The 285,030-nt window shown below is 41.5% G+C and overlaps 18 protein-coding genes, 1 long non-coding RNA gene and 1 other non-coding gene across 32 annotated transcripts; 10 read left to right on the forward strand and 10 right to left on the reverse strand.

Annotated features, from left to right (window-relative positions):
• Positions 1–3,034: 3,034 nt before the first annotated feature.
• On the forward strand, positions 3,035–3,885 carry atoh1b (atonal bHLH transcription factor 1b). The gene has a single exon (XM_004541031.3). It carries the CDS (start codon positions 3,100–3,102, stop codon positions 3,883–3,885), a length of 786 nt encoding a protein of 261 aa, XP_004541088.1. The 5' UTR covers positions 3,035–3,099.
• A 283-nt stretch (positions 3,886–4,168) lies between these two features.
• Positions 4,169–10,170, reverse strand: dok3 (docking protein 3). Its single transcript, XM_004541030.6, has 5 exons — positions 9,827–10,170; positions 8,412–8,714; positions 8,027–8,117; positions 6,042–6,229; positions 4,169–5,648 (listed from the first exon to the last, which is right to left on the reverse strand). Exons 1-5 carry the CDS (start codon positions 9,881–9,883, stop codon positions 4,776–4,778), a joined length of 1,512 nt encoding a protein of 503 aa, XP_004541087.3. The 5' UTR covers positions 9,884–10,170; the 3' UTR covers positions 4,169–4,775.
• A 79-nt stretch (positions 10,171–10,249) lies between these two features.
• Positions 10,250–18,733, reverse strand: ddx41 (DEAD (Asp-Glu-Ala-Asp) box polypeptide 41). The gene is made up of 17 exons (XM_004541029.2): positions 18,542–18,733; positions 16,813–16,908; positions 16,443–16,593; positions 16,260–16,334; positions 16,076–16,136; positions 15,851–15,987; positions 15,683–15,755; positions 15,449–15,602; positions 13,883–14,019; positions 13,444–13,606; positions 12,827–12,958; positions 12,644–12,715; positions 12,458–12,554; positions 11,367–11,516; positions 11,198–11,269; positions 10,753–10,863; positions 10,250–10,608 (listed from the first exon to the last, which is right to left on the reverse strand). The coding sequence occupies exons 1-17, from the start codon at positions 18,566–18,568 to the stop codon at positions 10,472–10,474; spliced, it is 1,845 nt and encodes a 614-aa protein (XP_004541086.1). The 5' UTR covers positions 18,569–18,733; the 3' UTR covers positions 10,250–10,471.
• Positions 18,734–20,035: 1,302 nt separating this feature from the next.
• fam193b (family with sequence similarity 193 member B) lies at positions 20,036–32,529 on the reverse strand. 2 transcript variants are annotated; one of them, XM_004541028.3, is made up of 10 exons: positions 32,237–32,529; positions 30,038–30,316; positions 27,757–27,943; positions 25,024–25,242; positions 24,206–24,617; positions 23,925–24,108; positions 23,582–23,809; positions 20,786–21,845; positions 20,622–20,676; positions 20,036–20,486 (listed from the first exon to the last, which is right to left on the reverse strand). In XM_004541028.3, the coding sequence occupies exons 1-10, from the start codon at positions 32,393–32,395 to the stop codon at positions 20,390–20,392; spliced, it is 2,880 nt and encodes a 959-aa protein (XP_004541085.3). In that variant the 5' UTR covers positions 32,396–32,529; the 3' UTR covers positions 20,036–20,389. The 2 variants fall into 2 exon arrangements, with proteins under 2 accessions (XP_004541085.3, XP_004541084.3); XM_004541027.3 differs by having other exon boundaries at positions 20,622–20,697.
• An 84-nt stretch (positions 32,530–32,613) lies between these two features.
• Positions 32,614–36,708, forward strand: mxd3 (MAX dimerization protein 3). Its single transcript, XM_004541026.4, has 6 exons — positions 32,614–33,811; positions 34,498–34,597; positions 34,769–34,798; positions 34,925–35,039; positions 35,550–35,715; positions 35,878–36,708. The coding sequence occupies exons 1-6, from the start codon at positions 33,742–33,744 to the stop codon at positions 35,988–35,990; spliced, it is 594 nt and encodes a 197-aa protein (XP_004541083.1). The 5' UTR covers positions 32,614–33,741; the 3' UTR covers positions 35,991–36,708.
• A 978-nt stretch (positions 36,709–37,686) lies between these two features.
• Positions 37,687–42,742, reverse strand: prelid1a (PRELI domain containing 1a). The gene is made up of 6 exons (XM_004541025.6): positions 42,584–42,742; positions 41,945–42,053; positions 40,237–40,462; positions 40,028–40,141; positions 39,664–39,742; positions 37,687–38,547 (listed from the first exon to the last, which is right to left on the reverse strand). The coding sequence occupies exons 2-6, from the start codon at positions 42,034–42,036 to the stop codon at positions 38,426–38,428; spliced, it is 633 nt and encodes a 210-aa protein (XP_004541082.1). The 5' UTR covers positions 42,037–42,053; positions 42,584–42,742; the 3' UTR covers positions 37,687–38,425.
• A 582-nt stretch (positions 42,743–43,324) lies between these two features.
• npy7r (neuropeptide Y receptor Y7) lies at positions 43,325–48,273 on the reverse strand. The gene is made up of 2 exons (XM_004541024.4): positions 48,174–48,273; positions 43,325–45,539 (listed from the first exon to the last, which is right to left on the reverse strand). Exon 2 carries the CDS (start codon positions 45,503–45,505, stop codon positions 44,390–44,392), a length of 1,116 nt encoding a protein of 371 aa, XP_004541081.2. The 5' UTR covers positions 45,506–45,539; positions 48,174–48,273; the 3' UTR covers positions 43,325–44,389.
• Positions 48,274–51,785: 3,512 nt separating this feature from the next.
• Positions 51,786–57,977, forward strand: trim105 (tripartite motif containing 105). 7 transcript variants are annotated; one of them, XM_023154540.3, is made up of 8 exons: positions 51,786–51,928; positions 52,016–52,166; positions 52,295–52,704; positions 55,409–55,504; positions 55,946–56,179; positions 56,317–56,330; positions 56,466–56,581; positions 56,806–57,977. In XM_023154540.3, the coding sequence occupies exons 3-8, from the start codon at positions 52,414–52,416 to the stop codon at positions 57,363–57,365; spliced, it is 1,311 nt and encodes a 436-aa protein (XP_023010308.3). In that variant the 5' UTR covers positions 51,786–51,928; positions 52,016–52,166; positions 52,295–52,413; the 3' UTR covers positions 57,366–57,977. The 7 variants fall into 7 exon arrangements, with proteins under 7 accessions (XP_023010308.3, XP_076747988.1, XP_004541080.4 ...); XM_076891873.1 differs by having other exon boundaries at positions 52,385–52,704; XM_076891880.1 differs by lacking the exon at positions 52,016–52,166 and adding an exon at positions 52,216–52,259 and having other exon boundaries at positions 51,806–51,928; positions 52,359–52,704.
• A 5,107-nt stretch (positions 57,978–63,084) lies between these two features.
• flt4 (fms related receptor tyrosine kinase 4) lies at positions 63,085–114,835 on the forward strand. The gene is made up of 30 exons (XM_004541022.5): positions 63,085–63,511; positions 81,184–81,280; positions 87,136–87,410; positions 89,098–89,219; positions 89,326–89,497; positions 92,085–92,224; positions 92,303–92,474; positions 94,189–94,306; positions 94,444–94,628; positions 94,894–95,059; positions 97,848–97,983; positions 98,516–98,624; positions 100,645–101,004; positions 101,579–101,725; positions 103,163–103,294; positions 103,792–103,898; positions 106,162–106,297; positions 106,755–106,859; positions 107,068–107,181; positions 107,929–108,017; positions 108,273–108,432; positions 108,528–108,622; positions 111,486–111,608; positions 111,755–111,866; positions 112,080–112,179; positions 112,414–112,519; positions 112,607–112,731; positions 113,013–113,133; positions 113,304–113,389; positions 114,245–114,835. Exons 1-30 carry the CDS (start codon positions 63,454–63,456, stop codon positions 114,462–114,464), a joined length of 4,188 nt encoding a protein of 1,395 aa, XP_004541079.3. The 5' UTR covers positions 63,085–63,453; the 3' UTR covers positions 114,465–114,835.
• An 875-nt stretch (positions 114,836–115,710) lies between these two features.
• On the reverse strand, positions 115,711–136,818 carry ergic1 (endoplasmic reticulum-golgi intermediate compartment 1). The gene is made up of 10 exons (XM_004541021.4): positions 136,651–136,818; positions 130,260–130,321; positions 124,763–124,835; positions 124,217–124,311; positions 121,256–121,380; positions 120,575–120,679; positions 120,412–120,472; positions 119,069–119,169; positions 118,217–118,339; positions 115,711–116,783 (listed from the first exon to the last, which is right to left on the reverse strand). Exons 1-10 carry the CDS (start codon positions 136,668–136,670, stop codon positions 116,676–116,678), a joined length of 873 nt encoding a protein of 290 aa, XP_004541078.1. The 5' UTR covers positions 136,671–136,818; the 3' UTR covers positions 115,711–116,675.
• Positions 136,819–141,412: 4,594 nt separating this feature from the next.
• Positions 141,413–144,719, forward strand: dusp1 (dual specificity phosphatase 1). The gene is made up of 4 exons (XM_004541020.5): positions 141,413–142,099; positions 142,330–142,475; positions 142,595–142,814; positions 143,475–144,719. Exons 1-4 carry the CDS (start codon positions 141,691–141,693, stop codon positions 143,828–143,830), a joined length of 1,131 nt encoding a protein of 376 aa, XP_004541077.1. The 5' UTR covers positions 141,413–141,690; the 3' UTR covers positions 143,831–144,719.
• A 10,343-nt stretch (positions 144,720–155,062) lies between these two features.
• Positions 155,063–182,915, forward strand: neurl1b (neuralized E3 ubiquitin protein ligase 1B). 4 transcript variants are annotated; one of them, XM_076891902.1, is made up of 6 exons: positions 155,063–155,245; positions 175,538–175,782; positions 175,876–176,209; positions 177,865–178,605; positions 181,512–181,637; positions 182,028–182,915. In XM_076891902.1, exons 1-6 carry the CDS (start codon positions 155,149–155,151, stop codon positions 182,273–182,275), a joined length of 1,791 nt encoding a protein of 596 aa, XP_076748017.1. In that variant the 5' UTR covers positions 155,063–155,148; the 3' UTR covers positions 182,276–182,915. The 4 variants fall into 4 exon arrangements, with proteins under 4 accessions (XP_076748017.1, XP_004541075.1, XP_014267543.1 ...); XM_004541018.2 differs by having other exon boundaries at positions 155,068–155,245; positions 175,535–175,782; XM_014412057.2 differs by lacking the exon at positions 155,063–155,245 and adding an exon at positions 171,547–171,812 and having other exon boundaries at positions 175,535–175,782.
• Positions 182,916–190,186: 7,271 nt separating this feature from the next.
• mtnr1c (melatonin receptor 1C) lies at positions 190,187–199,392 on the forward strand. Its single transcript, XM_004541017.4, has 2 exons — positions 190,187–190,872; positions 198,024–199,392. The coding sequence occupies exons 1-2, from the start codon at positions 190,680–190,682 to the stop codon at positions 198,887–198,889; spliced, it is 1,059 nt and encodes a 352-aa protein (XP_004541074.1). The 5' UTR covers positions 190,187–190,679; the 3' UTR covers positions 198,890–199,392.
• Positions 199,393–208,700: 9,308 nt separating this feature from the next.
• Positions 208,701–210,241, forward strand: LOC143421822 (uncharacterized). Its single transcript, XR_013101420.1, has 3 exons — positions 208,701–208,765; positions 208,880–209,048; positions 209,564–210,241. It is a non-coding gene; the product is annotated as an uncharacterized LOC143421822 (long non-coding RNA).
• Positions 210,242–216,966: 6,725 nt separating this feature from the next.
• LOC143421823 (uncharacterized) lies at positions 216,967–220,558 on the forward strand. Its single transcript, XM_076891913.1, has 2 exons — positions 216,967–217,707; positions 219,990–220,558. The coding sequence occupies exons 1-2, from the start codon at positions 217,448–217,450 to the stop codon at positions 220,258–220,260; spliced, it is 531 nt and encodes a 176-aa protein (XP_076748028.1). The 5' UTR covers positions 216,967–217,447; the 3' UTR covers positions 220,261–220,558.
• A 5,958-nt stretch (positions 220,559–226,516) lies between these two features.
• On the forward strand, positions 226,517–228,601 carry vma21 (vacuolar ATPase assembly factor VMA21). Its single transcript, XM_004541016.4, has 3 exons — positions 226,517–226,716; positions 226,959–227,068; positions 227,644–228,601. The coding sequence occupies exons 1-3, from the start codon at positions 226,655–226,657 to the stop codon at positions 227,781–227,783; spliced, it is 312 nt and encodes a 103-aa protein (XP_004541073.1). The 5' UTR covers positions 226,517–226,654; the 3' UTR covers positions 227,784–228,601.
• A 4,986-nt stretch (positions 228,602–233,587) lies between these two features.
• LOC101486160 (gap junction alpha-3 protein) lies at positions 233,588–236,768 on the reverse strand. 2 transcript variants are annotated; one of them, XM_004541014.5, is made up of 2 exons: positions 236,448–236,768; positions 233,588–235,561 (listed from the first exon to the last, which is right to left on the reverse strand). In XM_004541014.5, the coding sequence occupies exon 2, from the start codon at positions 235,535–235,537 to the stop codon at positions 234,452–234,454; it is 1,086 nt and encodes a 361-aa protein (XP_004541071.1). In that variant the 5' UTR covers positions 235,538–235,561; positions 236,448–236,768; the 3' UTR covers positions 233,588–234,451. The 2 variants fall into 2 exon arrangements, with proteins under 2 accessions (XP_004541071.1, XP_004541072.1); XM_004541015.4 differs by lacking the exon at positions 236,448–236,768 and adding an exon at positions 235,697–235,813.
• A 435-nt stretch (positions 236,769–237,203) lies between these two features.
• Positions 237,204–246,990, reverse strand: LOC101485220 (uncharacterized). The gene is made up of 10 exons (XR_013101427.1): positions 246,367–246,990; positions 246,022–246,154; positions 244,785–245,940; positions 244,456–244,586; positions 244,160–244,308; positions 243,769–243,923; positions 242,366–242,451; positions 242,090–242,230; positions 240,954–241,048; positions 237,204–239,828 (listed from the first exon to the last, which is right to left on the reverse strand). It is a non-coding gene; the product is annotated as an uncharacterized LOC101485220 (transcript).
• A 4,512-nt stretch (positions 246,991–251,502) lies between these two features.
• Positions 251,503–254,218, reverse strand: LOC101484632 (tumor necrosis factor ligand superfamily member 13B). Its single transcript, XM_004541008.2, has 6 exons — positions 253,957–254,218; positions 253,742–253,829; positions 253,558–253,614; positions 253,369–253,481; positions 253,149–253,278; positions 251,503–252,085 (listed from the first exon to the last, which is right to left on the reverse strand). The coding sequence occupies exons 1-6, from the start codon at positions 254,203–254,205 to the stop codon at positions 251,970–251,972; spliced, it is 753 nt and encodes a 250-aa protein (XP_004541065.2). The 5' UTR covers positions 254,206–254,218; the 3' UTR covers positions 251,503–251,969.
• Positions 254,219–254,505: 287 nt separating this feature from the next.
• eda (ectodysplasin A) lies at positions 254,506–266,871 on the reverse strand. 2 transcript variants are annotated; one of them, XM_012924291.4, is made up of 8 exons: positions 266,373–266,871; positions 259,664–259,763; positions 257,531–257,569; positions 257,126–257,296; positions 256,770–256,804; positions 256,592–256,643; positions 255,955–256,079; positions 254,506–255,612 (listed from the first exon to the last, which is right to left on the reverse strand). In XM_012924291.4, exons 1-8 carry the CDS (start codon positions 266,697–266,699, stop codon positions 255,349–255,351), a joined length of 1,113 nt encoding a protein of 370 aa, XP_012779745.1. In that variant the 5' UTR covers positions 266,700–266,871; the 3' UTR covers positions 254,506–255,348. The 2 variants fall into 2 exon arrangements, with proteins under 2 accessions (XP_012779745.1, XP_004541064.1); XM_004541007.5 differs by having other exon boundaries at positions 255,949–256,079; positions 266,373–266,870.
• Positions 266,872–285,030: the final 18,159 nt, after the last annotated feature.

The following is a 285,030-nucleotide window of genomic DNA, read 5'->3' on the forward strand; positions in this document are numbered from 1 at the left end:
GGGCACTTGTACCTTCCACTTGCAATCACCTACAAGTGTAACAACTTAGGTGGTTAGTGCTAATTAAACAGCAGCTATGGGAAAGATGTGCTGACTCAAGTGGAATCTGCTGTTGGTTGGCTGGTTGAGTTTAGGTTGTGGATGATTCAAGGATAAGGAGTAATCGCTGGGATATGTACCAGGGCTACATCACCACCTAACTTTGTTTGTTATTCACTGTTTGCAAAGCAATAAGTGTGCGCAGATAGATTCAAATATCGATAGCGTCGATACCTGTTCCGCTATTGATGTTGGATAGCAACATGATCAATGTTTATTTCTGTCCTCTAAGTTCAATATGATGTCTTAAATGTGTTAAATATTTTTCTCGGAAATGATGACAACACCTGAAGCATGCCCTATAAAAAATGTGTGAAATTTTTCTTTATTGTCTTTCATGTCTATTTTAGTTGTAGTTTATAGCACATTTTAAATAGAAAAAGCTGACCAAAGGTGCTTTAAAGACAAACACATTTATGCCTCTTTTTCCCTAGTACCTACTTGGCTTGACTCAACTCAGTTTGTAGAGTTTTCCATTATGTGGTAGCACCTGGTACCAAGTACTTGTTTAGTACCTGCTCAGCCTGGGTTCCGAGAAAAGTGAGTCAATCTAAAAATGTGCCATCAACATACTGCATGCCACCTATTGAGCAGTCAACAGCATCACTTGACAAGTTAAGAGCAACCGCCTCAGAAAAAACAAAACCACCGTTTTTGAAACCCGGCAACGAGGGAAATGGCTACACAAAAAGTGAACACCGTGATCCCCTTATTCTGACAAAAACCATAGCCCAAGCAGCACCATCGCCTCCTCATTCTCCATTGTTGTTTTGTGTTTGTGTCACATAAAAATGACATTGTGGAACTTTCGGTCACATTGCACACTCAGTTGTAATGGAAAACAACCAAACCGAGTCAAGTGGATACTAGTAGAATAGAGATAGGTTTCCAAAAACCCCAGTATTAAAATCCACGAAAAGCTGAAAGGTGTGTTTTATCAAGTATTGTGGAAAGTAAAAATCACGATGAATTAGTGGTCATTAGAATGTGGTCAGATGTGTTTTAAAAATCACGATGGTCATCTGATAACACATGACACTGCTCTCCCCTACATACACTGGCTTTACAGGTTAAAAGTAATGGTGTTGGTATCGGTATGGGTAATACTGGCCCTGTGTTTACTTGATATGGGAACATAGCACTACAAAGCAGCAATAGCCACAATGGCCATGAACTGCATTGTGAAATTGCTGAGGAATTTTTTGCAAAACACTTTTGTGCAATTTGAGGTTCATGTTTTTTGCATTGTGCATTTTCAGCAGGAAACAGTTACAGAGTTGATTTGTTTAGTTTAGTCAGGGTCATTGCATCATTTAGTCACAGTGATGTACAGTGGCCTAACACCACTCAAGAAGAACGCATTCAAGTAAAGATAAAGTAAGGCCCCCCTCCCTTCATTCTCGCCTGTCTCCTACAGAAGGTCGCTGCAAGTTGACCTTAGAAATGTTCCTCACACCTCCTCGGCCTCCACTGCCACTCCCCCCCTCACGCCCCGCACCAGATGGGAAGTGTAGCTGCATTTTTTTAAAGCCTGCACGCAGGGTTGCGGGCTGTTGCGCTGGCACTGGGGCTAAAGGAATGAAATATTCATGTAGCCCCCCCAGCCCTCTTTAAATAGAAGAAAAAAAAAGAATGGACATCCCGGGACGAAGAACGTGCCGATTTATTCAAGTAAGACCAGGCCTCATTAAACTGCTGGCGGCGGGGCAGGTCATGGTGATTTTCTTCACTACTACTCGACCCCGAAAGAGAGAGAGAGAGAGAGAGAGATCGCTGAATGCAAAATTTGTCCCAGTCACTCCTCACTACAACATCTCAGATCTCTCAGCGGACAGGTCCGTCACCGGTGCTGAAGTTGTTTCTCCGCCGTAATTGATGCCCTAATGAATGATTAGCTCTCATGTCAGAGTCAGAGCTCAGTGAGCGCCGTGGGCAGCATATGGGAGACGTGGGTGACACCGTCTCGGAGGTGCGTGGCTTGTGAGCGGTGCCAAGGGACACCAGCTGATAGGCACAGGCCAGGGGCCACGTGACCCTGAGCAAAAATTTGTAGCCTAATTTATCTTCTTCCTTCGAGGCTGGGTCTGAAAGGGGAAAAATCTTAATCTTGTAACGACAACAACGACAAAAAAATAACAGCAATAAATAATAAATGACGGAGTGTTTTTCTTTTCTTTCCAACTTTTCTTAATGGTTCATAAATCGCCTTCAGACAACTTATCAGTTATTGCGCCTCAGCTATAGGTGTGTCTCGATCCTTGTCTCACACCTGTTAGTTTTATTATTCTTCTGCAAATAATGAATGATTGGGCGCCTTTTACTGTTTGTTTGAGAACAAACTTGGACGTTTGTTTTCCACAACCACAGCTCTCAGCGGGTCAGAACCAATCACGAGTCGGTTACTGCGCTCGTGAGAAAGAGGCCGAAATGCATTTTCCATGGAAAGGATGATGATGACTTTATAGAAAAACACATACTTACTATAGAAATATGACTAACACACTTGTGTAATTAAAAAGAAGACAAACTTTTTCCCATACAAGCTCGCGTTTATTAATATAGACACATAATATAGACTATAACTTAATTTATTACATAATCATTCATTCTCTATACATTTTCATTCATGAGTAGGGTGAGCTTCGTTAGGTAGAGCATAGGTCGGCTATTGCACGCTCTTAAATGATTAATACTCGTCTCCTTTTAGGGATAACAAGGTCGTGATTGAGTTACAATGCACAATAGGAGAAAAAGTCGAGCTTTGTCTAATTGTTCTTTGACAGACAGGGTCAGAGGGGATTGTGCGATTGGCTGCTGCCTCCTGAGGCTACAGTGCTGTCAGGGCTGTTTGCGGGCTGGGAGTGACACCAAGGTGACTACAGGGGAGGCTGTATAAATTGTAGGCGCAGCGCAAACCACTCCAGAGACTCTGGCACCGGCTGAAGCGAAAGTGCGACCTTTATATCCTGCCGTGCACGACCACATCAGGACACTGCAGTGATGGCTGCAAAAGCAGAACTTTCGAGCTGGTCGGAGTACCCAGAGGACTTCACTCTGCTGCAGCAGCATCACCAGCAGCAGCACAACCTGGCCCACATCAGCTCCAAAGCCTGGATTTCCTCCACTTCAATCCGTGCGCTCTCAATTAGGGACGCGCACGCGGCTGCAGAGGCAGCGGGCATCTCGCGGGAGAAACTTGTGCCAGTGACCGAATTCACTGACCGCGTTACCACCAAAGGCATGACAGAGACAGACCCTGCTAAGGCGCCAGATGGATGCAAGACGAGCCACTTCGGCCCTCAGAGACACAGGCGCGTGGCGGCCAACGCCAGGGAGAGGAGGAGGATGCACGGGTTGAACAAAGCGTTTGACGAGCTCAGGAGTGTCATCCCCTCCCTGGAAAACGAGAAAAAGTTATCCAAATACGACACCCTCCAGATGGCGCAGATTTACATCACAGAGCTGTCTGAGCTCCTGGCCGGCGTGGTTCACCCAGAGTGCAGGAGTCCTCGTCCAGGCTCTGGAGACAAGACCTCCAGGAGGAGCCTGATTCACTCTCTGCTGCCAGCAGCCGCTGCACAGTCCCCGAAACCTCTGACCGGAGAGCAGCGAGACCCCTCCGCATCTATCGGTCATCTGATTTTACTTGGACCTACATCTGACATGGAATCAAATAAATCAGGCACTTGTTCCAGCAGCAGCGATGGGGAATATTCACATCTCAGTGACGCAGAGGAGGGTCAAAGCGGGAAACAGTGGCAGAAAGTCAGTGCCACTGACTTTTAACTTGTTTGGAGCTCTTTACAAGGCAGAAGATATCAGCTGACCAGCAGAGACGCTCTCAAAGTCCTGTTTTTAATAATAGTTGAGATTCTGCACTACCTGTACAGGTAAAAGTACAGGTAAAACTCAGAAAAACCTGCTTGGATGTGATGGACTCTTGCAGGCCCTTTTTATGCACTTTATACTCTGAACCATTACTAGACACATTTCCAGTTTCATTAGTGACATTTGTCAAATAAAACAAACAAAAACAATAAACAAGTATTTTTCTATTTATGTATAGCGTATTTTATGATGGCTCTTTTGGTACAATAAAGATATACTTAACATAAGAGTGTGCTTTTTAAGTGGTTTTTATATGGATATTGTCAGCAAACACATGCAGTAATTACAGCAAAACACAATGTGGGTTATTGGTTTTTCCACTCTGTTTTACAGATACTGACAGTTGATGTGACAAATCCCTCCTCACTCTGCTTAAGAAACCAAACTGATTCCAGAGAGGATGATAATGAAGATGATGTGTAGCGCATCAAACATAACAAGGCGAGGTCGTTTGTTTTCTCTCCCAGCTTTCCCATTATGAAACGGTGCGGGCAAATGCTCGCCCACCTTCTCAGTTAATGTCACATTAAAGGTATTCGCCTAGCATTCCCGCAGAAGAAAACAAAATAAATCTCTCTTTTTGGCAACAGCATTTGCAGATTAAAAAGTATTCCAGATGCATCTTTCATATAACAAACTGCAAAAACAATCAAACACTTGTGAGCCAGAATGCCTAACTGCATGTTCCCAGTGGAGGGGATTTTATAGAAGTAAAGAAACTAATTGTGTTTTATGACAATTTATCACAGATAAAATTGTCCTGTCTAGTCTGTCTGTTAACTGATAGTCTACTGAGAAAATGTGAGGCTGCTTGCTCCGTAGGGAAGAGGAGGCTGGAACTTTGCCAAGTCCTTAGAAATGATTTCTGCCAGCCTGTGTTTAAAACTGCCAGGCACCTCTGAGGGGGTAACTTGAGCAGAGGAGCTATTGGCCTCCTCAGTCTCATTCAAATCGTCTTCATCGTAGTCTGCTTGTGTATTGTATTCTGGCTGGAAGGAGTTATTCACAGGGAGCGCATGCTGGTTTTGGGGTTTGGCTAAGGAGTAAGCGGATGATAAGGGAGGAGGTGGGGGTACAGGCAATGGTAAGGGGGGATAGGAAGGCTCCTGCTGAAGATTTGTCAGAGAATTGACTTTTTTTATCCCTGAATAAATGCAATCTGAATTATCTGCCTCGGCTTTTCTCATCAAAGGAGGCGTGCCTCTCGGTAAGTTGCAGTAAATGCTGTCCTCAATATTGTTATCCAGATTTAGAGCCTCCAGGGAATAGCACCATTCCTGCTCATCCTCATCCTCAGATTCCTCTGCCACAGCCTCGTTGCTGCCCAAGAGAGGAGGCTTGAGTGATAGCTGTTTTATCTGCTGCACAGGGTCGTCATAAATGGGGTAATCGCCGGTAAACTTGTCCTCTGTGTCGGCTGAAACATCTGGAAAACTGTAGATGGAAGGGTCGACGAAAGAGTGAGCTGTGGCAGGCGGGGGAGCAGGAAACGGGTCAATTAGTGATCTTCTGTTGGCACTGGGAGGCTGCACTGCTGTATTCCTCTCCACTGTGCACTGCTTAGATATAGTCTGAAAGATCTGGGGACCATGCTGGGTCAGAAACATGAACACGCCTTGTCCCGACTTGCAGCGACGGCCTGCTTCGATGCTGAATCCCCCCTGCAATCACAGCCAAAGATCCTCATGTTAGGAAATACATTTGCCATTTTATAAAATATGCAATACTTCAGCTTTGAATTTAATTTTTTTTTTTGCAGCAGCAGAATAAACAAACGAGTAGCAGCATGTTAATTAGTGAGCTTTAGAGATTTTGCTGCCTTTGAACAAAGCCAGAGTAGCTGTTTTCCTCCGTTTCTGGGCTAACAAGCTGCTGGCTGTCGCTTCATATTTAGAGTACAAACAGAGTGGTAGTAATTTTTTTCTTCCAACTCTTGGCACAAAAGTCAATGAGTGTGTTTTACAAAGCTTTTCCCTTTGAGAAATTCTAAATAAACCCACTGGAATACCTGGTTTATCATCAGCATAGGGACTGCACAACATCTAGTGCTTTACCTCAATCTGACCAAATTTGCGTAGGAGCTTGTATGGCCAGTCGAAGATGATGTAACGAGTTCTCATGTCCAGCAGCTCTATTGCCTCCCCTTCTATGGAGACCAGGTACTTCCCAGACAGCTTGCACCTCTTGGACGCCTCTGTGCTCTGGATGGTTACTTGGTACTGGTTTGGAGGAAGCGTCAGCTCTAAAGACAGGAACACATGACATCACACAAGGGTTAGTGTTTCGCAACTACACACAAAGGGTTGGGTTTTTTTTTTCCCCACAAGAGGTCTGAGCAGCACAGGAAATAAATGCACACCAAATACTTTTTAATTTTGAAAAATCTGATTTAAAATTGCTTGCCTTCTACTAATCTCTCTGTGAGGCTGGCTTTTCTGGATTGTTGAGAAGTGTAATCCATTAGGAAATGAAGAGAAATGCATTTGTATAAGTCAGAGCTTGCTGACGCTGATACATTCTGGCTTTCATGTTTGAATAAATTAGCGGCTGTAGCGCCCGCTCCCATATATATAGGGGATTTCTGCTGATGTCTTGAATTTATGATGCTGTGAAATATTTCCATCCATTTTCTTCTCTGCTTATCCTACTGAAATATCTCTTTTTTATTATAATATACTCACAGGTTTAGGCTTATTAATGGGGAATTTACAAGTAATAATAATAAATCAAATTATCGCCCATTATATCCTTTGGTTGTGGAAGCACTTCAGTCACCAAGTTACCTGCTGATGTCAGCTGAGTAATTTTGCTACAGTGTTGGAAACCGGAAGAAACGTCACTGATCAGAGAGTCAGACAGACTGTTAAAGGATTTGTTTGAAGGTGATCTATCGTTAGTGCTTGTAAAATCTGTGGGAAGGCAAAAACACTGGGTAAAGCGGGCTGCCTTTGAAACAGGAAGTTGGTCTTAAGCTGTGGTTTTGCTTACGATGAACCCTTGTGGTGCATTTCTTAACCTGTCTGACGTATATTTGAGGGCTGTACAGTGATGCTGAGCTTGGTGGGGGGGACGCAAACGTATTCATCATTTTTAGAACATAACTGCCCTCGCAGGGGTTGTTTATCTTTTCATTTATATCACTTCCTGCTTAAAAATAAAACAAACAAAAAAAAAAACCCCAACCCTGCAAGTACCTTCCTCAAAACATGCGATAAAGTGGCACAGGTCGTTAAGTTTTGTAAGCTCATTAAAGCCTTTGATAGTTTAATGTGAGCTAGTACACCGCAATAAAACCCTGATAAAGAAACGGCTGGCCATATTTATAACTGGGGAGTAAGTCGAAGTATTTTTGTAATGTAACTTTTCAAATCTATTAGCAGTGTAGCAAAAATGGGCTAAAATGAAACACCAGTAAAATGCAAGCTGATTGCTGGAGGAGGTTGGCGTTGACGAAGGAGTCAAACACCATACTTTTAGCTCTATAGTTATGCTTATTATTGGGGAATTTGGAAGTAATAGCAACAAATGTAATTTTTAGCTATTATATCCTGACTTTGAAACTAGGTTTCTCAAAACATGTGATAAAGTGGCATAGGTGTGTTATTTTAATTAAAATAGACCCTTTCACAACAATAACCTTGAGTTAATATTACTTGTATCAGAAATTCTGGCAACGTGTTCCTGTGTGCAAATAACATTACTATGGACACCTGATTGCTTCTCTGTGCCATGCTCCTGGATGTAAATAGCCACACTGGCTCTTCCAACCTGGGTGTGAATAGTAAATTAGTAAAATAAAGAAAAGTCTAAAATAGTTCCTTGTATATTCGGGGGGGAAATTACACCAACCTTCCCCTTTTTCTTACCTCATCTTCTAAGACTAGTAGTTTTCACGCACTCTCTTATTAACCAGTACACAGAGTTCAACAGGTGTGTGTAGGACGAATAGACAAGCTACAGAAATAAGACCTGCACATTTTTATTTGTTTTCGATTTCTTGTGCCTGATCCCTAATCATGTGTAGACGTGCTTGCGTTACCGCTTTTCCAAGATGCGTAAAGATCATTGTCCGCCATGGTCAAGCCATTATCTTGCTCAAAATCCCCTTTGTCTGATTCTCCAGGATCCTTCTGTAAACAGTGGCATGGTAAACATTACATGGAGTGTACAAGTACCTCTTATCACTGTTTTATGGCTTTAAAGTGGTAAGATGCAAGAAGGTACATAGCTTGTGCAAGCACAAGAATTAGAGAAGTAAAAGGGACAGAAGTTACAGATACTGCATTAACTTCCTTATTATGCTACTTGTCTCTGGATGTGGGCAGAGTCTGTCCTTACTGACCTTTCCCAAAAATTAAAACCTAACCAGTGACATAAAAGGAAAGGTCATATTTGTACTGTTCAGGATTGGAGATGTGTGATACCTGGAAGGCTAGATGACAGAGGGCATTCACCCAGTCCTGGCTTGATGTGGAGGCTAAGATGTAGGTTGACTGTGTGGTGTTTAGGTAGAAGGCTGTGCAGCCAGCCGGGCAAGACTCCTTTGGTGCAAACGTGACACTGAGACAGTCAATTAGACGCACGACTTTTCTTTCTGGTGTTTTCTGCCGGCACATCCTTTTCTGCTCGGTAACACAGCTGCTGTCAGCTAGAGCATAGAACTCCAATCGGCCAACCCCCTGAGAGCTGGGTTTATAAAGCACCATCCACATTTTCCGCCATGTTTTCTGATGAAATGATAAAAAGTGACTATTAATAAGTGGGAGGTAATAAGATATTAAGCAAGAATGGCATCTTTCCTTTGTGGCTACCAAGTGGCTACACACACACACACACACACACACACACACATACATACATACATATACATATATATATACATATATATACACATATATATATACACATATATATACACATATATACACATATATATATACACATATATATATATATATATATATATATATATGTGTATATATATATGTGTATATATACACATATATATATACACACATATATATATATATATATATATATACACATATATATATATATATACACATATATATATATATACATACATATATATGTATATATATATATATATATATATATATATATATATATATATATATATACATATATGTATATATATATATATATATATATATATATATATATATATATATATATATATGTGTGTATCATTATTTACTATCTGTAGGAGATCTTAAGTAGAAATGGTCCTCTGTCCATCACAGGTTACTTTCACAGAACAAATGAGCCGCTGTTCAGTGATGCCAGGATGTTCACAAACCACAGCCTGACATATACAAAACAGCTGTAAGACTTAAATACTATGATACACAGGTATAGTAAGTCTTGGTTATTGATATTTAACGCTGTTTAGTATATAAAAGAACAAATATAAGATCTTTACTACTTTATCCACATATCCACGCATGACTTTTTAAACATTCAACAGATTTAGCTTCACACTCGCCTTTCTCTTACTTAATGTAGCGGAAGGATTATTCATTTTCATGTAGGTTAATGTTCCTGTGACTCTACTGCTGCCAAACTGGGTTAAAGGATGAAATACTCACACTGATCTGAGTGCATGAGCGTTCGGTTATACACTAAAGTTTTAGACTTTCATGAAATACTAAAAATTATTTTGAGATACAGCTATTGGTTATGTCAGCGTTTAACAAATTAAATGGGACTAAACATTTCCATTAGATTTACTACTAGAGTCACTAACGCCTTTTGATCAACTAGCAGGTAAGAAACAAGTCGATATATTCCACATGTGATGAATGCCTATAAAACTTACTTTTCCAAATTTGACAGCTTGAAGGTACAGCATTCCCTCTTTGAAGATGACCTCCATGCTTGTGAGCGCTGACTGTGAAAACCTGTAGTCTCTTACACCAGTCGCTGCTCTGTGGCCAAGATGAAACTGCCAACAAAGTTAAAATTAGGTTCCTTTGGCCACAAGAATAAATGTTTCCTTTACGTCACTAACAGCCTTTATTTTCTTGCATACTTTGGTGTGTGATAAAGTATCTCTCTGATCTGCGTTTTAGCTGTTGCAAAAGAAAGGACATGAGTTGTGTGCTGCTGTTGTCTTGTGTCAACTTCCCTTTGCATTTGTCTATATCTTGTAGCAACTTCCTCACCATACCACACTTAAGCCACACCTGTCACTTTTTCCAGAAGACACAGACAAAAGAAATGTACACAAAAGAAAAACAAGAACAAATATAGTGGTTTTATTTACAGAGCTGCAGAAATCTATGCTACAAAGTGAGAAAACTGACGGAAAGGCGAAGCAATCGGTCATCTCATCTACAATGTTGGGAGGGTTATAATATCCACTTCCTTTCTTCGGTGATGTGACACATTGCTGTACAGTTTCCTCAGAAATGCTTTCAAGTTTTGTTCAGCACTGGAGAATCTTGCCCCTAATGAAAGACTCTTAGAAGTCCATTGAGCTATGAGCCAGGTAGTCTTTCCTTCCAATGTTGGTGACCTGCTTGGTCTGCATGGCCTCCAGCTTGGGACAGTCTGTAATACGATGACCAAGACCACCACAGAATGTACATCCTCTCTCGCCTGAAGAAAGAAAGAAGAATCTGATGTAAGGAAAGGATTGTAAAGAATGCAACTGGCTTCAGTCATATCACACGAGGCAGTCAATATTCAAAAAGAAACCAAAAAACATGATTAAGGAGTAGCTATTGAGGTGGGACAACTCGCCTCCGATGTCCAGCATGGTCTCGTCTCCGGTCTGGAGTACCTGGAGGACTGGAGGAACTTTCTGCTTGGCTTCAACAAGCAGAGCTTTCAGATCCATCAGAACGGATTCATCTATAAACAAACACATAGACTGGTTAAATTTTAACTGTACTTAAACACTGATCCACCTAACTAAATTTATTACAATAAGTTATTTCCCATTAAAAAGCCGGCACCACTTCAGCTATGCCATGCCTGTATGAGTAAATTACCATGTTTAAAACCATACAGTGGTGTTTCAAAGACATCCAGTATCTGTAATTACTGGACAAACCTTAACGACGTTACTTTTTTACTTTGGTCAGCGACATAAATAGAGCATGGCTTACACTGGCTAGCATTCTCAGAGAGGTTACTCTCCCTCCTTAGTAATCAATCTAATTTTATCTTTAGGTTGTGTCCTTACCGCAGCCTTTATTGATGAAAGTTGTGGCAATTCCAGTTTTGCCCGATCGTCCAGTTCTTCCTATTCTATGGACTGAAACGGGAAAATTTTGTCAAATCAGCCTGAGAAATTTTAGAAGAACTAACAAATACGTGATGAAGGTAAAGCCATATGCATATTATTCTCTTACCATAGTTTTCTATCTCTTCTGGCATGTCATAGTTCACTACATGCTGAATAGCTGGGAAATCCAGACCCTTGGAGGCAACATCAGTGGCAACTAACACATCTTTTTTTCCTTCTTTGAATGCTTCAATGGCTTTTGTTCTTTCCTCTTGATCTGGAAAAATACAGAAATTTATCTCAATAAAAACAACATTTTCTAAGAAGCAGAAACAATTCTGCATCACCGGAACCCATGAAGCAGAAACCATGAAGGTGACATTTACAAGAAAGATGGCATCTAGTGGTGATGATGAGCAACTACAAAACAACAAAGATATGGCTTTGCACATACTAAATACATTTACCAGCCACTTGATTAGGTACACCTGGCAGAATTTCAATGCAGTCAGGCATGCAGACATGGCCGAAATTACTTGCTGAATTTCAAACTGAGCATTATGTAAATGACTTTCCGCATGAGATACTTACTGGTACCGAAAGTGCTGACTTACTGGGATTTTCTCACACAACCATCTTTAGGGTTTACAGAGAATGCTGCCATCCTGCCTTATATCAACGATTCAGGCTAATGGTGGTTGCACATAGAGACACAATTTGGGCCCCTTAGTGCCAACTGAACACTATTTAAACACCACAGCCTACCTAAATATTCCTGCTGACCAAGTCTTTCCCTTTAAGACCACAATATATCCACCTTCTACTTGCTGCTTCAAGCAGGATAAACCTCCAGGTTGCAAAGCTCAGATTATCTCAAGCTGGTTTCTTGAACATAACAGTGAGTTCACTGAACTCAAATGGCCCCCACAGTCACCAGATCGCAATCCAACAGAGCACCTTTGAGGTGTGGTAGTACAGGGGAGTCACATCATGGATGTGCAGCCGACATATCCGCAGTAATTGTGTGATGCTATTGCAATCACGTCAATATGGACCAGAGTCTTTGAGGGATGTTTCCAGTAGCTTGTTGAAGTTGCCATAAAGAATTAAGGCAGCTCTGAAGGAAAAAGGTTCCAAGGTTTCATGGTACTAGCAAGGTGCACATAATGAACTGGCACTCTGACAATGATTTAAATGAAATATTTAGACTCTGCATACCTTTTCCACCATGTATGGCCACTGCCTCTACTCCTTTAAGCAGCAGATACTCATGGATGGCATCTACATCCGCCTTTTTCTCAGCAAATATCAGCACCTGTCAGAATGAAAAAGGACTTGTGACGTGTTGCTTTAATTCTTTATAAGAACTTTTTATAAAAGTGTCAAACACGTGAAAGTACGAACTGGAGGAGATGTTTTCTGGAGACACTCTAAGAGGTACACCATCTTAGCCTCTTCTTTGACGTACTCCACTTCCTGCACACACATAAAAATATTTATTTCATTAATATTTTTACATATGCATTTGGAAGGCAAACCATATCTGTGACTGAGACAAACGACTATTTTAGTGAAAGATAAAGTCACCTGGATGACATCCAAGCTGGCAGCTCCTGCTCTGCCCACGTTAATAGTAATGGGTTTGACCAGTGCACTCTTGGCAAAGTTCTGGATTTTCTTGGGCATAGTGGCACTGAAAAGCAGGGTTTGTCTTTGACCCTAGATTAGGAAACAAACAGAAAGCAAATGTTTTCATGAAAAAATTGGCATGAAAATAAAAAATCCAGCATCAACTGGAAGAAATATTTCTTTGCAACTGCTAGTAGAGCTTATATTATGAAGAAATGTATTACCTCTGAAAGTACTATGACTACCTGGAAACTGATGTCTCAAAAGCAGTTAAAGTCAGACTGAATAGAGAACTTTAGTGAGTGCAGTAACAACAAAAAGCCTATTGTACTCTGCCAAGGTGTGGATTTGTGAAACAAGAAAAAAGGAATTTATTGTTATGTTTGAGAGAAGCAGAGGAATCTCAGTTCTCTAGTGTAATAAACATTATGCTGTCTGGCCTTGGTAGGCTGGCTTTGTAAAGCTACTTATCTGGTGAAGGATAGAGCAAGCACAACACAGAAAAATGGATGAGGAAAAACTACTGCAATAGTGCTGTAACATTTAAAAGCTAGAGCCATGAAGGACTGCCTCACCTTGAAGTAAGAGAAGATGGTTCGGATGTCTTCTTCAAAACCCATATCTATCATCCTGTCAGCTTCATCCAAAGCCAAGTAGCGACAGATGTCCAGACCCACCATCTTCTTCTGCAGCAAGTCCATCAATCTTCCAGGTGTAGCAACCATCATATGGACGCCGCTTTAACCAAGACAGAGTTGGAGAGAAAATTAGTCCACAACATCACATGACATTTTGGCTTTTTAAAGTGTAGTAGTGTAGTACTATCAGTGTTTAGGTAGTAATGCTTTTGAGCTTTATGCATGCTGTACGTTAAAGCACTGATTCAGGAACATGTCACTTTTTTTGTTCCTCGCTGAACGTTAGGGCTGAATCGTGCAATTTTCTGCTTGACACTGAAATGGGAATTCTGGTTGAAATCCAGATTTTTTTCACAACACCTTCAGCTGTACTTACTGTTTTACTACCTCCATCTGCTCCTTGACAGACATTCCTCCGATGCAGAGGGCTGTGCGCAGCTGAGGAGCTCCCTCCTCCTCCAGCAGCTTGCAGTAATACTCTATGATGCCATGTGTCTGCCTCGCCAGCTCTCGCTGCAATAACACACCGGGTTATAAAACACACATACAGGATTCAGGAGTCAGAGGGATGAGAAAAACAGAGGTTCTCAAAGCTAATGTCATCTTTTCCAAAGGGCACGAAAAATTCACAGTGCATGAATATTTGAAAAGGCTTTGTTTCCTCTATTTAGATCATAGTATGCTACAACTGCCCATAATTAACAGTATTGGTAATTACCTATATTATTTTTTTATGTTACATTTTATGTTACAGTGGAACCCCGACTTACGAATACCTCATTTAACGAAAAATTCAAGTTACAAAGGCACTTAACGGCAATATTTCTGCCCGTGTTACGGCAAAATGCCTGTGTAACAAAATCCGTTGGCTCTAATTGGCTGAGCCCAGAATACCCACAATGCCTTCCGAATCATGTGACAACCCCCTTGGCTTTCATACTTGCGCTTCGCTGTTCCACTTGAACGATGTATTGTTGTTGCAGTTAGCAATTAGCCTATAGCCCATCGTTCACTCAAAAGGCGCGATGGGTGCTTCGACTTACGAAAATTTTCGACTTACGAAAGACCCTCGGGAACGAATTAATTTCGCAAGTCGGGGTTCCACTGTATCATTTATTAATTTGGCAGTATGCACAAGTTCATTAATCAAAATGATATTTATACAGCTAATATATAATTATTGTTAATGATCAATTTCCAAATTTTAAGTTTTACAAAAAAGCAGAAACATTAGTAAACTACTTGTTTTGTTTTTTTAAATTGAGATGCCAATTGTAGTGTTTTCTTACATTCCTGCACAGAAAAATTAATTTTGTGGTTCAATGTTTTTCTTTGTCCAGTTTCTCAAATTTTTCAAGGATGTATTTTACATCATGCCGAGATATGTCAGGTTTTTCGCTAATAGCTCTTTCGGAATCACCTCATTGGTGCAAAAATATAATTTTTATGAATGTCAAACTGTCATCTTTGGGAGTTATTTGCAGGCACTGTTTTATTTGTATTGAATTACACCTGCCTACGACAGTAAGCACTATCTTCAGCTATAGTTTAGCTAAGGTTTCTTTTTAGTAGCAAGGCCTCTGGAAAGAGACTTTGCTGCTGAAATATACACTTTGAGTATTTGATTTTGAGGAGATAGCACTCCTAGAGTACAAACATGAAAGTGGCCCCACATGAGGCCATTTTCTCTGAGATTTCACCCTGAAGCCCAGAACAGCACAATGAAGGTGAACATTTTTTAATGTCCATTAATCAACATCTTGAACTCTATTTTTAAAAATATATATTATTAGTAGGTAATTTTAGTAAAAGTAATAGTTTTGGTCTAAAAACCATGAATGTGCATCAGTGGTACATTTTAAGAAACGAAGGAATACATCTATCAGATATTTAAATTTATGTGAAATGACCGATATAAATGTGCTGATTATGTTTTTCTTACTGAAGGACAGATGATAAGTCCATACGGTCCCTCTCTCTTAAAGAAAGGCAGTCTTTTCTCTTGCTCCAGCGCGAACATGATGATCGGCAGAGTGAAGACCAAAGTCTTTCCTGATCCAGTGAAGGCGATTCCAATCATGTCTCTACCTGAAAGACTACAGACAAACAGGGTTCCTTTAAATGTACTTAAAAAATAGAATTTACATTACAGCCTTTGTATTCTATTTATACATACACTGTTGGGATTCCTTGTATTTGAATTGGTGTTGGGTGGATGATTCCCTTCTTTTTCAAACCTTTCAGAATTGCTGCAGGAAAAACAAACACAGATTTGTTGTCAGTTGATGATCACTGTGAACCATGAGTCAGTGTTTTTGATGTACTGGGCAGAGTCCGCTGTCACCTGGTGGAAGCTTCATCTCTCTGAAGCTTTTGATAGGAGCTGGAATGCCGTCGCCATCAACCAGGATGTGAAATTTCTTCCTGACGCGCTCATGTCTGGTGTCTGGCATATTCAGGATGTAGCGTGGTGCTTTCCAGCTATACAATATATTTGGGACGAAAGAATATTAAAAAAGAAACTACAAAGAGAAACTGACTACATGGAATTCTGTGATAAGGAGCTTACCTTGTTTTTATAGGATCATCATATATGATACCTTTGGCCATTTCCTTCACAGACATCAGAGCTGACAGAAGAAGAGAGATGAACGTTGCCAAAAGAACTTGTGCAAATTCAGATAGTTTACCACACTTTTCTCATGCCTACCAACATCTAATTCAAGAAGGCTAAACAGAAACCATTAGTTTACCTCTGCCCTCTGCAACACTCTCCAGGATCTTCTCCTCCTCTTTCAGCTGCTTCTCTTTGGCTGACTCCTTCCGAGCTGTAGGTATAAAAATAAAAACAAGTTAAGGTCATAAAAAACTTAAAAACTGAATAGTTAAACACAGAAGTATCAGACCACAGAATGGGTCTACTTTGAACTAGATACCTTCTGCCTTTTCCTTGAGGTGTTGATGCTGGTCGAGGAGACTAATATGGGAGCGTGGACCAAGAGCCTCATCTTCATCCCTCTGTTCCTCCCCACTGTCCTTCTGTTCTTCATCCACCGCTTTCCCTCGCAAGCGCAACATCTTTTGTAGCTATAAGTCAGAAAAGTTATAAATGTATTTAATTTTGATACATGTCACATTTTTAGAAGTTTCATTTATTAGAAAAAAAACTGCAGTCAATGTGGATCAACCAGATCTAGTCAATTTCTCCAATCTACTCAATAAGGTCAATGTTTTCCCACTATGAAAACAAGAGTTGGCAGTTACTACCTGCATAAAACTCAATCAGAACAATGTTCAGTAACTCACCATTTGCTGTTTTCTGATTTTGACTGGAACATATGGAACGTAGTCGTCATCCTCCGATCCTTCTGAGCCAGTCCTTTCATCCTCGTCATGGGATCTCTGTGAAAATATATATACATATGCTAATTTACATGTTATCAGCTACACAGCTGCCTTAGTGTGTCTCTGTTATTCTCTAAGAGATATTGGCTCTCCACAGATACAACCAGGACCTTTGAATAAAACTTCTGCCACACAGAACATTATGGAGCACAAACCTGATGATATAAAAGCAGTCTGATGATGGTAGACTATTGATAGCATCCAAATAACAACCACGCTCTTATTTCATAAAATTATATTTACTGAACATCAATAGACACTCAAATCATATGCTTGCGACTAGTACATGTATGTCAGCGGTGTTGGGTACAAGGCATTATTGTAAGCATATTGTATCACACTACTATACTAACCTACTAACAACTTTTTAAACAACAACAACACATTAATGTGCTTGTGTTTGCGTGTCTCTGTAAGCAGATGAGCAGCAGCATTCTGAGCCACTTGTAAACGTGACGGTGAAACCTGGTCGATAAAAACATAAAGTGCATTACTATAATCAAAGCAAGTGGTCACTAATCCATATTACACTCTCGTTAAGCCACAGAGATAAAAGTCAGGATGTGGGAACAATTTAACATCTTTTTCTTCCCTACAATAGACCGATTTCACTTCCCGTAGGGAGAAGGAAAAAGGTGTAGAAGTCTACAACTTTACAGAAGTGGAAATGTGAACATTGTTTTTATTTTATTTCACAAAAGGACAGGAGCACGATGGTAATCTTGCATCAACTGCATTATACTGCTATCACAACACTTGCAAACATCTGCACAGCTAGCATGCTAACATGAAGCTAGAAGAGAACCCAGAGTGATGTCTTGATGCATGCTAAGTCATCCAGGAATCCCAGAAAGATGATTCAGATGAACAGAATAAACTTTCTGGCAACTCAGAGTTATGTTAAAGTGGAGTGTCAGCTGATCCCAGCTCAGCAGCCAGAACCTGATCGTCAACAGGTAACAAAGGCAGTGATGAGCAGTCATGCTTTGTAGCATCCATTTCTACATGCATCTACAGTAGAAGTCTCTTTCTTATTGTTGAATCATGAAGACTGAACTTAACTGAAGCGAGGCCTACAGTTCAGCCACACCTAGGAAGGTTCTCCACCAAGCTTTCTCCGTTTCACTATAATGCCTCTCACTGCGGCTGGCTCTAGTAACCCTTTTCAGACTGTTGGACGTCAGTGACTTTCTCTACATCATAGCATGATGCATTTCTTGTTTTCTTGCCCCAAAAGCTCGTTACTAATCATAATTATTAAAGAATGAAATCTAATTTTTAAAATATTTTCAAGTTTTATCCTAATTTTACATCCACAGGGCCACATTTATGCTGTCTCTTACTATAACCGCTTGATATCGCATACGTCAACTTTACGTCTTTATAGTAAATGTTTTAGCACTGCATCATGGCTAATGCTAATAGTAGCGATTTAATAAAAACGATTGTACAGAATTAATATGAACCGTCTGTTATTCAACCACTTTAATTTGCTTCTATTAAGGTTGCCAAGTGAGCTCGACTCCAACAGATCGCAAAACGACTCGAAGATTAGGTTAAAGCTAGCTAATGTTACCGTTAGCTAACCCTGGTTAGCGTAGCATCTTTAAAGTATGGCTGTTTAACTTACCTTTTGAGGTCGGTTTTCGGTCTCCATTTTATTTAAGAATAACCTAACGTCCCTTTAAATGCCTTTGCTTCGAAGTTTTTCGGGAAAATACGAAAGCATACAATTTAACAAAAGTATCTAATCCGCATGTTTACACAGTACGCAGAGGAGAGGAAGCCTTGATACCGGACGGAGGGCTGGAAGGGTCAAAACTTAGCGAGCAATTTCCCAATCACGAAGCGCTTCAAGTAAATGCAGTAAAAGAGAAATGTAAAAAGCAAACACCACACTTTTTGTCAAAACTGTATTGTTTTTAATCTTTCCGAACGAAAGATTTTTCACAGTATCAAAAGTGATTTTTTTTCTTAAAAAAAAGAAGAAACAAGCCAACATACACTTGGCTATTACTGGTATAGTATAAATCTACATTCGAAACATTAAGATAATCTTCTCTAATTGAATATAACCTGGAAAGCATCAGAGATATTATATTAAAACAAAATCTCAGCACAGATTCAGGAAAAAAACAAAACATCATTCATTTCAATGAAAGCCATCAGCTAAAACATTGATACTGATGTGAAACTCAAGGCCGGTGTCAAAACCAAAGGTCTCCTTTGTGATATTTGCCATTGTAACATAGATCAAGATTGGGGTCTCACTGGGTTAGCTGAGGTGGAGGGTGCCATCGAGGTCACAGTAAAGGGAAAGTGAGTAATATGGTTGGAAAATGCATCCCAGACAGAGCCCATGACTAGGGCTCAAGTGGGCAAAAATTATTCATTCAGTATGTACAACAAACAAGGTTTTTTGTTCCAGTGGCAGAATGAACATTTCACACTGGTGTACTGTTACTGCTGGGATTCAGAAGGGTAAAAAAGTGTTTGAGAAACCGTGTTCAAGGGTGTCCTTTTAAAGATATACACATACAGAATGTATACTGGATATCACTTATAAGAGATAATTGTTCAAGACTAACATCACAGGAGGACTGACACTGAAGCGACAGACACTGAATTTTGGGACAGTGTTTAGATTTTTCTTTCATGCACGTCATGCATGGGGATGTATCTGCAGGGATACTTAACTGGATTTGTTTTTTGGATGCATTCTGTTGGCCAAATAAAATACATTTCTGTTAAATGTATTAAAACATTTTAGTGTTGCTGGTGTACCAACTGCCAAACATTCATTTCATAATAAAACAGGTTGGCAGAAAAATCATGCATTGTCACTTTTCGGTAATTGATTTTCTTTAAAATGAACATTAAACATTATTCCAATTCAAAACTGTGAGCAACCAGCAGAGGTACTGCGGCTTCTCTGCAAGTAATATAATGTAACTGTCTCCTCTGCTCCAAGAAGAGAAGACTGGTACGAGTGTTTATAAGACACATGGCCTCTAGTGTCTATTTCGACTGGTGGAGTGGATTGGAAAATAGAAATGTAGGACGTAATGGATGAGCACCAAATTCAATCAAGTGGAATTCAGACGTTTAACGACGTTAAAATGTCTCAGATTTGTGATAAAAAACATTTATTTAATGTACGGTTGCTGATTACATACTACATACTTAAGCACATGGATGCAGTTGATTCAACAGACTTTTTTTTTTTTTCCACTTTTGCATCTCTTACTTAGTGAACATTGCAAATAGTAGCAGAGGGTAGAGTTGGCTTTGAGTATGATCCCTGGCTTTGTTAGCCACACGTTTCAGTCTTCTGAATGGAGAGTATGATTTTGAACCAGGGTCCCTTGGCTTAGTATGGAAGAGAAGAAAACTGGGAATGAGAGATGGCCTTGGGCCAAATAGGGCTCTACCGAAAGAGTTTGTGGTGGGAAGTTTTTTTTTCTGGCACTCGTTCAAGTTATTGAGCTGCATTGGAAGAAACCTTTTTGAGGCTAAAGTTGGACCAATTCACTGCGACCTTCTGGCGAGTTTGCTTTGCAGAATCCAGGCAAAACCTACAGGGAACAAAAGACAAACAAGAGAGGGGAAAAGGTCATGTAAATATAACAGCTGAGCTAAAATATATAAACCCCCCCCCCCCCTCCCCCAAAAAACTCCACGTATCTGGACATTTATTGTGATGAGCTTACCGTTTGAAATATTCCACTTCCCGATCGATCTCATCCATTTCTGTTGGATCCACATCTTTAGGGAGAAATACATCATCTACAGTATAAACATAAAGAATTGAACATCAAGATAATTTAAAAAACCAGTAGTGATTAAGCATGCAATTACAGTTACTTTTCCATACCAATTGCACTGTTGGATTTTTCACCCTTGTTCTTGCTCTTCTTATTTTTCCCCTTGGACTGTTGCTGTTGTCCATTCGCTGGAATAGCGGGTTGTGTTTTGCTCTCTGAATCCTGCTCACACCGGCCTCCTCGTGTCTCTGGGTCGCTTTTCCCCCTTTGTGCACTCAAGGGGCCACCGTTTGCTCCATTTGTTGCATATTTGGATGGTCTGCCCTCTTCAGATTTCTTAGGCCCATTTTTCTGGTGGTCTGCGATAAGCTGGGGCTGTTTGTTTCCAGACTTTGAGCCACTAGATGCCGTTTCTTTAGACTCATTGGTTTTCTGTGCCTCGTTACCAGAGCCGGCTTTGGTTGGTTTGTTGGAATTTTGCTCTGACGCAGACTGTTCCTGTCTCTGCTTTTTATTCTTTTTTGACTTTGCACCATTGCTCCCAACAGTTGTGTTCTTAAGATCAGAGGCGTCCTCTTTTGATTTAGCTGTCGCTTGAGCTGGCACCTGTGGTAAATTGTCAGATCCAGTGGAAGTGCATCTTTCTGGTGAGCGAACTCTTATGAGCTTAGAGAGACTAGGGGTACTGTGCAACCGCTGGATGTCCTTTGTAGTTGCACTAACCCCTGATGCAGTGGTGGTGCTGGTGGTGCTATTAGAAGATGAGACAATGTTTGTGTCCTCCCATCCGTTAACCAGGTCCAGGTGGCTTTTAAAGGTTCCCAGCGAAAGAGGAGAGAGGTCAAGGTCTATCTGCTGCAAGTCAGAGGAACCATTCAGATGGGACAGTAAATGGTTTCCCTCCAACGTGGCTGCTTTCTTTGGGAAGTCATTGACATCCAGATTGAGGTCGTACATACTAAACGATGCCCGGATTGAGTCTTTGATGGTGTTTTTAATCTCTTCTAGCCGACTTGTGAGAAAACTATTAACGCGTTCAAGTTCCAGCTGAGGCCAGTCTAGCAACCGACTGGCTTCAGAACCATCAGGGATGGGCTCGTCGATAGGCTCAGATGGATTGGAGTGGGGGTCACTGCCTGCAGCGCCCGTGTTGCCCTGCTGAGCTTTTTCCTACAACAGACATGGTACAGGTAAGAAAGTGAAAACGGTACCCACATAGACACTAGGACTCTGTACTGAACACTTGCATAAAGTTAAAATATATACCCTAAAGGACTTTGTTGATACTGACCAAAATGTATCTAAAGGACTGAGTATTAGAAAATACCCAAGCCTGAAATCAAATATCTGTAATCTGTTATTATATTGTCACTTACAGTTGCAAGAATACTTAATTACTCAGAGGCGGTCTTATCTCACCCAAGTCACAACAACAGAAAAACATATTCTGACAAAACTAACCACACAAAAAGCAGTAGTGTTTATGTCTTCATAGAAGACGCTGAGTAATTCTCAGTTCAGTCTGAAAAAAAGTCAATGGACCTTTGTGCTAATGAGTTCTTGAAAAGATAAGACTCAACGGTTCTAATTAAGGAGGGGAGATTGTAAGCATGGGTTGTACAAGTGCCACTAATGGTAAATAAAGGCATACAAAGTCTGGTTATCAACCACAGTGACCTTTTAACAAGACCTTAACCTCCTAGGACCTGGCGTCCACATATGTGGACATCACATTTTGGGTTATGTAGACCCAAATACTCAATTTTGCTCTACAAGGGCCTGATATCCACTTACGAGAACATTATACTGCCACTGTTCTATCGAAATTTTAAACAAATATCCTCATATGTGGCTCTCATTTTTCTTAGAAACAAAAATCAGGTTAAAAAAATCTGGTAATTCTTTGTTTTTACATTCATCAGGTCCCAATCAGCCCAAATATCAAAGAGAAATTAAAAATGCATGCTGTGGAAGAGTTCGGGCCTTAGGAGGGAAAAGGAAGAATTACAGTAATGTACAATGCTAGAAAAGGCTAAAAACTATATCTAGAGTTTTGCTGGAGTTACTCAATCAACAGTAAGGGCAACAAACAGAGGAAAAGCAGACCATTCTCTGACATTTAGGAGAGGTTAAGCAATACAACAAGACAATGAAACATTGTGCATATTTATATAAACCAACGAATGGTTGAAAAAGAAGACAGTTTTTTGGAAGAAATCAGAGTCCTCAAATGAACCCTGCTGAGATGGTGCATGTTCAATTAATATGTCCCAGAAATAATGAAAGTTTGGTAGCAAGGGACAGTCCAAAATCTACCTCATCATTCCCTGCTCCACAAAACAAGTACATTGTGTGGATTTAGTTTAATCAAACTGATTTTGTCTATTGACTGAGAGAAGGATCAGACCACATTTTATGAATATGCAAAGATCCTGGTCATTTCAAAATTTTTAGCTGCAGTGTCTCATCTAAATTTAAAATATTTTCAATAAATCAAACTGTCTTTGATGCTATCTAAGAGGAAATTTTCCATCATTTGCTTCTCCATCAATTTGCACTTACTTCTTTGCAATGTGCTTTTCATCACTTCTTCCTCCCACATATAATTAATGAGGCCCACCTACCCATGAGATTACACAGGATTAGCATGTAACTAATCCAGAGTAAGTGTTTGCAGATTTCTCCTGCTGTTTGCACTGAAATCTCATCTGAAGTCTATTATTGAGCTGCTAGTGTCTAGTTAACCTTTCCTATTCAATAAGAGGAAATGTTATTGACATGGGTCTAATAGATTCCATGTTAAATATTAAAGTTCGCCAAATAATCTCAGCTTTAGACGTAAATAAACATGACTGAACTATAACTGAAAAACAGAAAACAACACACATTCAATAAAATTACCACACCTTTTTCTTTTGTTTGTGTCGAGCCCTTTTGGCAGCCTTGGCACTGTTGACAGGTTTGGGCTCAGAACTGTTTATAAAGTCTAGCAGCTCGTCCACGTCCCGGTTGTCGATGGCACCAGCCACTGTCAGTTCTGAATCTTGGCGCTGCTCCTCTTTACGCCGTGTCAGTCGTGAGCGAAGCTTCTCTCGGATCTCGGCGTAGTTTCGGCTGGTCGGTGCAGCTGGAGGCTGTGAGCAAATAATATTTCACAATACTGAGCTCTTCTCACAGAGTCACATTTGATGAATGAAAAAGCATACCTCTTTGTTAGTAAAACTTTTAAAGTGGTCGATCAAACCGTACCGCATTGTGTCCAAAGAACTCGCAGTAGCAGCAGTCGCAGTACTTCCCGTCTTTCTGATTTGTGGAAGAAGAGGCGCAGGAGCTCCTCTCAGAGCTGCTGTCTTCATCCTCACCCTCCTCCAGCTCAGACGAAGGGTGGCATAACGTCCCATTAGTCACCTTGTGCCCCTTACATGCTTGATCCCTACAAAAAAGAATGATAAACCCTTAGGATATAATTGTTCTCTGAATAAACACAGCTAAATAAGTGACAAAAAACAAGGCTGATTATTAAAACTCACCTGCATGCCCCAGGTGTTACATGACCTACATTGGAGGTGGCTACTGTTCCCGGATTGTGCCCATTACAGGAGTGGTTACAACCCACGACAGACGTGCCCAGTTTGCTGTGTTGTGCGTTCACAGCGGGAATGTGGGAGTTTTTGCACGGGCTGGGTTTATGGACAGATGTTGGGCTATCTGGGCTCAGAGAATTGATTTTGGCTGCGGGGCCGTGGAGGTTTGGTACCAGAGGGGAGAATGGCGCGTGCGCTGCGACGCCAGTGCCACAGGAGGAGGTCACGTGGCCGTGCTGCCCAGAGTTCGGCTTTGCGGGTAGGAGAGAGGAATGCTGGGAAGACAGGCCGGTGGGACTGTTGGGGGGTACCGATAAGTCTGTATGTTGATGGTGGTCACTGGGGTGGAAGGCTTCACCTGGACAATAACAAACCATGAATATGAATGAGTCACAGGTCACACATACAGAATCATCTCTTTCTAAAGTACATCAGTTAATTTTCAGGTCCACTAATCTTTTGACTGTAAGCTAAAGTATCCTATTAAAGTTCACTTCAAAGATGAGCTCAGAGCAAAATACAACTACAGGCTTGCAAAGTCTGAAAGAACAGTTACTGTGTTTTCTACAGTAATATATAATTAGGTGTTTCTATTAAAGGACAAAAATAAAGAAACAATTAAAATAAAAATATCTTGTTAAACCTAAATCATTCGCCTATTATACACTCTTAACTTTAATGCTGCACATTTTGATTTGAAACTTGAGTTTTCTTCTTTGCTGGCTTTAATAAAAGCTCCTGAACTCATTGAAGAATAAAATTACCTGGTGGCGTTGGTCGACGGCACATGGTCTTGAAGTGCTTGGGAGTGGTCTTACAAAGGTCTGCTGAGGTAGAGAGTGCGTTCCCAGCAGAGGATCCACTGGAATTCTGGGCTGATGGGTGACTGTAGGGACATACTTTGTTCCCTGACGTTTTAGCCGATTTCCCTGGCGCTTCATTAAGTCCTCTTTTCTCATGACAGGTTGAAATTCCTGTTATACCTGCAGACATTTAAAAAAGACCGTTACAAATAAAGGGGAACAGTGCTTTTAACTTTCACCATGGGTAAATATGAATTTACCGCCTATGAGCAGTTTGTGTTTTAAAAAATAACTCTCTTTTCTTTGGAGACATGTTTTGACATTAAAAAGGAAAACAGCTATGTAAAACATTTTCAGTCCCGAAGCATAAATCCCTTTCTGCTAGCTAAAATAACATCAAGACAGCACTAAATTTTAATAATTTATTTAACATGCTTATTTCTGCTGTGCAAAACTGACTGCACCTATTACTGGTAATCACACACACTTGTCAGGAGAAGTTACAAATCCGCGTAACATAATGCCTGCCTAAACATTTTTTGCTATATACAGCGAAATATAATTGGGATGCCAATTAGGATGCGGGTAGTGTATTTCACAGCTAAACACCTCTCCTACAGCTTCATTCTTTCTTAATTAATTTAAGGAAAACATACCAGTCTATTTTAGAAGGAAACAGCCGCCTTCACAAAGGGCATGGATCATTTAACTAGTCTTTCACTTACTCCTCTTTAAATGCCATTTGGTGCCATGAACCATCCAAATATTTAACTAGAAATTCAATCACATTTACGCAGCAGGGAAAGGGTTTTGAAGGGAGCAAAGAAAAGTGAGAAATCAGACAAAAACAAAGTCATCTTAGTTGTTTGTCAGGTCTAAGTAATAAATCACAGCCTAATGATCCATTCCCACTGAATGCATCATTCATCATGTGAAATGGGAACTTTAAAAACAGTTAATGAGACTTCCTGTGAATTGTGCATAACTCGCAGCGTTAGAACTTTAAAATTGAGGATTAATCCAGTTCGGAAGCGAGGCTGACTCTCAAAGTTTGTTAATGTCAATATAACTGAATAAACATTAAAGTCTGTGGCTTGTGTCACGTGCACAAGTCTCTGCACGTGCCTCCTTGGATTTTTATACATGGTTATACATGAGAAACTTGCTGTTCAGCGCTGTTCACTGTTACACTTCACCAAGCTCTTGCGCAATGGGGAATTGTGGAGTTTCTGTCTGTTATTCTGAAGTCTTGCCCTTACTAAGGAATTAAAAATAAATAAATAAATAAACTGAAATGAATGAAATATTTGTTCCTGCTAATCATCATAAACCCAGTTCACAGTATGAAACTCTTTTATTTATCCTGTTGTTTAAACAATTTAGTTAACACACTTGTACTGTGTTTGAAAATTAGTATCATTAAACAGTTTCTTACAATTAAGTAAGATTTATCCAATCAAAAATCGCCATGCACCTTCCTCTCTTGATTTCTTATATTCAGATTTGGGGATTTTTTTGTGTAAAAATATAAATGCAATATTTCCTAACTAAATATTTTGCATTCTTCTCGGGGAACAGAAATGTAAAAACTGTATAAAGCCTGATTAATAACTTGTGTTTCATTCTGTTTATACACTTGAGTTAAAATGCTATACAATGCATATTTCTACTTTGAAATAAAACAGGCAAGGTGCTTGCAAGTGTGTAAGTGCTAATGAAATGAAGTAAAAATGAGCTATGATGGATGTTTGCTTTCCATTAAAAGCAAAATAAAAAATGTTATGGGAGCCAAGCAGCGTGGTCTACCTGTCATGTTTCGCTGATGCGCGATGATGCATTAACCCATGACGACATGTTCCAGGATTAACACTTGAGTTTTGGACTGTGAGGTCTAATAATAAATGCTTCTTTCTGACTAATCAATATGATTAAACTGAACTCGAGTTTTGCCAGCATAACTCTTTCACTTTGGATTTGTGACTGATGCTGATATAACATTACTATAATATTACAACCAAAAGATGTAAGTAATTCCTTAAAAAGAAAACTATATACTTTGCACATAATAGATGAAATCCCTAAGAATGAGCCATTCCTCTGACATGTGGCCTGAATACCTGCACATGTATCGATGAAGTGTGTCTTCCAACTGCTTTTTTTACAAACGTATTTATAACTTTCTATTCATTTACTTTGCTTTAGCTGTTGTTAATCCCACCATCAGTCTTTCCTACTGCTGAGCCATCGAGCTGTATAACCCTGTTTTCATTCCATACATCTTTCCTCTCTCTTGTTGTTACACAAACTAAATAGTACCCATGATTTCCTTCTCAACATTGTATAAATGATGACCTTCACAGGCAACTGTATTTTAAAAACAATTTCACAGTCTTTACATTTTTTAACATTAAAACATTACTGCACGTCCTATAATGCTGACTTTTAATGAGTGTAATCTTTTACATCGTGCATTTAAGTTCTTCTATGATCATTTCGATTAACAGCTGAACAAAGTGACCTAAAATGAACCTCACACACAGTACTGCTAAAACAGCCAAGGAACTAAATCTAACCAAAATTCTGTCCATTTGCCAAAACTGAAGCTTGCAACACAGCCTGAAATTCAGGATGGTGATGTTTTCAGCGTTTATTGTCAGTCGCTGCATGCTTTTCTTTTACTCTGTGACGACAGACCTTGTTGTGAGTGTGAAGAAGTGCTGTGGTTGCAGTGTTCCCCTCCGTTGGTGTGGGCAGAGTTCCAGAGACCCGACAGTTTGTGAGCCGACAGGAAAGAACTCGGGTCCCAGTCCACAGTACTTTGCTCTGGGTAACCGTTCCCACAGCTCTGGGACTTACAGGAGGAAGAGTGTGACAATGGTACCTAAATAAATAAACAAACAAAAAGAAAACACCCCAGTATAAATCATGTGGCTGCAAACAGTGTCTTGCAGTTTGGTAGCAGCTGCAACTAACTTGCAGATAAGCAATGAAAATCATTTTACTTGCGTGTTTTGCTTTAATACTTAAGAAAAAAAAAAAACACATATTAAAGAATGCTTTAAGTCACCATAAGTCACTTTTTTGCAACTCTGCCTGCTGTTCTCATTTTGAAACTTTTAACATTTAACCCACATGTCAGCAAAACGTCATGACCACGACACTCATCAGCAGTCCAGCTGAAGTATTGTGATATATTAAGTTTAAAAAAATGCTTTCCATGTAAATTATTTACAAAAATAACTAACAAAGAAAGCTTATTGGCTGCTTCTGTCTTACATATGCAGCAGAGATTACAGAAAAACCAAAGCAGACAATTACTTTCCTTCATTGCAGGCTTGTTTCTGTCACATTAGGAAAAAAAACACCAGAAGAATCATTGACCTTGGTAGACCTTGTGCTCTCAAAGTGCCTTTCTGATCACAGTTATGGTTAGAGGTTCATATAAACTCATCCTAGACATGAATTACATGGTAATTCTGGGGTTTTTAATGACTTATTTGAACTGTTCTTTTGCCAGGATGTAATTGGGTGCATAAACAATAACTTCGTGCACAGCTTTAATTTATTTTGAAATTTTCTCTAATCCACACATGGTCAAATTATACATACAGTCACTTAAATCTTTTAAGGAGTGAATGCTGAAGCTTCTACAATGTGTTTTAGCTTGACAAGGCCATGGCTTATTAATTTCTCGTTAGTAATCACTAATCACAGTTGACTACAACTTTACCTTTGTCAGAATAAGAAGGATTTGTTCAACAAAACTCAGAACAATGGGAAAGTCCAAAGAACTCAATGAAAATCTAAAGCAGACAATTTTAGATTTACACCTCATGCCCATGATGAGTGTACGTAAAATTCTAATCACAATTTATATATCTAGCAGATATGAACAAAAATTTTTAAATATGAATGGGGGGGGGGGGGGGAAGCACCCTTAGTATCTGTCTCCTGAACTGCAGAGTGCAAAGCTGGGTTTCCAGCAGAGAAGTTGTTAGACCAACTGCTGCTGCAGGGTTAACGGAGCATAATCCACCTGCAAAACTGCATATTGGTTGGCAAAGCTGGAACAGCTGTGTGGTGTAGATGCATGCTTCACACTGCTGCAGGTGCAAGAAAGGATAAAAGTGACTGGTTTAGCCTACATAATGAGGGAATATAAGTGGGTGGATATCAGCTAAATGGTCTCAAGCCATAAAAATTTCTTGTTTTTTTTTTTTTTTTAACTTGTTAAAGGTTGTTTAGTTCTACCTGGAGTTTCAGACTGTTTTATATGTGTACAAAACTGTTAACAGTAACAGCAGGCAAGTTAGGTTAGGTCTGTTTTGTTTTGGAACAGATCAACAGTAAGGATGCCATAAAGGTGACAACCAAACGCAAGTCAGAAAGATCGATTTAACACTTGGTGTCCCATTTGGGAATACTTGGGATTTTGGTCTGTAGAAGACCAAGACTGTGGAACCTTAACTGTCCTGACTGATTAACAAATAATCCAGAGATAAAAGCTTCACGTCATAGTTTCCTAATGGTTTTATTATCTTCACAACTCATTCTGAGGAAAAGATCCTTGTTGTTCCATGTTACTGAAAGCAGAGCTCTCTCAGAACCTCAAAGGTTCATTCAGTAAAACTTAATCTAATAATTATACTTGCTTATTTTGTCAGTTGTAGGTATTTAGATCTTTAGTAACAGGTTTATTTGTGGTATTGGTTTGCCCTCTTGTGGTCATGATGTAATATTTAAATAGTTCCAACCTGTGTGGCTCTTTTGAACAAATAAGTGACCTCTGGCACCTTTTGACAGCCCTAACAGCAAAGGTGAGATTTAGAGAGATTTATTTTGCAGAAACAGTGTTGATGACTAATAATGAGGTAACCTCAGTAGGATAAAGAAACATAGTTTAACTAAACATTAGTAAACAGAGGCTTTGAAAAGTACTCAGACATGTGACCCAGATCAGTCCTGTTTTATTTACCGGTGTTGGCTGCTCCTGTGTGCTCCGCTTCTCCTCCTCTTCTACACTCCTGCAGCAGCTCTGACAGATCCACAGAGGCACCTCTCCCAGCAGGGACTGAGATAGTGAGGGCACAGCATCAGCGAGCTTACGCCCTGGCGCCTCCCGCAATAAAGCTTGGGAGAGCGCAGGCACGGCGTTGGCCAGCTTCGTTCCATGGCCCCCGGGAAGCCCGTTCACAGAACTCGCTCCCCAGTCCTTAAATTCACGATGGCACAGGAGACAGCAGGTGTGCATAGGCTAGGCAGAAAAAGAGAGAAGAAAGCGTTCCATATATAAGATGTGTTGACTGATTGATGCATATAATCGCAACAGATATCACAGACTAAAACATATATTAATTAAGCTCATAATACTGTGCACGCAATACATACCAAAGTGCTAAAAAGCAATGACAAAGATCAAATTATTTCCTCGCTGGACCTTTTGCAAGCATTGTGTGACAGAACCATCATAAGAAAAAACAAAACAAACAAAAAGCAAAAAGTAACACCACAAAAACAAATAAAAATAACAATAACAAATAAATGTAATTTAACCATCATGTTAACTTTAACACATAGTAAAATTATGTAGTAGATTCACTCTCTGCAATGCTCCACGCTTAATCAATCAAGGTTTGTGCCCTAGATCAAAGCCTGAAAAGCAAACTGATTATGCTTGTAATTCATGGTTTAGGGGGAAACGATTCAAAACACATTCACAGTCAGCTCAAAATTAAACTGCATCCTTAACGATCAATGTCAAGAAACTTTGGTGTTTTGGTGATTTTTCTAGATAAATGTTTAAATGTTCAATGAGGGTGGATTACCTATCTTTAACCCTTGTGTATAACATTCACAACCATTCTCTCACCGTTACAGTAGGGGGATATTTCATTCAATACTCTTGCACCCACAGTCCCTAGACTTTGATTTAGATGAGGGAAAAGTTCTCCTTAACAGGAAAAAGCAGGTGAGAAAAAACTAAAGATCAATTGGAATAATATGTCTTTTGCAAAAGGGACAAACATCTAGAATACCAGATTACAAACATATTAGAAATATAAGCCAGAGCTAAGCAACTTTCAAGAGACATCAAAACATGTGCTTATATGACTGTAGAAGTGCTGTGTTGCCAGTTTGAAGGTACAGTTGGCTATATCCTATATAGTGTGGTACCTTAAGAAATCATGAATAGAGCTTCTCCATAACAGTTTACATAAAAATGAACATTCACTGTTATGCTAGGACTTAGTTCGATTATTTTTGGTACAGTACTAAAAAGCTCTATGGAAAAAAGCTGATCGATCCGTTTAGGGGCTTAAGTTTGCGTTATAAAAATGTAATTAACAGGTCCCAGCTGCAGCGGACAGGTTGCAGGTTATAAAGCTCAGGCCAGGTGTAATATCAGCTGGTTGTTAATAAGACAGTTTTCCAGCCTGCAGATGGATAAATTTTATTTATTTATTTTAAGCGGTTACCCTCAACATCAAAGACACTTCTGATTCAGCTAAGCATCATTAGCTCACAAGTTAACTGCTTATACTGAAACTTTTTTACATTAGCTCCTGTTACAGATTGATACTTGATTCTGGTACGACAAAAAACTAATAGGAACTAGTCTGACAGCTCCCCTAATTGATAACCCGTTATGTTTCAAGTTTTTAAGCTAATTAACTGGTTGATTAGCTAGTAGCTGGTTAGCCTCTGCTGGCTGAGTAGGTCCTGTGGAGGGGATCAAGTGCAGGCAGCAAGCACGTTTGCAGCACGCTAGCTGAAGATGATAGCTTGGCTAACGTTAGCTGGGCGGATGAAGTCTTGTAAGCGATGGAAATGGGACGACCCTGCCCGAGGTACAATGTCACCTGTCCGGTATAAGGGACTGGCTGCAATGGTGATCACAGTGCCTAAAAATGCGTCTGGTGGGAACTATTCTACTCGGTAAGTTGAGCTTAATATTTATTTAATTACAATTCACACGACATAAAGGTATACATACATCGCTGCTAAATTACAACTAAAATAGCTTCCCACCAAGAAGCGGGTGCATATAATTGCACCTCTCCATGATTGAGCTGATAGAATAGAAGCACAATGGAGGATGCTTGGATTAGCTGAGTAGTGCTAGCTAGGCTAGCTAGCCTATTTTAAAGGCAGCGTTTGGCTCGCAGCTAGCTACCTGGTTCGCCTTGGTAGTGGGAAGCCTATCCAGCCCAGCATCTCCGCCGCCACCGCCAGCTGCATCGCCGGGAGAGACGGGGCTCTTCGGAGCGGTCTGCTGTCCAGGCACAAGCTCCTTCTGGGCGACCCCTTGCTGCTTGCTTTTCTTCCTTGCCATTACGACCTTGTTTATAGTACGCTTTGACCAAGTTTGCACCAGTTTCGGTGATTTTAAGAGCACACTTTCGTTTCTTCTCGGACCTCAAAATGTTCTCTATCTCCTCCAGTCAAGACAACAGTCAATATGGCGGAGGACTCGCACACTCAGGAGTTCAAAGGTTAAACATACTGCTGGCAAAGAGGCTTCACTCCCGCATGGAGTATGCGGCTGCAAGCATATTCTCGCGGTGAAGCCAGGGGCCGCCATATTTAGTTAGGCAAACGTCTCCTCCCACTTTCCATTGGTATATATAATGTTTATTGAATTTTTTATTATTTATTGTCTTTATTGAGCAAACTTTAATACGTTTGAGTGTTTTCTATCCTTAAACATTTTGTTATCGAAATAAAATGTTTAGACTTGAGCTGTTTTTAGACGTTGAGGGAGACAGTGAAACTGAAATATATGAACTGAAATAAATGTGTAAGAGTTGGTTTGGTAACGGGAGCTACCTCACAAACAATCATCTTGTTGTGAAATGTTATCATTGACAATGTCGATAAACAAAATTAGAAAAATAGTGCCGTGTGAAAGACTTTTTTTTCAATAAACTTTATGGAAGGACAGGGACCAATCAGTGTTAGGTGCTTTCAGTGCTTTCGGAAATATTTTGATGGAGGTATAACACAGATATTGTTTGTTATATATAAAGAGTACAATTATAGCATTATTTCTTGGTTTATCATTTGCATAGCATAGGATTTTACATAAATGCTAACATAACATTAGACATATGGCGCATTCTAGGTTGCAAACAACGATTGTACAGATTCCACCAAAACCCAGAATTCCCTGGATTAAATGAGCAAATTTGCCATAAACGACTTTTAGAAAAACAAACAGACAAAAACACCACTACTTAGCAATGCAAGTTGAACATGAAGGGAAATATGAAAAATAATTTGAACAGAACAAAAAGCGCTGACGCTATCCTGCTGACCATTATTTTTCTGAAGTTCAACTTTGACCCTAATAAAAAGACTTTTCAGAAGAAAAGCATATTGATTTGGATGAATCGATAGATAGTGTGGGGCATGTGGCGTGATAAGTTTAATGATAATATCCGAGTGGTTAGAGAATTTAGTCAAAATATTACGTAGAACGGTATAACCTGGAATGTTTATACACAATTTATTGAACATTTCCGAGTTTGCGTGGGGCTCCTGAACGCACCACCGGTTTAGCGTTGTGTGGATTGAGGACGTAGCTCAGACACTGCTTCATCCACTTCGGGCTCTTGACGCTTGTACCACAGTAGCTTGTTTACCTGCTGCCGTTTCATTTGAGCAAAAAAAACCAAAACAATGGAAGGACAAGTGTGCAACATCCAGGTGCTTCTTCGGGCTGCCGAGTTTCTGGAGAGAAGAGAGCGGGGTAAGTGCTTTATGTCAACTGTCAGCCTAGAGAGGGGAGTTGATTGGTTATTGTTAAAACAACGATGAATCCACAATAAACCGGTGGCAAGTATGCACCTACACATAACGTAGAAACATCATACCGTGCAGCTGTTTAAGATTTAACCTGGATTCTAGGTGCAAGGTTATTTTTGGGCGGTGTTTTGCCATTTGACTCTGACCTACATATCGGTCGCATCTTTGTACTCAAAGGCGCCAATCTGGACCAGTTTGAAAATGAATCCGGGCGCCGCTGAGCGTTCGCTCCGGTGAATGAAAGGGGGGGGGGGGGGGGGGGATGAGGAAAGCCTATAAAGTATAACTTTTATTCATTGCTTACTAGCTGTAGACGCTATCCCGACTCCTTTTTTACGCGTGAGGTTGTAAGGCTGGTTGGATAAAAGCGAACAGATAGTGGATGATGGCGCCAAAAGCAAAACGTCCAGCTGATGACAACGGTAGACTGCGTTCAGCCTCCTTTTCTCCCACCTCCCCTACAGCACGGATAGTATATCACACTTTAATTACGCCGTAATAAAAGTTGATTTGTCCCACCGGCATTCGCACATGTTAATATGAGGGCACCTTTAACGTCGCAGCCAGTGTGCACTGTGATTTTGCCGGCGATTGTTGTGTAACACAGCTGTGATGCGTCTCCCTGCGCAGAGGCAGAACATGGGTATGCTTCCGTCTTGCCTCTCAGTCCAGCTCAGTTCGACAGGAGAAGCAAGCAGAAGAGCAAGAAGATATCTGCTGGTGGCAATAGGTGAATGCATTACATAACAAATAACTGACGACAGGGTGTGGCTCGGTCTGACTTTCAGTTTTGATAAGGCACCCTTTCAACCTTGAATACCTCTCACGCAGTAGCTGCTGAGTAGGAATGCACTGTTGTGAATGTTTGACCAAACTGTCTGTTTGTTTACTTTGTTTGCAGGTCTGTTCATAATGAGCTGGAGAAAAACAGGTAATGGGCTTTTCTTCGTAATGCTACAGTAAAAGTTCATGTGTGTCAGATCAAGAGATTAAAAAAACCCCAAAAAGAGGGAAGTGTGGATTTGCAGCTTGACTTCTTTCTCATTGTGCTTTGCAGACGGGCACAGCTGAGGCACTGCCTGGAGCAGCTGAAGAAGCAGGTCCCACTGTCATCGGACTCGATGAGGAACACCACTCTGAACCTGCTGAGACGAGCCCAGCTTCACATAAAGGTGCGAGATGTCTGAATTTGCATTGAATCTGACTCGAGTTTGGTTTACTTGTCATCCCAGCCATGTTTAAAATGTGGTGCTTTTCTCAGGGACACAATACGTGTTAAAGGGAGACCGCACAAGACAAAACAGAGAACAATGCTGAATCATGAAGTGGGGTAACACTGTGGTGTGGTGGTTAGCACTGCTGCCTCACAGCAAGAATATCCTGTGTTTAAATCCAGCCTCTCTGTGTGCAGTTTGCATGTTCTCCCTCTGTCTGTGTGCTCTCTGCGGGTAGTTCGATTTACTCCCAAAGTCCAAAGACATGCATGTAATTGGTGTTTCTAAAGTTAAGCATTTAAATTAGTCAAGAACATTAAATATTCTGAATATATATGAATATTGTGTGTATAGAAAGTGGCTTGTTTTGTGCATTTTACAGAGCTTTTAGCAATCTCAATTTTTGCTTTTGCCTGTACTGTTTATCCTTTCTTCATTGCTCTGCTCCTGCACCTTTTTCCCGTTCAGAAGCTGCAGGAGCAGGATGAGCGTGCAGAGCAGCTGAAGGATCGTCTGCGCTGGGAGCAGCAAGAGCTGCGGGTTCGGCTGGAGCAGCTGCAGAGGGGCACGGAGAGGATGAGGAACGACAGCCAGGGGTCAACCATGTCCTCCGAGAGGTCGGACTCAGACAGAGGTAAGCCCCTCGGGTTTTTTTTATTTCACGTTCAAATTATTTCAGTCCTATTAGGAGCTGGCTGTCTCCTCAAAGGCAAATTGCAAGTTCAAGCTTAATGTGACGAGCGAAGTTTGCCGTATTTCTGCTGACGGATCGGATCTGTGCTCGGGTTTGTTGCAGAGGACGTTGAGGTTGATGTGGAGAGCATTGTGTTTGTGGACTCTGATGGACTGAGCATTACGCACACCGGCGCGGACCACTGTTACTCCAGCCTGGAAAAGGCCTGGCTATGACGGCAGTACACGAGTGGTAACTGGTTTATTGTCACCGGACGGACAGGAAGAGGAGGAAAAACATTCCAAAAACAAAGGATGGGGGAGAATGGAAGAAGATGTTACTGTACAACTGAACATTTTTTTGGCATTCTCTTGTCAGCACACGTCGGACAAAAAGCTAAAAGCCAACCTTTGGTTATGAAAGAGAGGTGTCCATTTGCACTGAATAGCAGTAAAATTCACTGGGCCGTGTCGTCACCAAACATACTCGTGTGTGTTCTAGCATCAGTCATTAATGCTATTTTCCCCCAAAGCCATGAGGTGTCAAACTTCGTATCATTCATGCAGCTCTAATAATTCATTTTTTTAAGGGCTTTTAAAATTCAGATAAGGGCTTTTATTCTAAACTTTTAACTTATTCTTTACTACAGAATGTCTGTACTGAATTCTGCCTTAAATCAGATCTGGTTTAGTATGCTATTCAGCTTTTACCTAGCACTAAGCTTATATCTCAGTATGCCACGTTTAGCATGCACTTAAACATTAATCTTGCTATGTCGGGGTTTTTTGTGTTTGTGTCCTATTGTATATCTAAGTGCAGTCATATACTTTGCTCCTTTTTATTCTATTGCACATAATTTCCAAATGTTGCACTTGTTTTGTCTCAAAAAGATTTGAAAGCAGCAAACAGAAGCAGGTCATATTTGCACATCGACATCAGGAAAATTCAGTAACATTGCCAAATATGAATTAGTTCACAATTTAAGAACTTAAAACTGTGAGAGGAGCACTTGGGAGCTGCTCACCGAGGCCTAATGGCAGTTTTATTCACTGCTAATGTTTCCTAGAAGTCTTTCCTACCTTCACTTGTGCATTTATCAATTAAATTGTTAATTATACACATAACAAATTCACCAGTCAGGTAGGCAGTTTGTACTTTTAATGATTATGTAGTTAATGCTGTATTACATATTCATTTCTGTGTATTCAATAGGGGTCGACCTATATTTTTTTAGTTTCAAAGACACCGATAACAGATATTTGAAACTTTTAGATAAACCTAACACTTTGCTGAAATGCCTCTGGGCAAGCTATGGCTACATAAACTGTTAATTTGTTTTAGTAAATTGCATCAATGTAAAAAAACAAAAAAAAAAAGGTGCATTGTTCGATTTTTCAGTGTAATTGGGAAAAATCGCCGTGCTTGTAGTCATAGAAACACATAACATCGCAGTGTTTATTGCAACTTCTGCCGCTTCAGCATGGAAACACAGCTTTGCAGCAGGTGCCGGGAGCTGCTCCAAGCTTGCAGCTGCACTACTGTATAACATTGGTGTTGATGGGCTGTTATTTATGAGCCGTGTTCAAACAGAAGACTGCATCAGAGCCGGCGCGGCTCATTTACAGTTTATCTTCAAAGGCCTTGAAACTCTGAACACTGGTCAACCCCTAGTATTTAATAACTTAAGGTGCTTTCTACCCCCTCAATTCACTTTTGTATATGCAAGAGGCCTTATTACTTTATCTGTCTCTCCACCCAGTAATATTATGTAGCATTTTTTTACTGATGTAAGCTTCCTTTTTTTTAATGAATAAATATTTTCTGTATTTATTTGCTGCTGTGTTTGTTATTAGTCATTTTAGAGGTAAAAATCCATTCACCCCTAACTCGAGCAGGGCTGGCGCACAGACATACACTTGACAGACAGCAAAGTGATTAGAAAGACAAAGTCAATTTATTGACAAGCTGATAAAGGACACATTTTTTCATGGGTTGCATCACCAGAGCTTAGATGAATGTACAGTTCAAGGTAGCTTTTGTGCCTTTTTTTTTTTTTTTTAAATGCACAATCACAATTCAAGTTTTCAGAGGTTTCTTCTTGAGCAATGACACCAACTGTACCAAACTCTTCAGTCCAACTTGAGGCAAGGAGATGATCAGCTGCAGTAATGCGATTTAAGTGTTGTAGAGCGAACTAAACCAGCAACTGTATGCAAGATTAAATAAAACCAATCATAAACGAGAATGCCTTAATCACAAATTCGGTGTGACCTTATCTACTGGAGCTTTAAAGACAACGTGACTTGCTTTAGACGAGGCATACTCAAAGGAACGGAGTTTAAAAAAAACAAACAAAAAAACAAGACAATGGGCACGACTGGTGCAAAGGTCGAACAACAGCTTCAATCATTTTATGGCAGCGCCAGTAATAACCAACCATTCCTGTCTAAGACCTGCATCTCTGGTAAATACTGAGGTGATGTGGCGTAGATACGCTCGGCAATATATTTATAGTGCGGCATGTAGAGGGAGGCAGGAACAGGCTGTTTAACCCAGCTCAGGTCTTTTATGGTCCACCCACCATTTCAGTTGGATGCGCCCTCACAGAGGTGTCTAACCATGACTGGGATCGGTGAGTTCTGCTGCAGAATCACTTTATTTGTGTAGCTTGTCACACGTATTGCTTCTTCTGGGCATGCGAGGCGAGGTCTTTGGCTTTCTCTTTAGCAGCCAGCGCCGTCTCTCTCGCCCTCTCTGTAGCCGTCTCCGCTAAAGTTCTCGATGGAGTTTCACCTACACGGGGACAAAACACAGCTCTTCATTGGATTCATCCAGGTTTTCGTGCCTAAGCAGCTAACACTTCCAATTATTACTATAATCAGTTTTCCAGATTCATGAAAAAAGCAACAGTCACCTTATTTTAGAAGAATATGCAGTTCCATGCACGAATTACTGATGTTATTATATTATGCTGCTCAGAAAAAAATGAATAAATAAAAAGGGAGACACTTGATCACCACAGTTTAACACAGAGTCAGTTAAACTTAAGAGATATCCATCTGTCCTATTAGGAAGCATCAACCACTGACTCCATTTAACCTGCTTTGGGATAAATAAAAGCGACAACAGGTAAAGTGGGAGGCAAAGAGAAGGCAACCATCAAAAAGAGAATACTTCTGCAAGACGATGACCACAGACCATTGTTCTCACCTTTCCCCCAACTGATTTTTCTCTAACTTTACATTTTCTTTGTGTCACTAGTCACTACTGATACAATAGCTGCAATCCATTCAGCATATACAGGTAGTTCAGTTCCTCCAGTATTCCAGCCATACATGCCATTGCAAGAAGGGTTGCTGTGTCTCCCAGGGCCATCCACCCCAGTAGCAGCCCCACTATGTGACTCTGTGTGAGGGGGAACATGTGGAGGGCTGCCAGAGCCCTAAAGAATGAGCTCCAGAGGGCTACACGTGTTAACCTCGATGCTTCCATCAGAAACAGACTCCATGAAAATGGCATAAAGTCCCAGTGTCTTTAAGTGGGACCTGTGCCAGCAGAACAATGCTATACAGCCTCCGATAGTGCCAATTCTCTTCAAAGGACGCAAACTGACACGGAGTCCATGTGACAAGCATAAAGGTGTCTGGAGATGCTGGGAAGCACTATGTCGCCTGCCGCTCACAATTCTAGTGTTCTCCAGGAAATGCCACTCCAGCAGCACAGTGTTGGTGTGTGAGCACAAATCCTGCTAAAGGACGTTGGGCTCCAATCCTCATGTGTTACACTGAGGCGATCAAGTGTTCCCTTAATTTTTTTGAGCAGTTTGAACCGATTTGGAAAACCCATATTAGCATCAGCCACAAACTTACAATAGGAATAAAATGGGAATAAGAACCAAGAATAATTTACCTTGCATTTTGGCAAGCACATACTCGAAGCCTTTCATGGTTTTTGTCACACCGGTCTTGAATCTTGCGAGCCCAAATTCCTGGAAGGTGAAAAACAAAGTTATAAAAGATGCATGAGGCATAACAACACATGACTCACATCCTCATATATGGGCTGTCAACAACTACTGTAATTCTCTGTCATAAGTCATTTACTACTTCAGGTCCTGGCCGACAGCTTCAGCTGCTCAGCTGTTGCATCTTAACACTGTATTATGTTTCTAAATACAGAACAAATGCAAGGTGGGCGAGTGTTACTCTCGGTCACCCCCGACTACTTTCCCTCAGCTGTTATGTAGCGCAGCACTCTGCTTTACTCCACTGACCTGAATAGCTCTAGAGAGCCCGTAGACATTGGAGGAGACCCAAGCTTCTCTCTTAATCTCGGTCCAGCTGCCATTCTCAGGGTTAATTCTGTAGTGACACCGCTCTTCTACAGACTGTCAGCGAGAAAAAACAAAAGCAAAATGAGCCAAAGGTGCCACTTTGTGCACTGCTGATGAATGCTGCTTAAGGCACACAAACGCCAATGTACCATTAGGCGAGCGTGGCTGATGTTCCACGTGAGCGTGGTCATGGTCCTTTTCTGAGGGTCCACGATGGAGTCCTCGATGATGTACGCCGAGCTGGCCATGTGCTTTGGAAGGTAGCGCTCCATCCAGCGAGGGGCACGGCTAGTTTTGGTCAAAAGACGCCTGGAAATGAGGCAGTTGGTTGGGGTAACCTCTCGGAAAATTATATCTTCAGTCAAGACATGGTTACTGTGAAAGAAGAAGAAGAAGAAGGACGGATGGATTATGATGACGTGAAACCTGGATTATTTAGGTTTATGATCCTGAAAAATCTCTATTTTTGCTTCAGTTCAATAAGAATTTACCGTTTTTAATCCACACAACAGTTCAAAATCGAAATATATTACATTTAAACATTCTATGAAACAGTGACAAACACAGAAATACTAAACTAGACACTGTATTTTTAGCTTGACAAGAACTATTAAGCTTCAATTAAATGGACAAACTGATGATTCAATTAAAAGCACAACTAACATTTGCTTTCACACTCATTGTGACTTGATTACGGTGATTTTTTTCCCCCTTTATTACCCGAATGGTAGTTCGGCTGGTAAAAATGGCAGAATGATGAAGAAACTGAGCTATTTAGAAACTGCTTGGTCCCCTAAAGTATTATTATTATTATTTTTATCTCCATTAAATTTTTTATGCGAACAATCTTCAGCAGAAAATTGGCAAAATAAAGTCAAAACTATGCGTTTCCTGAAAATGATTTTCCAGGATCTTCCACTTAACCATCTCAGTAGGTGAATGCTAAAATGTAATCTAATCATGTTGTTCTTGTAATGTAAAACTAAAAAGAGATGTAAAAAGAATCTTGTTCACTGAAGTAACAACAACAAAAATGTTCTTAATAATAAAAATAAATAGACTTTAGATAAAAAACAAAAATGAACCAAGTGGAAAAAATGCCGTGGGAATACACAAACCGTCCTATGAATCAGCAGAACAAGCACGAGGAAGTGTTGGTGAATACTCTTACCGAGTCTGGGAGATATACCTGACTGTAAGTCACATGACTTCTCTGAGCGTTGCGTTTGTAAAACATAATGTCTCAAAAGTTGTCTCATAAGAAACTAAAGTGAAACAAAATTCATTGATCATCACACCATGACACAGTCTCATATTTATGCTAAAAAAAATGTTTAAACTGGAGTGTTTACTGAACATTTGGATACATAAAATGTGTTTTTAATTTTATCTTTTTTTTTTTCTATATCGCTATATCGGTTTGTTTATCTTAAACAAAAACATATGAAGGGGAAGTTTAAAAAAAAAAAAATCACACTGATGATGTCGCATTCTCAAAACACTTGGCATTTAAGCGTAAAGATTAGGAAAACTATGATAATGCAGACTATATTCCATCCCTGTGTCTTTGTCTCCTTTTTTCTCCCTTCCCCCAACTAGCATGGCAGAGGAGTCTGGACCTGTTAGTCTCTTCCTGTTAAAATGGAGTTCTTCCACCCCACAGTCATCTAGTGCTTACAGAAAGAGGCGATCAGCTGGGTTTGGGACGTTGACTCTAAAATTGTAGGCTCTTCACATTGCAAGGTGACTTTTTGTTGCCTTATTGGGTGCAGTTTACAGTCCATTAAAAAAATATTACAGGCTATAAGAAAGATGTTTGATACGAATGCGTATCCACACATAAACCCCTCACCTCACCTGTAAGGGTTGGGATATCGTTGCCAGAAAGCAACACAGACTTGGTCCCAGGTGTTTTTTAGCAGACCTGCACAGCAGAAATATTTCACCATTGTTCCCTTGGTTTACCCTGCAAACACACAGAACAAACAGCGTGATAGTTAGCCAGATGTGTTCAGATAATTTTCAGATGCCACATCAGGACGAAGCCGTAAATAGCGGTGTCAATGTGATAAAACAACTCAGCGATGACAACCCTTATGTTCCAAAATAAATCCAAGCCATTGGTATTTTCAGCTACAACAACAGGTGTCAAGTTCAATAAACACCTGAAGGTAAACACTATAGCGTTACCTTTAACACCTTTTTACCTCACAACTCCAGCTGTGTCCAACTGTGTCTCGTCGCGTGACTGACAACAAACAATGTAAGCCTCATTAAGACCGCAGACTGTGACATATTTCAACAACGAGAGGCCTAACGTGAGATAAAACACTGCTATCCTGTTTTATCACGTCCGCACTCTTTAGCTTCCCCTTTAGCATAGCCTAGCATGAGGCAAGCCACATGAATGAATGGCACAGCGTACCCCAGAAAATTCTACTACTGACATTCAATAAGCACATTTTTTAGGGTCAGCTCAGATGAAAAGGCGATTACCTGCACGGCGATACCATTTACAAAATGAGAATTTGCATTTTACGCTCCCATCGGGAAGAATTTCACCGCGGATAAAGTCCGAAAATCATGTCAAACGTAACTGGAGCAAAAAAGGAAGGTCAAACGAGACGCTATATCCGGTTAGGTGGGGCGTGTGCAACGCCTGCTTGGGACACTAGAGGGCAGCAGGTGACCGCGCAAGACACTACAGAAGAGTCTCAAAACTTTCTGTCTGAACTTTATAATGACGTGTGAGGGGGAATTTTAATGTAACCCTGTCAGCTCTCAACAACTGGAACTGGCATCTTTAGGACTCCCTGAACAAATATGCATCCCAGAATCCCAAATAATGTGTTCCTGTTTAAAAAAGAAGTGTCCACACGTCCACCGTAATGGTGTGTGATGCAATGGATACAAGCTGAGTGCTGTTCTGCTGGTTGCACTGATAGCACTCACAGCTCTCATAATAATTTAGAGGACTAAAAAGGGATATAGGTCAAACAAGGGAATAAAACAGCAATGTGGGTGTCAGGATCCAGTAATGCCAGAGCAATAGGCATTTTCTCTGCTGTATAATGAATCACAATGTGTAGGCCATATACAAATGCTTCACTGGAATCACTTGACCCACTTATTTTTTTTCTTTTTTAAAATAAACAAAAAAATATGTGAAAGACTCATAAACGTGTGACTTGTACTAAAAAAGATCTCCTATTCACCTCTTTTAATTTTCACATGGATATTTCATCAGTCGGGCTTACCATACATGTGTGGAGTCCCTGCATGCTGCCAATGTTCAGTACATTTTCAAACTATGTCACAGAAGAATATAACAGCCATTTACTTGACTTACTTATATTTATCCAAACCTGGATCTCTTTATTTGACAAGGACATGCAAAACATAGTTTCTCCCCATAGTCAGATCAGGTCCAGGATTTACATGTGTAATAGGGGCTCATTATGTCTACCAAGAGGTGCTGCGGTTGATTAATATTCCTGTTCATTAAACAGTCAACAAAGGGCACTTTATCAGCACTGCAATAAATGTAGAATCACACATTCTGACTTCTTCCAAAAGCGTTTCTTATTTCTAAGAAATCTGCGAAGCAGCTGGCTGCATTCTGTGCTAAAGACATCAATAATACACTGCTCTCGCTCTCGCTCTACAGAGTCCCATTCCTCTGGAAACAGGGTCCTGCTGCTTCATCCAATCAGGAACAGCTGGTTGCCAGGTGAGGACAATTAACTTCCTGTTTGGACAGTAATATATCGATCGCCTCCTCTGGATTCCTTGAACTAGGGTTGAATGTTACGCTGCCAGAACACTTATAATTAATCCAGAATGTAGCAGTTGGATTAATTAGCTGAAAACCATCCAGATATTTTTTGAGCAGACATCAAGTAGAAAAAACAAAACAGGTGTGAAAAATGAAACTCTCACTGTCACAGTAATAACAGTCTTCCCTTAAGACTGTGTCATAAATTTGGACATGACAAACGAAAGAGAGCTCCTCATTTTACACGAGAACACATTATACACTGTACCTAGTTAAATAACACCTAAGTAAACACCTTAAACACATTTCTTAATAGTTGTTTTTACTAGTGCTGTTAGCAAAGGAAAAAGAACTTCACATGAAGCAATTTGCATGCAAAGCTTTGGGTCTTCTCCAGTGACACAGATACTCAAGATCAAACCATTAAAGTAAAAAAAAAGGCTACTTTTTGAAAGACAAACTCCAACGGAGCAGAGGGGCGCGCATACGTTCATATACTACAGATGCCTTGAAACGTGCAAATCAAGTCACACAGCAGTGGGAGGGTGTCCGCCGTTACGGCCGTTCAGAGTCATCCTCCTCAAGGAGCGAGTCCTGAATGAGCCTTCCAGGTGGAAAGTATCCGGCTTGTCTTCGCACCGGAACACCATGAGGAAGCCATTCCTGTAGTTTTTATTCATCCATCCGTACAGGAGAGGGTTGGTAAAAGTTGAACACATAGCCACAATGTGGAACACGGTGTATATTAGTTTATACTCCTCGAGCCTGAGCACCAGGTCCAGGTCGATGGCCAGCTGAAAGGCATGGAAGGGCAGCCAGCAGATGGCAAACACCACCACCACAAGCGCCAGCATCTTTGTGGTCTTTTTGCGGCGGTTGATGCTGTCATTGCGGCTTGATGGGCTGATGTGATTTCTCAGTTTGACCCAGATGCAGATGTAGGCGTAACTGATGATGGCTAGAGGAATGATATACTGCAGGAGGAGCATTGAGAGGCTGAAGATGAGCCCATCCCTGCTGGTCACTTGGGGCCACTTTTCAGTGCAGACGGGAAAGCGCTGGTTGATCGACGGGATCTCTTCGTAGCGGAACTCTCTGAAGATGGCGAGGGGTGCTGCCAGGACAGCAGACACAGTCCAGGTGAATGCCATGATGAGGAAGCTCGAGTGCCACGTGAGCCGCATTCCGAGGTGGAACACGATGCAGCGATAGCGCTCCAGAGCTATGACAGTCATGGTGAGGATGGATACGTGCACACTCAGAGCCTGGGCAAAGGGCACCATGTGGCACAACACAGCCCCAAATGTCCACTCTTCTAGAAGAGTGTAAACCAGCGTGAAGGGCAAACAGAAGGTGTTCACGAGAAGGTCTGCCAGGGCCAGGTTAGCTATGAAGAAGTTGGTGACTGTTCGCATGTTTCTGTAGCGAACTATCATGTAGATGACGAGAGCATTGCCCAGCAGCCCCAGCAGGATGATAAGCGAGTAAGCTGTGATCAGGCTGATCTGGACTCCAAGGTGCTTGATGATGTCAGTGTGGTATCCAGGCTGGTGCAAGCCCATGCTGTCGTTAAGCAGAAACAAGGGATCGGTTTCTCCAGCCTCGTCTTCTCCCGTGCTGTTGGATATGTCCGGTGGGCTCATTTTGGAAGATGCTAGATCAAGGCTGACTTTACACCTGAGCAGAGAAAATAGAAAATAACTGTTTAAGAGAATATCCCATCAGAGGTTTCTCATCACGCCTGATCAACATTTCTTGAACTCTTACCTCCAGGATGTACATCAATTAAGCCCTCACAGACTTCTCATGCACACTGGCGTTTACACACCACTCTGTATTTAAATATTAGTTATTATTCATCTCTGTCTCTCTTCCAAGGCATGTTTTTTGCCCTGTCTTTCTCCCCTCACCACAAAGCGGTAACGGCTCCCTGAGTCTGGTTCTGCTGAGATATTGTCCTCTTATAAGGGAGTTTTTCCTTCCCACTGTCAAAAAGTGCTTTCTCAGAAGGGGTTGTCTGGCTGCTGGGGTTTTTCTGTATTATTGTAGACTCTTTACCTTACAATGCTAAGAATTTTCTAAATAAAATAAGTCAAATTGAATTGGATACTGGCAGTACAACTATGGGAATCTGAACATTAGAGCTCTTTGATCAAGTGTCGAGGTGTGTTACTCTTCTATCCATTTGTTTCGTGTCTTTTATACGCTGTAATACCTTCTGTCACTCACAGAAGTGAACTGCAGACATTCCTGTCAGTGTATTAGGACAGACAAGTGGCATTATTAGTGATGCATTGTACTTCAAACCATGTTTTTTATTTTCAGGGTGTTTTCCATGCTCTGCACTGCAAGAGAGCTAAAATCCAACTTTCTTAAAAAACATGGCTCCACAGTTATTTCTTTGTTCCCTTTACATCACCTGCAAATACCACTCTGATATTAAAGAGATGTAGTGTTTAACCAAAAGATAATGAAACAATTTAGTAGATATGAGACGCCTCTAATTCGTACGGCCTCATTATTAGAACACTTGTCCACGACTGTGTTGAGGAGGTAGATGTTCTGAAAAAGTAAGAAAATTAAACATGAATTTTAATGAATAGATCGACAGTTAGAATCAACTGAAGAACAGCTTGCTTTGTAGCAGCTTCTTGAAAGCCCTATGCAAAAATAGAACCAGATATCACGAGCTATTTACTGTGGAATATTGTCTGGGCTGTGCAAAAGAAAACACAAAAAAACCCTCTAAGAGACATGAAAACCTGTACTATTAGAAAGAATAAAGAAAACATGATGGAGGAAGCAGTGAGATCAAGAGTGAGCCAGTTCAAAGCTGCATCATTAGAGTTGCAGGCAGGTTGCATGCATAGTCTGAATCTTATAAAGGGAACATTGTGTTTTTGTGCTTAACATTAAACAACCTTTCATAAGTAAAAATATTCTGTAGTTCATCATCTAGTCATTTATGGCAGTTTACCTGTGTACAGCCAAGAGCCGCTGCTGAGTGCAGACAGTGCATGTTGTAATGACATGTATAACTACAGCTGCAGCTTGGCTCTTAAAGGATAAAAGCCAAGTCTCATCCTTATTAGGCAAATGCATGTAAATTGCATTATGTTATGTTAACCACAGTAAGATGCTTTGAGGAAATCCATTTCCTAGGGATTCTCAATCATAAAACCTGGACCTGCCCTTATGGGCCTGATTAAGCTTTGCAATTTTTATTGATTTTTATTTTTATTTTTTTTTTTTTGTGGCCATCACTTAATGCTTAAAGTTTTCTGAGACAAACCAGGTCACCCTTTAGTGAGAGGTCATGTCTTTGGTGACAGACACTCCTTGATTTCTCGGGGGATCCAGCCTATTTCCTGAGAACCACTAGAAAGACTATCTTTCACTGACATCATCGCTTTTTCCACGATTTTACTAAAACAGTAAAACAGTGAAGCCAATGGCATTTGGAAGTATTGTGTTCTCGCCCATAATGTTACGGTTAAACTAAAGGTATTGCATTGCAGATGTGTCGTGTCTCCAAGCTCCTGCACAATTCCCTGATATTTGAAACCATTCATACGTGTCGGTTCCTTGAAATATTAGCGGTGAAGAGAAAACAGAGACTCTTAGGACATCGGACAAAATAATCTATAGTTGACTGATTTGTAAGATGCCTCGAAATCCATATGTAGGGATCACCGAAGATGTGATCATGGTGCTACAACAGGTGTTGCAGTGCCAGTAACCCGAGGAACATGAAAACCCTGCCTTAACCTGCCTGGTACACACCGCTGCACCAGGCAGGTTAAGCCATGCACTTTATAAACCATTATTTACCCTTTTTTGTTCAATGATAGGAACCTTGTGCCACTACACCTGCTCGATCAAACATCCTCAGCACAACCTGATTCAATTCAAGCTAACTCTACATATTACTACCAAATAATAACGAGGCGATTTATTTCTAATTGAGTGTGCATCGGTGCGTAATTTGTGCCAATTTGTTCAACTTACTCAGCAGTGCGCATTCAAACATCTCCAACTGAGCTCTGAGAGATTAGTTAACCGACTTGACAGGTGCAAAACGTCTCTCTCCAACGCAAAGAGTCTCAGGTACGCAGTCTGGACTCTTTTCATCCAGCACGTTTTCTTTTATCCAAATTACGCACATTTCATAGTTCTATCAGCTACAGGTTACGCTGTCACAAAAGAGCAGAGAAATCATGTCTTGCACCTCAAAGGGGGAGTCCATGTATGTCCCACAACTATAGCTTCGCAATATCCATTTTAAGTCTATCCACACATTAATCGACTCACCTGTCCCCCTATATCTCCTTTGTGCAAACGTGTCTTCACCGGAGAGTGTCATGAAACAAGTGGGAAAAAATCTCGAAGCTCCTCCCAGCGTGCAGCGCCTGGTGCGCATCTTGTGGCTCCAGTACTGTTTTGTGTGTTCCTGTCAGGTTTACAGGGTGCAGTGTAAGCCTCCACATCTGTGCCAGCCTGCCAGAGACAGAGACTGGAGATCTGCGCAGGGTTTGCGCTTTGCAAATCACACTTTTTTTTGTAATGTTTTCATTTATTTTATTTACTTTCACCAGGCAAAGAAATCAAATAAAACACCATAAAGCATCCTTTAAAGTGCCAAAGCACACTCAGTCTACGTCACTGGGTTTTCCAAATTCATCTCCATTTGTTATTTCATTTATTTCCTGCCAAGTATTCCGTTTTTCCCCTCCTCGAAGCTTTGCCCTTGTTCATGTGTACAATATTTGATGAACTTTGGAACAAAACATGGCTTTAAAGCAGATAATTTAAATGGCTGTATATTTGATTCTCGGGATCACTGTCTCAACTGATCTAATTTCTTTAATGAAAAACATTTAAAGTGCAGCTTAACGCAATTTTCGTGTTGCTTTGCAGAGAGCCATTGTTAAGCTAACTGTCATATTGAGTTGATTAGCCCGGAAAACAATACAAGACAACAAGGAGCCTCTCGTGGGCTTTTTTCCCCTGTGAGCTCCCACGATACCTAAAATAGATAAAAGTTCATGCTGATGGCACAGAAAGTCACTAAACTGTAGTCCATTTGACCCTGCAGTGTCGTGGGAGATGTCAGTCAATATTTTAGTATTCAGAGTGTGTCATTTACCTGGATTATTTTCTATTGGGAGGGGCGCGGGGGGGGGGGGGGATGGTGACTTTATTGTGCCTGGAGCAATTCCCTCTGTAACAAGATGACAGTAAATAGTCATCTGGGACAAAAATTACTTTTTGTTTTGATTTGGCCAGTTTTTGAGGAACTTCAAAAGCAAAGTGAAACGCAAAAAGCAACAAAGATCACAAGGTCCCTAGAAATAAATGGGATTAAAAGACTTTAAAAATGCCCTGAATTAATTTTTTTTACTGTACTTTCAACCTACATGATTGTTTGAAAGGAATTCACCTGATCAGAATCTTAATAGGATCCTTGAACCTCTTTGGTTTTAGTTTGTGGCAGAATAATTTGATGCACCAATTATCTCAGCACCGGAGATTATACTTGATTGGCTCTTTCTCTTTCTCTCTTCCACTTCTTTTGCTTCCAATTAAAAGAGCCATCCACCAGCCTCCCCATGCCTGGGTCACTCAGCCAGTGTTGAGAGTTTTCTCAGGCTGCTGTGTCATTGATTCACCTGGAAGGGCTCAAATTAATCTTCATAAAAGTGGTTAGTGAGCTATTTGGGACTGAGAATGGTTGAGATTCACTTCTTGTCTCTAGCTCACAAACTGTGGGTGTCCTCGCAACTTGTTTGTCTGTCTTTCTGTGTAATTAACCCAAGCTAAGAAATCCCTTTTGTGCTTTTTTCCCCCTTTTCCTTTTGTTATTTCCTACCGGGGATACACACTTGACAGATGGTAACCGTACAATGCGGATTAGACCATTTAGTCATTTGATTTTAGATATTGATTTTAAAGGATACTTTCCTTTTGAAGCTTGCAGATTGGATTCCTCAGAGAAATATTTGTGTGGGATGTTCCAGTCGTTCCTGCTGGTGAACTTTTCTTTTATAAAGGACTTGGTCACCATGTCCAAGAAGGCAGAAGTGGTCCTGTATCTCCCCTATTAAACTGAAATTTAATAGCCACATTCCTTGCAAGCACGCCTGGAGCTAACATTAATGACACCGAGGTCGTATCCTTGGTAATGTTTCAGAGAGTTTGGAGGTTTTTAGCAACTTGTGACAGACTGTAGATTTTTGCAATAGTGGATATCAAGCAAATTTCATTATAATTCCACAAACCATCCACTCATTTTACACACTGAGTTCAGTTCACTTATCGCAGCAAGTAATGTAAAATCTTTTGTATAACGTCTTTTGTGGCTCCGGAGGAACCTTTCAGAAATCTAAACAAATAGCTATCTACGGAATCTAAGGAGCTTGGAAAGAAAAGCGACCGGACTTCTATAACTTTCTTGAAGACGTTTCACCTCTCATGCAAGAAGCTTTTTCAGTTCTAACACCAACTGATGGAGAGTCCCAGGTGTTTAAGCCCTAGTGGAAGTTGTCTCTTAAGAGGACCCTCTTAAGGCACAACTCCCACTAGGGTGAAACGTGGGCAAAACTGTTATGGGGGCCTGACCTTTACATGAGACTAGAGTCCAATCCTATTTTATTAGATGTTTGCTTTACTACTATTCATGGAGATTTAATAGTCATTTATAAGGGATTTGTTCCATCAGAATTATATCTGATGGAGGATGAATGGACAGATATATCTGTGCAAATGACCTAGAAATAACACACTTTAATCTATTTTTTACAGTAAAAGTAAAAAGATGCAACTTGACTGTCTTTTCGGAATCAATATTAGATCCAGTATTCTTAGTCTTAGTCTTAGTCCTTCCCTGCGTTTGCAACAGACATTGGAGGAAGTGAAAAAGGTAGATTGAAAATAAATATTGGTCGACTGGCAAAGGTGCTGGAGACATTCCTCTGAGATTTTGGTCAATATTGACATGATAGCATCCCAATTGCTGCAGATTTGTCTGGTACACATCCATGACGTAAATCTCTCTTTCCACCCCAACCCAAAGGTGAGCTGTCGGACTGAGATGTGCTGAATGTGGAAGCCATTTGAATACAGAGACCCCATTCAAGAAACCACTTTGAGCTAATTTGAGAGTTTCACTGGAAACGGCTTTCAGAAGATGGGTACACTGTGATCATAAAATGATGGATATGGTTATCAACAACAATCAAGCAGGTGTGGTGTATAAATCATGATCTGGTACTTAAAGGGCCCAATGTTTGCCGAGAAAATATCACCAACAGTACCCTGAACATTTGATACAAGCAAGGATGGAGCCATGCTTTTATGTGGTTTTCCATATTCTAACCATGCTTGCCTAATGTACCAGCAAAATCAAGACTCATCAGAATCTTTCTGATCTTTTATTGCCCATTTCTGGGGCGTCTGTGTGAATTCTAGCCTGAATTTCCTGTTAAGTGGTCATTTGAGTTAATATTACTTTCCTATTAGCTTTATGCAGTGTGGTTATTCTTCTCCGACCTTTAGTATCGACAAAACCCAGAAAACTGCAACTCACTGCATATTTTCAGTTTTTCAGACCATTTTCTGTAAACCCTAGACATGGTTTTGTAGGAAATTCCCAGTCAATCAGCAGATCTGTCTGGCACCAATACCCATTTCTCAATGAAATCCCCTTTCTTCCCCATTCTGATGCTTACTTTGAACTTCAGCAGGTCGCCTTGACCTTGTCTGTATGCCTATAAATGCACTGAATTGCTGCCACGTGATTGGCTGATTAGATATTTGTATTAATGAGCAGTTGAACGTGTGTACCTAATAAAATGACCAGTTAGTGTATATCGAAAATTGCTGACAAAACTCGTTGCCATCTGCTGTTCACCGTCAAACACACTGACCAATCAAACGCGGGCTTGTGGCGCGCGCATGCGCAGAATATAAGACTATTTGTTCCCAAACAGTAGCAGCAGCAGGGAGTAGAGAGCAGAGGGGCGAACTTTGACGTATTCGGTTTTGAATTTCTCCGAACAACAGACCACGTAAGTTCATCAAAGTATTCATTATGTGACGATTATAGTCACTTTATTGAAGTTCCGAAATGTCTTTTGTTTCTTATTGTTTTGTAGAGGCTGCTACACGTAGCTAAACGCTAACTGGCTCCAGGCAGTTAAGAGCAAACACGCTACCTGAGTAAACACTGCCTTCACAATACAAATCACAAGCTAGCTCGCAAGCCCCGTGATATAGCACCTGATTTCTACTGCTGAGCACCATCAAGTAGGTGCTTAGTGCTAGTATTAAGATGTTTGCACTGCTTTGTTATCAGTGATGGACTTCAGACTGTAGCTGCACACTCTGCTGTGTTTGAAGGTGAACTATTTGTTTTTCCTTTCATTTGTTGGCAGCTGACAGAAAAATCGAAGCTATCTCCTTGTAAAGTATTTGCAGAAGTGGATTGTTTGCCTTCAGACGTTTTGCTTTCACTTCCTGTGAAGGGATCTCAAAGAGGACAGCACCCTTCATCATGGCTGCTGCTGCTGCTGATGCTGTTCAGTCCACCAGAGGCAGTCTGAGAGAGGACCTGACATGTGCCATATGCTGTGATCTGTTCCGAGAGCCTGTCATGTTGGCCTGCATGCACCATTTCTGCAAATCTTGCATATCCAGGTACTGGAGAGGAACGCAGGGGCCTGTCACCTGCCCACAATGCCGCAAGGAGTTCAGCTCCAAGCAGTTTCAAACTAACTACCTTGTGGCAGCCATGGTGGAGAAGGTCCGTGCCACTACCTCGGATGCTTACACCAAGAACCTAGAGGTTTGTATTTCAGTCTCACTTCATGTTTAACTGTCGTGCTGGCGGTTTTCCAGACAGTTTCTTTGGGTCAGCAAGAAATAAAGTCTTCTGCGATGTTATACAAATAACCTTGTGCTCTTAAGTAGACCGATCAATAGTAATTGACCAGCAAGTAACATCTGGGTTCAATACAGTTATAATTCATGCTTCAGTCCGCGTCCACGTTTGTTTTATTGTTGTTCTGCCCTCAGCCTACCTTATTTGAATTTCTCAGACCAAAGTTCACTCTTCACTCACCCTTATGATACTTTGTATAACAGGTTATGCAACTTAAGCACAGCAGAGGCATTAATATACACTGACAGAATAATAAAAACACTTGTAAGGTTTTTTGTTTGTTTGTTTTGCTGGTTTTAGCACAGACAAAAAAATCCTTTTCCACTTTTCCTAAGAGAACAGATAAGAAATTGATCTGTCGAGCAAATATAAGGCTCGAGGCCTCAGCTGGTTTCTTTCACTTAACATAAAAAGTACAGGTACTTCTAAGGATTCCCGATTGACAAATTAACTTGTCAACTTGTCCCCTTTTTTTTTTTTTTTTTTTTTTTTTTTTTTTTTTTTTGTTGCTTTTGTTTTTTGGAAACCATACAAAACATAAAAAGCTAAAGTAACAAACCACAGACCACGGCAGCATCAGCCACTGGTTTGTAAAGTCACCTGAATTTTAGAATGTATTTATTTAATTATTTTTTTTAGGCCAAAAGACACCACATGTGAACAAACTACTTGATTACTAAATTATCGGCTGTGTGCCTGTGTCGGCTGCGTAGGTCCATTGCGTGCGCATAGATGCGTGCAAATGGAGCGCAGGCCTCCCTTGAGCTGTTACACCAGCTAACAGCATAATAACCCATAATATTGGTAAGATAACATAAAATAAAATAAAATGGATCATGACCAACAACACAAACATGGTTGAGAACTCCAGCTCAGTGATTCCAATTAGGTAATGCGGCTCACACCCTTTATAATTCTGACTTTACATACCTTAACATGTGTTTCAGGCTATAAACATTTAAGCCAGTTTTTTTCCATAATAATGATCCCATTTCATATTAGTTTGAACTTCAGCTTAATCTAAGCTTTATCACTATTATTAGCCAATGTCAGCTATTTGCTGATTGATGACTATCAGCATTAATAACAGCTGATTTATCTGATTTTTAAATCACAAAATATCAGTATTGGTCTTAAAAACCTATATTGGGTTGGCTCTAATTAAGATGGCACAGTCATGTTTGCAGTAAAAATACCTGTTTTTGTCAGTTCAGTCTGAAGCAGAGCAGTCAAAAAATTTATAATGTAGCTTATATTTAACAAAAAAGGACATTTTGGCTTCAGTGTATGTTGCTACTGTCTTCATCCTTGGCTGTACATTCTTTAGCTTTCCTGGAAGTCTAGTAGTCGGTACCAGTACCAGCATAATTACCTGATTCTTAAAACTCAATTCAATTCAAATTAAAAAAGAAAAACACAGACGTTACCCTAATCCTTTGACTCAGTGTCATTTCAGAATGACACGAAAATGTTACCAATATATTTGGTTACCAGAAGTGTTAGCATGGTTGCTAAGTATCCTGCTAACGTCACAAGCTCAAGCATTTAACTTTAGACACAGTTGATTTCACAACAGCAATGCTGTTGTGAAATATGAATGTAAGCATATGTAGATGTCTATCTTTTAGCCTCTTCTCTGAAGCATTTCCACACTTGGTGTGAAAGTCAAGATAGCATCGTTTGCATATCCATCCATCCATTCGCTTCCGCTTGTCCTTTTCAGGGTCGCGGGGGGCGCTGGAGCCTATCCCAGCTGTCATAGGGCGAAAGGCGGGGTACACCCTGGACAGGTCGCCAGTCTGTCGCAGGGCCAACACATAGGGACAGACAACCATTCACACTCACATTCACTCGCACATTCACACCTAGTGACAATTTAGATTAATCAATCAATTAACCTATCCCCACAAGCTGTGGGGGACGTTTGCATATCATCTTTTAAAAATGTAGTTCCAACCCTTGGTCATCTACCTCAAGTGCTTCCGTACTCGACTCTTACTACTTTTCTTCGCAAGTCGGGCTGGCACTATTACTGCAACTGCACTAGCCGCCATCTTTGGTGTTGTAGTTTGTAGTTATGCATCCCCATGTTGGTACATACTCTGCAAAAAATGAGTAGTATTCCAGATTTTGCTATTGGGGTTTTTTGTGTAAAGTTTTTTTTTCTTCTTCTGATGACATCACTAGTCCAAACTTTAGACAGGTGTATTTTCGCAGCTTTTATGTTACATATGCAAGTGGATTAAGAACATAATAAAACACAATCAAAATGCTTTTCCATAATGTGGGACCTTTTAAAATGTTGTGTTCTTCCTAGGCTGTGTTTTGTGCTGTAGTTGTACTAGATTCCGTTAGATTGTAATGTATTATGATGTTTCCTCCTCAATACATGCAGAATATAAGAAAAACCTCTGAATGTGATGCAGATCAACTCAACAACAGCACAAAAGCAAAGTTCTCAGATGGGCCTGTGTCTTGAATAGCGTTTACTTCTTGTCGTTAATTATTCCCCCCTTTACCGTTATCGAGTTCCTTCATTCTCTGCATAGTCTCTTTTCTTTAGTGTTCCTATCCCCCACGCTGATTAGATTTGCATACCACTTTGCAGAAACAACTGAAGGAGGCTTTGGAGAGCCACCGCCTGAGGAAGCAGGACTTCATCAACAGCATTCACAGAGACAAAGAAAAGATGAATATTATAAAGGTACGCTCATGTGGGAATCCAAAGGAATGGCAACACTTAAGAAATAAGAACAAGCACAGCCGTCTCTAATGGCTGTTTACAGCATGTTAATGTGCATATTTAGTGGTGCAGAACATGACAAACTGTGCAAAAGCAGGAGCGACGGAAACAAAATGACAAAGTAAGGCAGACAGATGTGGGATAAGAGCTTAAATTTTAGCCGCACACACTGGGCTGAGATGATGAAAAGGAAATCGTTTCCTTCTTTATGCAGTACTTGTCAGACACATGGAGCTTTTATGCTAATTGTGACTTCATTCCCATCTGTTTGTATCTCTGGAGATGTGTGTTGTTCCGCAAGCTTTTTAGAGCTTTAAGCAAGCAAGCCACGTGTTCGGTAAACGCGTGGCACGACACGGAGAGTCCCGCTCTTATAACGTTAATCATCCCTCTCCCTCGTAGAGTGTCGCGGCAGATCTCCAGGCGCGTGTCAAAAGTGAGTTCCAAGCTCTCCATCAGATCCTGCACGATGAGGAAGCCTGTACGCTGGAGCAGCTGAGGAGGGAGCAGGAGGAGGAGCTGGTGAAAGTCCAGCACCACCTGGAGGTCACGGAGCAGGCAGCGAAGGAGCTGGAGGACAATATAAAAGCGCTGCAGGAGGCCAGCACTGCCACCCAGGACATCGTACTGACTGAGGTGGGAATTGAAAATGATGTGACCCTATTTATATTATTGTCTGATATTATAAAATCATCTAATTGGGAATTAATTATTTTTCACGAACCCGTTTCAAACAAGCTGTTAACGTGACTTTTTTTTTTCCTTCTCATTAGCTCCCAGCACTGAGGTGAGCGTGCATTTCCGTGTTGTGACCAATTAATTGCTCGTGACAGTTTTTGCGCACATTGTGCTCATGTGACATTTACAGTAATTTACGCTGAGAGCAAATGATCCGAACTCTGTGTTCTTTTTGTTTGCACAGACCATGTGCGCAGGTGGATATCGCCCCGGAGTTTGATATAAATGCTTTCAGTAACAAATACCTGGCTCCCTTACAATACATCACATGGAGGAGGATGTTCAAATCTTTGAAACCAGGTAATTTCCCCCCGATGCTTCATTACACACAAAATGACTGGAGCTGAAAACTGGTTCTGAGTCAATAATGGGAGTAATTAAGGGAAAATGAGTGTAGTGTTATGATAAGCTATTGAGGTGGAAACAGGAGTGGCACCATTATCATGCTGTAAAAGGGTTGTTTTGGAGTTTTGTGCGTTAAAAATCTGTCATTTTATCTCCCAATGAATTGTTTCACCCCATAGGTCCCTCCCTGTTAACGTTTGACGTCGATACAGCACACCCGAGCATTCAAGTCTCGAGAGACAAAACCATAGCGGTCGAATCTAACGTCATGACCCACCACGTGAACCACAACAAGCGCTTCCTTCAGTGCGTCAACATTCTGGCTGCCCAGGGCTTCCAATCGGGTCGACACTACTGGGAGGTAGAAGTGGGCACCAGCCCTAAGTGGGACCTGGGAGTGGCCTTGGAGAATGTCAACAGGCACGCTCGGATCAAGCTGAGCCCGGAAAGCGGCTACTGGACCTTGCGGCTGCGCAACGGGAACGAGTACTCGGTGGGGAAGCAGCCGTGGGAGAGGCTGCGGGTCAGATTTTCCCCGCAGAGGCTCGGGGTTTTCTTGGACTGCGACGAGAGGAGGGTCTCCTTCTACAACGCCGACGACATGAGTCCGCTCTACTCGTTCGCCAACGGGCCGAGGGGCAAGGTGTTCCCCTTCTTTAGCCCGTGCATTACAGACAGCCGCCACAAACCTCAGCCCATAAAGCTCCTCCACTACCCTCCTGCCGCTCTGTCCGGCTGATATCGCTGCAATCAATCAATGCTTTCTCACACAACACGGTTATCAGCCATTATTTGAATGAGCGTGACGTAAACATTCTTTTCACAAATTCTGACTTGATTTTGCCAGATGCTGTTTTCTATCTTAAAAGCTTTAAAATGTTCAGAAAATTGTCTTACTCATCAAAGTAAAAAAAAAATCCACTTTGTAGTAATCATCGTGCCAAGGCTTATGCACCAATTAGCTTAAATGCAGTATTAAAACGCTGTGCTCTAGCTTAGATGCATCAAATTACATTAATGGCATACTCAGTCTTCAACACATAATGTTTAATAGATGTAGATAAATGACTTTTGCTATGATAATTGGAATAATTGCCAGGTTAGACTCTTTAGACTGACTTGTAAAATCACCAAATTCAGTCAGGGTGAGGTTATTATGCACTTTATTACAAGATTTTGTATGTGATTGTGTAGGAAATAGAAAGGACTCAATCTGTTTATTCGTTTCTATTCATTATGTATGTGTCTAATTTTGAAGCCATGTATCATGAGTTTAATTTTCTTAGTAATTTCCTTTCGTCGTGTATAAAGTGCTTACGCAAATAAACCGAATCACTTTTTCTTCCTCAAACACTGCCTTTGATTCTTTTCTACAACGCCACACGCTGTGGAAGTGCAAACCCAACACAACTTGAAACGATCAAGGATGCTATTAAACATCATCAAAGCAAAGTTCGCAACTGCACACTGCAACTGATGTGAATCCAAAGCTATCCTAACAGGAGACACGGTGGAGGGTTGCTGACTCGCCTGCACCGGAATTTTTTATTTTAATTTTTTTTCTTTAAACGCGTGAGCCATCGCTGACACTTCCACAGCGAAAACAGGCGGGCTTTTGGTTATCTTTGCAAACACACGACAGCACCGACGTCCTGTTTCCTCCCGCCAGGTGAAAGGTCAGATAAACAGAGTGACAGTGGGGTTGCCTGTGGGTCTCCTGGACAGGCCTCAGGGGGCTGCTGAAGCAGGATGCTGCTGCCTGCGCCTCCTGATTGGGAAAGTGGCACAATAAACTAGACCGGTGGGGGAACTGTTTTTCTGCACAGCAGCTACACGGAATATGCATTCATCATGCTTTTATCACACACTTTCTTTTATGTATGTGTTCAGATTTAGCAAAATTGCCGTAAATTATGAAGTAAACCTTTTACATTCTTGTTTTTCTCTTCTTTACAGGTCATTCTGTTTGACTCTGTGGAACACATTTGTGCCTTTTGGGTGTGATATACATCTATATACTACAAGATGTTTCTTATTGTAATTAAAACATGTTAAGCAATGTAATGGTAATAGAGCTAAACAGTGGCCAGTCTGTTTAATGGGACGCTCAGCTCTACAGAGCCTTTGGGTATCCTATGTAGCTCAAAGCGACACTATTTAATATTTTATTATTAAAACTTGAGAAATGCAATTATGCAAAAAGTCATTACTTCTAGCTTTCCTCGCCATTTCCTCTTAAATCTGCTTCAGTTTTAGTTTTGTGAAAAAGGAAGTACACCCTCTGGAAATTATTGACCTTTTTAACATATTCAGTTGCAACTGAATAACAGTGGTGGAAAAAGTCAAAACATATTAATATTAATAAGTCCTTTTCATAACAACTTGAACTATCTAACCTCTGCTGTTCTCTTAGCTGTTCAAATCTGTTCATATCGACATGCCAACATCTAAAGAGCTCTCCAAGGTCTTCAGGGAAAAAATTCGATTGTGAATGCCCTCGAGCAGCGAGGGATTCAAAAATAATTTGAAATAAATCATTCCACTGTAAGAAAAATCTTCCACAAGTGGCGTAGCTTTCAAATAGCTGCCAGTTTCTGCGTCAATGACCACTCCAAAAAAGGAAAAAGAACAGGAGAAAAAAAAAGGGAACACCGACATTGATGGGAAGTAAAGCAGAATCTGAAAGTACTGTAACTCTTTCTAGTTGTTTGGTGTCAAAGGGCATTCACGAGAAAGACTACAGAAATTTGACCTTGGATTTACTGTCTAAAAGGAAGATTAAACCAAAGCGACAATTTGATAAAGGGAGACAAAGGGAAAGAAAGATGTGACCTGGACACTCAAATCAAAGATAAGAAGTGCTCAGTCACAGTAACAACAGGGATGTTTGGCGCAGACCAAAGAAGAACTTTATCCCCATCATGGTGGAAACGTTTACGCCTACTTCTTATATTTACTTAAATAGAAGCACTAAAACCACATGATGAAATCAATCTGTTACAAATAAAAGTCTGAATTTAAAATCTCACTTAAGTATTGTTAGTTAATGAGAGCAGACCCCTAAATATAAATAATCTCCCTCAAGCAGGATTATACTGCTGTATTAAAAACTATTTTCTTATAGTTTTCAATGATTAATCTGCTGGTTGTATGTGATATATGGTTGTGATACATGTAGTCAAGTAAAGAGTGGAGAAGTAGAAAGTGGTATAAATACTAAACACTAAAGTCAAATTTCTATTAGAGCACATCTATCAGCTGTTTTCCTTTATTTACCGGATTTAGGTTGGGTGTCACAGGGCAAGAAGCAAAGTATACGCTGGAGAAGGCTACAGAGGTGACACAGAGACTCAGACCACCACACCTACGGCCAATTTTGGACTGTGGGAGGAAGACACATAATAGACACAGGTGGGAGAACATGCAAACTCCACACAGCCATTGCACCACAGTGCCATCTTAAATAAATATACCCAACATTAGCTGCATACCTTCCATGTCTCCTCATAAAGAACGGGAATGATTATGGAGTGGCTAAGTCAAGAGAAAGTGTAGATAGGCCGTGGCAGATTGCTGCCCCTCCCTGAGCCTGGTTCTGCTGGACCGTTCTTCCTGTTGAAAGGCAGTTTTTCCTTCTCACTGTCGCCAAGTTCTTTGTCATAAGGGCTTGTCTGATCGTTGCTTAATATAAGCGCCAAATCACAAGTATTGATAAGATGAAACTAAATTGAATGATTTGGGGAGGTCTATGCATGAGCCTGTGTGATTTGCATCAAGTTGTCTACAAGAAGTTTCAGCAAAGAAGGATAAAAGCTGCAAATAAACAAATCTGAGATTGAGATTCAAACTTAAGTTTGGATCTGCCTTGAGCTGTGAGAGTTGTCTTGTCCCACTGCTATCCTGATTACATAGCAAATAACTTACATGCAAACCGCGCTGCTCCTACAGTCAGGAGGGCACCGTAACTCGGCATGATCTACAAATGCTAAGAATGGTGGCTACCACAATCAAAAGAAACCCAAAGGAACTCTGCTGAACTGTAACAGCTTCTTCAAAGTAGCTTGGCAAAAGTGCAGTGTAGCGTGGAGGCCCATGGGCATGAACTTCGGCGAAAGAGCGAGAGGGTTGCACGCTTGCTCCACATCCTTCCTATGATAGTAGTTGTAGAGCTGTAATCTGTTTCCTGACCTGAGGATGGGCCGGATGGAGTGCTGGCACTTCAAGGACGAGTCCTTGAGCCCTCGGTTGTCTCTCAGGGGTCGGACGAATTATAAACTGAAACCTTTTCATCTGACACAGCAGAGGTAATTGTGCCATCCTGCGTAAAGCCTATTGTTTGCTATCGCTGTTGCCTGAATGGCTTATGTGTGCGGATTTCTTATTGAATTGGCTGTTCAAGTGTTTTTCATTTGTTTATGACATTATCTGTTTTATATTCGTAATGAGATTTAGTAACTCCCTGGACAGCGCTTTGTTAGGCTATCATCACAATTTAGTGTGTTTATTTTTCTGTGAAGCCGAAGGCTCTGCCGGCCTGAAACCGAGGGAACATTTTAATTACAACCATTCAATCACAACATTGTGTTTTAAGGTCAGAGAGGTGGATTGCCGTAAGGGCTCCGGAGTGGAAACGCATGCCCACAATAACAAACAATAATCCTTTGACTCCCTGTTATTCAGCTCTCTCCCTGAGGTCAGGCTCTTCATAGCTGAGGAATCACACCATGTTCATATCAAGGAAAAATATTATTTCTCATATGTCTCATCAACAGCTGCTGCTTAATGTGTGGACTGTTCTAAAGGCACAGCAAGGGAGGAGTCCGGAGACACTTTAATGCTGTAATGGATTTCCAAGTGGCGAAGCAGCACATTATTATATATATCTCACTGGACTTGCGCTGATTATTCTGCACTTTCCATACGATGTTTGTCTGACCACCGCAAAGGTGACCCTGACAGTTCACAGATAAAGCACACACCTACACCCGAAGGCCCATCTCTGTGCGTGCGCATGATTACACAAGCGCACACCCCCTTCTGCCCTCTCTGACTTATGGTACACAGGTTTTCAATTTTCCAAATCCCTCCCTGTACGATAAAACGGGACTGATAGCGGCTCGCTACGGGCATGTTGTGCTCCTAGTACATGACTTTTATTCACACTCTGAGGACTCCCCGAGGAGGATGGATGAGTGGGTGGTGGGGGTTAACAGGATTTGGTCAAGTCTGGAAGAAACTCTGTGCAGTTTAGTCTTGGAGGCATCATTACTTACATCTGACCCGTTGGATGAGTTATTACGGAGACTTAATAGAGAGGCACTCCCTCAGCTTATGTTTGTTTAACGTGAGGAAGAATTTGTGTCCAGAAGCATGCCAGAAGAGATCTTTCCTTTACATCAAATTAACAACCAGCATTTGACCTAAACACATAAAACTGCATTGACAGTTTGGTGTCAGAAGGATTTAAAAACATTTTTGTGTCACGGAGGAGCAGGGAGGACTCGGCGCAGACTGAAGTCTCAGAAAAACAGGTTTATTTACACACTCCAGGTGCACTATATACAGGTGAGGGAGAAGGGGGCCAGGGTTCCCAGGGGTGCAGAGCGGGGTCGGGAAAAGCGTCCAGAGTCTCCAAACCAAAACACGAGAAATCTGCATACAGAGAACAAGGGTTAGCACGGAACTTTTACGGACAGAGCTCAAAACTGGCTGAGGCTAAAGTAGCACTGACGAGCGTTATTCAATAGTCCAGCGGCGAGGTGCTCTCAGTCACTGCCTTAAGTAGCGGGAGCAAACAGGGTGAGGAGCCACAGGTGATTGCCTACAGGTGGTGGAGGCCGGGAGCTCACAATGAGCTCCGCCCAGGCAGCGAGCAGAGAGAGAGGAGAGAGAGAAAAGACAAAACATAACATGTAGCCACACAGGGCCAGCCGAGCAGGCACGGGGACCGTGACATTTTGAAATTTGAGCCTATTTTTGATACATCAAAAATACCATTCCTTCTTACATTCTTATATTTGTCTGCAGGCTGCCTCTGTTGCTTTATCTCGCAGTGGCATTTGTTTCCTTCCTGTGGTGACTGCAGTGCTCCCGTGGTGGCTTTGTAAGAATTTCTGATGTTATTAGGATTACCTGCTAAGCTATTTAGGTGTCAGGACGACTTTAAATGCTTTGGGAAAAATCCATGACAGAAAATCAATGCCAAACGGTTCTGCAGCAACGCAACAAATGGGAAAACCCACAGCTCCAATATTGCAGTGCTCTTATTGCACGTTTTTATTATCCTCCACAGTTATTATCCGCAGTTCTAAAAGTCTTTAATACAGCGGGATGAAACGCAAGACTTTGCAGGAAGGAACTTTGTCATGGATGTTTGGCTGACCCTCCACACCCCACCTCCCTAGCCCGTACACACCACCTCACACGCTCACACCCCTCTCCAGCTTGTTTTATGAACTGGGTGGGTGGATGTGGATGCGCTCCCGTCACGAGCAAAGGAAAGGGAAATCGTTGAAAATCCCATTCAGTGCCTTATGCATCCTTTTAAACTAAACGAGGGGGGAAATTGTGTGTGTGGTGTGTGTGTGCTTTTCCTTTTCCTCAGCACTTCGGCTATGTCCTCTCTGCGCAAAGCAGCCCACAGACAGACAGCGTTCACCTGAGTTTCCCCCCCTTAACCCCACCCAAGGACCTTCATTGAAACCAGCTTCTCCACTAAGAGCCTGTTAAAACCAACCTGTCCTTTTTCTTTTATTCTTCTAAAAAAAAAATTTAAAGAGAGAGAAACTCAGCTCAAGCTTGTGCACTTCTGGACCGGAGATCTGGAGATGAAGACAGACTTTATGCTGTTCTGTCGGACTTGGATTGGACTAGCATACGCCTCAGGTGAGGAGACATCTCATAACGCAATGAGTCACGGTGGAAGTTTTGAGCGCAACTTTATTTAAACGAAAAACAAAGTGAGGTGTTGCACTCTAGGTTTACACCGGCTTTCCTCTGCTGTGAGGTGGATTGAGCTTTTAATTTAAGTTGCTTTAAGTTTTACTCGAGGTTTGAACGAAGCCAGGTGGATGTTAATTGTGCGCATTTGTGCGTAGGGGCTACTTCCCGTGTTATCAGCGTGTTATTAGCTGCAAAGTTTATGCGTAAAAACTTTAACCCACTTTTAATCAGTCCTTTTGACAAACACTAAGAGTGCACATCTTTTGGTAGGGTGTAAGACTCAACAAGTCTACATGCAGATAGGCACTAGGGGGAGGCATGTTGTTGTTCTGTTTGATGAAGATGTAGCTGTTAATCGATGGTGCCTTAATCTCAGGAGATACAAAAACACCAGAGGATTCAGCTGAGCTGACTTTTAGTGACTTTGCATCAGTTGTGTGTGTAGAGCTCACTGGGCTCCCATATGTCGGTGAGGGTCCAGAGCTTTTCTCTGCAATCTTCTGGTTTTTGTTTTTTTTTTGTGGCAAGCAAAAAGCTCTGCCTGCACATGTCTTCCATTGTCACTTGTGTGTCTTAAAGTCAAACAAGTTCAGCCAGGCTGTGTCTAAATAATCTAAAGCACGCTGGTCCTCTATGCACGGTTTAAATTAGATGTATGAGACATCTACGGCCGAGAATGCTCGCAGCTTTCCGTAAATGACTGCATGTGGATGTGGATGAGCTGTGCCGGTTGGGTCACATGAATCCACTGAGAACAAGAACCAAACCCGAGTTTTCATTCCCATCAAAAAAAAAATGTGACCTTTGAATTTTTAAAGCTCTGTATAATGTTTTTCTCATCTTACGAGCCTACTCTGCAGGGTGTTCATCCATACAGAGGCCCTCTGCTTCTCAACTGGTACAGAAAGCATAAAAATGAAACAGAATGTCGAAGAACTAACCTGGAGGCATTTTTCAAGTCTCACAGTGGGAACTTACGGGATTGATTGACACTCTGAAGCGGAGAGGTGGGAGAAAGATGGCAGTTTGAAGCTCAGAATTGCTGCTTTTTGAAATCACTTCAGACTGGAATCAAGTCAAGCGTCATGTTATGCTCAGCTGCTTTATATAGGATCCAGACTTGCTGAGGGCTAAATATGGTCTTGAGGTGTTGGAGATGTGGAGTTAAAGCAAAGTGTTTCTTGTCTTTTTTTCCCACTCGTGAAACAGCATCCAAGACAGAAACATCAGAGATCTTTGTCTGTGTCTGCCTCACTTATAAAATCTCTCATCAAATAAATTCAACAAAACAAAGTCTTGTGTTTAAAGATTATGCACGTCTTTGGCCTGAGGGATTTTCTTAACCCTCCTAACCCCACACTTCCCAGATTTCTTTCTTTCTCAAATGCGTGACATTAAAAAGCCATTTCTGAGTTTGATGTAACTGTAACTAGATCACAGACTTGCCCTTATTATGATCAGAGGGAGAGATTAAAGGTGAGTCCATTGTAGACCCGCCAGCCCAGAAGTCATTGTCATAAGATGGGGAGAGCAGATAATCTACGCAGCAGCTGCATTTAAAAAAGCTCCTGCCCGAGTCATTTTGTCCCATCTTGCTTTCACGCTCTGCCTCTAGTTTGAATTACAGCAGTGCAAAGACATTCATCAAAGAAATTCTGTCTTATTTAAGAAAGACATCACGGGGGAAACTTCTGCTGCTGTTTGACAGCGTTGGAATGAATAGCGAGTCACTGATTCCTTCATTCTCCCCTCATAATTTCCTTCATTTTGTTGCGCCGTAAGTGGCTTTTTAAACCCTTTCCAGTCAAAATGAGCCACATATGAGAAAAAAGAGAGAAAACAAAAAAAGAAAACCTGAGCTCCTGAGCCAAATGATCTTTGGCTTGCTCTCTGTCTTGGGTGCACAGTGTTGATATTGCTTTTAGCAGAGTGTTTTCTGTACGCATACCTCTGCTTGATCAGATCATCCCAGAAATCTGACTCTCAACTTTGGGTATTATTCTAGTTGTACCCTTATAGAGGTTGAGTTGTTTTAGCTAACAATACCCCCTCCTGGTTCTCAGTGCTGATCTCAGGATTCAACCTCAGGACTCTGCGGTCCATGGTGTCCGTTCTTGAATATCTTGTTCTGTCAGCTACAGAGCCTCCTCTGAGAGGAATGCTGCTGCTGCAGTAAAGTCCAAATAAATAAGGAGTCCAGTGGCTCACTCATCGCTGGCATGGAGCAGTGAGGCCCCCTGGGCATTTGGGGCTCTGGTCACTCACTTTCTCATTATGCTAAAGCGCAAATACCCCAAATACAGCTAGAACTGAGAGATAAGCTCTTTCAACACCAGGAATCTGAATCAGAGGCCAAATATGTGTCCAAGTTGGTGTTAGACAGTTGATGGAAACCATCTGTGGTATTTTTGTTTTCAAATATCTGACCCCTGCATGTTTTCAATGCCCAGTTTCTAGTCATGCTAGTTGCATTGCTTTGCAGTATCCAGTGGCCACCATTCTGGTCCCAATGTAAACATCTAAATAACTAAAGAGAACCATTAACTTTTGGAGAGGCGCCACTTTTCTATTCAACTATTTTGTCTCTTTGTTGATATTTTTGAATTTCATTCGTTATCTTCTCTTGGATCAGCTGTCATAGCACAAAATCCCAAGAGCTCTGGTGATACCCCGACATTTCTAATACCACCTTAAGAGTGACGTTAGTGGTTTTGGAGGCAACATCTCACTAACAACCGATCACAACCGATCGGGATGCCATGAGATTTGATAAAAGCTCCGTCTCTGTGAAGATGAGCTTTAGTCACTTCAGCGATCCCCACATGCTTTTCATGTAAAAATATAGTATAGTAATGCTGCTGTGAGATAATACAATGACCAGCCTCACCACCCATTTTGAATGTTATTAGCCACTTTTGAATTTTTCCCTTTTACTCTGTATGTGGTGCACATCTTCATTATTAATTGGACATTTGCACACATGGGGTCGACTATCGGGGGTGGCAAAAATGATTTTCTTAAGGGCCCACATGAAAACCTGGGCCAATAAGCTGAACTCAGTTTAGCTCAGTGTTAATGTTATCTTTTTACAAGTTTATTGGTGTAGCCCTCCACAACAATACCAGTTTCTCATGAAGCCCAGTTGGGAAAATGAATAGCCCACTCCCACGTGGCTCATGAAGTAGTTTGATCGCCTGTCCTCCAATGTGACAGGGGATTAATGGGGGATTTATACCTCTATTTTAAATTTACACCACAGGTGGGTCATAATCGTAGACCCCTCTGAAACCCTACAGCACTACTTATGCCACAACCTGATGTCCAGCTCAATGGAAGAGTAACTGAGGGAACTAAGGGAATCATAATCGCTGCCTTAACATAAGGACTCACGTTTCATCAAATTCCTGAAGGGAGATTGCAGAACGGAAATCAAAAATTGGAACGGACGTGAGGAAAATGACAAGGAAGTGGAAAAAAGTTGAGAGACAAATATGTTTGCCTCCAAAAAAAATAAAATAAAAACAATTTTAAAACCCATCAAAAACCAAAACTAACCACAACAAAGAGCGGGGGCCCGGGAGGAATAAAACATCCCAGTATTTTATTTGTTTCTATTGTGGCTGGCATATAAAACACCGGAACACAATCACAAGGAAACTAACATATCACACACGCACAAGGATGAGTGCTGGCAACAGCATTGGCCATTTACGTAGGTTATGTCGTAGGCTGTCCAAAGATTCACTGCACAAGTCTAAATCAGCCGTGGGAAGGGCCTTGAAGGTGGGGGTGCTGAATTAGGCAGGCAGGCAGGCGACGGGGTACTAGAGTCTAAGGTATAAAATTATATTATATTATATATATTGCAATTATTGCTTAATTATAATATTAAACTGCTCATCAGCAGCTCATAATAAGCCAAAAGTTGCCTTCATCTGGGTGCAGGTTATAAACCTCCAAATTTACACTCAGAAATTAATTTTACTCTTGAGGCACACTCCTGTTCAGAGTCTGAGCATATTTAGCTGGTTATGGGCAAAGCCTCTGAGTAAGTCAGAGTCATGTTAGCAGGGGGTCAAAGTTCACAAAGGTTTAGTGGACAGTTGGAATGTGTTCTGATAACAAGCAGACTAGTTTTTTAACTTGTTTCTTACGTTTTAAAAAACGTCTGTGCTGCTATATCTCTATGGTGCGACTAGCGTGTGTTGCTAACTTTTGGAACTATCGTGAGACTCCATGATCCGCCATTGCTGTAAGAAAGAGAAAGGCCCATTGGACCTTTTTCATCTTTGTGGTACGGACTCTTCCATTCAGTGGCTCTGGTGATGTCTGCCTTTTGCAACAGGGGGCGCCCTAGCATCCGCAGCACCCCTGCTGCCTACAGTCTTGGCTGTGAGTGTGTTTGGGCAAAAGATTGAACCCCAAAATGCCCAAAAGCGTTTATCAGTGTGTATGTTTGAGAGATAAGCATGCTTCATATGTTGTATAAAGCACTACATGAATGTCTGTGAATGTATAAATGTGGCATGGAGATGTTAATAATACTATAAAAACACTTAAATGTCAATCCATTTACGAGATGGGAAAAGACTTTGCCATTCCAACTTCCAAACTGCCAATAGAGTTTTAGTTCAGTTGTTTGCAGGCATAAAAAAAGGTCATTAACATATTAAAATGTATTTAAACAAACAACAAACCCAAATACATACACAAATAGGCCCACACGGACAATCTAAGGAGCAGTCTACAGCATTCAGTCTGCAGTCTGTAGGCAAGGGACGAGATTTTTGGTACCAGAAGCTTTCTCTGGTTTTAAAGTACTTGTCATTTCTACATGTAGCTGTAATCGTCACATGTGCATGCAGAGACCGACAGATGGAACAGGAATATGAATCAGCCATCCGGTGTCCACCGTCTGGACATCCTGATACATTGGAAGCCCAAAAATATTGGCTGTTGCTCCCAGAGTCAGCTAGCTGATGGGTTAACAGATTGCCTTGATAAGAGGGAGGTTGTGACCCACTTCGTAGCTAAATAATTGCTACAAAGCCACAGGTGATGTCAAAACAGTTCAAAAAGAAAATTAATCAGTACTTTCATCATGTTGCACTCAGTTGGTGATGTATAAACTGACAGATAATTGTGTGTTAACAATCAAAAAAGAGAAAAATCAGCCTTTGTCTTGTTGTATGAATGGTTCCATTGACCCACCACAAGAAAATAATGGTTATTCTTGGTTATTCGGCCCTTATTGTAGCACCTTTTCAAAATCAATAGAGTTGTCGTATGAAAAAGAGAAGTTATACAAATGGCCATGAAGGGATTTTTCAGACCATATCTCCATGGTCATTTCAGTGTCCCTGCTGTGCAAATGAAATGTTTCAGTGGGCTCTATTTTCTTTGCACTCTTTAAAAAAAAAAATCTCACCACACTTTGAATAATTACTGTGCAGAGGAGGTTTCACCTATTGATTTTCCTCCTGTCTCTCATGTTCACCCAGGCCTGAGTTTCATGTTGCAGTCCATCACAAGGACAGCATTTTAGCGACGCTTTGATGGCTGAATACTTGAACTGTGAGTCTCTGAGTGTACAGAGCCACCCATGGAGGGTGAAGAGCTTATACAACTGCACGAGTGAGTGCTGTGTCACTGCCGTTGTTAATCGACATTAAAAAGAAAAACAATTGTGAGGAGTCGTGCACAATCTGTCGTGTCAGCTGGGTGTCATTCTACGGGGCGACAGGTTGATGATCAAATGAGAGAATCCAGAATAATCAGGGGGTTTCAGTTCACAGCTACAAATGTGTTGACTTCACAAATTGTCATGACACGCTAATGCAAAAGTAATTGCATGGGATCCAACAGCCATACGAGGCAGTGACGACATTTATTGTAAGTTATGTTGTGAGGCGCAGGAGGAAAATTCTTCCTTTGTGGCATCCGTGGCCTGATACCTCTAAAGGCAGAGACCGGCTCCTCGGACGCAGTGCCTGTATCGCAGTTATATTACAGCACTCCAAAGTGCCTCTGTTGCTTAGAGACAAACATAATTTGGAGCCCTCGTAATTCTAGCTAGAGTCGCCATCGCTATTACTTTCAAACTGCTGCTCAGGCTCGGGCAGCTGTGCGGGTTTAGGGTTGTGACTTGTCCGTGTAGCATATTATTGGTCACTCAGAGTACTTGCTGTGCATTGGAGGTCACTTGAGGTTCATGGGAAAGGGTCTATTGGCAAAGCCTGAGGAAATTGCCAGCTTCCCTCCCTTTAGGCACTCAGCACAATAATTGCTGACCCAGTACTCCCTACTTTGCCCTTCTTTTCTCCGGCATCTTAAGGTGCCGCGGTGATTTAGTTTGCCGGGAGATCTGACACGACAGCAGCAGAGACTTGTTTATGGCCCGAGTCTGCACGAATCAGGTAACGAGCACAGCAATGAAGCTCCTTAACATTTGGCTTCTAAAGAGGCACAGCGTGATTTTTATGAGCATGCAAGCCATCACAGCAGGGCTGGATTGTGCTAATCTTTGGCACTAATGTTGGCATTCTTTCTTTTTGTACAGCTAGTTGTAAAAGGAACATTTTAGATTCTTCCACACAAAATCATCATTGCCAGAAACAGGGGCAGAGCATTTACCAGAATGTACTTGCTTCCCTTCTCAGTGGAGGAAGCAATATCTCAGTTATAATAATGATGACAAGCCAAAAAAAAAAAAAAAAAAAAAAGAGTCACTGCTGCAAAGGAAGAGTTGAGCTGTCCGGTGTGCCTGTGTGGCAGGTACAGGAAGGTTTAGTCAGGGTCAGAGGTTTTAAACATAGGAAGCTGGCCCAGATGGCTTGCCGTGGCATCCTTATGTTTGCAGCCCTCCTCTGGCAGGATGTTGGAAAGGCTTTTTCTCCCCCAGCAGTGGAGAGGACAGGGATGTGGTGGATGTCATCCACCTATGTAGTAACAATGAAATCAAAGCCAGGCTGCCAGTCAGCCAGTCGCCTGGATTTGGCCCGGCCTTGTGTCCAGATGACAGAGGAAGCTGGGAGAGAGAGGGAGAGAGGGAAGCGTGTCAGAGCCCGTGGCTGACTGACTTCACATCCAAAGTGCAGGTCTGCTCCGTGGCCTGCTTGGCCTCCCGTCCTTCGGCAGATATATGGTGCTATTTCAGAGCCCTCTAGCCTTGGACCTCAGCCAGTAACACAGTAACAGTGTAGCTGCATCCTCAAGCTGCTCTTAATTTTAACCCTCGCCACCAAAAAAAGTTGAAACATTTTGTACATTCTTTTCATGTGTGTTTCGCTTTCCTTTTTTTATTACTGTAATTAAATCTAAACTGAATTTCCATTGGAACTTTGCTCATGGATATTTTATATAACCACACAGCGACTCCGCACACGCCTTACCATAATCATTATATCTGTGAAAGACTTTATTTTTAAATTCCCTTGAGTCACTCCTGTGTGCTAAAACTAAGAGTCTGACAAGTTATTTGTTTGCAAATGGTTCCTCTTTTCCTGTTCCTGTCATGTGACTGATCAGAAACAAAACTACAGAGGGGAGAGGAAAACGCTGACGGCAAAATCATCTTTAGTGTCCATGAAAACGGGAAGCGGGAGACGCGTGAATATGATAAAGAAAACAGGAAATTTGCTCGCAGTGAAAAACACCGCTCTGCTTTTCACACGAGCGCCCTGTGTCGCTCCTGAGGAGAGAGAGCGAAAGAGAGAAGGGCTCATCTTCACGCCTACTCGCCTTTAATGCCCACGAATCCCGCTTGCCTTGCATCCGCCTGATTCTCAGAGAAGCTTTACATTTTTAACTGGCTTAAAGTGCCCTATGGCACTGAAGCTTTCTCTCTGTGTGTGATTTATCTAGTCAGCAGGTGTCCTTCACAGACTATAGGAAGCCCACATTCAGTATTGCGTAAATGTGACAAAAACTCCCAATGTGAGCCATGCAGAGAGGTCAGCAAATAAAATGTGAGTGCGCATATCAAGAGGCTTTTAAATGGGTTAAAAATCCAGTGTGTATGAATCACCGTAGGTCCACTAACTTCAGCAGTTCTGCAGTTCATCTTGCAAACGTAGTACATTTGGATGTAATGTTGCCCCTGGAACTTTGATTATCTGGAAATTCTTCTTGTTTTCTGCACGAGAAAGAGAAATCACACTGATGTACTGCTTCTGTTGAGCTCCCAGCCATCAGTAGGGGAAACACAAATGGGAACAAGAGATTTGAAACACACATTTTTTTGATTTATGGATTTCTGCTGTGCGCACAGGTTTCCTCTTAATAAAAGGGAATTTTCCCCCCCGTTGTTGCTATAATCAAAGGAAGCCGTGCAGTAGGCTTCTCTCTGAAATATTGTGAGAGAGCTTGACCTTATTATGTCAAGTGCCCCCTGAAATGACATCTGTTGTGATTTGGCATAATGCAAATAAGATTACATTGAGCTGAATGATATGGGTGAAAATCAGGCTGGAAATGCGAAGGCAGGAAACAATTGGACCTGGCTGGCTCTAGCATGCTGTGCATTCAAGCATGCATATGATTTTGCTGTTCTAATGTAAACCAAGCCTAATAAGCTTTGCTGTGCATCTGCAAGTGTCCCAAATAAATTAAACTTTTCCAGCATTATTAAGATCCTTTTTCTTTGTATTCAAAGCTGGAAATTGCTGCAAAACACTGGGATGCAGACGTTTTATGGCCCGTTAGGCATTCTGAGTCTTTCGAATTAATAAAATGCTGTTTACAGATTTTATTTGACAGGAAACCAGTTGCACTTCTTTCCTCCCTGTCAACCAGTTAGGAGGCTGGCACATCAAAGCGAGGCCCAATGGCACTTGTGGAGTAAACAGACACAGTTGTCCTTGCAAGTGTTTGACTTCTGGCACAGAGCTCACATATATACATCTGGGACTTCCATCTTGTAGAAAATCAGAGGGGCCTGCTTTGGGAAGTCATCCGGCCGGTGTAACCATATCCCTTTATATGGCTGATGTCAAACATGGATGGAACTTTTTTTGCTTTTTTAATATTTTTTTTATGCCTATTATTTCTTCTCTTTTACAAATCTTTTAAACTAATCTAAGAATGGGTTTTCACAAAACAAGAGAGAAATTCTATTTTCTCAAGAGAAATGTTAGGTTTCTTTACAAGGACATGTTGAGTGAGCTGCTTCTCTGTTACAAAGCCATGTCAAATGACTGTCAGTGAGGAGGTTAAATCTTCTGCAAGTCTTGAAGACAGAATTTAATTATTTTTGACAAGCCCTGGTGATCAGAGTGTCAGATACCGAGAAGTCGGTGAGCCGAATCACAAGGTTTCTAAAGTCATCGAGTCGCTGTCACTTCAGCTGCTTCAGACATAAAGGAGGCTCGGAATTAGCCTGTCTCTATGAGAGCATGTAAACACAACACTTAAGTGCCTGAAGTCATTTATAAATCTAATGTTATGTGTTTATATCATGTGTAATCATTAGATAACAGAATCCAGCATGAAATTACTGTGATATTTGTTGGTCGAGGCTAATCTCCCGAAGCTGCTGCTTATCTCTGCACCACCAGCTGGAATGCATGGGAAAGAGGGGAACCAGGCTTGAAATATTTTTCTGGCTCTCTGTCCGTGTTCACATTTGTAAGGTGCTTGTAAATGGGCCAATCACCACTCATTTTGCTGGGGAGGGCCAGGGAGTCATTCCGAATAGGGTTTCGACATACAATCATCTGCGAAAATGATTTATACCAATGATTTGGCACGATCCAACACATTTTCCAGCAAACCTACTAAAGTGTACATCGCTGTTAACCATTCTCTATATGTCTGTATTTAATTTTGTATGCCTGTGTGGGCGGCTGCGGTTTGGGAGGGAGTGCACATTGTTCACTAATTGGAAGGTCAGCGGTTCAATCTCCAGTTTCTGTAGCAGTTAGAAAAAAAGTGTTAACATGTGTGTTATTGTGTTTTACATTTAAAATATACACGCACTGGCCTCTTCATCAGTTACGATGTGTTAGTGCTGGTTGGTCCCGAGTGTTCCCTGAATTCAAGAAGGTGCTGGAAACATTCCTCGGAGATTTTTGAAAGCATCACACAGTCGATGCAGATTTGTCAGCTGCACATCCATGAAGTGAATCTTCTGCTCCAACACATCCCAAAGGTGGTCTGTTGGATTGAGATCTGCTGACTGTGGAGGCCACTCGAGTACACTGAACTAACTGTCAGGGCAGGTTGGATCCACGCTTTCATGTTGTTTATTCCAAATTCTGACCCCAAATCAGACCAGGCAATGTTTTTCAAATCTTCTACTGTCTAATTTTGGTGAGCCTGTGTGAATAGTAGCCTCAGCTGCTTATTTTTAGTTGACAGGAGTGGGCGCATGGTGTGGTCTTCTAGCCCATCTGCTTTAAAGCTGTGCATTCAGAGATGCTCTTCTGCATAATTTGGCTATAATGAGTTCCTGTTGCCATCCTATCAGCTTGAAGCAGTCTGGTTATTCTCCTTTGACCTCTGATATCAACAAAGAATTTTTGCAGAGAAAACTGCCTCTCTCTCTCTGTATTTTCTTTTTTTTCAGACTCCGTAAACCCTTAAGATGGTTGCTGGGAAAATCCCAGTAGGTCAGTAGTTTCTTAAATACTCAGACCAGCCCCACATCTCACTTAAATGGCCTTTCTTCTCCATTCGGATGCTCAGTTTGAAGTTAATCAGGTCCATGTCTGCATGCATAAATGTATTTCGTTGCTGCCAACTGATTGGCTAATTTGATAATTGCATTAACGAGCAGCTGAACTTGTGTACAAGTAGTTGGACTTTATGAAGCTCCAGGTGTTCATCAGCTAATGTGACTTCATGTTAAATTTGGAGATGAGTTAGCTGATCTGTAACTTGAACACCACATTTGCCTGACCTTTTTTTTGTCAGTTACACTGACATTATCAAGCAATGCAATGTGCCCTGTATTAGTTGCTGTATTACAACGCAATGACACAGGACATAAAAGACTGTGTGTCTCACACAAATGATGAGAAATCAGTGGCTGCATTTAATGTCAGCAAATGCATTATACATAAGCCATGACTTAAAAAAGAAGTGGCCAGAAACAATTTAAAACTAATTTAAACTGTCGCCCAGGTGCTAACACCAGTTAAATAAAAGCAAATTAAAGACAAACTAGACATAACTGAGACACTCATTTTTCTTTAGGAAGCTTGAAGCCTTGTGTACTGAAGGATAACTCAGATTACTCACTGTCCACCCACCGACTGTCCTCCAGCTGAAGCTCTTGTTCAGGAACACAGCTCTTGCAATACACGGTGACCATTAACCTTTCTGTTCTTCACAGTTTAAGGCATACCCAGATAAATGAGTGATTGTCATTGCAGTCTGCCATGAAAAGCAGCATGTAAGCTCAAACCAGGAAAAAGTGTTTATTATCATGACAAGACACGTTATCAGCCCCAAACTTTCAGGATCCGATGTGTTCGGTTTACTTTGGCATTCGCCTCGTGTGTTTTTAATTGTATTTGACAGAGTGCAAGCAAACACTAATGGGATTATATATATGTGCTGAAACGCTTTGTGCAGCTGATGGAGTGACAGGTCTCCATATCTGGGGTTTCGCGGTTTGGAAAGAGAGCGTATACATTTTGAAGCACATCCATATGGAAGATATTGACATCTGGCACAAAAATTTGCCATCGCTGTTAAACACGGGGTGAAAGAAACAGCAGCCTCTGCACTAACATGGATGAGAGTCACCTACAGTATATACTCCCTTCCGCCACTCATCAATCAGCAGAGAGGTCAGCGGTGCTTCGACCTGCAGTCATGCGAAACCCAGCACAAAATAAGTTCCGACTCCTTCAGCAGATGCGAGATAGCCACTTAGGATGACGAGTGATACACAAGAAATCCAAATTATTGAGTTGGTGCACGTTATTTTCAGACTGCCGCTTCAGAGGTGCTGAGCTCAGCAAACAGCAAATATATGACATTAATTCTGTCAGTTTGAATGATCTGTGATTTCTGGGAGCTTTTAGCTCAACTCCGTGTGGGTGTGATGCTGCTTTTCCCTTTCCTGTGACACACACACATCTACTGCACGCTGTAGCTTTTGTTTTTAAAAAAAATCCACAGCTGAGGTGTTCACGGTAATGGTAAATGTTTGTGTTGTAGCTTCCCCTCCTTCAACAACCTACACCTCCAACAGCTTGGCATTTTATCTCTCAGGCATGCCAGTCATTAATGACATTTCAAAAGTGATGTAAAATCTGCGTGTGGCTTGCCAGTGTGTGATCTCCCAACAGATTTTTCTCAGGGAAGCATCCATCACCGAGACTCATCTACAAAGGGGATTTAGGACCCAGTTCATCACTCAGTCTGCACGTCTAACAGCTGTCACCATATGTCAGCCTGCGTGCAGGATTCTTACATATTATATATTGTTTGTATGTCAACTGTATCTCTAGAGTCAGAGATCGATATCATTTTAGTCCAACACTATTGTACAGATTGCTGTAATGAAGGTGGTTCAATTTGTGGGGAATAATTAAAAAATGGCAGAAATGAATAAAGTCAGATGTGTGGGTGGCAGAGTGTGCGCTGTTCACTGCCACCTCTTTGATATTATTTCTGTGGCGGATCTGCTTAGTGAATTAATTTGTCATTTGTACTTTCTTTTATTGTTTTTAACAATAGCTCTTTAAAAAAGTTTATGCACCTAAGTGGTGCTTAAAGGGATGTAAACAGTAGACTTCATTGTCCAAGTGTGACATTTTGTGCACCCGGTCATCCATACTGACCTCCTTCTGGACATAACACCACCTCTACCTTTAATTTTTTTAGAACAGCTACTACTCACAGAGGCATGAGAGGCCATGTTCAGAAAAATGCACGTCTATAAAGCATTTTTTTCTAAGTGGTGGTAACAATTTTTGGTATCAGAAATTAGCATTTTTTTTATGCCGCTCTGATTAGCACCAATTCACAACAACAGTCAGCTTAAGGTGGTTTATATTCTAAGGTAAAGACTGAACAATATTAGATAGAAACCCCAACAATCAGATGACCCCCTATGAGTAAGAACTTGGAGACAGTGGGAAGGAAAACCTCACTTTAAACAGGAAGAAACCTCCTGCAGAAACAGGCTAGTTTAGGGGTGGAGCTGGGAGTGAGGGGAAAGCTCTGCCTCCCATTCTACTTTTATAAACTCTAGGAACCACAAGTAAGCCTGACGTCTGAAAGAAAAGTGCTCTGTTAGGAATGGCGATATGGCCCAATTCTTCAAAATTATGTATTTGAGGACAAAAGACAGTGAATGAAAGTTTGTGGCAGGAAAGATAACAAAGAGCTGACAAACATAAAAGTGATCCAAAGTGCTGAAAGGCACAGTTGGCAATTTTCGCAAATTCGTCACAATAAATGATTCATATCTTTGTGCACATTTTACTAGCACACATCATTTAATCTACTGTTGACATAAAATGCTGATGCGAACATTAAGGTGATCAATAAAGAAAATAAAGTTTATTTCTATTCTAAAGCTACCTCATTATTTTTTCAGTCATTTGAATGTAAAAATTCATGAACTTGATGAAATATTGTAGGTCTCCCATTACACTCTGCATCCAGGTCTGTGAATGGAAAGGTGTGGGTGGTCCAGAGCTTTGCTGGAGCTATCTGCCGTCCTTAAAAAATGAGCAAAGAATCTTCGAGATGATCTTTTTCTCCTGGTGCCTGTGGGAAGGAAATCCACGCATCTTAAAATAGAAATTTGGACTTGTCCTGACAGGAATTTCCTTTCTCACTTTCCCCTGGTCTGTAGCCTCATGCTGGCCTCTGTGTGTGCAATTTTCACAGCCCGCTGTTTGGCTTTGCAGCATCTCAAACGGTGATGGGACTGAATCTGGTGGCAAGTTCACATGACAGCAGAGACAATACGTTGGGGGAGTCTCTGCTATTCCTCCGAGGCAAAGTAAAGATCTCGGAAAAAAGGAAGGAAGGAAGATCCTGCTGGGCACCAAACTGGGAATGATTTATGGACTGCCACCGACTCCCACTGCAGCCTTCAGCATGTTTGTTTTTGTTGAGAATGCCAATATTAGCTCTGAATAATTCACTAATGTCAGTTTTAACATCTGTGAGAAGATGTCGGTGACAGTTTTACTGTTAACAGTTATTATCTCCTGCAGCAATAAATCAGGATAAGTTAAAGGGGATTATTTTAGCTCTCTTTTTTTAGTGGAATAATAACATAATACAACTTTCAAATTTATAGGGGAGATGTTTCTTTGCTTTCTTGGCCAAACTACAGATAACTGCTGAGGCTGAGGTAGCCGTTTATCTAAAGTTAGCATAAAGACTGGAACCGGTGGGAAACAGCTAGCTTGGCTCTGAGTAATCTGCCACCTACATGTCAAAAGCAGCTCACTGCAAATATACAAAACATAACCAAAAATAGAAACACTGCAAATAAGACAGGCTATAATAAAAACCTGGACACATCTGGGGCATTGTTTTATTGTAATTTTTGCCTATTTTTACCGTGCTTTGCGACACAGGAAGTTACAGCATACTTCTGCCTGTTAGTCAAGCATCAGATGTTTCAGCTATTATTGCAGATTTCTTCCGTTAGTCCACTTTGTTTCTGAGCTTTATTGTATTTTGTGTATTTGCAGCTCGCTAGGCAGCCTCAGTTTTCGCCTTTGTGATAAGCTCAGTTAACCGCCTGTTGATTGCAGCTACATGTAGATGTGAGACTGGCGTGGATTTTCTTATCTAAGTCACAGCAAGAAAGCAAATCAGCATATTTTTCGAAATCGCTTATGATTTCTTTAAGAAATTATCATTTGAAGTTTTTAAATCTTTGCAGTTTTGAAAGGAAGCTGGGCTTACATTGTAAAAATGAAAAATTTACATATGAATAAATTGGCTCTGTGATGCTCCCTGGGCGGCGGGACATGTAGGAGGAACGAGGCTGGTGTTTAAGATTCGCAGCTGTACAGATCTCTGACTTTTGATTGGCAGCAGGTCATGACTGGCTGCTGTGAAACCATTGCTGGGCACTTCAGCTGCTGTTGCCTAGACCTAGAAGATGTGTGAGTCAGTAATATAAAATGCGCATATGCAGCTCCATTGTACAAATGTTTTGACCCCAGATAGATTTGTGTGCTTATAAAAGAAAGTATACTGATCCAATATATGAAAGGTATTTGTATAGCCTTTCAGCTGCTTGCATAACTCTATTTGTGCATTTGTCCTGCTGAATTTGTAGCTTTGTTCACATCTAACAAAAAATGATCAGTCTCTAGTTTTTACGACTTTTTCATTTTAATGGAAAAAGGCACAATATCAACTAAAAAATTCAGAAAAAAAACCCACATACCTGAAAATTGTAAATTGATTTGCTTATTATTGAGTGAAATAAGCATTTTACCCCCTACAACCCAGCCAAAACTCTGGCTCCCACAGATTGGTTGTGTGCCCATGTGACACGCAGATTAAAACCAGTCAATGAATCAATCAATTACAAATACTCCTGATCGCAACTCATCATGTGGACATGTGTGCTACATGTCCACAGAATCCATTTCTTCCATTCCAACCTCTCCACCACCAAGGGTGAGACCAAAGAACTGTCAAAAGACGTCAGGGACAATCTGTAGACCTGCACAAGGCTGGAATGGGCTACAAGACCATCAGCAGTAAGCTTGGTGAGAAGGTGACAGTGCCTCATGGCATTGAAGATGATCAGGAGAAAAGCTGTGGGTCAGTCCAAAACTATACGGGAGGAACTAGTTAATGATCTGAGGGCAGTTGGGACCACAGTGGCCAAGGACACTACTGGTAACATAATATGCCGTAATGGACTGAAATTTTGCAGGTCTCCCTACTCAAGTCTTGGGTGAGAGAAGCGGCCCAAAATCCCAACCACAAGAAGCATATTACCACTGTGGTTGCCAACAGAAGTTTCTTCACCAAGTACCACTTCATGTTTTGCTTAAAGATCAAATACCAATTTCACTCAATGCCTTGCAAATCACTTTCTAACTTTCAAGTAAGGTGTTTTTCTGGATTTTTAGATGATATTCTGTTTCTCTTCATTAAAATGAAACTACCATAAAAATTGGAGGTAGTTCATTTCTTTGGAAGTGAGGAAACTTACAAATCCAATAGGGGATAATATACGATTCTTGCTGTTCAACAGTCCTGGGTCTTCAGTGTTGTATCGTTTGTTTCATAATGGGACAAAATATTTTGAGATGGTGAAAGATCTGGCCTTCAGGCAGATCAGTTCAGAAACTGGACTCTTTTGCTATAAAGCCAAGTTGTTGTAATAGCTGCAATATGCAGTTAAGTATTGTTTCATGCAAGGCCTTTCTTAAAAAAGACACGATGGATGGGAGCACATGTTGCTCTGAAACTTGTATTACCTTTCAGAATTGATGGTCCCTTTCCAGATGTGTAAGATACATTGGCACTAATGCACCCTCATACCATCATAGATGCCATATCCATGTTTTCCAAAAAGAATTCCACATTTAAATTTTTCTGAACACAGATCAGTTTTCCACAAGCTAATTTCAAATGTCCTCAGTCCATTTTAAATGAGCTTAACCCCTTAGAAAGTGTTTCAGGATTGTGTTCGCATATAGCTTGTCTTTGGATGATGGAGCTTTTACCTGCTTTTATGGATGGCACGGTCAACAGTTTTCACAGATAGTGGTTTCTGGAAGTGTCCTTCAGCCTATGCAATGACTTCCACAACAGAGACATGTCTGTTTTCAAGGCAGTGGCACCTGAGGGTGTGAAGATCTTAGATTTCAATACTGATTTTCAGCCTCGTCTCTTGTGCAGAGGAAATTTTGAGAATAAAAATCATTGCTTTGTTTTTATTTACATTTTACATATGGAGTGCAGGGGTTTTTATATTGTAGTCTACTGTTTATGATGCTTATCCATGCATATTTTCTCAGTTTGTTTTGATGTTTGTGCATCGCTTTGTAACAAAGTGCCTTGAAGCACACTATGTATTTATTTATTCAGTCTGATGTGGGAAAATGGTCATGATTTGTTTTGTAAATGCTCAGAAAGCCTCTCCACTACCGCACAGCCACTCAGTCCCTGCAATAGCACAGTGTGTGTTTTCATCTCTAATGATATCCAGGTGGAGCATAAGTCATGGTGACACTTTTATATATGATCGACTGTAGGTGCAGAGTCTGACTAAGCGCTAATAGCACCCTGAGGGGACTCTACTATGGTAATGACATTCTAGGCCAGCTATATTAACCAAGCACCGATGAGTGAAGTGAATGCATTTGTAATAAATCAAGGGCAAATGGTTTGTGTGGCTGTTTCAGAGGCGGAGGTAAAGAGATCACACCAGCATTGCCTCACGAGCGAGCTGTAATTTCTCTGTCTGGGTGTTTTTCAGCATCAGGGACCAGTTCCTTTAGCCGCAGATTGCCTTACAGCTTGTAAATGTAATAACCACTGTGTCAGATTTCAGATTCCCGATGTGTTTCAGAGATTTGACAGCTTACCAGCAGCTCTGTCAAAAACACTAGGTCTTGACTGACCTGTGTAACATGATTCTAATGCAGTTGGCTTGTTCATTCCCGCAGGTCTGGTGATAGGCTATTCTATGACTCCACCCGTCCTCGACAGCCCCAAAGACGAACTAGTGATTGCAGCCCACACAACACTCACTCTTACATGCAGGTATGTGTGTCTTCTCGTTTTGGACTGACTACATGCACTTGTGCATGACAAACTGTGTGTTTTTTCAGGAAATTACAAAAAATCATCATTGATAGATTAAAAAAAATGTGTTACTTGCAATCAACAAATGAGAAAAATACATTTCGACTCTGCTACAGTTCATTTTTCAGAAAAAGTTACCAGTTTTATTGCATCTTTCGTGAACAAAGGATCTGGACACTCATGCATTGCTAATAGTTTTCATAGCATTTTATACGTCTTACATTTGTGATGCAAACTGTCAGTTTAAATAAGAAAAGTCTGCACTTGTTTTACTCTGCTTTTTCTAAACCATATAAACAATGGGCCATGTCTTATAAGAAAGAGATTTTTTTTGTTCTAAAGCAAAGCCAGATCCGATTTAAACTGAGCCTCTGTCATATATGAATCAACTCATGATAATGATCCTATATCCCTATAAAATCTCAGCTGTGCTGTCTGCTGCCCCAAGCAGTCCCTCCTTTAACCATTTTGTTTTTGTGGTGAACAAAAAAAAAGAAGAAGAAAAGCTGTCTTTGCTAAAGCTGATATTATTTTTGGTCTTTTCCAGATTATTTCTCAGATAAATGTTTTCATCTTTAAAAAAAATAAACCTCCCATAAGGGAAAATTATTCACTGAGGCTGTAAAATACTTAAATTATCATCTGTCATGTTTGTGTCATTTCCAGCCATCACATTTTGGCACCATGTGCACATTTCTGTCATTGCTGTTTAGTGGAGCAAGGTGATGAAAGCATAGCTATCGGTTTTCAGGCAGCAATTATGGTTGCAATCGTAATGCCTCTGGGTTAACATAACTGAATTTATGTGACAAAGCTCAAAGCAAACAAGGATGTACAGATGCTCTGGAAAATTTATAGCACTACAAGTGCAAAATGCACACTCACAGTCACACTGTCATGATACGTTGTGTGGCAGGCAGGAGAAGGACCCAATAGCAAAACTCACAGACACGGGGATGAACTCAAAATCACAGCTTTAATGCTGGAATGGCAGAACATAGGAAATACAAAACTAAACTGGGAAAAGTAAACTAACATACGCGGAGAGACACAGGGAGATCCACACAACATGAGGGAGAACGCGACGCCGAACAGAGGAAGACGCAGACAGAAATACACAGAGGGTTAACGAGGAAAGTGGGAACACACGGGGAACACAGGTGACACAGATAACCATAACGAGACAGGGCGGGGTGAACTGAACATGACATGTAGAGGCAGAGGTTCCGACAGGAGGAGAGAGAGCACGGGGAAAACACCGACATAACGGGCTGGGGAAACATGAAACAACCACAAGGGGAGACGAGGGCTCATCAATACATAGAGGGCACACAGGGGGGAAGAGCCATGAAGGGAAAACACTTAGGGAACAACACAACAGGGCAACTCAGAAAACATGGCCTAAATAAGGAACAAAATACAAAAATGCATGAAAACTAAGAATACTGGGCCCACATGGCCCAGGACCATGACACCACCCCCCCCTAAAGGGCTGGCTCCCGACAGCCCAAACCCGAGAAACCAAAACAAAAACAGAAAACAACCCACCCAGGGCGGGAGGCGGGGGACCAGGACGGAGGGACCAGAACGGGAAACAAAATAAACAGAAAACACGGGAGCACATGACCATAGTCAAAACAAAGTTCAGGGGGCCGACCCAGAGCCCACAGGCACCAGAGTCCACGGGTCACACGGTCGGGGGGCCGACCAGGCGGGTGGCAGAGCTGGTCCGGAGGCCAGCCGCGCGGAAGCCAGCGGCGGCGGCGAAGGAGACGACGGAGCAGTTCAGGGGGCCGGCCGCGCGGAAGGCAGCGGCGGAGGAGACGACGGAGCAGTTCAGGGGGCCGGCCGCGCGGAAGGCAGCGGCGGAGGAGACGACGGAGCAGTTCAGGGGGCCGGCCGCGCGGAAGGCAGCGGCGGAGGAGACGACGGAGCAGTTCAGGGGGCCGGCCGCGCGGAAGGCAGCGGCGGAGGAGACGACGGAGCAGTTCCGGGGGCCGGCCGCGCGGAAGGCAGCGGCGGCGGCGGAGGAGACGACGGAGCAGTTCCGGGGGCCGGCCGCGCGGAAGGCAGCGGCGGCGGCGGAGGAGACGACGGAGCAGTTCCGGGGGCCGGCCGCGCGGAAGGCAGCGGCGGCGGCGGAGGAGACGACGGAGCAGTTCAGGGGGCCGGCCGCGCGGAAGGCAGCGGCGGCTCTCCAGTGTCAGGCGTGCTGGCCATGGCCCGGTGGGCACAGGACCAGACGAAGCACAGGCTGAAGACGCTGAGGCTGGACCAGACGAAGCACAGGCTGAAGACGCTGAGGCTGGACCAGACGAAGCACAGGCTGAAGGCTCTGAGGCTGGACCAGACGAAGCACAGGCTGAAGGCTCTGAGGCTGGACCAGACGAAGCACAGGCTGAAGGCTCTGAGGCTGGACCAGACGAAGCACAGGCTGAAGGCTCTGAGGCTGGACCAGACGAAGCACAGGCTGAAGGCTCTGAGGCTGGACCAGGCGAGGACGAAGGCTCTGAGGCTGCAGCGGACGAAGGCTCTGAGGCTGCAGCGGACGAAGGCTCTGAGGCTGCAGCGGACGAAGGCTCTGAGGCTGCAGCGGACGAAGGCTCTGAGGCTGCAGCGGACGAAGCACAGGCTGGACCAGGCGTAGCAGAAGGTGGCTGGATGGGCTCCTCGGGCCCTCCAGCTGGTGTGGCATGGTGCTGGACGGGCTCCTCGGACCCTCCAGCTGACGTGGCATGAGGCTGGTGCGGTTCTCCCGAACCCCCAGCTGACGAGGAAGGTTGCTGAACGGGCCCCTCGGACCCTCCAGCGGAGACAGGAGGCTGAACGGGCCCCTCGGACCCTCCAGCGGAGACAGGAGGCTGAACGGGCCCCTCGGACCCTCCAGCTGACGTGGCATGAGGCTGGTGCGGTTCTCCCGAACCCCCAGCTGACGAGGAAGGTTGCTGAACGGGCCCCTCGGACCCTCCAGCGGAGACAGGAGGCTGAACGGGCCCCTCGGACCCTCCAGCGGAGACAGGAGGCTGAACGGGCCCCTCGGACCCTCCAGCGGAGACAGGAGGCTGAACGGGCCCCTCGGACCCTCCAGCTGACGAGGTAGAAGGCGGCGTGGGAGCCGCGGAGTCTTGGATGAGCTCATCCGAGCTCCCAGCAGGAGCTGATGCAGAGCCAGAGAGATTAGAGACCCCTGGCTGAATGTTAGGCTGACCAGCGGACCGTACTGCTATCGGGGCCTGCGCTACAGGCGGCACTGGAGCTACTGGGGCCTGCGCTACAGGCGGCACTGGAGCTACTGGGGCCTGCGCTACAGGCGGCACTGGAGCTACTGGGGCCTGCGCTACAGGCGGCACTGGAGCTACTGGGGCCTGCGCTACAGGCGGCACTGGAGCTACTGGGGCCTGAACTGAAACAGGTGGCTCTGGAAACTGAGCTAAAAGTGGCTGTGGGGTAGGTGACACTGGGAGCTGAGCTACTGGAGACCCAGGTGACACTGGTGTACTGGGGTGAAGGCAGCGAGGACGCAGTCTCTCTCTTAAGGGAGGATCGAATGATTTAGCGATAAACCTTGACGGGAAAAGATGTCGATGCTGAGAATACCAGGCAGCGGGGGCTTCCAGGAGGGTAGCTGACTGAACTGAGGGTGGCTGCGAGGGAGCTGACTGAACTGAGGGTGGCTGCGAGGGAGCTGACTGAACTGAGGGTGGCTGCGAGGGAGCTGACTGAACTGAGGGTGGCTGCGAGGGAGCTGACTGAACTGAGGGTGGCTGCGAGGGAGCTGACTGAACTGAGGGTGGCTGCGAGGGAGCTGACTGAACTGAGGGTGGCTGCGAGGGAGCTGACTGAACTGAGGGTGGCTGCGAGGGAGCTAACTGAACTGAGGGTGGCTGCGAGGGAGCTAACTGAGCTGTGAAGGGCTGCAGACCCTGGCGGCTCCGAGGGCCCCCGAGAGCCAGGCGTGTTCCCCGAAAGATGTGCTGACAATCGGGGGTAGGCCACGGCTTTCTCCGGAGCTCCTCCTCTACGTGGGTGCAAGCTGCTTGCTGCTGCTCACAGAGACCGGGCTCCATGATTTCCGGAGTTAATGCGGTGCCACGGCGGCGCCGGCGCCGCCCCCTTCTGGTAGCTGGCGCGATGGGCGCTGATGGCACAAATGCAGGGGGTGATGTAGCGGCGATCTCCCGGTCGTCCGCCCACATCCTTGCCAGAAATGAGGCAGGCGAAGTAAAGTCTAAGTGGATTGGAGACGGCGAGCGGCTGGTAGGCTGTGCAGCAGGTGAGAGGTCCTGCTCCGAGATGAGCCAGGGCTTCCACCGGAGCTCGTCCTCCCGATAAGCCCGCAACACCTGCTGCCGCTCCTCCTCACCGAAGTCAACAGCCTCGGGCATCTCCGTGCAGGCAGGCGGTGGCGAAGATGCGGAAGCTGATGAAGTGTGAGCCAATGGTGTGTCCGTGGTGAGCCTCACCGTTCCGACTCTGACCGCCACTGGCTCATGAGGCGGCGGGGCAACGGCGCGATGGCACGGCTCTGGTGAAGGTGCACGCCCACCGGGCCGCTGCTGCTGCGGACGGAGTCGGAGAGCGGAGACGAGAAGGTCGCTGACGAGGGGGTGCAGCGTCTCCCATAACCAGGGGAACACAGACACGCACACCCCTACCTGGCGGGCGAACTCCTCCCGTTCCTCCTCACTGGAACAGTGCAGCCACTTGTCGCATAGCGACTCCACTGTCCGGACAATCTCCAGTCTTTGTGTCGCTGGGTCCGGCATGGTCGCGTCGTACTGTCGGTCCGCGGAGGGGTTGTGAACTGCTGGGTCCATGTTGTCGTCGCGTTCTTCTGTCATGATACGTTGTGTGGCAGGCAGGAGAAGGACCCAATAGCAAAACTCACAGACACGGGGATGAACTCAAAATCACAGCTTTAATGCTGGAATGGCAGAACATAGGAAATACAAAACTAAACTGGGAAAAGTAAACTAACATACGCGGAGAGACACAGGGAGATCCACACAACATGAGGGAGAACGCGACGCCGAACAGAGGAAGACGCAGACAGAAATACACAGAGGGTTAACGAGGAAAGTGGGAACACACGGGGAACACAGGTGACACAGATAACCATAACGAGACAGGGCGGGGTGAACTGAACATGACATGTAGAGGCAGAGGTTCCGACAGGAGGAGAGAGAGCACGGGGAAAACACCGACATAACGGGCTGGGGAAACATGAAACAACCACAAGGGGAGACGAGGGCTCATCAATACATAGAGGGCACACAGGGGGGAAGAGCCATGAAGGGAAAACACTTAGGGAACAACACAACAGGGCAACTCAGAAAACATGGCCTAAATAAGGAACAAAATACAAAAATGCATGAAAACTAAGAATACTGGGCCCACATGGCCCAGGACCATGACACACACAAACACTGTCGTTTTTTTACTTAACATGTAACAAAAATGTAATAATAATGTCTTTATTTAGCACAGAGTATTTTGACTGATAAGCAGAAAGAAAGTTTTATGCAATCGAATAATTAACATCACTAATAAACAATCTAAGAACAGGTAGATGTCAGCTAATGCATATCTGCATATTGTCTGCTTGGAAATGAAGAGAGACTTTATGACATTGGATACTTTGGTAAAATGGAATCATGTAAAAAAAAGAAAAAACTAAAGGACCTAGGAGTGTACCTTGTGGTACACCACAAGTAATGTGACAATCTGAGTGTTAATTCCAATAATACAACTTTTCATTTTAAGTACTAAGATGAAATCTGTTCCGTGTCCTTTGACTTTTCACATCTCTTCAGGGGATCTAATACTCTGGCCTGGGCCTGGCCTGATCAGACTCTGGTTGGACGAGACCTAACCCAGCGTCACTCCCAGCTGGAGACCACCTCAGCCCCCGGGCAGAGGGTGGCCTTAGTCAGCGAGTGTCCGGGGAAGTTGGAATTGCCGTACTGCAAGAAGCTTGTCCTGAATGGGGCACAGGCCAAAGACACGGGGTACTACCGCTGCTCATATAAGGATGCCAAGGCCATCATTGAAGGCACCACTGCCACCAGCATTTATGTCTTTGTCATGGGTGAGTCACACAAGCCTGCAAATGTGCTAAAATTTCATCCCCTTGCTTGATCTGGTCCGCAGCTCTTTGGCTTGGCTATGTGGAACCTTTAGTCCTTATTTCTGTTTTCTTTGGTAGCCATCCTGTGGAAGCAGATCTCCTGTTTTGAATATTACTCTAATATCAAAGCAGACGCTCTGTTACTAGAAGTGGAAATTGTTGAGTTTGCCTCGGTCACACCCTGGAAGTTGGCAGGATTCAGATATTAGCCATGCAAAGCTTTTGATAAAGACAGGAATGGGAAGCTAATTAAAGCATTAATGCGCTATTTGTTTTTCGTAATATCGAAATGAATAACATATCAAAGAACACCAATGAAATGTGTTTCGCTATCAGTATTTTTTTGCCATATACAAGTTTCAGACTAGCTCATAGTTTGAACTTTAGAACTCAGGACTTGTCCCTAAGGGTTGTCTCTTTACTTTTCCTCGCTCCGTGTGCTGAGGGAGAGGAGGCACATGGAGAGACAGATGATTGTCATGGCGGGGAATCCTGCTGACCAGTCCACTCATGTGAAACGCCTGTTTATCCCCTCAGACAAGGTGCCAAAACAGTTTCCACAGATCTATCCGGGGGGCTGATCATAAGCAGATGGAATTGCAGCCATAAATTAGACCCAGTGTGTTGAAGGATAAAGGGGACACATGTGGATTCAATTAGACGGGCAGATGTCAGCCTTTTACTCCTTCAGGGCTCTAACGCTATGCTCTAAACGCGCATATGAGTGCAGACGTTGATCTGAATACATGAATATACTGTATTTTTACATGTGTAGAATAATGCAAAGCACACAAACACCTGCTCAGCCTGCTCTGCAACCTGTCCTCGCCTCAAGTAGCAGATCTCTTCCTGCAGTCTGATACCTACGGGTGATTTATTGAGAAGACGTTAAAGTGCGAAACGCTGTCTATTATTTCTGTTGCTTGTGTGTGTGTGTTCAGTCCACTGCAGGGCAGAAATATAAGCCTCTTGATATGACTTTTTGTTTGGCCTTGCAGAAGCTTAAAGTGATAGGTTTGAGTTGTGCAGAAAGAACAAGAAGTATGGAAATAACTGAAGGCTTATCATGCAAAACAAGACGTAAGAAGAAAAGCTCGGATGTCATATAACATATTTGCTGCTGCTCAAACATCGCCGGTACTGACAGCAAAGCGGGAGAGATAAAGGTTTTTATAATAACATAATCTCTTGCTGAGGGAATATTAGCTTTTATGGTGATAAGAGCTGCAGTGTAAATTGCCAAAACAATTGCTGCGATGCCTCCCAAAGTCCTGAGCATCGGTAGCTGCAGCAACAAAAAAGGGAAGTATCAAGGTGTTAAGAATGAAACACAGTGGAGAGATATTTTCCATCACCAGAGAGCCTGAGGTGAAATTGTAACACTGTTTAGAGGATGATTAAACCTCTTGGCTGTCTGTCTCTCAGTTGATGTGTAATAGAGGTCCTTACCGCTATTTGCTAGGCGGGGACAGACTGAGCTGTTGGTAATCATGATAAACTACACATGAGGTGTGTCCTTGGGGGTCATTATCAGGATGGGGGAGATCTGGCTGGCCATACATGAAGTTAACTCAGTAATAGCTGCCATTACCCCAGCTGCTATCGGGGTTAACCTCCCTGCTCCCTGTCTCTCTCTGTCTGCATCCAGACCCAGAGCAGCCCTTCCTCAACAGCGGCAGCATGCAGACCATTTTCATCAAGAGCCATTCCACGGATGTAATAGTGCCATGCCTGGTCACAGTGCCTGATCTGAATGTCACCCTGAAAACGGTTTGTGCCCAAAACATATTTCTCACACTCTGTTCCTCCAGTTAAAGTTTTCAGCTGGTGCTTAAATTGATGATTTTAACAGCAGCAATCATTTTTGTGCATTTAGATGTGGTACAATCCCTGGCCACTGGAGAAGGAGAGGCTGAGATGGGACAACAAGCGGGGCTGGTCCATTCCCAAAAACATCATAGACAAGGAACCTCTCCTGATGCTTTCTTGTGCTGCTATGCTGGGAGGCAATTGCTACAGTTCGGACAACTACGTGTTCCACACTACAGGTAAAACAGTATGTTTCCTCCAAAGGTTTCAAAAGTATCCTTAGGTATTTATCATAAAGTCCTACCAAAAGGCAACAGCTGAACTCTTAGCTGAACTTTTAACTTCAAGCATTAAATGACACACCACAGAGCTTTGGGACACAGAGAAGACTGGGTCATTACTGTAACTGAGAACATTAAGCTAGTTAAAAATCTTGGGCAGATCCCTTGAGGTGGATGAGATCCGCTCTGAGTTTCTCATAGGTCTGGATTCGAGCCTGAACGATATAGGACTTCTAAGACTGACACTAATATTTGTTAACATAAAAATCTGATATATCAGCCAATATCTTTTTTTCTTTCAAGTACACGAAACAAGATAATGTGTCCCTGCTAAGATAATATAACAATGCAGGGTAAAAACAATCTTGTTTTTTTGTCACACGAAGTTGTGGATTACTTGTTTAGATCAATCGGTTGTTGTGTTAATGGCACTCTAAACACCTGCATTGCCAACAGGGAAGTCGCAGAGTATGCTGTGGTGGACAGACTATGCAACACTTGTAACATAGCTCAGGGGTGTTTCTCCAGTGTTTTTTTTTTTCCTGTTTTAATTCTCATTGTTGTAAAATAAATGTAAATTATTTGCTCATATAATGTATCTGCAAATAGCTAATATCGACTGATAATATTGGCTGGGCGGTATTGAGCAACTTTCCTGTATGACACAGTTCTGCAACACCAAGTGCAAGTTATTACCTTTGGATTTGCAAACTAGGGTGGTGGTCCAACTTCGGGAGGGATCACACTGCTTATCCTCGCTGGGAACGTTTATCCCAGGGGAGTGCTAGGATTTAGGAAAGATAACACAGTTTACTTCCTGGTTATGGAGCAATGGCCCAGCTCTTTTCTTGCTTTTCCAGTAGAAATATTTGGGAGTTTGCCCAACCAGTCAATTTTTATAGACTTGGAGAAAGCATTCAACCACATCCCTTGGGATGTTCTGTAGGGTGCTTCAAGAGCTTTTCAGTCCCTGTACAATTGACATGGTTGGTTCACATTGCTGGCAGGACATCAGACTTATTCCCGGTGGGTACTGGACTGTGGCATTGCTGCCTTTGTTACCATATCTGTTTCTTGCTGAATTTCTAGGTGCAGCCAAGGGGCAAAAGGTTTCAGGTTCAGTGGTTTCAGGATCATGTCTGTGCTTTTTTGACTTCACTGAGGGATGATTGCAAACTTGCACTGGGGCAGTTTTTCAGCAGTAGGGATAACAATTAGCACCTCCAAGTCCAAGGCCACGGCTCTCAGCTGGAAAAGGGTGGATTGCACATTCTGTGCTGGGAATGATTTTCTGCCTCAGGAGAAGTGCTGTTATCTCATGGTCTTGTTTACAAGTAGGGAAGAGTGGAGCAGGAGACTGACGAAAAGATTGGAGAAGCGTCTGCACTGATGTTGATGGTGTATCAGTATGTTGGTATGCTAAATTAAGAATAAGATGCAAGGAGTAGAAATGAGGAGCTCACGCTATCTCTGCTGTGGCTCAAACTGAAAGATTATTTCTATGTGATCTTGGGAACACCTTGGCGTCCGCTCCCCCTCCCCAGAAGAGCTGGAAAAGGTGACTTGGGGCAAAGGAGGTCTGGGCATCTCTGATTAGACTGCTGCCCCTGCGACCCAAACCCGGATAAAGCAGCAGAAAATTGGATGGATGGGTGAACAGAGTTACAAAAACACTCCCGACCCAGGACAAATATTTGAATTAGATTTGACTCTCTGCTCTTGTTGAAAGAGAAATTAGCTAGAAAATCAAAGGTGGTGCTAGACTGACTGCCCTGTCCCCATAATTTTCCATGGCAGTCGACGAGCCAATTAAGCCTTAATGCTGACAATTTTGAGGCTTTTATTTAATTATGTAATTTCCTCTAAAACAACTCCATTTTTATGTAAGGATGGAGTCATTATGTCACAAGCACTAAAAGAAAAGAAGAAAAGAGAAGCAGATGGAAAAGGAAGGCATAATCACATTTTGAAAAACTAAGCTGAAAAGGCGAGAGACTTTATGTTGAGTTTCCCTCTCATAGCGCGTGAACTCAGGGTGATCCAGATGCTCTACGCTCTGTTGTATGAGCTCATTCACCTCTGTCTTCAGAGGGCAAATGGAAACTCATATTCACCGCTCCCAGCCAAATGTAATAGCCACATCAGTCAGAGGAGAAACTCGGAGAGGCTTCACTCTTCACACTAATGGACTGCATAAACAATCAGTAATCACAGTCTGCCTTTTTTCTTTTACGTGCAAAGTCATTTCCATGCAGAGAGAATGACCTAAACATCAGATACACTGTCCAGTGTGCAAAACGGGATTGATGCTTCACTTCAGTTTTATTCACATATATAAACAAACACACACACACATCTAGATATATATAAAATTGTGTGTGTGTGTGTATGTATATATAAAGTTTTAGAGTAGCCTGGGATGGCTTCTCAGGTCCAAAGGAAAGTCATTTCCTCAGGAAAAACTGCTGACAATGTCACTCTGACCTCTCTCACTGTCTCCCTACCTCTGTCTGGGTCTACCTCGCCCTTTTATTTTCACGGACAGGAAGTCAGGTTTACGATGTCAAGCTGTTTCCTGAGGAGCCAGTACAGCTGTTAGTGGGGGAGGCCCTCACCCTGAACTGCACAGCGATGGTGGAGTTCAACGCAGGGGTGGACATCCAGTGGTCTTACCCAAGCAAACAGGTACTAGCAGTGCATCGCATGTTGTGTTAGTAAGAAGCAAACCTGAATTTACAATCACAGTTTGTTTCTCCTCACCAGGCGAATGACTTGGTGCAAGTTACCACCCTCCGTGAATCTCTGTCTCAAGCCACAACGGCTTCTAGCGCCCTGACCATCCACAGTGTCAATGTCACAGACACCGGCCGATACACCTGCAATGTTACCAGCATGGACGGGACTTACACCCAACAAACTCAGGTCGTAGTTTATGGTAAGACTTTCTATTTTTTTGTCCATACATTAGTCTTCTTAAAGTTTGCATTAATCATCCAAATCTACAGTTATGCTGGCAAACATAGCAAATAATCCAGCTCTATGTGCAGTTATGGTCAGTCTCCACAATAATCCCTGTAATGAAAAACTTGACCAAACATCTGCCTCCATCTCACCCTGTCCTCAGCATCCTCCTCTGTCACGCCAATCAGTTGCATTAGATTGTGTTTGATGCTACCTTCATGACAATTGTAGTTTATAGTTAAGTTATAGTTTTAAGTTATTAATGAAGTCACATATTTAATAGAGGTAAGAATCACCCCACGATACCATATTATGTTGGGATTAAATATTTTGCAGTGCCTCAATAATGCTATGCTTTTTATTAATAAGTGTTATGTCTTCCATCGGATGCCTCTGTGGAATCAAAAGTGAAGTGTTGATATTTACAATTATCATAATACTTTACTCACACTATGATATTATTGTGATTTTTAACTTTTTGCAACATGCCGAGTATTCCAATAACATATATTGCTTTCTGTTATAATATCTGTTTTATCCAATAAGCTGAAGTTATCTCGTTTCATCTGTTATTTTTGCTGCAAATGAGATTGTATAACATGCCAACATCAGCACAAAAAAACTGCCATAAATGTTGCCACTTAGCTGGCAATTACATGCAATCTACTCCTGATAATGCATTGGTTAACTGTGGTAAATCATCTGTTGCTCTCTACACAGACAGAAACATTTACACTTCACACAGAAATTCACATTTAACTATTATATTTGCACTCTGCGACCTCCCAGGTCTGTAGGAGTATAACCAGAACACAGGCAGCTGGCAGCCAGTTGAGTCGAGTTCCCTCGAGTTTGGCTCTAACGCTGCCTCAGGATTTCTGTGCATGAGATGAGCCATCTTGCACTTGCATTTACCAGAGTAGTTGGATTTATTTAATAAAATATCAACATTTTATTTCATAAAATATTAAATCGATATTTGGTATCGATTTGGTGTCGATTTTTTAAAAATCAAAATGAAACATATTACATTCATAAATTTTTCCTGCCACACATGGTCTTTATCACTGTAAAGCTTTATTTTCAAACATTTTGGTTTGTGATATTATGTGTGACGTGAAACAGACCAAAGTAAAAGGAGCATAACTAAACACAGAAAACATGAAAGGCGAACTCTGACATCTAAAGGTGCACCAAAGGTGTCGTATGCTCTCTCTTTGATGTTTTTGAAAAACTTCACTTTCAGATTTTTTCCAGAAGGAAAAGGGCTTTAAGGGCTTGCTCGAGTCTGCCCAGAGATCTGCTTGAGCAGTGTCTAACTCCAAAACCACGACACGTGCAACCCAGCGCACCATCCTTACCTCGTGGACAAGCGCTAGAAAAATACCTTAGAATTTGGAATTGAGCAGTGTTTATGGATTAAAGGGTTTTTTCAGATGAGGCAAAATAATTAATGTATTATTTTTCCTTTTACCAAAAATCAATCGAATATTTACTGCTGAAGGCTTAAAAAGTGACTTAAAGTCAGAACCAGAGGATTTATTCACTGAATCCAAGCTGACTACAGTGGAGACACGTATAACGCTTTTGATTGCCATGTTTTAAGCTGAGAGAAGGCGAGTGTTTCGTACTCTGACCTTAAGATTTTAAAGCCTTTTATGTAAACAACTGAATGCCTCTGATTCCAGAAGGACCATTTATCCACCTCGACTACAGAATTGGACCGATTGTGGAGATAACTGCTGGCCAGAAGTCATACAAATTACAAGTAAATGTCTCTGCCTTACCGGCACCCGAAACGCAATGGTAAGAGGAGTCTCATTAAATGTAATTGGAAATGTCCAAAAGCATAATTAGGCCTCGCAAATCTGAGATTTGTAGCTCAATTAAAGAGCAGGACATCTCAGTAGGAGCACATTTTGTGTATTTGTGTGTGCCACCAGGTATAAAGACGGAAAGCTAATAAACCAGCGCCCAGAATTCAAGATGAAAAGGATGAGGATGCACCCTAAACATGTTTTGGAGATTAAGGATGTTTGTCAGGAGGACTCCGGGCTGTACACGGTGGTCCTGAAAAACAGCGATGCTGGGCTAGAGAGGAAGCTCAACATAACGCTTGTCGTCAACGGTATGTGTGTGTTGCTCTGTGAACCTCCAGTTAAAATCCCTCCAGATATTTTAGGAACAAAGCAGCAGTGTAAAGTTATAGAGATTCCCTGCCTTCCCAAGTGAGGAAAGTCGAATTTTTGTAGATTTAATTTGAAAATCTTACAAAAGAAAGGAGCAAAAGAGTAAAAACGTTGCATGAATCAATTATAAAGAGACCTGTATCTAGCATAAAAAAGTTATGACTTCCTGGAAAAATTGATTTATTAGCTCTCTTCTTCCCCCAGTTCCTCCTCAGATTCATGAAAAAGAGGTGGCAGATCCATCCAGCCCTTACCCCAGCGGCAGCAGCCAAACGCTGACGTGCACCGCCTACGGTGTCCCTATTCCCAACATCAGCTGGCAGTGGAGGGCCTGGGGCCCCTGTGTCCTCAACAGCACCCAAAGCAGAGTGTAAGAATAACCTCAGCCCCAGACTCATTCTTATATAGCACTGGTAGTTTTGCAACTGTGTGTGTGTGTGTGTGTGTGTGTGTGTGTGTGTGTGTGTGTGTGTGTGTGTGTGTGTGTGTGAAGATAAGGTTTCATCAGACAAGACAGGAAAGGCGGGAAGAGCTGTGCATGAAGCGTTATGTGAGACCAAATAACAAGAAGAGGTCAGTGTGAAATTATCCACTGGCTCTGAGTGAACAAGAGAGGGAGGAGATGATAAGAAGAGAGAGAAGGGGGCAGCGGGGCGGGTGGCTGTGGATGAAAAGAGCTAATATATAGAGGAAGGTAGAGGGGAGGTAAGGAAGGAGGAAAGAGGAGACTAAAGGAAAGTGTCTGCTCGATGTCCAGCCAGCTTCCTCCCCCACACAGTAATAATGTGCCTGTCACTCTCCTGTGCTATGGTCCAGCTTTGTGCATAAGCAAAGACACACATACAGACACAACACACATGAAATGCACATAAATCTCTCAGGTGTGATTGAAGCTAACTAGAGTGCTACACAATACAAATACACACATAAAACATGCAATCATACTCACTTGTTTCCTATTTCTTTAGCCCCTGTGTTTTGTGCGCTTCCACTGAATATTGCTCTAATATCCACCTGCCTCTACCGTCTTCCTCCTAGGCTTAATTTTGGAAGATATTGCTGTTCTGACCTTTCCATGTCAACATGCAACATGAGTGCAGCTGCAAGGTTTCGATCCTGGTCTAAGAGGCAGTCTGAAACTCACAGCAGTGGCAGCTTTGGTTTAATTTTGGCTGAAAGTGCTCAGTTTTTATTTTGTTTTAGCCACTGTGGATCTAGTATGCCATTTCATGGACAGTGAATTCTGCCTCTATTTTTTTTTTCAATTTTCTTTGAATATTTTGAAATTCCTTGTCCATTGTGACGGTCCAAAATACAGCAAAGGACTTCCAGCTAAACCTGTCCTTCCTCACAGGCTCCTGTTAAGTGTAGCAGCACAGTGTGTTCCTGATGAAGTGTGCTTGATGAAAGAAAGTAATTTTACAATATCAGGCGTTTGCTTTTGTAATCTCGGTGGTGCTGGTCTTTTTCTTCAGAGCCTGAGAAATTACTTTCAGGAGAGCAATGTCTTGTCTGATGTTATCTCTGTATGTGTGTGCTTGTTTGTTGCATATACAAATCTGCTCATAAAGCACATTGTGGAGCTCTCTCATTCATGTGGCAACAGAAAACAAGTGAACACAAAAAGCAGGCCCTCACACAGTTTTACGATTGTTTTTAGTTAAAAGGAACGGTCTGCTATCGATATCTGAGCTCAGTGACTTGTTAAAAGTGCTGCTAGACTTCTATGCGAAATATGAAGCCTCATCAACGTAGCTTAGCATCAAGACTAGAACTAGGAAAAGCAAATAATCCCCTGGCTCACAAGTAGGTGGTTTTAAGGCGGCACATCACTTCTTAAACAGTATGGATTAGACAAAGGAGGTGTAATATCCTAATTACTGAGCCATAGACGTGCCAATAAGAGGAGTTTGATAAGTAATTTAGGAGTAAGAGAAAAGGCTAAAATTATTCTGCCTATGGTCCAAATGCTGCATGCGATCTCTTTACGGTCAGTAAAAGGATATTGTGTTTTATAAATTAGTAAATTTCTGCCTATCTACAGTCGTTTTGAATTGCACCTCAGCTTTTTGTATACTGCTAGGATAAAGGGAAATAGGTGTACCTATTTATTGAAATAAATATGGTATCTAAGGCAAACACAGAGTTTGTACCTTTATTCTTCAACACAGGCTGAACTCTGTCAGGCAGCTTTCTTGACATTTCTTTAAGTAGTCTTCAGGAAAGGTTCTCCATGCATCTTGAAGGACATTCAAAGCACTTGTTTGGATGTTCCCATATGGAAAAGATATATATAAATCTTATAAAGTTTGTATCTGTCTTGTGTGAAACTTGTATGAAAAGCATACAAGAGTGAAAACAGATATAAGATCCCTTGAAAAATTATATAATGAAACTTGTATGTTTTGGATACTTACTAAAACAATATATGAAAGTAATGAGAAAGTGGCCACTTTCATGAGTAAATCATATAAGTTTTTACTATTTCTTTTCCATATGGGTTGGCTGCCTTTTGTTCTGTTGCCTGTCAAAATAATGTTGAGGTCCGTGCTCTGGGAGGGCTGATAGTGTTCCACAGGTATGCTTTTCATGCTGAAAGATGAAGCTGCTGTCAATCAGACACTCTTCAGACGGCTCAAATGAAAATCTGATGGTATTTGATTTCTGTGTTTATAATCCCCAACACCACTGGCTGAAATGTGTTAAGTACAAGGGCTGGGCAAGCATCCAATGTGCAAAGTACAATACTGTAAATTGGTATTTACAAGTTATCATTTTTTCGTATGCACATTTACCATCAGTAAATTATGTAGAGAGTAAAATAAAACTGACCCCTGTGGCCTTCTGCTAATGCAGAGTAGTGCAGATGGGTGAAAATACTAAATAGAAATTTCATTAGTTTTCCTGTGATGTTCGCACTGCGGATAGTCATAATTGATAGAGTAATTTGTCCATTAACTGCTAGGACACTTAGGACATAATTGCATTGGCTCAGGGCTTCAAGCTGATGTGAAATGCTATACAGTCTGCGGGAAAAGACTTCTCATAAAACATCAGGATATCGTTCAACGTGCTCCTTAATTCTCACCCACTGCCCACTCTGTGCTGCACATGTCAATGAGGCGAGGTGTCATGAATGTGTTTCTGCTTCCCTCCAGGGCCCGACAAGACCGGAAGAGCCGGAGTGACAGGATTGCAGAATGTCAGAACTGGCAGGACATTAACTCGGAGAATGCGATGAATGAAATTGAGCCGATCGAGTCGTCTCTCGAAGTTGTGGATGGACGAGAGAAGGTTCGTCAGGCCTCATTGCGATTGTTACTGGTTTTCTGTGGACAGACATGCTCTGCTTATAAATTGATTCTCTGGGGTAAAGGATTACAGAATATAATTACGGCCTAACCCATAAGAAGGCCTTTCTGTAAGTGGACCTATCTGTGACCTGTGATGTTTTTATGTAAGTGTCCCAAATTCTAAGCTCCATAACAAAATTTGTCAATCAAGAGCCATTTCCACAGTAGAAATATTTAGAACAGTCTTCCTCTGCAGACTTCCTGCAAGTTCTAGTTATAAACACATCCAGGCACACATGTACGCGTACCCACGCCTGCACATTTATAAACCACAGCCGTAAGAGGAAATTATACATACACACGCTCACGCTGCAAACGCCCTATTTTTTTCACTCACACCTGAGCGAGTTTGTGTGTCGTTGGTCTGTCAGCAGAAAACCTGATTTTTACACGACAGCAGATTGCACTTTCTTTTAAAATGTGCGTCTCCACGACATGAATTAAAGTCTCGTCCTCCTTTCCTCGCCTCGCAGAGAGTGAGCAGACTTCTGATTCGCAATGCCAGCGTGTCCGTCATGTACAAGTGTTCTGCTAAAAACAAAGTGGGCAAAGATGAGCGGCTTATCTACTTCTATGTAACCAGTGAGTATGTGTGGTTAGATATCTCTCAAACACAATGCGAAACAGGAGCACTCACAGAGCGCAACTCCCCCCAAAGGCCAAGGGCTATACTAAAACTTTGATATTCTTTGCTCATGTTAGCATTGGTAAGGTCATAATCGAGTGTGCTATATTATATTATATTTTGTGTCATTGTGAAGTCATATTATGTTGTATTGAAAAAAATACGGTTTTGAAGAGCTTAAACAAAGAATGATGACTATGTTGCTTCAAAGTTTGGAGAGGATTGAATGGAAACTAAAGCTTTTTTCCTTATTTTTGTGACCCTGACCTTTGACCTTGAAGTATTACATACTAAAATTGTGTATTTTATTATCTTTAGTATATGATTGGAGCATTTTTGGCTTCTATAAGCTATAAAAACTCGAGCTTTAAGACATATTCATCCAGTGTGTGATTCTGCAAAACTTTATAGCGTCATTGTGACATCATAGGGTGTCATATTGAAAAGACAAAAAGTGTGTTGCACAGATCTATCATATGATATATTACTTGACATGGTTTCTTTAAATGTTTTTCAAGATAAACTTTGACCTTGAGCACTAACAATGAAGGTCAAGGTCAAATGCTTAGCCAACCCAAGCGCTCATGTCCCCCGAGGCCTAGTATATTGTTCTGAAGCTTGAAGACGATCCATAAAGAAGACAAACAAACAAACTGCCTTTCCTCAGCTGGGAGAAAAAAATAGGAGCTTGGTTGGTTTTAAAGCCAAAGGTTGATCAATGATGATCCAAGTTTTGCTGCACTCTATTACAATAAAGCTGAGCAGAGTTTGTGGTGGAAAATTAGATTTGAAAAATTAATTACCTCGAAAAATAAAAAAGGTGGAAAGATTTTCAAATTGATTTCCCGGGCACAAGAGCCAACGGGTCATTCTGTTCTGTCACAGGACTCAGTCAGCTCTGATCCTCTGCAGGAATAACAAAGCTACTCAATGTATGATAAGCCTACACAGAATGCGCGCTGCAGTATGTAGTATGATCTGTGCTCAAATGTTCCAGTAATCCAATAAAAAACAAAAAGCATGTCTGATTTCAATTTGGCACATCAAGGTTGCTGCGCCGCTTCCAGCACCCCAGCTAAGCTTGGATTGCGCTCTGGAAGTCACGGTCTGACCACTTGCAGGTGCCCGTTTGCAGCGTGTGCTGGATCACATCCAGCGAGTCAAAATGACAACACTTCAACTCGAATTCCCCTTTGAGAACATGAGACGCAGGGGAGCAAATGGGGGTGGATGGTGAGCTGCAGTTTTGTTTGTGGGGACAAAAGAGCTCCATGATGGCACATGCCACAGTAGAACTTTCTGTCCAATTCTGGCCCAACTCTGGAGGAGGAGTATAGGGTACACTCCCCACAAAAAAGCCAGGGGGAAGGGTTTCTGGCTGCACACATGACTTAATGTGCCTTCTTTTGACTTGGGCACTGCTCACTTTAAAAGTGATGATCTTCCATGTGAAAGTTGGTTTGGTTTGACGCAGCAGGCTATGTTCGGGCTGAAATCGCTGGCATCCGTGCACCGCTGGCCAGAACAGGACATCAGGGCGCAACCAAAAAAAAAAAAAGTAGAGCTCCTTTGTGATAGCAGCCCAACTCAAAACACTCAAAGCAACTTGTGGGGTTGTTATTTTAGAACTATTAGAAGTCTGTGCCCAACACCCTGTTGCCTCTTTACGCTTCCATGCCAAAGAAATAGTCCTTGTGAAAATAACTCACACTGAGGTTGCCCTGCCATTAAGGGCCTAGTGGCAGTGTAACAAGGCCTAATGTTGCTGCAGAATTTCTTAATCCTGTGAGCAAGCACAAACAAAACTTCTCTTTCATTTTTGCTGGGATCCTCATAACAAGGCCGTCCTACATGCATTTGTTGGTTTATATTTTATATAAATGGCATTTTTTGAGGAGTATTTATTGATGTGTAATTCAAAGCCTTTCTGTGTAAGGGTAACATACCAGCCTGCCTGTTCTTCTCTCATCTTTAAAGCCATCCCCGAGGGCTTCAATGTAGATGTCCAGCAGTCTGAGTATCCCCTGGAGCAGGAGAAAGTGTCTCTCCTTTGCAGTGCTGATAATTACACCTATGAGCAGCTCCACTGGTACCGTCTTGACCCTCGGGCCCTGCAGGACGAGGAGGGTAAGCCCCAGGAGCTGGACTGCAAGAGCGTGCACCTATATGCTGAGGCTCTCCGTGGTGGGCTCTCCTTCCAGGAGCCCTCCAACAGCTGGGTCTTGGACTTCACTATTAACTCCATCCAGCTGCAGGATGAAGGGCATTACGTATGTGAGGCTCAGAGCAGACGCAGTGGGGAGAAACAGTGCCTTTTCAGATACATCTCTGTCAAAGGTGAGCAATAAGGGGGAATTAAAGCTCCAGACACAGAGATGCAAACACACACACCGCTGAATGCAGAAAGCAGAGTCACTCTAACTCCAGCGCACTAGGCTGCACCACTAATTATAGAGAAAAACTCAACCCTTGGCAGTGGCAACACACATGGGTCGCAGCGGAACTGGCGCTGAGATGCTAGAGGCTTAAAAATACCCACACTCAAAAGATCCCACGCAGCTCGATACCCACATCCACACATAATGGAGAAAATACTTGATGCCTGCACAGCATCAATATGTAGGGACATGAAAACAGAGCTGAGATGCAGCAGGGCTGAAAAGCACAAACAAATTCCTGCCTCGCTCGTGCTGTTTGCTGTGTAAGCTTGCGTCAGTGCCTGGAGGACATATGTACGCTTTAATGGGATCTTCTTCCTTTTGCCCTGATTTTCAAACCCACAAGAGTGCATCTTGTACATTTGCCCTCTTTGAGTTGATATAGTGTCGATATAGTGAAATAATTTTGATTTCACCTTCTCCATTGCTGATCTGTCTCTGGCTTTTGCTCTCCCTTCTCTCTCCCATCGCAGCCCTGGAGGCACCACGCTATAAGCGCAGCCTCACCAACCAAACAGTGAATGTGACCGAGTCTCTCACGATGGAGTGCGACGTGGAGGGCAGACCTCTGCCCCGATTCTTCTGGTTCAAAGACAACCAGCCTCTCCACCAAATGTCAGGTGCATGAATAAATCACAGCAGCTCATACACGTGTTTGTAGGACGGGGCTTTCGCATTCACACACGCACGCCGACAAGAAGTCAGAAAGCCTGCCCCTGTGAGGCTTTATTTGATGGGACTCGTATTATCCACTTTACATCCCAGTAGGCTTTGTTAATGTTTACACAGATACATCGACTCAGTGTGATCAAATGTCAGTCCAGCTATTCAGGTAAACTTCTTGTATGTTTAATGTTGTGCTTTATTTTCTGTCTTTTCTGCCTCTGAATGATTGATAGGCGCAAAAATAGCTGAAATCTATAGCTATAATACTGTAGTGGAGTTTTCCAAGTGGAAACATAAGTAGCTCTTTTTGTGAGTGACAGCCTCGGATTGTTTTTTCTCAGTGTGTGCGATTGCTTTTGACATTACCCTCATGTTTTTGCAAGCCTGGTCAACAACATGCTAATAACGTTGCCGTCACACATTCTCTCCAGCAAGCCTGCACTCTTGGAACAATATTTTTCCTCATGTAAATTGTGCCTCGGTGTAGGATTTCTTCTACACTTTCTTCCTGGTCAGCACAGTCAGTGCAAACACGATGCACTGCAGGTTGCTGTGTGTGCACAACAAAGTGTTTTTCAGTGGTATTCAGTCATTTTTGGCACAACCGGCTGCAACTTTATCACGGCCCCCTTGTCGAGTCTGTGACATTGCCATTTCTCAAGATTACACCGTTGTCTTCTTGGAAAAATTCACCTCCTGCGAGTGTTCAGATTTAGGAGATTAGTCAAATGCAGATCAAGCATTCCACTGTCATGGATAAATGGTCTTTGGGATTAGATTGCAGTGTTTTTGCTAAACATTGGACCACTTCAGAATGTTTTTGTCCTAGCTATCAATCCAGAAACCAAATAAAAAGGAAAGGTCTGGTTCTAGGATACCATTGCTTTCCTTTACAAGCGCACATCAATCCCACACACTCACACTGTGGAACAAGTGGGTCAAATAGAACTTGTATCAGGAGTTCCTGTCATGATGTTTTTGCTGTAGAGCTCCTCACACATCCACACACACCCACACACATAAAACCCTCTCAGGCCGACACAGCTCATTAGCTTTTTAGTCTCTTCTTAATATCTGAAGGTGATGAGCCTGTAGGGTGGGTCAATGCAAGTCTGAATAACAGCTGATGCCCTGGGATCACTCAGAGGGGACTGTTTGGGGTGCGCGGCGGGATGATGGAATAATAAATGAATGCTACAAATGGAGGTCCAGAGGTGTGACAAGAATTCAAAAAGGCGCTGTGGAAAATGGTGCTGAATTCACAATGCGAAAGGGTGAAAAAGTGGCACTAAAGTCACAGCACACAGCACAGGCTTCGAATATGGGTTTGACTGCGTGTCACTAACAAGTCCCCCCCATCTCCACCCCATCCCCCGGTGCCTCCTTCGCAGGGATCCAGCTGCAGGATTCAAACCGCACGCTGAGTATCCAGCGGGTCAGAGAGGAGGACGCCGGTCTTTACACCTGCACCGCCTGCAACCAGCGCGGTTGTGTCAACTCCTCAGCCGCCGTCAGCGTCATCGGTGAGACAGCCGCACGCACACACAGTCACAGAGACACCTGAATCTATTCACCATACGCTCTCCCGGCTCTCTCCGTGTGCTTTTTCGAGTGCACTCAGGCCTGAAATTGCAGTTGTCCTTGAGCTCACATCTTCACCTCTCACACTCTCACCGTAACTCTAGTTTTTGTGCTTTTGTTATGTGCGGCTCTCAAATCATAGTCATCAGCCAGTGAAACACTGTGTTTTCTCATTCAGCTGGTGAATGAGTTTGCTGGAAGAGGTTTTATGGCCAATGGCTGAAAGTCAGCCCAGCACATTTATTTAACTCTAACGATTTTATTTAAGGAGTTTACTAGAAAGCTGTGGGGCAAATACTTTGTAATTTAGTGCCCCCTATAGTTGGTAAAAGACCAGTCCATGTGACAGGGCTGAGTAATTTTCAGCAGTGTGTGTGTGTGTGTTTTTAAACCCTTTGCATCTAACACTGACTTTCTTCCTTTCTTTCTTTCCGATAAGGATCAAGTGACCGGGCCAACGTGGAGATTGTAATTCTCATCGGGACTGGAGTCATCGCCGTTTTCTTCTGGGCCTTGCTCATTCTCATCTTCTGCAATGTGAAGCGGGTCAGAGGGCGCCACTTATCACTGTGTCTGAGTTTGTGTCTGTGTGTGTTTCGAGAGGAGCCGACAGGCTGTGACGGAGGCACTTTGACCCCTGACTCCTGTTTTGTCTATCTTTGAGCACAATCTGTTTGTTAGAGATAAGTCTGTCATTTACATCCAGAGACAGTTAGTGATATTTTCTTGGAGCGCATAGAGCGAATCATTTGCTGCTGTTAGCAACAGCAGCAAACGTGGTCATAATGAGAATCCATTTGCTCTTTATTTGCACACTTGGTAGGGTGAGTCTCTCTTTTAATTAGAGATGGCTTTCCTTTTTTTTCTCTCCGTCTTGCTTGCAGCGTCTCAATGTTTGTCTCTCCACCTTTCGTCTGTCTCTAGCTCTGCTCCTCTATGCTCCATTTTTCTCAAATACCTTTCTAATGATGTGTATTATGGTCAGACATCTCCAATTTAGTCTTGTCTGTCCAGAGCACATTGTTCCAAATGCAACCTTTCAAACCTAAACCTAACTTTTCAAACCTAAGCTGTGCTGCCATGTTGGTTTTATAGAGAGATGAGGGTTTTCTACTTAACTGTAACATTTAATCTCCTCACTGACGCCTATAGAGTCTTTGGTGTAGCTCTTGGGTTTTTTTGCAGCCTCTCAGAGTATTGCACGATCTAACACTGGGGTGGATGTGCTAAGGTGCCCAATCCTGGGAAGACTGTCATTATGTTAACACACACCTGAATTCTCCAGACCAACAAACTTCTGCTTTTACAAGGTGCTCACTGATGTGCCGATGCACTTAACTTGCTGATAATCAGTTACTCGAGTACATTTGATTTCAGCTGTGGTTCAGGTGGTAGACTGGGTCCTCAATCAATAGGTAGGTGGGTGGATTGATTGATCATCCAGTCTGTCGAAGTATCCTTGGGCAAAGTACTGAATCTCACACTCAAATGCATACATTTGAGTGTGAGTGTGTGTTTTAATGTTAGATAAAATTGCTTAGGCATGAAATTTAGTGCTTTATGAATGTGTATGACTGGGTGAAGGCATTATAGAAGTACCAGTCCATTTTACCATTAGCAGCACTTGTCTACCTCTTAATTCATGTGGAAGCAAAAAGGATGCACTTAGTTGTTTACTCTTTGCTTCTGCATTAGTGGTTCGATTTTTGTTAAATAAATAATGACGCAGTGTCACCTGTCAGGTGTAAATGTTCATCTCAGATTGTATTTGCCTAATGTTATGACCTGCTAAAGACCAAATTATTTTTTTATGATGTCCTGTTATATAAAACCTTAAAATTGAAGAAGGCTGTACTTTGTACAGGACATATTTGACATATTTTATTTGGATCCGCACTTTTAATAGTAACAATTGAACAGAATACTTTAAGGTCTTCATCTTAGCTAGTTAGATTGCATTGGAACTTAACTGCAACCGTAGCATCACACTAACACTAACAAATGCCAGGTCATGACAGGAGGCTATAAAACATATGTAAACACAACATGAACATACCACATGTAACTACAGTAATAGGCAGTAAACAAAGGTGTTGCTCTCACTCCTGAATAGAAAAGAAGCTCAGTTAATGACACCAGCAACACCCGTGTTTACCTTCTGTTTCAAGTCAACATGGCTGCTGTTGCATGTTGGGCTTTGAAGGCTGCCAAACAAACAAACAAAAAAAAAAAACAGGTGTCCTTTAACTAAATACACATCCAGAGACAAACACAGAGCACAAAAGCATTTACTTTTTAAAAGTGTGCTTTTAATGCTTTGTACACAGCACCGCAAATGCACACGGCCTGTGCTTAAGCCACCAGACAAACATTCACTCCCTAAAAGTGCATTACTAATGTCACTTTGCATGCTAAGTAGCTACTAAGCTTATCAGCTGCAGCATTTAGTTAGTGATGAGGTCATGAAGACTCCTGCTAACAATGCCTCATCCTTCGGTGGCTTTCAGTGGCTGCTGTCAGTCAAGCGCAGATGGGGCACTTTATTTAATATTTCAATACAAATCATTTTCTTTGCTTTCAGCAATAAAAGAAAAACACTAAATGTGCTTTAAAAGAGCATGCTGACATATTTCTAACTCTAATAAGAGCATGACTAAAGGTAATTTCACTCGTTTGCAGTATACCATCGACCTTTCCTTCTTTCTGTCCTCGTGTTATTTACGTTTCACATTTGCGCTGCGTGTCCAAGCGCTTCCTTTCCAAGATTCCCTGTTATTCAGCCCACCTCTCGTCTCACCTTGAACTTCAGGTTAACCCAGCAGACATAAAGACAGGTTATCTGTCAATCATTATGGACCCGGGGGAGGTGCCACTGGATGAGCAGTGCGAATACCTGCCCTACGACTCATCGCAGTGGGAGATCTCCAGAGACAGACTCCGGCTAGGTGGGTAACAAGGAACAGTGAGAAAAAAGGGATGGTTGCTAAAGTAGCATAGGAGCCTGAGGTATGTGTGAGGACATGAGCAGGAGTGGATGAGAGGCAAATAGATGGGTGAAACTGAATTACTTTTGCATTTCCACAATCCATAATGGCATGATTCTGGATTGCTGCCAACTGGATAGAGCGCTGCCAGCAATAGTGCTAATGTTAAATATGTGCTCATTCCCAGAACAGCTTTTTAAAAATGCCCAGAAGAAAAGCATCTGTTCCACGACAGCAACTTATGGGAGCATGTTGTCTAATGTCCCGTTGCTCCTCCTTGTCTCCATGGATGCCATCTGCAATTTTTTTCCCATTGCAGATGGAACTGTTTATGTATTCCAGTGAGGCTAAAATCAAGCACGCATCAATCAATAAGCATGAATATCTTGTTGATTTTCTGCTCTTTCTCTTGACACAGGAAAAGTTTTAGGGCACGGTGCCTTTGGAAAAGTAATTGAAGCATCAATCTACGGCATTAGCAAGAGCAAAGGTTTGGACACGGTGGCTGTCAAGATGCTGAAGGGTGAGATTTGGCTTTGTGTGTTTATGTTCTTGGAAGGTTACCCAAAGTGAAGCAAATGCTAAACAGATTTGATGCAGTCAGAGTAATCAAAGTTAGGAGAAATTGCAGTGCAGTGCAGCCCACGCAGTTCATGTTTGTACAAGATATGCACACGTCAAAATACACAATGTGATGTGTTTTATTTGGAACATTTCACTTTGTATTGCAGACGGAGCCACGGCCAGTGAACACAAAGCCTTGATGTCAGAGTTAAAGATACTGATTCACATTGGCAACCATCTGAATGTAGTAAACCTCCTGGGAGCCTGCACCAAACCAAATGGTGAGGCCAAAGAATTACATGGATTATGTTTGCAAAATCCTATTTTTAGAATGTAATAAGTGGTATTAGTAATATTAGTACAAGTGTTTAGAAACCACATTGATTGAACTTCAAAGTAGCAGACCATATAGAGTGACAGTTCCAAATCTGCTTTGGCATTAACATCAGCACAAATACTGTGTACCAATAGCTTCGTAGCTTGGGTTTCCATGGCCGAAGAGCACCTGTAGGTGTAATCTGGAGGTGGCCCAGTACTCGTGTCCATATAGTGTATTAAATACATTTGCACACAGTCACCTAACAAGATAAATGAAGGTGGGATTGTTTTGGTAATGTTGTCACTGTTTCAGCCTTTGATCATCTATTTTCCTCTGTCAGTATTTTTGGGAAAGCTTCATGTTCCGGCTCTGCTCTTTTGTCCTGTTCAGTGTAAAAGTCCTTACATCATTTTGTCCACCCCCCTTTCCCTTATAGCCTGTAACCAAATGAGAGGTAAAACAGATGCCTTCATTCTTTTCCCTTTCACCCATGCATGATTTTGACCTATAGAGAATATTTTTGAGTCACGGACATCTGAAAGTGTTTATCCTAAACAAAAAGCAGCCAGGCAGCTAATCTCAGGCGGGAAATGGTCCAGCTCAAGCTGCAGCGTCTCTATTTCAGATACGGTGCGAGAAAAGACAAAAAAAGAGCTTGTAGACGAGCAGTGAACATGTGCTGAAACATTTGAAACATCTCTGTTACCAGGCCCGCTGATGGTGATTGTGGAATACTGCAAGTATGGGAATCTCTCCAACTTCCTACGAGCCAAGAGAGAGTTCTTCCTCCCTTACAGGGTAACACAGCGCTGCAGAACTCAAGCAATTTATTCAAGCACTTTCACATTTGTTCTCTGATGGCAGCTCAAAGCTCAGAAAGACTATCTGTAATCATGTTTTCATTTTAACCTTTTAGTCTGTCTCATTTTTCTACCTCTGCTTTGTCCCCTTTATGTAGTTTCTGTTCACAAACTCAGTTATCTGCCATGTTCTGTAAGTCTTAAGCCCGATATTGATTTTTGAGATGATTCATTGAAACGCTTCCCCACTTAGGATCGCTCTCCAAAAACCCAGAGCCAGGTGAGGCGGATGATTGAAGCGGGTCAGATTGCCCAGAGGACTCGTCAACCGCCCTCTCCATCCTCCTCCCCGCTCACCGCTTCTCAGAGTCCATCATCCAATACGTCCAGTCAGACTCCCGCTGTAGAGAAAAGTGAGTCATTTTATGTGATTGAACTCCTCATCCCGCACCGCGCTGTTTTCTTTTCTCGCCGTGACTGCCCTCATCCTCTCCTTCTCTCTCTCCAGTGGAGGACTTGTGGAAAACTCCTCTGACGATAGAAGATTTGATTTGCTACAGTTTCCAGGTGGCTCGTGGGATGGAGTTCCTGGCTTCCAGAAAGGTTAATTCTCAGCATTACAGTGTGGACAATTAATGATTAAGCTGTGATGAATTGTCACCGGAGGTTAGCTTCAGAGGCAGCGGCTTGTAGTTTGGGGCATTTATGAGGGGTCCACAGTGGCTCAGGTGGTAGAGCAGGGTCAACCGCTAATGCTTGGCATCTCCGATCCCTTGGCTCAGAGTGTCATGTTCTGCCATGCTTCCTGTGACAGCTCCACTGGCATAGAGTATGCATCTGAATGGGTAATTGAGCGGTTAAGTGTTTTGTGCACTAAGGTGGAAGGACACTATGTGAGTGCATTTCATTTACCATCAACTTTTCAGTCCTTTGTGCCTAACAATGATCCCCAGTTTAAAACTAGCAGAAGAATATGGATGTTTTTGCATTGATGCCACAGTGCAATACACAAATTAAATTAGAAAGATTTTTAATGAAGAAAAAAAAAAAAGGTTTAACATTGGCATTTTGAATTGATTGCAGTTACGATATTAGTGGTTTTCTCAGTCCAACATACAACAACTCAGACCAACTGTGATGAAAGCACAAATTACCATTTCAGAGTCAATAACAGAAAGAAATTTATTAATTAAAAAGAAAAAAGTTGTCTTTAACAGCTGATATAATCTGGAAATCAAACTTAAGAAAAGAAACAGAAATAACACTGATTCTTTTCCTGAGGTTTAAAATATGATGCCGAGGACACAAAATATGAAGACGTTAGGGGATGGTGTAACTGCCTGCTGAATCACTAATTACTCTTAAGGTTTTAACATCAACTAAAGAACAGGTTAAGGAATTGACAGAGGCATTGCTTACCAGAATTGGCAAGGGTTTATGTTACAAATATAGCCCCAGTGATAGCATAACAAAGGAAACTGGACCCAGAATGGAACCTTGAGATACGCCACAAAAGAAGAGTGTAGTTACCATTGCTGATGGAAAAAGACTTGAACCTGGGAAGTACTACCATAAATACCAATACATTGTATACAAGAACAATAAAGTCACCAGCATCAACACAGCATCAATACATTAAATGTCATTTAAAGGTACCATTATCCGTTGTTTTCTTTTGAGTTTAAAATATTGAAACCATTAAAAAATACAGACAATGCAACCGGCATCAGAATAAAATGTAATCCTGTTCATCCTTACCTCAAACCTCGTCGATGAACTGAACTCATCGAAGCAGATTGGATACAACCCTCCCATCTCCAGACAGCGCACAACGCTATAAGCTAACAGTATGCCAGCTAATGTTAGGCTGTTCAAAAAATTGTCCTAAATATCACACGTTCCATCCGACAAACACTTTGATTAAATTCTCACATCGTACAAGAGTTTACTCGCTAAGCGTCACTGTTCAGCAATGTTAGTTACACCAATGTAAATCTCGACAGCTGGACTAAAGCCTAGACTCGCTACAGATTACTTGTCCTACAGTGGCCACCGTAGCTAGGCTTGTGCATTTCATTTAGCTTCAATCTACTGACATCTAGTGGTGAGACTTTATACACCGTAACTAAGATTTGTTCTCTTTATGAGAGCAATTACTGGTGCGTGTTTAAAGTAGACAATCGTTGTGTACTAACTGCATAGACAACATGAAAAAGAAACTAAATCCCAGCTTAGAAATAGCACAGTTTGTAGAGGTGCTTGACGTGTTATGGTATTTTATATATTCTGTTACCCTGTATGATCACTATTTTATTATTACCGGTATTGTTATATTATTATAGTGCCTTTTATGTTCAAATTTATTTTAGATACTCGAAATACATGTGAGCAGGTTAAAAACAGTAGTGTATTATGATTAATGAAGCGATCATTCAATCTGTTCTGCAGCAACTGCATTTGTTGCTCTGGTAATGTGGAGAAAATACACAGTAGTATAAACTGGGACTACTCAATTTAAATATTAAGCACAATTCCTAAGTACTTGTCATTTCTTATAGCGACTCTGCCACCTGACCTTGACACTGGAAGTGCATCAGGAGTGTTATCACAAAGTATCTAGGCCTCCTGAGTTATACTGTCTAACGAGCAAAATCTTTTGACTTAAGAGATAAGAGGTGAGCTTTTCTCAGAGCAGTTTTTATTGAAGTCCAAGAGATAGGACTAAACTGATTTAAAATTATATGACTTTTTAAAAATTCATGAATATTAAAAAAACATGAAATCAACTTAGAATGGAAGTTTTGTCTGCACATAAAATGACATTAAAAGCATTCAGGTACAAGTAAAGCAATAAAATTAAGATTGTGTTTTAATTTTGAGGAATACTCCTCGCAAACAGCAGAGATGTTTCAAAGCACTTCGATGCAAACTGAATTCTCACATTTTCCAGGCGTTAGAGAGGTGTGTTATTGGATTGTTTCAGTTTGACGGTGAGCTGATTTGATCCCCATGAACTCAAAACACTGTCAAAATAAGCTTTTAAAAATTGTGTTTTACCAAAACACTGATACGCATTGCTATGGTTCATTGCACTGTAACTGGATAAACGATTAAATCGGAAAAAAGGGAGCAGCTGCAACTTGTAATGAATGTGATACTGAGACTTACAACAGCAGACTGGCTGGCTTTATTTGACTCCCCCAAACCACTCAAAGCTGTGTTTGCTTGCCAGGTTTGTGAAGGGTGCTGGAAGAGATACAGTTCAGCCCCAGTTACAAACTGGCACACGCAGACACAAACACACTCCCTGGTTTTAAAAAATGGTCAATGGTACACTCTCCCAAATAACACTTACGCAGAGGAAACAAGGCGGACACCGCGCATGCAACCACTTAAAAATCACGCACATGCTCAAACACCTGTCTGCGGAGTTATGATGTATGCGTGGTCCTGTGTGTATCCACAGTGTATCCACAGAGACCTGGCCGCCCGTAACATCCTCCTGTCAGAGAACAACATTGTGAAGATCTGTGATTTTGGGCTGGCCCGAGACATTTACAAAGACCCCGACTACGTCAGGAAAGGCAACGTATGTCACCACTTTAGCTTCCCGGGAAAGAATACACTTTTTAATTGTTATTATTTCTTTTTATCCACCCACATAAAGATTACTTTTAATGGCGAGTCTCAGCTGTGTTTTATCTGCCTGTCATATCTGTTTTAATGTTCTCTCAGGCTCGCCTCCCTTTGAAGTGGATGGCCCCAGAGAGCATCTTTGACAAAGTGTACACCAGCCAGAGTGACGTGTGGTCCTTTGGAGTTCTCCTTTGGGAAATCTTTTCACTCGGTAAGAAGTCGGAATCATAACACATGCACACGCATCTTTTATGTCATCTGTGCAGAACTCAGTCTCTTGTGATTGAAAATATTTATAAATGTCAGCCGGTGCCAAAAGCAATGAACTTTTACTAGCAGAACGAATCAGCATCCCTATTATACAAGTACTCAGTCATTTGTCTTCCTGTTCCTAATGTGGTGGTTGATGTTGGTCTTTTCTTAGGTGCATCTCCGTATCCGGGGGTACAGATTGACGAAGAGTTTTGCAAGCGATTGAAAGAGGGCGTCAGGATGAGAGCACCGGAGACTGCCTCTCCTGAAATGTAAGCATTTAGTTTCTCTCTTTCTTTCCGCATCTTCGAGAAAAAAAATGCTTCTGCTTTCAGGAAGAAAATATTGCTCTTAATGTCTTTAACTGGGTAAACCAGTTAGAAGAATGACTTCCGTTTTAATGTCATTAAGTTGATTTGCACATCTAGGGAACAATGTAGGATGGCATTTGTAGATGCATTTGAGGCTGTTATGCTTGTTAAGACTGCGCTGCCCTCTGCTGGTAGATATGGCATCATGCTGGCCTGCTGGCAGGGCGAGCCAAAAGAGAGGCCCACCTTCCCCGCCTTGGTCCAGATCCTGGGAGACCTGCTGCAGGACAACAGTCTACCTGTAAGTTCTGCTGGAGAGATAATGTCTCCAACTTTCTTCTGTAGTTTTTCTTTCTTGGGGTCTGGATCTTGTTCTTATTTCCTTCAGGATGGGAAGGACTACATCCCCCTGAACCACTCACAGAACTCTGAAGATGATGGTTTCTCTCAAGCCTCTTCGCGCCCGCCATCTGAGGAAGAACTGAGACTCGCTTGCAACACTATGCCCACAAGGTACAAGAGAGCAATCCCCTTTTATCCACCAGACCCCATAAAACGATATGAATGATACAGCAGATTGTTATTGTTGGATTTATCAAACTGTCACTTTTTGTCATGAACATAATGCATCATAAATACAACATATAATGATTCCAATAGCTGTGTAAAGATTCCAATTAATGTCCAAAAAATGCTGGTAAACTGAAATTTGTGTTTCAATTATTAAAAATAGAAATGCAATATGCAGCTCAAGTTTGTTTGCGATCATTGCCTTTTCTCTGTCTTTCGGTCAGGTATTATAATTGTGTGCCCTTTGCTGGCTGTGTGTTCGTGGGGCCGTCCAAAATATGCCAGCCCAGAGTGAAGACCTTTGAAGAGTTGCCTCTTGAGATGCATCCACAGAAACCTCCTCAAGTAAGCTTCTTATCCTCTTATCAGCTATTGGAAAATGTGAACTGACTGGTGACATTTTCTGAAAGCTTTTTCAGACTTAGACATTATCACCTATGTTTATTACTAAAAATGGTCGTTCTTGGTCGAGACAGATGTAGCACCTGCGTCAACCTGTGTCTTTTTTCCTCTAGGACAACCAGACGGACAGCGGGATGGTTCTGGCCTCCGAAGAATTTGAGAGAATTGAGCACAACCACGGGGGTGTTGTCTTGAAAAGGTTAAATGATATGAAAGCAAAAATCTGAATATCTGTGAAAACTGGAATCGAAGCACTAGACGTACGCAGCCAGCTGTTTAGTCACACCATCTGACATTTGGACCGCTACACACTAATTTCTCACCATGAAACAGCACAATGACTGTCGAGTTAAAGAAAAACTTTAGAAATGAATGCCTTTATGCTCCACATGTTTCAGAGTCAATACGAGAAAACATTTGCTTTCTTTTGCTCGGAAACTGCAGAATAGTCACCCGCTGCTTTATGTGGAACGAAACTAGATTTGCAAAGGAAGTAAGCATCAGTGCAGTCTCGATCTATGCATGGGTAAGTGGGAGTAAACAACTGTCTGAGTCATTCAAACCTGGGTATTAGCAACATTTTGAGAGTTGCAATGTTGTAAAAAGCCAACATAAACTAAAAGTGAAAAAAGCATGTTTTTATGGAGAACTTACTCCTACAGTAAAGTGTAGGAGGAGCCTATGTGAGCAGATGCTCTGATCAAAAAGGAGTCAAAAATAAATAAACTATCCCATTCTTTAGAGGATATATTACATAATATATAATATAGTACGTATATTAAATCAGTGTGTCAGTATCTTTGGTGCCTCTGAAAGTCTTTTGCTTAATAATGTCTTCAAGCAGCTGGGCTCCATCATTTTGCACAAATATTTCGTAAGTGTACATGCTGGGGATTGGTGTATTCGGGACTGTCTTGCAATAATAAGCTCATGGTAATAAACAGGGGAGTTCAACAATGATTATCTAGGTTATAGAGAATTGTATCAATCAAAATTCACAGAAAGTTGTTTAGCCTGAGTTGGGAGTCTGTAATTTTTTTCCTTCTTTCCTCAGTCGTATAAACAGTAGCAGCAGCACGGAGCCTCTGACAGCCTCCCACAGTTCCCCAGATCAAAGCCATGCCACAGGCAGCTCCAGGCTCCGGCCCAACTTCTTCAGCCAGCTGTCAGGTCAGACCTTCTACAACAACGAGTACGGACACCTGTCCGAGGAGGGCTTCTGTGACTTCTACTCCTCACCGAACACCACCTCCCCGGCCTCTTCGAATGTGTAATTTTACCAAAGATGCATAAAAAAGGGGTTTAACACAGACAGCTGAGGTTGAGGATGGTTTGCAGTAACATCTCAGTATTGACATGTAACTAGTCTTTTTTTTATATATTGAAGATCAGGTTTTAGATTCTCATGATTACTTTCATCTCGAAATCCTTCTTCTCTCAGACTGTTGCCTCAACAAATGGACTGAGCTACATGTGCCTGAAGTTCCTCTAACCAGCCACTGCGTGGCAGCATTATGACAAAAACAAACCACAAGTATTTTCTAGTCACACACATATATATATTTTTATCTTTTATATGCAGAGAATTCTTTCTTTATTTGTGCAAATTATGACTCATACAAGAGGAAATAAAGAATTTTATCTCCTTCTGCTTGTTTTTTCCCCAATGATGAATATGAATTTAGAGTTGGATCTGTCGTAAAAGCTGTACTTCAGTGGAGTAAAGTGTCAATTTGTGTTTTGGCCCACAATGAGAAAGAGCCACAAGATCTGTGATTTAGTCAGTGAAGTAAACAGATATTTGTGGCATCTGTGTCATTCAGTGGAGGTGGACACACTTAGACTCACAACATTGCTAATAAGTGATGGAAGTAAACAGAGGGATGGAGGGGGAATAAAAGGAGTGACTCACGGTAAGCACCTTTATCAGAGCTGGACGCTTGCACGATGATAGCTGTAACAGCTTAACGCCCTCTTACAAGCTCACATCACAAATGACAGCCTGCAGGGTGTTGTCCCAGGCTGCCAGCTGAGGGAAATGAGAACCGGCTTGGTGCAAAGTCCACTTTGTGACATTTACAGCTAGGAGAGTGAGCGTATACAAAGTCAGAGACACAAAGGTGCCACTTTCAGCTTCTAAGAATAATCGTTACCATGTTGTTCAGGTAAAAAGTCATAATATGGCCTTCATAATTTGACTTTTTATTACAAATACATTTCTTGCAGTTTAAAGAAGCTAAAAGAAATAAAAAGACACCTAAAATTTTTAAAGCCAAAACTCGTTCACAGATCACTTTCTGAGGTTTTTTTGGAAACACGAATCATACCAGAGTAACCTTTATCGTAACCTCTGAGGACAGCGCAGGGATTACAGTAATTTGAGCGTTAAAGAGAAAAGGATGGTACTCAGAGTAGAAAAACAGGTTTTAAGGTGCTTTTAACTCAGCGATGATCACTGACATAACAGGGAGTGTTGTAATGACAACAGAATAAAAGGAAGCAGAGGCCCTGATGAACAGGTTTGTCCCTTTTAAAAACAAACCTTTATTGAAACCACACCAAAATTCTTTTTTGAAAAAAAATCATGTACCATGTAAATAAACAAACAAACAAAAAAGAATAGAAAAACAAACAAACACAGACATTCACTATATTTTTGCCATCACTGAGACTGAGTAGAAATAAAGTGGAAACTAGAGACTGTAAAGTAAACAATGATAAATGCTGCACCGATACTGAAACAAGCAGGAGAAACTGAAAAGCTTTCAGTGGCACAAAGAGAGCTGGTGATGATCCTGTACGGTTTAACAGTAAGCCAAAAGGCACACAGGTGGAATACTGGAGATAAAAACGACAGACCACGCTACATGACACAAAATGCTATTTGTACACACTACGCTTTAGATTTCATCCCGTCCTCTGCACGTTTTATGAACCCTGACAATACTTCCTTCACACGAGGACCAAAAATCTAAATTGGTCTCCTAATTTACAACACATCTGGCTGAGATGATCCTGTTTTGATGCCATTTACTCCCTGAATTATATCATTTCCTATACCCATGATTAAAAAAATGTTCCTTTGATTTAATATATGTGGATGTCTATTATTATTCTTTCGTGTCATTCTAAATATATCAGCTGCAACGTTTAAAGAAAAAAAAAAAAAATACAGAATGAATCCCTGGCACACTCAGTAACAAAAGATATCATCTCCTCTCCTTTCCCCTCCTGACACTGAAGATGGAGGAAGCCGACATGTGATAGTCAGCATTCTCACGTCACTGGAGCAGAAGGAGCCCGAGAGGATCTTTAATAAAACAGACGCATCCCTGCAGCCTGGTAGTTAAATCAAGTGCCCGAGACTCTTATATGGACAAGGTGATACAATCTCCTGAAGGAGGTCGTTTCGGACTGGATTTAGCTAACAGGCTAGCAACTTTGCACTTATAAATAAGATGTGAGGAGAGGGTTGGAAACAGTCATCATGACATTTTGCCAATCTGTATCTTCTTCCAGGCCTCAGAAGCAGTGAAAATACAGGAGTCGATGATCCCCGCGACTGTGAACGTCCCTCCGACGATGGCACAAATCTACAAAAAAAAGAAAGAAAATGAAAAAACGATCCTGTCAGGCTTCATATTTCAGAGCTTTGATGTCTTCTTCTTAAGTCTCAATATCAGCTGGGCCTAATCCTATTTATCAAAACAATGCTCTGCGCCAACGCCACGGAATTTATAGGAATCCAACAAAAAGCCCTGCTGTAGGCTGACTCACAATCTTGAGCCGTGACTCATGATCACATTAAAAACACAGTCATCACCTACCCATGCCTTAAGTCATGATAAACCTAAACAACACACAAGACGAATAATGGTGTAGCTCATCAGGCAGGCTGCCAACTCAAGCCTGACCGCATTATCAGTCAACAGGAAACTTTCTGATGAGGTGCTACAGGCTACGCCAAAATTCCACCGATGACAAAGGGAGTTGAGGAAGACAAAGGGAGTTCAGTGAGTTAGGAAATGGTCATTAAGTTTCATACCAACACCACGAAAGCTTCATTCAGAAGATGGTTAGACTTTGGTTAGCACAAAAACTAGAAAAAGGAGGGAACGGCTAGCCAGGCTTTGATCAGAGATCAACCCAGCAGCATTATTCTTAACCATGTTAGCAAACATTTGAACGGCTTATTTTCTATCTGTTACTGGGCAGTGAAGATGTTCAATCACAAAGCTGAGATATTTAGCTAAAATGCACGAATTTGTCTCCTCATTTCCCTTCCTTAAGAACGGCTTCTTGACCGCTACCCTTACACTGAGATCAAATTTTAATTCAACTTTAGCGAACAGCAGATGAATCAACTGAAGGGCCAGATGCATCTCTCAGGTCAATTTCTTCAGAACATGCCTGACACGTCTTCTGCTGTCATCTATTTCTACAGTTTTCTCATTTTTTTTTAAGTCTCCAGCTCTTTGGGAATCACTTTGTTGTTGCGCAAATCCTATTTTATGCCACACGGCATAAAAACTGTTATCTTTGACATTTTTCATAGACTTAACTAAAGAAACTGGAATAAAGGTGCTTTTGTGATAAAAACAAAGTGCCTAAAGATACGATTTAAAATATGTTATTTGCCGAGTTGTCTGTTATGTGTAAACACAACACTAGTTCATTCACTGAGTCAGGTGCCTTTTCTATCCTTGAATGATTCATAGGTGGCATAACAAACAAACAGAAAAGGTCACGTACACGACTGAAAATGAGTGAAAAAGCAGCCAAAGTCCAGAGAAAAACTGTGAAAGACTTTCAGAAAAGCTGGAAAATTATTACTTAAGCCCTTTAAAAACAATTCAAGAATATCTGGCTCATTGAAAGCAAAATATAATGAAATAAGGTGTGGTTCAAGACTTTTGCACAGGATAGTAAAAAGTTGATCTTTGGACTTGAACTTGAAAGACCTGCAATTCAAATAAAAGCGGCTTTTGTAAACAGCTTTGGGGCCGCGGGCTTTGTGTTTACTCACTGTTGTGATGAAGCGGTAGAGGGGCTGTCTCCGCTCCGTGTACTTCACTGTGATCGGACTGAGATCGTACCTGAACCAGATCGCTGGGATAATTCTTCCTGTGTGGCTGTAAGCAACATATTCCTGTGTGTGGGGGGAAAAAAAAAAAAAGATTACAAGTGAGGAACTTAATCCCATTACGTTTATAAAATAAATCGGCACATATTCTCATCTACAGCGGTGGCAGTGGTGTTTGTGAGTCACTACAGAATCAGTTTCGGAATAAGTCACTCCACAGTCATAAATGATTCAATAAAAATGAATCTCAGCTGAATATTATTCCAATGAAGCAATCTCGAGGAGGCTACAATGTAAATTGAATTATTGTTACGAGCTGACAACGTTATCAGGCGGTATATATAAATCCATTTCTCCAAAATCAGTGCTGCAGTAACTGCCCGACACAATAATGTTGACCACATTAAACACATTTAACACAACGCAGAAGAATGTCGCAGTCCAAGCTCGGATGCGGGCCTCAGCTGGACCACTATTTACGCTTTGGAAATTAGGTTTTGGAAATATTTTGCTCAGGCCCTTATTGTCCCTTCTTCACAGCTGACCTGCAGTGTTATTATTCCACACTCCACTCCCAGCTGTCTTCCTACACAGTTCCAGGAAGTGTTTTTTCTTTTTTTCCTTTATGGTTTGTTGACATCTTGAGAGTTTTTCCAGTCACTAGGATTGAGCTTTCACTTTCAGATGAGTGCAATGTTAACACGAGCTATACGTGCTCCGGCCGTATGCCAACATGGACGCGCTGCCTCTATGATGAGAAAAGGTCATCAGCTAATGAGTGCAGGGATGCGGTACCTTATTGGCTACTGTGTACTGATAAGAGAACCTCTGTCTGCCTGAGAGGTCTTCATACACTGTTGGTACAATCTTCAATATGTAGTCATGTGAAGCAAGAGCTGCAAGAGACATAACATTAATTAAATAAGACAAACAAAGCATCTTCAGTATTCAAGATGAATGCTGTCTTTGTAAAACAAGTTCCCATGTAGTTCTGTCCAGTGAGTGTCTTGTGACATTACATCATCCTAAGCTACATTGCCAAAGGTATTCACTCACCTACCAACCATTGAATTCAGGTGTTCCAATCACTCCCACAGTCATAGTTGTATAAAATCAATCACCTTTAATGTTCTACAAACATATTTTAAAAATCGGTCGCTCAGTGAATTCAAGTGTGGTACCTTGATAGGATGTTGCCTTTGCAATAGGTCCAATCGTGAAACTCCCTCACTACTAAATAGTCCAGAGTCAGCTGTTAGTGGTATTATAACAAAGCGGAAGTCATAAGCAATCAACCATGAAGCACCTTGTAAGGTCGCCAACTTTCTGCAGAGTCAATCGCTGCAAACCCCCAAACTTCATGTGGACTTCAGATTAGCTCAACAGCAGTGTGTAGGGAGCTTCATAGAATGGGTTTGCATGGCAAAGAAACCACATGAAAGTCTTACATCACCAAGCTCAATGCAAAGCATTGGATGCAGTAATGTAAAGCACGTCACCACTGGACTCTAGAGCAGTGAAGACTTGTTTTCTGGAGTGACGACTCTGGCAATCTGATGGACGAGTCTGGGTTTTTGTGCCAGGAGAACAGTACTTGTCTGACAGCACCATGCCAAGCGTAAAGTCTAATGAAGAGGGGATTATGGCTCGGGGTTGTTTTTCAGTAGTTGGGCTCAGCCCCTTAAGTTCTATTAAGAACTAAGGGCCCCTTCCTGTTCCAATAAGACTGCGTATCAGTGTGCAAAACAAGGTCCATAAAGAAATGGATGAGCAAGTTTGATGTGTGAAGAACTTGACTGGCCTGCACAGAGTCCTGAACTCAATCTAACAGAACAGGATGAATTAAGAGCGGAGACTGTGAGCCAGGCCTTCTTGTCCAACATCCGTGTCTGACCTCACAAATGTGCTTCTGGTCAAAAACTCCCATAAACACACTTCTAAACTTCGTGGAAACTTCCCAGAAGATTTAAAGCTGTAAACGGTGGGGCAGCATATAAAACCCGACGGATTAAGAATATGATGACACTCAGCTTCATGTGTGTGTGAAGGCAGACAAGGGAATACTTCTGGCAATATGGTGTACGTAAGCACTGTCATAAGTTGGTCATAATTATTACATTTGCTGTCTAGATACATACGATTAGATGACATCTTGTCTGCCCCTCCTAAAGCATTAAAGGCTCCTTGGACTTTCTGTACCTGTGTGACAATGAAGAGAGAAAAGATCTGTGTTAATATGGCAGTTATTCTTCTCCACTTTCTCCATCTAAAAAAAAAAAATAAATAAAAAATGTGTCCCACCTGGAGCTTTTCTCCAAAGGCAAGCTTGTGGATGGTGTGGGTCATGTCAGGGCTTTGAGGCTGTGCTGTGGCACTATGTGTCGACACGTGGAAGTTTCCCGGTACCTGAACACAAATAAACACATTGAGGTGGGTTTGTGCCTAACACCACAAGCACCTGCAAGACATTTAGTTAGCTAATGAGGGAGCCTGAATGCATTTGGTTGGAAACTAAATGTTCCTTGCCTCCCAACCGCGCGTGTTTTACATATTTCCAACTACTCCCCCAAGCATGAGTGTCAATTGTTCAACTGCAGGGTTAATCACTGTAAATGCAGTGGAAAGACTGACGCACAAGATGCAGACGTGAGACAAACACAGCTTCATGGAGCCTAGATTATACGGATAGGTGTAACTAAATCCAAGAGCAGCCTCAATTTAGCGTAACTCAATTTAGACCCAAGAGGTTGGTGGGGGCAATCTCCATTTTTAACTCGAGTCCAACTCAAATATACAAACTGACATTCAATCCAAGCTTGCTTGTCAGTAAAATACAAATATCAGCCCGACCCAGTCCATCACAGTGTAACTACTGGGCACAGAAAAGCAGAGTTTTGCAATTTCCTGAAGGGAAGCAGTAGTATAAGTGATTCACACAGCATGTATGGATTAGGCTTCTCGCACTCTCAGGTGAGATCTTACTTTGTTGATGCTGAACTCTCCCTCAAAGCGACAACCATCACCCTGGTTGAGGGGAATCTTCATGGAGTTCTCTATGTGACCGACCTCGTGGCGTCCCATCTCATCTTGGATGTCCAAACCCACCACTGAAAGCAAAGAAACAAACTCAGACGAGTGCGAGGACGATCGGCCAATAAATCGTTTCGTTAAACAACAGAAAGGAATCAACAAAAAGAAAACAAACAAACAAACAAAACAAAAAAAAACAAACATTGACAGTTTTTCTGAGACTTGTTTTAGTGATTACTTTAATCTCTAAGATATCCGGAAAACAATGATGAACTCAAGTGATTTTTTTAACTCTATAACAAATATTTGCCTATTTTATTGATGAGTTTCAGCAAAAATCAGCAATCTGGGAGCATCACCACCTTCTGGTTAAATATGAGCAGCTGTTTGTTGTTGCTGTTTTATTTATTTTATTTTGAAAAACCAAACAAGCACTTTTTATTCAAAAAGAAAAAGAGAATATCTGATTATCACTGCACAAAGTGACCCACAGAGTAAACACACAATCAGACCATTTACGATACCCAATCACCCCCGTCTCCCCGTGTCGGTGTTTTTCCATCTAGACTTCACCCCTTTCTTTTAGGCGGCGGTGGCACACATTGGCAGTGGCCTATTTTCAGAGCCTGCCTGCATTTTATGTCACCCACGAGTGCACAGAGAGAGAGAGAGGGATGTCTGCTTGATCTGTGCTAAAAACCTCCACATGCCGTCTGTCTGACCTTTGACATTCAAGACGGGATTCTCCCCCCTCTCCATCTCTATCCAGATCTCAAAATACAGTGCATAAATATAAGTGACGTGTGTGTGTGTGTGTGTGTGTGCGCACCAGTGAGAGATGGTTGTTTCTCCTTTTTAAGACATTTCGGACTGGAAGCAGGTTGAAAGAAAGTGGAGGTTAGTATAAGGTTATTTACACGCGGATGTGCTTTTCCATGAAGTCACAAATCAAGGCGGGGCAACCGGTAAAGGTCACCGAAGAGAGATGATGTTTAACTCTGGAGCAGCAGAGCAGATAAACGCTAAAACCAGGGGATGGAAATGTCAGGTTTTCCATGATGAAAGAGCCTCTTCCTTGAAGTAAATTTGCAGCGGATGACAAGCTCTTTGGAAAATTGACTTGTGTAGAATATTAACTCGTGAGGAGAGGAACATTTCTGCTCATTACGTGCAGCTGCACCGTGTGGTCAAACCGACGTGTTTGAGCTGGTATTTAAATGGGACCCAAACTTGAGGGGGGAAGGGAAAGGGCTTCAATTTTGCAATTAAACAAAACGACCTATACATACAATCATCAAGAGCTTTCATTAGTAACGGCAGGGGGACGGCCTTTGTTTAGGCATGCCATGAGTGAGTGAGCTCGTCTGAACACATGGCCAGCAGCTGTGTGTCTGCGTGCCAAAGCCTCTATCGCACAAATCTGGACTTAATTTTCACACAAGCAAGTTATAAGCTTTTCCATTTTTGGATATCGCCCGAGCTGAATCGATGTGTGAGTTTTCTGCGCTGTCCCGAGACCTGCCGGTGTATTTGTGCAAGCGATTTGTCATTTGGCATAGTTTTAGAGGAGGGGCTGGGGGAAGGCACGAGGAGCACAAAAGTGACCTAGTACCCTTCAATCGCACGTTACACAGACATCTGAGCGCAGGGTACGAGCCAGTAGAGGCGACTTAATGTGAAACACAGATCACATCTGTGTGGCAGCACGAGATTCAACAGGAGATACAGAGGATGCTCTCGTCTTATCTATGAGCATGCCAGACCAAAACTGCCAATGCAGTATTGTGAAATGTTCTAAAGCATGCCTCATTTCTTTACATTTTGCTAGGAAAATGGAAAATAGATGCAGCAGGTTACTAAAACATATATGGAAATACAGTATTATATGGCAAAAACAGTTCTAATGAGGTGGGAAGTCAATATTTAGTAAGGCCCCCATTCATTCACACAGCCTGAACTCTCTTAGACAGATCGTCTAATAGTTCTCTTTTTTGGATGTTTCTACCTTTTGTTCTGTTCTCTGTCAAAATGATCCCACGCTGCTTCAAAAATGCTGAAGTCCAGGCTCTGTGGTGGGCAATCCTTGACTGAAGCTGTTTCATTGTGTTTTTTTCTTTCCACCTACACCTTTACTGCACCGACAGTGTGTTTGGGATCACTGACATGCTGAAATATAAAGCTGTTGCCAAACAACACTTTGCAGATGATACTGTATAGTAAATCAAAATCTTATGAGACTTTTCTGCATTTATAATTCCATCAATTTTCACAATATCCTCAAAATAATTCAAATTTGGATTCATCACTCTATAAGACTCGTTGCCATTGATTTTCAGTCCAATTCTTGTGCAATTTGGTATACCTCAGGCTTTTCTCCCTCTTTATCATCATTAATAATGGCTTCTTGAGAGCACACCCTTTCACCGAGCCCGTTGAAGTTTCAGTGAAGAGTAAATGGATCAACTGAAGGTCCAGACGCATGCTGTGTCAGGTCTTTGATGCTGATTAACCGCTATTTTTAAAGCTAAAAATTTAAGTTTCTGTTATGCCTGGACACAAAATAGCTGATTTGTCCCTTGAATTGTTAAATTGTGCCTTTTCTATACTTGAATGATTCATAGGTCAGCGCTAAGTGGTTTTAAAAAAAAAAAATCATATGAACTAATAAAGAACTGAGGGCTTGCTCAAGACATTTGCACATCACTGTAGTTTTGAGAGTCTGTTTCTTTATCTAAGGGATAGTTTATCCTTTGCTAATATGACAGGTTAAATGACAGGGCACACAGTAAGCATGAGTCAGATAAAGGGGAAAACAAACTGTTAAAAGAGGCCTTACAAAGTGTGGAAGAAAAAATACAGAAACAGAAGATGTAATGCAAAGAAATAGATATTTGTATATATGTATATACTCACAATCACAGTGTAAGTTTGGCAAACTGATGTTTAAACTCACTTCTATCTTCCCACCACTGTCTTTATCGGGATCATCCACATACAGTTCATTTACACTGCAATGGATGGAGAAAAGAAAAAAAAAGGTTAGAAATGGTTAGAACAGAAAATCAACTTTTAATTTAAAGAAATGTGGTATTTTCATTAGAAAAAGACACTTTTCTCCCTCGACGTCATGCTATTGTGCGCCACTTTAATAGTAGGGGACTCATCTTCTGCCAAATTGCAAGGAGAGAGCATTTGTGTATCTCTGCCGGTGTAATTTCCTTTCCGTCACACCCTTACCAAGTCATTGCTTATTACACATTGCCAAGAGGCTGACGCATGCACAAAGCCAATTTCCTGTCACAAATTTGACTCCATTCATTGGTTACAACACTGGCTGGGCAGAATACATCATAATGAGGGCATTGACATTCATAATTAAGTCCCTGTTTGTGCCTGCGTGGTAACCAGGGAACTGTGCGTTTCAGCCGGAGGATATTACAGACGAGCGGCAGTACCTACATTTCAGTGGCTATGAATCCCGTCAGCTCAGACAGGAAGAGGAAGAGTATGAAGACACAGCAGAGGATGGAAACTGTGGGCAAAGAGGAAGAAAGTCAGAATGAAGACACTGTTCAAACCTAGGTCACTGGTGATGTCTCATATATCACTTCTTTCACATAGAAGTTACACAAGCTTTACACAGAATGATGCAAGTCAAATGATCTGGACTGACTGGGTCTTAAGGAACGGCTGACGTAAGCTATTGGTATTAATGAAATCACAGCAGCTAAAAAAAATAAATCCCTAAATAGCAGTTTTACTGACAGTGTTAGCCCTCCCATTATGTTGTTTTTTCTTTCTTTTAAAGAACCTCCTACAGTAATTACACATTAAATACCAGCACAGCAGGCGGCCATTACAGCATTTCTTCTTTGAGAGAGGTGATCTCATGCTACGCCTTAGTAAGCCCTACAAACAACATTTTAGGCTTCCTTAAACTCACACACTGACAGTCACCCAGACCAAAAATGGCTTCCACAAAAGAGGCCGAGCAGACACCAAAGTAGGAAAAATTAACTGTTCAGTGTCTTTGTGCCGACATAAAGCCTAAGCTTAAAAACACACTAAAGGAGAAGCAGCCAGGTCGTCCGCTTCCCTCCATGTGCCAAACTAATCAGCCGAAGAGTCAAATAAAAGAGTGGCCATGTGTTTACTAAGATAAATGTGGAAGGAACTGATCTGTGTCTGTGGTCTATCTGGTATGGTGAGAGCCTTGGTTAGAAAGCTCTCGCTCAGCAGGTGAGGCATGTTTACGTGGCAACCGTCTCCTAGGTTCGCACAGTCACGTGACCTTGTGGTTTAGCAGGGCGTCACAGGCGGACCTGCGGCTAGAGGAAGCTTTACATAAGGTAATATTTAACCAACAAACAAGGGAGTGTCACTGTGACACATAGATTATGAATTCAGGTTCATTAAAAAACTTGTACAGTAAGTTTTCCCTGCCTTCAAAGGATGCAATATAGGACGATGATTACTAAAGATGAGTGATTTTTAATAGTCTCACAATGGAAATACTGACACCCCGAAATGATTTACAAAGACATGACATGACTGTCTTCTATTTACGCTCCAGCTTATCCGGACAGCTCGGACATTCTTTGGACTGTGACACAAAGGAATCGGCTACAATAACACCATGAATCAGTCACTGACATTTGAAACTAGCCCTATTTATGCAATCAGATGTGGCTTTTTGTTACATCTTTGTTCCTTCTAAGGCTCATTTTCCCCACATAGCACAGGTAAATTTGATTTTTTATTTTATTTTTTTCCACATCAGCCCGGGCAAAAAAACCCACACAAATACTAAGAGAGAAAAATCTGACAAACAAGAGACTATTACATTAAATCCAAACCATGAGTAGTTCCAGAAACCACAGTGGCCAAACAGAGCTTTTGTTTAGGGTAAACTGAGCCCTGCAGAATGTGCCCTGGGGCAACAAAAGCAGATGAGGGTCAAATATTTGGCCTTTTGTGAAAAGGCAGGCTCTGATTCTTTTTTGCCACCGTGGCCTGAATGTTATTCGGCCTGCTGTGGATGAAGCATTAACAGGTTTCTAATATCCCAATCTAACCAGTGGCGTCATCCCTAGACAGCGGATGGAGACAGGAAGGGAGTTAACTGAGTGCAGGAAAAACTTATATCCATTTCCTCTTGGGTGGAAACGTTAGTGTATAACTTTAGTAACTTCTTTCTGCTGTCCATACAGAAAATTATTTTTCTCTGCCTTAAAAGGGTCCAATACTGAAATAACACTTTTAGTTTATCCACTGTGTCATGAGTTTTCCTACTATGTGTCTTTGTCAGCTGACTAATGAATACGACTGCTGCCAAAAATGTGTCATCAGAGCTCTTGTCTTCTATCAAGCAGTGAATAATCAATATAGCCCCTGATTACACAATGACTTATTGATGACAAGTAGGAAAACTCATGACCTGACAGGAAAAAGCAGTCAGATTTCCACTGAGGACTCCTGAGGTGCCAGTGACTATGAGACAGCATGATTATTAGCATTTTTGTCATACCAGATGTGCTAAAACAGGTACTGCTCCAAGCTGTTTGCTTTTTACATAAGAGCATACCTCTGTGCTGACAAAAGGGAAGTACTTGAATCACAATTACTTGTCATCGTTTTCCTAAACATCTGCCTCCCAGAGCAGGGACTGGCATCTGATTCTATTTACTTTTTATGTTCAAGCTGAAGAAGAAGGTTACAGACTGTGAAGCCCTGCTAGGACTCAAATGTCATTTTGAGTTAAGAATGAGGCGGTTTAAAGACATCAGAGTAATCAAAATAAAGTACTGCGCAACAGTCTCGAGTCACCGTTAATTTCTTTGTATTTTAACTCCAAGGAGCCAGACTTTATTGTAAGAGAACAATAGTTCCTCAGGCTTTCTGAAGGTCTTTCTATGCTTTTCACTGGACATTGGCTGCACATTTGTCACATATTTTCAGTCTACTTCTCGCACCCGACCATTTGGAGAGAGGTACAACAGTGAGTGTCTCGTTAGAATTACTGCACCCACTTTCCATGCAAAATATAAAGCAATGTGTGGTGGATTCAGAGCTTTGTACAGTGCTCTATGTTAAAAAAAAAATACAAAGTCCATTATGCCTCCAAAAACAAACTTTGGATTAAAGTGTGTGTGTGTTTTGACTAGCTGGTGTATTGTATGCCAGAGCTAGAATGTAATTAGCATAATGATGGGCTAGCTATAGATGAAAGTTTTTTTTATTTTTATTTCTGGTTGATTCAGTCTGGTTGATTAATGACAAGCAAATGTTCCTGTTAATATACTTCAATTAACTATTGCTAAAAAAGTGAATCACTAAACAGGTGAACAAGCCAAGAGGATAAATGATGCTAGGTTAGCCCTGCTTACAAAGCTTAGCTTAAAAAAATAGTTTTTAGCAGCTCTGATATTCAATAATTAGTATGTTTCTACTTTTTTTTTAATGTAAAGTTGAGCAAGTTCTTTTTATTATAGTGAACAAAAATAGTATGTTGTAGTTCTACTTTGTTGCATACCTTTATTTCATTTGAGATGTCTATAATTGTGAGTCAACTATAATCAAAAAGTGCTGTGTTCATTTTGCAACACCCATTCTGAACTACTAAAATATTAATACTAAAGTTACTAAAAGCTACACTGAAATTAAACACTGACATTTACACTAAAGTGAACTGATTGACTCTACTATGGAAATAAGCTGAGGCCTTTAGACTACGTCCACACTAGCCCGGATAGATTTAAAAATGGCGTTTTCTACTGAAAACACTCCGCGTCCACACTAGCGTTTTCAGTCATTTTCACAGAGTTGTGCGTCCACTTTGAAACGGCCGAAAATGCTTACGTTCCAGTCCTGCGCATGCGTGAAGCGCCAGATGATTCGGCCTGCCTCATTTCTGTCAGCCGTTTATTTACTTTCCGGCTCTTTGAAACGTCGCAGCAAAAGGTTGAGGAAAATTTTTTAAATGGACTGACAATGAGGTGAAGTTGTTGCTGCGAGTAACACAGAAGTACAAAGTAGCAAGAGCGAGTGAGAATTAAATAATTTGAAGAAAAGCTAATAGTTTTGCAATCTTCATTAGTTTTTATTTTTATTTAGTTTTGACTTCAGATTTTCAATTTTATATCAGTTTTAATTAGTTTTTACCATTTCTTTGCTAGTTTAGTTTTTATTTTTATCTTCTGCTTATCCTTGGGTATGTTGCTATTCCAGCTACCATACCCTGCACACTGGAAAGGTCGCCAGTCTGTCACAGGGCTAACACGCAGTGACAGACAACTCGCATTCCCACCTATAGGGAACCTATGGGTTATTAAAAAATAAATAAAATTAGGGCAGATGAACAACCATTGATACCAGGCAACTATAAAAGATTTATCTTGGCCCCAATGAGACTATTAACTCTTGCAGCACTGGGTCTTCGTAATTTTGGTTCAAGTGATTTGCTAAACTTTTGGAAGGCAACTGACTCACACAGTTGTGTAGATATCCCAGGCTCAATAAACATATTCACCAACGCTTCCTCTCGCTTGTGATGTTCCTGCGAATTGACCAACTAGCAGCCATTGGGTCGCTGTTGGAAGCACTGCATTAATGTTTTTTGTGGAGTTCACTTGGGATGCATCACGCTGCCTTGCCTGGGGCAAGCTTCTGTTTCTGGGGATGAGGATTGGGCGTGCTCCTTTACCTTCTCAAGGTAAGCCTGGTTAGCCTTCTTGTGTGAGCTTTTCAAGTGCACTTTAAGGTTTGTGGGATTTTTTTTTTCCCTTTAGAAATGCACCACATAATTTGTCTCATTCCATTACAAGACACTTGCTTTTATCTAAAACACAATCATATTCAAAGTAATCTGAAATTGGACTGTAGCGATTTCTCCCGACTTTTGCTGACACGATTCTGCGTGGGACGGAGCAGCAACACAGACGACTCGACTAACGTACTTGCCACCTGCTGGCATAATGAGACACAGCAAGAAAAAAAACCTGGAAACTACACTTCATTTTCACCCTAGACTATTGTATGACACACACACATCAATGAAAACTAAACACATTTTTGCTATAAATTCAGTTAATTTTAGTTAGTTTTGTGAACACTCATTACAGTTTTAGTTCGTTTTCCTTTTTTTGCAAAGTCTTGTTTTAATTTTTATTTCCGTTAACGAAAATATTTTTTCACTTCTAGTTTTTGTTATTTCGTTAGTTTTTGTTAACGATAATAACCTTGGTACAAACTGATATTAATCTTTAATAGGGCTGTGAAAATTGAGAGCAAACAAAACAACCGCTGTATAATGCCCTCTGCTATCTTTGTTTAGTTGGTCACATGACTGCATCACATGACTAAAATGCATCATCATTTTTAGAAAGTCTACGTTTTCACTGTCCACACTGCGACGCAAACGCACAGTCTTCAAATGTATTCATTTTCAAAAAGCCGTCTCAGTGTGGATGGGAGGCTAAAACGGAGAGAAAACGAAAACGCATTAGTGTAGACGTAGCCTTAATCAGCACAAAGATAGCCCATACACACAAATCTAAGCACCTATGGCACAAACATTAACACATGCCATCTTACTTGTTCAAAATATGGTTTATCGCCTTTACACTTTGGTTTGTGTTAATTCTCACTCTAAGTCCTGCAGAGGCAGATTTTGCTACCAGCAGCCAGAGCAGTCAGAACGAGTGTTTTGGCTGATGTCAAACTACTGCAAGCAGCTGTACAGTCACGAAGGATGACCTTTTCAGTTAACTTTCACTGGAAAAAGTGATTACGTCTCACATCTTATTTTGCCACATTTTGCATCTTCCATTTATAGAAGCAAGATTCAGGAATTCCTTTCACATATGTGGAACAAAATCCCCCCCAAAAAAATTACAAAAAAATGAAAACCTTAAAGTAGATGCGCATAACTTTGGCCTGTGAGTGAAGGACTACTCACTGAAAGCTCCTGTGTATGTTGGCTGGGTGAGATCCTTTGGCACTTTCCTGTAGATATCAAATCTGAGGAGAGACAAAAAGAAATATATAGCAAATGTAAATATTATGTGCTGAAAAACGTTGCACATTCTGTACCGATCATGCCTTGCGATATTACAGAAGCGCGGTGGAATGTTAGCTTTGGACGTCCGCCATTATATATAACAGATCCAGACGGCCAACCGCAACACATACAAACACACACACACGCACTTTTACAGGGTTACAACCTCTTCCTTTGAATGTCTGCTCTGTAATTATGAACTGACCCCAACAAAGGTCTAACACTCCACACATACACAAAGCCAACAAAAACACACACAGAAACATAAACACAAGTTCACCGACAACTTTAAATCATATGGTTTCATCTTCTTGGCAGTAAGTGGATATAAGAACTGCTGATTTACTCTCGGTAAAATCCTCAGTTTAACATTTTTGGATATTTCTAAAAATACCTTTCTTAAACTGCTCGTAAATCAGCGTTTAAGAGATGGGAAGATCATTTCCACCTGACACAATCGACTCTGCTTGTGAAATACTGTTCTTGCCAATTTTGGGAGCTAGAAAAAGGAAGGAGAAAAAATCTGCTACTCAACACCAAAACTATTTCGGTTCAGGACTTCTTGCGCTTGTCCTTTTTGGGCAGTGAAAAATCTTTTGGCTGACTGTGCAAACTCCTCCCACACCCCGATCTCCCCACTCAACTCTCCTTAGCAGTCTCCTACCAAAACAATCACATCTGTCTACATTTCTTCCACTTAGAGCGTCCAGAAAAATAATCACAGCTAATGCAATGCAGGGCCGGGAGGAAGTATGAGGGTGGGCTTCCTGTAATCCACCTCTGTTTCTTCTCTCGATGTTGCATAACCTCCTGCTTTAACGCCTTTGTTTTAATGTGAAGCACTCCTAGATCCCAAAACTCTCATTCAGCATTCCTCTATGTGTATATCATCACAGTATACATCCATACTAATGTAGATAGATAATGTGCACTGCCTTTCCTCACATAAAACAACCTGACAGGTGGAGCAAAATGATATACATCCCCACCATGTGAAGGCCTTGTAAGTCAAGTTCTAGTCTTTTCCACGTCTTTGGAGTTTATTCAAGTATTACTTACGCATTCTGCGGTGTAGATGGTATGAGTAGACTAAGGCTGAAGGCAGATTGTGGTCATAGTGGTATTATTTGGAACAGAGATGTTCGAGATATGTATTCAGCCACTGATAAGAACGTAAAACAACTGAGCTCATTTTATGAATATGCGAGTTGTGCAGTTTGTCAAGTTCAGCATTATGGCAGGAAAGGATCATTTTACATAAAGGAAGTTCATCTGGAATATATTTGGATTATTCTTGGTTATACAAATACAGGTTTTTTTTTTCAGCTTAATTAGAGAAACAGTTCTGCTACATGCACATGTATTTTAGAAAATTGACCTTTTTCTGTGCATTTTTGCCTTCTGTACACATGTAAACTGAGCTTTTAAAATACTCCTTGTTGTCTTTCAGTGTCAAATGTGTGAGCCTTTACCATCTTTTTTTTTTTTTTTTTTTAAAGTCAGGCTTCTGATTGGCTAGCATTTCCATACAACTAGTGTTTTATCACTACTTGTGTGCTCCTGACAATGCATGACATTAGTTCTTGTATTTTCATAAGGCCTGAGATAGTTTCCATAGCATTGCTTACGTGGACAGGATTTTTTTTTTTTTAAACAAAAGCTATAAATTCCCCTTATAAAAACTACATGTGTATCTGTGGATCTATACATATACATAGATACACACATAGAGACAGACAGACATATACACACACACACACACACACACACATATCTTTGTTTTTAACAGTTGAAGGTGTTGGAAAAAAAAAAGAAAAAAGAACAATATGACATCACTATCACTGACTCCACATACAATATTGGCTCAAGTATTTCGAATTACACATCATCTGATTTTAAAAGGTGACCCATGTAACCACACTATTCACTAGTTAAAAGCAATGAGCTGCATGCAGACACGCTTCCTCGCTCACATACGTCATTTTGCTTTGACATTAAAGTAAAAACATACTGTGATCATGTCATCCTACTGGAATAACACCGCTGTTTCACAAACAGTGTCCCGCACTTCAAACCAGGGGTAGGTAAATAAAGGTCTGATTTAAGATTATACCACAAAAGGACAATAATAGACAAGGCCACAACACACAACTTTCACTTGACAGTAACCAAAATGAGTTGTGTTTACTGCCTCACAGCTAAACTATTTCCTTTTTTTTTTTTTAAAGAGACTTATTGTAACATTTTTAAACAGTCCTACAATGTGTTCACTCTGAGGTGACAAAGGTTAATGAATTCATTAGTAAAATTAATATGTTCATTACACTAAACAACAGTTTAGGAGAAATGTCAGACACTAGTAAAGCTTCAACAAGTATTAAACAGTTAGCATAAATGTTAACCTGGTTGTCACACATGTTAACTTAAGCAGTTTAATGATTTGTAATTAGCTACACTAGCCGTCTGTTATCATCATCGTAGTGGCTAGCAGAAGTAATTACTGCCGGCTGACTGGATGGAATATTGAGTAGTGACAGAGCAGGTTGTGGACACATGGAAACAGGTGGGTCGCCTGCTGCGCAGAGCAGCGGGGGAACCGTAGCTGAACTGAGTAGAGAGTCCAGAGTGTGGAGAACTAATCCGAGAACATAAAGAGTGGAATCCAGAGCAGAGCAGAGCTGCAGGCTTTTCGACTTTTAAAGTAACTGGTTAAAAAGTTTCTTATTTCCTTGATCGCAGCTTCAAAATGTAGTCAGTAACTTTATTATAATAAAGTACAATTTATAAAGTTAAACCTTTTAAAGTCAGCAATTTAAAAAAATATTTAAAAGATCCAGGAGTTATTTAAATTAAAGAAAATATACTTTAAAGAAAAACATGACTATACACCTACTGAAGTGTAAAAAAAAAAAAAAAAAAAAAAGACTGACATAAACTTTCACTATATGTATTTTTAACCTGTGCGACACTGTGGTTTTATCAAACTATCTCTACTCAGAACACTTCATGAATATTTATGATGAGGTTCAAGGGTTCACATCTCAGTGTACCACTTACATTCGTAATTTCCTGAATTACAGTCAACACATCTCCTTCCGTCACATCTCACTGCTCAGATGTTATGTGATTAGGGAGGACATGATGTACCAGCATCTAGCTGTTAACACCATGACACGAAAACACAAGCCTACTTTTCAAGGGTCTTAAATAAATAAGCCGAATCTCGGCAATGACTCACGGTGAGTCAGTAGTTTGTTCCATGTATAGCCGAGTAAACCCACATTACAGACGATCAAGGTTCTTCTTTTCACACCTTACACCACAGAATATAAGCAATACTTCTCTCTTTACGTAGGTAACCCAACTTCTGTTACGATAAAGTCATTACTGCAATTATTGAAAAAACAGGGAGAATCCATATTAAGCCTCTAAAGTGACCATGTAATAAACACAGCAGATCATCGGGTTGGCTAACACAAAATGTCCTTGTGCCAATAAATGACATAATCTAAAGGACATTAAACTTGGGCATAAAAGCCTTTCGGTGATTCACTCGTTCCTTCAGTGACGCTGTTCGGTCATCCTGAATGAGATGATCCTCATTGTTGGAAGTTGGCATTTGTGGAAGAACTTTATTACTGTTGAAATGTCAATCTACAGCAGCTGAGAAAGATACGCATTTCTAGAAAAGACCAAACCTAGAAATTTACTACCACATATTAGAAGGGGAACACAAGACCGTATATGTGTACACCATCCTGCTGCTGGGAAAAAAAAAAAAAAAAAAAAAAACCTAGAACACCAACTGTACATTAATCCAGAGCTTAAAATAGTCCCTAACAAATACACAAGTAACTCTTTGAGGAAAGCTGTGTGTCTTTTTTTTTAAAGAAATGAAAATGTGTACATGCAATTAGGTTTTAAATTTTAAATTAGCACCTTATTATTTTTGCTCATCAGATTTATGAACATAAAGGCAGAAAAACACCAGCTTCGCACTTTAGCTTATTTGTTGTGCGCTTTGAAATAAATAACATGCACATTCTGGGAATACATCCTACTTTTGTGGATGGTGCAATCTATGGTAGCCAAAAAGTGTTACACACCCTCACGCTGGTGACTAACCCTGCAGTATTTTTGAAAGGACAACACCTCGAAACAGTTACTCAAGCCTTTTCTAGCTGTTGCAATGCGGGTTTTGTATGATCGAGGCATCAAGCAAAGCATCCAACGATGAGAATCTGACCTCTTGTGACACACAGTTCATCCAGAGTGTTTTTTCTTCTGTAGTAAAATCATTCTGTCAGCACAACACAGCTGTAATCTTTGGAAAAAGATGACAGACACTGATTTCCAGTTTGACCGTGCTGTTGATCATTTTCATCAATCTGTCCGATTTTTCTGCGTTAACATTCAGCACAGCTATACAGCTATCTGAAAACTGTGATTACTTCACATTAAATAGAGCTGGAGGATTATCTGAAACATTGTCACATATGAGCCTTGTTGGTTCCTATTGACCTATCAGCAAATGACATCACATTTACTAATGGAAGCTGTGGCTCAGGACCTGGGATGGGCAATTGATTTTTCCTAGGGTCCATGTGAGAAACTGTAACTGTTGCGCTAGTAAGCCAAACTCAATTCTGCTCAATATGAACTTTCTCTCTTTATAAACTGCTACCAGTAAGAATTAATGTTACAATTAGGCCCTAAATGTGACTCCCTGGTAAGATTAACTGCACAAGCTCTGCACAAGAGACAGAGCGGGTCATCTGCTATTCGGAAGGTCATGGTAAAGTTGCGAAAACGTCCTTGGGCAAGGGAGTGAACCCCATACTCCTCCAGATGGTATAGAACAAAGCACTGTGTGAATGGGTGACTAAAGCTTGTAGTAAGGGACGATCGTGGCTCAAGAGACTGGTGGTGGTCAGAGTGTCTGGGAGCCTCGCCTCTGTCAGTGCGCCCCAGGGCAGCTGTGGCTACAATGTAGCTTGCCATCACCAGTGTGTGAATGGGTGGATGACTGAATGTAGTGTAAAGCGCTTTGGGGTCCATAGGGACTAAGTAAAGCTATGTACAAATACAGGCCATTTACCATTTACAATAAAAGGCACTTTGAGTGCTCGGTTAGAACCAGTCCATACTCAAATATTGTGCTACATTAATTGTGTGTGTCAAAGATAGTGTTTTGAGAATTTTTTTTAAATTTAGATGGTAAGAAACCAACAGACAAACAACTAAAAGGCACTTGAATAAGCCCAAAATGTAACAATGCAATCCACAGGCAGGAAACATAAATATTATTAACAAGTACAAGCACTTTACAACTTAATTTGCTGTCAAAATAAAATGCATAGAAGATATTTTGTTTATGACTTTGCTAAATGTTTTTCTTCAATATAGCAGCTGCGTTGTTAAAATACTGTTAGGAAATGACTTTTGTTGGGTCTGGTGAGCAACAGGATAACTGCAAAAGTAATACATTACTTATTCAGAGCCTCTGAAGAGATACGTTTTGTATGTGTTTAATTAGTTTCCAGAACACGCTGCAGTTGAGTTTATCAGATACCATTTTAGACTCTGTATAAATGTGTGAAGTTTCATCTCTGTGAACTTAACAGTTGTGACTGTGGATATGGCAGATTTCCATTCAAAATCTAAAGGCTGGCTCAAAATGTGTTCTTACTAAATTTGTCTTGGCACTGGCAAACAGGATGAAGTGAGCATTATGCAAATGGGCAATGCAAACATCCTGTTTTTTATTCTAACTGGCCGTACTCTATTGATAGGTTTAACAGCCCTGTAGAGAAAGTGTGGCAAACAAGTTTAAGTTGCAGATTAATAGCTTGAATGGCTCTGCAATGGCTGTGTTCCGGTTTCACTGTTTATTGGTGGCTAATGACTGAATGTTTTGATGTTTGTGTACTGAACGTGCTACACAGTTTCTTTTGTAAACCAAACCAACCGTGCTGATTGTAATCGGGCTCACGTCTGGCAAAGCTGGTCGAGGACATTTGCACATGCGCAAAAAAACGAACCCACACAAAAACCCGAGCATCACTGCGGCGACTTAACGAAAAACCCGTGCATAAAAAAAATGTTTCTTTTTAAAAAAAAAAACTGAGCTCGCTCATGTCAAACGCAACACATCATTGTGATAACTTTGGCTGCCTCAGTAGCATGTGATGCTGAGCCAACTGTTAATTCATCTAGAGCTCACAGACAGCAGACCACCACTTTCCACTTCATATCCCGCCACAAAGAACCGGAAGCCCCCCGTACTCACCTCCTAACATCGAAAGTCATGATGTTTGCACGTTGGACAGGGGCGTTAAAAAGAAGAAAACTACAAACAACAGGAGACCATACTATCTTCAACGCTACCGGTTGTTCATGGGTACCGGGCTGACGTCAGCTTAGGACGCTTTGCAGAAGCTGATTGGCTAAGATGTACTTCCTGTTCACTATGATTCTTCTTCCTCCGAGTGATGCAGCCGTATTATAATGGGCCGAAACATGAATGGGAAAACGTTTTTTAAATTAAGAAATAATTAAAAATTAACATTAAGATTAACAAAAGATGAACTTGTGCAATACGATCACATTTTTAAAAATAATTTTATTGACTGAAAACTATAGTGTTTTTTTATTTATTTAGTAACGTGAATTTTAAGAGGAAAAGGAATTATGAATTTTATGACAAAAATGGGCAATACAAACTGCTCAAAACTCAAATTTAATCCAGTATTATCCATGTGTTATGCTCTTACTCTTATTTTTTGCTTTCTTTTTTAATATGTGCAGCAAGAGAACAAAAATATTTTAAAAATGTTAAAAAAAAAAGTATGTACTACTCCAAGTCTCATTCACCTACACATTTTAAAAGTAAATATTTAGCTGACATTCACATACACCCTCACTGCAGTGATGGATGAATTGTGGGTAACTCAGGGTTCAGCATCTTGCCCAATAAAACTTTAGTTCATTCTTTGATTTTCCCAGTTGGTCTGCACTGATACTTGTGTAGCACTTTTCTGCTCATTTTCTTACAACATGCCTCAATATACAAATTCATACAAGCATTATGTCATCATGAGAACATAGCAAGCCAGGAATTAACCCACCAACCTTCTGATTAGTGGCCAACCAGCTCTACCACCTTTGCCAAATTGCCATAGAGGAAAAGGTTCTCTTCCCCTTTTTTTAAAATAATGCTAACAACTCCTTCTTACCAAGAAATGAAAATTTATAAACATAAAACTCTGCCACCTCAGTGGCTGTATCTAAGGAGGACTCTATCAGAAGGTTGGTGGATGAATCCCTACATTCTCAAAGTATCCTTATGAAAGAATCCTTGGGCAAGATCCACAACACCAAGACGCCCCCAATGCATTTGTGTGTGTGTGTGTGTGTGTGTGTGTGTGTGTGTGTGTGTGTGTGTGTGTGTGTGTGTGTGTGTGTGTGTGTGTGAATGCTGAAACAACAGCTGTATGAATGTGATTTGGTGAGTGAGACTAGGAAGTGCTTGTAGTGCTAAACTTGAGTAGAAAAGTGTTTTAAAAGTACCAGTCCATAAATTATGAATAGAAAACTATTATACAATTGTACATATGACAGGTAAAGGTAGTTTTGAGTAACTTTTTAGGAGTCCAAACAATAGATTGTTTTAAAGAAAGGTGTTATTTAATAAAAGAACATGGGTTTTTATCATTACTGTTATTCATGTTGTTCTTACTTCTAAAAGTAAGTAAGACACTTTGCCCTTCTCCCCCCCCCCCTCCCGCCATGGCGAGTAACTACGCACATTTGATCTGGCAGTTTTACATCAGATGCTCTTCTTGACGCAATCCAGAGAGGGTTTTATGTCTTTAGCTGGAATCAAATCAACAACCTTTACGCTTGCCAAGCAGCATGTGTTAACTACTACTTTGCTCGAGGCGTCTATGTGATATAAATCATATTGCCATTCTAATAAAACTAATAGAGGTATTACTGTGCTAACATCTAATCTCCCACGTTGACTCCAAGTACATCAGCTGTGCCTTTTGGCAAGTAAACAAAAGCCTGCACATTATCTGACCAACACAGATTACCCTTCACGTGCAAAAATGAAAAAAAGGTCACCATGAAAGAAAATCAGCTGATGTGTAGTAAAAATAGATTTTTCAAGCAAAACAGCCCTCGGCTAAGCTTTTCCAAGTCTGACAAATGAATGGAGAATATGTGAGTTTTTACAGTAACATTACTTATGAGTTTGGTTCACATCCATTGCGATCATGTACAAATTTCTAGGGGACTAAAATAACACCACAAAACTGAAACTGAGACCTATACGTCAGGCTGGTATGGTTGAGAAATGCATCTGCTGCTCTCCTACCAAAAATCCATCAAATCTATCAGTTAACGTTTTTTCCACTGTAGGTATTTTCGTTTTCTTTCCTTAACACACACACATATACTCTCATATCAAGAAACAGAATATTTTTGGCTCAAAGAAAAGTGGTCTGTTGTTGAGACACTAGAAGACAGGATAGGCCCTGTGTTTTCCCAGTGATGTCTCAGTGCAGCCCGTAGTGACAATGACAGTAATCAGGCACAGATGTCAGCAAGTGACAGAGCGGTCTGACCACAGGAAATGCCACTTTGTCATCCTCTGTTTCACTTCCCTTTCTGCATGGGAACGCTGGTTGGTTACAGGCTGTTATTATGGGAATGAAAACAAAGCAATGGTTTCAACTACTTACAGTGCTCACTTTTAATATTCAGTTTCACACATACATCAAGCCGTGCTCACAGCAAAGTCCAGCTTTCTGGTCATGATGACCGCAGAGAAATTAGGCATATTCACACCAGTCCTAAACCCATCATCTCCTGGTTTCTGTTTCAATCTCAGCTACTTGTTCAAAGGTCCCCTGAGTCATGGGCTCTTATTCATCCCCTAACTGAATATCTTTACTTTGTACCCAAGTGACAACCACACCCACGCTTCATTTCCTGATCTAGCATGGCTGCAACACAAAAGGCAAAAAAAGAAAAACATTCACATCCTGACATACATAAAAAAAACACCTGACTTTGTAGTATTTCCCACTGTATCCTTTGGGTCTCGTTTTGCAGTGATCACGCATAATACAGCCACTCATGCAGCTTCAAAAGGAGAAAACTATACCAGCTTCACTGTTGCAGATGGTGAAATATGATACTTGGCTTTTGCCAGTAAAACTTGAATTAATATCCGAGAATATTTTGTAAGCCAGTATCACACCAGATATAAGTGATGGTGTGTTTTGTTTTTTGGGGGTTTTTTGGTTTTTGTTTTTTTTTTTTGGGGGGGGGGGGGGGGGCACCTCTTACTTCAAGAAAGTACAAAACTGATTCACAGGGTTGCTTTTGTTTTGTTCTGGCTGTCTGTCTTAACCTCTTAGTCAGGTGTCCCGTTTCTGCCTTAACTATGACGCCTGTTGCTTCATAAGTGGAAGGAAGGCGGATTTGCTGCAAGGACAAAATGTTTGGGTACAGACTGTTTTTGGAGACTGTTTGACCCTACGTCCTTGTGTTGTGTGTAACATTCCTGCTTTGTTGCAAGCTCCTCACAGGCTCACACTCGTGTGAGATGTGACTCATCTCACATGAGTGTGAGGTTAAACCGGCTGGAGAGTTTTTCTGCACTCAACCGTGACTGGTTACCTTCCTCTGCCTCCTTCCGTTCTTAGATAACAAATTCATTTTTTCACCCCTCCTTGCTTGAAGTCAAAGAGACGCTCAGGAACAGGACAGGTGTGAACTCACCAAGCCTGAAAGTCCACACTCAGTCAGGTTAAAGTCATAATGACATCATGACCTATTTGATAAAACAGTGTGACAATTAAAGAAAAAATGTAAATATGTTAGGTGACCTAATTTTTTAAATAAGCGACTGTTATGGTATCCTAAAGTCCAGTGTTGTAATATCACACGTTCACCTCTGCTTGGTAAATGTTTGTTTCACAACCAAACAACCGTGACGTGTGTCTGCTGTTCAGTTTCAAGACAGTAGGGCTAGTCAACAGACACACGGTCTCTAACAACAGTGATCTTCCAGCTTCCTTATTATGAAAGAGAAGTGTTGTCCGTACTGAGTCAGCAAACCACAACAACAAATGAAAAGGGTTTCCCAGAGCTTTTTGTTTGTTTTGTTTTTTTAAAAACATACTCTCATTTTGACTTAAACAGTTCATCATGTCACCCATCTTTTCCAGTTAGATCACGGATGAAACAAAAGTAGCTGGTCAAGAGATCTCCATCTGCTGTTGCCTTCCTGGCAATCCACTGTTTTGTTTCTAAGCATGTGGAAATTTACTGGACTTCAGATTTCTATATAGTGATTAACTTTTATGGTTAGCCGTTGCTCTCGGGGCATTGAACACTATGTACCGCTGACTAATAAAAACAATGTGTAAACTTTTATGGCACCCGTGGCAGATATCTATTTATTATCTTGTTATTTGTCAACTCTCAGATGAAGAGGCGAATTTAAAATCTAATTAAGCACTAACATCATGGAAAGGTTTGGCAAATTCCTCTTTTTCCTGACATGCAGATCTTCAAATTAGGACTTTACATGAACCAGAATTAAACAATTATAAACCTTTAAGACACTGGCAGCGTGCACTGAAATAAACAATCATAAAGCACCTATTATAAATTACTGCATAGGACAAATAGATGTGTAAACACTTAGAAGGCTGTAAATTGGTGTTGATTGTACTTTTAATTTGGTGAATTAGCAGCCTAATGTATTAAAGTAGAATAGCTTTATAACAGTTTAACGTTGACACACTGAAGAAAGAAAACACATTAGCCGCTAATGATTAAAGTTGGTCAACATCGCGTGCCCGCGTACGTGCAGGACGCATGTACAGAAATGTCCTGCTTGTGCGCGAGCCTTCTTTTGCTCTCGTGCACGCGGTACGGTCGGCGATGACGTTCGCAGAATTGGCAGACATCCAAGAGGGCGGTCCCCTTGACGTCATTGAGCTCTCATTCACAACCACGGGTTTATAAAAGCGGGCTGAAAGGCACTCGCAAGCAGACGCGCTCACTATAACATTTAATTTTTTTTTTTAAACTTAAGAAGACAAATAAAAGTCTGGGGCTGCCGAATAGGCTACTCTAAAGAAGAAGAAAGGACCAGTTTTAAGATCGTCTTAAAACTTTTTCATGTTTTTGATTTTTTCTTTTTAAACAAGCTAACCGGAACAAAGGACTCCGCGCTTCAAATAACACTTGGACGAACAACGTTTGTCAAGTCGGCTCAAACCTAAGTTTTGTCTTCCGTCGTAACTTTATGTTTTTGGATTTAACATTTCTCCCCCGCCGTACTACTATGGTCATAATGGAGGTTCCCACTATCGACTGCGCTTCCCTCCGTGGTTTGCTGGAGGGTGAAGTCCTGGGCTGCCTAGTGCTGGACTGTCGCTCTTTTCTATCCTTCAACTCCTCTCACATTTCGGGCTCCACCAACGTGCGCTTCAGCACCATAGTGCGCAGGAGGGCCAGGGGCGGTCTGGGACTTGAACACATCGTCCCCAACGAGGATATCAGGAACCGGCTCCTTTCCGGGGAGTACCAGTCCGTGGTACTGCTCGACGATCGCAGTTTGGACTTAAGCCAAGTGAAGAAAGACGGCACAATGATGCTTGCTGCTACAGCCCTGTGTCGTCACGCCTGCGGTGCCAGTGTTTTTATTCTGAAAGGTAAGAAAACTCCGAGTTTTAAGTAGTTTAAAGAGTTGTTTTACTGTTTCCTGACAACGAGGTCAATAAATGACGATTACACCTGTCACCATAACAGCTGGTGCTTGGAGTAAACGATGTTCCAAAATAGCACCATGAGCAGCTGTCACCTTTTTGGAGAGCTGTATTTAAAAACGTCTTTGTTGAGATGTGTGATCTAACCTTGGTGGTTTCTTTTCTGTCCTTTTTAGGCGGATTTGAAACATTTTCTACAGAGTATCCAGAAATGTGTACCAAACCCTCCCCTCCACAGGGACTTAGTTTGCCTCTAAGCTCCAACCATCCTGACAGTGCTGGTACCAACAGTAGCCCTTGCAATACACCGCTATATGACCAGGTTGGTATTTTATTGTAGTCAAAGATTAAAAAGCAAAAATAATCCCGGTTTCTGTCACTTTCTGTCTGTTGGACTTTTATATTTATGACTGATTTTTTGTTTTTGTTGTGGTTGTCTAGGGCGGTCCAGTGGAGATCTTGCCTTTCCTTTACCTTGGTAGTGCTTACCATGCCTCTAGAAAAGACATGCTGGACATGCTTGGCATCACCGCTCTAATCAATGTGTCTGCCAACTGCCCCAACCACTTTGAGGACTCCTTCCTCTACAAGAGCATCCCTGTCGAGGACAACCACAAAGCTGATATCAGCTCCTTTTTCAATGAGGCGATCGAATTTATCGGTGAGTACATCATCACGTTTACTCTCTTCGCACGCCCTTTCTGCTAAATCAAAGCACCTAGCATAGTTGTTGATGAGGAGAAACACAAACACCAAACCCCTTCCCCCAGATTTAAAAAAAAAAAAGTTCCCTCCAAAATCGACCAGCTGGCTCGGCACAGGCTCCCTGCTCAGGCACAATGCGGTTACATCATTGCCACCTCCCAGCCATAGAAAATAGGATGCCCCCCCTCCTTTTTTTTTTTTTTTTTTGATCAATTGCGAAGCAGCAGCTCCAAGCTAGTTTGTGGTGGGTAGACTGGCTGCTTGAATAGCTCCCTCCACACTGCTCTTTGTTCTGGCCAAACAAAAGGCAGTTTCTCCTCACTCAATGTCAGTTTTCCTCCCAGATCAATACAGCCAGCAGGGGTTTATCCCCCTTCTTTTGTGCATTCAGTCTGCCTCCTTTGGTAGCGGCCCCCACTGGCTCGCACCCTGCTCCGCCATTTATTGTGTTCCTGTGTCGTAATGAGCACTGGCAAATTTTAATAGAATATCAAAGTGTTGCAAAGACTTTGGTGCTTGTGGTTTCCTGTCACAGCCAGGAGTTCAGCCCTGATACAACCTCGCAGGTGTTTACACTCCACTAACTTTTCTTTCCCTTTCTCTTTCTCATCTTCAGACTCTGTGAGAAACAAAGGAGGCCGGGTGTTTGTTCACTGTCAAGCCGGCATCTCCCGCTCCGCCACCATTTGCCTCGCCTACCTCATGCGGACCAACCGCGTGAAGCTGGACGAGGCCTTTGAGTTTGTCAAGCAGCGCCGCAGCATCATCTCCCCAAACTTCAGCTTCATGGGTCAGCTCCTGCAGTTCGAGTCCCAGGTCCTGGCCTCGTCGACGTGCTCGTCAGAGGCTGGCAGTCCAGCTATCGGCGGCAGCAGCACAGTATTCAACTTCCCCGTCTCCATCCCCGTGCACACTTCTGCCGGTCAGCTCTCATTCCTCCACAGTCCCATCACCACGTCTCCCAGCTGCTGAAGAAAGGGTTTGTCAGCAGACACTTTGTTTGGACTTGAACGGCAACTCGAGCGTGACTTCACAAAACTGCGCTTCTGATTATTATCCATTTATGGTGATGCTGGTATCGCCTTACAGAATGGGCACCTATTGTTTTCAGGGTCAGATCATTTGGCTATGTGATCTGCTGGTCAAATCTCTGTAGCCTGGCTTTTCATCATTTCAAAGGGATGTTTGAGAACCACCATTTGAGTATTGATGTTTAAACTGAGAAATGTGAAAATTAACCACACTTTTTAACCTGAATTACTTGGGGAAACAACTGACAGGATAGTTGTGTTTAGTCTTATATGGGAAATCCTTTTTTTTTCTCCTCCATGAGGCAACTGCTTCTGATAATCATAATCATTAAGAGACAGAGGGCTGTAACAGTTGTCTCAGGAATGTTCATTTACCCTCTCATATGTTCATTTGCTTTCTATACTGGTCAAAGAAAGCAATATTGATCTACTCCCCAACATGGCATGGAAGTCTCTCCTTCCTTTGAACAATGAATGTATCCCCTTCTTTCTAGGAGTAGATGTGCCAGAAATCTTCATAGTTAGATTTAGAGTTGAACAGGGGGCCGTTTCAAATGCAAATACTTGCCTCACGAGACATCATGAAGCCATGGCGATCCTGACATTTTGGGGAAGCTGACCGTGAAATACCTCATGTATGTGTACTGTGTGCTGCAGCACGAAGATGGACGGAGCCCCGTAAGACTACTAAAATGGGGCCACATAGTCCTCTTTGACTGCATTATGACGTATTTATTAACTAAAGTAATATATCTCTATCTATTTTTGGAAATGTTTGTTTTAATGTTGTTTTTATACAAATGAATAAATCTCATTTGACTTTTTTTAAACATGGTTGCAGTGTTGCATTTTCTCCCCCCCCCCCCCCCCCCCCCCCCCCCCCCACACCACCATTTAACACTCATCTCTTCCATAATGTGAATCATAACAATAATCAAAGATTTCCAGGTCACTAACGCAGGGAATATCAATTCAACAGAAAAATACACACTCCCCGGCCTCTATGTTATGTACACCTGAACTGCCTAATGCAAATATCTCATCAGCTAAACACATGGCAGCAACTCAGTTGGTAGTAAACAACATGAAGACATGGATCCATCCTGCCTTGGTGGTTTCGGGGTGTTGCAGAGATTTTCTCGGCCCACTTTGGGCTCCCAGCCTACCTAAGTACTGACCATCCCCATCCCATAATGATCACAGTGCACTCATCTTTGGCCCTCTGACAAAACCTTTTCATCATATTATTTAAAATCCCTATTTTTTTAGTTATTTATGGTTATAAATGGCCTGTATTTGTATAGCGCTTTTCTAGTCCCTAAGGACCCCAAAGCGCTTTACACAACCTGTCATCCACCCATTCACACACACACATTCACACACTGGTGATGGCAAGCTACAATGTAGCCACAGCCACCCTGGGGCGCACTGACAGAGGCGAGGCTGCCGGACACTGGCGCCACCGGGCCCTCTGACCACCACCAGTAGGCAACGGGTTATGACTATCTATACAGGGAGCCATCCACACATCTTCTGATGGCTTCTACAGCCATGTAAACAAGTTCAACTCATGACACAGAGTTTACTGCACTCAAATGCCCTCCACATTCACAGAGTCCAATAAAGCACCTTTGGAATGATGGTGGAACAAGAGATTTGTATCATAGATACAAACTGTGTGATGCTATCATGCCTGTATGGAGCAAAATCTCAGAGGAATGCTTCCTGCACTTTGATAAATCTATGCCAAGAAAAATGAAGGCAGTTCTGAAGACAAAAAGGATGTCAAACCCACTACTAGCAGTGTGTACCTCATAAAGTATCCAATGACTCTATAACTCATTTATAAACATGTTTGCTTATGTATGAAAGAGCCAGTTTCCCATTCTAGAAAATCAAACTCTACACGTGTGTTTGTGTGTTATCGTTTTCATTTATTTCTCTCAAATCATTTAGTCCATTAAAATTTCAACAAATCAAGAGTTAAATATCTTTGCGTTAATAAACCTAACCTAAAATAAAAAGTGTCATTATAAAGTGACTTTTTTAGCTGTACATAAGTTTGTTTTTCATAGTGTGAAACTACTTTATTTTGGATGAAAAGAACAGTAGAAGAGGAACATTTATATTCCACCTAAACAAAGCTGATGGGAAGTGGTCAACTGCCGTGTTCAAATTATTTTTCTACCACCCTTCCCTGTTTTGTTCCATATGATGGAATCCTCTATCTTATATCTGCATAAGGATTCGACCAAAATAAGAAGCATGATGTCATGGCGTCAGCCATTGTTCAGGCCACGCTCCCCGTCTATGAACCCCTCTGAGGCCGGGGCAACAGCAGGAGGCTCAAAGAATCAGCTAAGGAGCACCTCCCTCTGCTGCCACAATAGGAGCAGCTGCAAGGCGTTTGGGAAAAGTGTGACAACTAAAGAGCATTCAGGGCTCAGTCAAGCACAGCCCTTGTATCCCCTGCCTCAAACTCAAATGAGGAGGTGGGGACTAAGATAGCCATGAAAGGGAAAGGAATATGTTTGGTTTGCAAATTAGCCAAAACATTGGCTGTAACCCACGGCTGGGGTGTGAGAAAAAGGAGACAAACTTCCTGTGGAGGTGATGATGGTGATGGTGATGATGACGATAACGACGAGCCCCCTGAAGCCTTCGATACAAACTCACTGTCTGTATTCATTGAAGCCCAGGTTTCGGGGGAGTGTGCACTGATGTCTTATCTAACAGCAATGCAAATGTAGTCTCTGACAACAACCATTACCAGTGACGTGATGGCTCTGCGATCAAAGGCTCATTCATTACCACACCACCACCATCAGGAAAGCGTTGGGGTTTTTTTTGAGAGGGGGGAGACATATGTGAGCCCCCTGCCCTCTCCCCCCATTCCCACAATCACCTCCACACCACACACACACACGCACATCTCCTCCAACAAGCCCCCCACCCCCCGCTTTTGCATCGTTAGAGTTGCCGTTGTAATGTGGGAGGAAGGCAGGAGCGTGTATTTTTGCATGTGTGTGAGTCGTTGTGTGTGATCTGATGCAGATCTCTGGAGAGTGGGGGAAGCAAGGCCCCAGTCAACTGCAAGGTCAGGGACATTAAAGCGCTGTGACTTTTGAGTGTGGGTGAGAGCGATGATTCAAATGTGAGAGCGAGACAATTTAAAAGAGCTTTCAAAACGACACAATTCGTATAAGAATAGAAAGCGCCACCTTGACTATCGTCTTCATTGTCTTTTCACACCCTCTGGTTTTAGCTCGGCATCAGTCGGACAGAACCGGCCATAACGTCATTTGCCATTTCCACTAACTTGCCAGTTGACTCTCCCATTTAGCAGCTGGGCTCTGACTCACCTTCAAAGTCGTTTTAATGATCACAATCCCAAGAAAAAAAGAGAAAAAAGTAGTTATGTAATTTGTCAGACACAGCTGCCATGTTCAAGAAGACACAGAATCCCAGCCCTCCCTATTACATCAGTCAGAGCAGATTACATCAGTGAGACTTGACTGTTGCTTCCACACCACTTGAGAGCGTATGAGTGTATTCATACCTTTAATAAATGACAGTGAAGTCTTTGCAGAAAGCCTATCCGAGTGAGTAACCTATTGGTTAATGTCTTATCATACAAACCTTTAAATTCAGTCAAGTATCGTCTTGATGCATGCTCAATCATGCAGGTAAGTAAATCTCCAAAAGTTGATTCTGTTCATCTGGACGTAACGTTTTGTGGGAGAAACGTTTCGTCACTTATCCAAGTGACTTCTTCAGTCTCCGCTGACTGCAGGTTTCCCCAAATCTTATAAACAGTACATTTGCATAATGACTGAAACCAGCCCACTGAAGAAACAATGGGCTGGGAGGTCAGTTCTGCAATCACAGCATTGTAAAATGGTGACAGATGTACCCTTAGGCCCCCTCCTCGATTCAGAGACGGTCTTTCCCTTTTCATGTAAATGGCCTCCTTGACTCTTCGCTCAAACCAGCGTTCCTCCCTGTCCAGGATGTGTACATCCTCATCCTTGAAAGAGTGTCCACTGGCCTGTAGGTGTAAATAGACTGCAGAGTCCTGGCCTGACGAGGTGGCTTTTCTGTGATGTGCCATCCACTTCGCCCAGGGTTGTTTGGTTTCCCCGATGTATAAATCCTGGCAATCCTCCTGGCACTTAACGGCGTACACAATCTTACTCTGTTTGTGTCGGGGGACCCGATCCTTGGGGTGGACCAATTTTTGGCGCAGCATGTTTTGGGGTTTAAAAGCCACAGAGACCCGGTGTTTAGAAAAAATGCGTCTCAACTGCTCCGATACTCCTGACACATACGGGATCACTACAGGTTTCCTTCTCTTTTGGATCGGCTGGAGCTTTCTTTAGGTGCCTTCCCAGCTTTGACAAAAGTCCAACTGGGCCTTCTTGATGTGCTGCTGTAAGACTGGGGAAACCTGCAGTGAGCTGAGACTGAAGAAGTCACTTGGATGAGTGATGAAACGTTTCTCCCACAAAACGCTACGTCCAGATGAACAGAATCAACTTTTAGAGATTCAGTCAAGTAGTACCCTCTACCCTCACAGCATCATTTGCTGGTTTGCTGGGCTGCTTCTATAGAAGCCAACCGAAGAAATTAAAGTTTATTTTGGTGACATACAGGTTAACTGTCATGTTAATGTCACTGGGAAATGTTGTTCATTGATAGCTGGTACTGGAGAATGAGAAGGTTTACCATTTGCTCTACATAAGGTTTTGCTTGACCACAAAGCACACATTTGTCTTGTAATTTCAAGAATAATCCATAAGGTAACTAAATAACTCAGACGTCCCAATCACCGATCTTGTGTTGAAGACATATAAAAGAAAATTAAGGTTCTTGATATTAGCTTCTCTTCATTTGCTACCCATTAAATCTGAATATATACCAAATTTGTGCTGAATATATTAAACCATTTTAGAGACCTCATAGTACCATATCTCCCACATAGAGCACATTGTTCTCAGACTTATTTAAGACTTATTTTGTGGTTCTTAGGATATTTAAAAGTAGAATACGAGGCAGAGCCTTCAACCCTCAGGACCCCTTTCTTTGGAACCAGCTAGTTTGGATTCAGCAGACAGACACTCTCTACTTCTAAGATCAGGCTTACAACTTCCCTTTCTGATAACGCTTATAGTTAGGGCTGGGTCAGGTGATCCTGAACCCTGCCTTAGTTACACTGCAATAGCCCTAAACTGCTAGGGGCTTTCCGCCAAGCGTTTCTTCTTCACTCACCTTTTTTCACTCTCTGCGTTTATACACCACTCTGCATTGAGTCATTAGCTATTATTAAACCGTGGCTCTCTTCCACAGTGTGTCTTTTGTCCTTTCTTCCTCCCCTCACCCCCCACCAGTCACAGCAGATTTCAGAGAGCTTTTTCCTGTTAAAGGGAAGTTTTCCCTTCCCACTCTCACCAAATGTTTTCTCATATGGGGTTGTCTGATTGTTGGTGTTTTCTCTGTATTATTGTTCGGCCTTTCCCTTACAATATAAAACGCCTTGAGGTGACTGTTGTTGTGATTTGAGATTTGTTGTGTCATTAATAATACTGAACTGAACTGGATTGAATATTGCTGTGACGTGCTTTGTTGAAGAGAAGGTGACCACAGAGGAAGCCCAAGAGCAAAAGGAGGAACAGAGAAATGCTGGAACATTAGGGGGACTTTGAGATATCCATTAGAGCACTTCTCTTTGGAGTCCACCAGCTACCCTGCTGTTTTTTAGTGCTTTGTAAAGAACATTGTAACTTGTGTTAAAAGGAAGTAAATACATGTATTAAGACCAATCAAACTGCTATGACAAAAATAATATTATTCATCTAATCACCATTTTTCATGTTTGGGGACACAGACATGCCACAGAGTGAAGATACTGGAAACCACAACCTTACCCACATCTTTAGAAGTGACTTTTAGTGTGTCAGGAGTCTGTAACGTGAGTAATTACAGAGTAATTACACTTCTCACTCTTCATCACACCTTTAAACTGGGTTTTGCAAGTGTGTCTTTGTAACAGCCGGCACGCTCACAAAATCCCAAGTGAGAAGATTTACTCCACACATTGATGTCACTGCATAGTATGCACCTGCAGTAAATCAGTAAGAGGATTGCGACTATGACGGGGCGGCCTCTGAAACATCCTGTGTCTGAGGCATTGTAATGCCTTGCTCTAATCTTTACGTCAGCGCCCACAGGCCCCATCTGCTGGGTCAAATCTTTTACCGAGACACTGTCGAGGAAAGGCCGCATAAAAGAGGCCAATGTGCCAAACTGAAAAAAAAAAGAAACTGCTTCAATAGCCACTTAATGGACAGAAAGACCCAGCAAGAGGGATATTTATGTTGTAAAAGCTGCTATGCTTTTTTAAACTTCCAGCATCCGTGACATTCCACATCATAGAGGTCAGACAAGCGGCTGTTGCGTGACAGGAGAGGAGATAAGGTCAGATTCCTGGCATGATAACCAAACACTAACTCAAAGAATTTAAGGACATTATGTATAGCTGCACTGAAGCCAGCAGGACTCCCCTTCCTTTAACTGCCCCTCCTAGAATGTCAGATAAGAGAAGTAAAAGATGTATGCGGGATTTTTTATTATAATAAAACAATTATATGGAATAAACGAGGGTCAAAACATTGCCTCATTTTAAAGTCCCCCATCCAGAAAAATAAATAAAGAAAACCAAATCTGCATATCTGCCAACTTTTAAGCACTTATTAGCACAAAAACTCATCAAACGCAGGCAGGAGGAAGGCACCCATCATTCCACCCTCATTCACCCCACAGGCACTGAACAGAGGCTGTATTTTTCCACTCACTGAAGCGTCGTCAGGTCTGTGTTCACAAGCAGAAATGAGATCCTGTGTTGGTTATTCAAGGAATGCTCGGCATCCTGTCTTCTACGCTGACTGCACTCTGGGTGGATGATGTCACACCCAAAGAACATGTAGGTGTAGATAAGGATCTCAGAGGTGCACGCAGATGTGTTTGCCTGTTAAAAGTATGCCCATATTTCAGATGAGACTTAAGAGAATTTTGAGGCCGGTTGAGTCTTTGCCCATTTGCGAACAATGAGAAATCTGATGAAAACAAGTCTTTGCTTAAAAACGTGTGCAAGTATTGGAAAGATAAATAAAGCTTTGAGCATTTGGGCAGAATATGGTACTCACTGAATCTAAACCGTGGCCCTCTCATGCATACAAAAGCTGTAGAAGGTCCCACGTGACTGAACTATGAAAACTTAACTGATGATGCAGTTTGCTGGAGGAATAAGAAACTGATTTTCAGTTCCAAGTCAAGTGACAATACTTCATGTGAGGTCATACAGAGTGCTGTAAATGGGTCAAAATGTGTTCAGTTTTGTCCTAATAGTTGATCTTAGTCTTTTAATGAGCAACCTAAAAGTTCAGACACAACAAGAAGCATCCCAACTTTAAAGGCAACCTGTGTGTGACGGTATTGTGTAGGAGCAGTACAGCAATTCCTATAAATCCAAATATCAGCTTTCTTCCTATACATTATTTGCAGTTACAGTTATGCTTTCCAGTCATTGTTAAGCTTTTTTTTCCCAATCACGTGTTCCCACATCACACGAGCATGTTTGAAAGTGGTTGCAGATGGACACATGATCTTTGCGTTGTATTAACATGTCCTCTTATTCACTGATGACCTGTTAAAAGCTGTCTTTTGTCATCGGTGGGATCGTCTGTTCAACGACGTTCGTGAATTTGTGTATTCAGGAATTAGTCTGTGATAGTTGACTAAAGGAAGTGAACAAAAAGTATGTTAAAACACAAGTCCAGAGAAGATGCAGAGGGGCTTGTCACACAAATGAAATGAAAGGATACTCAAAAGGAGTTCTGATTCTCACTGAGTGTGTGCTCATTGGGTGTGAGCGCCATCTTGAGGAAAACACTGCGTGTTTCACCACTAAGACACGCAACCTGTAACTGGACTAAACAGAACGTAGGAGCGTACGAGTTTTTGCCTTCAGCATAAAAGTCATATTTTCATTTTGACTTAATCATCCCACATGATCTGAAAGGTTGAGGTTTCCAAGGGACCACAGAGGTTTTAAAATGATCAGTGTGGGTGTAGAAAATCAATAACCCACTGTCTAACACAGATGTGGCATTCATGAGTCTAACCTGGGGATTCACACTAACATGACATCATTGTCATTATGCAATTTTTTTAATTTTTACTTTCATTATTCAAATTGAAGTTAAAATTCGGAAAATACCCCTGAGCCCCACAGACAGAAAGTGTAAAGCTGGATAAAGCAAGAGACAGACTGAACTGCTATAGGTCCAACTCAAGACATTTCCGTTCAAACTGTAGACTTTTGAGCAGTTAATGAGTAACTGTGCTGTAAGGCTGCTGATGAAGGGCAATGTGACCACTTCAGTAATCTGTATTGGGTAGAGTTAATGATCAACTAGAAATGAAACATTGATATCTTAAGGTTAAAATAGGAAAGGGTAACAACACAGAAGATTAAACAGAAGCCTAATATGCTACTATTCCAATGTTTGGAATAGTAACATTTTTTAAATAAAAAACACACCAAATTGATTAGGAATTTTGAAAACATGGATTATTTATAATTGGTATCATTTACACATGTATATACTTTTAGTAGGAATCACTCCTGTGTCCTAATGGCAAGTTTAGCAAGTTATATGTTTGTTATAAGTATTACTATAGGCAATCCAATACAAAAATCTACCAAAATATAAAGATATAACAGAGTGATGTATAATACTTTATAACGGGAAATAGAACGGAGAAATCTTTGTTTAACTACAATAGAAAAAAATATCAGAGAGTCTGGTGGAAAACTGATTAATAGGAAAAATATATCAGAATCTTTAGTTTGAGAAATGATATTTGCCACATGAGATGTGGAACAGCTGGCACATTCATAAGCCCTTGGAAGTCTAACTCAAGTGATAACCCTACCTTAATGATAGATTTTGTCCCGTCTTCCTGCCCTCACTACCAACCAGATACGGCAGATGGCTGCCCCTCCACGAGCCTGGTTCTGCGGGAGATTTCTTCCTGTTAAAGGAAAGTTTTTCTTCACCACTCTCACACTTTAGGGGATTGTCTGATTGTTGGGGTTTTCTCTGTATTATTGTAGGAACGTTACCTTACAATACAAAGCGCCTTGAGGCTACTGCAGTTGTGATGGGGCATTATAAATAACACTGAATTGGACTGAACTGAACTGAATTGAAAGGCAGAAAGGCAAAGCTAAGTTTTTGATGTTTTTCAGTAACATCAGGAGTGTAATGTTACATTGTGAGCAGCATACAGCCCACTTTAATCTTGAGTGGGCCAAACCAGCAAAAATCCTCTTTCTGTCAGTGTAAAGTTGTTTAATTACACATTTATTCCTCTTTATTATATAAAAAATTAGTTTTAATAGTACTTTTCAGTTTTTCTACAGGATAGATAAATACTGCTATAGCAAATAAGTAAACTGTTGTTTATCTATTGGGTACTTTGGTGTAGTATGAATGACAAGATCGTTCTCAATAGGAAAAGCTGTAAAACCCATGGAAATACAGTTAAAGGTAAAACATCTGTGCACTCATTCACGTTTTCCAAAGCTGTCTATGCTGGGTCTATTCTGGCCCCCGGGCCTTGTGTTTTACCACCCTGACTTAAAGTCATCATTTTCTGTTTTGCTAACAGTTTAACAAAAATAATTAAAAATAATTTTTAACTCTAATAAAATACTATATATTATAAAAACAAAATCAATATAAAACCAACAAAAAAATGGAAACAGTTAAGATAGGAATAAGGAAGTTTGGACCAAATAGAGCCCCACTTATTTAGACCCACAACTTCACACAGATGACCTCACCCAGATGTCAGTGAACTTCCCCTAATAGAAAGAAAAGAAAAACACACTGGCAAAACAATAACAGGATGCAGAATGATACACAACAGAAGGCAGTCAGTCCATTTCGCGGCACAGTGTCATACCATGTGTCTGTCGCTTGATAGGACCCAGTTTATTTCCATAGCAGGACACCAGCCCAAAGCACAACTTCAAACTATGTAAGGACTCTTTGGAGAAGAAGTAGGTCAGCTGGTGTTCTTCAAAGTGAGAGGTCAGCAGTGACATTACTGGAGCTCAGCAGCTTGTTCGTATGATATATAAACAAAGTTTGATGGAAAAAATAATGTATTGACTATCGGCTCACTGATTTATTGATGAAAAAAGTAAATTGTAAATTGACTTGTCCTTATATAGCACTTTTTACTTGAGCACTTAAAGCCTTTTATAAAACATGCCTCCTTCACTCAGTTAGTCAGTTTCTTGCCCAAGGATACTTTGGCATGCAGACTGCAGCAGCCAGGAATAAAACCACCAACCTTCCAGTTAGTGGAAAGCCCCCCCCCCCCCCCCCAAAAAAAAATGTAATACAGGAAAAACAGTTTGCTTAGCTAACAGAAACCCTTGAGCTTTCAGCTTTCATACATGGCTTTCAGGTTTGACGATAAATGCTGCTGGGGTTCTTGTAGCCTTTACCTACTTACTAGGCCTTCTTTACCTTGGCAGGAGTTACAGACAACATTGACAATTAAGCTCAAATTTTAGCATTTACTCCTCATTTCTTCTGCTTTTACATATTTAAAAATCCCTCACCATGGCAGCTGTGTTTAACAAAGTATTAAACAAACTTGAAGTCCAGTATCATAGCAAAACCAGAGAACACTTCTAACATGTTATAAATCCACTGAATCTAGTTTTCCATTATTTGCCCTTTGGCAGAGCTGCTTTTGAAAACAAATAATTTTCCCTCCAAACATTAACACTGTCTCGCGCCCACCTTTCAAGGTCGGGGTTACTGCGCACGCCCACTTCCCTCTTTTAGAAACTGCCGTTTGGGCTGCAAAAGAAAAAAAAAAAACAGAAGAAGAAAAAAAAGCCTCCCTACCACGTGTGTATAGCTAACGGTCCGCGCGCGCATACTCACACACCTTCCGCACGTGCTAACGTCCTTCCCTTCCCGGCTGGGATTTTATTGGACCAAATAAAGAGACAGCTAAAGCCACGTGGCTGTGTTTACTCCCTTCAAATTTCTGGCGGGATGGTTTTAGCAATAAAAGAAGCAGACTTTCACTATCCCGCCAGTCTGCAGAGACTGTACACGACAAGAGAAGCTCTGTAGTGATAAATGTGAAGTGTTGTTTTCTGGGGGAGACAACATGGGAAATAACCACTCTTCAAACTTGAGCATTCCCTCTGGCTTGTTTGGTTTGCCCCTCTCCAGCAGAGAAAAGAAGCTGAGCTGCAGCACAGAGGGTAAGCCTTACACTTTATTTCTCTGTGTGTATCATTTCAATCTGTTAAATCTTAGTTAAAAAAACAAAACAAAAACAAAAAACATCTGTGGCTGCTCCCTTAGCCATGAGTAGGGGCGTTTTCAGGATTTTTGGAATGGGGTGTCACAGGGGAGATCAAGAGCACAGCAGAGGTACTGCAAAGGAATTTGATGTAGAAACTGGCTTAAAAAGACATGACTTACAGACTCATCTATGGCTCTGGTTCTTGTTACAGAACCAGGACAAAGTGGTTATTATGTGACAATGTGATGATTATTATTAGTACTGCCAAAGTGTGGGCCAGTGCCCCCTGGTGGGTTGTGAGGGTACTGCAGGTGGGCAACAGTAGTAACAAAAATTCAGTTTGAAGTTACTGACAAGTTTGTACAGTTGCATATTTATATACATTTATTTATATAAAAAAGTAAATTTAAACCCATAATAGGAGGAAGTAAGGTTGTGATAGTACTCTGACCTAAATTTACTGAACCATAATGAAGTTTGTGTCCCAGTGTAAGGTGGGTCACACGTTGGCCTTATCTGTTTGTGTATGACTGGATAGCATTAAAAATTTGCATTCAAAAACCTGTTGTTTTATATGTATATTCAACAAAAATTTCAAGGAAATGTATCACTTTCTCTTGAATTTTGATTAGAGTTTTTAGGTGGGCCTAAAAACTAGTACTCCTTATGTTGAATGACTTTTCATAATCTTATTCATGATATAACTGGATCGTTATTATTGCTGTTATTATATAATTGTTGTAGCTTTAGCTATAATAATACAATTACTTTACAAAATAATAGGCAACTAAAATGTTAAACTAAACAATATTGAGTACAATGAGTAAAAACTGCATCTGAAATATAATGGAGTAAAAGCAGAAAGCAGAATAACATGGAACTACTTAGTTAAAGTAGAAGAATATTCAACCTGAATAAATGCACTCAGTTACATCCCTACTAGCCCTATCCATGTGCTCATCTAATGGTGTTTAATTGTAAGATATAATAGCAGTACTTTAGATATAAGTAGTGCTTTAGTTCATATATCATATCTTTAGTGGGGGGCATCAATTATGGGTTAGGTGGCACTGGTCCTCCCCACGCCTCTCTTTTGGACATGCCTCTGTTCACCAGCATGTTTTGATTTGGCAGGTCTTTAGACCACATGACCTTCCTGACACAACCATTTGTGTCTCCTACTGGGATCGTACTAGGAATGTTTCATGTGTTAGGTGAATGTATAAGCCACCGTACAATGGAGCCTTAATGAATGCAGGGTTATTCATAGCACCACACGCAATTGTCCCACAATAATATGAATTCCAGTCATGTTTTCTGGCTCTTTTTCATATACTTTTAACATTAAACTTTGTACTTTCACATAAAACAAAAAAACAACACATTTTGTAGCTGAAACCCTTCTCCAGTGTCATCACGTTTTCCCCACACCCTAATCAAACTAAACTTCTGTATTTGCTTTTTCAGACAGACAGGAAATGCCTGTTGCTCATATTGTTGCTATATTGAGGTCCATGTGGGCTGAGAGAGGTTAAAAGAGGCCACTTCATAGCTTCCCCAACACCCCCGAGGGGCTGATGAGAAACACACAAAAAAGCTTGTGAGAACAGACAAGGAAGTGACTGGTGGAGAACTAATGTAATCTCGAAGCAAGGAAAATATACAAACTGACTGTGTTTTCAAATTTTTGGTCCCACTATTGTTTCTTTCTTTTTCCTGTATTTATTTATGCCTCTATACATCTACACAGTTTTTTTATTTATTTTATTTTCAATAGACATTGGCATCTTTTTTCTCTTTAATCACGTACATATAAACATTCTGTACTTGCTATGATCGCAGAGGAATGCGTTTTAGAAATGCGCATATGCGCCGCTAGGTGGTGCCATTGTATCATATTGATATCGCTCTATGGAGGGACCCTATTAGAGGGATCAGCACTTCAGGATTGAACTGGCAAGTCGAAGTATGACTTCATTGGACTTTTGTGGACAAGCTGAACTACATCTTTCATCGGAGTCTTTCCCTGGATTAAGTCGCAGCACTGGACAGAAACACTTGTTTCTATTTAAGCATCCATTGTTCATTCTGTGAAGCAGCTGCATGCTTATTCTGCAATGAAGTGCAAGTAGATCCTTATGTCTTTTTGCTTCAGGCAACAAATGTGACTGTCTAGTGACCGCTCATTGGGTTTTTCCTATATTTAAAAGCTTCACAGAACAAGAGGGTTTCTCTTTATAGGACTAATGGTACTTTTAAAGCATATAAAATCAGCAGAAGACCTGATAGCATCTGCCAGGCTGGTGTTTCAAATTACAATGAGGCGGAGGAGAGAAGTGGTTGTAGAAAAAAAAGAGCAGAATTTGATTTGTTGTCTTCAGATCTCATGCATGTTTAGGTTGCATGCTGTATGTGTTACAGATTGCCTGCATTTTATATGAATATCAAAATAAGAATGTCCTTTGTGTGAACTTGTTCATTTCCCTCATTCATAACAAAGCTCTTGGGTGGCAAAGAGGGATTCAGTTAAACATTAAGCAGCGCTGACTTTATTTATGACCACTCGGCTGTGCGTGCGCCTGTGACAGAGAGAGGCAAAAGAAGAAAGAATATGAAAGACATTATCATTTCGGCAGTAATATTCGGTGCATATATATCACCTATTAATCATCTTCATTGATGGGAAGTCACGCTGTAAGCAGTCGCCATACATTTTTAATACTGATTTCAATTTTATAAATAGGTCCAGTCAGTTGGTTAAAGCTAATCCGTTTGCGGCTGTTCAGAGCAGTTCCCGGCTCTCATGCTGTGTGGTCTGTTTTCTGTTAAAACACTGGCAACAAACCCCAGATCTCCCTCATCGCAGCCTCAGCTTCCTCCTCCAAAGGTCAAATTCAATTATCTTTCCACTTTATTTTGCTCCTTGTCTTGTCTCTTCACTTCCAAACAGGGGAGAAGGTTTGACTACCTTCTGAACCGTGTGCTGGGATGGCTCCATAAATCTTGGGGTGAAAGCCTAATTTCAAGTACTGCGTTAAAGGGCCTACACTGTAGAAGGGGTTTGCATTTATACTTGCACGCTTATGAGTCAAGGTGTTGGCAAAACGTAAAAAATGATTGAGTCTAAACTTGGATTGTGAGAGCTGCAGAAAGGAGAAAAACATCATAGATCTGCTTTTTTTGCAAAGCGCTACACAACAATGCACCAACATGGATGCATACCTCGTCGAGGCGGAGTCCAAGCAGACTTAAAAAAAAGTATAATAAGGATTGCTTGTCCTTGATGTCCACAGCTGTCTGCCCACCAGCACGCTATAATTCTGCCTTTCACCCTGAAGTATGCATTTGTTGTTGGTGCATTGTGGTGTAATGTCTCATGGATGAGTCTTGGCAGTCACAAAAACATCAACAGGACTTGAGCCTCACTTTCACACTGTGATGATGGACTCTATGTCTCTCTATGACCTAAGTGTAACACTGCATAATACGTGGAAGTGCCTGAAAATGCTATCATACAGACAAAAGGATTTTGTTGTGCAACTTGTAGGCTAGCCTTGGAAAAGGGCTGGTACTGTGGATCTCTGTCTTATCAATAAAACATAGAGAAAAGCAGAAGAAGCTGCACTCTAATTGATAACAGACACACAGTAATTATGTCTCTTGTTGTTGCTAATCCCCTGGGATATTAGATATACTTTAGGAAAGGAAGTTCTCATATTTACAAGCTCCAAAAATAGCCCTGTCATCCAGCACTCTCAGTATATCAGTGTCCTGTCTGAAGCAGGGGCCCTGCAGAAGTTTCCCACACGTGTCACATGAACGATGTCATGACGAGAGAGCGAGGGAGAGAAAAAGAGGGTCATGGAGTAGGAAAGGAAAGAGGGGTTGCTTTAAGGAGAGATAAGAAAAATAACAAGTCCAAAAAAGCCCACCAAATGATGCTAGAAGGGGAGGGGGGTTACGATAAAGGGTGTGGCTGGTGATTGACCCATTGGCTGCAGAGAGAGAACAGGAAAAGGGGAACAGATGGGCGGAAGCACTCAGCAGTGTAGAAGTGTTATAGGGGAACAGAGCGTCTGTGAAATTGACTCGGTTTTCCTGCTTCAAATAAAAGTTTACGCATTGGGGTTTTCTGGCACCCACAACTTCGTCTTTCCTCTCCTGGATAAAATAAGAACAAATTCCAGAGCTGCAGTCTTTACCTGTTACTGGGCCCTGTTGTTTACCTGAAAATTTTAACTGCATACTGTACATTGTAACATCTCACAAGGTCCTCGACATGATATCCTCTTACAGAGTTCCCGCTGGTGCGTGCCTTTCCACGGCAGTTGTCTTTGATGTCCGACATGCAGTTTGTCTTTGGAGTTGGGCTTGCGGATAGCAGCTTGTGTCCAGTTCAGCACATTCCAGCTTTGCTAGATTTTTATGACAGTTGAATTAACAGCTACATTTGAATGTCAGATGCTGGCCACCTTTATATGATTTAGAGAAAAGAAAATCGAAAATATTTTGTACAGGGGAAAAAAAATCAACATGTTAGTCATGAAATCTACAAAAACACAAGATATGAGTAGCTAAATTGTATATATCAAGATTTCATCAGTTTCTCCAAATATTTTTGTTCAAAACCATGAGTTTACTTTGAATAAATCAAAGCGGTCCTTTGCTTTCACTCTGAAGTTTAGAAAGTTCATCATTCATCTGTCTTATTTTGCGATTAGAAACAAACAAAAAAGTAATTCTCACAAAAAAAAATAATCATTCTTGCACTTCTATGTGAGAAAGGTGTTTATTTTGGCATTGAAGTCTGATTGGGTCAACCAAAACAAGATGATCTGAATCGCAGGAAAACTTTGGCTGCCTATTTGTCTTAGCGTCATGTTTGAACTACAGTCACAGTTTTGCAAATCTGTCGAGGAGCAATGTTTCACCACATACATCGTTTATTTTTCTTCTGCTTTGTCTGGAGAGACAGTGATAAGATGCAGATACCCGGCTAGCCAGTATAATTTTCTGTCTTCATATTTCCTGAAAAATTCTCTCTGTTTGTAGAGTATCAAATATATAGTTGTAAGAGAAACCTCTGTATAAACACCTGAATCACATAACAAGAGGGGTGCCATGATTTTTGTGTCATTTGCTGACTGATTTGATCATTTTTTATGGACTCACCATCACTGATCTGTTATGCTGTGCATCTCACTCGTTGATCTTGAAGTTATATCTCAAGCAGCAGGAAAGAAAACAGCCTAAATGTGCTCAGTGAAGTGCATCCGTCCCAAACAGCATGGTCGCTAGCAGAAGAGTCAGTACGCACACCTTAGCTTCAAGCTGCACCATGGGAACTAGGGATGGATGAAAGCTGTTTCCCTGGAGACCTGGACAATACGGGACCTGCTCTGTAATTAGCTACACCCACCCGAGTCAGCAGCGAGGCAGGGAGCATGCCTCAGCTCAAGATGTTTCTCTGACTACATGTTGCTGCTTTGTTTTAAAATAGTGGGGGGGAAAAAAACATGCAACGAGGCAATAGGGTAAAAGACAAGGACATAGCAGCAGGAAAGGAAGCAAAATGGGCAGCTAAGATTACAGGTAAAATATATAAAAATGTACTAAAATTGTTACTTTTATTGAAAGCAGAATGATGTGATTCTCCGTTGGACTTTAAACAAAGACTTGTCATGGACTGTATATAGACGTTAAACACAGCAACTGCAATGTGACCAAATGGTTGCAATGTCGTAGTTTGAAGACTTTATCATGAGTCATTTGAAGACTGTCAATATTTTGTTGTTATAGAGCCAAATGTGACCATATTTGGACAGGAATGTGGACTTCTAAGTTATTTGCTCTTTAATGCTAGCAAAAGTATTAGCCTGATAGCATTAGCCTCACATAGACAAAGAGATGTGCTAGATAAGTAACATACAAGTAAAATGAAAATAAAATTGGACTCTCTGTTCATCTTATCAGATGATTCCTTTAAATCATGCTTTGGTCTTGTAACTGTAAGCATGTTTATTTATACTTTATGGAGATTGACTCAGTTTTGGAGTAAGCCTCAAGTGGCAATTTCAGGAACTGCAATTTTTGGCACTGGTTTCCAGTTTTCCTCACCAGAGGTCTCTGCTTGATGCTGCCATCCGCTAAACATTTTAATGATATTAAATTTGCTAATTAAACTTTACCGTTAAAGTAAAGATGTGCTAGTTGGCATGATATGTGTTATAAGACAAACTCGAGCCTCTTCATTTAAGGGTCAGTGAGCAGAGCTGCGGGCCTTCAAACTGGCCTAGATACCAAAAAGAACAGCACGTTATTACTGAACCTCTGGTGCTGCTAGTGGCTTGAATTTCTTTTATGACAGTTGACACAAGTGACTCATGCACCCAGAACTAGGGAAGGAGAGGCCTGACTTATGTGCCCCCTGGAGTTTCATTTATATGTCCTTCATGGTGCACAGTCCAGTGGAGAACAAAAACTGCTTTGTGTTAGAGCCTCTGTTTTAGTTTGCTCAGATGTTTTTGATCGGGGGATAATTTTTTTTGGGAAGTGGTTAGAATACACAAACTGTGGTGAAATCACAAAAATAATAGGCATCTATCATCAGCCATAAGGTGAACCCAGAGGGAGTTTTACTATTTTGATAACATTTAAAGCTCAGGCGCCGATAAATTAGGCATTGACCGGAGCAACAAAGTAGCTTCTACGACTTTTGACATGTGCAGAACACTGTATTTTTTCTGCCTTGTATGGGAAATTTTCAGCAGAACAGTCCTGCGTATCACTCCTAACCCCCAAGAGAGGGCCAGAGAAGGGGCAATTAGTAGAAAAACAGGAAAGCTAGAGTTACAGGGAGGTTACCCTACATGCAGCTTATGTCTGTCATACTGTCTCTGGCTACAAACTGCAGAGCAATGGAAAGAGATGAGTGCTGAATGGAAATATGCATTTATGTAATGCAGTAGCTGTCTGCTCCTCCATATGCCCCTCTCCTTTTGGACTGTGAGACAAATCAGGTGGACCTTAATGGTCAAAGAAACGCAATTCCAGTAAGCTGAGATGCAGTGCCAAATGTCAATAAAAAAAGAATGCAGTGATTTCCAAGGGAAAAAAAACATAAGCCCACTTTTAAAATTCACAATAAAACACTTATAAAATGTTTAAACTTAGAACAGTTACTATTTTAAGAAAACAACAAGGTCATTTTCTATTCATGGCAGCAATATGTCTCAAACAAGTTGGGAGAGGGCCATGTTTACAACTGTATAGGATCTCCTCTTCTTTTAATAACTGTCTGTCATCTGGGAAGTGAGGAGATCAGCTGCTCGACTTTTGTGAGAGGAATGTTGTCCCATTCTTGTCTAACATAGGATTCTAGCTGCTCGCTGCTCCTGGGTCTTGTTGGTCGTATTTTTTGTTTCATGATGGGTCAAATGTTTTCAGCTGGTGAAAGGTCTGGACTGTTGGCAGGCCACTTCAGTACCCGGACTCTTCTACTACAAAGCCATGCTGTTGGAATAGGGGCAGTGTGAGGTTTGGCATTGTCTTGCTGAAATATGTAAGGACTTCCCTGAAAAAGATGGAAGCATATGTTGCTCTATGACTTGTACTTGTGCCTTTCAGCATTGATGGTGCCTTTCCAGATGTGCCAGCTGCCAATTCCATAGGCACTGATTTCCCTTTATAGCAGAGATACAGGCGTTTGAACTGAGCACTGATAACAACAATTTCAAATTCGAGTCTTCTAACCACGGATCGGTTTTCCAGTTTGCCTCAGTCCATTTTAACTTCGTTTACGTACGGCTTCGTATGTATTTCTTTGCATTGCCTGGAAAACTGGGTTCACAGGCAGTGACTTCCATGACGGAGTGCTTTCATCGCTTTTTTCAATGCAGTGCCATCTGAGGTCCCGAAGATCACGGGCACCCAGTACCGATTTTCAGTCTTGTCCATTCCGCACAGAGATTTCTCCAGATTTTCTGAATCTTTTGAAGATATTTGACAATACACGATGAAATATTCTTTGCAATTTTATGTTCTGGGACATTATTCTGAAACTGTTGGACATTTTGTTCTTTGCAAATTGGTGAACATCTGCACATCTGCCTCACTAACACTCTTTTTTAATACCTAATTGTGTCACTGACCTGTTGCCAATTAACCTAATTAGTTGTAAAAATGTTCTCCAGCTGTTTGTTTTTAGTACCACTTACTTTTACAGCCTTTCGTTGCCTTGTCCCAAGTTTTCTGAGACGTGTTGCTGGCATCAGATTCTACCAGACATGAAATTTTTCTTATTTTTCTTAAAACGAAATAGCATAGCAGTTTATTAATCCCACCGGGGGTAAATTGTTTTGTTGCAGGCATAAAAATGTAAACACAAAAGATAGAAAATGCAGACTCATAAGTCCAACTAAGGCACTCAAAGCATAGTTTTAGATTAGATATTCCAAAGTTAAAGAATACAATGTACAACAGTATAAACAAGATAATGTAAGTGAAAATAGTCCAGCCACAGTTTGGACGTAGCTTCTGGTGAATGTCCTCCTGTGGCTGTCCAGCGTGAGATGTTCCAGTATCGACAGTAACCTCTACCAGAGAGTCAGACTTCACAGCCACAACGTTACTGGCCTTGCAGATCAGTTTATTGAGTCTGTTGATATGCACTACTGTCAATCTGCTGCCCCAGCGCACCAAAGCACATAGGATGGCACTGGACACCACAAGAAATCCTGAGCAGATGGCAAAGGACCTCAGTCGTCTCAGAAAGTAGAGGCAGCTTTGGCCTTTCTTGTAGAGACTCCATGGATGGATATAGGGGTCACTGGTGCTCTGGTCGACCTCATGTCCACAACCTTAGCCCCTTCATCTTTTTATCAGTTTTAACATTTGATATCTTTTCTATTTTCTGTTATGAATAAATTGAGAGTTTATGAGGTTTGCAGATCATTGCATTCTGTTTTTATTTGCGTCTTACCCAGTATCCCACCATTTTCAGGATTGGGTTTGACGGCTGCTGGCTGTTGTTCCTGTGTCTTTTGTTTTGTTTTTGACTTCATAGAAACTTTTTTTCTCGAACTGAGAGCTTAGCCAGGTTTGTTGCTGAACCTGGGCTTAGATCTCATGTACACTGTGACCGACATGGTAATAATAGCAAAAGTATTTTGTGTCATAACCTCAGGGTCTGCCCTCGGTCATCGAGCCCTTTGTGGTCAAGGTTACTGGGGGAGCGGTTTGCAAACAAATGAAAGGAAATATCCAGCTCTAACTGTAACACACAAGCCTGTATGTCTCCTATAAAGTCCACATTATTCTGTCATGTCATTTAAAGCTTACCAGCACACTTCAATGCTTCACAAACTGAACGCTCCACTTTTCAGGAACATTAACTTTAATAAAATGCTGCTCCGGCTTTAGCGAGACATTATATTACGTGATGAACACATGAAAGGGAAACTACATAAAGGCATGGATTAAAATGGCAAAATGGTTGTAGCTGAAAAGTCCCTAAACTTGGCTGCTCAGCAGTTTAGTTCCCCTCAAACCACTTGAGTTTCTCTAATGAGATTGTGAATTCTTTTCCGCTGAATAGTTGAGAGTGAATCAATTTAGAGGTTCGAATTTGGGACCCGGAAGGCAAATTCTGACAAGCCTTAAATTGCTTGGGAGGTAGTTTGCTTTTGAACGGTGTCATAAACTCTAATGATGTTAAGAGGCTTAATTGGAATTTTCTTAAATATAGCTTTGTTGTTTAATACAGACCACAAGAATTCACTGCCTCACTTTTGTAGCCCTCACAGGATTAATGTGAATATGGCACGGGACTTTACACAACTGCGGTGCAGCAGTGGAAGGCTGCGGGTTGACAACATCTACCCGGCCTTTCAAAATATGATCCCTTAAAAATATATTTACACTGCGGTGAGACCGGGTTGGTTATAAACGCACATATTTACACAGACCTCTGTTTATTGGGGCATTATTTACTTTTAATCTTCACGAGATCCCCTTTTATTTTTCACCGTTCTTCAATGATGATTAAAAATATATGGCTTTAGCTCGTAAATTTTAGTGCTCGACAAAAACATCTCTTTCTGGAGCATGCCTGACAGACTGTGTGGAGTGAGCCTGTGGCTGTTTGTGTGGAGTCATGTTAAAGATGACAAAGACCTTGACCCGGGCATCAATAAGCCTTCCTATTCCTCTTTAGACTGGAGACCAGTCTGAGATCCGATGAGCCCTCTGACAACTGTAGTTTTCCACTACATCAAATAAGCTACAGTCTAGTAGATTAAAAGATGAATGCATAAGGAACACATTAAGATTATATGTCTACGCAACACAGTGTGTGTGCTTTTGAAGACTTCTCCAACTTATACCATAATGGAAATTTTTTGTAAGGGTATGAATTTCGCATTAGGCAATACCTTAATTCGACCACCGTCTTGAGCCACACCTGAATCTGAAGACAGTGTGCGAGAGGCTAGAAGACGTTCTCGGCCAAGAGTATTTCCTGCATCTCCTCTGGTGGTGCATCCGCTCCTCATCCCAGAGAACATCGAGACAATAGAACAGATGGAGGAAGAAGACTGTCTGTGCATCTGGTTAAATGCATTGAAAGGACATTTTTAGCAAGCCTCCCACTGACAGTGAGGCCTGAAACAACATGGAGGAGCCATGACACAGCTTCATGTTTCACTACCAGAAATTACAATTTAGTAAGATGTAGCAAATTTTTGTGCATCTAAAATGCTGAATAACATCAGATTTTGTTTTTCTCTCAGTGCCGCCTTGCTTCTGCTTCCATTGTCAGAGTAGCAGAGGTCATTTAAAGCTAGGGCCTGACATGTTACATAATGTCATGATTTAGACTCCCTCAATGGAAATTGAATCAGGAAATCCCCCCCATACCACAGTTACTATGTCCTTTACCATTATTAACATTACTGTGTCATCCACTCTTCGCTTCCAGCTGTGGATTTCAGCCATGTGTAGCCCACCTTTCAAGATTTGCATTCCTTTAACTGTCATCTTTCACCCTTTTCTTCATATATATGTATAATTAGGTTTTAGTTTTTTTAAATTATGTATAGATAACATCATTTTTAAAAAGCTCAGATTGTCAAACGACTGCATTACACTGCATCATCTTCTCAATTTACACCACTCGTCAGTGATTCACTACCAGTGGTGTTTTTAATTTACTGAAATGTGAAATTGCAAAAGTGAAACCAAGCATTTTGTCTTCTTGAAACTACCACAGCATTCAGTCCTATGATCTGAGGATTTTGCAAATTAAAACAGTCTGTGAGGGCACCAAGCACATGGCAAGAACTCCTCCTAAAATGGCTCCAATTAAAGGCAAATGCTGCACAGTTGCTTTGATTTATAAAACAAAACAAAAAACTGTATCTTTCTTTTTTTTTAAACGTTGAGTGTTTCATCATCTACGTGAGAGGCTTTTTACTGACACAATGGCCTTGGCAATAGTTGAACTCTTACTGCGTTTTTTGAAAAGCAGGTGCTTGACTCCAGTGGCCCGTTAAGAGTCGACCTAATGAAAAGACAGGAGGACACATTGGAAACAGATGTGAATGCACCGTAGTAGAAAACAGTGCACAAAAACAAAAAAGGTGACCAGAAAAACATTGTTGTATGAATGCGGCTTATTGTGCTGGCCCATGTGTGTTTGATGGAGATGGTTGTGTTCACATTGAAGGTGGGTATGACTCACTTCATCCATTAGATCAGTGGCTGGGGTTTGGACAGCAGCCCTCCCCCTGATACTGAGACCACCACACACAAACCTTCCCAAACAGCCATCTGCTCAGCATTTCTACACATGCCTTTGAATCTTTAAAGAGATTTAAAATACTGCAAACGTAACACTTTGCTGTCCAAGGACCAGTCACTGCGCTGCTCTGCATGGCAGCAGTCGCGCTGCCGCGGGCCAAGTTTCCTTGGGCAAACGAGGCATGTCTGCCCTCCTCCTCTGGAAACAACTTGATTCGCTGTAGGAGCCATTGATATCACTGCATTACACATGCTTAATATCCCAAAGGGGGACCGTATGCATTATTATGTATTTTAGAGCACACCGTTGCTCTAAAGATGCAGCTTTTCCTCTGGACTGTATGTCGCTTCAGCTGGCTTTGCTGGTGTTTTCCGCTCTGGATTAATCCACGTTCGCACCTCGCACTCACTAATCACACCAAAATCTCAAAAGCTTGCCAGTGTACATGGCTCCTTAGTGCCACAGGAAAGTGTAAATTGAAAGTCAGAGCTTAAAATAAATTTGATGTGAAACAGCACATCACCTCCCCCCAGTTAAAGCACTTCTGTTTGATGGGCCAAATTGTGGTTTATGCCAGGTGTGCGTGATTAAGGTTAGACAGTGGTCTTTGAGTTAATAGGGAAATGAACAACAGTCTTACGTGTTAATATCTGATGTTCGGTTAATGCCACCTCAGTTCCTTCTTTGCCCCATGTTATAATTATTACACCCCTTAGAGGACTTTGTCACTTATAGTTAAACCAAACCATTTCCAAATGCAATAGTGCTGTTTTGTCAAATTCTAACACTGTTACCAAGGAGAATGTGATTTATGCCCCTTTTGGGACCACAGTTTTTTCACTACATTGATTTGGTTTAGATTATTTTTTTTAGCTCTTTAACAAAAATATGTTGCTTCATTGATTTTAGAAGCCACATCTTTTTTTTTTTAGAATTAGGAGAAGGTCATAGTTTAGTTAGAGTGTAACTGGTACACTAAAAACTACACTGTGGGAATACACAGTGTGTTTACTCGTATGCAAAATCAAGTAATATGTATATCGCTAAATACAAATACACCACTCGGGCATAAAATTATGACATCCCGCCTGATATGGTCCTGGTCTCACTTTTGATTTACCGCCCTGACCCATTGAGACATGAACTCCACTAGACTCCTGAAGGTGTGCTGGGGTATCTGTCACCAACATGTTAGCAATAGATCCTGCAAGTCCTGCAACTTGCGAGGTTGGGCCTCCGTTGATTGGACTTGTTTGTCATCCTAGAGAGATGAAGGATTGGATTGAGATCTGGGGAATTTGGAGAACAATTCAGCACCTCAAACTCATCCCTGTGCTTTTCGAACCTTTGCTGAACCATTTCTGCTGAAAGAGGCCACAGCCATCCATGAAAGGGTGTACATGGTCTGAAACAATGATTAGGTACATAGTATATAAGTGTAGCAGCACGAGGTGGGAATAAAGTAAATACTCTTCACAGTTTAAAAGACAACGCCACCCTGGGAATTTCACCCAGAAGAATACTGGAAGTAATACTGATCACCAAGAAGGCACTTAGGTTTGTTATACTCAGCACAGAGACGAGGTTCGATGATAAAAACAGTTTGACAATTTATTAATAAGCAGCATGCATATGGCCGCTGTCCACGCTGACTTCCACTTTAAAAGGCTGGCAGCAGCAGGAAAAGAAACCTCGCGACAGGAACAGACAGTAAAAGCAAAGCAGCAGCACTTCAGTTAGCTTAGCGTTCTGTAAAACTAAGGCCCACACTTCCTGCAAAGCATAGTAAGTATTTACTATAAAAGAACAATAAAAGGCAGAGATCGTAACAAAACTGAGTAAACAGCGTCACGAATCATGAGCAGAGTGGCTCATAGGAGGCTTCTACAGCTACGACCTAAAAACAATACCTGTTTACCACCAAGTAAGGTAATGTACGCACTACAATGACAAAACACCTTCCAGCCGCGATGGAGGCTTCAGAAGGGTAACCCGCAAATGATCTCTGCAACACCAAGGGAAGTCAGGTGACCAAAAAGGAGATCACAGGTAAGCGATCCAGGAACGCTCAAATGGCCGCTATTTATAGTAGCGCCCCCCTAATGCGTCAGGCCGAAAGTGGGTTGAACCGAGAAATAACATTCATCCTGCCACATGACATAAGTAACATCCACATGGATGGCAGGACCCAAGGCATCACACTGCCTCTGCTGGCTTGTCTTCTTCCCATAATGCATCCTGGTGCCAGGTGTTCCCCAGGTAAGTACAAACACCCATCCATCCACATGATGTAAAAGAAACAGTCATCCATCAGACCAGGCCACCTTCGATTGCTCCACGGTCCAATTATGATGCTCACATGCATCATAATTGGATGGAGATCAGCATGGGAACCCTGACTGGTCTGCAGCTAACTAATTTACATCCTTATATTATGCCTCATTGGTGTATATGACATTGAGAAGGGGCATGTGACAAGTTAAAACAGTGACCTGATGGCTCTGTTATACTCTGGGAAGCAGTTTGCTGATATGCTTTGGGTCCATTTCTCAGTTATTCAGTGGCTAATTATCCAGTGCCAGTGGTCTCTTTGAGGATGACAATGCTTCCATTAAAAGGACACGAGGAGTCGCTGCATGACTTAATGAGCATTAAAGTTATGTAAATTATCTCTTATGGCCTTCAAAATTACCAGATGTCAACCCAAAATTGGACACCTGTGGCAGATTTTAGACTGATGTGTCAGATGACGTTCTCATCCAAACACCAAATGAGGAAATATCTTTTGCAAGAGCGGTGTTTAATCCCTCCAGTTGAGAGTCGGTGCCAAGGCTCATTGAAGTTATCCTGGCAGGATGTGGTGGCTCAGCACCTACTAAGACACTTTGTTGTTTTTTCCCTGTAATTTATCATCCATTTGTATTAGGGCCCTGTGTGGAAAGATTGATGATGTAATTTTTTAGGAAGGCAGTTTCTAGAAAGTGTATTTCCCCAAGTATCGCACAGTGGATATTTGTGCAGATGCCCCACTGTTTCTGCAATGATTGTGCAAAAAACGATCCTAAAAAGTACAGTTCTTTTTCTTTGGAGCAAAGTGAGCCTAGTAATCATGATGGTTTCATTAACACCCTGTAGTCTGCACTCACACAGTACATCAAGCATCAGGGGGAAGTAGCAGCACTTGTTCCTGCAGCTCTGTTGTGTTTACAGTTAAACTTGATTGCAGAACTCATTGCAGCCTCATATTCACTTCCTTTGTTAATCCCTTTGCAGTAGCAACTCTTTTTTTGGAGGCAAGGGTGAGGGCAGGGGGAATTTCACTTCTGCTTCGCTTCACCCCCTACACCATTCACCAAGGCGCTTATAAGGAGCCACCATATCCTGCTAAAACAAACAGCATTGAGGAGCAAGAAACAAACGCTTTTGTCTTTGAGTTATATTTAGTTACAGTCTGCCTTCACCCAAACACCATCTCACACAAGGCTTGCTTGCCCTCAGATTGAGTTAGATCAAATATGACCATGTTGTCATCTACCAGAAACCAGCGGCACTTCTCCCCCCCATCCCTTTGCAAATTGGCGGGTTGACTGTGCTGACAGTCAACCCGCACACACGAACCACCTAATTCTGCCATGCTTTCCAATTAGTCACTGCCATGATGGTGACGTCTAGGACGTATCATTTGCGAGCATAAATATTCATGCATTTCCATTTCTTCAAGAACAGATTCTGTTCATGATATTTGTCACACTGCTGCTGCTGCTGCTGCTGCTGCACCTCGGGCTTCTGTAATGCTCATGCTTTCCTAGCTCCCCCTTCACTGATGTTCTGATTCCTACAAGCCCTGCAGGCCATGGCTCCTCAGAGAGCAGTGCGGTCCAGAAGACAGGAAACAGCTTGAGAGAAGCACAGCAGTCAAGGCTGTGGGAGGACAGAGGATAGGGTGGGGAAAAAGGGGATTTCCTCATACAATGCTTGGACTTTTATCAAAAGTGTGGAATCCTTATCTGCCGTGCACTCTATGAGTGAGTGATAAAATCTGGGTCGCTCCCCTTGCCATTGGTGTGTATATTGCTTTAGGGTTCTGTGATTTACAGTTTTGCTATCTATCAATCTATCTGTTAACTTTATGTAGATTAATTCACCCCCACCCCCTGCCACTACTACCGCCACATCCGTTAAACAGCCATGATGGAGTCATTTTATTGTTGCCAAACTTTCCAGCATGCAGTTATTATATGCAAATATCTCAACAGACTCTCCTTTTGCATCTCTATCAAACATACTGTTTGTCTTAAAGGCTACACGCCCACGGGGCTTCATTATAGCGGTGATTAAATCACGATTAATTATTAAGAGGCTCTGAGATGTTTTTGAAGAGGTGGGGGTGGGGGGGGGGGGGGTGTCTATGCTCGCTGTGTCTTTAAAGTCGTGCAGAGGGGAGCCCGTACTAAAGAAAGGAGGGGGCTGCTGTGCGCCAGTTGGAGGTATCTGCCTGTCGCAGCGCTTGCTGTTGACATTAAGAAGAGCGTGTCGGTGGTCCAGCGGGGAGGTACAGAGCGATCGGAAGGCACTGATACTAAAGACTGAAGCAGGTCCAGGCAAATATTCAGCAGACCCGTGATACATGGATGGACAGAGAAGCACTGCAATCGGGATTAAGTTGTCAGCCGGCGCGAGAAATTTCTGGATATAATGGGAAATTCAACACCTAAACCTTTGATAGGTGAGGCTCATTACTGATTTATCATTAACGAGGCTGGTAATGTTTACACAAGATAGGGTGTCTGTGCGGAACGGTTTGATACCCAGTGATACACATGGCTTGTCCTACTTGTGTTCGCTCTGCGTACAGACGCGCTTCCCATCACGGGGGCGCAGAGCGTGATTCCCAGGGAGCGAGTCCAAGCGAGCGCTCCAGCAGCAGCAGCAGTCGCGTTTCTCCTCATAATCACTTTGAAAGCATCATTTACGAGGTTTATACAAAGGGATGTGGCCTCAAAATTTTGAGAGCATTAGCATCGAAAATAGTCAGAAAAGTGACTATTTAAGCTAATGCTGGGGATCTGATGCTTGGGCATTAATAAACTGTAGCTACATAAATAATATGGCAGTTATTTAGCTCATAAATAACTACAGAACATACAGTGAGGAAGTGGGTAACCTGCCCTCAGTTATATTTCTGTTTGCAAATTAGTTGAACATACAACACTTACATTAAATTGATTTAAATTTTAAGCATTTTATTTATTTATTTTCATTTTTTTAGTGTCATCATTGCTATGATAAACAAGGATTTAGCTTTTTCCCCCCCTTTTTACTTCCCGCTTCCTTTTTTTCTCTTTATGTGTGGCACTAACAGCAAATATCTGGCTGTTTATTTGCCTTAGATTCTGGTATGATTACAGACTAAAATCACCAAGGGCACGCACTACAAGGACACATCAAGAAGCAAAACAAGAAAAATCACCACAAACAGTAACTGAACAAATATGAAACTAGGCCACATTCTTAATATATGCAACTATATTTGCTGCTGATCGCTTCCAGTATCTCCGAGTATCAGAGGTGTTTTATGTAAAGTACAGTCTCAAGTGATTGCCAGTGATTTGCATGTGGGTTGATTGTCAGCCCCTAGTTTTTGAATAAAGCTGCTGTAATGAGCTCTCAGAATGCCTCCTTCTGAGCCACTTTATGGTGACACCTAGAGCACATTACTTGATAATCAGTTCCACATATCACTTTGATTTAATGTCTGTCACCCTCTCACGCCCCCAACAGACCCACTCACTGGCTAAACGATGTGGTTGCTGCCAGAGCAGCTGAAGTGGGGTTTGGCCTGAGAATGTTTAGTCATAGAAAAACAGGAGCATCCTGGATCCTATTAATGTTTTAATCAAATATCTGCATTTATGCAATCCATATCACAGAGTATATCTTCTCATCGCACAGAGTTATTTGGTTGGCTTTAGAGGTGATTACCAGGAAATTCCCTTAAAATCCATATTGTCTTGCTCACTGAATCATTTACAATGTGATGAACACATACGTCTGAGACATATGAGTGACTAAAGAGCCTGATTATCTCGTGGCCAAAGATAACTCTGATGAATGCACATAATCAAATTTACTATCAAAAAGCTCTCTTTGGCACAGCAGTTTGTCTTGTGAAGTCTTATGATTGCATTTATTTGCGCTTTTTTCTATTCATCAAGAGCAAGACAACGTTCCCATGCCCCAACTCTTCTCCAAAGCCAACTGATTCATGTACGGTAGCAGATACTGAATATGCTGTATGCAAGGAATTTGTCTGACGGCAATAACCTCCACCACCACATTAGCTGAACTAAAAAAAAAAAACAATTTCTGATCAGCTGCCTGGACTTTGTTCACTGTAAAATGGCTCCAGCTCAGATTAGATTGCACAGATTTTTGATTTTGAATCTTAATTTAAGCTTCTTTCCAGAAAGCTGCAGATGACTTAGAAATGAGTGACAGATTGAAGGAATAACCAGTGGACAGAATCAGTCAGAACAGGAAAGTGGATGGCATTTTTTAATGCGCTGGTCCAAAAGGTCCTATAGCTGTTCTCTTGGGTTTATTTCTGGCAGCTATGAAGGCCATAGAATACCTCGCAGTGACCCATTGTGCCTGTCTTCTAGAGGGACTGATGACCATTTTTAAAATATATTCCCCCACATGGTGTCGTGATTAGGACAGTGGACTGCGTTATTTAACATCCTGGTCCAAAAGGTCTTACAGCTGCTCAGTTGGGTTGAAATCTGGCGGCTATGAAGGCCATAGAATACCATGCACTGAGCCAATGACTCAAACACTGATCCAATGGCTCAAAACTATGACCTCATTCTCACACTAGCAAAGTAGTTTTGGTGTGGATTGTTTCAGATGGTAGGAATGAACAACTAGAGTGAATGCTCAGCAGAGGATTCGCTTGTTAAAAGATGTTTCAAAGATGACTCTGCCAAATGGTGGCAGGTTTACTAAATGGCATACGGACATTTTGAAAGATCACTGGGTACTTATTTTTCAGAAATAAGTACCCAGTGATCTCTGTGGCGCCAATGTAATGTGTATTCATGAGAGAAACCAGCTAGGGCTAACACAGACCTTGCTGTGAGCTGTCCCTTGCTGCATGACCTGTTGTGCTATGCCTTTCATCTAATAATGGCAAACAAGTGTCTATATCAGGCTTGGTCCTTTAACTGCAGACTCCCACTATGTCACTCTGTCAGCAAGGCAGATGAGCTGAAGGCCTATAGGCTAAGCCCCAACATAGTCTGGCCAACTCCATTTGACCAAAGTATATTTTACTCTTTCAAAAGCTAAATTCCTAGAGTGGAAAGGGAAGGGGCACCAGCACATCATTTGAGATGTTACAGATGTTCTTGCTGCTGCTTCATAGTTTAGAATATAATCAGTGATAATGTCTAATTTAGGAAATGTACTGTGGAACATTTCACTGAGTTATTGTCTTTTTCGCTGTGAATTTTAAACAAATGTAATCACTCTGCGGCCCCGGTGGAGTGTAGAAACCCAGCATCCCTTTGAAAATTGAATCTGAGCCAATCTATACCTTAAACAATAGTCTAAAGCTTTAATGCCATTTAATAGTTAACCCAAGCCCCCCCACCCCAGCTCTCTCTTGAGATACTTTATGGTTTGTCCTGTTTGATTCCTGAACATTGTTAATTTGTTTTGCTCATAAAGAAATTCCTTTCCCCAGAAGGGCATTGACTCCTATGAAGATGAGATCAAAGATTAAGCTTTTTTTATTTGGGTATTTCTATACTGACTAGGCACTGTGTGATTCATCCACCACTTCTGAAGATAACTGTGGAAGAATCAAATGCGTTATTCAGGGATTTTAGGCCACAGATGTGTGTACCTCATAAATAGGAGGAGATGTTAAAATGATTATTATTATTCTCTCTCTCTCTCTCTCTCTCTCTCTCTCTCTCTCTCTCTCTCTCTCTACATACATACAGATATATATATATATATATATATATATATATATATATATATATATATATATATATATATATATATATATATATATATATATATATATAGATATGTGTGTGTGTGTTTATGTTACTTTTAGCCAAGCCCACTACTTTTTATGTTTCCCGGTGTTGCGTGGACATGGTTTTGACTAAATTTACAGTATTTCATTTTGAGATATAAATACCCCTTACGGATGTGGTGAGATGACTGATTTGGGACAGTTTGCCTTTTTATACTGTAAATATGGACTACATGCTAAAAGAAACTCCTTGTTGGGAAGAGCAGAGTTTTAAAAAACTTATTATGGGGAATAAAGTATGCAACTTTGGGCTTACCTCTGACCTCTAAACCAGCTATATACATATAATTAGCAGGCTCTTTATTGCCTTTTTTCTCTATTGTACCTCTTTTCTCTACTAGTAGATACAACTCTGCAACCCCGCCCGGTGGCTACTCGGCAGTACTACACCCTGCCTAACAATGGGGCAGCTGTTGAGAGAAGAACGTCTGCTCCCCCAGTCAGTATCAACATGGAGTCACCTCGCTTTCACCCACATGCTAAAGGCAAGAACATCAGGCTGGATGGGCAGCTTCGGCGTGCCACCCGTAAGAACAGTTTCTGCAACGGCATCACTTTCAGCCATCGGCCTGTGCACCTTTATGAAAAGGTTTGTTTACTTTCCTTAATTAGTTTTGAGACTTTTTAAGGAGGTATTCATTTAAAGAATCAAAGTAAAAGGTTATTTCACTGTGTCATTCAGGTGCGTCTTCGCTTGACTGGTGTGCACACTGGATGGAGTGGAGCTTTACGTTTTGGTTTTACTAGCTTGGATCCCAGTGAATTAGCTGCTGCTGATATCCCCAAGTATGCTTGCCCAGACCTGGTGACTCGGCCCGGTTACTGGGCCAAGGCTCTGCCCGAGAGACTGGCCCTGAAGGACAACATTTTGGCTTTCTGGGCTGATCGCCATGGAAGAGTTTTCTATAGCATCAACGAAGGCGAGCCCATCCTCTTTCACTGTGGACTCAGCATCGGCTGTCCACTGTGGGCCATCATAGATATCTACGGCATCACTCAGGAGGTCACACTGCTTGGTAAGCATCTTCTTATGTTGTTGTATTCTCACCCTAATCAAATGCTTATGTTTTCTGTTGGGACTGCAGCTGAGTGAGGCGAGCCGCGAACTTTTTGGAAAAGGATGAAAATAACTTTACTCAGCTTCATCAGTCAGCTAGAACGCTTTAACTGCAGTGACATATTTTTATGGTTTTAACACATTCACAGCAAATTCAAGCAGCTTCTTGGGAGTTCTACAAAGCCCTGCAGCACCACAGGATGAGTTTGTAGGAGTAGTCAGTTTGTAGTGAGTAGTCGGTTCAGCCTGAGCACTTCAAACCACTCTTCTTCTCCTCCTTTCAAACTTTCTTACTATCAGTTTCCTGCACTTTATTACATTCTCCCTTGACTCTGCCATCATTCCCATCACCCTTTCCCCTGCGCTTCCCTCTCATATGTACTGGGTGTGTTTATCTTCAGTCTGACAGGAGCTCTGGCCTTGTTTGGTCAAGTCGGCAGATCCCAGGAGCTTTGGTAAGGGGCCAGTGTGCTCAACTGTTCCTGCATCACTAGAAATAGTAATAAAGGAATGCATCATAAGTCAAAGGAGGACTACTAGCGGCAGACTTGTTTATATCAGTCTCTAAAACAGACAATTTCAGCTGTGCTGTGGATTCTCTGCATGGACTGCGGCCGTTTAGAGAGCACACAATGGCAAAGAAAGGAAATGAAATAGGGAGGCAAATAAAATATTGAATGACACACGAGCTCAGGACCAACAGAGCTTATTTGTTCTGAGAGGGAAGGTTTATTTAACAGCACAACAAACATCATAACAAGAGCGGCGTATGAAGGGCTCTAAGCACAGATGCTTAGTCTAGCTCTCTTTGGAGTGTCCGTCAAGAGGATTTATCAGAAAGGATGTCAGCAAACTGTTGTTGCTTACTGTGTGAAAGTCATGTTTGATTTCTTATTTCAAAGCTGCTTGCTGTCAGCAACGGTAAGAATAAGCATTAAATACCAACACGGATAGACAGAAGTGCTTTTGCAGAAATGTCATAGATGCCAACATGTCTTTTTTTCTGTCTTTTTTTAACACAATGCTCAAGGCGAGAATTGCTTTGCACTGCTAAAAAATACAGGAAATCCTCAAAAACCTTAATGTACTACTTTTCATAGTTGTTTATTAATGAGCAATGTGTCTGAAACAGGTCCATTTATTTGTTATTATTTTTTGTTTGTTCTCTTTATAGCTAAAAAATACCAATTATAGCATGATTTCGAAATCTTAAATCTAATTATTTTCTGTTGTTTTATTTTGAAGCATTTATTGCTTGAAAGAAAACAACTGAAAAAGTCAAACTTGTATTAAGGGCCTTGTTACCATTGTTTTCCTATTAGAATTCCCACAGTATGTGATAATCAGATCAATTATTGGGTGCTTACCTCACCAAAAAAAAAAAAAAAAACAACAACTAAAAAAGCACATTGCAAAGACATCAAAGAGTCTGCAGCAACACAAATAGGATCCCAGGGCTTACTGCTTTCATGTCATAGTTTTACTATGAAAAGGCATTCCTAGAACAAAGAGAAAAGGAACACCAAGAAAGGAAGTGACCTGAGCTTATCTGGGAAGAATCATGTAATTCTATGTCCAAGTCACGTACTTGCTTTTCCATATTTTCCACCACAGACAGCACGTTTGCTGAGAGTGTGGGATCCAGCTGCCTGAGTGCGGCCCGTCTGAGTGCCTATCTCCCCCAGAGTAGCCACGACTCAGCCAATTACAGCAACAATCAGTTGGAAAACAACCAGGCGGCTGCTGCCAAGATGGCCAACCTCCAGCTCAATAACTACACTCAGCTCATCCCCTGCTGCTCCTCCACCTCTTCCTCCTCCACATCATCCTCATCTGCTTCCACTGGATTCATTGTCCCAAGGGTGGTCCGGGGTCTCTCTTCTCCTCTGGACAATGATTTGCACTTTCACCTCATCCGTGGCTCTGATGTAATACTCTCTGCAGACCGTTCAGCTGCTTGCATTCATTTTCTGGACAGCAGTCGGACTCTGGTGTTCACTGACAGGCCCTTTCACGTGGGTGAGACTTTGTACGTGGAGGTTGGCCACCTGGGCCTGCCATACTTTGGGGCGTTGTCATTTGGTTTAACATCCTGCGACCCAGCTAATCTACATGCTGGGGACCTTCCAGCAGACCCTGAAGTTCTTCTGGACCGCAAAGAGTATTGGGTGGTGCACCGGGTCTTCCCGATGCCTTGCTCTGGAGACGTGCTCAGCTTCAGTCTGCTGCCCAGTGGAGAGGTGCACCACGGGGTGAACGGAGTGGGACGTGGCAGGCTGATCTGTGTGGACTCCTCTCAGGTCCTGTGGGCCTTTTTCACCCTGCATGGGGCTGTTAACAGACTCAGGATACTTGGTACGTGTATTTAAAGCAGCACACAATCAATATCAAGAATCAAACCCCGATATTTATTATTCCTTTTTCACTGTAATTCCCAATGTCCTTGAATTTTATTAAGGTAATTAGTCCAATTAGATCAGAAGGAAAACCAGAAAGAAAAACAAAAAGTACTAAATAAAAAAGTTACAGGTCTTAGGTAATATCACTGCATTACATAAAACAGATTGCAGTGTTTCGTAATGTGCCTCAATTGATGTCACTTGAGTCAGTGTCATTCAAGGCTAAGGACTACTAGCATGCAGATGAAATAAATATCTAAGGGTAAGGAGTTTGAAAGAAGTTGCCAGACCTCTGTAGCTTACTCCTCATCTCTTTGAGGCTGCCAGTTTCAGACTACATTACCATAGACTGTAGGGACTTGCCCACCACAACTTTACCAGTTTGTTTGCCAGCATGCATTTGCAGCCCTGACTTTAGCAGTACCCAGGGTTAGACGAAATACATTATTTTAAGTTAGAAGTTATCAGCTAATATTAGCAAGCTTGGTGAGCAAGGTATACGTCTATGGTATCCATATGTCTATGGATCTTAACAACAGTCACCTTAAGGCACTATTGTAAGGTAAAGACCCTACAATATTAGAGGCAGAATTCTAATAATCAGTCGGCTGTTGGCAACAGTGGGAAGGAAAAAACTCTCTTTTGACAGGAAGAACCAAGCTTAGGCAGTGGCAGCTATCTGCCATGCCTCGTTGGGGTTGAGTTGAAAAAAAAAAAGACAGCATAGGGAGACAGGACTAAAAACACACTTTGGAGAGAGAAGACAAGATTTAATGACATACAGCACTGGTGTATAAACACATGGGAAGTGGAGGAGAATAGCTCCAACATCCTGAGCTTATAGCAGCATAACTAAGGGATGATTCAGAGTCACCTGATTCAGCCCAAACTCAAAGCTTTATTATAAACGAAAGCTTTAAGCCTAATCTTAAAACTGACTGTTGCCTGAGTCCAAATTAGGAGCTGGTACCACAGGACAGGGGCCTGATAGCTGAAAATACTTTTAGAAGCTCTAGGAACCATAAATAAGCCTTCCCTCTGAGAATGAACTGGTCTATTAGGGTATCATGAGGTCTTCAACATATGATGAGGCCTGATTTTTAAAAGTTTTGTATGTAAGGGGATGAGTTTTAACTTCAGTTCTCAGTTTAGCAAGCGAAGAGAAACCAATATTGGAGAAATATGATCTCTCTTATAATGAAATATAACAATTCAGCCTTGAAGTAATGAGTGCAAGAATTAGGTTTTTCAGCATCACTCTAAGAGACGGTGTTTCTAATTTTAGAGATATTGTGCATTTGAATGAAAGCAGTCATTTTATTTGTTTAATGCGCACGCAGAAGGACAAAGATGGACTTAATTTTGTCTGAATCTAGGAGAAGAAAATTACATGACATCCAGCCCTTTACGTATTTAAAATGCACCTGTTGATTAACTAATTTCTTTGATTCGTCATCTGACGTCACACATAAATAAAACCAGGTATCGTCCATTAAGCAAAGAAAATATATACCATATATTCTAATAATATTGCCTCAAGGAAGCACTCATAACATAAAAAGTAGTGGTCCCAGCACACAACCCTGTGGAACTCCATAATTACCTTTGAAGTCTTGTTCACATGCACAAATAACTCCACAGCTGGGCATATTGTCAGTGAGGAATTTGCATTAAAACTGTGTCACAAAACATCAACAGCAACTCCAAAAAATGGTTAAGGCCTCCATTTACAAGTGCAGTGTAGCAGATAGCCACCTGCTAAGCTTGTCAGTTTTATATTAGCTGCTACTAGCAAAAGACACATCTATTGTAATCAAAGACAAGAAGACTCTTTGGTACACTCTAGCTTTGAATTACTTTACCTAAGAATTTTTGGTCTGATTCTTTTATAAACTTGTTTACATTGTGTTTAAAAAAACTGCATTAAAGAGAAGGCACAAAAATAACTGAGATATCATGTGATCAAAATTCCTCTTGTTCAGTCATGACTGAGAAGTTGCCTGTTGTTTTCCCACTCAGTAAATAGGTTACGCCTTTAGCCTGGGCATGTGTCATTTCCCGTGTTTTGTTTTTTTGTAAGCGTATTCATTTGGCCTGAGTGGATTTCCAGCTAATCCCCCAACAGCATGCCCTTACTTGTTTCACTGACTCTCAATGTTTAAAGTTTAAAAAGGAAACAACTTTTAAAGTCACATGTCTCTTGAAACAAGCAGACTAATGAACAAATCCATGCAGAGAGGGAAGTGAATCTAAGTCTATAGTTCCTGCCCTATAATCTCCAAACAAAATGAGTGTGGGAGAGTAAAAAAAAACAAACTATGTGATACCTTCTTCTGTGCACAGTGATACTGTCTGTGGCATGCAGTTCTGTATATGTGGAGACAAGCTTATGTAATGTACAGAACAAGAGTGACATCAATCTTCATATTCATCTCTTTGACACAAAACAAATGAGCATATTTCCGTAAAATGTTTTGCTTTAGTACTAAAATAATGAAAGTCTATTCTACCCCCTACAATTCATTTTTTCCCAGGCTGAAGGAATTTGAAGGCATTTGAATAGTTTACGTCTATGTGAGCTTGTTCAGCCTTGAGCTGTGACCTCTCTTTCCTAGTCTCATTTTTAACGGTTTCTGATCCCCCGATTTTCTCCTAAAAGAAAAAGTAAAATCAGTCCACAAAGGACACGTGCATATCTAATCTGACTGGTTAGACATGGTCAGAATAAATCCCAAATCTCTAGTGTTACTGTCAAACATTTCAAGGGCACATTGCCCCAGAACATACCAGCTACACAGCTCACCTTTAAAAGCCACTACATTATATGGAGTTTGTTCATGTGTATTTATATTTGCGACACAGGAACATTGCAGTCCAGTCCTCCTTCTACATCCCCCACCACTTCACAGAGCAGCAGCCCAGATGACAGTGACTCAGACCTGGCATTCAGTGTCAACAGATCCTCCTCTGCCTCTGAATCCTCTCTGGGTAAGTTGCCAAATGTTGACAACATACCCAAGGCTACAATGTATATAGAAACCCTCTCAAGATCACTGTAATAAGGGTTTGTGTGGGTTCTTGTATTATGTATGACCAACAATCAGTTGATTAAGCCCCAGTAAACTCTGCTGCTGTATTAAGCATTGATAATTTAGCAAATATTTTGGTCTCAGATTAAGACTGGCTCATAAATTAAAAAGGCATGTAAAAGTAGACATAAAACTAACTCATTCACAAATGAATAAAAGTAGTAGTAGTGCTGATCTGAACCTGGAATTTTCTTCCTATAACAACATGACCTAAAGGTATCTGTCTGCATGCACCCATGTCTGCTCTTTTTTAAAATACCCACATATGTTTTCTTGCTTTTTTCTCCAGTGACGGCTCCCAGCTCGCCTCTCAGTCCTCCCACCTCTCCGGCTCTCACTGCCTCAGAACTGCCCTCTGCAGGAAAAAACGGAGAATGCACCGTTTGCTTTGACCAAGAGGTCGACACAGTTATCTACACCTGCGGACATATGTGCCTGTGCAACGACTGCGGGCTCAAGTTGAAAAGACAGATTAATGCCTGCTGTCCGATATGCCGGAGGCCTATCAAAGATGTTATCAAAACATATCGGCCGTGATGGCTCAAAAGTTCAAACAGGTGAGGTGACTTCCGCTGTGGGATACCACCTGTTGCTCCTTCTCAGGCTTTGCTGTACACGTGTACATGGATCTTGATCTCAACTGGAGATTAGCCACACTAGGACATAACTGTGCCTATCAGATTTTATATCTTGAGACAGACTGAACTGTGTTGAGGCTCATTTTTAATACACAGTATCCATACATGAGCACCTGGGTTCTGGCTATGAAAGAAGAGATGAAACCCGTGCTCCCGTTTTGTATTTCCCATGTGATGTCACATCTATTCGTTGAGCAGAAAAAGCCTCTCCTGAATTTCTCGTTTGTCATCGTCATCGTCCTAGAATTATGTGTGCTTTAGCAGAATATGCGGACCATCGTCTATGACTTCTAGTGCCTTAGATTTTTGTCACATAATGTGTCCAAGTAATTATACTAACAATCCTAGCCATATTTCCAATGTACAGTACTAAAAGTTTGTGGTGGGAAAGGGCACAGAATTTATGCAATAAAAGTTGTAGTAGTAGGTAGAAAGAAGGTTCTAGTATATATGAGTGTGTTGGATTTGAATGTTTGAAAAGTGTAATAGAAAGGACCCGGCTTTGCACAACGTGAGATTAATAAAATGATTTAAGTGTGTTTAAGTGTGTCGCCTTTCTTATTAACACTTATACAGAACTTTAAAAAGCACCCATCATCTGATGAGGTTGTGTAATCAGAGTTCAGTTTGTAGAAATGTAGTTTTGTATAGCATTACATTATACTTTTTATTGTTTAATATTGCAGAAACGTTTATAGTATATAGAAATTTTTATGATTTTACAAATTGTTGTACAAAAGGTCTTGAGACACCCCTAATTTCTTTATATTTTGCTAGGAAAATGGGAAGTAGGTGCAGTCATTTATTGCTATAAATCTATTGATTTAAACATGCATGGCAACACAGTACAGAAGGCAAAAACAGAGCTTGTACAGTTCTAACAGGCTTGAAAGTTATTATTTGGTGTGACAACCTTTATTCTTTAACCCAGTCTAAACTCTTAGACAAGCTTTCTTGTAATTTCTCTGAGTAGTCTTCATTCCATCAGACCTGTTGCCACCGATATCAGTCCAGTTCTTGTAAACTTGGCATACCTCACCCCTTTCTCCCTGTTTCTCTTCCTTGTGAATGGTTTCTTGACAGCCACCCTTCCACTGTGACCATTTCTGATGAGGCTTCAGTGAACAGTAGATGGATTACTTGGATGGGTCAACTGGATCTCGCAGGTCCAGCAAATCCAGGCCTTTGCTGGATTTTGCTGTTTTCTTAAAGTCATGACTTTCAGATACTGTTCATCTGCGTAGTTTTTATGTCCGTCACTTCTACTTGTACAGTTTCCTCCAAGTTTTTTTTAATGACATACTGGACACAATGCAGAGATTTGGGAAACACCTTGTTGGTGTAAAAGTACAGTTTTATGTCTGTCAAACTGTCTTTGGCAGTTTTTGTACCTTCAACTAAACAAATTGGAACAAACTGTGTTTTTTGCGACAGACTGTTAACAACAAAGTGCCTGTAAAGCTATCTATCTATCTATCCTGTCCCATCTAGGGTACACCCTGAACAGATCGCTAGGGCCAACCATTCACACTTATAAACAATTTAGAATTAACCTAACCGCGCTCACCGCATGTCTTGGTAGGAAGCCAGAACCCACGTAAACGCAAAAGCATGCACACTCCACACAGAAAGGCCCAGGCCAGATGGTAGATATGAACCCAGGACATTCTTGCTACGAAGCAATAGTGCTAACCACTGCTCTACCGTGCTGCCAAAGGCCAAATTATATTATTTAAAATTGGTTCTTTGAGTGACACAACACTGGTTCATCCATTGAGTTTATTGCATCTTTTTTCATGACTGATCCACAGGTCAGTGTGTGGTGCCTTAAGAAACCAAACCAAACATTCCTCTGAAATGGTCAGGTAGAAGGACTGGACAGAAAACGAGCGAAAAAGGAACCAAAGAAAAACTTTGAAAAACTTCAGAAAGCCTGGAGAACAGCACATGTGTAATGCTGTGGTTATACTGTGGACATGACATCAGTGAGATGCTAATTACTCTCCAGCTCTGTCATGGGTATATAAATATGAACCTTGTTGGTAAGTGGTTAGCCAGAAGCTCATAGTTTAAAAATCACAAGTTTATGGGTTTATGGTTGTGGGTTTGTTTTGGAGTGGCTGAAAATCAAATGCTGTAAGTTGGGCCAAATGTTCATGATTTTCTCAGAAGTTGCCAGAGAATGTAGTTACAGTCAAGCAGCTCACATCAAATAAAAGCTAATGTTGCTGCAACTATATGTTAACCAGTGATCAAACCAGACAGAGAAGCTATGGTTAGGGTATATTCAAAGTATAAAGGCATTTTAGAATACACAAAATATCTACATTTATAGATAGATAGATAATATGAAACAAGATATATGGAAATAACAATAACTTTAAATATATTTATATATTAGATTCCTCAAAGTAGCCACCCTTTGCTTTGTTGACAGTGGTGGAAACCCTCGGCCTTCTCTCAATGAGCTTCATTATGTAGTCACCTGAAATGGTTTTCACTTCACAGGTGTGCCTTGTCAGGGTTCATTTGTGGAATTTCTTGCCTCCTTAATGGGGTTGGGACCATCAGCTGTGTTGTGCAGAAGTCAGGTTGGTACACAGCTCACAGCCCTATTTGACAATTGTAGGATTTATTTTATGGCATGAACCAAACAGCTAAGTAAAGAGAAACGACAGTCCATCATTACTTTAAGAAGTGAAGGTTGGTCAGCCTGGAAAATTGCTAAAACTTTGACTGTGTCCACAAGTGCAGTTGAAAAAACCATCAAGAACTATGCTGAAATGTGCTCACATGAGGACGGCCCAGGAAAGGAAGACCAAGACACTCTTTTGTTTTGTTTTTGTAGCCATTTCTCCTGTTGCTGGGTTTTAAAAAGTGGGGGTTTTAATTTTTGTGAACAAGACCTTCTCATGACTCATCGAGTGATGCCACTGATCAGCCAATCGGTGGCATGCAGTCTGATGATGTCACACTTTAGTACCTGCCCATATCACTTAGAACCGAGCAGCGGTGAGCAGGTACTAAAAAACTTTCTTGGTACTAGTAGGGTGACTAACGGTCCTCTTTTTTTTTTTGCACTTCTTGACTTGTAAAAGCCTATATGACATTTTTTATTTCACCATTCATTAACCGCACAGAGAAGATGTCGTTTAAATGTGTTTAACTGTTTGTTTAAAGAAAACTTTAAGTTCTTCATGACTGGGCCAAGTGTCCTCTTTTTTTGGAAATCAAATTTGGTCACCCTAAGTTCTAGGTACTATAACCTAAAGGAAAACCCTAAAAACTGTGGTGAATGGTGCCAAGTCGACCTGAGTCGGTACTAATGGAAAAGAGGCTAAGGAGTCACCTCTGCTGCTAAGGATTAATTCATCACCAACCTCAGAAATCGCAAGTTAACAGCACCTCAGATTAGAGCCCAGATAAATGTCACACAGAGTTCCAGTAGCAGACACATCTATTTGGCCTTTATGGTCAAATAGCTACTAAGAAACCACTACTAAGGAAAAGCAACAAGCAGAAGAGATTTGTTTGGGCCAAGAAACACAAAGAATGGATATTAAACCAGTGGAAATCTGAGCTTTGGTCTGATGAACCCAGATTTGAGATCTTTGGTTCCTCCTGGCGTATCTTTGTGTGACGCAGAAAAGGTGAACGGATGGTCTCTACATGCATGGTTCCCACAGTGAAGCGTGGAGGAGGAGGTGTAAGGGTGTGGGGGTGCTTTGCTGGCGACACTGTTGGGGATTTATTCAAAATTGAAGGCACAGTGAACCAGCATGGCTACCACATCATGCTGCAGCGACATGCCATCCCATCTCATATACTTGGACCATCATTTATTTTTCATCAGGACAATGACCCCCCAACGTGTGTGTGTGTGTGTGTGTGTGTGTGTGTGTGTGTGTGTGTGTGTGTGTGTGTGTGTGTGTGTGTGTGTGTGTGTGTGGAGAGAAAGAGAGACTGTAAAGAGGTATTTGTCTTTTTAAAGCCTGGCCTCTCTTAATGGTAGTGGGAGCCTTTTATTCCAGGCTGAATTTTGGCTTCCTCCTCTATAATGAATGACACTGTAGAATATTAAAATATGTGATGACTTTTACAGTCAAGCAAAACAGACTACCAAAAACTTGCTTTGATCAGACCTGCTGCAGAGCCTGAAGCGTTTTTGGGGATGAAAACAAGTCTGACTCCTGAAAGTCCACAGTGTCAGCTTCTCTGACTTTTATTTGGGGAGTTGATGCCAATATTATTTTGTGTGTCACATTGGCTCCATGGTGCATATTATAGTCACATTCCCTCTCTTTACCCCCCGCAGACCTGACATTTTTATTACATTTTACCTGACCCTACAGCCACTCTCTTATTCTTCCACTTTCAGCTGCTTTTTTAGGGGTCATCATAGATCATCTGCCTTAATCTCATCCTATTTCCAGCATCCTCCTCTGACTCATCAACACTCCGGATGTCTTCCTTCTCTACATACAGGAGTCTTCTCTTTGGCCTTCATGTCCTCCTGGCTGGAAGCTCCATATTTAATGTCAATATTATGTCTCTCAAACTTTGCCTCCAACTGCCCTAGACCTGACCTGTCCCTATGATGTACTCATTTCTAATCTTGTCCATTAGAGGAGGGCGGATTGATAGTATCAATACCAAAGCTGGTACTGGCATGATAGACTTGATAGTTTCTTTCTATCCTCTAGGTTTGGTATCCAAAGTCCTTTAGAGACAGGTACATTTCCAGGTCTCAAAAAAAGTCCAAAAAAAAGACAGTTTAAAAATACACAAAAAGCAGAACGGTGTGTTTTGTTGTGTTAGCTAATTATTGTGGAAAGTAACATTACAGTTATTTAGTGGTCATTAAAATGTGTTCAGAATTGATGAATCGTCATTAATTTGCAAATAAAAAATGATTATTCATCTCTTAAGTCATGACACATGCTGTCCCCTACATGAGCTGCCTTTATAAGTCAAAAGAATCTGTAGTGTTATGAGCAATACTGGCCCTGTATTTACTTGCTATCTGATTGATATCATAATTTGCAGTATGGCACAGCACTAATAACCCCTTCCAATAAAAACCTTAACATCATCAACTCTGCCACCTCCAGCTCCTCTTTTTCATCACAGCAGGTCTCAGTAAAGTCTTGTAAACCTTCCCTATCGCTCTTGCTGTTCCAGATCACCCCTGACACTTGTTTCCACCTACTCCACCCTGCCTACACTCTCTTCTTCACCTCTCTTGTGCACTGTCTCTAAGTGCAGCAAATATTTAAGTGACCACTGGAGAACATGTTTTTCTTTCTTTCACTTTTAGGGCAATTTTTTCTGCAGTCACACAGATATAGTTCAGGCTTATAACTCAGAGTCTCCATACTGAGACATCATTGTTAATTTCAGCAGCATCATATTGGGAGCTTCTCACGTCAGTGCAAGTGAGACACAAAGCCTCTATGTTTAGGAATTTGAAATACTTTCAGCTATGAATCCTAGATTTATTCACATCTATGGATATAAAGCATTATTAAAATGTTGTCATAAAAGTGGGTAGTATAAATCCCTCCACTGAGTCTGCATTTTTGGTCTGTTTCTTTTAAGTAAATGCTTCACAGTTGGCTTAAAAGCATCACCATTCATACCCGCAACATTCACGCTGATGCAAACTGTCAGTTCAGAAGTACTTTCAGTCTGCCGCTGCATCAAGCTGACACATTCAGTTCAGTGCAAAACTAGCCAGTACAGGCATTGCACAGAAGGTTGATGGTTCAGTAGTGGATATTGGATATACGCTCCAGTTGGACTGAGAAAGAGGCCTCGGCCTTACTGAGATTGCAATGTTTCCAAGTGCACCTTGGGTCCAATCTTGTCCCCATCCACCCCAAGTGGAAACTCCTTTTGTGTTACTGACTCAGATGCTGAACACCTCATCTGCTTGTCGCTTCAGGAATTTCACTTGTAGGAAAGGGTTTAAAAAAGACTGACAATCTGTTCAACCCTTACTGACTGACATTCCTCAGGTGTGGAGATGCTGTGATTTTATATCTGCGTAGATCTCTCTCGCCTTCTCGCTGAGAGTGTGTGGGTGTTTGTGTGTCTGATGCTGAAGCAGGTGGGGCGCTGTGATTGTTCCATTTTGAAGAGCTAGCTGCCTGTGGATTGAAGAAATGTAGGACAGCAGCCTTTTTAACTCAAGCTGACTTCCACCGCAGCCCCTTTCCTCATCCCTGCCACTCCCACCATTAAGCCAGCAGTTAGTTGAGTTCACTGTCATGAGAGATTTTGTGTCACGAGCAGGGAAACTATGCAAAATGTGGATTTGATTGGTAGTCGAGACTTTAGCTTTGTGTAGCAGTACACTGTAAATACGGAGCATCTCATAGTGGTTTAGCAGAGGTGAGAAGTTTTTTTTGGTTGAGGAACTTGGCTTATAAAGTTTTTTTGTTTGTTTGTTGTCCTTTTACTGTTCAGTAGGTTTGTAGCTGCTGAGTGAACTTTTGTGCTGTTTTGGGCATTGCTCATAAATCCATCACTTTGAACTCTGATTCGCATCTGGCAGCAGATTGGGGACATGTGCGGCGAGTCACACAGCATTTTATATGAGCTATACGGTTTTCCCCAGGCCAGTCACGTAGCAATGACATATCTGAGGTCTTTTTTTCGATATGGTTTTGAGAAGGAAGCGACACACCTTGAATAAGAATGAGCTGAGGAGAGTGAGGGGAGCTCCACAGCCAAAAGCTACTGATTAGTTTAATTATAATCTTGAGGTGGGACAGACTGTTCTGTGATAAAAACATTTGGTGCTGCAGGTCTCTGTGTGTGCATGAACTAAATGCCTCTGCTACTGGTTTTGTAGAGGACCAATAGCGGTGACAGAATTTGTAAGGGGGCTTCCAGTGCTTAGTTAGGCAGTAAAATGCATCAGCGTAAACAATAACACAGGTTTAAAAGCAAAATAATACAATGCAAATATGAAAAACATGACATCATGTATATTTCCTTAGCTGGAAAAAACAAGAAGAGTTGCCATTGTGTGGTCAGCGTATGGTCAGGACAGAGCTCAGCCTCAGCTGCTCAAACCTCCACTCTGCACCCTCTGGCATCCTGTGATCACCTCATGCGTACAGACACACTGATCGCAAACTGCACCCGTTCTCTCCACATCTAAAGGGACACAAATTCAAGTGCACTGCAGGGGAAATGTGACCAAATGTGAGACTTTGTATACATTATATATATTCATTCCACTTTTATGATACTCTTCAGAACATTCTATAGAGCTCTTAGACTATAACATAGGTAGGCTACGTCAATGCACAAATGGATGTCACAAATCGATTTGGGCAACTAAGGGCTGCATGCATATACATATATATATATATATATATATATATATATATATATATATATATATATATAATGAAATCATTAGCTTCTGTTTCTCTGTATGCATCTGACTGTAAGAATGTCTTCTGGACACATGAAGGCGCCATTTCCATGCACATGGATGTTCTCTCGATCCTCTGGATGCTCTCAAAATAAAGGCTCTTACAAATCATGTGTCACATTGGCTCCACGATGAATATGCTAGTCACAGTTCCTCGTGTTTTCAGATTAGAAAATAAGCAGCACTTCCCTGGCCACGATTCTCCACAGCCCGCGTCTCCATTTGGATCACACGAGTTGTTATTCAGCAAGAATGGCACACCACAGCGGTTAAGGAGGCAGAGTATATTTATAGATTTTGAAACAGACCCCAGTCTTTATTCTGGCAGCTTTTTTATTTTTATTTTTTTTAAGTGGTGAGCTTCAGTATTTAAGTTGAACGCAGGTTGTGTTGCTCACAGTGCTCTCAGAGCCATCAGACTCCGGTGTTGCTCTGTGCGCGCACGCTTTTGCATCCTCGGATTTCCATTACGCACAGGACAGCGCTCACATGCCTCCTGGAAGAGCTACCCTGTCAGATTGGAGCGGCGCGCAGCAGGAGCCTGTGTGACTGACCGCACTCAGAGCCGCCGTGAAACTCGAGCTTTCCCAACCTTTCTCACCTCATACTTCCCCTAGGATGGGCAAAGCGTGTGACTATTCTAAAGATCATGTCAGGACTCGCGTCCTCTGAGCCTCCTAGTATTCCACAGTCAGAGGAGTGTGGTTTCATGCGCAAATAAGTTCAAGACTCCCTCCCGTGAAGTCATTTTGCCTTTTTGGTTTGTGCTTCTTCTTCTTCTTCTTAATTTCAAATTTTCATCTGAACACTTGTAAGCCCACCATGGCAGCTGCATCCTGAGGAGGTGGTGGAGGAGATGGATGTAGAGGAGAAGGATGTGAACGGTTCGAGCTGTTTGCGGAATGAGAGCGACTGCGGGCTGAGCGCTACCTCGGCTGGAGTGTCCACTGCGCTGGCCAGCGTGCTGATCTTCACCATCGTGGTAGACATCCTGGGAAACGTCCTCGTCATCCTGTCCGTGTACAGGAACAAAAAGCTACGGAACCCAGGTGAGACGCACAGAGGATTGCAGGAAGTTATTCCTTATATTGATGCTAACTATTCAAAATAAAAGAACCCGTGTGAATTCTTTACCAGCTGAATTTATCAAGCAAGGCAAAACAACTTCTCTCTCAGTGAGCTTTCTTTCCTGCCTTCACTCATAACTAAAATTATGTAATGCACTGTGTGGCCTGTGACACCCCCTCCCTCTTGTATGACAATCAAACTGCTATCTGAAGTGGACCTCCAGCCTCACTGTGACAGAGTTTCCACAGCCTTGCATGCCTGCCTGCCTGCCTTCATATCTCTTCATAAATAATGGCACACACTCTCCCCTCCATTTGGCTGTAACCTTGCTGGTTTCTCCATCCCTGATAAATCACATCCCTCCTTATATCAGGTGTCGATGAGCAGCCAAGGTGAGAGACGCCGTTGTATGGTTTCTTTGTTGCTTTGCACACAGTTCATGCCACACACAACCCTCCTCCTCATCCTTTGTGGGCTACATTTGAAATGTTCAGACAGCAGAGAGAAGGTAAAGCTAACATTTATCATGGCTACCTTTGTGTCCCTTCTCCTCATTGGCAATAGTAGCATTATCTTTCAGCTGTCCCTTTTATCTTGTAGCCTGCAGTTTCTAATGGCCACTGAGAAGCCACTGTCATTTCCAGTGACTGGTGCTGTTTGTCTCCTACTATCTGTTTTCATAAATGAGTTGCATTTTATGTTTTGCGCACCAATATTCTTCAAGGTGCCTTTTCATCTAAGCACTGGAGGAGCAGGGTTTAGTTCCCCCGTCATTAATCAGCCAGAATAAGAAACTTTTCAAAAAAACTAGTACATCCTTCTTCTTGGAAAGGAAAAGATGATATGCAGAGATATTCTCATGATTTGCTCCCACTTTTTTCTTGGATGACAAATAATAGTCTCTTGTTAGTAAATGTTGGCAGTCATTACTAGTTTGTCGTGTCTCTCTGTAAATAAACTTGTAAAAGCTGTATAGTAGCCAATATTGTGTGGCATAGAAACACATGAGCAGTAATCGACCCACCTCCTCAGCCACAGGACAGACTGAGCAGTAAAGATCCTGAAACCCTACAGAGTTTATGGCATGAGAGGCAGCTGTGCAACAGATGCGTGGACAAAGGAGCCTATTTTGCTTTGATTGACCGGATCTCGTGATTTTTTTTCCCTACTAAAAATTAAAAAAAAGTGCAGAATAGAACATCGAGATGTCCTGCAGAGGCTGACTACATATCAGAGAGCAACGCACGCGGTGCATCTGATACTCTGCTGTTTTTGAACTTAAAGGTCTGGAGGAGAAAGCAGCGTGCACCCAGGCAATTATACCCAGCAGCTCCGCGGCTCAAAGTAAAGCGAAGGACGCCCTCTGAGCCCGAGCGAAAAAACACAGTAAACCTTGCGATCACAACAAAATGCTAATGGAGCATGCTAATGAGGCAGCGGGATTAGGTCAGTGTTGGGGATAACAAGGCTTTAATTACAATTTCAAATACATTACATAACATACCCGTTTTACAGCAGCCCAAAGCCATTTTGGCAAGAAGTTGAGGATCCCAGAGAATAATTTGATTATCTGCTTGGCAAAGACAAATAAATAAATAATGGCACAGTCCACTGATCTCAAACAACAGGCCAGGACTAAATGGCCTGTTCAAGAGTCCACCTTGGGCTGGTGGACCATGCGCACTGCACTGATTACAGACCTCGCGCCGGTGTTCCCCTGCTCTAATTGGGCTTGCTGACATATCTAGTCACACGCGAGTCCTCCCCACAGTTGTGCTGCTCGGTTTGTTCGCATGTATGAATAGAAACCTGAAACTCCAGTGGAAGCTCAGAGCCCATCCTGCTATCGCTTTGCTTTTTTTTTTTCCACGTGTGTCCTTAAGTGACTGAAATTGTTGCTGCCGTTAGCCTATCAACAATCTCCTCTCTGTTCTTAACAAGCTATTTATAGGTTTGGCTCGCTTTGTATGAATGTTTAATTGTACAGTTTCCAAAAGGGAAGCATGGATACAGCTAAAGAACAGCTGTAGCTTTATACACGGGCCCCTTCTTGTTTGCTTGTTTGCGCAGGGCCTGCATATACGATTTCATGCAGCGTCACTCTTTAGGCCTCGCAAGGAGTCTAAGTTTAAGGTTTACATACATATATAAAAGCACGCACTCAGATATAGATGTGTCAGGCGGGGTGCTGAAAACATCCTATCTCTCCATTACACATTATTCAGACAGCTGGTTCGCTTCCTCACACAGCAGCAGCAGGACCTTTCCGCTCTGTTTCATTTCAACACACTCGCTTTGCACGCTTCCTCGATATACCCCCCCCCCCCCCCCCCCCCCACCCACACACACACACACACACTCTCCACCATTTAACCCCTCAACACACACCCAAAAACAAAAAACAAACAGTCATGTACATGGAAGCACGAGGTTCACATTCTAAGTGCTGAAACATCTTGGGGGCGAGATCTGGTACCTTATGTTTCATTTGTATCAGGTTTCCAGGGGGTCTTTCAAAGTGCGCAAATGTAACAGGGCGTATCCACCAGATCCTCAAAGTGTACAGCATGGCACTTATAGGACTGCCAATGGGGTGTTAACACTACGCTTCTCCACTGGGGGTTAACCATACTAAAAATACACTCACAAAATGCTTTCGGGAGAGAGAAAGAGTAGTGCGGCACAGACAGAAAGAGAGAGAGCGAGAGCGAGAGAGAAAGAGGGTTGGAAAAAGAAAAGGATGAGAGGGAAGTAGATGATGGAAGAGATCCCACGCTGCGCATGCGCGTGTAGTTTGCGCCCTGCCGTGCCGTGCGAACTCTAGGTCGTGTGTGTGTGTGTGGGGGGGGGGGGGGGGGGGGGGGGGTGTAGTGAGAGTTGAAGATGGACTTGAGTTGCATTGCACCCTCCTCAGCTGCTCCACAGTCATGAATAAAACCTAGACACTTCAGCGTCCACAGGAGTAGGGGTGGGTGGGTTTAATTGAGTCAGTGGACTTGAGTGACTCAAACCAGAACCCAATTCAAATTGACAGCACAGATCCACGGAGAATATCACTTAGCACGCTCCATTAAACATGCCCCCCGAGCAGATGATATTAAGTTTTCCAGCATGGTCGTGGGGCATTGTTAGATTATTTTAATCATCTTGCTAAGCCACACCTGGAAATGTAATCTCATATTTGCAGCTCATCCATCTCGGACAGGAAGAGGCTTCTTTAAAATGACCACTTTTCACCCTACCTTGAAATCCTGTTGCACTGGACGATGTTTGTGTACCAGTGATCCTCTTTTATGCCCTTTTCAACTCCAGGCTGCTGCGTTTTTTCCTATCTCAGACATACGGCCTGTGATTGGTAGATGGGCTCTGGCGATGATGATGATGATGATGATGATGATGATGGTTTTGACCAGGCTCATAGCGGGCTGTATCACCAAAAGGCAGCTCATGTCAGTTTAATGTTAAGTTTCATTCTGGGGCCTCTCTGGACAGAAAAGCCTCACGAAAACGAGGTCACGAAGTCGCCACTACTAATTCATCAGCGCCCGTGTCCTTGCCAAAAGGTTATTCTTGCTTATTTATGATTACGACTTACTAAGTTGAATGCAATTATATTCGGGGTATGCTCTGGCAGTAATAAGCCTTGCGTTGCTGACGTTCAGATGGATTCAGGCACTGCCAAACCCTTCTGCATGTCTTGGTGAATTCCTCAGAAGGTGTATAAATATAGTCGGGTGAATTAAAGCTTAGTAAATCAAGTTTCCAGTATGAGCAGTGAGAGTGATGGGGTACAGATGGTGGATTTGAAATAGGAACACGCACCCCAGAGATTCACATGCGTAGCAGTGAGATTGAAAACCAAATCGACCGGCAGCCCTTTTTTGTTTTGTCTTGGGGTTTGTTTGCTTGCGTTTGCCCGCATCTTCATAATGTAACTCTGTATTGCTCCAGCTTCACCCCCCCCCCCCCCCCCCCCAGACACATACACACACTCTCTTTTTTTTAAATATATATATATATATATATTGTTTTATTTCCCACGTTGTTTTACTACTCTGAACCGCCAGGTTGGAACGAAGCGATGACAAATATCCAGTTTCTCTCTGACACTGTGCCCTGTGATGCGCTGTTTCAATTTATGTTTCATTCACCAGAAAAATATGACAGAGTCTCACACTGGGGAAATTCACTGGGCGGTTGCGCGGCTTTCTCGGGACAGAAGTCTCAGTTAATCTGATGCAACATTTCGCTTGTTTCACAAGTTTTTTGTGCGCGCATAGTGCAAAATCAGATCACTGCAGAGCGGTGTAGGACAAGTCGAAGGCTGCGTGTCAGCTGTCCCTAATGGCCTGTAACCAATCAGCATTCAGGTTAAGGTCTATTCAACACTTGGTAATTATAGCTCCCAAAGACGTCGACTCCGTTCTCGTATCCGTGTGTGAACACCTCTGTTTGACAGAGCGGTCTTGAGTGCTGTGAGTTTGGGTGTCATGAGCATCATCGCCGGCCAAGTCGGTTAATTAAACCGAGGTAGAGAGGTAATGGTTCGTCCAGGGTTTGAATAATTGATGCCAACAAAACAGAGACAGTCATCTGGCCGCTCCACAGCGATCCTCTCAGCGGTGTTTTAGCACTTACCTCATCCTCCTGATGATGAGCGAGTAAGAGGGTTCAGCCAGAGTGAGCTGGCCGGACCGTGCCCCGTCCAGCCGGCGCACACACACACACACACACACACACACACGGAGGAGCCATGTCAACGAGGAATCAAACCTCTGCACAATGACAAGAGCACAGAGCGAGCACTGGGAGCATCACAAATGCAATCTGACAGATTTGCCCACTGAGCTGACTCAAGGATGAAGAACAAATGCGTTTTATTTTTGTCCCAGCAGGCTTGAGCGACGGCTGGTGCCGTTTTAGTGACTTGGAAAATTGACTTGTCTGTAAAAACTCCAGATCGGCGGGAAATGGTGAAATCAACCATCTGATTTTCTTCTTCATGAAACTTTAAATATTCTGTGCCCCTGTTTGTTTTGTCTGCTTCGTTAGCACACCGTTTGAATAAAGTTCCAGGAGTGAAATGAAATTAGACCGGTTGCTAAACAACATAACGCAGCCATGTTGGCGTGCAGAGATTACAACAGGACCTGAATGCGGATTGATGGCTACATATGTTTCAAATCCACTTCCAGCGCTGTTGTTTCAGCTGTTGCCTGAGCAAGCAAGAGCTTTGCTCCTTTTACATTCTGGCTTCATAAGTTGTCACTCAGCATTTTAACATACACTAAAGCGCTTAATCTCTAAAAAAGATGGACCAACTCGATCTATTGGCTGCAAAACAACAGCTTTATGTTGTCCTTAACATATTGCACATTTACTCTAACCTCACACAAGGTTAATCCCTATTTTGCAAAACCAACACAATTGCGTTATGGCGCCAGCGTATCTTGTTCTTATCTGTCTTCTTATCTGACTTTACAATTTGATTTATTGTTTTATTCTTCCCCACCCAGAACAGCTGCACTGTAACAACATCACATGTCATTTTCTATAACTCATGTCATCTGAGGAGATCCAGTGTCACACCAGAATCAGCTCTGACCTCGGGAGGATGGGGGCTTGTTTGGATGTAATCGGACCCCGAAACCACCCGCGTCCTTGTTGATATGTACTTTAACTGCGTTCTAAGTATGTGACTGCATTTTCCCAGGAGCGAGGAAGCATTATTATACTGCGAAGAGCATATTATTGGGATGGACCTGCCCATAGGGAGATAACCTTTTGCTCACACTAGCTAAATTGACTAAATCTGGGCTTAATCAAAGTACAGGACAAAATAGGTTGAGCTGATGATGGGGCTCCATGAAAAGTCAGTTATAATTTGTCTTTGCAAGGGACATGAGTATCCAGAGAATTCACCGAATATTTGTTAAAATAAAAACTATATATACTAGGGAATGTCTTGCTAGTACAGCTTTGGACCCTATTTTGTCTTAAGAATTGTTTTAATGCTTTGTGGCATAGATTCAACAAGGTTCTGGAACATTTTAGTTTTAGAGATTTTAGTTCATATTGACATGATAGCGCCACAGATTCAGGATAGAAATCCCCTGTTCCACAAAGGTGCTTTGCTGGATTGAGCTCTAGTGACCAGTTGAGATGACTTGAGCTTTGTGACATGGAACGTTGTGGCTGGGAGCAGCCTTTGGAAGATGGCACACTGTGCTCATAACGAGAAAGACATGGCTAGCAACGATAATCAGGTAGGCTGTGGTATTTTGATGATTTTCAGTTGGCACTAAAGGGCACTAAGTGTGTCAAGAAATAATTCCCCACACCACTACACCAACACCATCAAAATCATTAAAATTGCCTTTCTTTTCCATTCTGATGCTTGAACGTCAGCAGCTTTCTTGACCATGTCTAAATGTGTAGATGTAGTTGCTGCCATTGACCATATATTTATATTTATGAGCATATGAACAGGTGTGCCTAATATAATGACCAATAAGTGCCAATTAGGAAATATTGCAGTGTGACAAATTTCACAGCAATCAGCTTCCTAGTAGTTAAAATATTTTTCCAGCTGGACCCATTTAGACCGCTCGTCTACACCTAGCAGCATTAGCATACACAGAGAATTCAGTATGGGCCTGGATCCAGATTGGGGCAATAAAAAATAATGTAGTATGAAAAGGATGTAGAGATTCTTGCTCCCAGCTCATGAAATACTAACATCAGGATCATGTTTTCATGCATGAAGGGTTATACCCCTTAAGCATTAACTCCCAGTGCACCTGGATACCTCTCTAGCTAGGTTTCCTAACATGGGGAATGTGCAAAAACCAGATGCATGTATCGCTGCTTTTATGCACTTTTATTTGACTTTGGTTGTGAATTTGACCTTTTCTATCACTCTTTGTTTGGCTAAAATGCTAAAACTACATGGTTAGATTAAGGAGAAAAACCCTGTTTACTGATGAAACACATTATTAATCAAGGGAAAGTCACAGTCAAGCCTCCACTGTCCCAATAAGCAAAGTTACAAACATGATCCTGCATATTTTACCTTCTCTTTTGGTCACATTTTGTCAGTTTTCATAACCTCCTTTTTTTTCTTTTTCTTTAGGCAATATCTTTGTGGTGAGTTTGTCTGTGGCAGACCTGGTGGTGGCGCTGTACCCCTATCCACTGGTCCTGACAGCCATCTTTCACAATGACTGGACTATGGGTGACCTGCACTGCCAGGTCAGCGGCTTCATCATGGGCCTCAGTGTTATCGGCTCCATTTTCAACATCACGGCTATCGCCATCAATCGCTACTGCTACATCTGCCACAGTCTCCACTACGATCGTCTGTATAGCCTGAGGAACACGCTCTGCTACCTGGGTCTTACTTGGCTACTCACCGCCATTGCCACTATTCCCAACTTCTTCGTTGGCTCACTGCAGTACGACCCTCGCATCTACTCCTGCACCTTTGCTCAGACCGTTAGCTCATACTATACTATCTCCGTGGTGATTATTCATTTTCTGATCCCTCTGCTGGTGGTGTCCTACTGCTACATGAGGATATGGGTGCTCGTCATTCAGGTGAAACACCGAGTTAAACCGGAGCAAAGGACCAAACTGAAACCTAGTGATGTGAGGAACTTCCTGACTATGTTTATGGTGTTTGTCTTGTTTGCCGTGTGCTGGGCCCCCCTGAACCTCATAGGCCTGGCTGTAGCCATAAATCCTCCGAAGGTTGCACCCAACATACCCGAGTGGCTTTTTGTCACAAGCTACTTTATGGCGTACTTCAACAGCTGCCTCAATGCCATCATATATGGACTGCTCAACCAAAATTTCCGCAAAGAGTACAAGACCATTCTCCTCGCTCTTTGCGTTCCTCGTTTGCTCCTCACGGAAACTTCAAGATGTGCCACAGAGGGACTGAAGAGCAAGCCTTCACCAGCTATAACAAACAATAATGTGGCGGAGATAGATGTATGAACTTTTACCGGGAACGTGGGTGTGTCCTGTGATTCACAGAGTGCCTTTTCAGGATCTGTTTCTTTTTCATGTTGTAAAGATGCATTTGTGTTTGGTGAGGACACTGCTGCCATCATATTCCTTCCAGCTTGCTGGACACTTTGCACTCCTGTTGAGAACAAACATCGATTGTATAATTATAAGTATTTTGTGTTCAATAGTGAGTTTCAAGACAGATTAACAAACTGGGAGGAAAAAGTGCAGAAAGAACAAATTACTGGGAACATTCAGATTGTATATAGTGGCCAGCTGTGAAAATTATTTTCTTAAATTCTCAAAATCTTTCACGAACACTTAAGGTCCGATACTCTTTGGGTGAGGGACCTACTTTTAAAGCCAAGTCCCAGCATGTGTATATCACGTGTACGAGAATGACTCACTGCCTATTTGCACAGAACAATTACGAGTATGTCAGCACCATGGTGATAATGAAATAAATGTATTTTCTATGGCCACAGTGTCTTTGGGGTCTTAAATACAGTAATAATTATAGAAAAGCCTCAAGGTTTTATTTTCATTCAATAGAATCCTTAATCTAATTTTAGGTTTAAACAGAAGCTGTTTTATGGATCAATTACCAAAGACTTAATGCTCTTATTTGGATGGTAGTGACTCAAGAGTATTAAAACTGGGGCAGGTGCCAATTCCAAAACACATTTCAGTTTCAGTCTAACTCAAACCTCGTATTTCTTCTTCAGCCTGAGTGAGCATCTCAGCCTCAGTTTCACTGGCTTATTAATTCACCGTGATGCTGTTTCACCCTTGGGTTCATCTTCTGAGCAATGACGCGGTGGAACAAATTTCTTCCGGTTATAATTGAAGAAATGAGGGGGGAAAGCAAGTATATCACAATGGGTTTTTATTTGTTAATGCAACAAAGCATGTCTTGTTGTTTGAAAAACATTCTCTCATAGCTTTTTGGCAGATCTTTGTCAAACACGACTGTTTATTAACTATTTCTAACCATTGCATTCATATGCCTATCAGACTAGGACATTTAAAGCTCTGGGCATCGCCCTTTAGACCCTAAATGATTTAAAGATTGGGGAGACTGTGCAATGAGGAAGAACAAATGGTAAACAAAGCTAGGCTTCTTCTTTATAAAACGCCTGGGGGACCTGATAAGCATCAGGAAAGAGGAGATGTAGTTCGTGATAGTGCAAGGGTGCCTGAGCACATGTCACCCCAGCCAAGATGAGCTCTGACAGCCTCCCAGCACAACTTCCACCCAGCAAACAAACTCTGAGCAGTTCACCTCACAGGGAGGCTCCGAGATGTCAATGTGACACATTTTTGATATGATGCACTGTTACTGGAATATTAAAGAAATTACACATGTGTAGCTCGGTATTTGTAAATATCACCGGCATGTTTCACATTTATCTACAGGTCGACTGTCCAGCTTTTGCATTCTGCTGTGCTTTGAGGCAGCTAACCTTGAATAGTTTTCCTGATGTCTGACTAATTTAAATCGTCAGTGGAGGATTACAGATGCAGAAATAGGAATCTGAATTCACGAGGGATGTTGGCTCAGCACTCAAGCTGTCTTACAGAGCCAGGCGGCGTCAACTCGTTCAATTCTGCTTCTAACAAATCAGTGTGTGTGATGTGGAAGAAAAGAAGCAGGCCACATGGCAGCGCAAGGTCGGCCACAGATGAGTGACTAAAGGGGCTTGAGGGGAAATGACAGCATTCACTACGGAACCAAAGAGTCACAGACGGATGGCTTGGTCACCCTTCTTCCCTCTGCTTTCACCTTCTACTTTTCATTCTCTGCTTTTTCTGCTCCTTTGAACCTGTGCTGTTTATTTTCTCTTCTTGTCCCCTAAGGCGTCTTATAATAGTGTCACATTTTGTTTGAAACAAAAGGTTAATAAAGAGAGAGAGCTTAAAGAAGAAAGGTTGATCACTGCGTCACACTGGTTAGCCAATTATGCATCACATCACTGTTAAAGAGCAAGGCAAATACCCAAGATTTTTTTGTTTAAATCAATTTGCAGATTTTGCTCACTGTGACATAAACAAAGTGCATCACCAGGCAATCTCTGTCCATCAAAATGAGACACAGTTACAGGAGTGTGAAAAAGTCTTGAGTCATTTGTTTTCATTTTATGAGAAACATGTGAAACAGGTACATGGAAATACAGTACATAAGACAAAAGTAGCGTTTATACAATTTAACAAACTTGAAAGTCAGTACTGGTATGACCACCTTTATTCTTCAACACCGCCTGAACTCTCTTAGGCAATCTCTCTTGTAATTTCTTGAAATAGTCTCCAGGAATAGTTCTCCAGGCTTCTTGAAGGACATTCAAAGCTCTTCTTTGGGTGTTGGCTGACCTTTGTTCTGTTCTCTGTCAGGATGATCCTACACTGCTTCATTAATGTTGAGGTCCAGGCTCTGGGGAGGCCAATCCATGGCCTCTTGTCACTGATTTTCAGTCCAGTTCTTGTGTAATTTGGCATGCCTCAGCCTTTTCTCCCTGCCCCTCTTATTGAAGACTGGCATCTGGACAGACGCCTTTCCCTTGAGACCATTTCTGATGAGGCTTCAGCGAACAGTAGGTGGATCAGCTGAAGGGTCCTTTGCAGGATTTTTCGTATTTGTGAAAGACATGACTTTCAGATACTGCTCATCTGCTGGATGTAGGTTTTTTTTTCCTGACACTTCTTTCATCCTCCACTTGTCCAGTTTCCTCAAATCTTTTAAGCACACACTTCACACATGCTGAGATATGCCACAGTTTTTGGCTAATAGCTCTTTGGGAATCACCTTGTTGGTGCAAAAACATTGTTTTGTTACTGTCAAGCTGGGTTATCTTTGAGACTTTTCATAGATTCAAGTAAAGAAATTGGGACAAATGATGCATTCTTCCAAAAGGCTGCTAGTAACAAAGATACAAAATGTAATTTATTATACAAAATGAATTTTGCTCTTCTCTAAGTTGTCTGTTGCGTGCGGACACAACACTGGTACACAACCACGGTGGATTTCCAATCTATCAAGATTTGATTTCCAGAGACTCAAAACTAATTTGACAAACTAACATAATTTAAAATCTAAGGATGTTTTTTGATACTTGGATACTTGAAAAAAGTCTTTTCCAGTCAATGACTGTCTGGAGTCTGCCAGACCTTTATGGAGCTGCCGTCAGTTGCGGCTGTTTGTGAGTCACTATGACGTCATTTTTGTTTTCAATAACTGAAAGCATGCTCTGTTGGGTTGAGATCAGGTGACTGGCTGGCCTATTAAAAAACTTTCCCATTTCTTTGCCTTAAGAAACCCTTGGGTTACTTTTGCAGTATGCTTTGGGTCATTATCAATTTTCACTGTGAAGTGCTGTCTGATTTGATTTGGAGCATTTGGCTGAATCTGAGCAGAGAGTACAGCTCTGTACACTTCACAATTCATCCTGATGCTTCTATCAGCAATCACAGCATCGATAAACACCAGTGGCCCACTTCCACAGGAAGCCATACATGTCCATGCCATAAAACTGACTCCGGCATGATTGGCAGATAAGTATGAGCTGTTTCTTTTTCCCCATACTTTTCTCTTCTTACCATTTCCTAGAGTGTGTTCTTCACTTGGCTAGATGCAGTGAAGTTGTTTTTCTTAACCAGAGAAACAATTCTAGTATCATGCACTAGTTGTTTTGACATCCCTCTGGACTTGGCATTGATAGCATTGAGAGCTCCAGGAACAGCTACTAAAGGTAAGTTCACCACTTGGAATCTCCTCCAGATCTTTTATCTACTCAATTTATTCTGGAATAATGAGGTAACAAGCTTTGGCCAGCCAGGAAAATGCTTGTCAGTCAGTTGTCCAGTTACTTTTGAGTCTTTGAGGACTAAACATGAAAATGGGTGTAACTCCTAACCATTTAGGCAAAGCTTTTGTTAAACGCCTTGAAATAAAGCTAAAAGTTTGCACTCCCATTGCACATTTACCTCACTTTATGATTATATATGCATAATTATGCCAAGCTTCCCCTGCTTTACCAATTCTTTCTCAGCCCACTCTACTGTTCCCCTTTAAGTTTTATTGTTACATGTAGCGACACAGCACTCATCCACAGTGCTGAGGAAAGTACTTAAACTATAATGCAGGTCTCAAACAGAGAGAGTCCTATTGCAGCAGATCACAAGAGAAAAAAAGTCAGTGGACATTAAAACCTCAGTGCCTGGTGTGCACTGGCCAGCAAGATGATAGTTGTAAAAAAACCTAAAAAAGAAACCTGTCTTTATAAGCCAAGCATCAACGCACACTAACACTCTTTCAGTAAGTTTTTATTACACTTACAGCAATGTCACAATTGATTGTCAAGTCGAGTTATATTCATTTTACCTGTCTCTTTTCTCCTACAGTCCACGTGTCTGCATCTGTTTTATTGTGACACATACTGAGTGGAGCAGAGAGTACACTGGGTACATCCACAAATATGACGCAAAATGCTGCTGACACTCTGGAAACATGTTTGCTTGCTGATTAGCTCTTATCAGTCAAAAAGACATTAGCCAAAACATTTAAGCTATAGATCCTATTTACCTGTTGTCCTTCTTTTATGGGTAATCTTTCCCCATCGCTATAGCTTCTTCTTTACATGAGGAGCGATGCTGCAGGTACTGCTCTAACATAACCCAGCTTAGCAGTTTTCTAAACAAAGAAAGAAAAACCTAACGGTTTCCATAAGCAACCAAACCTGTGGTTTCCTTTTAACCAAACAATGCGATCTGTTTACAGGTGTGCAAGCATGCATGGAAATTATTTTGAAAAAATCACTCATCTAGTGAGTTACATCTATTCTAATTTGGTTTCGTTTTAACCCTCTGAGGTCCACATGCCAATCCGCTGCAATTGTTACACCCTTTTGCACTCGCCCAACAGTAAAATAACAAATGTTTCACAGGTTAGAGTTAAATGGCATATATATATATATTTCTCCTCTGTAATATTCTTGAGATTTATAATTAAGCAATTTGTATACATTACTGCTTTTTCTTACATTTGTAAACTTTGTAATATATTGTATTATTTAATTAGTTTAGTCTGTTACCGTTACTGTTTTGGAGCAACTGTAACCCACATAATTTCCTTAGGGATTATGAAAGTATTCTGGTTCTGATTCTGATGATTAATCCTAATCCTACTCCGCACTGTGGGGGACCTACACCAACCGTTGTCAGCAAATGGGGCTTTGCAATATCAAACTAAAATGAATACCTCAATCCTAAATATCTAGTGGCATGTTCTTTAATATGTACACACACAGAATGTGATTCTGAATATTTTTGCTTTTGTATAGATTATTTTATAGTTTAACAGTACCACCGTCACACAAAATATACATATATCAATGTCTATGCATATATCAATATGCATAGACATTGATATATTGTCATATGCTGTGGGAGTGTCTGGTTGGGCATGGTCCAGGTTCCTGTCATCCGTCCTTTGGGGTGGAGTTGGCCAGCTCATCACCTGTTTTCAATCTCCGGGGCTCCACCTAGAGGGTTTTTAAGCCAGCACTGCCTGCCACTCCTCGCCAGTTCGTCCTGCTACCATCTGTGATTCATCACCCGTCGCACTCACCAGTAGTGCTGGTTCCGTCTCCATCCTGTTTTTCCGTCTGCTCGGAACCCAAGGACCACATACACAACTTCTTCTCAGCCTGCCCTTCAGTCCATACTCTCCACCTCCTTGGAATCTGGACCGGACTCTCCCCACTCTCGATCCTCTCTGGAATGCTCCCATGGCAGCCTTTTCCCCCGCTTAATAACCAGGGTCTCCAAGTAAGCCCAAGACTATCCACTGGCACTCCATACCTCTGTCCCTTACTCGTTTGTCACTCAGTAACACCTTTCTCCTGTGTTTACAGAAAGTTCCCGTTCGAGTTCTCCCTGTGCTCTACGCCTGTTTCCCCGCCCACGGATTTCCCTTAGTTTCTGCGAATGGTTTCTGTTAAACCCAGTTCTGTTCACGTTTTTGTTCCTTCTAATAAATTATACATAGTTCGAGCAATTGAGTCTGCTTTTGAGTCCACCGCATCCTTGTTTGTGACATATATAGTTTGAAGCCTACGCTTTCAACACGCTTGTCTTAAATCAGTGATGTGATTTGGATGCACTGGTGTGTTCGTTGAATCCAGAGGGTTAAAGCACCATTTAAATATTATTTCTAAATCATACTATAATGACTATAATATGTATATATATAGCTGCACATATGAAATGCACAGCTTTAAACAGTTCTCAAAATCTAATTTAGCAGTAATTTAGCGATGTAGGCTTATGATTTACAGCTAAATCAAGTTATAAATAACAGAAAGGATGTCTACAATGGTCAAGGTAAATCGCTGTACAACGGCTGATGGACTGTTACTGTTACATTTTACACTTTACACTTTACAAGTTAAAAATCCTACATTTTGAATGGTTCCAAATTATTAGCAATTACATGTTTTCTTTAGAATTCTCAACTGTAACGAATCTGATGCAAATCTGGCAAAAACTGCATGCAGGTCGAGCTTCCGCTAATAATAAAAATAATGGTATGACTTTATAATAATGTAACACTATTAAGAATTAGTGAGGTAGCGAGTGCTTAAATAATCCTTTATATATCATTAATCCTCCTTAGTAAGTCATTTATAAATACATATGGATTTATTCATCTATATACACCATGTACAGCTATCAATTCTGTATGTCACTGCTGGTAATAATCATATCATATCAATCACTTACACAGTCTCTTTGATATTTGATTTACTACTTTAATATGTCTAACCATCTTAGATCATTTTAAAATAGAGCGTCTTTGTAAAATAATAATTGTGCTTAAACTAAGTGGACTGATTGAAAAGACTGTGTCATAACTCATGTTACTCAGCAGAAACGTCCGTAATAGAATCCAGAATCTGGGATGAATGGCTGAAGTGATCCCCCCACTGTGCCTGTCACTTTGTGATTTAATATGAAGGGCAAAAGCTTGAAGACATTTTTCTTTCTGTTATGTTCAAGGACAGCATGGTCTACCCACCCCGCTTTATGCTACACGATCCATCATAACTCATGACTCTATTTTGTCAATTTCACATACGTATGTGATTCTGTCCCGCATGAGTCACGTGGGCTTTCTGAGCAGCGCTCAGTCTCAGCTCGATATCAGCGGTCTGGTAAGCTTAGAGCTAAGTTACAGCGTAAAATATTGAGATAACATGTAAATAACTTGTTTTTTTTGGGTTTTTTGCCGGTTTTCTTGCCTTGTTTTTAGCGGATCTCTCAGAGCTCTGTGCAACTGCACCAAGTGGAGCAAGGCATAAACTCAAATTCATCTGCTGACATGAAACAGCTGTTCATTTACTTACCTATTTTCTTCCCTCTTCAGTTTAACGTGCACATGAGAAGTGTTAAAGAAACAAATCGTTTGTGGGCGATTATTTCTACGGCAGCAGAACTCTGTCGCAAACACGGCTGACACAAAATGGATGAGCAATGAGGCATTATATGGCACAGCTCTTGCGTGACAGGATGGTTTTTTGGCCCGCTGGATGAAGCCGCACGTAACGTCGCTCTCTGCACAGAGGAATTTCTACAGGGCTTGCGCATCATTGCCTTTTACAGCGGGGGAGTCTCACTGTGGGCCTGCTGCTACAATGGCAATTCTCCTAATGCATTTGTCCATCGGGTTTAGCGCTGCCTGCCTTATCATGCATATGATGTGTTCCTACATATCCCGATGGGCTGTGGGTCACAGTAGTATCAGGAGGTTTTAGGTGTCGTACATCCAAAGAGGCCAACGAGAGCAAGAAATGGGGAAGATGACAATGATTTGATGTGACTTTATTTGTATCATACACTGTAAAAAAGGGCAGTGAAATTGACATAAAAACCATGTAAAACCCCTACAGAAATGTATAGTAAACCCCAAAACACAACTTTCCTGTTTCGATCACAGTGAATTATTGTAAACCTTTAAACAGAATGTTCCTGTTATATTTACAACATGAATGTGTGATTATAATCAAATTTATTGGTTAAAACTACAAATACTGTGAATAAAAACAGTGAAACACCGTAATACTCATAACCAAACAATCATGTTAATTTGACATGCAAATACTGTAAAAATCACAGTTTTAGTCAGTTTTTCTTAAAAACACATGACGTATATGTAAGTCACTTTACAACTGCATGGATGTACTGGGCCTACTTTTAACATGATTCATGAAATGATGCAAAGTCATGGATTGGACTAATAAAAATGTTTTCACAGAAGATGTCATTGTGAACCTGAGAGGTTGCCTCTCCATTTATAGGCTATATAAAAATATACAATTAAAATTGTTTACATCATGTTTTTTTCTTAAATCATTTGCAGCCTATTGTAGGGTAACCAATAAGAAATTATTATTTAACGACTAAGTAATGCTTCTGTCATAATGCTTGTATTCTTTATGTTTCTTTTAATTGCAATGTGATACTTAGACTAGAATACTTTTTTGGGTTAGGTCAGCAATGTCTCATTATTAAAGGCTAAACAAACTTACAGTGCCTCCCATAGGATCTCTATGGTGCCTCATCTCCACAGAGCTGTAAGCTACTTCAGGCCACTCACAGTTGCACTGAGCGCGCCTAATTTTGAATGTGCATCTGAAGCTCGTCTCTGATTGGATAATGACGTGAGGGCGGGAGGAGAAGAGCGCCTAGTTCACGACTATAGCTAACGAGCCAGCACGAGAGAGAAGACGGGAGAAGAAAACATCGAACTTTCAGCAACTACGTTGTTAGGACAAATTACAAACATACGATTTCAAGTGTTTTTTGAGGATCTGTGTTTGTTCGTCAGAAAGTCTGCACGGTAAGTTCAATATCTTGGCGACGTTTTTTCGAGATAAAAGCACCAGTTGATATTTAGACCAAGGCTCATAACCTAGCGCTAGCATGCTAGTTCAGCTGAAAAGCACAGGCAAACTTTAGAAATACTAAAAATGATCATCTGCGTCTTTTGTAAAAAGGTATTGGTCACATTAAGAGGCTATGTACTACATTGCAGAGTGCATAAGAATGAGCCTTGTTGTATTTTTAAATGTGTTGGCGCCAATTGCAGCCAAACATTCACCACGTACTCTGCTTTCAAGGGGCATTTTTATCGTGTGCACAATGCACCTGCACTTCAAGCTACTCCTAAAGCTCTTGTTGCAGATTTAAAATGTGCAGTTTCATTATGTGCCCGCCATTTTCAAACAGTGAAAGAGCTAGTGTCTCACTTAAATGATCATATTGCAGGGGGCAGGTCTGTGTCATGTCCAGTAAGTGGTTGTAAGCATATGTTTACAAAAAAGTCATCATTTACTTCTCACATGTGTAGGAAGCATAAAGCTTGTTCCCCAGATGGTATTGATGACATGTACAAGGAATCTCGTCCTCAGCCCCCAAATGACAGTACAGAATATTCAGAAAACACACATGAAACTATGGCATCTGCTAGTTCAGCCAGTGATATGCCAGAGAAGGATAGTCATTCTTATCTCAGAAACATGTGTCTCTTTTACCTTAAACAGCTACTCAGCTACTTTGAAGAGAAGGAGGAGTCCATGCTTCTCTGTGCTGAAGATCAGTGCGCCCCAGGGTGGCTGTGGCTACAATGTAGCTTACCATCACCAGTGTGTGAATGTGTGCGTGAATGGGTGGATGACTGGATATGTAAAGCGCTTTGGGGTCCTTAGGGACTAGAAAAGCGCTATATAAATACAGGCCATTTACCATTTACATGTCTGGCAGATGAGGTACAACTGGAGCAAGTGCCTCTGACACCCACTATTATCATGTGTGGTAAGTCTGTTTCATAGCTCTCTCTCTCTCTTTTTTTTTTTAAGTGCATTTTTTATAGAATGTCATGTGACTGCCGTGTTTATTGATATAACCTGTTAAATAATTTCTTCACAGGACAGTCCTGCTATTCCTCAAGAAGATACATGCTGAGTGTTGATCGGCACCTCGTCAGCACAAACATATCCTCCTTCATTTCTGCACTGTGCCTCATGTTCGGGAGCTACTACAATTTCAACATCCATTATCCATCTGAGCTGGCTTCCACTTTAGAGTTTCTTCAGAGGTGAACAAATATGGCTTTGTTATTTCTCATAACTGAGACTCTGGGATCTGGAGTCTGGCTTTGATGTGGTTCGAGTCCAGGTCTGGCTCTGAGTCTCGGTCGGCTTTGGAGCCGGTTTCAGTTGTTTTTTCTGTTTTTTGTTGTTGTTTTTTTTGTTTGTTTGTTTGGTTTTTTTAAATACATTAACAGTCTGAATCTGGGTCCAAGCCTGGCCGAGACTCAGGGCTAGACCAAGCGTCAACTGACGTCTGACTACCTATAACCTTTGCTTTGGATTTTAACAATGCTAAAGTGTGACATATCACTGCAGAAGACACTCGTGAAGGGTGCCAATACTTTTGACCATGCATTGTTCACTTCCCCACAGCATTTTGGTTATACTTTGTCTTGAACGTGGTCATGGCCATGACTGTATATATATGTATATACTTAATTTTTACTTACTTTGTATGTGTATTTTAACTGATCAATTATAAAAATGCTTAATAAACTTTTATATGATTGTTATTCTACAGGTGTTTCTTCTCCATAAACCCAGAAAAAGGAACCAAAGTAGAGAACAAAAACTCAAAGCGTCGTCTCAGTGTGAACCCTCGAGTCCTCACCCTGATTTAGGATCTCGCTGACCACGAGTGGCGCTAAGCCTAAATCTTGACTCTCTGTGGACTGTTAGTTTTACTTTGTTAATTTTGTTCCACAATGTGTACTGGAACCTTTTACTGGTCGAATGCATGAAGCCAATTCATGAAGATGTTCTTTCTTTGTAGGAATGTTCTTTATTTACATAAGAAAAGAAAAAAAACAACATGCTGCTACTGCAGTGTTTCTAGACCACATGTGTAGGTTTGTTTCACCACGTGGTTTTGCTGATGTTTTCTGACCAGGGCCATGGTTGTGGTGACAGCAGGGTGCGTGTTGCGTTGCACGGTGATTATGATCATTTTTGGCACAATATGTGTTTTTTGTTTTAAAGTCTTAACAGGTTATTTAACTTTTTCTGGTGGAGGGTCTAACAAATGCTTGTTTCATGAACATGGTTCTTGCTTTGCAGGAATGTTCCACAGCTTTTATAGCCTATATTTTGATTGAATTGTGTAGTTGCTGTGTGCCTTGCATATTGTGTTAGTTGGAAAAATGGATCCATTTGCTGTCATTTTGCTAATGTGGCTGCAAAATAAATTTCCCAAAAGTGATATTTTCCTCTCTTGTGTTTTCTCATGTGTATTTTTGCATGTTTGGGTGTAGGCGTAGCAGTAAGAAATTTGCTGGGTTATGGTTAAAATTTTACATTAAAACATATAATATTCAGCATAGATTTTATGTATAATTTACAGAGCAGCTCCATTTAATATGCACAGTTTCACCGTAGTTCTACCATTTTAAATTAGTTCTTTGTACGATATTTCCCTGTTAATTTTGCAGTTTATGGATCCACAAAAAGCATTTATTACTTGTAAAAGATACAGGAAATAGTGTATTTATATATCACATCTATGTGTGAAATTAACTTCTTTTTCCTGTAGATTTAACAGTTTTAATCTGAGATTCATTCACTGTAAATCAATTTACAAGTTGCATCTGTAAAGCGTTTTTACAGGAAGTCCCTGGTAACCCCAGCTGCCAGGGTTTTCCTGTAAAAACAGCACGTTTTTTTTTACAGTGTAGTCTACACTGGGGATTGGACTTAACTTAATTTAATTCAGTTATTTCTGGTTGAGAAAATGTTCCCATGCTCACTATTGACAGCAGGTCTATTGGACCATTGTGCCGAAAATATATGTAGCTCGTCATACTTAATATTTAATTAAATTACCAAAATTTAATACATTTTTAAAGTAGAAGATTACAACTTGATTGACATTTATGTCAATCATAAATGTCGTGTTTGGGAAGTACCCTACATGGTAAAAACTACTGAGCCACACCTTTTAATGACTGAATTCAATGACAGTAGTATATTGCTTTTTTGGGATTGACCTTAGTTCCGGTGAAAGGAAATCTTAATCCTTTGAGCTCTGTGGGAACAGTTTGGGAAAGGCCCTTTTCTTTCCAATCATGTGGTGACCAGATCCTAATAAAGTAAATGTGGTACAAACACAGCTTTTGACCAGGACAAAATCTTGGAACTTTTCCAACCGTAATACAAAAAGGATAAAAGGAATGTTCTTATGGGCTTATGCAGTCTTTATATACTCCTTTATTTTCTGTTATTTAAGAGCTATTTTCTAGTTCAGTATTGATGCATCTATAGACTGGAATACCTTTTTCAACTACATCTGACAGCAGTGTTGGTCAAGTTACTTGAAAAAAGTAATCAGTAACTAATTACTGATTACTTCCCCAAAAAAGTAATCCCGTTACTTTACTGATTACTTATTTTCAAAAGTAATTAATTACTTAGTTACTTAGTTACTTTTTAAAAACACAATTTACAACCTGAATAGGTGATAAACCGATAGATCTTTCAGCCCAATTCTACTTTTTCTGTATAATCCATCATACAAAATGTAATCAAATGGAAAAGTCTCTCTTTTTAAAACTTGTTTTATTAGTTTTAATCTTTTAACTTTATGCATCAAGCAAAAATATAATTATATGCAACATTCTCTGACTTGAAGAAATTTGCTTAACATTTAAACTTATTTTCTGCACATTCCAGCACATACAATTTATTTTTGTGTGTTTCACTCAGTCTTTCAAATAAATGCAAGTAAAACACAGAAAATAAATAACATCAAAGACTAGCGGTCCTGTTGCTCTATTTTCACCTGTAAAGCAGGAGTAGCGTAGGCGGAGGTTTGCCCTGGTGCAGGTGTGCCGCGGCGGTCAGTTGAAGAATCCGCGAGTTTCTCAGCGCACTCGGTGCTTGCTTGGAAGTTTAGGGTTTTTTTTCGCTGTAAAAAGAAGTTTTCTTCCCACGCACAACGGACACTAATGTTTTTGTCACTTTTTATGGAATTAAACTCAAAATAAGGTCAGTACTTCCACGCTTTAAACACTCTCTCCTGCATTCATATATGATCCACTGTTGATCTGCACACAGCTTTTGTCACGAACGTCGCACTTGCTTACGTCACTGTCATGAGACATTCTGGCAAAAAAATCACGGTTTTAGTAACGCAGTAACGCAGCGTTCCTACGGGAAAGTAACGGTAATCTAATTCCCGTTTTTGCAATAGTAATCCCTTACTTGACTCGTTACCTGAAAAAAGTAATCAGATTACAGTAACGCCCATCTCTGTCTGACAGTTTTACCAACTTTTAGCCAGTTATAACACTGACATACTGTTGACTCCCATGCAAAATTAAAACAAAAAAAGAGAATAGAGAAATAAAAACTGATTTCTCAGGGTTTTTTTGGCCACTTCACTTTTTTTTGGTAATTTTCATCATAATCAAAGCTTGTGACTTTTTGGTACCTTGTAGCTTTTGCTGATGGGAATTACGGTGTGTTCACACCGAACGCGATGGACGCGAATAGAGCGTCAGGTTTACATGTAAAGTCAATGGAAAGGCGCGATGACGCGCGATTGCGGGTCCCGCGAAAATTCGGAAGCAGATTTGCGTCGCGAAAACGCCAAAACGCGTGAAACGCGCGTCAGTGTAGCGCGTCTGGCGCGTTTGACTCGCGAATAAAACCACGCGCGTGAGTTTTTGTGTTGCATTTTGTGCATACGCGCGTTTCGCGTCTACCGCTCGAGTTGGAAAAATCTGAACTCCAGCGTCAAATCGCGCCGCGACAACCAATCAGGAGCCTGGTGACGTGGCTGTTACCTAGGTCAAAGGGGCAGATCCAGCCAAAGCCTTTCATACTTCAATGGAGGGGAAGGCTAATCAATGCGGTAGCAAACAACTCGGAGCTGTACAACACCAGCTGCTTTCAGTACCGAGACAGGAATAAAAAGGACCGAGCTTGGAGGAAGATATGTGAAGAGATCGGGCAACCTGGTAAGTTCATTCATTTCTCTTTTGAAAGTTTTCACTGACCCGGGGAAGCCGCACAAAAGCTAGCAAGCCACCGCTATTTTCCCACTGACGTACAAATACCGTTCTGCTTTTATGCATGTTGTCATTTAGGAATATATTTTATTGTTTATTAATAAACAGCACACAGTGGTCCCGCTGTTCATCCGTCACTGCTTTGCTTTTTCGCTGATTTTTTATTGCACAGTACAGCATTGCATTCTGCAGCCTGATTGACAAATCTCCTGCGCTTGCCAAATTTATCACGTTTGGTTTTGATAACCATCGCGTCCAATAGAAAAAACAGCACAAAAACACCCATAACTATGAGCCTCATTCGGAAATAGACACCTGCACCGTGAGGGAAAAAGGCGCACGAAAGTGGCGGGCAGATGAAGACAAACCGCGGCATAATAATACTTTTACGTTTTGCAATCTACAAAGGTTTGCACTTTGAGAATCAATTGTGAGAACTGTGACCAGGGGATAGTTATTCTGAGAACCCCTGCAATAAATGAGGGACCACTGTCTACTCTACGATTATTATATCCAACCTGTTAACATTTAATACTGTATTGATAGAACCAACTGATTCTGCAGCAGAGCATCCCCAGTCCCTGAGCTCCTGCTGCTGCACCCACAGATATGTACAGCAAGCACTGATACCTTTTTAGTCGGTGGGATTCCCTTGTGATCACCTTTACTAAATATCTACAACCAATCTGATTATATCCTGTTATTGTTTTTTGTTTTTTTTTCAATATTGAAATTAAAATCTAGTAGCAGCCTTCTCATTTCTTTGTGTTTTGTGCTGTTTTACAGGCCCACAGAGGAGGACGGCTCCGAGGCAGATGAGGGACGGGTCCCAGGACGGTCCATCGGCGGTGGAGCTGGCCATCCTGGAGTCCCTGAAGAGGCCACACCAGTCTCCAATGGAGCATTTCCTCCTCAGCCTTGTTCCTGCTCTGGAGAGCAGCTGGTCCTTTTTATTCCTGTCTCTCTGTAAATTCTTATATTTTATATATTTATGTTTAATGTTTTTCTGTTTGAGACTTTTAATATTATTTCAAATAAATGTTTATAATGACTAATGTCTCAGTTCTACTACACAGCAAATGTTGGCACACAACTTGACACATGTAGAATTTATTTCATATTATACTAATGACAAAATATACTGATACAGTGGGATGCAGAAGTTTGGGCAACCTTGTTAATAGACATTATTTTCCTGTATAAATCGTTGGTTGTTACAATAAAAAATGTCAGTTAAATATCATACAGGAGACACACACACAGTGATATTTGAGAAGTGAAAAGAAGTTTACTGGATTTACAGAAAGTGTGCAATAATTGTTTAAACAAAATCAAGCAGGTGCATAAATTTGGGCACCACAAAAAAGAAATGAAATAAATATTTAGTGTATATCAATGTGTGTGTCTCCTATATGATATATGGGGTGCCTTTGTCTGGACGTGCTTCCCATCCAGAGCTGCACAGCACAGAGGGAAGTTCCAGCGCTCCTGGAAATCCCTCTGTGATGGACCGCCAGTCTCCAGGTGAAGGCACAGCCATGAAGTCGTCCACTAGACAGTCCCAGATGGACGTCGCTGCCTGGGGGGTTATCTGGCTCACCGTGGACACACCGACTCTGAAACTGAACGCGATGGTCCTGAAGGAGTCCCCGGTGACAAGGAACCTGGACAAAATTGTTCAAAATCAGTATTATGTGTACTGCAGTTACAAAATACATTATTCAAATTCCAAAATACTTTTGTGATGTCAGATATAAATCACAAAACTTAAATCTTACATAAAACATTTTGTAATTATAAGGATAATTACAAAATGTATATTAGATAATATCTAAAACAGTTGTGTTTTGTTTTAACTTTAACATATCATAATTTGATTGGTAGCAACTTTCACAACTACAGTGAGCCAATCACTCATAATTCCTAAACATGTCAATCAGGTAGGAATGAAGTGAGACATTAATAGAAATAAAGAGTTGTGTGTTGACATGTAGCCCTTTCCTTGCTTAAATTAGAGATGGCACGATACCACTTTTTTATGTCCGATACCGATACCGATATCATAAATTTGGATATCTGCCGATACCGATATGAATCCGATATAGTGTTTTTTAATCAACAAAACTGTTTTTTTTAAATATCTTGCTGCATTTTGTATAAGTTCATACTCAAGTTTAAAACAACAACTACACTAAAGCTATTCTGTTATACCTGTATGCAAAAAAAAATATTTCATAGTTCAGCAATACTGATCAATCTAATAAACTTAAACCTACACCATCCTCCCTATTCTGGTATTTTAAAGAGTACTTAGCATAAATATTAAGCAGCCTAACTAATAGGGTTCCAACTCCCAGCAACAACAAAAATAAATAAATAAAAAATAGGGAACCACCCCTCACGCTCCACCTCATGATGCTTAATCGACGTAACCAACCTTAATTTGATGCAGTGTGAAAAAAAATGCACAGAAATCAATTATTTTTCAAGAAATATTAAATAGATTCAACATCTTTCTTCAACAAAATTGCAGACTGCACAGATGGTACCTTCCCAAAGGAAAAAGTACTATAGCTTACTAGGGTATATATATTAGACTTAATAGTTACTATATACAGTAATGGACTTCTATTTATTTTGCATCAAATTAAAACTTTGGGTGTCAGATAATTATTTATTAAAAGCTAGACATTTTAAATGAGAATAAGAAAGAAAAGTATGTCTTTGTGCCCCCTTTTCCCTGTTAATGCTCTATCGGCCCCCCTGGCTAAACTTTGCTAGATCCGCCCCTGCACAGTTACCAGCGTCAGCTACAAAAGATCCTCGAGTAGAAAGTAATATTAAATACATTCTAACAACAGCTGATCAAGCTTAAACGTGCTGCTGTTGTTCAGCCGCTGGTTTCCTCTTTCTGGTGCAAAGTGGGCCAAAAGCAAACTAGAGACAGGGACTCGGACAGAAAAGCCGATCAGCTGATCGTTAAGCAGTTTCATGATTGAAGCAGCAGCAGGAGAGGCAGTCGCTCCATATATCGTTTGTTAAGCTTAATGCAGGAATGCTTTACAAACATTCAGAGATGGACTTACACACTTGCTTTACTTCTCTCGGGATAACTTTGTCGGAGATGAAATGCCGGGTTGCTAGCGAAGCTCCAAATGCTATCCAGACCACCGACAGGTCCCGCATGCCACAGCCGCTCTATCACGTGATGCATACTGCTCCGACGTGCTAACGTTCTGAGGTGAGTTACGGCGTGTTGCAAGTTTTGTGAGGTGCTTTTGTGATATTTAATGGATCGGATTACATTTTTTATTTTTCTCCGATATCCGATCCAGTAATTTAGGTCAGTATCGGACCGATACCGATACGTAATATCGGATCGGTCCATCTCTAGCTTAAATCATTAATATTTTTGAAAAATTAATCTGTGATAAGACAGCTTATCAAGATAGAACCATGTAACTAGAGATGAACCAAACTGTTCACAGTTTTATCTAACTCTGTTTTAATAAAGGCTGTGACCCCTGCTATAGAGTCTGACAGCTGCAGGGATTATATACAAATATTCAACTATCCCAGAATTAAACCAGGTCTAAATAAAAAGGAGTGAGTATCACTACAAAGGTTAACTCAGTGGTCCTAATGCTACAGTTTGATATCAGCAAACACCGAGCGCATACATTGATGTGACACCACAGCCATGCTATCATGCAAACACTGATAACAGCATAAATCGAATTAAATCAGGACTTGATGAAACCTTCTGAGTATCACTAGAAATATTATAAAGAGTCGTCTCTGTACCACAGTTTGCTTTCAGTAAACACCGACAGCATTCACTGTTAGCATGGCACATCCATGTTAGCAGTGTATAACTGGATGGATTAGCATATTAGCACAGATATCAATAAAGGACTACCGTATTAAATAGTTTTACTAACCTCAGGCAGACGGACAGGCGCTCTGCAGGTGGGATTGAGCGTCTGTAGTTGGTGTCTAGGCGGGCGATGCTGGGACCGACGAGGGAAAGCAGGTCCTCAAACTGGCCGACGGTGATAGCGCTGGAATCGGCCGTCATCCAGGCGCAGCTCCTGGAGCAAGTGGTGAAACTCACCAAACTGCTCATGCCTCTGGAGGACCTGATGGACCCAGGTACGGCGAGGACGTCTTTTACGCTGCTGCTCTGCTCTCCACAGTACATAGAGAAGGGAGTCTCCCGCTGCTGCTCTGCTCTCCACAGTACATAGAGAAGGGAGTCTCCCGCTGCTGCTCTGCTCTCCACAGTACATAGAGAAGGGAGACTCCCGCTGCTGCTTTGCTCTCCACAGTACATAGAGAAGGGAGACTCCCGCTGCTGCTCTGCTCTCCACAGTACATAGAGAAGGGAGTCTCCCTTCTCTATGTACTGTGGAGAGCAGAGCAGCAGCGTAAAAGACGTCCTCGCCGTACCTGGGTCCATCAGGTCCTCCAGAGGCATGAGCAGTTTGGTGAGTTTCACCACTTGCTCCAGGAGCTGCGCCTGGATGACGGCCGATTCCAGCGCTATCACCGTCGGCCAGTTTGAGGACCTGCTTTCCCTCGTCGGTCCCAGCATCGCCCGCCTAGACACCAACTACAGACGCTCAATCCCACCTGCAGAGCGCCTGTCCGTCTGCCTGAGGTTAGTAAAACTATTTAATACGGTAGTCCTTTATTGATATCTGTGCTAATATGCTAATCCATCCAGTTATACACTGCTAACATGGATGTGCCATGCTAACAGTGAATGCTGTCGGTGTTTACTGAAAGCAAACTGTGGTACAGAGACGACTCTTTATAATATTTCTAGTGATACTCAGAAGGTTTCATCAAGTCCCGATTTAATTCGATTTATGCTGTTATCAGTGTTTGCATGATAGCATGGCTGTGGTGTCACATCAATGTATGCGCTCGGTGTTTGCTGATATCAAACTGTAGCATTAGGACCACTGAGTTAACCTTTGTAGTGATACTCACTCCTTTTTATTTAGACCTGGTTTAATTCTGGGATAGTTGAATATTTGTATATAATCCCTGCAGCTGTCAGACTCTATAGCAGGGGTCACAGCCTTTATTAAAACAGTTAGATAAAACTGTGAACAGTTTGGTTCATCTCTAGTTACATGGTTCTATCTTGATAAGCTGTCTTATCACAGATTAATTTTTCAAAAATATTAATGATTTAAGCTAGAGATGGACCGATCCGATATTACGTATCGGTATCGGTCCGATACTGACCTAAATTACTGGATCGGATATCGGAGAAAAATAAAAAATGTAATCCGATCCATTAAATATCACAAAAGCACCTCACAAAACTTGCAACAGCCGTAACTCACCTCAGAACGTTAGCACATCGGAGCAGTATGCATCACGTGATAGAGCGGCTGTGGCATGCGGGACCTGTCGGTGGTCTGGATAGCATTTGGAGCTTCGCTAGCAACCCGGCATTTCATCTCCGACAAAGTTATCCCGAGAGAAGTAAAGCAAGTGTGTAAGTCCATCTCTGAATGTTTGTAAAGCATTCCTGCATTAAGCTTAACAAACGATATATGGAGCGACTGCCTCTCCTGCTGCTGCTTCAATCATGAAACTGCTTAACGATCAGCTGATCGGCTTTTCTGTCCGAGTCCCTGTCTCTAGTTTGCTTTTGGCCCACTTTGCACCAGAAAGAGGAAACCAGCGGCTGAACAACAGCAGCACGTTTAAGCTTGATCAGCTGTTGTTAGAATGTATTTAATATTACTTTCTACTCGAGGATCTTTTGTAGCTGACGCTGGTAACTGTGCAGGGGCGGATCTAGCAAAGTTTAGCCAGGGGGGCCGATAGAGCATTAACAGGGAAAAGGGGGCACAAAGACATACTTTTCTTTCTTCTTTCTTATTCTCATTTAAAATGTCTAGCTTTTAATAAATAATTATCTGACACCCAAAGTTTTAATTTGATGCAAAATAAATAGAAGTCCATTACTGTATATAGTAACTATTAAGTCTAATATATATACCCTAGTAAGCTATAGTACTTTTTCCTTTGGGAAGGTACCATCTGTGCAGTCTGCAATTTTGTTGAAGAAAGATGTTGAATCTATTTAATATTTCTTGAAAAATAATTGATTTCTGTGCATTTTTTTTTCACACTGCATCAAATTAAGGTTGATTACGTCGATTAAGCATCATGAGGTGGAGCGTGAGGGGTGGTTCCCTATTTTTTATTTATTTATTTTTGTTGTTGCTGGGAGTTGGAACCCTATTAGTTAGGCTGCTTAATATTTATGCTAAGTACTCTTTAAAATACCAGAATAGGGAGGATGGTGTAGGTTTAAGTTTATTAGATTGATCAGTATTGCTGAACTATGAAATATTTTTTTTTGCATACAGGTATAACAGAATAGCTTTAGTGTAGTTGTTGTTTTAAACTTGAGTATGAACTTATACAAAATGCAGCAAGATATTTAAAAAAAACAGTTTTGTTGATTAAAAAACACTATATCGGATTCATATCGGTATCGGCAGATATCCAAATTTATGATATCGGTATCGGTATCGGACATAAAAAAGTGGTATCGTGCCATCTCTAATTTAAGCAAGGAAAGGGCTACATGTCAACACACAACTCTTTATTTCTATTAATGTCTCACTTCATTCCTACCTGATTGACATGTTTAGGAATTATGAGTGATTGGCTCACTGTAGTTGTGAAAGTTGCTACCAATCAAATTATGATATGTTAAAGTTAAAACAAAACACAACTGTTTTAGATATTATCTAATATACATTTTGTAATTATCCTTATAATTACAAAATGTTTTATGTAAGATTTAAGTTTTGTGATTTATATCTGACATCACAAAAGTATTTTGGAATTTGAATAATGTATTTTGTAACTGCAGTACACATAATACTGATTTTGAACAATTTTGTCCAGGTTCCTTGTCACCGGGGACTCCTTCAGGACCATCGCGTTCAGTTTCAGAGTCGGTGTGTCCACGGTGAGCCAGATAACCCCCCAGGCAGCGACGTCCATCTGGGACTGTCTAGTGGACGACTTCATGGCTGTGCCTTCACCTGGAGACTGGCGGTCCATCACAGAGGGATTCCAGGAGCGCTGGAACTTTCCTCTGTGCTGTGCAGCTCTGGATGGGAAGGACATCCAGACAAAGGCACCCCATATATCATATAGGAGACACACACATTGATATACACTAAATATTCATTTCATTTCTTTTTTGTGGTGCCCAAATTGATGCACCTGCTTGATTTTGTTTAAACAATTATTGCACACTTTCTGTAAATCCAGTAAACTTCTTTTCACTTCTCAAATATCACTGTGTGTGTGTCTCCTGTATGATATTTAACTGACATTTTTTATTGTAACAACCAACGATTTATACAGGAAAATAATGTCTATTAACAAGGTTGCCCAAACTTCTGCATCCCACTGTATCAGTATATTTTGTCATTAGTATAATATGAAATAAATTCTACATGTGTCAAGTTGTGTGCCAACATTTGCTGTGTAGTAGAACTGAGACATTAGTCATTATAAACATTTATTTGAAATAATATTAAAAGTCTCAAACAGAAAAACATTAAACATAAATATATAAAATATAAGAATTTACAGAGAGACAGGAATAAAAAGGACCAGCTGCTCTCCAGAGCAGGAACAAGGCTGAGGAGGAAATGCTCCATTGGAGACTGGTGTGGCCTCTTCAGGGACTCCAGGATGGCCAGCTCCACCGCCGATGGACCGTCCTGGGACCCGTCCCTCATCTGCCTCGGAGCCGTCCTCCTCTGTGGGCCTGTAAAACAGCACAAAACACAAAGAAATGAGAAGGCTGCTACTAGATTTTAATTTCAACATTGAAAAAAAACAATAACAGGATATAATCAGATTGGTTGTAGATATTTAGTAAAGGTGATCACAAGGGAATCCCACCGACTAAAAAGGTATCAGTGCTTGCTGTACATATCTGTGGGTGCAGCAGCAGGAGCTCAGGGACTGGGGATGCTCTGCTGCAGAATCAGTTGGTTCTATCAATACAGTATTAAATGTTAACAGGTTGGATATAATAATCGTAGAGTAGACAGTGGTCCCTCATTTATTGCAGGGGTTCTCAGAATAACTAGCCCCTGGTCACAGTTCTCACAATTGATTCTCAAAGTGCAAACCTTTGTAGATTGCAAAACGTAAAAGTATTATTATGCCGCGGTTTGTCTTCATCTGCCCGCCACTTTCGTGCGCCTTTTTCCCTCACGGTGCAGGTGTGTATTTCCGAATGAGGCTCATAGTTATGGGTGTTTTTGTGCTGTTTTTTCTATTGGACGCGATGGTTATCAAAACCAAACGTGATAAATTTGGCAAGCGCAGGAGATTTGTCAATCAGGCTGCAGAATGCAATGCTGTACTGTGCAATAAAAAATCAGCGAAAAAGCAAAGCAGTGACGGATGAACAGCGGGACCACTGTGTGCTGTTTATTAATAAACAATAAAATATATTCCTAAATGACAACATGCATAAAAGCAGAACGGTATTTGTACGTCAGTGGGAAAATAGCGGTGGCTTGCTAGCTTTTGTGCTGCTTCCCCGGGTCAGTGAAAACTTTCAAAAGAGAAATGAATGAACTTACCAGGTTGCCCGATCTCTTCACATATCTTCCTCCAAGCTCGGTCCTTTTTATTCCTGTCTCGGTACTGAAAGCAGCTGGTGTTGTACAGCTCTGAGTTGTTTGCTACCGCATTGATTAGCCTTCCCCTCCATTGAAGTATGAAAGGCTTTGGCTGGATCTGCCCCTTTGACCTAGGTAACAGCCACGTCACCAGGCTCCTGATTGGTTGTCGCGGCGCGATTTGACGCTGGAGTTCAGATTTTTCCAACTCGAGCGGTAGACGCGAAACGCGCGTATGCACAAAATGCAACACAAAAACTCACGCGCGTGGTTTTATTCGCGAGTCAAACGCGCCAGACGCGCTACACTGACGCGCGTTTCACGCGTTTTGGCGTTTTCGCGACGCAAATCTGCTTCCGAATTTTCGCGGGACCCGCAATCGCGCGTCATCGCGCCTTTCCATTGACTTTACATGTAAACCTGACGCTCTATTCGCGTCCATCGCGTTCGGTGTGAACCTTCATCTGAGCCATCCCTTCAGATGCACTGGGTAAAAACTGAGACTTTAGACATCATTTAGACATCATCTGCAGACTCCATGTTTATGCATATGGTTGAGGGATTGGACACCATAAAAGGTCCTGCAGGTGTAATGTGTAGGTGACCCAATACTTTTGTCCATATAGAGCAGATCTATATAGAGCTGAGTCTGGGTGAAACTGTTCTAAAAGTCTTTGTTTACATTTTCCTTTGTTTTAAAAGAGCCTGATCATTTCCTTTAAAGGTTATCTGTTTGTTTTTTAAGTGGTTCCAAGCCAGAAAAAAGAAGCTACTATATTTAATAAAACACACTGTCATTTATTTTTTATGTAAAATATTCAGTTATAAAGTAACCAGGATTCCACTGTTTGGCACATCATGTGAAATAATAAGTGAAATAAATTCCTAGTGCTTGCTGACATGACTGTGTTCCAACAACAATCCTAAACCACATCAGGAGCTGCACAAACAGGAAAGCTGTTTCATTCTTACTTGTTGTTAAGGAGACTGAGTAGCTTGGTCTAAACAACAGGTGTGGAATTTACGGGACCTCATGTTTGGCATTGACTGTCGGTGAGATGTGAACTCCAAATAGCCTGGGGAGTCCAGACACAGGGGTCCATGAGAAATACTTCCAGAAGGTCGGAGGTCAAAATTCATTTGAAGGGCAACCTTCAAATGAACTTCCAATTAAAGACGCCTACAGACCAAATCTACAGGCTCGCATTCCACTGAGAACACGAGTTTTGTCAGACTTCTATTTTAGAGCTGGTTGTTTTATTAAAATTCGTAATCCCACCATGACGGGGTGAACATGTGCGTCTAGTGACTGTACTGACTCCGTCTTGTGTGGTTTATGGTCTATTCCCAAAGCTCACTGCAATAAACCATCTAATTAATTTCCAGTTTTTCATGTGCTTCCAGGGAAAATATAAGTCCAACATGTTTAGATGAAGGAATTTTGATGTGGATTATTGTTTATCAGAAGAGGTCACTGTTTATTTTATAGTTGGTCCTAACTGTAATGATTAGCATGTGATGTCCTGCCATTCCATCAATACGGGATGTATCATCTCAGCTTCTCAGAATGTGTCATAATAAAAAGCACGAAAGTATAAAATTACAATGGAAAGAATAGAGAAAAAAAACTAAGGGCTTTTATTCTATTCTTTTTTAATCAGTTGCCTCATAACCCTTCAGATTTATCTTCTACCCCTTTGGAGTGGGCTCAGACTGTGGGTAAAAAATCCATCCATCCATCCACCACTCAGGGTCATCACAGCTGGACTTTATCCCAGCCATGATAGAGCAGACATGTCGCCAGTTTTTCACATTTAAAATAATTAATGAAAAACTGTAAATTAAAAAATAATAGAATAAATATTTGAATGACATGTGATTAAAATAATAATGGATTGCATTTATATAACGCTTTTCGAGGCCCTCAAAGTGCTTTACAATTCCACTATTCATTCACTCTCACACACTGGTGGAGGCAGCTACAGTTGTAGCCACAGCTGCCCTGGGGCAGACTGACAGAAGCGAGGCTGCCATATCGCACCATCTGCCCCTCTGGCCATCACCAGTAGGCGGTAGGTGAAGTGTCTTGCCCAAGGACACAATGACCGAGACTGATACTGAATTTTTAATGCAATCATTCAATTTTTTATACAGTGCAAATTTGCAACAGCAACTGCTTTAAACAGGCACTTTTCTATCATAAGATAAATATCATAAAATATTACAGAGCAAACAGACACTTAGCAACAGTGGGAAGGAAGAACTCCCTTTTAACAGGAATCTCTGGGAAAACCAAGCTCAGGGACGGGCAGCCTTCTACCTCAAATGGTTGAAGGGAAGTAGAAGAGGAACCAAGAAAATACAGAGAGACAAGGACGAAACACACATTATGGAAGTGAAAAGTGAAGAAATTTAAACGTAAAAAAAGCACTCTTAAAAGATTGCAGAAAATGTGAAGTCTCTTGAAAATAAGCAACAGACTGAATCCATTTTGCTGAAAAAGGAAGAAAGGAAGAAAAGAAAAGCAGAATCTTTAGCAAGAGTTTATTATTTGTGAGGTGAAATTACATTTCAGGCTGAATGACATGAAAAACTGAATGAAAAAATATTAAGTGGCTGATTTGTAGTAGTTTTTTAGGTGAAGATAAAAACCGGATGTATGGTTAGACACACAATAAAGGCACAGGAGGTGAATGAACTACACTGACAGGTTTATTGCACGGTTCAACATTGGGGATGATGGCTGTTGATTGACAGCTTTTAAAATGAGAACGAAACCGAGCCACCTGATCCATGTGAGTCATCGCTACAATCACCAGAATCATAATTAAGCTCATCATATAAGATACTGAAGGAATAAGCAAGCGATGTATAAACTACACAGGACATTAACAGAGAGACAGCAGGAGATCATCATCCCACACAGGTGAGCAGTAATATTCATGCCACACAGGGAAAAGGGCCACACCTCAGTGCCATCTCATCAAACTGCTAATTCCTCCGCCCTCCTTCCTCCACATTTAAAGGTCAAGGCTTACCCGTTCACCTCACGAGAAATACACTTGGTTTCACAAGTTTACACACAAGAACGCACGATCGATTCAGAAACCGCTCTCCTGTGCTTCCTCTCTGTCTCCCAAAGGGCAAAATCTAACAAAACAAAAGAGGCAGAAAACAGTTTTTAAAATTGCTCATGTTGGTTCATCTGCAAGAAGATTTGAAATTAATATGAATCACCATGACAATCGGCTGCATCTTCACACTCACTGACGTCTTTAGCGAGTTTTTTTTTTCTTTTCTTTTTCCTCCCCTCGGATAACTACTTGAGAGTGAAATTGCCACTGAAAGCGAAACGATTATTTAGAACATGGGTCCCTAGATTCTTCTTAGAGCTTCTCTTTCGTCTCTTTTGAGTCTTTTCAAACTGAATGTGTTTTTCGGGAGCCTGCTGAGCGTGAAACTGGTAACAACAAAAGCCAACTGGAGCAGAAAGTGCCACTCCCTGAGACTCAGAGAGGAACGCTTTGACCAGAAACGTAGGTAATGCACCAATACTAAATCCACACAAATTGCTCATAATGGACTAAATGGCTTTCTGTTACATCAGCAATTAAACAGGAGATAACAGTGTAGCAGTGTTATTCAGGAGTGTGTGTACAAACACATGCCGACCATGTGAACTGTGCATGCACAGCCACTGAGGACACTGAGGCTATGTTATGTCATGTTATTTTTTTCCATTTAAGAATGAAGTAATGATAGTTGACGTATTAAAATCCACCCACTTTTATTTTCAGAGAATATCTTTGGGAATGGAAGGGCAGTGAAGTGCTGTTTATATGACTGTATTTATCTAGCTCCCTGCTAGGAAAACATTTATTTTTTAAAACTAATCCAATTGCAATAACCATTTTAATTAGCAATTTTAAGATTTCACATAACAGCTTGCAGAACCACTTTTATTGGCAATAACTTGAATGAATCATTTTCTGTACGACTATATAAGTCTCTCACATTATTGTGGAGGAATTTTGGCCCACTCTTCTATACATATGCACAGCTCTCTAAAGATGCTTCCACAGCATTATAGTTGGGTCTGGACTTTGAGTGGGCAACACCTTGATTCTTTTCAAGCCATGCAGCAATAGATTCGATGCTGTGTTTTGGCTCATTGTTCTGCTGTATATTACAATTTTGACCAAGTTTTAGAAAGTGTACTTTATTGGTCCCCGTGGGGAAAATCCCTCTCTGCATTTAACCCATTCACTCAGTGAAGCAGTGGGCAGCCATTGGGCGCCCGGGGAGCAGTGTGTAGGGACGGTACCTTGCTCAGGGGTACCTCAGGGTAGCTGTTCAGAGGAATCGAACCCCCGACCTTCCGATCATGGGGCCACCACTCTACCTACTGAGCTATCCCTGCCCTCACATAGCTGTCCTCACATTAAACTGTAGAATACTTTGGTATACAGAGGAGTTCATGACTGGTGCCCAGGTCCTGTGGATGCAAAACAAGCTCAAATCATCACCTTCCACCACCACCAATAGTTCTGGGAAAAACAAGTCATACTTGTACTGTCATGAACTTGAATCTTTTAAGGATTTCCCAAACAGAAAGTGGTGAATAGTCTACTTTTACCAACATCTGGGCTGCAAATTACCCTCATGATTCTACAGCAGTCAACAGTCCGATGCTTTATGTTGCTGAAAGATAAAGCCAGCCTTTATATCCTCAGATTACTCGGGCAAATACATTCTGTCATCGCGAGACTATCTGGCGTCTAATCTCATCATGTGACCAGTCTCGTGACCATCCCGGAAGAAGCGATTTTAGCGCTGTCAACACAACGCTTTACAGAGAATAAACGCGAGAATATTCGCGCACAAGTTTCGTCGTTGTGTCGCTTCATTTACAGTACAGCAATGGACGGATCTATGAAAGCATCTCTGGACGCTTCCGCCCCACCGCCGCAGTATTTCAGAGGGTGAGAAAATAGTATAACGAACTAGCTAAGCTAACGGCTAGCTTGTATACCTAGTGACCTGAAAACCCGAGCTCTGCGGTGCCGTTCATTGCCATAGAGACATATCTTTTATGTGGCACAATCCGGGAACATAGATGTAATTTTCACCAGGGTACACATCCACATCCGTAGTCAGCGTGTCAGAGCCCCCGTCGCTGTGTGGTTTGATCCCGGCTGACTCATGAACTTGTGCTCCTTTGCAGAAATGAAAGCTCCCTGGTTTCAGCCCTCAAGACTCTGCTGTTCTTCACCATCCTCATGGTCACGGTGCCCATTGGACTCTATTTCGCATCAAAGGCGTACATCTTTGAAGGTGAAGTGTGTCCGGATGATTGTGGACTTACCTCCACTCTGTTCCTGCTTTCACATTTTCTTGGGGTTTTTACTTTATTTTGTAAACGTAGCACATCATCCAGATTTTAAAATCTATTGATCAGTGGTCATCTGCTGACAGGTTAATAGAGCAGTCAGTTTATCTTTAAGCTCTAATAGTAAGAGTCTTTTAGCATAGTATTTGTCATTCCATACCAACATTTCCATTTTAGATGATATAATAAAGCTAATCCAGATGAGAATGTGCATTTATTCTGGATCTAGGGATTTATCGGAACTCTTTCCCCCATAATTATCACATTTGACGACCTCCTCAGTACCCACAATGACAAATATACTGGTTTATATCACCCACAATAATCGAATACAACCAGAGATGCTGTAGGTTTATATGGAAAGACATAACAAGCCACTGCAGCTTTTATTTTTCTGGGTTTCATTCTGTGCCAGAGAAAGTTGTGTTTAGCACCTCAATATAAACCTGACTTGTGACACTTTAAACTCCGTGATGCAGCTGCTGGTCGTCGCCATTAACGCTCTGCTTCTGTTTCGTAGGTTCGATGAAGATGTCAAGCTCTGACAGTTATTTCTACGCAGCCATTGTTGCGGTGCTCGCTGTGCATGTGGTTCTGGCTTTGTTTGTTTATGTGGCCTGGAACGAAGGCGCGCCTAAAGGCAAGGGCAAACATGATTAAGGCATATCCTTATCAGCTTAGAAGACCAGAGGAGACAGACCGACCGACGTGGGGAGGGATCCAAGCCCACCCCCCTCCCCTCACACCCCCTCCCAGGTCATGGGCATTGTAAGACCATCTACAATGAGCTGCATTAGAGCTCCGAGGTTAAAGCCTGAAACTACTCTGTGTTCCCCGGCAATGGCGGGGGGGAGTGGAGCTTGCTGAGTGTGCTTGCTCACCAGCCTCAGCGGGCCCGCCTTCTTGACTTTCTTTTTTTCTCTGAAAATATTACTTTTGTCAACAGAGGACAGCCGTGGTTTTTAAGAGGCTTTGTCATAAGCTGCCATTTGGCTAAGTGCTCTAAGTCCCTTCTCAGCAAAGAGTTTGTCTTGTAGGAAAGCATCTTGGGTTTTGACTGATGTGTGCAGGTGTGCACGCACACACACTTTGCCTCATGTTTAATGCATATGAAAGATTTGCTTCCAAAATGCTTCAATTAGCTCGAAGTCATGTTATTTTAATCACATTTCAGTTGTTGTACATTTGAGGATGTCTCTCAGCATCATTATAAACCCATAATGTGCTTAAATCTCACGCAAACCATATCATTCGAGTCATCTGTTAACCCTTTTAAATCGTGTTTAAATTTGGTTTTCTTTCAGTTGATGTGCGTTTGTGTGCCGTAGCGTGGCGACATTATGAAACTTTGGTGTTGCAGTGAGTTCCTAATTCACACTGTATTTAAATTTGTGTGTTTTGTGTCGATGATGTAGCCAGTGACGTTGGTCGTCATGCAGATGTGAGTGCCGACTTGTTCAAATAAACTGGAAAGTGTACATTTTTGTTGTTTCTAGTGGTATTTTCTAAAAATACAAAGATGAAAGGAAACGATTTGTGCTTGGTTAAAGAATTAAACTGATTCTCTACAAAATCATCTTTTATTTTTAATAAAGTGCAGAGTTTTGTTTTCAGGTTTCTAGTGTGCGTCCTGTTTTTTTACATGGTCTAATACCAGAACAACAAACTGACTACTATAAATGTGATATTAAAAAACACATTTAAAGTATTATCTTTTGCAATCCTCTGATTAAATCTTGGATGAACTGTTTGTTTTTTGTTGTATTTTTATGAATAAGGCCTGCATGTGATGAGTGAGCCTTATCACACAAGAGGTCATGACTTCCCCTACTATTTGTTGCCATAACTAACCAAAAAATGTGCGCACAGAGATCAAACATCCTCGTAAACAAACTTATTTTTAATAGTCCACCCCAGAAGCACATTTACACATTGTCACAACAGTTCCAATCCTAACATTCAGTGTGGAAAACTGTCAAAACTGATTATTTAATTCATAAAAATATCTTAATGAAATAAAGAAAACATTTGCAAACCTCATTAACATGACCCAGATTTTTCCCAGGCCTGATAAAGACTGTAGTGAAAACCATTAGAATTTGGTTGCCAAAATAAAACAAGCTTTGTCTCACATGTCTGGGAAGATACCTTATTGACCTCTGCAGGGAGTCTGAATTGTCACATGGTGGCAGTAAATGGTCAGCCAGTTCCCACAGACAGCGCGGTAAAAGAAGCAGGGATAAGACCCGGCAGCTGCCTGGCCGTAACAACGTTTTCTGCCTCGGAAACCATGTCAGCAGCTGATTTCTCTTCGTTTTTTCCCTTCACACTATGAGAGCCTCTTCTCACCAGCACCGCTTTATGTGTGTGTAGCTCCCACACTGTACTCCAGAGTCGGAGCTGTGCAGCCTGCCTGCAGTGAGTTTAACAGGCTGGTGTTGGTGATGAGGTGACAGGCCTGCGAGCAATCAGACTGATTCAGTCAGCAAACATCAGATGTCTCCCCCCCTTCCTTTGGCTGATATTTCATACGCTTACCCTTGCAACAACAGAAAGATGGGGCAAGGGCAGGCTTTGCTTTTGGCTCTTTGTCATTTAGCACACATTAGCAGGTTGAATGCATAGTGTCAGTGACATGAAAAGCAGGCCAGAGAGAGCTGAGCGTCTACCTAAATGAAGGGTTACAAGCGATACACGTCAGCACTCCTTGATGATTTTCTTTTGTATACTCTGTCCTGTAACAGAGTTCAGATAACTCATGTATAGCACAAATGTTCTTGGTGCACTTTACATCAGCTCATACTGCATGTAGTAGAACATACACTCACCAGCCTTCATTAAGCACGCCTGTTCAGCTGCTCATTAACACAAATGTTAGCCAAGCATAGGTTCAAACCGAGCATCAGGATGGGGAAAGAAAGCGATTTAGCTCATTTGACCCTTGCACAGTTGTGGGCATCAGATGGGCTGATCTGAATATTTTCCACACAACCATCTCTAGGGTTTACGGACAACAGTCTGAAAAAGAGAAAATGCCCAGTGAGCGGCAGCTCTGTTGTGGCCGGAGGTCAGAGGAGAATGGCCCCACTGTAGAGCGCCTTTGTGATGTGGTGGAGCGGGAGATTCACATCATGGACGCAGCTTGTCTGATGCTGTTGTGTCAATATGGACCACAATCTCTGAGGGCTGTTTCCAGCACCTTGTTGAATCTCTGTCACAAAGAATTAAGGCAGCTCTGAAGGCAAAAAGGGGAGTTCAGCCCAATACCAGGAACATGTACCTAATGAAGTGGCTGCTGAGTGTATCAGATGCCTCCCTCACTTAGATTTCCCTGCCCAGCAGATGGCGTGCCCAACAGATGCAAAGCTCAAACAAGCAGCTGTGTTGGTGTTTAAGTGAAAGTAAAGAAAGAGGGCAGTAGAGTACCACGCTACAGCTGGTGGAAAATAAAGTCCACCACACTGAAACCTCGGGGAGCAAACAGAGTAAGACAGGAGAATAACTCATCTGGACACTTGAGATCATATCCACCATTAAACACAACGAAGGAGGCACTTTATTGTGTTAGTCTGCGTTGTTATTTCCCATGAAATTCAGCTCAGGCGCTTTTGAGAAGACAGCAGGATATGTTTCAACACTTTAGAAGGTTTTATTTCACAGTTTCATCTGTGTAGGTGTTTAAAACTTAGAATTCAAGACAATTTAATTCTCAGTACATAGAGCTACATGTTAGGTTTACCAGAAACAACTGATATGTCACATAGATTTCTACATCTATCATACTTTCAAATCACTGACTAAAGTTTCATCATCAGGCGCTTTTAGATTAGGTGCTAATGACCAGACGCTCATCAAGGAGTGAAAAACCTATCCTGTTTATGCTCTGGTGTCCTCTCTGATGTGACACGTGTTGTGACATCAGGGTAAGATCCAAAGACCTGCCTAAAGTCCTTCAGAACGAGTTTCTATTATTTATCATTATCATTATTATTTTAGATACCTTTAAGGTCAGAAAGAAACCACAAAGATCTTCAAATAAAATATTGCATAGTAAGGAAAATAACAACAATTGATTTTTCCACTAAATACACCCCAAGAAGACTCCATGAAGCCATAAAATTCATGTAGGTAACTCTTGCAAGCTGTAGTGTCATAGTGCATGTAGCTACAATCAGAAATAGATGACCAGAATATGAAGTCTTTCAGGAAAACTCAAACAGAGCCACTTTTACAGCTAACATAGAGGTATAATAACTATTATGCTCTCTAACTGTAACAGTATCCTTGACAAAGGCCAAAGTTGTCTTTGCAGTAGCGGAACTGCAAACCAGCTGTGAAAAATGGCGGTGAAAATGTGATTCAGGGTGGCTTTGCTAACTCAGGGACAGGACATAGAGCATTTACTGATTCACCTGTGTACATTCTGCATCACATTAAAGAGTGCTTGAATATAATGCAAAGCCATTTGTCCATGAGCCAAATCTTAACAGGAAGTGCACCTTTAAAAAGGATGATAATGCTAAGTGCACAAGGAAATCTATCAATGGATGTCTCTGAAACCTGGAACTGAGTCAAAAACAAGATCCTGCTGTAGTGTTTGGGGGATTTGAAAATGGCTAAACCTTCAAGTGAAATAAGTCAGTCAGTCAGTTGTCCATCCATCCATCCATCCATCCATCTCTAATTCAGGGAAAGGAGTTGAGCTGGAGCCTATCCCAGCTGTCATATATAGCAATTCTTTCAATTTACAATCACAGAACACCTCTGTATACTTTTAGTCATTAATTTTTTTTTGTTATATTAAACAGAGATCATGTGAAGCAAAGAAAGTATTAATAACACACATATAATGACAGACATGAGGCATCAGTAGCATAATATTTTTGGTCCATCACCCCAATTAAAATAACAATATTTTTTGTCGTCCTTGGTGGTCATGCTACATTTATCAAAACCTCCCGGGACATTAGAAAAAACGCAGTTTTGTCCAAGAAATGTGTTTCATGGATGCTTTTATTTTTGTGAAGCAGGAAACAGATAAAAGCGCCACTCTTAGGTTATTTATGCTTTATGTAACAGACGGAACTTTTTATGGCTGTAGATAATTTATCAGAATGTGCTGAATATGTCCAAAAATGTGCTACGCTGGACATCTTCTATCACAGTCCAACAATCTGATGGTGAAAGTGAAGCCCTGCAGAAGGATTTCATTTCAAAGCGCACTCATTTCTCTTCATCTGTCATCTTTTTTCTTCTCTCTCAAATATGGTCACATTTTTATTTCAATATCGCCTCCATTTTTTATCTTCATTTCCAAAGATGGGTGGAATGTTTTTTAAAGACTGACTTATTGATTGATGAAGCTGACTCTTTAGTCTGTTGCGCTATTATGTGTTTTCACAAGTAACACACGAGGGATGTAAAGCATATTGTGCTTGGCACCACAACAGACGCAAGAATAGTCTAGTACGTCCAGTTTTTGCTCATTGCAGATAGAAACTGAGAAACTGTAGCCCTCTGATTGATATATATATATATATATATGATATAATGGCAGGTTATGTAGAGGAGAATAATATGTCATGACTCCATCATGAATCATCATTAATTTGCAAATTCGGAACATATTTTAATGATTTAATTTCCACAAAAGTTATTTGACACAACAAATCACACCTTTCAACTTTTATTTTATTTTGAAAAGATTTTTAATTTTTTTCTATGGACACCTAAAATGTAAATGTGCCCTTTGGGTTGACTTTTGTTTAAACGTGGTGTAGGCTATAAATGAAACAGACGTGACAGTCAAGACAAAAAAGGTTCAGATATTTTTTATAGCGCATGTTTGAGGTATAAAAAAAGATAATTATTCAACACACTTTAGTGGGCTACATACTGAACTTTGAGGATAGAAACACAGTAAAGATCCTATCATGCTCGTATTGATCTCATACCGATATCAGTATTGGTATCAGTACTATCGATATTTAGATGAATCTAGAAAACACTACAATGACACCCGGATGGATAAGCTAAGAAAATGGATGGATGAACCCCTTGAGGCATCAAGCATAGAGTCACAAGGGTGCTTCCTCATGATGTACATGCTATGAGTTTCAAGGTTTCCATGCCAGCGATGTGTGCCTTCTTGGCACAGATGAGTATAAGATATGCATGCGAGGGACACGCAGACAGCAAAGACTTTCCACGTGTTTATTCTCGCTTCAACATGTCTGTTTTAAACACGTTAAAATGATGAGTCAAACATCACGTGGCATGTCCTCATTTCAGAGACCCCGTGTTCGTTAACAGTGTGATCGTTTTCAAAAGAGAAGCCTTCAGAGCTGCGCTGCATTTCAGCTTCTGTGTGGGCCAATATTACAGCTGGTTTTCATGTATTATCACCAGGGTTATGACATATGAATAGTTGCAGTGTGATAAAGACTCAAAATCACAAATTGAAGTGCAAATTTAAGACAATTTATTTCAAGCAGATTTGCAAACAAGGTTGTCATCAAGTGCTTCAAAGCAAACAAACGCCACAAATCCAGACATGAACAAGAATAAACCAATCGACATGCTTTTCATTACCTACTTTCTGGCTGCCTCAATAAAAAAAAAAAGAAGGAAAGAGACAGTAAAAATGTGGGAACTCCTGAGACCCGTGCAATATCTGTTTTTGAGGCGCACTGTGGAATTAGTAACAGCAGTTCAAGCCTCCAATAAATTGTCAGGTATTGCACAACTCTTTACTTCAAGTCTAAGCAAGTGAACTATGCTAGATGATGACCTCAAAACATTTAAAGGGAGTTAAATTTAACTTTTCTCCCTATCTGATTTCCACGAATGAGGTCAGGTCAGTGCTGTGCAAGTTCCAGCCCTGAATTCTAGATGTTTCACACATTGAGAAAAATAAAGACGAGCTCACTGTAAACCTGAGCAGACCCTCTCTGAATGGTGGAAAGATTCATACCAGTCAACACAACTTAGAAAACACAGATACAAATACTAGTCTGTTGCCGCAGCGACAGACTAGTATCTAACATTTAATGCTACAGTCTGAAGTGAGATCCAACTTTGTTTCTCCACATATAAAGAAGCAGAATTTCTTTTATTGTGAAAGTTTATCAGAAATGTTGTTGCTGTTTTTTTGTGGTTCCATTTCAGGCTTCTCTCTGTGCCCTGTAAATACTACTCCCCTCTAAGCTGGAATGAGTCAAAGCAGTGCCATCTTGAAGAGGGGAGTCAGTTTGGCATGTATGAACACTTCCAAGCAACATATGATCCCCTTGCACATTTTAAGACCCCTCAGAGAAACATAAACCTCCTCATATCTTCAGATCGTCTATTCTAGTCTTGCTGTTGCTGTGTTTGGCACTGTGGCCAGGCCTGGCCTGCGTAGGTGACCCAGGGGCAGATCCTGCTCCCTTCTTTCCTTTCAGGTCACATTCCTCTGGCTTGCTGGTGCTGCTCCTCTCCACCGCCAAGTTGTCCTTGTTCTGTTTGTAGGCTGCCTTGCTGTGGTAGGGGTGGAAGGACGAGTCTGTGGCCGCGGTGTAGCACGGCACTGGTGGGTAAGCTGGCTGGACTTGGCGGTGCTCGTGGAAGTAGTCATCGTAACTTGGGGCAAATGGCACTGCAGTCTCGCCAGGCTCCTTGGAGATACTCCCATTGGACTGGTTGCGCCTCCTGAAGGTGATGCCCTGGCTGCACTTGGTGAAACCCAGATGGTAGATCTCTATGAGGTTGAGGAACAGAGACACAGAGGCCACTCCAAGCATAAAGATGATGAAGATGGTTTTCTCTGTGGGGCGGGATATGTAGCAGTTAACCACATTGGGGCAGGGGGGTCTGTCACATGTGTACATGGGTTTGAGCTCAAAGCCGTACAAAAAGTACTGGGCCACGATGAAGCCCACCTCAAACAGCGTCTTGAAGATCACATTGAAGACATATGTCCGCAAAAGCTCCCCCTGCAGGCGGACTCGTCCCTTATTGTCTCTTATCAGAGCCTTCTTGTGCTTCACATCCACAATGACAGTCTGTTTGTCTGATTGATGACTGTGCTCCTTTTCTCTCTCCTTTTCTTTCTCCTTCTGCTTTTCCTCCATCCGGACTAGATGGAGAATGTGCCCCAGGTATATCAGAGTCGGTGTGGATACAAAGATTATCTGCAGCACCCAGAACCGGACGTGAGATATGGGGAAAGTGATGTCATAGCATACGTTCTCGCAACCGGGCTGCTTGGTGTCGCAGGTGAAGCCCGACTGCTCGTCGCCCCACACCTTCTCTGTCGCAGCACTCAGGATCAGGATGCGGAAGATGAACAGGACAGTGAGCCACACCTTCCCCACGACGGTGGAGTGCTCCTGGGCTTTTTCCAGGAGCTTTCCCAGCAGGTTCCAATCCCCCATGGCTGTGAGAGGTCAGATCTAGGACTACAGAGGATTTGAAAATAGAAAAAGTTATTTCATCTATAGACTGTTGTACACAGCAACAGAGATTAAATGACTACAGTAAAACTAATCCTGAGCGTACGCCTCATCCTTCCTGACGACTAAAAATTCTCTTACCAAGTTCAGCAGAGATCAGAACAACCAAGTCTTTTGGGAGCCAAGCTGCTAACTGAGCGTCCAACTGGGCGGCCGCCACTGAGCAGGTAGTGGTCTTATCCGCGTGGGTGCAAACAGGATTATATTTACTTTGGGAGGGTATATATTTGGCAAGTGTGGACAGGAGGAAAGCAGGTTTCAGACATGATTCTGCGGCTCCTGGCCTTCATGACCCACGCCATGGCAACACGAGCCACACGAAGTGAAATCAAACACTGGGCAGATGTGGTGGGAGTGTGAATTAGAAACAGTTGAGTAATGTTAGAGCTGTCAGCTCCTGTGACACATTAGGTTTTAAATAGATTCTGCTTCTGATGAATGGTCTATACAGTAGTAAGAGTGGAAGTAGAAGGTATGCTGCTCTGGAGGATGAATTCAAGTGTTGAAATGTGGCAGGTGGGCTGACGCTGAGGGAGCCAGCACCAGCTATCGCAGATTGGACAGCAATTTAAATATGGGACCCGCACTCCACGGTGTGAGATCCCACATTACAATGAAGAATAATGCCATCATTCGAGGAAAAAGAAGTGAAACAACTTCAACTTCTGTTCTCACATAAGACAGCTGTTAACCTGCACTTACAGCATTTGGCCACAGCATGAACCATTAATAAGTTAACTTTAGGTTTAGGACTATAATTTAAACTCCTGAAGAAACAAATATTTCAGTCTATAAAGCATAAAGTTAAAAAAAAAAATCACAGAAAACTTACATTTACTGGAGAAAGTCACCGTGTCAGCTCATACATCCTCTGTGGCAAAGCTTCCCACGTCTGGCAGGGTCCATGAGGCCTCACTGCTTTACCGACTGGCCTCAGTGCAACACTAATCTTAGGACCCCCAACAATGCCCTTGAATGGACAGGAAAAGCAGACTCTTGCGAGCCACAAACTTAGTTCCACGCCGACAAGCTCAGTGACTCAGTCTTCTGTCTTCAAATACAACTCTCGCAGAAATCAGAATCCAGGCCCAGGGGTCTTTAGCCGGCCACAGCACACATATGCACACACACTCAACCAAAGAACCAACCAACAAACCTGCTCTCCCTTGACCCTCCCTCCCCCCTCGGTTAAATTTGGCACGGTGTGCACTGTCCAGTGTAAACTATTAAACAAACCCCTGCTCGCATGCTACGGCGAGTGACAGGGCAGCTGGCCAATGATCTTGTCTGCTAAGTCTGTCTGGCCACAAGTGTTCCCGAGATCTAAATATATCACAAGGGTCTCTTTTCCTATCATGGGGGTGGAGATGGGATGGTGGTGGTGCAGGAATGATTTGGAGATGAACAACTACTGGCATCCTGAAGTTCCAAATCACAGTGACAGGAAAGGGGTAAATGTATTTATTTATTAAAAAAGCTGAGTTTCAATGAGTTAAAATCCTAGCTACTAAACACAACAACTCACTTCAGACATATTTCATTATTTCATCAGGTACTCAAAGAAACAACACACTGCATGTTTGCTAAATAATCTCATATTATCTGCCAGTTTATTTCTTCATAATCCACAATGTACACTGTTTCAACCCATTGTATAGTTTATCTGGATTGATTACCTGGATGTAAAATGCTACAGGTGCATTTAGAAAGGGTTTTTTGTATGTTACACGCACACATGGCAAACGATTTGTATAAACAGCTACTTTACATTTTATTTACATTTACAGGACAAGTGAGATGTTCACTAATATATCGTCATGGTTAATACTAGGGTCTGTTAAACAGTACGTCAGCTGCAAACATTTATTTAAGCCCACTGGAAGAAAATTTTACAAAGATGAAAAGTAAGGAAAGGTATTCTAACTCAAGGATATATCTGCAGTAATGAGACTGGACAAGTTCTAAGCTGAGGTACCTCTGCAGACAAGCGGAAAAGACTAACACCGACATTTTTAACTTTTTGGGGATTATGAGCTGAAAATTGATGAAGGTTTACCGACAAGTCAAAGTGAACACACACATGTAGAAGCCACAATATTAAAACCGCTGATGGTTGAACATCCTTACAAAACAGTGTTCTCTGTGGAAACTTCTTTCCATGCGTGAGAGTGCTACCATCTGAACACAACAGATCAAGGTAGTAACCTGGCCTCCAAACTCTCCAGACACACAACTTCAAAAAGTCAAAGTTTCATGCTTCAGTGCATTTGAGCTCTTTTGATGGCATGATATTAGGCAGCTGGTTTCAACACTGTGGCTTACAGGCACCGGTGATGACATGGCAATCATGTTTGGACAGTATTACATTGTTTTGTTTTGAATTGAAAATTAATTTTCTAGCACCAACTGTAGCAACAAGCGGTCTACATTAAGTTCAGAAAAAATCAGTGACCATCAAATAAAATCTAACCACCATACTGTTAACAGCTGTTCAAGTCATTTTACCCATTTATATGTGCTTTCCTATACATCCACTAGCTTCTAATGGTTTCATTTTTTGAATTTCTCATCCAGCATTTCAACTCCTTCAATAACCTCTGATTTTTAAAGGACCAAAGTGATGTTTCAGAGCATTTCGGTTGACTTTTACCATTACGTGTTTTCGTTTGTTTAGTTTGGAATCGTGGCGTCCACAATTTTCTTAAATTTCAGTATCGAATGATCTGCTATGGTGTGGACTTATGTACAGATTACAAACCCTTTTCCAAACAGCAATCTTTACAGACTTTTTGCACCAATTATAACTGGTATGTTTTAAATTGCTCATATTCAACAACAATTCTGTACACCTGTTTTATTCTTCTAAGAATACTGAGCTGCAACAACAATACGGCTGTTACAAAAACAAGGCATCACACTAATAGTCAGCCTAAGCTTGTCAACAACTTGACAAACTGCTATTTATACTAAAAAAATAATATAATGGAAGCCTTCAGAAGCATTGTGGAATCCAGAAAAAAGAAAAACAAAGAAAAAAAACCCTAAAGATCTAATCAAGGTAAGCTTGGTTTTACTGTAACAACAGCCACCTTGGATTTGAGTTAAAATGTTCTTAAGCACCAGTTTGGTCTTTAAACCTTCACTACAGACTCTAGTTTAGGCGAGAACGGCAGCCAATATTTGTGAGTAAAAATGAACAGATAAAAACAAGTATCTAAGATCCACTGACTGAATTATGTATAAATAAATAGCCAAAAAGCTGAAATTGACCTAATACACAGTATATATGTGACTTTAATGCATGAGATACTACGTGGTCAGGTGAGGTTACTGCTTATTAGTTCAAGAGAGTCTCAGAAAGCAGAACACCTCTCACCCCTCTCGGCTGGGCTCTTTTTGGTCACAGTGAACTTAGACTTGAGAGAATGATCTGCTATCAGCTGATTGATTTCATTTTGCTTGTAAGTGGACAATCTTTGGCTTATCCATGGTAACTTTGACTCGTCTTCAGAGCTGCGGAAGGACCGTTTGCAGGCCCTGCCTATGAGGTACACCACCTCTGCCAGGTTGAGCAGCACACACACCGCAGACACTGCCAGCATGAACACAGTGAATATGGTCTTTTCTGTCGGTCTGGAGACAAAGCAGTCCACCGTATTGGGGCAAGGGAATGAGTCACATTTCACCAAACGCACCATCTTAAAGTCAGGATAGATCAAGTAAAAGATGTAGAGAAAAGCCACTTCGAAAATTATTCTAAAGATGATACTGATCATGTATGTCCACCACAGAGCGCCCGTGATCTGAAACTTCTGGTTCTTGATGTGTTCCAGCTCTTTGGGACTACTGCGGCCTGCCCTCTTCAGGATCTTCTTGTCGATGTGCCTTCGGTGGGCTACGTGCATGGCCACTAAGAGTGCAGGGGTGGAGACCAGGATGAGCTGGAGTGCCCACAGACGGATGTGTGAAATTGGGAAGAACTGGTCGTAGCAGACGCTATTGCAGCCGGGCTGCTGGGTGTTGCAGGTGAAGCCGGACTTTTCATCGCCCCAGACGCTCTCCGCAGCAACCACCAGGACCAGGATGCGGAAGATGAAGATGACAGACAGCCAGACGCGTCCGATGCCAGTAGAGTGCCTGTTTACACCGCTGATCACGGCATAAAAGGACCCCCAGTTCATTTTCGACTCCAGGTCTGGGGAAAAGGGGATTAATATAAGTTTTTACAGGTGTAGGCAGTTACATGTGTGGGATGCTTTGCATCTAAAAATCACCCAAAATTCTAATTACTAAGAAAATTTACTCCCTTTTTTATTACTGGCATGAAGTCACAATGGCTTGCCAGTTAAATAAGGTCTTTAGACTATAACTGCACACAAAACTTAGCATTTCAGAAAAAATCGAACCGGTGTAACATGAGTAGTTAGAGGTTTACCAGGCTCAGCCGGCGGTGCAAGCGGCGTAAGCAGCACCGGGTCCAAAGATGACCATCTTGAAGTATGACCTGAGCATCAAGCCGGATTTGGCAGTCAGGAACAACAGACAAGAATTGCCAAGTAGCCTGCCGGCTGTATAAAAACAGGGGCGATGGCCTGCCATCATGCACCGTCAGAAGACGCAACAGGTTGAAACCAATTGCAAAACATTTGCAGAACCACGTGATATGCTCATCCTGTATTAATACTCTACTCCCAGGCTGGCTTACAGCCCAACTGCAGACAGACTGACAGACTGCCAGCAAATTTCTCCAAGGGAGCAGCAAGACATGCATCTCATTGAGGCTTTCCTTTTTTTTTTTTCCCCTTGAGAGATCTCTATTGTTTGAGAATAGCTATGTTCTTTAAGGTTTTCCTTTAACAGATCTTAAAATTATGTGACTTTTAAAGCATATTCAGTAAAACATTGCTACCATAAAGGGAATGATGATGAGACCGTAAGCATGCCAAGTATTTGCCAAGTCAAGTCACTGGGGCATGTCAGTCATCACTCACCCCAAATCCAACCTCTCACTGAATGTTAGTATAAAACAATTAGAAAGGAGATAACATGAATTTTTACCTTCAGCTGCTGGTGGTACACAAAAATGTGTACAAAATGGGAAGAAATAAATTCAAATTTGTGTTTTTTAGCGAGCCAAAAGGCTGGATTGAGAACACCATGCGTTTGGAAAATGCTAATCATTCCTCCGCCACTAGCCACTGCCCTGCACCGTAGCGGTCATATGCTCTTATATAAACTATTTACATACAATGGCACCCTTTATGGGGCTGCAACAAGACTCTTTCAGAATTCAGATCAAACGCCTCGATTTCCGCCTACCCCGGGGCAAAAGAAAGAATCTGTGTGGACACAAAAGGCCTCAGCCTGCCACATTATTTATTGTGCTTGGCAGGGCAGGGAAGTGAAGGACGCTGTTGACCCGAGTCACTGCTGCTGCGACATTAACAGGTTTACGAATTCACACAGATTATATATGAACTAGGGAACTACTGCATAGTCTAATGGAGTGGCTAATTTGAATGCTACAGCACTTTAAAAGATTGATTTGATTAAATTGTCATTTGCACTTTAAAAATAAAATACAGCTTTAATTTTTGATGTTACCTAGACTTTTTAATTCCAACAATACTAGCACAAGAATATATTAACCCAGTCACACAGGTTAGTCCAGTTAGGTCCAATATAACATGTTACCAAATGGTTCATATTAAAAGTTATTATTTACATAGCACCGTCAACAGGTTAGTTGTGGTCACACCCCCTTCCACGTAACAGTAGAAACCATGATTTACGGCAACACAACGTGGTCGTTTGTCATGTACAATCAGATGACACACAGTGGCTCACTGTGCCATGGGTTTTCCTGCATCACTCGCAGGCCGTAGTGGGAGGGTTTGGGTGGCCTGCTAATAATCTGAATGAACTGCACCTCATTTACATTCTCTCTACACAAGGAAGAGACACAAATGTGCAATTGTAGCAAACACATCTTTATTTCAAAGGCAAATCTGCACAAATAATGATAGGTTTGCCATTGCATAAGAACAATATTATTAAGTCAGCAAAGCTTTTCTGTGATCAAAGAAAAATTATACATTTAAAAAACAAAACCAAAAAAGACCTGTTGTACCATGCAGATAAGGTAATAATATAGATATGAATACAACTTAATAGAAAGCGGGTAATCAGACTGAGCAGGCACTGTCTAGTGGCTAAAAATAATCAGGACTTGAAATACAGTTCTGTTCTTAAACACAGCAAAATGGAACAGGTTAACCAATATCTTTAAATTATACAGTCAAAATAAAACAAGCAAAACTAGTTTTGTATGCTTTCCCTGTACATAAAGAATAAAAGCTCGAGATACAAAAGAAAAACATGACTTAATGTGTACTAGTCCAGTTAATCCTTTATAAATCTACTTTTAATTTCTTTCTTTCTCTCACACACACACACACACACACACACACACACACACACACACACACACACACACACACACACACACACACACACACACACACACACACCTGAACTACTTCCTTTGAGTGTAGCATGATATGAGATACTTCTCCCAGTCAGAGTCCTGTTTCTGGGCTTTAAGCTGAACACTGTCTACAAAACAAAACGGAAAATTGTGAATATCAACATAGAGCGGTGACAATGAGGAATAAACACATCGCATTGAAGTATATTAGTGTAGTGTGGACTCTTAGAGAAAATGCATTTTTAAAATATAATGTAACTTACTTCTTTTGATGAGACTGGTCTTCTTAAGTTTGCTGTGGATGGCGTGTCCATTCTGGGCCAGTCTCAAAGACAATGAAGCACCCCTCCTGAAATGATGTGTTAAGTGTGTTCATTACTTATTGGTCCTTTTTGAATGTAGAGTAGATGATTGTATTTTGCCTATTTGTGGCACAAACAGAAACAGTGCTGTGCAAAAGTCTTTCTGAAAGCCTGGACTACAAAGTGTTTCTTTGAACCTTGCTGCTTTTTTGCTCATTTTAAGAGGAACATTTGTTAAGCCACCCAACACTGTGGCCTTTAAATGATTTGAGCATTAAGAAAAGAAAAAAGAAAAAGTAAACTACAGCCTGTTGCCTGTTTATGTTTTCCCATTTCTTTTGCTGAATCTATGAAAAATGCCAAAGATAACAGTTTAACAGGCATAATAATATTTTTGCATCAACAAGGTGATTCCTAAAGAGCTATGAACTTAACACTTAGCATATTTCAGCATGGAGTGCAGTGTGTCCTCAAAAGACTTTGGGCAAACTGGACAAGAAGAGTACAAAAGAAGTAGCAGGCAAAATCTGTGGCGACAAGGTCTTATGAGGATGAAACTTCTGGTGCCGTCATGGTTTGAGGTTCCATTTCTAGCCAAGCCAACTTATATTAAAAATAAATAAATAAATAAATAAATAAACAAAGCTTAACAGAGGAAACGGAAAAATGAGTTTCAGCCAGAGGTACTGGGGATCTTGTCATGACTGATGAGTACTGTTAAGATTTTGATCCACCACCATGCAATGCCATCTGCAAGGCATCCAACTGAAGATGGCCAATCAGCATGACAATAATCCCAATGTCACTGCTAATACAGTAAAAGGATACCTGGATAGAAAACCGCAGTCAGTAATGAACTGGCTGCCTCAAAGCAGATTACTGAAGCAGTGTGGGATCATCTCAACAGAACAAAAGGACAGCAAACTTCCCAAGAAGAGTGCTGAATGACCTTCAAGAAGCCCGGAGAACTATTCCTGAAGACCATTTAAAGAAGTGACAAGGAAGCTGCCTAAGAGTTCACGCTGCATTCAAAATGATAAGTGGTCATTCCAAATATTGATTTTGAAATTTGTAAGAATTGTGCAAACTCTGTTTTTGCCTTATTTCCTGCATTTCCAGGTATGTTTGCATATGTTTCAACAAACTGCTGCACTTGTTTTCCTAGCAAAATACATGAAAGGAAAGGAAAAAGAAATGGGTTGTGGCTCAAGACTTTTTCACATTACTATACAGTCACCATGCTACTTCTTAATTTAACAATTTACATTGTTTAATGGTGATGTAATAATTTTTTTACTGTTAAAATTCTGTCCACTGAAACTTTTTACGCCACAATTAATTGACTGTGTTTTATGTTTCGATACCTCATGGCTCCGAGCTTTCCCTTCTCCATGAACAGCTCGACTGTAACTTTGCCTTCCTGTGGGTACAGCCTAGCATAGAGGGTCCTGTTGTGTACAGTCGCTTTGAACCAGCCGACTGCCTCCTCAGACCAATCTCTCCCATTCAGAGGCATCACCTAAGGGGTAGGAAATACACACAAAATACCATGAACTGAGATAATTCATTTCCTTTTCTCACCAAGTAACAGATAACGCTGTGACTAATAGTGGACAAATGCAAATAATTAAGCCCACACTCTCACAGCACAGCTTTTTAACATTTCCATGTATGCAAACTCTGGCAGGGACAGTCCGTATGACTCTCTCTGAATATTTTTACATGTCCATGCAGGTGTACTGTAAATCCACTTACATTAGTCAGTGAAACCTGCACAGCCTGAAGTGGTATAGTAGCCATTTCAGGGGTCAGCTCCTTTATATTTGACAGTGACAGACAGGCAGTGTCACCATAGTCCAACCTTTTCACTTCCACCTTGATGGATGTCTCTGTCCCAGCACCATCTTACATCCAAAAGACAGAGAGCATACAAAGCAAGACTAAAAATCCAGTGTGATATTCCCAAGTGGCTACCAGGAAAACAAAGTGACACTGCTACCATCTAGAGGCATACATCTGCAAAAACATTTCAACACAAGGACAGAACCCACCTCTGCTCACACCACATATCTTTATCACCTGGCTCCTGCACCATTGTTCTCGCTCGGCGACCCAACCCATTACTACGGTTCCAATATCTGGAATGCAGTTCTGCTCAGCATTTGAACTACTGGCTTTCCAGCTGTGCCAAATGAAAATAATAATGATGATGACCAGAAACATGTGGGTTATTAAAAAAGAAAAAAAAAATCTACAAAGAAAACGGTTATGAATAAAAGGCATAAATGGCTCTTTAAGTTCTGAAAATGTCATCAGTGAATCAGCGGGAAAATCTGAGAAAAAGCAGACTTAAGTTTAGCCTCAGCAATGAATGACTTACTCTGTGGCAAAGGCCTGTAGCTTCTCATGGGAGTCTGCCTGCTGGATGTAGAAGTTGCTCGGACTCACAATGTGAGACACCACAACCTCAGTCTCTTCAAATCTTCGGATTTGGAAATCGGGAATCTTTAAACTGTTGGTTGTTGCCATTTTCGCACCATCAGAACTGTTATCACATTCAGGCTCTGCGCACTTGGGACTTTTGGGTTTCCAGTGGATATTCACACCCACGATCTCTGGCTGAGTAGTTATATTTTGGCAGTCTTCACTTCCCAAGGGACCAGGATCAGAGACCCTCTCCACTACCTCTGCGAAGATGTCTCCAATATCCCAGAGTTCAGTTTGTGTTGCAATCACGCAACTATAGATGAGAGAGCCACTTGACTCGGCTTTTTTCACTCTGAAGACTGGGGCTCGGGTTTCAAACTTTGCATTCAAAGTTTTTGGAGCAAGAACTTCTACCAGATCAGTGACAACGTGACTGAACTGGTCTTTTTGTGGTGTAATGGTAGGTGACACAGGGTGCTGTAAATCTGAACTGTATGCACGTTTAGCCCACTCCATGGCCGTGACCTCCAGTGAACCCATGTTTTTAACTTTTGCTCTGAGGAAGTGCAGCAGCTGGGAGGATGTTTGTTTTTGGTGTTGCACCTTGACATCATCTTCACATCCCCAGTGTAATAGTGGTGTGGTGTTCATGGGTTTTGGGTTACTGAGCTCGGGGAAAACAGCTTTTAAGGGAGGTAAAAGTATTTGAGGCCTCTCTGCACTTCTGTCACGGCTCTCATCAGTGACAGGTGGAAAAATCCCAGCATCCACTTGGCTCTTCTCCTCAAAATCAACCTGCTTTTCTTCAACCTTAAAATCACAACTTGAAGTCAAAACAGTGCTGGTGAGGCTTGAAGAAGGCCTGCATATCATGTTGTCCTGATAGCCTGCCGCAGGCTTCGAGGTGAGGAAGCGTTGTAGCTGCTGAAGAGACACCGTGGCTCCCAGTACCTGGATTGCTTTTGCTATTGAGCTCGCCATCAGCGAGTTCTTTAACATGGGCCCAAACTTAAAAACATCTGTAATCTGAATCTCTTTGATGCCAAGCTGCTGTATCTGATTTCCGCTGACTCCATTTTTAACCTTAGGAAGAAGACAAACCTGCGGGTCTGACAGGGAAAGCAGGCAGCAGAGGTTTATTAATACAGTTACTTATCCATCTGTAGCTATACGATTAATTTATAACTTACCAGCTGTGAGGTCCTTTAATGAAGCTGAAAGCTTTGCGACTGTTTGACATTTCACATCTAAAGCTTTTGAGAGATCGCTGAACAAGTTCCTGGGACAAGATGAATTCAGGTAACCTTGGACATCTTTATAGGCCTGGTTGTAAAAAAGGGGGAAATTTGTGTGGTTTATTTAAAAATACACATACATTGTGTTTATTAGTTCAGAGGAAACCAATTTTGGCAGTCAGCTGATATTTCACGTTTTTGTAATGACGAACACACTGTACCTTTTTCCATTGGTCTTAGCAATATCAGCTAATGTAAGTAAATGCATTAATTAGTCGCTCGCTTGCCAGCTAGCTTTACCTTGATGGTGAAGTTGCGAAGGTCTTGTTCAAGTTTATTCCGGGCATTTTCCAGCAAGAACAGCTGGTAAGTTAACTGCACTTTCTGGGAAATCATGGAGGGCGCCGACTGGAGGGTGACAGCCAGCTGGTGAGGAGCCATGGCGTGCGTGACCCCTGCCAGTATGACTGGTGGCTAGTTAGCGGCTAGTTAGCTAGCCAATTAGCGTTATTATTCCTGACTTTGACGGTCCTTTTCTTTTCATAGATTTTCTTGGGGGTTCCGCAAATTACCATAGTGGAACGATTCCTTTTAGTCTACTTTTTGACCTCGGTTTCTTCTTTAAAAACCCGGTTGTCATAAAAATGTATCCCACTCCTTTTTCCACCAATGCCAGGCCGCCATCTTGAGAAGAGGCCCCAGCCAGTAGAGGTGGGCGGAATGGATCGAAAAATAAACCTCACTAACCTGCACTATGAAGAAAGTCCAAACCTTTTTGTGTGGTTTAGAGACAGAAAAACTTGCATTCCAGGTCTCCAAAGACTCCGTTTCAAAAGACCTGAAAAGCTGAAAGTGGTGTTTTGTTGCGTTAACTGATTATTGTGGAAAGTAATCATTGATATAGTAGTGATTAAAACGATAATTCATGGCATACTACTCTCCCCCAATTAGCTACCCGAATAACAAATAGTAACCAATCCTGGCCCTGCATTTACTTGGTATTGGATCGATACCAAGATTTGTAGTATGGAACAGCATTACTGTGAATGAGGGAAATGTGAATGTTGATTTTTTTTTTTTTTTTGCTAAATGTGCCTGTCTTTTTTTTTTTATCAGACAGCATTTGACAGTCTAGAGCAAGGATGTCAAGCTCATTTGACATAGTGGGCTGCATAGAGCCCACTTTGATCCATAAGAAGTTTAACCATCCATTGAATTTCTCAGATATCTTCATATAACAAAAAAGAAGTACATTTTAAGCAGAATGTCTCAGTTTTTCTACACGATAAAGAAATGCTGCTGTATTAAATGGAAGAAATCTGTCCATATTGTAAGTACTGGATGTAACAGACTATGACTTTCTAACTGTGGACCCTCTTTAAAAAGATAGAAGTTTCAGTTGTAGATATTGCATTTAACTGTTTATCTATTATTTAGTTACTTTGGTGTGTTATGAATGGTTACGAAGGAGGTCCTTATCAGTAGAAAAAGCTGTCAACCTTATAGAAAATACAGTTAAAAGTCCCAAATTTATGCCCTTTTTCTCAATTTTTTTCCAAGTCTGTCTAGTTGGACAGAATGGAGTCTTTGGCGGTCTGATTCTGGCCCAGGGGCCATGTGTTTGGCACCCCTGGTGTAGAGGTAGAAACAGAAAGTCGTGCAACTTTGCATGCAAGCTGTTGCTAATGTCTAAATGCCAGTAACTATCAACACCAAGAAGAAGAATGAATACAATTTACTTGTTGCATTCCTATGGTTTGACACCTAATGCTATCCACACAGTGTTCTTTTCTTCAAGTGCTCTTTGCTTGAACTTGTCAAGCTGCTACTTGATCTAGAAGCTGAAACGTGTGGGTGGGGCAATACAGACATTTTACTAAAGTTAATATTGCTCAAGAGTTAGATTGATAGGCAGTTTTGCTGTACCCGTGATAATGCTGACATCACATATACTGGTTCCAGTTGCAAAACGGCACTTTGCATCAGTTTCAAGAAGAGGGATTTGCCAATAGGAAGACAGCAAGAAAGATTGCTCAATGGCATATCTTTTTTTTCTTTTGGTGTACATCCAGAGGTACTTGCTTACAAATTCAAATATCTTTTCATGCCATTGCCAGTGGATCAGAATTGTAGGATGCAAGTCAAAGTTTAATGTTGTGTTGCTTAGTTTCACAATCTTAATGGATGACCTTCTCTGATCATGACCTTACAGTTAGGATTCTATGACTTGGTGGCATTTCAACTATAATTGTTCACCTTCCCACCTCATTGATTTATTTTGTAGATACTGAAATGCGGGGAATGGTATTCTTAAATAAAGAACTGCACGATATCGTGGTTATTCAGTGCGACATGTTTATTATGTAAACCATACACCGTTGCAACATCTGACCACAGTCTCCAGGGTCAGAGCCACACATTATATATTACAGAACAGGCTGGTATAATGACATTTCTTGTATAAAGACAAAATAAGCCATTCTTATTTAAAAATATATACAAATCAATATGTTTAAACAAAAGCTCTCTTACAAGGGTCTATATGGCAATTGTGTTGAATTATTCAGGAGTCCAGTCGTGACTCTTGGAATGTTCTGCAAGGCTTCATAGACGTCATAAAAATGTAATCCATTGGCTAAAGCTTTTAGTTTCAAAACAAACATTCACGATGAAGAATGGATACGAACTCTTGTGATTCTTGATTTGACGTGCACTGTAACCAAACCACTTGGGAATCAGTAATGCCAATTTCCAGTTTAAGATTTTAGCTTCAGAGGTCACGAAAAGTTTGCAGGTATGTCCTGTAAGACTGTAATGTGCAATAACCACAATCTTCACTTTTCCACCAAGTTTATGGTATGCTTACTTTACATAGCCCATGTGCATGTCTAAAATTATCTAAAAAAAAAAAAAACTGTAAAAGACTGATTTGAGACTTCACACCATAACAGATCTCTGTGTGCAGCACAGCTTCCTGCTGAACATGATGAAAACTGCTAACAAAACAATTGCAAATAAGACAATTATCATCATTTGTCCAAAATGAACTTCCTGTGCCTTTGTGCGCAATGAACAGTACAATGAAGGGTTCATCAGATATTCTGTCACCGTAAGGTTTCTAACTCTCGTAAAGCATTCTGCCTCACTGATATCGGGCACTGTAATCTCCGTCTCATTTAAGACCATCAACCATCTGTTGTCACAGCAGTTGAAAGGATTCCCGCTTATATGCATGACGGTAAGGTTTGTGGATAAAGCACGAATCAACGAAGGGTTTAAAGTTATAAAAACATTATGTCTTATGTCAATTTCTCTCAGGGGAGAACAACTTAAACTTCTGGGAATTGTATCCAGCAGGTTGTTCGATACGTTCAGGTGGGTTAATGCCGGCATGCACGGTAGAGACAACAGACGAGAGCTGGTTAAGTTGATCTCACTGATAATTAAGGACTGAAGAGTTGTTTGCACACCTTCTAGCGCCCCCTCTTGCATGACCAGTGATGGATTTTTTGCAAGGCTGAGGGAAACCAAAGAAGTCCCCTGAAATGTGTTAGGCTGAAGCATTTTTATGCCATTTCCTTTAAGATTGAGGTGTTTTAGAGTCCCTAAGTAGGCGAATTCAACACAAAGGTCATCAAGATTTGTTTGCTGTGTTGAGTTAATGCTTCCTAAGTGATCAGCAGAAGTGCAAGGTTGGACTGAGTTGTCTTGCAGATTTAGTCTTTCTATTTGTGCGAGTGCACTGAGAAAAGGTGGGGAAATATATACCAGCCTGTTGCTTTGCAGGTCAAGGTGCTTTAGGGAGCGGAAGAAAAGCTGGCGAAGGGGTCCTGAGTCAGAGTCATTTCTCACATCCCAGATGATGCTTTGTAGACAGTTATAGCTGAGATTCAGAGTTTCTAAAGACAGCAATAGGCTTAAAGTCTCGATTGGGAAAGACCTGAAATGGTTGTAGCTCAGGTCAATATAAATCAGTGGCATGGGCCTCCAGTTTGAGTGTAGGTTGTTTTTTATTGCAATTTTTTCACCTACAATCTCACTATAAAGAGAATTTGTCTCTGACACCAAAGCAGCCTCTGAATAGGAACCGATCATGTTATTCTGTAAATAAAGATACCGCAAACGGTTCGTTTTCGGAACGATTGGAAAATAAAGAAGTTTGTTGTGGCTGAGATCAAGAACTTCAAGCCTGTACAGCCTGCTGTCCTCATGTGTGACAAAAAACTCTACAGAGTTTCTGCTCAGATTTAGAAATTTCACTTGACGCAATTTAAAATCACAAATGTGCGCAAGATTGTTTTTAGCCAAGTTTAACACCTCTAATTGGATCAGTGATTCGAACGTCCCTTCTTCGATCTCAGATATCAGATTGTCGTCAATAGCAATGGCCCTCAGGCTTTTACTCTCTGTGAATAATTTGTGTGAAAGTCTTGTTAAAGCATTACCGGTCATCTTGAGCTGATCGAGGGCGGATTTGTTTCTAAGGTAGTGCTCGGCTGCAAAGTCACTCAGGCCGTTCATTGATATGTCCAAATCCTTCAGCCCGCTGAGGGATTGGAGGGCTTTGCTGTTATTGCCAAGGTTGTTGTTTAGTTCGTTTCTGGACAAATTCAGCTGCTCAAGTCGAACCAGGTTTTCAAACAGCCCCTCGGAGATGAGATCCAGCTGGTTGTTGCTCAAGTCCAGCTGCTCCAAGCAAGGCAGCTCAAGCTTGTGCAGCTGTCTGATGAAGTTATTGGACAGGTCCAGTCTTCTGATCCTTATATCCAAATCCACAGGGATAGAAGAGAGATTCCGATTGTTCCAGGACTGCTCCTTGAAATTAAAGGAACACAGTGTGAGCCTCAGAGATGGGGCACTTTTAAAAAATATCAAAACCAGCAATTCTGTAGGCTTAAGAAATAAATAAATAGTGCAAATTTAAAAACATTTAGCATTTATATTGATCATGTTGAACCTACCCTCGAAGCATAATACGTCAGTCCTGTTACGCAAAGGTCATGGCTGAGTGACCAGAGTAGTAGGAAGTTGGAGAACATATGTCTGACCATTCTCCCTCTGCTGCTGCTGCTAAACTGTACCACTGCTGTTGTCAGAGCTCGTATGCACTCACACACACACACACACCAACACCCTCTTATAGCCATGCTTCATCAAAAAAAAGGGAGAGAGAAAACAGCTGTGGCCACCAGATAGGGAAGGTGGATACTATATTTAGACAATAAAGACATGACCACGTAGACCGCCTCTTTCTGTCAAGCTTAGGTCACATGTAAGCAAAAACCTTATAATTTGTAAAAAAACAAAACAAAAAAAAAGGTTTGTAGACAAACATATTGTGTTTTTAGTGCTAAGTGAAGCCACTTTTAGAGATAAATGCATTTAGAATTTGCTAGCACTTTAAATACAAGTTGAGAAATAATTTGCACCGACACATTATCCCATTTATAACAACTTTAATTAGATGATGATACATTATTTATTGTGGTATTCAAGAAACTTCCTGGGAGATAAATTTATACATTTGTTTGTTCCTGACAAAGTCTCTGGAAACGGAAAGCGTTTTAAAATAGACAAGAGGAACAAATAAGCAGACAGCGCGTAGGTGGAACAGGAGGGAAGCCCCCAGCAAGGTATAAAGGAACACGCCTAAAATAGACTGATGAAAGGAGGTGCTGGCACATGAGTACAAACTTTTGGGAGTCAGCCCAGGACATGCACCCAAATTCTACATTTTAAAGCTAATATATATTTGAAAAAAATGTATTTGCCTGGCAGGAAAAATAGTTTTCCTGCTGCTGCCACTCTGCTTTATATCTGCACAGCCCTCACGCTGCTCAGTGTCAGTTTCCCACTTCCAGCAACAGTCAGCTGCATCCTTATCATCCTCCTACTGTCTTGTCTCAGTTCAGCTGTATGACACCAAAGAAGGTTGAGTCTTCATCTGTAGATATCAGGGCTGTGGGCCTGTCTGGGATCACCAGTTCTAGCTCGTCATCCTGAAGCAACTGCACTGTGCCTGCAACAGAGGACAAACGCTGTCAGAAAGTGTAAATGTATTTAAACGTACAGTACATGTTTGCTATACACAAAAGCCTTTTTACTATTGGTGCTACTTTTGGATTGTTTTTTCTGCTAATGGACTTGTATGTTGTCGGATATCCTGGATATTATGGCCATCTCGTGGTTTTTATGAGGGGTGGCCCCCCCACTAGGAAGTTGGCTTGATGGGTTTGTTTCAGATGAGGGGCACTGCCCAGGGCAGAAAAATGGAGCCAGTGCAGAAATACCAAAAACTGCAGTTTGTCTAATGGATGCTTGAGGCTGGCACCAAAACCAGGTCAAATACTCTATAGTACAGTATAGTACTACAGTTAAAAGGCCTGTGCAGCATTAACAAGCATGTTTATAGCCTGGCACAAAAGAAAGATTTGGGAATTTATCGATAAGCTAGTGCATGGTAGCTGAATTTTCTTTTTTAAATGGAGGCTGGTGATATTTAAAACTCAGGGTGTGCCCAGCTTGACAGGTGTCCCAACACAGGAAGTTACAGTTGACTGCACTTGCGGTGTTAGGGCCTTTTGGAGCGTTTATAAACTGAATTATATGAAAAAGTATAATTTGCTGACTTGTTTGAATTACTACAGTTCCTGAGATTCATTAGCCTCTTATTTACCACCAGTAAGTAGATACCCTTTGCAGAAAGCTAAGCAAGCTCCAGTTATGGTTATGTCTGGTTCCAAAAGTGCAAAATAGCAGCTCTCAAAATGCTTCAAACTATTGGCCGACACAGGCTTAAAACCTGGAATAAACTGTGTAGCTGCACAAAGGCCCCGATATAAGATGAACAGGGATTATTTTGAACTGTAAATTATTGCAAAGCTACTTTAGTATAGTGTCTAAGAATAAAAATGTGGAACTAGAAATCAGCACGAGAGATCCACTTTCAAGGAACAGTGTAACATTTTCAAAAATATGCCTATTTGACCTCGATAAGTAGAGGAAGGAACAGCGCTGTGTATTACAGAGAGCGCCTGTATCCAAAAGCAAAAAAACCTCCACAGCAGCAGTCTCTCACTGACCTGCAGTGTAGCATGTGTTGGCAGGATATCTATCGGGCATCGCTTGCAGGCAGCGCAACAGCTCGGCTTCAGCTGAGGCCCTACTTCGAACGACATGACCCATAACTATGCTTGGGCTTTCAAACAAAACCTGCAAATTAAGCAGAACATTACCTAACTGGTTGGAACAAATCATATGCATGATCAATTTAGTTCTGCTCGAGTTAGAGTGACACAATACTTGTCCAAACACCAAGTAATAACCGTCTTCTTGGACAACAATTCTGTTTTCCTTTTGTGAAATTGCAGTTCCTCGCTGTGCAGAAACAATCCAAGAGATCACAGTTATATTTCCTGTGAGAAAAAGGCAAGATACGCTTCATCAAAATAATGGCAGACGGTACAGCCAACGACTTGGATTTAGTTTTACCTCTTATGTCTGGCCGTTTGTTAGTGTCAGCCCTTAACTGCAGAAATGCTGTTGAAGCTGGCAAGAGAAGGAAATAAACACTTGACTTTCATTTTTTTATTAACTTAGCATATACTGTTTGTGCTGTCATTACCAGATTAGACTGGAACTAACAAGATATTTTCAGTTCTCAGCTCTGACCCACCTCTAGAACTGCCTGGGTCCCTTTTGACTCTCCTAGAAGATATCTTCAGAGAACTGTGAGCTTCCTGGAAGACTCTTGACTTAATGTCCTATGAGAAAAACAAAGCCTTGCGATAAAATTTATTATTGCAGCGCTATCTGAACAACTCACTAATGGTATAAATCTCAGTAGTACAATGTCCAAGATGACTCCATCCTGTATAATCAGTGACATACCTCGCTTGTTTTAAGCATCTTGGCCAATTTCCCATCGACTCCCTCAGAACATGGTTGATTTAATTGTAGAATTATGTCTCCTTGGAGTTTGCGAAAATCATTTTCTAAAACCCTGGCTCTGTGCACCAGGAAAAGACTGAGACAAAACATGAACGCTGTGAGTGATAATAACGCATTATAGAGCATTTTGAGACTAACAAGCTGTCCCCCCCCAGTCCCCAAGTTACTCAAACGAGTGAAGTCACACATCAGTACACTCCGGAAACCTAAACGTTCAGTTTCAAAATTAGTTTTTAAAATGAGGAACTATCTTTGCCCTGCCTCTCAAGATGGAACTCATTTGGACTGCATGAAAATTACAGCCAAACTGAGATGTATTGTGAAACTCGCAGTTGAAGTAAAAAGCCACATTTTAATAAAGACAAAGGCCTCGCTCGCAGAGCATCATTTGTTCTTGTCAGTACTCGTGCCAGCTCAGTCCGATATGAAAGAGAAGTTGTAACCTTTTAAATTAATACCACTGGCTGCACAAACACAAGAGACGAATGGTTTAGACAGAAAATGAAACATTTTAATCCATCAATCAACTCCATTTACAAAAGTATATCCCATTTTATATACAGTATGTACAGACATGTATTAACAACTATCATTTCTCTACATGGATTCATTCATAAGGTAACTAAACAATAGCACTGTAACAAAACATATCACTGATATTCTGCAGGGATGTTGTAGTGCAAATGCGCGCAAAATATATAGTGCTGTTGCTCTGTGAACACCTTATAACTCCAGTTTTAGTGGATTTTCTTTACTTTGCATAGATACTTTTATACTTGTGTTGAACATTTGCATCATCTTTCATTTTCTTAAAAATGTTAATATATTCAAATGAATTAAAAAAGGCCAACAAAGCCCCAGAACAAAACATTTCAAATAGCTATTTTAGCTATTTTTAGCGTTTTTTGTTTTTTTGGAGATACAAGATTATCATTCAACAGCACTTAGTATACATCAACACAGTGTCCTTCCTCACTTTAAAGAGAGATCCCGTCTTTGCCGGTACAAAATGGCGACTACAAATAGAAACTTCTCTCTGATGAGAACATTTGGTTCATCGATCTCTGCGCAGAATTAAAGTAAAGGGCAGCAGAAGTTGTCTTATTTGGTTCATTTGAATACAGACATCTGTGAAAGTGAACAAAAGTCACTAAAGGGGCGTCCTAAATTTTTACCAGCCCTCTAAACAGAGGCAAAACATAGGCTTTTAAATTACTGTGTCAATCCCACGTCAGGCAGGATGAACAGGCAGTGTGATTCTGGGCTAACGTGACTGCTGCTTTTTGGTTACGCATCGGGGGGGGTTGGGGGTGGGTGCTGGTGACTGTGCAGTTATCCGTTCTGTCCAGCAGATGGAGCCTCTCCAAGTCTGACACTTCCCAGGAAAGTGGTGTGGTTGGTCATATTGATGAGTGTGTACTCATGAGCTATGCGTATATAGATCTTTTGGCCAGCGCGGAGTGGGCTCACACCAGCCGTGTAGCAGGTGTTGAATTTGCGCTGGCCCGTCTCAATGCTGCAAGTACAGCGGAGGAATGGGCTGGAGTCCACCATCACATCATAGCTGGCAATGTCAGTGAAGTTGAGGTAGTACACCTGGTAAATGGGGCGGGGAGGGGGCGGAGGAGGGGGGCGTACAAATCACAAGACTTTAAAGTGTGTACGACTCCACATGATAATTTCAGGGGTTAGTTAAAGCTGAAACAGCTGCAATATTAAAGAAGCCAGCATGAATATGAGTTATGAAGCTTCACATTTAGCCACAGGGAAAGGGCAAAAGAAATACATCTTACATTAAAAAGGTAACATGTATATGCTTAAACAAAGCAGACAGGTCAACTCTGTCATTCTTGAGCTTAGCTTTAGAACGACTGCCAGCTCTTTTGACTATCAACTGTAAATTTAAAGAGTTACGTCAAGGACCGTACTCACTTCTACCTGACTATATATGAAGTAGACACCGTCCAACAGCACCTCTAGCTGCCCAGTGCGAGAGTGCATTTTAAACACGCGGTGATGGATGGACACCATCTTCCAATTCTTAAGGATGCCTTGAGACAGATCTAAACATGTCACAACAAACACACAAAGAGGGTCAACATAAACAGCTTTCAGCAGAGCTTAACTGCAACCAGAGCTCAGCATTGACACACAGTATAAACCTGCTAATGATGCTTACCTGTGATGTGATGAAGGATAATCAGAATCAGTTAGCATGCAACATGAGTATGAGTTACCATTCCAGATTGTAAAACGGCTATAGGATAACTTTAGGATGTCTATAATCCTACACAGTGCTATGGGTAAAAACTGGCAGTAACATTTACCCTGGATAGAAAATCCTTGGTGAGCACAGAAATACTTAAAAATGACCAAATCTGGCATGCTGGATCTCAAGTATAAACATTCACTGCATGTCAACAATCTACTGTGTTTATATTTTTTCTCTTGTAATTCTGAGGTTTAGCAGGCACGTCTATTAGCACACATCCAGAACTCTGTGTTTAACCAATGGCAGGGATTATGCATGCTTTTTTGTTCTTTGTGACTAAATGAGCGTAGACTGAGCACCCACCTTCTCTGACTTGGATCGTAGTTTCCTGCCCCTGCAAGTGAACCACTGCTGGCTGGAAGACAAAAGATCTCTGGTGACTAATCCAAATTCACGTAAAACAGGAGAACAGCTGTTTCACCAGAAGCTGCGACTGGGAGAAAATTGTATGCAAAATTTTAAAACGGTGACATACTCTTACCTGGAATTCCTTTGTTTTGCCCTTGTCAGGAACCCCTGCAAGAGCAAGAGGGAGACGTGTTCAAATTCTGGCCTCTGCACTGCCGAGGTGAGAGGATGATTAAAAGAAAACAAACTCTGGCATAGTTTAAAGATAGATCATTTCTGCTCCACACAATGTTTGACATCCTGCACCAGAAACTCTCACAGTGCGAGCAATGAGTGAATCAATTTTGACAACTTGAGCCCCATTCTGCTGTGGGAAAGTGTCTGGATACAGGAAATAACTGTAATCTAAGAAAAGGATCTCTCTGCTCGTTTTCAAGCTCTCTGGCTCGAGTATTGCTTATTGAGGAGGATTCGATGCAAGTTATATACCTGCTGGACCTTGAGCGCCTGGTGGTCCTTGTGGCCCAGGAGGTCCTGGAGGCCCTGCAGGTCCCACAACATTGCTTCCTGGAATACCTGGGATTCCAGGGATACCCGGTGGCCCCTGTGGACCTGGGGGACCAGGAGGGCCAGGTGGTCCTGGCACAGGCCTTTTTTTCACTGTGGAGAAAGATGGAATAAACGGTTAGCACTCAAGTTAGTGATTTGTGGTGATTTATAATTAAAACTAATTTGCCGGCAAGTATTACATTTACATAGATACTGAAAGCTTGTCGCCCACTTTGAGTTAAGGCGGTTTTTGGATGACTTCAAGTGCATTTGTAGAAACGTGCAGCAGATAACAGTCAAATGAATGACCATAATAACAGAAACGTATGCCGGATTTTGTCATACCTCTTTTTTTCTCTTTCCTTTTTTCCTTTCCAGTTGATTCTGAAAGAAACCGAAGCAGCGTGATTAAGCTTCAAATGCCCTCTTCAACAATTATCATCTCAAATGACACATCGAGCATCCAGATCATTCCATGTAGGTATCCTAAATAGGCTGAAATAACAGATTGAGATGGTGTGCACTGAACACTAGAGTGGAGGTATGTCAGTCTGTGGTATCTTGTAGTGTAGTAATTTGTAAGTGTGGTTTCACCTCCTCTGTATGAACAAGTGCCTTAAGCATTCACAGGCAGTGGAACTGGAGAAGATCATTAGAGAGATACTTTATCCTGCCAAAATCCTTTTCTTTGAATTAAGCCCAGATGGAGAATGCAGATGAAAGTGTGTGTGTTTGCATGTGTGTTTGTGTGTGTGCGTGTCTCCTCCTTTACAACCATGTGTATGGATGTGCATGCACGGATGTTGGTGAGGCATCTATGTCAGTGCTTGAAAGCACTCTGTGTTTGCATCTGCAAGAGGGTGTGTGCGCGCGCACGTATATGTGCCGCGCACAGCTGAAGAATCCTTTTCAAAAAGCTGTCTCGGTTGCTCTTGTGTTTACCATGTCATTATAACTACAAAGGCCATTTAACCTTAAACCCTCACAGTTTGAGTCCCCCCTCAAACATATGGCCAGTGTTTCTCCTCTGGCTAAATGACTGGATGCATCCGCATAGATTTCTCTTAACGAGCAGCCCTATCTGGAATCTGGTGCCCGTTAGGAGTGCCGAGGACGCACACACGTGCGCACATGTGCAAACACAGGACACACACACACACACACACACACACACACACACACACACACACACACACACACACACACACACACACACACACACACCTAAGGCTGAGATTACAAAAGCCTTTGTCTGTGCGCTAAGAGCAGAGGAGAGACCTGGGAATGATTAGTGTTTAGAGGCTCGGGACTTTACTGATTTATGTATAAAGTCTCGAAGGTGAGTTTTTTTCTTCTAATTTAAACACAATCACTAAACTTGCCCCCAAGTATTCAGTGTCACGAGACAGACATTGGAATGCCTTGTGATCGTGCTGCACTTGTTGCACTCAGACGTGAAACTTCAAAGGCTTCCCTCCCTTTTCTTTCTCCTTTTTTTTTTTATTTGCATAGTGCAGATTCTAAACAAAAAGAAAAAAAAACAAACTACAAAAGCAAATTCAGACATACCGGCCACATGGTTTACCACGGAGCTATTGATTAGCATAAATCAATTCAGCAGAATTAATGAAAGCTATGCTCACGCATGGTTGCCGGGTTCTCGAAAATGACTCACAAAGTCAGTATACTTTTTGTCATCTGCTGCGATATTAATGTCACTGATAACACAGCTGGACTCCAAAGTACATAACTGCTTTGCTGACAGCTTCAAACAATAAGAAAAATAAAAAATAATTACTTTAAATTAAAAAAAAAAAAAATTGGTGGACGTAATGTTATTTTTAGTGGAGGGGCAGGGGATTGGGGGGGACCCGGGCTTCGTTGTCTGTTTCAAATTGGTGCAGCCCTCCCAAACTCCTTGTTGTCCTTGTTTGCCATCCAAGTAATAATCAATCCCATTCCATTGAATCTCTCGCTCTATAAACACGGCAACATTATGCGGTGGCGCTGCTTTGTTAAGTAAGCACAAATCAATAAAACATCAATTCCACACACACACACACACACACACACACACACACAAAGAAAGAAAGTGAGAAACCATCAGCAAACAGTTTGCAAAATTTAAGACCTCTAAGCCTACCATAAGCCAGTTAATTACACTTAATTGAGTCCTGTTCAAGCAAATGCGTGTTACAGAAAACATTGCTCAACAGTTGACTCGCTAGTTGCCAAGTACATATCCAGAAAACAAACTGATGTAGGTGCAACCAGAGAGCTAAAGTTAGTTTCTTTTTTTAATGATTAATGGAAAATAGATGATGTGCTTGAAAAACCCCCCAACAAAAACAAAAAACAAAACAGAAGACCAACTTAGGAGGCAAAAAACAGTCTTGTGTATCAAGGCGTAAAGATCAAAGAGACAATAGTATTAAAGGATGTCAAATGCTCATAACACACGCAAAAAAAGGGCTGCACCTGTTTCTGGCTCCTTGCCGGGGCTTCTTTTCGCTCGCTGAGTTATGCCCCTGTTATCCTCTGTGCCGTGGAAGTCAGCTTTTCTGTACAGTAACTTCTCCTGGTGGGACACAAAGGAAAATATCATTAAAGACGGAAAATTACGCATGGAAAAAGGTGCCACATCTTTTGAGCACGCTGCGCCTATTGTTACCAGCTGCTGCCACCTTAGATGAATTCGGTGAACCCAACACAAAAGGGCTGAATGCTACAAAGTTTTTGAGAGCGAAACTCTTGCTACAAGTGGCCTTTTCTATTCTTGGGGGGTATAATGTTTGCACAGACACAACTTGGGGCAGTTGAAAAGATGCGAGACTGTCAGCCAGCACATTCACATGCGGCCAAGTCATTGTCTGTCCCATTTGGGCTGTAACGCATCCTGTAACCCAAGTCACTTTTGTCTGAGTTTCTGACGTTTGAGACAGTCACCTGGACACGACTGCTTCTAAAATTCACCTTTTTATACAAAAGGAGGACATGAACTGCGGTTAATCTGAGAGCAATACCCATTCATATGGCACCTGGTCCCAGCCCCATTCAGTGTTGGCATGAATAAGCTACAAAATAAATTGTCAAAGGAAAAGGATCTGATGTAGCTGGTCTGGTCTGAGCTCATCCCTAAAAACAGGGGAAGTTGCACTACAGCGGCGGATTGTTCCCATGGGCAAGTGAGCGGCGGGACAAACCGCACGTTTGTTCATCTGGGACTGGTTCTGGTCGACCTACATTCACATGAACTCGGTAGGACGCACTGACCCGACTGTAAGACATTCGAGACGTGTCTGGTGCTGACAAGGCAATGTTTCGTGCTAAGGATTTAGAGTTTAAAATATGGATTGCTCCAAGTCGCTTTCTGTTTGAACAGCCAGTTTGTGATCACATCTTTGGAGGATTCCCAGAAAACAAAAAACAACAACAAAAACCCCCCCAAAAAAAAAAAAACTCAAAAACTGGCACTGAAAACACAAACGAGACCACCCAAAGCCAACTCTTTTCATCAGGCCTCGCAGTAAACGAGACAGCTTTTTGGTCACACTTTGGGGTGTCAGCATAAATAAAAGGTAATAGCCCGAGACATTAAGGCCCTCCATTGCTGACAACCAGACAGCTTGTAGAGAGCTGGACATCTGCTCGGTGTTTGGATAACTGACATCTACCAAAGCAGTGACGCATGCGGCACCTTAGCACGGATCAAAAGATAATAAATAACCACGTATCGGCTCGCCTTACTGCTTAGAAACAAAGCAGACAAGCTTACCGACAGACACTTTGGCCTTCCTTGGGGGGCCTACCCCAGTAGTGCCCAGGATGATATATTCCCTGTTTCCATCTGTGACACTCGAGTAAACATCGTTATTAAGTCGCGATGACAAGTAAGCTCCTTCTCCTGAAAGCAGCGTGAACTCCCAGGGTCTTTTTGTGGGCCTTTACAAGGCGGAGCCGCTGCAAAACACGAAAAGAAGTTATGGTTCGAATTTCTTCTATACCTCGTCTCAGATGTGGGAACCCTCCTTTTTTCCCCTCCTCTGGATGGGGGATGAGATGTATCATGTCAAACACCCGACACCGACTGTGTTAGGCAAGTTCGACGCAGTTAGCGTCTACATCCCTGACCAGCTGCCAGCTGTGTCTGACCTTACGAGCACGGGAATTCCAGCTTGATGGAGGACTGTGTGTTGGAACAGATTATCGGCGCGCAGACCTCCAGATGTTCCTGCGAGCGGCAACGTTTGCTGTTCATTTGGTGCGCAGGTGCCTCCACATCTCCTCTCCAGCTGTTGGCATACCGGGGGGGGCTAGCTTTTACCTCTCAAAGGATTTGTGGTGTATATTCAGCCATATGGCGTTACACTTTCTTCTGTTCTGACAGCCAAACACGATTCAACAGCCAATTTCTGGCCCGAGATTAAGCCCCTGCAGAACGACAGAAGACAAACAAGCAGTCTACGGGGCTACTACCAAACTGGTGCGCATCGTACTTTAGATGAAGGCAACAAAGTGATTTTTTTTTCTTCTTCTCCTTCCATTATATGACTATGAGAAATGGTTTTTCGCCCTTTTTTGCTTCATTTCACTTCATTACAACATTTACAGCCTTCGTACCCTTCAAAGGCACGCAGAGTTACAGTAAATCAGGATGACAATGTGTTGGTATGTATGCCAAGTGCCAACTATTGAGTAAACCATTCTTTTTCAGCGCATGGGGAGAAAAAAATGCTATTAATTAGAGGGCTTTCAAATCTTCAAAGAGTGGGGGTTGCTGTTGCGCGCAGATTCCCTGTTGCTTCGTGAGGATATGACTAAAATTCAATCACCCCAGGGATGTGTAATTTTGGGATAACAAGACTCCTTTTTTTGGCTTATTAACACTTACTATTACAAACTGCATATATTCTTACCAGTTAGCCTCAAAAGGTCCTTGACATTTGCAGCATTTCAAGTGTAATGCAAGAAATAAAATGCTGCAGGTCTCCAGTAGCATTTTTTACTCACAGTTTTCCACAAATACAGACTTTCTGGCTGCAGCGTTGTCTGTAAATCTTGCAAAGTCAATAACAGTTAGTGGCCGCTAAGTTGTAGTTGAAAATTTGATGTTGCAAAGCTTGAGACGGTGAAACTGAGGGCTGTTTGGGTGTGGTTGCGATTTACATGCCCATCACTGGCTGAATGGGCATTACCAAGTTCAGTGGCATGCATACTCCTGAGAGCTGATTACACCTAATATTCCTGTGATGTGCACTCCTGGGTCCGACAGCGACTTTGCGTTTTCTTCTTAAATATCACTTAAAGAAAAGGATCCTCCCCATAGCCCGTATCAGAGCCCGCTCTTTGAAAGGCCATGTGTTTTTAACCATAACTTGGGTAATTTAATAACGCTATGCATAGATTGTCATCTGAAAATCTGTGGAGCTCAACCTAAGGGAAATGTAGCCTGTCAGCAGCCAATCACTTTTCAAATTGTTGCAACACTCGCTGGCAAACCTACTCCTTGTTGAGTGCTGAGAAGGCCTTGAGAATTTATTATTATGGTGGATGTTTGCAACTCTGGACTCAATCTTTACTGGGCGTCTACGCCATCTGTCTGTCAAGACGATTCAAGCTTATACGGAGCAAACGCTCGCAGCCTCGCCATTTCTGATGTTTCTGCTCTCACGACTTGTGCTTTTATGTCTGCGCTGATTGATCCCTGATATGTCGACCTGCTCTCAGCGCATGTACGATACTGCTGTTTTAACCAATTATGCAGCGGTCACAATTAAAGTAGATGTGGGTGACAGCCCACCCGGGCGCCCCAGAGCTTGTACGCTGCTGAGGACTTTGCGTCCCATCAAACTGACTTTTTTAATAGCCGTTAACTAGACTCCAGATGTTTTAGCATCTGTTCTTTGGGGGGACTTTAAAGGCATACATCAGAGAGGAAAATTATTTCATATAATAGCTATAAGAAAAGTGTTAGGCTCAAGAGTAAAACGCTCTCTGAGCTTACATTTTGAAATGTTTCTGTGGACGTTTATTACATTTCACTCGCTGCTGTAAGGTGAACGAGGGTCAGGCTGACTGAGGGAGACACTTGCTCTCGCTCGCCTTACATCACATTTGTGGCACAGATTTTAGCGCCCCCCCCACACACACACCTGGGAAGGGGATTTTTTACTGTTGGGAACTATGCGGGGTCTGCTGGACAGCTGGGATTTACTGCCTTGCTCACGGGCATACCCACTGCGACTGGTGAGGTGACGACTGTTTGTTCACTTTGTGGGCCCAGATCATAAATGAACAGATCATCGACTCATTAAGAAGCAGCTAGAAAGATCTGAAAAAAGTGAGAGCTTTTAAATTAGTGCTCAAAATTTAACTGTTTCCAAAGAAACTAAATGAATTTCTGTTACCAAACATTTCATATTTCCACTTGTGGTTTGACTGCATAGTTTAGATCTCTTAAGACCTATAAACAGTGCCAGCTTTGTCTGCAAAACAATATTGTTTCCAATACTGTGCTTACATCTGAGAAAATGAAGATTATAAAATGTTTTTTTTTGTAAAACATCCAAGGAGACACAAATGGTCCCACACAGAGTCTGAACTCAGTTTGATAGCTTTTGGTTATTTTCTTTTTTCGCCTCGCATCACCTCACGGGCCTTTCCTCCCCTGTTCAGGGAGAGATTCTGGAAACCGATTACACACTTGTAGTATCACGGCTTGTACAGCCAAGATTCTTATCTGGAAGTTTTAGCCACGATCCTGACCTTCAGATCAGGTGTGCATCTGCAAAAAGAAACTGCAAAGAGAAGGCCAAGCCTCAGTAATAACTCTACTTGTGTTTTCTTTCAGTGGAAAAAATGACAAGTGTTGGCAAGATTAAACATTCAAGAAAAAAAAAACTAACTTAAGAGTAGAAGGAAAAAGAAAAGAATAAATATATTTCTATCATTTAAAACTAGTTTAGTGCTAAGACAGCTGATTTTCACTTCAAACAACTTTATTCTTCCTTGATATCATGACTTCAACTAACCAAAAAAAATTTAAAAAATAAAATCATCTTTTCATTAATTCATTGTGGCAAAATTTGCTCCTGACACAACAACTGCAGTGGAACCTATCAGAAAGACTCTCTGTCGCTATCCCACAGGTGTGTAGCTGACATCAACATTAAGGCTGACTTCAAAGACAGGTGTGGTTATGCTCATATGTATGAAGTATTACGTACTAACGCCGCAACCACTCTGTACCTGGGCGTCACGGTTGGTGTGATGCCAATGCGTTGGCGCTCTCTAGTTTTGTTTGACACTGACCAGCCCTGCTGAATGGCCGGATGTTAAGGTTGCTTTTACATGCCGACAGACCACACCGCTTGGGTTTTTCAAGACACAATTCGACCACAAAACAGGTCCATCTGAACGGAGGCTGCAGCACTGCACTTACGTGACAACAGAGCCTCGCTGTATCATATATGCTGTTGGAAAGCTGGCCTGTGTTGGTATGGACCTGACGTTACTGTACTTTGCTTTAGCTTTCTCAAGGCATCTCATGTTTTTGGTTATACTTGTCTGTATATACCTGGCCATCACGTGAAATTTCCCCAATGCTCCTGAAGTGCCTTTGATGAAGAGCTGTGTGAAAAATCCAATAAACAATTTTAACCCCCCCCCCCAAAAAAAAGAAGAAGAAGAAAGATCCTTCAAAGGAAATGCCAGAAAAGCTAACAAGTGTGGCTGCTGCGTCTAAATGCCACATGCTCCTGTTTCTCCAACTATGTAAACTGTGGGATGTGTAATCAGAGTTGTTTAATGCAGACATCTGGCAAGGACAGCATCACAGCACTGTTAAATATTTACAGCTGGGCCACAGTCTTTCACCTCATGAAGCGTCACCATCTGGGCCAAATACCAGGCCCATCTCACTCGGCTTTAACTGGAGGAAACCACTACTATCTAAAATAAGCTTAGCAAAGAGGACACACAGAGGACTAAATTAATAGGCTGAGCTCATGAAAGGAAAATGTTAACGGAGCAAATCCAAATATGAGCAATGGATCTCATTAATCTTTCCTACTGAGGAATAAATGCGCCCATCCTGGATAACTTGAATTCCTCTGGGTGGTTATCCAGCTGACAGCTCTGCACAACTAAATGTCCAGCCAATGCCCCCCCCACACACAGAATATAATTTTCTCTGTTAAAAGGTTACACAACTGCTGACATATGAGCTAATTGAGCAAGCAATGCAAAGTTGAGAGGTGCACTCGGGCCTTTTGTGCTGATGAAATTAGGGAGGTAGTGTGTGTGTGTGTGTGTGGTGGTGTTGTGGTGGTCTTAGTGGTTAGTGGGTTGTTGCCAAAAGCCACAGACAACACAAATGACCGTTCAGTCAGCCCTGCTGCCAAGGAAGAAAACACACAAGAAGTGGGGCTGGCTTTGCTCCAAGTACCAAGTACCCTCATCTAAAGTCCTGATGAATTTACATCAGCCCTTGGGCTTTGCACCTGCTGGTGATCCAGTTAATTTTCTGTCCACCTGCTCCAGCACATAGCCTGACCTGCCTCTGCGATTCCAGCTGGGCAGGTTGCCTAAGTTCTGAGTACTGGACTTCTGTCTGCTCTGGGACCGAGTCAAATTGGGTTAAAATGTGGTTTTACTTAATAAATAATTCGCCCATTATATTAATCAATGAGTTTACTGAAAGTTATTTTCCCCCCACAAAAAATAAATAAATGAAAGAACGGATTTTCTTTACTCAACAAAGGCAAAAATCGGAACCACAACTGCCCTAATTCTTGTTCAACTTATGCCCACCCTGGATGTGTTTACCTGAACCAGAGACACTGGCTAGGTGACAAGATTTAAAGCCTACACCTTTTAGCGCGTCTCAGTCCAGAAAGGCGGAATGACGCACACGGGGGCGCAAATCCATCCTTTCAAAAACAAAAACCCCAAAAAACATACTTGTCTGGAAACTGAGCTGATAAAACGCCGTGACAGGCTACTGTAAAAGAAGTTGCCCAGAAACATGCCGTAACAGCGCAGACACAAAACCTGACACCGTGATACCGGGAACAGGAGGACCGAGCGGAGGTGAATGAACACGAACAGCCTCCGCGTGAGGAATGACAACAATGTCGCCTTAAAGAAGCTCCGGTGTCTCTTCATTAAGTCTTTGTTTTTTTTTTACCTCACGACTCTCTCCTCCGCGGCTGCTGCCTGAGTCCAGTCGGACTGGGTGGCTGAGCGAGAGCACCTCCGCCGGGTCAGCCAGGTCACTCCCCGCCAGTGTCATCACTGAGTCCCGCTTCTGGTGAATAATTTCCCTTTTGACCTGGGACCGAAGGTCCAAATAGCAGACGAGGGTGACAGCGTGAAGGGTCAGCGACAGCAGGAATAATCCCAGGAACACAACGCTGCTGCTCCGACTCCTGCACTTCTTGCTGCACGTGCACGGAGCCGCTATGGGCATCACTTTGTCCGGGAAATCCTCCGCGGATGAACCATCGCGTGCCATTATCGGACGGAGGGGCGAGTCATATGCTCCTTATCTCGGCATAATCGGCTCGTCTGTCTCGCGCGGGCCGCGGCTATTCATTTACATGGAGACTCATAGGTGCAGCTGCAGCAGGTCGGTGCAAACTTCTCGGAGTATCTGTAGTAACAATGGAAACCCGCCCACCTCTCCTGTGATTGGTCCGGCGCAATTAGCAGCCCAGAGGTTGGGGGGGGTGGATGCAGTAGGTGCAGTGGTTGAGCGACACCCGATGGAGAGAAGGAGCTACTGCAACGCCTCTGAGACAAAGATGTGAGAATTTCTTCCCCCGCTCTTTTCTTATGTTTGTTGTTCAGTGTTGTGTGATTATTTCATGGACTTCTTTCAGTGATTTATTATATCTTACCCGAGTGTGAATAGGAAAAGGGGGGTTGTCACCGGTGTAATGTATAATGTTTATATGTGTGCTTTTTTAAAAATGTGTTTTAGGGGTTTGGACATGCAATTTTTCACTGGCCTGCTTTGTTTGGCACTTGGTTTTGTTATGTGGGTGGCACATGAAGTGGTGGTCCTGTGTGAAGAACTGATTCAGAAAATACTGCCCGGTATTGTTATTGAAAGAGAACAAGCGGTTGATGGTTACACTGCAATCATCAAAGAGTGGAAAAGTAGTACAAATTATGTTCTTAAACATTCTACAAATTATCTGATTATAGGTTAGTGCATCTGAACTCTGTCAGGCTCAACATTATGATAGTGGGCCTGGAAGGGAGTCGGTGTCACGGTGAGGTCAGCGTCACTTTGTGTACAACACCATCAAATAATCTAAACATGTGTCATTCGGCTGGATCCAGGGAACGGTTTGACATTTGTGTTACAAAAATGCCCGCTGAGAACAATGCTTTAACTAGGCTGAATGTGGGCTTTGTGGTTTGCACATTTTCAAAATCCAAACTCGACACTTTGATCTCCAAGAACCAGAGGTAGCCTGTGAATCTGGCCGTCTTCGGGCCCCAGGATGATGAAACCTAAGCAGGGCAGAGACTCGGAGGGCTGATAGATCACCTCGTTAGATTAGTTTTCCGGGCAACTGCTGCCAAACATCTGTCTTTATTTCACTGGGGCAAACCCTGACATTTGTGTGCACTTGACCTATATGGAGGTAAACATTTTCAGGCTGGGAGACTCATACTAGGTCTCACTCGATATTACAGGCTAAATAATGATGAAAAGTGGCTTTTGGAATTTCAATGAATGGTATTTCATCACTGTGTACTCTCTCTATATATATTACTGTGAAGTTTACCACTGTACAAATATAAGAATCTGTTATTGTATTTCTTTTGGTTCAGCCAATTCCCACTGCCACTATATCATCACGTTTTCCCCCCCATGCACAATTAGTTTCCTTTCACCAGCTCATCTAGAGGAGAAAAAAAAGTGATTCTAGTCAGCTGCCACTGAAGGGCAGCATTGCCAAGCCATAAATCAATAACGCTGCATTCCAGTGCCCTCATAAAGTTGAACTAAAAAAAACAAAACAAGAAACAAACAAACAAAAAAAAACCCAGCGCCATGCAAGTTGCATATTAACATGTAAATACATCTTGCATAGCCTCATATAGCATCTCTGAGATTGTGTCCTCAGCATCATCCCCTTTCTCTCCTGAGAAGTCATTTCCTCATTGTTAGCATACGATAGTGAAATTGAAGAGAGAAAGATTTTCAAAGTAACCCTCATAGGAGCTGTGACTGAGGGCTCAGCCTAAGCACGTTTGCCACGCTTCTCATCTGACTTTTAGAAGCAGATGATTTAGGACTGGAATAGTTAAGGGCACGCACTTCCTGTATTTTCAGACAAATGGTCACATTTTAAAATGTTTTTTTATTCTATATAAATGTATATGAAGGATTCCCCTAGGTTATTTATTGAATTATTTAAAAACTAAACAAAAAAACTTATTTGCTTTTGAGGAGGCCTTAGCTAAAGGTCAAACTCAACTCAATGCGCCTATCTTCTATCCCCTGCCTTGTTTCAGACAACACAACTCAACATTAAAGCCTGTGACAAATGAAACCAGTTTTATCGTGATTGGGTTTTTTGGCATTGAAAAGAGCAGGAGTAATTCGTATAACGTCCCCCGGGCTTCAATGCGGCATTCATAAATGGTGTGCCACTCTATCCTCTCTGAGCTTATAACAAGATTTAGAGGCTTTCCCTGCCAGATGATAGAGTTTTACAGAAGGAATAGGCGCTCTTATATTTTGCCACGGAGAGTTGAGCAGTTGGGCTGTGGCTCTGGGAGGCTGCTGGAAGATGCTCTTGGCTGAAGAGTTCCTCTCTAGTCCTCTGATAAGAACGCAAATTCAAATCAACTTTCATTTGCTATTAGGAGGACTCAAATTTGAGCTAAAACGATTCAAACCCAGCAGTATAATGCCACTACACGCGTAAATTGTTTTGGACCTCTGCACCACGTACATCACCTTCTCAGGAAGGACTTGCTGTTTCTGCACATTGAATTGGAGAGGTGTAACCTTGACTAATTGATATCTGTGACATTTGATTTCCTACCTATAAATCTCCAGTAAATTGGACCATCTCTGCCATTTCCCCGGACAATGATTCATCCACTCGCATTGTGGGTGTCTATCTTAAGAGTCCTTATCAAGATTGGAGCTCTCTCTCTCTCTCCTGCTCTCTGGTCTTTTTGTACTGTGCTGCTTTTGTTCCTTTACCTTTCTCTCTTTTTCCTTTTCTTTCTGTTTGCTGACTGCTGTGTGCAGTTCAGTACCAATCCGGTGTGAGTAACTTAATTGATTTTTTTTTTATTCCACAAAGAATCGCTTGAGTTTAGTGGCCTTTTTAGCATGCAAAATGCTGTTTTGTGTCTTTTCTGAAGGCAATGGTGTTCAGGGGAAACAATGCTATTTGGACTTATTCATTAACAGGACTTGTTTTTTTATTGTTTCGTAGCATTTCACCTTTATTAAATGTGGACAGAGTAGATAAAGACAGGAAACACAGACTGAGAAAGGAGAGTATGGCATGCAACAAAGGACATATACAGCAAAGTAGTAGTATTAACAGAAATTCACTAACTCTTTTAATAGATATTTATTACATATGAAGTAATCCAGACAACAACAACAACAACAAAAAAACCCATAAACTGTACAGTAAAAGCTATCACATTAAAATCTAAAAACATTCTAAAAATGCTGCACTCTCCCTAAAAATAGACTTTTACAAATAAAAAATGAAGATTAGGATATGCAATCCAACTCTCCTAGAATATTAAATTATTAGAAATTCTTATACATTAACCAATCATCATTGGTTGATTAGTCTTTTTATAGCAATTCATGATGTAGTTTTATATGCTGTTTGATATCAAACATGATCTTAAACAGTATTTTTGAAAAAGAAGATGAGAACAGCATAAAAAGAAACTATTTAAAAAATACTTCATATAATCTATGTACACTACTGTGCAAAAGTATTGAGTCACCCCCCGTTTCTTTATATTTTGCTTCAGAGGATTTTTAATCTTTAGTGGTATTGAGGAATAGTTCAGTGGCAAAAGTTTGTTTTGTCTTTTTTTGACATTTCCACTCATTTTTAGTCCAGTCCTTGTATCTGACCATTTTCAGATAAATGTTTTTTAAACTACATAACACAGAATCATGAATCATTAAGCATAAAAGAGGCACATAACGTAAGGAATGAGCCAGTGGTGTGTCTAACCTTGCCAGAAAACTTATCAAATAACCAATTTTAACCTCCTAGGACCTGACGTCCACATATGTGGACATCACATTTTGGGTTATTTAGACTAAAATACTCAATTTTGTTCTACATGGGCCTGATATCCACTTACGAGGACATTATACTGCCACTGTTCTATCAAAATTTCAAACGAATATCCTCATATGTGGCTCTTATTTTTCTTAAAAACAAAATAAGGTAAAAAAAAAAAAAATCAGGTAATTCTTTGTTTTTACATTCATCGGGCCCCAATATGCCCAAATATAAAGAGAAATTAAAAATGCATGTCGTGGAAGAGTTCGGGTCTTAGGAGGTTAAATGGTATCTTTAGATACTTTCTAACTAGCAGCCTTTCTCAAAATATTATTGTTTTTGTACAAATTTCTTTAGTTGAATCCATGAAAAATACCAGTTTCACAGGTATAAAATAGTATTTTTGCACCAACAAGGTGATGCTCGAAGAACTAAAAACTATCTTTAAAAAGGAAACTGGACCAATGGACTGGACCAAATGAAGAATTATCAGCACTATAAAACTATATAAATGATCTATAAAACATATATTTAAGAAAAGGAAAAATCCAGCAAAACCCTGACACAAGACTAAGAATGCCTCTGACCATTAAGGTGATCCAACTGCTGTTCACCAAAATCTCATCAGAATTGGTCTCAGTGGAAGGGTGGCTGTCAAGAAGCCATTCATAATGAAGGAAAGCAAGGAGAAAAGGTTGAGGTATGCCAAATTACACAAGAACTGGACTGGGAAAATCAGTATCAACGAGTCTTATGGAATCCAAAGGAGGTCAGAAAAGAGACACAACATGAGGGTCTAGATTCATCTGTAAAACACGTTGGAGGCTCATGGTCATGGTTTCCAAATCGATTGAATTATGAGCACAATAATATTTTGATCCACCATTCAGTACCATCTGGAAAGTGTCTTATAGGCAGTGGCTTCATTTTCCAGCATGACAACGATCCCTAATACATTACCAGTGCAATGAAAGCATACTTGGATAGAAAAATGTTTAGTGCATCACTAGGGATACATGGATTGGCCTCCCCAGAGGTTGCACCTCAACATTAATGAAGCAGTGTGGGATCATCTTGAGAGAAAACTGACCAGAAGTCAAAGAAGAGCTTTGAATGTCCTTCAAGAAGCCTGGAAAACTATTCCTGAAGATTACTTAAGAAAGTTCAGCCTGTGTTGAAGAATAAACACAGTCATATCAAATTATTGACTTTTAAGCTTGTTAGAATTCTACAAACTCTTTCCTAGCAAAAGACAAAGAAATGAGTGGTGGCTCAAGACTTGCACAATACTGTAGTTTATAGCTCTCATTTATTTCTTTGGACACTTAAAGGGAAGTAGAGCAAGCTGTGAACACAAGGCTGACACATTAAAAAGTTCACCATTCGAATTCATTAGGAATCCTGTTTCTTTCCAGCTTAGCTCAAGTTTTCATCTCTCCCAATGGAATTATCTGGCTCTTTCGCCCCTCAGTGCTCCACTATGTTCACTCACTAACTTTATTTCTCTGCCATTTGGAAAGTGTCACAGAGTGTGTTTCTCAGAGTTTTTACACACAGACACACACACAGACACACACACAGACACACTGCTGCAAGAAACAACTCAACATTAAAGTTGCGTCCAATAACACTAAAGCATTTTGTTGAAAGGTACTAAGTATGCCTTATTGTTGACCCATATACATAATAAAGGAAATAAACACAAATGTAAAGCTCTATGCTCTTTCTCTGCATTTCTAAAGATTACATGATCACAAAGTGGAAGTTTAAATCACATTGGAATTTTGTCACCTGAAATGTATGTACATTTTTTATGGAATTTGTGTGCTTAAAAGCAACTTTTGGCTATAAGTGTTGTTGTTTAAGGAGTAACTGCTCAAAAAATGAAAGGAACACTTTGAAAACACATCAGATTTCAGTGGGGAAAAATCATGCTGGATATCTATAATGATAAGGACTGGGTAATGTGCTAGTAATGACATGATGCCACATCATTTGATGGAAATGAAAATGATCAACCTACAAGGGGCTGAATTCAAAAACACCCTAGAAATCAAAGTGGGGCATTTGATCAGTGAGAAAATGAATGGTGTCTTGGGGCATCTGCTTGCAGATCTGAACCAGGGCATCACTGAACTCCTGGACAGTCTGAGGTGCAACCTGGCAGCGCTGGACTGACTGAAGAATAATGCCCCAGAGGTGTTTTATTAGATTTAGGTCAGGCGAACCGGGGGGACAGTCAGTGGCACCGATTTCTTTATCCTCCAGGAACTGCCTGCATACTCTCATCACATGAAACCAGACATTGTCGTGCACCAGGAGTGACTCAGGACCCACCGCACCAGCGTAGGGTCTGACAATGCATCCCAGGATTTCATGTGCAACCTCTGTATGCTTGTTTCACTAAACACTAAAGCAGTTAAAACTTTTTAACATTTCAATATCCCAGAATAGTAATTGACTTGATGTACTCTGATCAGAAAGAGCTCTTGTAATTTTTTGAACAGCATATTAAAATGTGATGTTTTGATAAAAAAAGATGAAAAGGTCAGCCCTCTTTGAGTATCCTGTTGTGTTAGTATAGTGTTAGTATATTGTTATTATTAAAAAAACTGAAGATCAGCATAACATGCAGCATGCTCATGTCACATTAAGTGCAGAGTGGAAGATGCTCCGGTGTTTATTTATAACTATTTTATGGACATGAAAATAGAGTGTACGATTTAACACAACTGTTCACTTTTTAATGTAATCAATAATTAACAAGGCAACATGTTTAACATGTTTGTTAGTTATTAGGAGTGTATGGCTAATACTGTCATCTACAGTCGCCTCTAAATATCAATAAAGTTCACCAAATGGTAGTTAGCTTTTACCTGTTTTTTTTCCTGTAGGTATTGTGGTAAGTTTATCAGAGCCCTTTTATCCCTAAACAGTCATACATTTGATAGTTGTAGACCTGAAAAAAAAGCAAAAGTTACTGTTTTCTCTGTGACTTTTCTTTGTCAGTCTCTCACACTCTTTTTTCATTCTTGCTTCAGTTCATTGGGGTCTGTGGGTATTCATTTATGCGCAGCTTTGTTAAGATTCTCTCACAGCCTGTCAGTGGGGTTGGAATCTGGACTTTGCCTGGGCCATTGCAGCACCGTGATTATTTCCTATTTCAGTTATTCTGTCGTAGTTTTACTGCTGTGCTTGAGATAACTGGCCTCACATTTGACTCTAGAATACTTTGATATACAGAGGAGTTCATGGTCAACTCAATGTTTGCAAAGTGCCCAGGTCCTGTGGCTGCAAAACAAGCTCACATAATTGCTACTCCACCACCGTGCTTGGCAGTTAGTATGCGGTGTTTGCTCTGATATGCAGTGTTTGGCATTGTGGATTATGGCCAAACAAACCTAAGTGTGCTGCCATATTCTGTTAGAGAGCAGAGCTGAATGTTTTTGGATTTTCAAACTTTAACACTTCACATGCTAACCGAAGCCTGTAGAGTTAAAAATATACCTTTTGTTTTTTGTTTTTTTGTCTTTTTCTGACCTTGAGCGGAATTTGCCAGGACGCCCACTCCTGCGATGATTGGCAGCTGCGCTGAATGTTTCTACTTGTGCATAATTTTTCTCACTATAGAATGATGGACTTCAAATCATTTAGAAACAGCCTTATAACCTTTCCTAGATTGATGGGTAGCAACAATTGCTTAGCATCATTGCTGATGTCTTTCTCCCTTTGCATTGTTCCTTGGCAACACACGCTGAACACGCTAAACCAGCAAACTTTGATTTGATTAGCAGCACCTGGCTGCTACTTACCCTCGTAACTTCTATGAAAGCGGTATGGATGCATTTTTTCACACATCCCTTCTGCATTCTGGCCTAATTTTTGTGAAATCAATCAATGACACTGTAATATGTTTTGTTATTTATCTGAGGTTGTGTTTACCTAATTTTAAGACCTGCTAAGTACTAGATAATGTTTTCTTATGTCCTGATACATAGAACCTTAAAATGTAAAAAGGGTCTACTTTCTTTCAATTCTAAGCTTTTTGAAGTATACTGAATGCATTACATATAGGAAGATTGGAATGAATATTATAAATAGAAAGGTGCACATCTATATTTGTAAAAACGTACATACAGCTTTAATATATATCAAAAAAACGAAGTTTCTCAGTGCCCTTTTTTTATTGTGTTTTTATGTTACGACAGTGAAAAGTATGCCACCGGAAAGAATTCATGAGATATGAATCACAAAACTGTGAGCTATTATCCCACTCAGATTCTTCATGCTTTGCTGCCAGCTCCATTATCAGAGGAGTGTTTACGTTTTGGGGTTTTAGGCATCAGATTGCTCAGTAACCCACAGCAGGTACAGCGATAGAGATATAATTTAGACTATCTTCTTGTAGACACTTGTGTATCTTGGATATGCTGGGAAGCCGAGTCCAATAAAGGGGTGAAATATGAGTGGGGTACATGTTTATATGAGCTTTTATACGTGCCAGGATGATGGTTTACTGCCTCTCTGTTCCCTGGATGTTTTCCGCGCTGTTTGTTTCTGAGGCTCGTGTGAGGCTGCCACCTTCAATAAACATTCACTACCCTTATCAAAACCTCTAAGCCAGACCAACAGCATGATCAAGAGGCACACCTGGGGTGACCCCAGAGGTAATCTACATTCCCGCCTCTCTTTCTGTGCCACCCTCTTCATTCATTTCTCCCTGTCTTATGTGTTTTACTTGCTTGGATTTCCTTTCAGTTTGGAATGGAAATAATATTTTGTAGAGGACACCAGTTTCGTTCCCTTGATTCGACTTCAGTGAATCCTCTGTGATATCATGTCATGACAGTTTACAACTCTTTTATGTGAGGCATTCCATTTCCTGAGACCGAGTGACCTTAGTCCTCTTCATCAACCACGGGCACTTTTGTTTATCTCCTTAAATTTCACTCCTATTCTCAACACAGCATTCTTTCTTAGCTGCACAGTGATTGCTGGGAAGAAAAATACCAGTTTACTCAGGTCAGTGTTCACATTTTTTCCCACACAGGGTGAGTTTACCTGCACTCTACAAGATAAATAACTTTAATGCTTTCACTTGAAAACGGCTCTTGTTAAACAATACAACTGCATTCCTCCATTCATACAGCTGAATGGTCAGGTTCAAAAAAAGAAAGAAAATAATACAAATGGAAGCTCTGAAAAGGCCATCCACCAGAGAAAAACACACAAAGAAGTTATTTTCAGCACACTGTAAGAGCAAGAGTTTAAAATGCCCCGGCAGAAGCTGCAAAGGTTTGATTGCTTGAAATGAACAAATTACTTTTTGAAGTGTTATTTTGACTCTCTTTCTAACCAACATAGATACAATGAGCAATGATAGTGATGCTGCTCGTGACACTTTGAACTGTAAATTTGATAGAGTCTCTTAACTGCTCAAATCCCTTTGTTCAGGGCTGAATATCATACAGGGACCACTTTAGTATCATCCTGTTATGATAACAACTCCTCAGAGAACTATGCTGAAAACGTCATTCACATTAGTATGATTCACATATAATCTGATTTTAGATTTTACAGTCATTAGCCATAAAGTGAAGAATTAAAGTGGACATTTTAAGCACTTTTATTTCAACAGATACTAGAATGGATGGATGGTTGATCTGCAGCAGTGCAGATCTGTGTGATTTGAGGGGTATTCTGAGGTGAGTGGACTGATCCAAACATCCATTGTACCAACACTGGTACTGGTATCGAATTGATACTAGCATGATAGGATCAATACTTTGTTTTTCTCCGGTAAGTTCAGTATGTTGCCCACTGACTGGTGTTAAACAATAATTTTTTGGAAATGAAAAAAAATATACCTCAAACATGCACTATGAAAAATGTCTGATGCATTTTGTGTTAACGGTCACACCTCTTTAATTTATAGCCTATATAACGTTTAAACATCAGGACTTGACCCAATGTGCATTTGAAACAAGCTCATTTACATTTTGGGTCTCCACAAAAACCTAGTTTTAAAGTACATGAAAAGCTGAAAGGTTGGTTTTATTGTGTGTTATTATTGTGGCAAAGAAAAATTATTGTGATTTAGTGGTGGAAATGTGCTCAGAATCTGGCTAATTGATGATGATTCATAAATCATGACACACATGCTGCCTTTTGAAGTCTAAAGCATTGGTATTAATATTGGTATCAGCAGTAATGGCTGTATATTTTCTTGCTATTGGATCAATATCAAAATCTGCAGTATCGCATAGAAGTAATACTTTGCACAAGGTTCTACACAAACATGAGTGCGACATTGGAGAGCAATGACCATCGTTCAGCTGTCCCACAACACAGACATGAATGGCCTCCTTCATGCTGTCCGGGACAAACAGAACTACGATGCTACGATATCGCTGCGTCTAGGCAGGATTCAGACTTACAGGTGTTCAGTCATAATCCTGCAGATAGTAGCTTTGGACTATTGGCTCCTCAGCTAAGCACCAAATGTCTCAGCCTGGTTGCAATAAAAGACAAGTCATTAGATCTTGGAATCCTGAATACCTGTACTGGATTTTGTTCCAAACATCTCGCAGAGATGGACTGGGAAACAGCAAAGTCAGTAGTATAACTGTTGTTTGATAAACTCTGAAGATACTTAAATTTGTAACAACTTTGAGGACTGACCAGTGTATTGCTAAGAAACTCATTATTCCAGTATTCGAGAAGAAATATGTGTGTCCAGCTAGTGGATGGATGACTTACAGTTAATAGTGTGAAGAAGTAAGGTGCTTGGTATGAGCATGACAGCATGAGATTAAAGCTCAGGAAATCTAAGCAACCAGTACAACAATGAAATACGAGTTAACCTTTATCAGCATATTTGGGTAAATTGAGGTAAGTTGAGGTTACCTTCACTAATGACAGACACCTCTAACTGAGGCACGTTCAAATATTAGAACTACCTAGTGATGACTACAATACCTCTGCAGTCCAGTTGCTTGAATTTCTGTTCAAGTTCTACTTGGGTAACTTGTAGCACTGTTGAGTGTCAGACAGTCCTTAGAAGCATGTAGCAAAATCAGCTTTGTGGGGCATGCTTTTTGCTGCAGGTAGGGCAGATACGGTTGTAACATTGAAGTTTTTATGTTTGCAAATCTATGAGCAGCAGCAGTCTTTCTAAAGTATACTCTGCTCTTTTATCAGTCCTTTTCAACTAGCTGCATGTACTGTCCACAGCAAGACATAATGTAAAAAAAACTGCATGAATGTACTTGTTTGATATTCATCGCAGGTTAAGCTTGATAGGGAAGGCTAAATCACTGGACAAGATTAACATGGTGACATTTCTTCAGCAAACATCTGAAGGTGGCATGTTAACATGAATCCCTGAACTCAGTGATTCCTTCTGATTTTTAACATGAAAGTCAGCGGACTGAATGTAACATTAACTTTACACCCATATCCGCTGCACTTGGTAATCCTTTTTCGAAATGTCAGCGTACTGCCTGAGTTTTTCTTTCTTTTTTTCCAGCTGTATTTCTGCAGCTTCTCGTCAATGACCCATTTCCTTTGAAGAATCACAACAGTATCAAACATTGCTAACAGAGACATAACAACATGCACTGTACACAGTAGTACAATGGGACACACGTGTCTCTGGTTAACTTGCCCACTTCCGAGAAATTGCAATGCATGATTCTTCCCTGGGAACTGCAAAGGCTAATTTGGCTTGTTTCTATTTTTCTCTCTGAGACAGACTGGATTCGTTCTGAGTTTAAGTGCATTCCTCATTATTATGTGTTTTTAAAGCCAGGCCACTTCTACACTATATTGGTAATATGTTGTCTAAACCAGCAAAGATTGTTAGCGTTTCCAGAAGACATTAGCCTGAGGATGTATTACCAGCAACCCTTTTCCTGATTTATTGCAGTTGTCACGAAACATAAGCCTAAATGATGTAGTTTTCAAACTATCAAGATTTAATGCCACCAAGCCCCCAGAGCCTGTTAGTGAACTGCAATGACCATAATTCAATGCACCTACATGACAGAGTGCATCTGTGCTTCAGAGCATCAGGGTTCCTCTGATTTCTAACGTGTTAACTCAGGCTGAAGTGGAAGCCAGCTTGAAATGTTGCCCTGACACGCAGGTAGAAGAACCAGCAGTCACACTGCTGTGTTGCAGTTTCATTAGCTCATACAAGTGGCTTTGGCTGGTGCACTATGCTGAAAAACGATGTCATCTAGCTGCTGCAATCCGCACATTTCTCACTGTGACTGAGCAGAAGTCCAACTTTATAGGGGGAGGTATTTGGCCAAGTTTTATTTTGTTAAGGTCAAGTCCCGTGTAAATACTAGATGGAAAAGGCAAAGGAACTATTGCTTTCTACACCTTGAAGTAAATATTTCCAGATAAAAATAAAGTCTTGACAATGTGCTTGAATTTTTACCTCCAGTATATTTATTTGCTCAAACGTAGCAAAAACTGTAAAAGGGTGAAAGTTTTTGGTCTGCATAAATGAGTTTGACCTTGGAAACCTCGAGCTGTCACTTTGCATTACGACTTTTGTGCTGATGATCTCAGCTCCTTCACGCCCTCTGTCTCCTTCCCTCCATTTCATTATCTCTCCAAATATCATAACTTATTCAGAAGCCCTTAAAAGGGAGACTATACCCTGACACAGCAATATCCACCTAGAGTCTGCCAGTTCATTAAAAAACTTCATCAAACATGCACAACACAAACATGCAGAGAGGAGCACACTAAGACACATGCACACACAAGCTAATTCAGCTTTCTGGGAAGCCTTGCCTTGTGGTGCTAACAAGTTTCCCCTTAGTTCTCATATAAGTGTCTTACCAGGGTGCAAAGGGTCCACTTTAAAAGGCCTTTGTTGAAACTCATGGCTGATAGGTTGGCTTGGCTTTAGGCTGAAAAAAGTGAAATGCACGGGACTTTTGGAGAGAGCGTGCTTGCCGCAAACCTGTGCACAACCTTTGTAGCTTTCTTTGTCACAAGCGAAAAAAGGCTCAACTGAAATTTTTATACATTATGTTGTCAACTGTCACACGCTCTGATCATTTTCCCTCCTGGCATCCAACATTTAAATTACCCGCACCTGGTTGCCATGTTGGTTGCATGTTTTTGATGAAAATCACTTGCCAACAAGGAATGCTTTTCAATAGTCTCTGAGTAGCATAGCTTAGGGCTTTATTAGGGACCATACGCCTGTCTGACAACATACTCCCGATGTTGTGTTAAATCCCATATGCAGCTGTGCGTTACTCAGAGCGTCTTGCAGTACTCGTGTGTGTGTGCGCGCACGGCTGGGTAAACGGCCCTCTTCAGCTTTATTACCTGGCCATGAATCATGAGCCTTCATTACAGCCTGCTCATTGTGCTCTGAAGGTTAAGCAAACCAATTAGAGTTCCCCACACGCCGTTGGGGTTCTCGGCAACAACTGCATCCCTACGTCTTGCATTTTAAACAGGCAGATGAGAGCTGGGATTAAAGAAAGAAAGAAAGAAAGCAAAAGAAGTGAGAACTGGGAAGGAGGAGGCTGGTAAGAGTTAATGATTGGCAGAACAAAGGAAGAGAAAGAAAATATAAGATGGGGGAGAAAAAAAGAAAGAGGGTGGGAAACAAGAGGAGAGGAAGAAAACGAGGAAAAGAAAAAGCTGCCCTATTAAAAGAAATGACACCGTCATGGTTCACTGAGCACCTGCACTGGGCAGCGGTACCCCTGTGCTTAATGCTCTCTGGCTGTCAGCGCCACAGTCAGCAGCACTGCCTGGATGCTCCCAGGGGGAAGCTGTGTTGGTCTATGCTCTCGATTAACTCGGCCGCTTATTAGAATAGATACCAGGCAAGGACTCAGCCAACCAAAGAGCAGGTCCAATAGAAGGAGGACGTGGCGCTCTGCAGTCATAATGTGAAGTATAATTTCCGAGAACTCCTAAGCAAGTCAGACGCAAGGTTTTACATACAGGCGAGATGCCGTCAGATTCTTTTGTTATACTCAAATTCAAACTCCTTACTGCGCTGGTTTTGACTGATACACAGAGGCATTTTAATTGCCATCGCATTTATATTTCTTGGGTGAATAAGTAAACGTGTCTGTCAGGAGGACGTAAAAGCTGGCATGCATCTGCATCCGGAAGAATTTGACACCTTGTGCTGAGACTGTGAAAGCACTCGTGTCTCTCTCATATTCTAGCGGGCACCCTGGGGATTCAGGTACACTGAAAGAACTGTCAAAAGATGTTTGGAGAAACGGCTGAAATTATAGCTTTCATCCACACGCAAAGCAGATAAAGGTTCCAGAAATTGGCTCTTTTCAGTTCAGCACAAAGAAAGGTCACTGCGTTGGCGAATTGTGACAAGGTGTAGTGTTCAATAGCATGCAGCTGGATGTTTTTGTTTGTTTTTTTTGTCATGGAAGATGCAAAATTTTACACAATCGCTGACCTTCTCCTACGTTTGTAGATATTCTAAATAAGTCGGAATTTAAACTCTGCTTTTGTGTGTGCACTTTTAGAAGAGGAGACATAGGGACGAAAAATGGGCGAGCGAGCGCAATCTCGTCCCTGAGATATAAAGATGTGAGGCTGGGAAAGGCTGACGATGGCGCACTAAGTTGCCATATTAGCATTTCAGAAGGAATAGTAGAGGAATCAGCTAAGAAACTAAAAGGCTGCTTCAGCACTGACTGACACAACCAAAGACTGTTCAGCGGGAGGAGAAAAAAAAAGAAAACTCATCCTCCTTTCTTTCTTTCTGCCTTTCCTTCCAACTCCACTCAGCCAGAACACCACCTAAAGACGAATGACTGTCAGGCTTTCATTGTGGCTGATCCTTTTTAAGCTAGAATCATTGTTGGGGCGAAGACTTATTCATATTTCCACACAATCACCACCATTATTTTTCTTATAGGAAAAGGATGTTGTCTGTCTCCAGTGGTCAAGAAAAGGTCAAGACCAATTATAAGCAGTGAAAAGTAAAAGAATTTACTGCTGTGCTGCACTGGAGTCGAGGCATTATCAATTTTGTTACTGTACACCTTTACTACAATTAAAACTCCTCCACATTTCACAGATTATGACTTTGCACTCCAACCATACGACCATTTTTAATAAATACAGAACTAAAGCTAAGCCAACATATATAACCTGCTGTTTTTATCGTCCGCACCAACAATACTTATACTTTTGACACACTTTGCAGTTTTTATACACGGCATTACTTTCCATACTAAAGATTTCTAGGAGATTTTTCTGATTTCATGGAAAGTTTGCCATTTTTCTCAATCCAAACAGACAGTGTGACCATCTGTATTTGTATGCACAGCTATTTACTGTATGTTTGCAGATGTATCACTGGCTGAACATGCTGTTCTGTTCCCTGATGTGTGTAATGCAGTTCCAGGAGCTGGCCTCGAAGTTAGGCAGTCTACTTGTCCCCCCTCATTCAGGCAAATTTCCTTGAAGTCGATTGGGGCTCAGAGGTCCCGGGTGCTGCCCCGTTAGCTTGACCTGCTTTAAAACGCTACCATCATCGGAGGAAAAGAGCCTTGAAATGCCTGTTAGTGCTGAGTTCCAGCTTCCCATTCACAGCCCTCTCAAAGCACCACTCACCGCAACCTGATAACAGCTCCAGGTGTCTGGGTGGCGTCCAAATAGCCGCCTATAGTCTTCACTCAGTTAGAAAGGCTCAGTCCTAGGGCCCATGCTTTCAATCTCTCCCCCCTGCTCTCCCCTTATTATTCTCTCTCCTACTCCTCCTTTCACACATCCACTCATCTTCCCTTTGCCTCTTTCCTCTGCCTGGGAAGCCTTGGTTAAAGGCTTTTTAAAATGATGATTGTGCATCGATAAACACGGTTACCAAGTTTCTTGTCAAAGTCACTCCAGTCTGTACAGTCTTCAGTTCAATGCCTTTCACCACCGGTTAAACTGCAGGCTGAGATGGGAGTCATATTTACTGCTGTCAGCAACTTTATTATAGCTTATATTGCTCTGGAAGCTGCAGTTTTCATATAATTTTTTTTTGTAATGTCACCTCTCTTGGGACAGTTTGTATAAGGCGAGGTAAAACCATTAAAGTACTTTTTTCTTTTTTCTGCTATTGTATGGCTTTTGTGCATTATTCATGTGCTAGGCCGTTTTGGGTAAATTACTTTGGGGCATCCCTGTTCTCATATTAAACCCTTAGGGAGTGTATATTTCTCTTATTTTTGTTCCATGTTGAGAATAGCACACCATTTTTGTTGCAATTGGGAGATTTTGGTTTTGATAACCTTGAGTCAGTGAGTTCTTCTTAGAGGTAATCCTTTCACCTTTTCCACCCTTTTCTTTTTCCACGCTGCAGTTAAGTGCTCTGACTAACTCTTTCCATATTCTGCTTAAAAACAGCAGTCACCAAGGTTCACTTGCTGAATTAGATTTAGCTGTTTTAGTTTCCACTATAAAGAAGAGAGCTGTAATATTATAACACCATAAAAACACTACACTGCAATTTAGTGGAATCCGCTAATCTTCTTAGACTTAACGTAGGTTTTATTGTTTGGAAGTTAATTTAACAGTGATTTGTATCTCACTCAAATAGTCATGAACATTAAACAAAAAATACATGCATTTGGAAAATATATTTAAATAAAAGTATTCTTTATGCAAATCAGCCTTCTCAGTGTTATATTTTAAAATAACGAGTACATGCCCATGCTCCAGTATTGTTTGGTTTGTTTGTATCTCCAAAACTGATCTTCTTCACCATACACAGGAAAGTCATAGAATTGGGGTAGCAGGTCTTGTTTAGGCCTGCTACCCCAGAGACTGGTCAGTGGCCCTTGGGTGGTTGGTGAGTTGTTGCTTTAGGGTGGCTGGTAGCTGACTGCCAACTTGGAAGATGCCAATTTATCTGCAAATTTTCACCATTTACTTACTTTACTGTTAAAAGGGGCAATGCAAACTGTAAATGGATGACATTTGCCTTCAAAGTAAAAATTGTGACTTATTGTTTCAAACAATGCATTTCAAAAGGGCAGCTTTTGAGGCAAATGGCCTCTGTTTCTGCTTTGGATTGGACTTACAGTTTTACTGTCTCTTGGCAAATAGTTTACAAGTGTTTGTGGCATCTATCACTGAACAACTGGGGGAACGTGGCAAACTGCTCACTACCAAAGCATTCACAAGGTTTTCAGAGTAGCATTGCACACCTCAACCACAACCACAACCATTTCCATTATAGTGACTGCCAGCTATATCCAGAACCACTGACTGGTTTCTGGGGCTGGGTGACTTGGGTCTTGTGTAAATAAATAGAAGATAAATACTGGACTGAAAAAGTAGGCCATTTTTGTAGGCCTCTGTAATGGTGCAGTTTTGCTTCGCTATAAATGTCACATATAAATTTATGTTTAGCTTTTAGGTGGTTGTCAGTCAGTGTGATGGCTATTTTACCCCACTGGTAGCGTAGCGTAGGTATATGACAAAGTCATAATATCTGATATAGGTGAGACCCTTCAGGTTGTTGAACTGATTGTGTAGGAGGGGTTCAAGGGAAGAGAGATGGGCATAGATTTGGTGTATCATAGTAAAATATTGGATTATTATCACTGATGCCTTACCACATAAGCAGACTTCCTGCCAACTTAGCCTCTGTAGGCGGATATCAATTCTTTTGAACTTCCAGTGTAACCAAGAGATATCTAGCCCAAGGCGTCCTGTTTCATCCACCAGTCATTTACAATTAAATTTACATTTTCTAAAAAAAACTATTAAGTAGATTAATAGTTCTCGACAATAGCCAGTGATTTCAAGAGCACTTTAGAACTTATAAACATGAACGACCATTTCTTGGCAAACTTTAAATTGAAATAATTAGTTAAATGAAGAGTGCAGTGAGAGTTCACTCAACTCATTAAACGTAACAAAGACACGAACAGCATATAAAAAGACAGGGTTTTGTTTCTATTTTAAAATTATCCAGATTTTATTTTTTTCACTTTAAAGAAAGATTCGACTTTACTTACTTAAATTACTCTTAAATTGTTTATGTCTGCTCAAGATGGCAGAGATAAAAAAAATTTTAGGGATTAGGAGTTGTTATTGTTTAATAAAGAACTGTCGCTTCAAACTGAAAAAAGTGAGTGGAAAGCAAATCTGACTGTAATGCTTGTGCGTGCGATTCAAAAGCTGGTGATTAATCTGGAGTTTATTTCTTTCTACTTAATTCAGCTTAGCCGGTTTAAAAATTTTCAAATTAATTAGGAGACTAATTGTTCCACCTTCAAGTTGAGTTCACTCATATTCTCAAGGCGGTAGGGCAAACTTAGGGTTTTTTGAACTTATGCCGACTTATTTATAGTAAATGCAAATGCTCAGAAGTTCTCCTTCCACTAAAATCATGAGACTGGAATATGAGAGTGGTAGTTTGACCCAGTTTCTCTATTATCGCAAAATGTTGAACATGCAAAAAAAGGGGAAGATGAGCCTTAAAATGAGAAGACCCAGTATATCCCTGAGGCATATGGCTGGAATTAAATCTACCCGACC

Source organism: Maylandia zebra, linkage group LG2 (assembly GCF_041146795.1).
Source record: "Maylandia zebra isolate NMK-2024a linkage group LG2, Mzebra_GT3a, whole genome shotgun sequence".
Lineage (NCBI taxonomy): Eukaryota > Metazoa > Chordata > Actinopteri > Cichliformes > Cichlidae > Maylandia > Maylandia zebra.

What these genes read in the sequence shown, in the direction of transcription:
- atoh1b (XM_004541031.3), top strand. Translation starts at nt 3,100, where the DNA reads ATGGCTGCAAAAGCAGAACTTTCGAGCTGGTCGGAGTACCCAGAGGAC.
- dok3 (XM_004541030.6), bottom strand. Translation starts at nt 9,883, where the DNA reads ATGGAGGTCATCTTCAAAGAGGGAATGCTGTACCTTCAAGCTGTCAAA. An exon ending in TCTGTCATCTAGCCTTCCAG is followed by an intron (nt 8,118 to 8,411) that starts GTATCACACATC and finishes CACTGTTTACAG; the next exon opens with AAGGATCCTGGAGAATCAGA. An exon ending in TTACGCATCTTGGAAAAGCG is followed by an intron (nt 6,230 to 8,026) that starts GTAACGCAAGCA and finishes TCCTGTCTTTAG; the next exon opens with AGCTGACGCTTCCTCCAAAC.
- ddx41 (XM_004541029.2), bottom strand. Translation starts at nt 18,568, where the DNA reads ATGGAGACCGAAAACCGACCTCAAAAG. An exon ending in GATGATCCTATAAAAACAAG is followed by an intron (nt 15,988 to 16,075) that starts GTAAGCTCCTTA and finishes TATATTGTATAG; the next exon opens with CTGGAAAGCACCACGCTACA. An exon ending in AGAGATGAAGCTTCCACCAG is followed by an intron (nt 15,756 to 15,850) that starts GTGACAGCGGAC and finishes TTTTTCCTGCAG; the next exon opens with CAATTCTGAAAGGTTTGAAA.
- fam193b (XM_004541027.3), bottom strand. Translation starts at nt 32,395, where the DNA reads ATGGCAAGGAAGAAAAGCAAGCAGCAAGGGGTCGCCCAGAAGGAGCTT. An exon ending in GACACAAACAAAAGAAAAAG is followed by an intron (nt 21,846 to 23,581) that starts GTGTGGTAATTT and finishes TGTCTGTTGTAG; the next exon opens with GAAAAAGCTCAGCAGGGCAA. An exon ending in AAAATCCAACAGTGCAATTG is followed by an intron (nt 20,698 to 20,785) that starts GTATGGAAAAGT and finishes TTTATACTGTAG; the next exon opens with ATGATGTATTTCTCCCTAAA.
- mxd3 (XM_004541026.4), top strand. Translation starts at nt 33,742, where the DNA reads ATGGAAGGACAAGTGTGCAACATCCAGGTGCTTCTTCGGGCTGCCGAG. An exon ending in AATGAGCTGGAGAAAAACAG is followed by an intron (nt 34,799 to 34,924) that starts GTAATGGGCTTT and finishes TGTGCTTTGCAG; the next exon opens with ACGGGCACAGCTGAGGCACT. An exon ending in GAGGTCGGACTCAGACAGAG is followed by an intron (nt 35,716 to 35,877) that starts GTAAGCCCCTCG and finishes GGTTTGTTGCAG; the next exon opens with AGGACGTTGAGGTTGATGTG.
- prelid1a (XM_004541025.6), bottom strand. Translation starts at nt 42,036, where the DNA reads ATGGTGAAATATTTCTGCTGTGCAGGTCTGCTAAAAAACACCTGGGAC. An exon ending in TCAGCCACGCTCGCCTAATG is followed by an intron (nt 40,142 to 40,236) that starts GTACATTGGCGT and finishes TCTCGCTGACAG; the next exon opens with TCTGTAGAAGAGCGGTGTCA. An exon ending in GGCTCTCTAGAGCTATTCAG is followed by an intron (nt 39,743 to 40,027) that starts GTCAGTGGAGTA and finishes TTCACCTTCCAG; the next exon opens with GAATTTGGGCTCGCAAGATT.
- npy7r (XM_004541024.4), bottom strand. Translation starts at nt 45,505, where the DNA reads ATGAGCCCACCGGACATATCCAACAGCACGGGAGAAGACGAGGCTGGA.
- trim105 (XM_023154540.3), top strand. Translation starts at nt 52,414, where the DNA reads ATGGCTGCTGCTGCTGCTGATGCTGTTCAGTCCACCAGAGGCAGTCTG. An exon ending in AAAAGATGAATATTATAAAG is followed by an intron (nt 55,505 to 55,945) that starts GTACGCTCATGT and finishes TCTCCCTCGTAG; the next exon opens with AGTGTCGCGGCAGATCTCCA. An exon ending in GTTCAAATCTTTGAAACCAG is followed by an intron (nt 56,582 to 56,805) that starts GTAATTTCCCCC and finishes TTCACCCCATAG; the next exon opens with GTCCCTCCCTGTTAACGTTT.
- flt4 (XM_004541022.5), top strand. Translation starts at nt 63,454, where the DNA reads ATGAAGACAGACTTTATGCTGTTCTGTCGGACTTGGATTGGACTAGCA. An exon ending in AACAGCACCCAAAGCAGAGT is followed by an intron (nt 95,060 to 97,847) that starts GTAAGAATAACC and finishes GCTTCCCTCCAG; the next exon opens with GGCCCGACAAGACCGGAAGA. An exon ending in GACTCCCGCTGTAGAGAAAA is followed by an intron (nt 108,433 to 108,527) that starts GTGAGTCATTTT and finishes CTCTCTCTCCAG; the next exon opens with TGGAGGACTTGTGGAAAACT.
- ergic1 (XM_004541021.4), bottom strand. Translation starts at nt 136,670, where the DNA reads ATGACTTTCGATGTTAGGAG. An exon ending in ATGACTTTCGATGTTAGGAG is followed by an intron (nt 130,322 to 136,650) that starts GTGAGTACGGGG and finishes GTCTCTCCTCAG; the next exon opens with ATTTGATATCTACAGGAAAG. An exon ending in AACATACACAGGAGCTTTCA is followed by an intron (nt 124,836 to 130,259) that starts GTGAGTAGTCCT and finishes CTTTGCCCACAG; the next exon opens with TTTCCATCCTCTGCTGTGTC.
- dusp1 (XM_004541020.5), top strand. Translation starts at nt 141,691, where the DNA reads ATGTTTTTGGATTTAACATTTCTCCCCCGCCGTACTACTATGGTCATA. An exon ending in CAGTGTTTTTATTCTGAAAG is followed by an intron (nt 142,100 to 142,329) that starts GTAAGAAAACTC and finishes TGTCCTTTTTAG; the next exon opens with GCGGATTTGAAACATTTTCT. An exon ending in ATACACCGCTATATGACCAG is followed by an intron (nt 142,476 to 142,594) that starts GTTGGTATTTTA and finishes GTGGTTGTCTAG; the next exon opens with GGCGGTCCAGTGGAGATCTT.
- neurl1b (XM_004541018.2), top strand. Translation starts at nt 155,149, where the DNA reads ATGGGAAATAACCACTCTTCAAACTTGAGCATTCCCTCTGGCTTGTTT. An exon ending in CTGTGCACCTTTATGAAAAG is followed by an intron (nt 175,783 to 175,875) that starts GTTTGTTTACTT and finishes TGTGTCATTCAG; the next exon opens with GTGCGTCTTCGCTTGACTGG. An exon ending in TGCCTCTGAATCCTCTCTGG is followed by an intron (nt 181,638 to 182,027) that starts GTAAGTTGCCAA and finishes TTTTTTCTCCAG; the next exon opens with TGACGGCTCCCAGCTCGCCT.
- mtnr1c (XM_004541017.4), top strand. Translation starts at nt 190,680, where the DNA reads ATGGATGTAGAGGAGAAGGATGTGAACGGTTCGAGCTGTTTGCGGAAT. An exon ending in CAAAAAGCTACGGAACCCAG is followed by an intron (nt 190,873 to 198,023) that starts GTGAGACGCACA and finishes CTTTTTCTTTAG; the next exon opens with GCAATATCTTTGTGGTGAGT.
- LOC143421823 (XM_076891913.1), top strand. Translation starts at nt 217,448, where the DNA reads ATGTACTGTGGAGAGCAGAGCAGCAGCGTAAAAGACGTCCTCGCCGTA. An exon ending in CGCCTGTCCGTCTGCCTGAG is followed by an intron (nt 217,708 to 219,989) that starts GTTAGTAAAACT and finishes AATTTTGTCCAG; the next exon opens with GTTCCTTGTCACCGGGGACT.
- vma21 (XM_004541016.4), top strand. Translation starts at nt 226,655, where the DNA reads ATGGACGGATCTATGAAAGCATCTCTGGACGCTTCCGCCCCACCGCCG. An exon ending in CCGCCGCAGTATTTCAGAGG is followed by an intron (nt 226,717 to 226,958) that starts GTGAGAAAATAG and finishes GCTCCTTTGCAG; the next exon opens with AAATGAAAGCTCCCTGGTTT. An exon ending in AAAGGCGTACATCTTTGAAG is followed by an intron (nt 227,069 to 227,643) that starts GTGAAGTGTGTC and finishes TCTGTTTCGTAG; the next exon opens with GTTCGATGAAGATGTCAAGC.
- LOC101486160 (XM_004541014.5), bottom strand. Translation starts at nt 235,537, where the DNA reads ATGGGGGATTGGAACCTGCTGGGAAAGCTCCTGGAAAAAGCCCAGGAG.
- LOC101484632 (XM_004541008.2), bottom strand. Translation starts at nt 254,205, where the DNA reads ATGTGTGACTTCACTCGTTTGAGTAACTTGGGGACTGGGGGGGGACAG. An exon ending in GGACCCAGGCAGTTCTAGAG is followed by an intron (nt 253,615 to 253,741) that starts GTGGGTCAGAGC and finishes TTCTCTTGCCAG; the next exon opens with CTTCAACAGCATTTCTGCAG. An exon ending in CAACACATGCTACACTGCAG is followed by an intron (nt 252,086 to 253,148) that starts GTCAGTGAGAGA and finishes CCTCTGTTGCAG; the next exon opens with GCACAGTGCAGTTGCTTCAG.
- eda (XM_004541007.5), bottom strand. Translation starts at nt 266,699, where the DNA reads ATGGCACGCGATGGTTCATCCGCGGAGGATTTCCCGGACAAAGTGATG. An exon ending in CGGCAAGGAGCCAGAAACAG is followed by an intron (nt 257,570 to 259,663) that starts GTGCAGCCCTTT and finishes GGTTTCTTTCAG; the next exon opens with AATCAACTGGAAAGGAAAAA. An exon ending in AAGGAAAGAGAAAAAAAGAG is followed by an intron (nt 257,297 to 257,530) that starts GTATGACAAAAT and finishes CTTTCTCCACAG; the next exon opens with TGAAAAAAAGGCCTGTGCCA.